Source organism: Lineus longissimus, chromosome 1, assembly GCF_910592395.1.
Source record: "Lineus longissimus chromosome 1, tnLinLong1.2, whole genome shotgun sequence".
Taxonomy (NCBI): Eukaryota; Metazoa; Nemertea; class Pilidiophora; order Heteronemertea; family Lineidae; genus Lineus; species Lineus longissimus.
The window spans coordinates 1,185,121-1,460,060 of NC_088308.1; the positions used below are offsets into that span (position 1 = coordinate 1,185,121).

The 274,940-nt window shown below is 41.8% G+C and overlaps 35 protein-coding genes, 1 long non-coding RNA gene and 2 other non-coding genes across 79 annotated transcripts in view; 18 read left to right on the forward strand and 20 right to left on the reverse strand.

The window, feature by feature from the left end:
* The first annotated feature begins 395 nt into the window (after positions 1-395).
* Positions 396-10,776, forward strand: LOC135497461 (beta-1,3-galactosyl-O-glycosyl-glycoprotein beta-1,6-N-acetylglucosaminyltransferase 3-like). Of its 2 annotated transcripts, none has more exons than XM_064787305.1 (4): positions 396-500; positions 6,882-7,719; positions 8,006-8,286; positions 8,810-10,776. In XM_064787305.1, exons 2-4 carry the CDS (start codon positions 6,956-6,958, stop codon positions 9,121-9,123), a joined length of 1,359 nt encoding a protein of 452 aa, XP_064643375.1. In that variant the 5' UTR covers positions 396-500; positions 6,882-6,955; the 3' UTR covers positions 9,124-10,776. The 2 variants fall into 2 exon arrangements, with proteins under 2 accessions (XP_064643375.1, XP_064643374.1); XM_064787304.1 differs by lacking the exon at positions 396-500 and adding an exon at positions 6,183-6,306.
* A 1,435-nt stretch (positions 10,777-12,211) lies between these two features.
* LOC135497487 (uncharacterized) lies at positions 12,212-20,317 on the forward strand. Its single transcript, XM_064787306.1, has 18 exons — positions 12,212-12,347; positions 12,531-12,638; positions 12,918-12,999; positions 13,637-13,688; positions 14,006-14,113; positions 14,511-14,559; positions 14,824-14,882; positions 15,096-15,131; positions 15,416-15,468; positions 15,708-15,768; positions 16,649-16,720; positions 16,932-16,988; positions 17,245-17,447; positions 17,732-17,777; positions 17,894-17,968; positions 18,367-18,509; positions 18,631-18,722; positions 18,965-20,317. Exons 1-18 carry the CDS (start codon positions 12,311-12,313, stop codon positions 18,997-18,999), a joined length of 1,368 nt encoding a protein of 455 aa, XP_064643376.1. The 5' UTR covers positions 12,212-12,310; the 3' UTR covers positions 19,000-20,317.
* Positions 20,318-21,301: 984 nt separating this feature from the next.
* On the reverse strand, positions 21,302-24,193 carry LOC135497503 (heparan sulfate glucosamine 3-O-sulfotransferase 1-like). The gene is made up of 2 exons (XM_064787307.1): positions 23,991-24,193; positions 21,302-23,182 (listed from the first exon to the last, which is right to left on the reverse strand). The coding sequence occupies exon 2, from the start codon at positions 23,147-23,149 to the stop codon at positions 21,974-21,976; it is 1,176 nt and encodes a 391-aa protein (XP_064643377.1). The 5' UTR covers positions 23,150-23,182; positions 23,991-24,193; the 3' UTR covers positions 21,302-21,973.
* A 902-nt stretch (positions 24,194-25,095) lies between these two features.
* On the forward strand, positions 25,096-30,905 carry LOC135497519 (uncharacterized). The gene is made up of 14 exons (XM_064787308.1): positions 25,096-25,375; positions 25,667-25,690; positions 26,130-26,174; positions 26,608-26,685; positions 27,013-27,075; positions 27,727-27,753; positions 28,041-28,235; positions 28,365-28,400; positions 28,547-28,759; positions 29,017-29,226; positions 29,483-29,509; positions 29,808-29,990; positions 30,202-30,295; positions 30,530-30,905. The coding sequence occupies exons 1-14, from the start codon at positions 25,303-25,305 to the stop codon at positions 30,636-30,638; spliced, it is 1,377 nt and encodes a 458-aa protein (XP_064643378.1). The 5' UTR covers positions 25,096-25,302; the 3' UTR covers positions 30,639-30,905.
* A 50-nt stretch (positions 30,906-30,955) lies between these two features.
* LOC135496712 (potassium voltage-gated channel subfamily C member 1-like) lies at positions 30,956-31,477 on the reverse strand. Its single transcript, XM_064786186.1, has one exon. It carries the CDS (start codon positions 31,475-31,477, stop codon positions 30,956-30,958), a length of 522 nt encoding a protein of 173 aa, XP_064642256.1.
* A 524-nt stretch (positions 31,478-32,001) lies between these two features.
* LOC135496723 (potassium voltage-gated channel subfamily V member 1-like) lies at positions 32,002-36,324 on the reverse strand. The gene is made up of 6 exons (XM_064786198.1): positions 36,234-36,324; positions 35,692-35,769; positions 35,243-35,287; positions 34,595-34,789; positions 32,164-32,522; positions 32,002-32,019 (listed from the first exon to the last, which is right to left on the reverse strand). The coding sequence occupies exons 1-6, from the start codon at positions 36,322-36,324 to the stop codon at positions 32,002-32,004; spliced, it is 786 nt and encodes a 261-aa protein (XP_064642268.1).
* Positions 36,325-41,113: 4,789 nt separating this feature from the next.
* Positions 41,114-43,132, forward strand: LOC135496731 (P-selectin glycoprotein ligand 1-like). The gene is made up of 2 exons (XM_064786210.1): positions 41,114-41,668; positions 43,106-43,132. Exons 1-2 carry the CDS (start codon positions 41,114-41,116, stop codon positions 43,130-43,132), a joined length of 582 nt encoding a protein of 193 aa, XP_064642280.1.
* Positions 43,133-46,144: 3,012 nt separating this feature from the next.
* On the forward strand, positions 46,145-49,490 carry LOC135497535 (uncharacterized). Its single transcript, XM_064787309.1, has 4 exons — positions 46,145-46,165; positions 47,519-47,573; positions 47,925-48,092; positions 48,610-49,490. The coding sequence occupies exons 1-4, from the start codon at positions 46,163-46,165 to the stop codon at positions 48,861-48,863; spliced, it is 480 nt and encodes a 159-aa protein (XP_064643379.1). The 5' UTR covers positions 46,145-46,162; the 3' UTR covers positions 48,864-49,490.
* Positions 49,491-52,203: 2,713 nt separating this feature from the next.
* On the reverse strand, positions 52,204-52,283 carry Trnal-uag (transfer RNA leucine (anticodon UAG)). The gene has a single exon. It is a non-coding gene; the product is annotated as a tRNA-Leu (tRNA).
* An 873-nt stretch (positions 52,284-53,156) lies between these two features.
* On the forward strand, positions 53,157-75,627 carry LOC135483724 (eukaryotic elongation factor 2 kinase-like). Of its 9 annotated transcripts, none has more exons than XM_064764742.1 (14): positions 53,157-53,313; positions 56,301-57,037; positions 57,235-57,272; positions 58,415-58,589; positions 59,683-59,829; positions 60,162-60,422; positions 60,722-61,006; positions 64,289-64,381; positions 65,034-65,126; positions 67,486-67,626; positions 67,895-68,083; positions 68,287-68,402; positions 68,649-68,815; positions 69,086-75,627. In XM_064764742.1, exons 2-14 carry the CDS (start codon positions 56,474-56,476, stop codon positions 69,193-69,195), a joined length of 2,379 nt encoding a protein of 792 aa, XP_064620812.1. In that variant the 5' UTR covers positions 53,157-53,313; positions 56,301-56,473; the 3' UTR covers positions 69,196-75,627. The 9 variants fall into 9 exon arrangements, with proteins under 9 accessions (XP_064620812.1, XP_064620821.1, XP_064620803.1 ...); XM_064764751.1 differs by lacking the exon at positions 53,157-53,313 and adding an exon at positions 55,935-56,065; XM_064764733.1 differs by lacking the exon at positions 53,157-53,313 and adding an exon at positions 55,942-56,099.
* A 589-nt stretch (positions 75,628-76,216) lies between these two features.
* Trnal-aag (transfer RNA leucine (anticodon AAG)) lies at positions 76,217-76,298 on the reverse strand. Its single transcript has one exon. It is a non-coding gene; the product is annotated as a tRNA-Leu (tRNA).
* Positions 76,299-79,619: 3,321 nt separating this feature from the next.
* On the forward strand, positions 79,620-87,051 carry LOC135483775 (eukaryotic translation initiation factor 3 subunit D-like). Of its 2 annotated transcripts, XM_064764809.1 has the most exons (14): positions 79,620-79,826; positions 80,565-80,610; positions 80,830-81,125; positions 81,245-81,366; positions 81,668-81,800; positions 81,996-82,143; positions 82,316-82,446; positions 82,697-82,785; positions 83,670-83,799; positions 84,101-84,243; positions 84,554-84,746; positions 84,996-85,098; positions 85,460-85,499; positions 86,626-87,051. In XM_064764809.1, exons 1-13 carry the CDS (start codon positions 79,704-79,706, stop codon positions 85,486-85,488), a joined length of 1,686 nt encoding a protein of 561 aa, XP_064620879.1. In that variant the 5' UTR covers positions 79,620-79,703; the 3' UTR covers positions 85,489-85,499; positions 86,626-87,051. The 2 variants fall into 2 exon arrangements, with proteins under 2 accessions (XP_064620879.1, XP_064620886.1); XM_064764816.1 differs by lacking the exon at positions 85,460-85,499.
* Positions 87,052-90,298: 3,247 nt separating this feature from the next.
* LOC135483787 (dentin sialophosphoprotein-like) lies at positions 90,299-103,988 on the reverse strand. 3 transcript variants are annotated; one of them, XM_064764830.1, is made up of 6 exons: positions 103,791-103,988; positions 98,979-99,119; positions 95,003-98,062; positions 94,195-94,350; positions 92,945-92,978; positions 90,299-92,647 (listed from the first exon to the last, which is right to left on the reverse strand). In XM_064764830.1, exons 2-6 carry the CDS (start codon positions 99,093-99,095, stop codon positions 91,548-91,550), a joined length of 4,467 nt encoding a protein of 1,488 aa, XP_064620900.1. In that variant the 5' UTR covers positions 99,096-99,119; positions 103,791-103,988; the 3' UTR covers positions 90,299-91,547. The 3 variants fall into 3 exon arrangements, with proteins under 3 accessions (XP_064620900.1, XP_064620908.1, XP_064620917.1); XM_064764838.1 differs by lacking the exon at positions 103,791-103,988 and adding an exon at positions 101,230-101,435; XM_064764847.1 differs by lacking the exon at positions 94,195-94,350 and having other exon boundaries at positions 90,300-92,647; positions 103,791-103,986.
* A 1,430-nt stretch (positions 103,989-105,418) lies between these two features.
* On the reverse strand, positions 105,419-112,274 carry LOC135483806 (SAC3 domain-containing protein 1-like). The gene is made up of 9 exons (XM_064764858.1): positions 112,171-112,274; positions 109,401-109,533; positions 109,048-109,110; positions 108,589-108,717; positions 108,091-108,252; positions 107,549-107,755; positions 106,996-107,136; positions 106,287-106,473; positions 105,419-106,056 (listed from the first exon to the last, which is right to left on the reverse strand). The coding sequence occupies exons 2-9, from the start codon at positions 109,463-109,465 to the stop codon at positions 105,976-105,978; spliced, it is 1,035 nt and encodes a 344-aa protein (XP_064620928.1). The 5' UTR covers positions 109,466-109,533; positions 112,171-112,274; the 3' UTR covers positions 105,419-105,975.
* On the forward strand, positions 109,772-114,460 carry LOC135483815 (caspase-3-like). Its single transcript, XM_064764868.1, has 6 exons — positions 109,772-109,884; positions 110,775-110,814; positions 111,127-111,383; positions 111,772-111,947; positions 112,186-112,330; positions 112,693-114,460. Exons 1-6 carry the CDS (start codon positions 109,878-109,880, stop codon positions 112,977-112,979), a joined length of 912 nt encoding a protein of 303 aa, XP_064620938.1. The 5' UTR covers positions 109,772-109,877; the 3' UTR covers positions 112,980-114,460.
* Positions 114,461-114,463: 3 nt separating this feature from the next.
* LOC135483825 (cytosolic Fe-S cluster assembly factor NUBP2 homolog) lies at positions 114,464-117,202 on the reverse strand. Its single transcript, XM_064764877.1, has 8 exons — positions 117,081-117,202; positions 116,663-116,799; positions 116,345-116,433; positions 115,995-116,104; positions 115,663-115,817; positions 115,395-115,505; positions 115,042-115,111; positions 114,464-114,793 (listed from the first exon to the last, which is right to left on the reverse strand). The coding sequence occupies exons 1-8, from the start codon at positions 117,094-117,096 to the stop codon at positions 114,666-114,668; spliced, it is 816 nt and encodes a 271-aa protein (XP_064620947.1). The 5' UTR covers positions 117,097-117,202; the 3' UTR covers positions 114,464-114,665.
* Positions 117,203-117,363: 161 nt separating this feature from the next.
* LOC135497551 (uncharacterized) lies at positions 117,364-119,836 on the forward strand. Its single transcript, XM_064787310.1, has 2 exons — positions 117,364-117,714; positions 117,932-119,836. Exons 1-2 carry the CDS (start codon positions 117,405-117,407, stop codon positions 118,216-118,218), a joined length of 597 nt encoding a protein of 198 aa, XP_064643380.1. The 5' UTR covers positions 117,364-117,404; the 3' UTR covers positions 118,219-119,836.
* A 1,165-nt stretch (positions 119,837-121,001) lies between these two features.
* Positions 121,002-127,459, reverse strand: LOC135497566 (crossover junction endonuclease EME1-like). 3 transcript variants are annotated; one of them, XM_064787333.1, is made up of 10 exons: positions 127,443-127,459; positions 126,141-126,944; positions 125,708-125,830; positions 125,402-125,569; positions 124,978-125,070; positions 124,542-124,781; positions 124,235-124,353; positions 123,768-123,951; positions 123,486-123,542; positions 121,002-121,239 (listed from the first exon to the last, which is right to left on the reverse strand). In XM_064787333.1, the coding sequence occupies exons 2-10, from the start codon at positions 126,270-126,272 to the stop codon at positions 121,129-121,131; spliced, it is 1,227 nt and encodes a 408-aa protein (XP_064643403.1). In that variant the 5' UTR covers positions 126,273-126,944; positions 127,443-127,459; the 3' UTR covers positions 121,002-121,128. The 3 variants fall into 3 exon arrangements, with proteins under 3 accessions (XP_064643403.1, XP_064643395.1, XP_064643388.1); XM_064787325.1 differs by lacking the exon at positions 127,443-127,459 and adding an exon at positions 127,133-127,332 and having other exon boundaries at positions 125,005-125,070; XM_064787318.1 differs by lacking the exon at positions 127,443-127,459 and adding an exon at positions 127,133-127,332.
* Positions 127,460-127,551: 92 nt separating this feature from the next.
* Positions 127,552-128,890, forward strand: LOC135497583 (large ribosomal subunit protein bL27-like). The gene is made up of 3 exons (XM_064787346.1): positions 127,552-127,615; positions 127,878-128,062; positions 128,426-128,890. The coding sequence occupies exons 1-3, from the start codon at positions 127,552-127,554 to the stop codon at positions 128,618-128,620; spliced, it is 444 nt and encodes a 147-aa protein (XP_064643416.1). The 3' UTR covers positions 128,621-128,890.
* A 773-nt stretch (positions 128,891-129,663) lies between these two features.
* LOC135483836 (coiled-coil domain-containing protein 40-like) lies at positions 129,664-139,723 on the reverse strand. Of its 2 annotated transcripts, none has more exons than XM_064764894.1 (17): positions 139,600-139,723; positions 138,047-138,149; positions 137,057-137,651; positions 136,661-136,831; positions 136,200-136,393; positions 135,924-136,007; positions 135,553-135,772; positions 135,223-135,380; positions 134,760-135,004; positions 134,229-134,472; positions 133,833-134,015; positions 133,236-133,481; positions 132,679-132,892; positions 132,057-132,318; positions 131,499-131,808; positions 130,976-131,134; positions 129,664-130,560 (listed from the first exon to the last, which is right to left on the reverse strand). In XM_064764894.1, exons 2-17 carry the CDS (start codon positions 138,095-138,097, stop codon positions 130,312-130,314), a joined length of 3,585 nt encoding a protein of 1,194 aa, XP_064620964.1. In that variant the 5' UTR covers positions 138,098-138,149; positions 139,600-139,723; the 3' UTR covers positions 129,664-130,311. The 2 variants fall into 2 exon arrangements, with proteins under 2 accessions (XP_064620964.1, XP_064620956.1); XM_064764886.1 differs by lacking the exon at positions 139,600-139,723 and adding an exon at positions 138,593-138,619.
* Positions 139,724-142,052: 2,329 nt separating this feature from the next.
* On the forward strand, positions 142,053-153,439 carry LOC135483852 (TBC1 domain family member 16-like). Of its 2 annotated transcripts, XM_064764906.1 has the most exons (10): positions 142,053-142,352; positions 143,592-143,839; positions 145,446-146,703; positions 147,009-147,181; positions 147,396-147,560; positions 147,889-148,172; positions 148,367-148,553; positions 148,950-149,044; positions 149,322-149,550; positions 149,784-153,439. In XM_064764906.1, the coding sequence occupies exons 2-10, from the start codon at positions 143,645-143,647 to the stop codon at positions 149,967-149,969; spliced, it is 2,772 nt and encodes a 923-aa protein (XP_064620976.1). In that variant the 5' UTR covers positions 142,053-142,352; positions 143,592-143,644; the 3' UTR covers positions 149,970-153,439. The 2 variants fall into 2 exon arrangements, with proteins under 2 accessions (XP_064620976.1, XP_064620984.1); XM_064764914.1 differs by lacking the exon at positions 142,053-142,352 and having other exon boundaries at positions 143,244-143,839.
* Positions 153,440-154,760: 1,321 nt separating this feature from the next.
* On the reverse strand, positions 154,761-162,743 carry LOC135483870 (uncharacterized). 3 transcript variants are annotated; one of them, XM_064764941.1, is made up of 8 exons: positions 162,519-162,743; positions 160,631-160,760; positions 158,606-159,482; positions 158,271-158,365; positions 157,865-158,144; positions 156,352-156,449; positions 156,037-156,142; positions 154,761-155,747 (listed from the first exon to the last, which is right to left on the reverse strand). In XM_064764941.1, exons 1-8 carry the CDS (start codon positions 162,578-162,580, stop codon positions 155,569-155,571), a joined length of 1,827 nt encoding a protein of 608 aa, XP_064621011.1. In that variant the 5' UTR covers positions 162,581-162,743; the 3' UTR covers positions 154,761-155,568. The 3 variants fall into 3 exon arrangements, with proteins under 3 accessions (XP_064621011.1, XP_064620995.1, XP_064621004.1); XM_064764925.1 differs by having other exon boundaries at positions 156,352-156,479; positions 162,519-162,742; XM_064764934.1 differs by lacking the exon at positions 160,631-160,760 and adding an exon at positions 161,394-161,520 and having other exon boundaries at positions 156,352-156,479; positions 162,519-162,741.
* LOC135483890 (kinetochore protein Spc24-like) lies at positions 160,767-165,182 on the forward strand. Of its 5 annotated transcripts, none has more exons than XM_064764985.1 (5): positions 160,767-160,878; positions 163,594-163,779; positions 163,931-164,111; positions 164,291-164,367; positions 164,651-165,182. In XM_064764985.1, exons 2-5 carry the CDS (start codon positions 163,614-163,616, stop codon positions 164,764-164,766), a joined length of 540 nt encoding a protein of 179 aa, XP_064621055.1. In that variant the 5' UTR covers positions 160,767-160,878; positions 163,594-163,613; the 3' UTR covers positions 164,767-165,182. The 5 variants fall into 5 exon arrangements, with proteins under 5 accessions (XP_064621055.1, XP_064621039.1, XP_064621047.1 ...); XM_064764969.1 differs by lacking the exon at positions 160,767-160,878 and adding an exon at positions 162,898-162,966; XM_064764977.1 differs by lacking the exon at positions 160,767-160,878 and adding an exon at positions 163,114-163,140.
* Positions 165,183-166,059: 877 nt separating this feature from the next.
* LOC135483923 (ADP-ribosylhydrolase ARH1-like) lies at positions 166,060-173,798 on the reverse strand. Of its 3 annotated transcripts, none has more exons than XM_064764997.1 (12): positions 173,671-173,798; positions 172,752-172,983; positions 172,490-172,543; positions 172,075-172,176; positions 170,948-171,023; positions 170,085-170,141; positions 169,610-169,731; positions 169,038-169,143; positions 168,331-168,504; positions 167,989-168,039; positions 167,683-167,785; positions 166,060-167,349 (listed from the first exon to the last, which is right to left on the reverse strand). In XM_064764997.1, exons 2-12 carry the CDS (start codon positions 172,912-172,914, stop codon positions 167,089-167,091), a joined length of 1,269 nt encoding a protein of 422 aa, XP_064621067.1. In that variant the 5' UTR covers positions 172,915-172,983; positions 173,671-173,798; the 3' UTR covers positions 166,060-167,088. The 3 variants fall into 3 exon arrangements, with proteins under 3 accessions (XP_064621067.1, XP_064621082.1, XP_064621074.1); XM_064765012.1 differs by lacking the exon at positions 170,948-171,023 and adding an exon at positions 171,368-171,443; XM_064765004.1 differs by lacking the exon at positions 170,948-171,023 and adding an exon at positions 171,503-171,578.
* Positions 173,799-174,023: 225 nt separating this feature from the next.
* Positions 174,024-178,975, forward strand: LOC135497587 (kelch-like protein 20). Its single transcript, XM_064787361.1, has 8 exons — positions 174,024-174,114; positions 174,642-175,676; positions 176,004-176,150; positions 176,362-176,493; positions 176,934-177,110; positions 177,568-177,714; positions 178,011-178,176; positions 178,450-178,975. The coding sequence occupies exons 2-8, from the start codon at positions 174,749-174,751 to the stop codon at positions 178,595-178,597; spliced, it is 1,845 nt and encodes a 614-aa protein (XP_064643431.1). The 5' UTR covers positions 174,024-174,114; positions 174,642-174,748; the 3' UTR covers positions 178,598-178,975.
* A 12,105-nt stretch (positions 178,976-191,080) lies between these two features.
* Positions 191,081-193,158, reverse strand: LOC135497592 (uncharacterized). Of its 2 annotated transcripts, none has more exons than XR_010448942.1 (4): positions 193,091-193,158; positions 192,309-192,420; positions 191,762-191,936; positions 191,081-191,545 (listed from the first exon to the last, which is right to left on the reverse strand). It is a non-coding gene; the product is annotated as an uncharacterized LOC135497592 (long non-coding RNA). The 2 variants fall into 2 exon arrangements; XR_010448943.1 differs by having other exon boundaries at positions 192,309-192,508; positions 193,091-193,152.
* Positions 193,159-194,712: 1,554 nt separating this feature from the next.
* On the forward strand, positions 194,713-199,484 carry LOC135497600 (acetylcholine receptor subunit alpha-like). 2 transcript variants are annotated; one of them, XM_064787392.1, is made up of 7 exons: positions 194,713-194,804; positions 195,692-195,785; positions 196,467-196,612; positions 196,895-196,939; positions 197,288-197,397; positions 197,865-198,415; positions 198,745-199,484. In XM_064787392.1, exons 2-7 carry the CDS (start codon positions 195,716-195,718, stop codon positions 199,236-199,238), a joined length of 1,416 nt encoding a protein of 471 aa, XP_064643462.1. In that variant the 5' UTR covers positions 194,713-194,804; positions 195,692-195,715; the 3' UTR covers positions 199,239-199,484. The 2 variants fall into 2 exon arrangements, with proteins under 2 accessions (XP_064643462.1, XP_064643455.1); XM_064787385.1 differs by having other exon boundaries at positions 194,779-195,055.
* A 338-nt stretch (positions 199,485-199,822) lies between these two features.
* On the forward strand, positions 199,823-217,708 carry LOC135483945 (multidrug resistance-associated protein 1-like). The gene is made up of 28 exons (XM_064765023.1): positions 199,823-200,030; positions 200,446-200,628; positions 202,194-202,322; positions 203,973-204,110; positions 204,351-204,545; positions 205,022-205,083; positions 205,604-205,741; positions 206,164-206,379; positions 206,971-207,148; positions 207,577-207,831; positions 208,753-208,818; positions 208,995-209,132; positions 209,654-209,885; positions 210,186-210,252; positions 210,465-210,591; positions 210,842-211,018; positions 211,346-211,513; positions 211,909-212,101; positions 212,408-212,637; positions 213,068-213,287; positions 213,641-213,951; positions 214,268-214,467; positions 214,829-214,961; positions 215,267-215,368; positions 215,666-215,812; positions 216,193-216,518; positions 216,944-217,138; positions 217,318-217,708. The coding sequence occupies exons 1-28, from the start codon at positions 199,959-199,961 to the stop codon at positions 217,427-217,429; spliced, it is 4,710 nt and encodes a 1,569-aa protein (XP_064621093.1). The 5' UTR covers positions 199,823-199,958; the 3' UTR covers positions 217,430-217,708.
* LOC135483955 (transducin beta-like protein 3) lies at positions 217,690-224,332 on the reverse strand. The gene is made up of 16 exons (XM_064765033.1): positions 224,302-224,332; positions 223,973-224,024; positions 223,501-223,722; positions 223,020-223,168; positions 222,729-222,899; positions 222,457-222,532; positions 222,151-222,247; positions 221,741-221,973; positions 221,282-221,482; positions 220,818-221,117; positions 220,418-220,576; positions 219,819-220,105; positions 219,474-219,577; positions 218,785-219,106; positions 218,388-218,496; positions 217,690-218,195 (listed from the first exon to the last, which is right to left on the reverse strand). The coding sequence occupies exons 1-16, from the start codon at positions 224,322-224,324 to the stop codon at positions 217,887-217,889; spliced, it is 2,814 nt and encodes a 937-aa protein (XP_064621103.1). The 5' UTR covers positions 224,325-224,332; the 3' UTR covers positions 217,690-217,886.
* Positions 224,333-224,724: 392 nt separating this feature from the next.
* Positions 224,725-228,697, reverse strand: LOC135497610 (vesicle transport through interaction with t-SNAREs homolog 1A-like). The gene is made up of 7 exons (XM_064787407.1): positions 228,604-228,697; positions 228,289-228,347; positions 227,803-227,913; positions 227,419-227,505; positions 227,050-227,205; positions 226,808-226,869; positions 224,725-226,424 (listed from the first exon to the last, which is right to left on the reverse strand). Exons 1-7 carry the CDS (start codon positions 228,695-228,697, stop codon positions 226,328-226,330), a joined length of 666 nt encoding a protein of 221 aa, XP_064643477.1. The 3' UTR covers positions 224,725-226,327.
* Positions 228,698-228,880: 183 nt separating this feature from the next.
* Positions 228,881-230,510, forward strand: LOC135483989 (large ribosomal subunit protein eL34-like). Its single transcript, XM_064765052.1, has 4 exons — positions 228,881-228,971; positions 229,418-229,511; positions 229,844-229,947; positions 230,388-230,510. The coding sequence occupies exons 1-4, from the start codon at positions 228,907-228,909 to the stop codon at positions 230,470-230,472; spliced, it is 348 nt and encodes a 115-aa protein (XP_064621122.1). The 5' UTR covers positions 228,881-228,906; the 3' UTR covers positions 230,473-230,510.
* Positions 230,511-230,579: 69 nt separating this feature from the next.
* Positions 230,580-236,547, reverse strand: LOC135483967 (solute carrier family 22 member 15-like). The gene is made up of 8 exons (XM_064765042.1): positions 236,088-236,547; positions 235,432-235,660; positions 235,003-235,198; positions 233,078-233,311; positions 232,592-232,726; positions 232,069-232,272; positions 231,690-231,762; positions 230,580-231,369 (listed from the first exon to the last, which is right to left on the reverse strand). The coding sequence occupies exons 1-8, from the start codon at positions 236,445-236,447 to the stop codon at positions 231,061-231,063; spliced, it is 1,740 nt and encodes a 579-aa protein (XP_064621112.1). The 5' UTR covers positions 236,448-236,547; the 3' UTR covers positions 230,580-231,060.
* Positions 236,548-237,160: 613 nt separating this feature from the next.
* LOC135483975 (uncharacterized) lies at positions 237,161-247,071 on the reverse strand. The gene is made up of 5 exons (XM_064765050.1): positions 246,469-247,071; positions 243,937-244,321; positions 239,631-239,726; positions 239,108-239,251; positions 237,161-238,835 (listed from the first exon to the last, which is right to left on the reverse strand). Exons 2-5 carry the CDS (start codon positions 244,232-244,234, stop codon positions 238,573-238,575), a joined length of 801 nt encoding a protein of 266 aa, XP_064621120.1. The 5' UTR covers positions 244,235-244,321; positions 246,469-247,071; the 3' UTR covers positions 237,161-238,572.
* A 790-nt stretch (positions 247,072-247,861) lies between these two features.
* LOC135496741 (BMP-binding endothelial regulator protein-like) lies at positions 247,862-253,093 on the reverse strand. The gene is made up of 12 exons (XM_064786221.1): positions 253,018-253,093; positions 252,602-252,696; positions 252,202-252,304; positions 251,919-252,001; positions 251,533-251,724; positions 251,255-251,354; positions 250,836-250,945; positions 250,250-250,399; positions 249,870-249,974; positions 248,926-249,665; positions 248,563-248,699; positions 247,862-248,250 (listed from the first exon to the last, which is right to left on the reverse strand). The coding sequence occupies exons 1-12, from the start codon at positions 253,091-253,093 to the stop codon at positions 247,862-247,864; spliced, it is 2,280 nt and encodes a 759-aa protein (XP_064642291.1).
* Positions 253,094-253,680: 587 nt separating this feature from the next.
* LOC135484005 (uncharacterized) lies at positions 253,681-257,951 on the reverse strand. The gene is made up of 4 exons (XM_064765053.1): positions 257,886-257,951; positions 257,239-257,446; positions 256,127-257,118; positions 253,681-255,736 (listed from the first exon to the last, which is right to left on the reverse strand). Exons 1-4 carry the CDS (start codon positions 257,931-257,933, stop codon positions 255,434-255,436), a joined length of 1,551 nt encoding a protein of 516 aa, XP_064621123.1. The 5' UTR covers positions 257,934-257,951; the 3' UTR covers positions 253,681-255,433.
* A 1,125-nt stretch (positions 257,952-259,076) lies between these two features.
* On the forward strand, positions 259,077-261,904 carry LOC135497614 (mpv17-like protein). Of its 2 annotated transcripts, none has more exons than XM_064787420.1 (5): positions 259,077-259,271; positions 259,899-260,263; positions 260,551-260,621; positions 260,959-261,102; positions 261,463-261,904. In XM_064787420.1, exons 2-5 carry the CDS (start codon positions 259,957-259,959, stop codon positions 261,520-261,522), a joined length of 582 nt encoding a protein of 193 aa, XP_064643490.1. In that variant the 5' UTR covers positions 259,077-259,271; positions 259,899-259,956; the 3' UTR covers positions 261,523-261,904. The 2 variants fall into 2 exon arrangements, with proteins under 2 accessions (XP_064643490.1, XP_064643498.1); XM_064787428.1 differs by lacking the exon at positions 259,077-259,271 and adding an exon at positions 259,373-259,601.
* Positions 261,905-263,730: 1,826 nt separating this feature from the next.
* LOC135497626 (uncharacterized) lies at positions 263,731-265,008 on the forward strand. The gene has a single exon (XM_064787442.1). It carries the CDS (start codon positions 263,736-263,738, stop codon positions 264,918-264,920), a length of 1,185 nt encoding a protein of 394 aa, XP_064643512.1. The 5' UTR covers positions 263,731-263,735; the 3' UTR covers positions 264,921-265,008.
* Positions 265,009-267,213: 2,205 nt separating this feature from the next.
* Positions 267,214-274,940, reverse strand: part of LOC135484021 (rap guanine nucleotide exchange factor 6-like) — a 73,133-nt gene continuing 65,406 nt past the window's right edge. For 11 of the 15 annotated variants that reach the window (XM_064765174.1, XM_064765089.1, XM_064765069.1 and 8 more), the window contains 3 exons: positions 272,108-272,194; positions 270,063-270,290; positions 267,214-269,673 (listed from right to left, as the gene is read on the reverse strand). In XM_064765174.1, the coding sequence (XP_064621244.1) occupies positions 269,645-269,673; positions 270,063-270,290; positions 272,108-272,194 (344 nt within the window). In that variant the 3' untranslated portion in view covers positions 267,214-269,644. Of the gene's footprint in view, positions 269,674-270,062; positions 270,291-272,107; positions 272,195-274,256; positions 274,285-274,713; positions 274,823-274,940 lie in introns of those variants that run through there. The other 4 variants (XR_010446417.1, XM_064765100.1, XM_064765140.1 and 1 more) reach the window with 4 other exon arrangements.

Consider the following 274,940-nt stretch of genomic DNA (forward strand, 5'->3'; position numbering starts at 1 on the left):
ATCTATTATGATATATATGTACGGTGCCTGGGAAAGGACATCACATAATCTTTTTTTCGAAGTAAATGTTTTTTTGACCATGATTTTTGGCGCAAGGTTTCAAAAGGTGCCCCCGGCCCCCCGAGAGACTTTTGCCCCCCCCCTCCCCCACCAGACCAAAAGCTAGCTTCGCTCCTGGTAATCAGATCATGATTTCCCGAGGATGCTAAAGATGCTGGTTGAAACTGCATCTGATTGTTACAGACAACGCCGGCAACCATTGTTAACCAAAGGATGACGGATGAAGCTCTCTCTAGAAACATTATCGATTGTTACCAGCAGTGGTAGCAGGTCGCTCAGCGGATGCTGTGCCTGCTGCGTGGAGACGGCGATTCCTCTTTTAGAAGCAACCAAAATGGCGCCGCTCGGTTCGGTCTTCTTCTCCGTTCTCTGTCACATCGGTCCTTCTCACCAAATAGGATCATAATAAACTCCAGGTTTATATCACAGGAATGAATACGGTAAGGCTACCACTTATTCGAATTTTAAGATTTTCTCCGTTTAAGGGAATTATCTCCATGACGATTAGACCAAATATGTCTTTAGCGCTGAAAGCCGAAGTGAATAAATGAGACATATTAATGACAGGTACTATATATATTTCAGCATGTCTCATTCACCGCCAGTGTACACGTTTGAAATGTATGAAACCCTCTAGACAACAGTAATAGTATACATTTGTATTTAGCATCTTTATTCAGTTTTTACCCATTCCGTCGCTTTTGCTTAAATCAATTTCCATCTCCGCACATATTGCCTTGACGACGGGCGGCTGTACTCTCGTCGGTATGTTCTGCTACAGCGAAATTTACGATGGTACATCGCAATATGTGTAGGAAACGATTAGCAAAATGAATGGATATTCATGGCTAATCTTCTTCGATATTTTGGCGGAATGAATGCATGAATTAACCATGTGCGTGTCCTGTAGCTGCGATCCTCGGAGACAACCCCGTAGCCGCAATCACTCCTTCACTGGCGGAATGCGTCATCCAAAAATTGATATTCCGTGAATAAGATGATGTTATCAATTGCTTTTATCTATGTCGATGTACGCTTCCACTAAACCCCGAGTGGCTGTTACAGTGGTGTTATAGAACGAATCAGGTTATGAGACGCAGCCATCAGCATTTGATGTTCTCAGTCCTGACGACATAACATTATGGCTAAAAGCGATTGATAATAGAATTTTTATCAGAGTGTCCTGATCACTAAATAGGATTGACCAATGTTGCAACCTTGCCCAAATAGACCGGCTGGCCCGTCCCATTACAAGAGGTTTCGAACCCACGAACTTCCGATCTCAAGTCGAACGCGCTTTCATTGTGCCACCTCGCCTCCCAAAAGGTTCCCGGCGAAATCGCCAGGTCCAGATGGAGGTTACACATCGCCCTAGATGCTAACCTGCATCATAAGATAAGATGGTCAGTAGTATTTCATGCCACGAGTCTTGTCCTCAACGTTTTGGGCCCAGGAGCGCAAACTACTCGGCGTCGGATTTCATTGAAATTTAGTTATCATTGGTCTGAATATAAGGGGTACTGTAGGAGTTGTGTTGTATGTACCCCATCCTCAGAAACGAACACTCAGCCATCACATTCATATTGTATGTCTAACAACACCAGCGGGAAAACAGTATTCAAACGTCCCGGTATTTGCTATGACCTTTGACGCACCCGTGCTGCTATATTCCATCAGCATCATATAAACGCGCACCATCTCTATATATGCTCATACTGTCACTCTATTAGATTGATAGCTCCCTAAAGCATACTGATGTTTTCACTAACGAGATATTGCTATCCTATGATGTGATAAAAGTACTTCATAAAAGCGATCAAATAGGCTAAGGTGCGGGTTGGAAAGATGTCTAGTCGTATTGTCGGTTGAGCTGTAGAGGGTAGGGTATGTCAGAAACCATGCCTGCCAAAATTGGGCCTAATCATGTACAAGTTTCTATTAAGTTATTGAAGCTATCCATAAAGCTAGCGTAGGCCCTGTCATGGCCAGCACCGAAAATGCTCAATTGACCCTCAGATATGAAAATTGTTTGAAACTTGACGCACGTTTCGTAACGCTCTAGCGTGTCTGGCGGTAAATCCAACGTGACAACATGCTTTTCTAATCAAAAGCGATATCCCAATGCTACATTTCTCATTGATTCTGCTTTCGCAGTGCAGCGCAGCCACGTTTCCCAAGCGAGTGGTCACCATTGTCGCAACTCGTCAAACCTGAGATATCATGCGATTCATCTGTTCGTCCAGTTCTTGCTTTTTTAAACACTGCCTCAGCTAGTAGTATGGTCTGTGCATCCAGGCACCGCTGACTGGCTATACATGATCACCTTGAGTTGGGAATGGATTAACAGTCAAAGGATGCCCACGTATCAACACGATCAGACAGAAGCTGGGGTTTATTGGCAGCTGACTGTAAGCCATGAAATGCATTACCAACATATCTCATGCCCAAGTTGTCCCGCTTCAGAGACGCTATAAAGATGGAACTCATTATCCTACAGTTGACATTCCTCTTGCAGGGGAAGTACTGGCGTACTAACTGGCGCTCTCGTCGGCAACAAGGGTGCTGTGAAAACGTAAAAGAAGTTGAAGGGGAGGCAACCTAAATCACGTCAGCTTGCAAAACCCGACTTTCGTATCAATACCGGCTGCACTTGGATCACTGACTGTATTGATACCCATCTCACTGCTTGGATTCCCTAACTCACTGTATGATACTAATACTCACTGTATTGCTGTGAAGGAATCACAACATAAAACACGAAACATTTGCAAACTTTCCCAACCCCACGTTTAGGATGTAGCAATAAGTCTTGTATCATTGAACTCTATCCCGCAAGCACAGTCTTTGATTAAACGATAGGACGCTTACCATGTTCAGATGTCTTAAAGGGTATGAAAAGTGACAATAAGCTTTGATGCGCCGCTTGCTTTAGGCGACTCATCGCGATACCAATTGAATTTTGCAGCGCTGCGCAGTCTCTTTATGCGCTGTGACATCGCTCCGATTAGATTCTACCTCGTCCAAAGTCTTCCCCCAAGATGTTCCTGCTTGTGACACTGTGTCGAGCTGAATTTGAAGACGTCACCCACATTCCCAGTGGAAAGCCTTAGTTCTGAGTTTCGTGTGAAACATGTTTTCATCGCCAAGAAAAGCCATTTTTGTTCTTTAACTCAGCATATACCAAAATGTATAAGGCGATATATGTCAACTCCTGTGCATCGTTGGTATAAACGTAAGGATACAAATATAGATACAGTTCTATATTTTTTATAAAGGTTATGAATACACGTTTACATCAGCCATCTTGCTTCCCGCGTCTCTAGCGTTAGTTACATTAGCTTAACGCAGATGACACCACTATACAATGTTGCAATTACTGTATAGCAGGTTAGTTACTGTAGAGGCATACTGTCACAATATATAACCAATGTTTTGCTATTACGGTTTTTCTCACAGTTAGGGTCTTTCTCATCCTCCTTGCGCAGTTATAGGAGTGTGATGAGGCGGTAACCTGCTTGAATCTTACGTCTGTTTTGGAGAATGGGTCTTTCTGTTCTTTAAGAATGCATGTTACCTTTCGGCAGATGTAAGATATAAAAAAATCCGCGATGTATGCGATGCTGGTGAAATTAGTTATCTCCATGGCAATAGGAAAATGCTCCATTATCCGCGCTTCCAATTCATGAATAATTTGATATCACTCTGGGAATATTTCACCTTAAGCATAATTGTTAAGAAACCTTTGGTCTACTCATCGGCCTGCACCAACAAATGTTATGAACCATATTCGTAGCGAAGATTGAGAGCAAAGGAGAGTATATTCGATTGTCACTGGTCCGCTATCTGATTGATTATCAGTTTGATATCTCCGGCAGTCTGGTTGTAGAATCTATCATAGCGGCCCTGTCAACCGATGACGTCGACTTTTGCAATATTAGGGGGCAGACTCTTGGATCAAGATGGGTACCGATTGATGTCAATCGACCTTATAGACACTGGACACGAACCCTTATCATCGTCAACCAATGACACGTCCTGATATCAACTACAATAAGATGAAGCTACTCATTAACGGCTCGCAAATGCACGTGACTTGCCATAATTGCACCTCATGGGTTCTCAATCCAGCAGTACGAGGTATATCATGACAGTATCAATATCTTATGACATCACTGACTGCGTCTAGGGTCAGACACACATGTTTCTTATGATTCGGTACAATCCCCACAGAAATGTTTCATAAAAGCTGTATTTATCAATGTCTTCAAAACGTTTGTCTGTCACCTTGGCATGCAGCCTGGCTCAACTGCAGTAGGCTGTGACGAGGTGAACACACTTTGAAACCTTACATCGACATCGATATAAGCTATATTTGGGCCGCCTCGGATTTCCTGTTTTCCTGCAGTTGAGAGTATGCAACTGGAGAATGTTTATTGTAGAGAATACTGCTAATAACGAGATCAAACATGAAACAGAATCAGACATGCTATATCATCTTGTTATTCAAGTTTCAATTTAAATCTGATAGTGACATTGGTGTCAAATTAGAAGTGGTATAGTGCAGAGCACTGTCGCAATCAACTGGGCTATCAGCTGGGACAAGTACTTAGGGTACAGAAGTTCACAATCAGCTTTGGCCACAACCGCAAAAAAGCTATTCAGTTAGCTCATATTTTTGGGGCTTTTTTGGTATTATAACTGCTGGCCAGTTTCTTGTTAGCCAAGGGCAAGATTGCGACATTTCATCAACTTGGGCATTCTGATTACTGCTGCAGTGAAACCTGCTCGCAAACACCGATGTTATCTCAAGCATAGATTCCTTTTTGGCGGGAAAACCTAATCATCCATTTTGTCCCCGGATTTTCAACTTCACTAACGCGACAACCCCGGTAACGCGACCATTCAACCTCGGTCCCATGAGTGGTCATGTTACCGGGGTTCCACTGCACCGTATCGAGAATGGGTATTCGAAAAAGGTGGATCCCTGGCTGCCAGCTGGATTTACTGGACCTCAGATATCTGCAGCAAATGGTGATGCTCAGCTTTGACTAACAAAAAGGAAGACACGCCAAACTAAGTGATTCTTTGATTCGTCAGACGGCTTTGGGTGATCAATCAGACCGAAGCCGAACTCAAGTGAGATTGACTCGAGCCCACTAATAAAGACATTTCCCCAATTAAAAATGTTCCCTTTGATTGTCTAGCGAGGGAACTGCTGCAAAGCATGATATAGTGCTTGTACATCTATCATATGAATCGAGAGATGAATAGAGAGGTCCCGCACTCCAACTCTGGCAATAACGTCCGTCATTTGAAATCAAGTTATGAAATGTCTGAAATGTTAATGTATCCGTCGCAGTGATTTGCTCGAAGCTTCCATTTGGTGAAACTGAAATTGTATCATCTATTTCATGAGTTTGTTAATAATTCATAAACAGATAATCAGGCCCATTTTCCGATGAAGCCATGCTGTTATTCCAATACAATGCAATAGGGCAATCTGGCCTGGAATTTCATTTGATCGGAGATGGCACACTGTCAAAACAGCGGTGAACTTGTCTTTGTTCCGTTTTAGCACTCGTCCTCATACCGAACCAATAAAACATCCTATGGTATACCCCGGCTGAAACGTTTTTTGTTAAACATACTCAAGGGCACATTCTACTGTTATCGGATTTCAATTCTTTATCAAATATCGATGGTGATGTAAAAAGCATTATCGTTGTACAAGCAATAAAAACTGGCAAGGTCCCACCTATTATTGATCAGAAAGCGTTTGTTATCTCATTCAAAACACATTATGTACGACAGGGCAGAATCCACTACTGACATACTCAATACAGTGGTTGCTTAGTCTCCAAACAGACATTTCTTCCGAACATCCTTTCTTTGAGATGCTTCCAAATTGGTCTAACCTTTGGTCTAACTTTGGTCTAACGTTCGGTAAGCCCCAACATTGTAGCTAATACGCAGCAACAAGGGAGTGCCGCACTAATTAGATTCTTTGTTATGACAAAATCGATCAGAAAAGGGCATGTCGGGTTTGCATCATTCTGTTCCATCGGCATTGGAAATAAAAAGCCAGGGAGCATCACGATCACGGTATACAATGAGTCGCACTCGTAGTGTTCAAAGAAAACAAAGGATAGTGTTCAAGAAGCGAAGATATTATTGCGGCTGCCACAGAACTTAACGGGCTTGAACTTTTTGTTGTCATGGGACAGAAGAATGATGCGGTGGCAACAGGTGAGTCGTCGATGTAAAAGCACTGTTTCTCTCAGCGCTACGGTGAAATACTTTTATACTTTCAGAGCGGTCTGACGGATCAAGGCTTTATGACCTGCACGCAAATCAAAGTAACCTCTTTGTGAGAACTTTAGAATATTTTCCTCTATGACAGTTGTTCACGGTGACTGAGCACGTTGATATAATCCGCGCACTGGGTTCGCACAATCACCTATATACCAGCCACCATGAAGGATTCAAGCAAACGTAGGGACCGGCTTCCAGCATAAACTGCCACCCTTACTCCGGCCCCACACTCTGGAAGCTGGCTTGCAACCCCTTTCTCCCAGCCACTAGAAGAGACGAGAAGTAATCCGCTTCCCTACACCCAAGCAATCAGTCTCCCATCAAGGTTATGGCGCCTAAAGCTACGACGGATATTTCCACTTCCCTTTTTTGAAACCAAGGTGGCCTGAGGGTCCCTCTCCCAGTCGCTGGCCCAACCAGTCGTAAAACGTCCAAGCAACTGGTACAAGCACTTCCGACGCATCCTGCCTCAAACTAACGGTTACCGTGACATGCGTTTCTCGTTTCAGGTGTGCCGAAATCCCGCAGCTCCGAGTCCATCCCACCAGATCCACCGACAGCGAGCGCCCTTCTCGGTTCTGTGATGCGCATGAACGTCTTCACGAGACGGCGGATAGGGTGGAAGCGTATACTTCTGCCCATGGTCATCTTTGCGGTGATAACGGTGCTAAAAGTCTTACCAGACAAACCAAGGGACACTTTGTCCTTGCACAAAACGTCCAGGACACACGAACCACTAGCATTCATCAACAGAAACACCCCAATTCTCAAGCGAAGGATTCAACCTTTTTGCGAGGGATTATTCAAACAGGATGAAAAGGTGATCGATGACGCCTACGAATATATGCGGTCGTATGAGCGACAAAGTATAACGGATGATGGCTACATTTCCAAGACTAGGGACTGCCCTAGCTTTATCCAGGAGCGAGGATACATCATGAAGCCCCTCTCGCAAGAGGAGAATGACTTTCCTATTGCATACAGCATGCTTATGTACAAAGACGTTGAGCAAGCGGAGCGATTGTTGCGCGCAGTTTACATGCCGCAAAACGTCTACTGTCTCCACGTAGACCTCGACTCTCCCAAGTCAGTTCGGGAAGCCATGCACGGGATCGCAGGCTGTTTACCCAATGTTTTCATTGCTTCCAAGCTGATTAAAGTCAACTGGGGGACTGTGTCAGTATTAGAGGCAGATTTGAACTGCATGGAGGACTTATTGAAGTTCAAAAGGTGGAAGTACTTTATTAATCTGACAGGGCAAGAGATGCCTCTGCTGAGTAATCGACAGATTGTTCGTGTGCTGAAGGCCTTGAATGGTTCCAATGATGTGGATGCAAGCGTAAAGAGGTAAGTTGTGACCGTTAGGGGAAGGGGAGCCTATACCATGTTGAGGGATAGTGATGTCGTGATGACATCGTCGTAAAGTGCCGACGTGTCAGGCAAAGAGAAGTCTACCTACGGGAGTGATTGCTGGATTTTAGGGTCTTGTCCGGGGCATGGTAATTCCCGGAGCATATATATATCTGACCCGTCAGCCTAAATATGGGGAAAGAAAACTGGCTACGCTTCACTGCCACACAGAAGGGCGGTGTTTTATCTCGGCAATAACGCAGACCAACCTTTTCCTTTCCAGGCGCAACGTGAGGCGCACGAAATATGAACACATGGCATGGTTCGGTCTCCCCTCGATAACGATGATGACATTCCGACTAAAGCCGCCGCCCCCGCGTGATATCGTCCTTGCCAAGGGGTCCGTCCACATCGTAGCCAAGAGAGGCTACGTCCAGTACGTCATTCATGACCCGCTCTCTAAGGAGTTCAGAGAATGGCTGAGGGACACGTGGATTCCTGATGAAACATTCTTCTCTTCTCTGAACCATAACCCAAAGCTTAATGTCCCTGGGTCATACTTAGGTTTGTATCCTAGTGCCAGAGAAAAGGTACTCTAATAATGGCATAATCCTGATCTTCAGAAAATCACAGAGTTCTGTAAAATATAACCGGGAAAGCAAATTCTACGTCAATGTTATAGTAGATAGCATTTTGTTAGTAACGTTTTGATGAGTGATCGTGTTATGTTGTTAGAGCCTGACATTCTCCAGTCACAACTCGGATCGATATCTTACAGGAACTCGTTAGATGATTATATGTCATCAATCATCATGATGTGAAGTATATATAATCGCCCGCAGGTTTGAAAGATCTCACGTTGTGATGGTACACTTTCATTAAAACTAGCTCTTCGTGTATATACGTCTTGATATTCTGATGCATTTCAGTAATTCAGTGATGAGACTAAGAGAAATCTGGTGGAACGAATGAAACTCGGCAATCCGGTGTAGGCTGTCCAGCCGTGCCCAAACTTTAAGAGTCATTAAATAAGTAACTATACTTCTTCACAGATACCTTTACCTCAAAATTTCATTACATTTTTCAGGTGAGCCAGAGACAGACCCCATCAAAAAGCCTTATATAGCGAGATTGAAAAACTGGGGCCAATGGCCCTTCGATTACGGACCTTGCCTTGGGAAGTGGGTCCATGGAATATGCATTCCCGGTATAAGAGACATAGCAAAATTCAAAGACGCTCATGAGCTGATTGTGAACAAATTCCACCAGGATTTTGACTTTTTGACTTTAGATTGTATAGAGGAGTTACAATTTAACCGGACAATCTCTTCTGCTCAACCGAACTTCCAATTTAATGACAGCTATTACAGACAGTTAACATACGTTCGAAATCATCTATGACCCCAGAATCGGTTTAATATCATTTACATAATCAACCAGAAGAGGGGGACAAGAACCTTTTGAATACAACTCTCTCCTGGCAGCTTCCAGTGAATAAGCACCCTAAGAGACATTTATCATTTAACACTATCATGTTGGCGGTCATTGACTTCACTTAAAGTTTTGTCCCGCCAATTCTCAAATACTCCCAACTTCGTCTAAATTAATAAACAGTGCATGTGTTATAAAAGTAATTGTGGATACGCCATATGTGTCGTGGGTCACCTCGTTGGTGAGGTCATTTCTCTATCTTGGGCAATAATATAGAGCATCACTCGATTTACATTTATCGATGTTCTATGATAACTCGTGGTGAAAACGTATCATTTTTCCTGAAACCTTCAGAGCTTTTAAAGGAATTGATACCAAACTGGAGGTATTGGTTGTCTCACCGAACACCCCAAGGCCAAATATTGCCCAAACATAGTGGTCGCACTGACAGCTCCTCCCGATACCGTCGACAGTGAGGAATAAGTTTCTCTTCTGAAACACCTCAAGCATAACATCATGTCAAGCATAATCCGCTGAGACGATGCGTTCGAACCATTTTATGCCAATAATCCAAGAGAGAAGGTCGTCCGTCTCACTGATGTCATGTCATACGTTGGCCTTTCGCTTCGAAACGTCCGCTCTTAGATCGGGGGAAATATGTATTGCACGTGTTTATGGGCATTCTCATATTTATACAGTATGTACCCGATTATATTGTAGCTTAGCACCATGCAGTCTGCTGGTGACGGTGACTTTACATTTTGTGTCGTCGGTCTCTTTAGGACTGATTAGAGAGTTCTAAAATAACGCTCAAAATACATGTAAGGAGAAAATTCCTCCAGTCTCGCTCTTGGCGGGCTCGATGCAAGGAGCCATTATGACATAGCTCAGTAATTATTACATATCATTCGAAAGCTCCTTTTATACAATGATTGGAAGGTGTTTGTCATATAATGGTTTGGTAACTCTTTCTTACGTAATGAAGTGGTATAGATATTTGTAATTCAATGATTTGGTAGCTCTTTGTTACGTAATGATTTGCAAGTCCTTTGTTATGTAATGGTTTGGTAGATCTTTTATCAAAAAAGCTTTTCAATCGTTCAGTGATTTTAGTGTTTGTACAGTAAGTTGTAAACTTCGCCCTGTATGATTTGAAAACTCCTCGTTTTGAAACCTTTTCGTTTATTAATGATTTGAAACTTCGTTCAGTAATGAAGTGATAGTCTTCGATCAGTGTAAATGAAACCTCATCGTTATTATGACTTTAATATAAACACTTGTATCAGTAATGTTTTGACGGCCGACCGGCTGATAATGACATGATAGTTCTCGTTCTGTACCGGTACCGCTTTAAAAGCTTTTCGTAGGCTGTCGTTATTTGATAACCCCTCGTTGTCTAATGATTCGATCATGTGTCTTTTTTATGTAATGAAGTTGATTTGGCTAAGGCCCAATTTCTGGGCCACAACGCCTAAATGATAATGATGATGATCGCTCTCTCTTCATGGAATAATTTAATAGTTCTTCGTATGTAATGATCAGTGAGAAAACTCGCTGTGCCATGATCCTTCAATTGCTAGTTTTTGCTGTCGCAATGATGTGTCGTATTTGATTAAAATTCATTTTTCTTATACACAAACTTTAGTTTCTGTTCTTTATACATTGTCGTGTATTTCGAACAAGATCTTGCAAGAGACCTGCCTCGCCCTTACGAAAAAATATCAGGGATTCATTATGGTGAAATCTGAATTCACCATGGTAATATTTCACCGTCCCAATTCACCATAGCGAAGTGCTGGCAGTTCACCATGGTGAACTGTGGATTTGCCATGGTGAAAGTGAGAATTTTTTTTCAAGAGGGCCGCCTGACTCGTTCTTGGAAACTTGGCCTGCATCATATAGGGCCTTTACACGAGGATTGACGGTCGCCTGGTTCAGATCACCAGTGCCAGACGGGCGGTGTCAAGCTATCACCGACTTTTCCATCTACCACAACCTATTAAATACAACCGTCCGTGGATCGGGAATAAGTAGCATCGGGACTCAGTATGTTCTCCACAGGGTTTTCTCAAGGTAGGGTGGTACCCTTGAAAAGGATTTATAATCAAAATGTTTCGTCAGTGTGTGAAACACAAGGTAGGTTGGCCAGCACTTCATAGAAACCCTTTACAAAGTTCTCGAGCAAGGTATGCAGGATGGCTCTTCCAAGCTGCCAATGCAGGGAGGGCTGCCCTGACAAATGGCCTTGCGCAGAACCCCGGACACAATATAGGAAGAAGTTGGAAACTTCACCTACGGTGTCGCCACCAGGTCGAATATGAAGGTCTCGTTAGGGAGTTTTTCCCAAATGTACGCGATGATGACGTGCCCCATTAACAGGACGTAACATCTATTTTAAAATGCGTTTCCAAAGTGATTGCACGAGGACAACCCATTTGTGTCGTATGTCCCTTGAAACGCCCGATTCCCCTGATTCTGCAGGATGTTAAATCGGGCATTTTATTTCTTTTAGTAAATCATAAGCGTCGCATTTGCTCCTAGCTCTGTTCACCATCCCACATGGCAATATTGCCTATTGGGCCGGACAATCACGAAAATCTGAATAATTCTTACAGTGACCATTCCCCCATGAAGACAGTTGCTTACGCTACACAAAAATAAAAAAAATCGAGGGTCAACCATTGAACTTTTGAGATATGTTGAATTTTGCACAAATCAGCGAAAAACGCACCAACTGGCACTGGACGGCATTTCAACACGGGGCCGACGCACATCCCAAGTTCAGTGTACACATACGTCGGCAACAAGAGTAAATGCGTAGTTTCTTGTTAGCCGCATATTGAGTAGCGCTCTAGGTTTCAGAAACTCAGAAAAAACATGTTTTTGCAAAAACAACTGCTGAATTAACTCTGACATACTGTGAGGACCGAGAAATCAATGATTTTAGGAACTACGGTTAGCGGTTGGCCGCGCATGAATACAAAAAAACTCCCTAATGAGACCGAAGACGCCGATCGCGGTAGTAGCGGATTTTTGTGAGCGACGACCACAACAAAAAGTGTAAACATGGCGATTCGACCTGTTGTCAAAAAATCTTTCTAAATCTGTCAATATGTTGTCTTACTGGTTGTATTTTCTTTGTTGATAGTGATTGATAATGTCAGTGTCAGATCCACTCCTCAAGAAACTAAAAGGTAACAATCAATAACTTGATGATGTGCTCTGTATGCAGTGGCACTGGCAGTGCCTTAAGTTTCACTTCATTCTCATCATGATGATCATCGATCATGTTCTTGACTTGATGACATGACATCATGTGCACATGCATGTCCAATCCATCTAGGTAATGTCTTGATATTTTGGTCTGTTTGTTTCAGGTTATGTTGCTGAATTCCGCAGCAGCTCTAACCCTATTCGAGACTACCATCCTCATCTTCTGCCATTCTGCGAGACTATTGAAGAGATTCTGCGCAAAGGAATCAAACGTATGTTAATGTTACGACGTCGGGAGTAAGACATCAGTTAACCAGATCAGCACCAATCTGCTGAAAAAGAAGTACTGTGTCTTCATAAAGACTACATGTATATAGCACCTTGGCAGAAATCACAGTCATACGCTTTTGACTGCTGGAAAACAAGTGGATGATGAACAACAAGAATAAGAGGCTGACTTGGTTGAAAGACGAGACGAGTTGAACCAATACTAAACTATCCTCTATTCAGTTTTCTATATTTTACCTTCTGGTTACTCTTTATTTCTCTAGATGTCCCCTCCTTCTTTGGAATTCAAAAGCGAGATTACTGGGCATGGCTTTCCACATTAGAGGAAAGTGATATTGGAGCAAGGTAGGCAATATGTTCCTCGTTTAGGGCAATTGATATCATTTGAACCCTTGTTTCAATGTGATTCCTCAGGGAATTGTTGCATGTGTTATCAGTCTTGACAGAAGAAACATTTACACATTGACTGATGAAATCATAACACTTGGACTGATGAGAAGTTACATGACTGATGAACAGTCTACTCCATGACTGATGAACAGTCTACACCATGACTGATGATGCAGTCTACTCCATGACTGATGAACAGTCTACACCATGACTGATGAACAGTCTACACCATGACTGATGAACAGTCTACACCATGACTGATGAACAGTGTACACCATGACTGATGAACAGTCTACACCATGACTGATGAACAGTCTACACCATGACTGATGAACAGTCTACACCATGACTGATGAACAGTCTACACCATGACTGATGAACAGTCTACACCATGACTGATCATGCTGATGAAAAGTTTACACATTGCTTGGCTGAAGAATGCAACAAATGAAGCAAATATTACCTGCCTTTTGTTGAAAAGGTTATATATGAAGATTTCTCAAAATACCTAATCTCGACTTCTGACTTCTTAGTCATGCACTTCCACCAATACCCTTTCAACTGAATTCAATTCTGCAACATCTCTTTTAAGATATAACCCAACATTCCACATCATCGTCAGTGCAATCAAGTCATCACCAAAGGTATTTATTGTTATAATACATTACAGTAATAATGCCAGTTTTACTGTTGCAAAGTACATATTCAAATGATCCAAATTCTGCTTGTTGTCAAAACTCAGATGTAAGAAGAAAACAGGCATTTTTAAGATGAATGTACCATACACTTAATTTTCCCTGCAACAGTTACCAAAAGTGGCCAGTCTTTTGAAATGACAAGTCTACTCTGAAACATCATTCTGTTTTATGGCTACTGGCAGTGGTTTTGTGAACTGAAAATGAATGATGCATTGCAATGTCCAAGTTACGTTGTGATTTGATCAATCTCTTTTATATTTTAGCTTAAAACTACCCAAGGAAGGGGGCGTGCTTTCTTGAGAGCAGCACTTCAAAAGAAAGCCTTAAAACATCCAATACAATGCTTAGTTCGCTCTACAGCTTTTGTTGAGGTAAAACAGGACTCACCTGACTCAAAATTTGATTGATTGTTCTGTGATATGCTTTGATATTGAATGGGAAAGAACTGTGGTTTTAGCTTGTTGTAGGATTGTAGAAATTGGATCTTGTCTCTTTCATTCATTGTTGATTGGAGACGCATTTGATAACCAAATGGTGAAGCAATATGTCACTTTGGATGCCGATCATGGTGGTGCCACAGGCTGACATGTTTATGCATCGAAGCTGTTGTTATAATGGTAAAGGCCTGGAGATATGTTTTCAAATCTGTTCCGTTTGTTTCATGACTCACCCAGAAGAGAAAACTTTGTAGTCACATGCAGATTGCTTTGGGATGAAGCCAACTTTTGATGTACAGCAGCATGCTAATTGAATTAACTTCTTTTTCAGCCGTGGTATGACCCCTTGTTTTCTATCATTGGAAATGAAATCCTATCAGGTATGATGACTGAATGCCAATTACAAGTCCGCCTCAAACACCCATTCCCCCTCCAAAAAAAACCACAAAATTTTTTTGTTTCATTACTCGTACAAAATCGATAACTTGATACAATCATGTCGCATATTAAGAAGTCTGTAACGTCATTACCATTGTTACTACTGTCACTTTAACTTGACTGTGATTACAAATGTATGGTTAATTGGTTTGAAGAGTAGTTTTGGAAGAAATTGGAAACTAAAGTTGTTTTCCTCTGTTTTGCAGAGATCTTTCTCTCCTTACTCCATGAAATAGGAGAAATTACCTTCAAGCTGAATCTCAAAGTAAGTGAGAGTATTGTATCGCCAGAGGTATGGTGAACGTTCTTAGAGAGTCTTAGTTTTGGCTGTGTTAAGAGAGAAATACCTTTGATCTGTAGATTCTGTGAAGGACTGGCACATTCTGATAGGGACAATAGAATAAAAAAGTTCCCTTTCTCAACTTGGAAAACTACTAGAAATTGCCCTGCAAATTACTGTTTCATTTATCTGTTTCAGAACTGTACATTTTTGGATGAAACTTGGGTTATACCAGTAAGTATCATGTCATGGTTGTGATAATTCAACTTCTGATTGATGTATACTAGTAGGCGGACATTGGCAGCACAAATCATTTTGACCTTCAAGGTTAAAACCTTGCTACAGACTTAGCCCCAGCCCCCTTATGTCCGAGGTAATGCTGTGGTGGAGGGCCTACCCAAGCATGATGACCAGTATGCAAAGGTAGGAGGATAGACTTGGCTGATTGCTTCTTCCTAACAGAGTTCCAGATTGAAGTGGATATTCCACTCAACTTCTGTTCCATTTTGATCTTGCAGATATACAGGTCCTATGAATTTGTACCATGCAAGGATCTAGGAATATTAGTACAGTGAGTACATTTATTCATCAAAGTTTGTTCTGTACTCGTAAAGTACCATTTTCATATATTTCCTCATCAAAAGGTTTCTAACAGTACAATAGCGGTTTTGCCATCAGTACTGATAATCTAACAGCTGTGAATTGTGCCGGTGGGCAGTTCAATATTTTCATTGAATTGGCCTGATGCATTGTACCCAAATAACCGGTTGTTGTTTGAAATGTTCAAGATATGGGTTGTTTTTCTTACAGATATATCTCGGACAGAGTTGTTGTGGAGAGAGTTGACAGTGGAAGTGTGGCAGAGGAGGATGTAAGCTTGTTAATTTGAGATTGGCAATTTAGAAAAAAAAATCGAGGGCAAGCGAGCAAACTTTGCTCATAACTGGCTCTGACAGTATTTGTGCAAGTTGTACTCAGGCAATTATTATTCTATGTAACCATTCAAGATTCAATTTCAATCATTGACATGTCTGTTTGCATCATAATGCTGTTTAAAACAAAAAACTTATTCACTCTTTGTCAGTGCGAGTAAAGTTTAGCTTCACTTGAAAATTATGACTACCGGTACATGTATTTATGTTCTGTAAACAAGAATGAAATTACTGTAGCAGCGGAAGTAAATAACTGGTATTGATTTTCTGTTGTGTGGACTAAGTGAGGGCTGTTACATCTGGAGCCTATAGGTGTACATGTACTGCAGTGTATGAATGCACCATTAGGCCTGCAGACAGGTGTGAAGGTAATTGGTACCAGCTTGTCTGCTTGATACAGTTGAATAAAACAGATTGTCTCGATTATATTTCTTTCTCATACTGGTATAGAAGACTTTTAAGTGTGGTGATATAGCAATAGCTCAGATAGAGACATTATACGGCCCTTATGAATACTCACCCCTTAAAGGGAGAATATAGGCACACATTATTGTATAATAAGTGTTTTGTATCTTCATTAAAGGTACATGTTCATGTCTTTGCAAATTATGAATCTGACTTCAGATGGCCTTGGACACAGGCAAAGAGCCTGAAGAGGAGTGATACCTCACATGTCACATATCTTTGTTTTCATCATTCAAGATACATAAATGCTATATCGGTATCCCCCCTACTTTCATGGCTACAGCCATTCTCCATTTTAACAATGCACTTCCAATACAAAACACAAAGTTATAAAGCCTTGCCCCATTGTTTCAGGGAAAGATTCAACCTGGTGATATACTCGATGAGCTCTATGGAGAACCGTTACGGAATGTCAAGAAAGGCAAGGTAAGGTGCATTTTATTGCTTGAATTTGCACAGCAAGGCCCAACAGTATACATGTACTTGTAGTTTCAATGCCAAAATGTATGTCTCAGTAGGCAGTACTTTGAGTATACGGTTAAAGACTCATGAGTGACAACAATAACACATCTGCATCAATACAAGAACACCTGCATCAATACATGTACTTTGTGACATATTGTTTTGTACCTTGTAGATGCCAGGCTTACTGAAGCAGAATCAAGGCTTCCCAGTCTACCTGTCAGTCGTTAAGGTGAGTAAGATTTCACCTGTTTTCAAGGGGGACAAGACCCAGGAGCTAGGTCTTTCAGTTGCTGGTCTCCACTGGATCTGGTTAAAGGTATTCCTCCAAGTAACTTGAATAGTGCTGGTATATCTTGAGACACTGGTGACATGGGCAACTTTGTGCTACAAATCTGGCACACTCCGGCTCCTGCCTACATGTATAGTCTCCTAATCAGACTGACCGAGTGTTAATCTATATATTTGATTTATCTCTCCACCTCCAGTGCCATATGCCTGATGGATCCATCTTCCCTCCCGTGGTCAAGCTGCTGAGACAGGTTGGCAAGACTGTCGACACGTTACAGAAGGTCTTGGAGGAACAGGCAGAGTATGAATCCCGTGCCGAAGACACTGATCGGATCCCCCCACATGCCCAGTTACCTGAAGACGACATGGACGAGGTACCTGTGTCTAATCCAGATGATACGTAAGTGAAAGGATGTTATCTCCACCTTCTGGTTGTGACTCCTCACGAGCCCAGTTGGAATAAATAGAGATAGAAATAGAAAACCATGGAGTCTCTCCATGTACAACTCAAACATGAAAAAGATGATTCGTATGTGGGAACATCCCAACTGGTTTTTGGTTCCCCTCGATGGCCTGTTATTGAAGTTCTAGAGAGGTCCCATCCTCTGCACTGTTGATACCAGTACCTACAATTTCTGATATGTCTGTTGAGTGGTTACTTATTGTGATGTCTTTCAATTTCAGCGCCTGTTACTCCTGTCACTTTGTGGGGACATTACGACTTGGACCGGTGAGTATCTGATCACAGCACAGTTATATGATATATTATACAACACTAGGCTAACAGGTATTGAAATCTTGTAAGTAGATATTTGATTAACATTTTGAAAACTTGTCTGTTTTCAGTACGGTGGAGTAGAGCAGATTGAAACAGCAATAGCAACAATTCGACAAAATCATTTAGATTCAAGTGCCTACCAGGTAATTATCCTCCTTGACACAATTCCTCATTTGATCTCATCAAGCAATGCCATCTGTAGAATCAGCTGCAAAAACACATGTTACAAATGAAGTGTTTTTATAATGCTATAATAAAGTTCTACACAAGGGTGCAAGTCTGAAGCTAATTTACTCAATCCATCTTGATTTTGTACACCAAAATACTAAATTTCTCGTGGCTTTCGAAGAACATTCAAAACATATGTCGCCTTTTTTTCTCAAAACGCCGAAATGGATTTGTGGTGTTCTGAATCAAAACTACATGTATTCAAATGTAGATAGAGAGTTCGTGTTGGGTCGATAGAACCAAACAGCCATTGCATACAGAAGATACATTTGTCAGGAGATCCACCTTGGCCTTTTTCTTGTTGTGTTTCCAGCGAGTCCAAGTTGACCTTGGTGAAACTGGTGTCTTAGTCACAGACTCTAAGACCAAAGAAGAAATTTACAACCATTCGTACACAGAGATCTCTGCCTGTGGACGAAGAGTGGATGCCGTCGAATATTTTGCATATGTGGCGGGGTGAGTATTCAGTCCCAGAATTTGACAAGTTCTGAGTATCTGTTGACATTGAGAGCACTGCGAAATACCAGTATTTCAAAGTCGGCCATTTGAATGTTAAAGTTTTTTTCACACTTTTCAGGGAGACCACATGCACGCTGGCCAAGGATTTTGTGTGCTTTGTTTTTAAAGGACGGAATGATGAAGATGCCAAGACAATATTGTGTAGTATTGGTGAGCTTTATTTTAGACTTTGACTATATCATTTCTGTTTTACATGTAGGCCTCCACATCACCATCGGGCCTTCCATCACATTTTGTGATTTTGCCTTTTTTGATGTGTCAAACACATGTAAACAGTGTTTTGCTTAGAGTACCGGTAGCTGGGTAACAAAATCCATATGTAGCATGTAGCTTGTTCATCCTTCTGTTAAGTGACATGCAAGAGCTAATAATTGGGAAATTCTGTTTTTCAGCGCAAGGTTTTGAAAGGACCCACTGGTTCGTCTGAGGAGTGATGCAGCATAATGTGATGCCTCAGACTCATGGTACTTAAAGCCATTTCACTCGATCAAAACTATGGACTCCATTACGACTGAAATATCTTCCAATCACAGCAAATGAATACCCCTTGGATATCTATGACTCTAAATACAAGCTGTCGGTTCTGGTGTCATTGGCCTCTGTCATAGATAATCTCATCAGATTAGATGACAAACATGTGGCCCTTGGTGGAAACAACGACGTCACATCTGGACAACATGATCATCACTTGATCCAGCAGTTGAATATTAATGGCTGTAGCCATGCCAGGACCGGCAGTCAGACATGTGGCAGCTAAGCAGGTGATGAAGCCGATGATGCTAAAAAGGTTCTTCAAAGCAGTGGTTTTCCGCTTCGTCAGTTTTGTTACAGTTTGTACTTGGTTGTTACAAGTTTGAGTTGAGTATCCTTGCAAAGGATTATTGAATGTGAAATGTGTATAAATTATGAAAAGCAGCATGATTTCTTCCTCTTATTTAAGTCACTTTATCTAGCATGGGTACTGGGTTACTTTCCTTTAAGCATACTCTTCTCACATGTAATTTTATTCTCATGATAGACATGTATTTGTGTAGTCTTCCTCTAAGATAACTGGCAAGAAGAATATCTGGAATAATTGACCGTTTATTGAGATATTAAACATTAGGGGCCGAATTTACAAAGGGTGTTTAGCTTAAAACAGCGTTTAATGTCTGAATAGACAGAGTCAGGGCCTTGCAGGGTTTCTTCATGAAAACCGCATTAGGCCCTGAAACTGATTATGTAGAATTTACACGCGTCTAACTCTTAAACACCCTTCGTAAATTCGGCCCTAGGTATTCAGGAAAGCAAGTTGGCCTTCATTCCAAGTAAGGCTGCTGTAAACATGTAGGGCATCATCTCGGTCACGTCTCAGTATTGCATTTACCAGTTATCATAAACTGTGTACGGAAATCTCAGATGCCTTCTACCTGGTGTGGTTTGGTATCTGGAAAAGGACAGTCTTAGACATTTATTAAAGGCAACCCTGATAAAACATGAAATGTCCATTATCAAAAATGAGATTGAAAAACCTGGCTCCGTAACATCAAGATTGCTGGGTGGCCGGTTATGTTGATTCTCCCACTTCATTTTCTTGTTTTCTCCCCTCTTTCCTCGGATAGATGACAGTGTGTAACCACTTCATTTCAACTTCTTACCATTTGCATATATATATGTGTTATTTATTGTATAGGCCTATTTTCATTATTGGCATTATTGTTGCATTTTTGAAAGGTGATGGTTTTGTTCTAATCAAATAAAGTTGAATTTATTTATAACAAATGCCTCACTGTTTCTCTGTGACATTAGAATTTTCAAAGATCAATATCTTCATGGTTTGGAATATTGTTGTTTAGTTCCTTGTACCGCAAGTCCGTCAGAACGGCGGGAGAACTAAGGAAAAGTACATTGGAAATGCAATTAGTGCTGGCATGAGTGCAGGGATTTGCGATAAAGATCCACGTCATGTTTTGACGCTGAGCAGATGACAGGGTGAAAATTGACCTCGTGAATCGTACGGTACGTAGCTCACTCTTTAGGAAATGACTTGTTCGTTCTTGATGCCATGCATGAACAGTAACACGTTACATGTGAAATTTGAAACTCCAATAATTGGAGCGCTGCCCAACACAACACGAAATGGATTCGTAGTTGGTGACATCCGATCTCACAACTTACTAAAAAGAGTGAATGTAGTTGAGGATGGCTCTTTCAACTTTACCGTCTACCATTAAATCGCCGAGTCGTTTTTGCCACTCGATGGTCTCCCTCTCTTTCGACAGACTGTAAGTTCGAGGTCGAACTCCCAGTACAGGACCACCTCATTGACGGAGCCGATGCTTCTATAAAGGTGGCCACTCCCTGGCCAAACCATGGAGGTGATATTAGAACGTCCTTGGCCGAAAATAGCACGGCGATGCTGAGCTCACATTGAGTAAAACCCCGGATTGACAAGGAATCCTCCAAGGTCTGGCGAGGATAGCAAGCATTGTCGTCATGTCGTGACCTCCTTTTCCGTAGAGGCGCCCTTTTCGTTGCTCAGTTAACATGTAGCCTGTACATCGACGAGAGGTGGTCATTTTGTTGGTTAATCATGATAAGTGCATTTTTACTGTGCCGCCGCAATTTCGTCACGAATGACATTAGATTAGACCCATGGCCTAGATACCTATATAGTTTGCCTGCCAACAAGTCCGGCGAAACTAACTGTACAGCTATTGTATCTAAAAAGATAATAATGTACACATGGATTAATAATAACTCATTTATTCGGAATGATAACAATTTGACGTTTTGATTCTCATTGAGAGCTATATTTATTGGAATGAATGAAGTCGGAAGGATTCCTGTTTACATGCACTGCATGACAGTACTGCTGTACTGGTCTGAATTGATATCCTTCCGTAACACGAACAATTTGCGCTGACGCTCAATTAAACTCAGGATACACTATTGACATCTTTTGACACACATTGTCTCACGAAGGGTGTCGATTACATGAATATACTTTTGGTCAATCCTTACAGTGTAACGAACAATACGCTCAGTTAATTACATTACACAACTGCTGTTATAATCACCTAATAAAATACGTTTACCAATGTACAGAGTGACATATAGTTGCGACTTGAGGATTGAAGGACTTGAAGGACTTGAAATATCAATCAGCATCAAATCCCGATGACCACCAAGCGTCACATCTGAGTGAAAGGTTTCAGATACGCAGGAGCCAGATAAGTCAGCTGCGCAATGTCGCCAGGTGGTCTCTTTCATCTGACAACACATCGAAACTATTGACACTTGTCTGAGGAATATATCAGACTGATGTATCCATGAATCCTTAGAGTAACTAGACTAAACAAAACGATAATTTGACCTCGAGCCCCCTCCCCAGCTCTCGCATATATCCATAACCATTTAGTTTAAGGCCACCCGCAGTCTTTCCCAATCATTTTGTTGAGGATTCTATTGTGAGGACGGAAGAAGTCACGTAACTTCTCTATGACTTTCTCGTCAACATTCGGATGAGGTCGGCCTTTCGATTTGGAGAGACAGCCTGTGCCATGCCTCTTGGTCATGTTGGTTAGACAGAAGAAACCTTTAGTTTCATTGAAGTAGAAATCATCCGAGGTGATTTCGTTCTTCAGCCCAAGAAACTTTTCGACCGTTCTGAGTTCTGCTGGTGGGTCAGCAACCAAGTCTTCTGAGCAAATAATCATGAACTGATTCCGTGGAAAATATTGCAACCATCGACTGAGGTAGATATGATAAATGGACCGTTGGAGGGCGCTATAATGCAGTCTGACTAAACCATTTTTTGCGTTTATTGCTAGCTTCTCAAAGCTTTCAGCAGGTTTACCCCGCATTAGTTTCTTTTCGCGAATTTGGAGGTAGTCGGAAATGGCCCGTTCTGTTGGGTCACGTAAGACTAAAAGTAACTTGATGCTCCTGTTCATTCGATGGATTCGTTCAGGGACTTTCTTCTCAGTGAAATACGCTGGGGTCTTCTCCATTGTGATCTGATGGCAGTTTGAGTAAGGCATGCAGTCCCTGTAGGAATCTAACCCTTCAAAGTAATTCTCATCCTTGTCGAAGAAATGGACTTCATCCTCCGAGGCTACGATGGCAGAATGAAGGCGCAGAAATGTAAGCAATGCCCTTGTCCCACCCTTCCTGGCACCGATGATAATGGCCTGAGGCAGACGCTGTTCCCGTTCGTGCCCTGGCTTGCTCTTTTCACAGAGAGGTGACGTGGAGTCGGAATGTGCTACAACACGATCATTGGGCCCTTTTTCAACATTCACATTGAGCTTACAGCAACTGCCTATAGGCTGCTGATTTGACGCACCCGATATCACGTTACTGCAGTTCCGCGTCGAAGTCGGCCTAGTTGCTGCAGATGAAGACTTTACCAGACGAAATTTGTACGGAGCACCATAATACACCAAAATGCATGCTATTGTTGTTAAGGTCACCAGGGTCGCGATGATTTTGAGGACGGTTTTTAATGCACACTTCGACTGAAAACGTTTGAATGTTGTCGTGGCAGCGCCATCTTCAAGATGTGGAAGTAAGCTTTCTTGTGCGCCATCCGCCATTCGTTGTCGTTTCGCACATCAATTGTGTTTAGTCTGAAATGATATAAGGGATGAACATGATTAACGACAAACACCTGGACTCGTGGGATTTGACGTAGAGAGTAGCGCAGTGGTGGTTCCAGTCCTGGGTAGGCCTAGGTCTCCCGGAACCTGCATGTGTCTTGCGTGATTTTAGTGATAAACCATAAAAGAGTGGCCTAACCAGCCTCAAGGAAACTTATAACTCCCTCCCTAAAGGAAGGTATCGATATATATATATAGACTGTATGAAAATAGCCTAAATGCTGGAGAAGAGCGCAGTAGCTATACTATATAGGCCTAGGCTATATAGGCCTATATAGGCCTAGGCTATATAGGCTAGGGTAACGTTTGTGATCCTCTATCTTGAACTTCAGGTCATAAACACTCGGCACTAACGACTGAGCTTTTATGCCTGTGCCAGGGGAGGAGGCTACGACCTTGGAGTAGTCTAGTTACTCTTAAGGTACGGACTGACTCTGGTTTTTCGAGCATGGTGATCCATCCTCGTGTTTCGTGATGACCGTTCTCAGTATAGTAAGCTTCCTTCATTGTTTGGGGAACTCTGAGATCGGAGAGCAACCGAAATGTTCCCCGACATCCGAGTATTCGATGTGGGTTTTGACCTTAATTTCACGCTCCTGTGGGTGAAGGTGCATACGACTGACCATGGTATTCCAGGATGGTCGGACGCTAACTTGTCAAAACAGGTACTAGTAATAGTAAAGTCCATTGTAAGGTCGCGATCTTGAAAGCGATTTGCAATTGAACATGGTCTATTGACTATTACATTGGTGAGAAAACGACCAATAAGTATACTTACGATCAGTCCACAACGACCTTGTATTAATAAGTCCACCAGAATAGCGTTCTACACGGAGCAAACACGGAATTACTACACTTCACAATGGTGGCATGGACGATACAATGCAGGCTTGTGGTCGACCCTGTCTATACTGATATCGGCTCACTGCTAAATAAACACCGCGTCATTGTATACTATTTATGTAATGCCTGTACAAACAGCTTCGCATGCATAGCCATAATTATATACAAAAAGGAGTAAATTACATCTGAAAGTGTGACAGCATGCATGCATGGCCAGTTATTCTCGCAATAGGCCCCTATCGCATTGTTTTTCGTTTTGTGGTCACTGTCCTGGCGAACATCTGCGCCGAGGGGGAGGGGTCACGCTATTCAGAAAACAACTATGTTGTGTTTGATCAACAGTCCATTGATCGGGTGTCCTCCAAATGATTTAAAAATATGACCTCCACTGTAAATATAACCAAGCGCTTAAGGTTTTCTAAAAGGTATTGCTATTATGTTCGCTTTCCTAAGACGTCTCATGAAATCAACCCCTTTCAACGGATCGGCGTCTGGTAGTTCTCTTCACTTTCCGAAGACATCTAAACAGTGAAGATGACCCCTTTCATCCCAAGCCATGGTTATGGTTGTACGTACACTGAGATGCAACTTCAGGTGAATTCTGATGAATGGTTGACCGAAAAATCGAACCATCGTTGGTCGCTGTACGAAATCCAAAGACAATTGACATATACTGTATATGGCAATTAAAAGAGGACTTGCCAACCACAACGATGCCTAAATCAAACAAATGTAAAACTGCCTTAGTCAAGTTTGGGACTAAGGCAGATTTACCTTATACCTAAATCAAACAAATGTAACTTTGGCAGTTTCACATCAAACAAATGTCGAGCTTGTCAGTTGACCACTTCGTGCCAGTGACATGTGACAATGACCACGCGTCAAGGTATACCAGGTGTGACTCGGAACCAGCTGTGCATGATGATTCAATTAAATTCCTTCACATCGATATACAAATGATATTCAATAATCAATTAGCATCTAACATTTGTTGAATGGTTTGATGAATTGCTGGTGAAATTGATAGAATGTATTGTCAGTGCAACATCGTGCTGTGATCCGGTTGGTAAAGTTGATCTTTGTGTGGTCATAGCCTGTATCCTTCTATCAACCATTTCTCCAGAGGAAGACCACAATTCAGGCAGTAACAATTCCTCTGATTGCATCGGATACATCTGAACTAATTGAATCTTCTGTGGAGTTCTTTCACTTGTCACTTTGCCCTCTCTTCCTGCCAGGCATTAAAGATGCCTCGCCAAACAATCATGATAGCCCTCTCCCTGACTTTACTAATTACAATATTAGCAAGTCTACAAGAAGGTGAGTCAAATTTCCTCTTTTTCACCGATTGTTTCTGAAAGGTCCGGCGATCATCAATCGACATCACTGATGTGGTCTTCATCAATCAATGGCAAATAGTGCAGCCAATGTTTAAGATTATAATGTATGGTGCATGAACAGTGGCCTCGTAAATCGTATGTATCCCGCTCTTTGGAAATGACCTGTTTGTTCTTCATGTCGCATGAAAAGTGAACAATGACACACACATGGCCTTTGTGCCTTCCTGTGTTTCAGTTCTGTTGTTAAATCTATAATGTTCGTTTCTTTCAGGGGAAGCCAGGGTCGTTATCAAAGGTAAATCGGTCATGGACGTGTCTAGATGGGCAGCTTCTTTGTCAGTGATGACATCATATTGACGATAGCCAATGAAACGGCAGTATGAACATCTCGCAATGAATTGCTTTGGCTGTGACAACTGATCATCTCCACGATTTTGAGATGATAGCTAAATACATGTCTGGGACAGAATGCATTCCGTCAGTCGGTTTTTGCAGTCACTACAGAAATGTACGTTAGCCGAGCGCAAGTGTTCCAAATATCTTATGTAGTTATACATAACGAATAAACATACTATCGCTAATAAGTACTGTGGTTGCAATTCATGACTAAAGACATTGCCTGGGTTGAACCTGGATCTGTTTTATGGCAACAAATCAATGACCCCATGTTCAGCTTCAAATATGGTGGTTATGTGACTGCCGCTACATATATTATCTATATATCTTCATCACAGGATGTCCTCTGACTGGTTACAAGAGAGAAGGGAACCGTTGTGTGTGTGAGTACACTGTATCACTGATATATTCCCTTACACTCCTTCACAGACGTTCGAAGAGAAAAGATATGGCCAACGTGAGGAAAGACTTGCGTTTGGACGTCGCCACTGGTTCAAGATACTGACACTAGCAATGTACATGTTGGGATTACAAGTACTGTGCTAATAGATCAATGTCATTAAGGTCAGTCAGTCCCACATGATATTTCTCGCCCAGCCCCACGTGGCGGCGCTTATGCAAGAGAGTGCTTGAGTCAATTGTATTAATCATGCCGATTTATCCGCGTTCGCCAGTCCCAACGGAAGATATCCCGACGACCAACGGGGAAATATTGGATCGGTGCCGTGCATTGATTTGTGTGCAGCCTCTTGACGAAGAAGTTGCCAGCTTTCCGTTTGTTGGGTTGCCTGGTGATCATTCTTTCATTTCTTTCAGTCGTCGGTTGTCCAAAAGGACTCAGGAAAATTGTGCGAAGCAACTTCAGGCAAAGATACTTTTTCTGTGTAAAAGGCAGTAAGTACCAAGATTTACTGTAGGCCTATATCGTTCTATGGGTCCGTCATTTATCGACCATTATGTCGGTTGAGTCAGATATTTCTCGATGAGTAGGCATAATCCACGTGCTCAGTGCAATTTGCAGCAGCTGGTGTCGCAACCATTTGTTCTCACAACAACGGGCCTCTGTTCATATCAAAGGACCAGGCAAATAGAATAACTACATAATGGTTCTATAAGCAAACAAACAAAACTGATAAATAGCGGATATAGGAATTTGTTGTTATAAATTTTCCCATAATCACCCTATTTCTGCTTCGTATTCTTGATGTCAATTTGTTACAGGGCCAAACTACACTCGTCGCATCCGTCATCGCGGTTTTGTGAGTCCTCATCTTATATTCGCTTGTAAGTACAGGAGAAACAGTTAAATCATTGATCGATAGTGCCCTGGAAATCAAGCGTTTAATTTTATAGTTCGTGAATAGCATTCCGCGAAGATGACGTCACTGCAGCTGCTGCCCTCTATTTCCCCATCGCTGAATTACAGGCAATGTCGGACAATCATGCGGTTTCGTAATGGATTCAGGCTTTCTAACTAGGGCAGTTGGATTCAATCTGGCACTTGTCCGAGTGTTGGAACTACTACATAATTGTTCTGAATATTTCTCTCTCTGACTCTATGGTATCATTCATGCTAAAAACAATGCAGGGTCAAAGATAATTGACTTTGAAATAAGCTCAAATGCGTAGAAATAAGTGTCGATGTCCGACTGTCACGTGACTAAAACGTCATCAATATCTTATTCAAATGGCCCTGTGAGCTATAAATAGTAACGTCGCGGAATGCTATTAGACCAAGTATGGAATATATACTTGGTTGGACTCAACGAGAAGGCATGTTTACATATCAGTGACAATCTCTTACCTTATGATCAAAGAACGCCTCGTTCTAATTGCATATTCTGAGGCAATCCGGCAAAATGGAATTTGACATAAATACTCTCAGTACTCAGATTCTGCGACCTTCGTAAATAAATGCAATTCTTATACTTTTAGATGTCAGGCAAAGAATAGCACCATGTCGTAAGTAAATTATTATCAGGTCTATGTGCTTTCATCATCGAATATCAAGGTCACTACATGCAGCTCCTCCCCTCCCACACATCCGAGCATAAGTAAAGCTCGGTAAATGCTCGTTCGATAAGTTAGATACGCGACATCATACATTTCAATAAGCTGAAATATCAATTTTGCTTCAAAACGATTTCAATCTATGGTCCATTTGGCTTTTCTGTAGCCACTAACGACCGACCCCCTGATTTTTTTGCTTAATACATGCATATTGATCAATCTTTCCTTGAATTCTAAAGGACGGATCATCTGGCTGAGAAGGCGACTGCATAGAGTCTGGAAGCGTGTGAAGCAGAAAGAGACGGAGATAAAGGCAGCAGAGGAGAAACCCAGGACAAGGGAAAGTGCTCAGAAGGCATGGGAGAAAGAGTCAGCAAAGCAACAAAAGGGTTTGGCAGTGCAGCGGAAACTCTTCTCACTGTTGCTGCGGAAAGGTATGAGAGCGAGTCAGTCCAGTAGTCGACGACTGAAACCATAATTCTGATTATGGATTTCTCTATTAATTCCATTGTAATTTCTCTCGGTATCTATCTTTTTCAAATGATATCACCTTTCTTTTTCAGTAAACATCATGGACCGCCGGAGAGGAATGAGACTGGGTAAGTGTTTACCAATATTCGAGTTAGTCTTGGTACATGTATACAGATTGCCATTACATGACGACCTTGATATAGCGAGTTAGAAAAGGAAGTCAAATAGGAAAATACTACATAATTAGACAAGTTTGTATCTTGTTTCATTCCAGCCATGGCTTACAGCAAGCTGCGATGGTGGATAAAGGTGGCTGAGAGACGCATCAAGGAAACGCACGCTCAGCTCAAGAAATACATTCACGAGCTCAGAAAGAGAATGTCGGGAATTCTGAAACGGAATATAGTGAGGGCAGAGATGCAACTGAAGCGGTGGCGATACTTTCTGAGGAAGCTCGAGTTTTGGATGATGAAAGTTAAAGTGATATGTAAGGTTTCTTTCATTCAGAAGACAATTTTAAAAACAACGGATTTCTGTCCTTGCTTAAGCCATTATTGCATGGATGTATACATGTACATCTTGAGCTCTGAAACATTTGCATTTTTGCCCTGGTGTACTCTGTCTGCATGGGTGAAGACCCTCCCCCGCCTTACAGTTCATTACCGCGACATTGCTTTATATATGGCCACACAAACGAGCTTTACCTGTATATGATAAATATTTGACATTTCGACTTTTCCACAGTAAGAAGGAGGCGGACGAGAAGACGTATCGGGTTTGCCTGGAGACAAGTCCGGCGGGTCAAACTGGCCATCAAGCAAATACAACAAAAAATACATTCCGCCGCGGCGGGGGAAAAGAGGCCGGATCTTAAGGGGCTCATCAAGAGGGAAAGTCTCTTGTGGTCCCTGCTCACACACAGGAAGACGACATTGAACACCTTACTGAAAGAACGTAAGTGTTCGACATTCTACGAGAAGAAAAACACTTGTTTAAGTTATTCGCAAGATGGATTTTTCACCACAACCGCGCCCGATAGTTCATCGTATCATTAATAATTTCGGTCCATTGCGTTTGGATACATTGGAAGTGTCTGGCAGTCACATCCATCTATAATCGAATATCAGATTCAAATAATATGGGTATCTCTTCGTGATATCTCTACGCGATTTACCGTCTTTCTTCTTTTTTTACTCCTTCCTGTTCTCAGGAAATCGCGTCCGGGCTAGAAGAATTGGTAAGTACAGGACTATAATTGACTTTACAGTAACAGAGCCCAGTCACACATACAGTCACACACATGACAATTTCAATTTGCGATAAAAACATAATCGTTTTACTTGTGTTTTCAGTCATCTTATCGCATTATACACGGTAGTATTTCTGATATGTTTTAGAAGAATATGAATTTGGTTTCCATCGAGTCAAACATTCACTATAGATGGCGATAGATGAATCATATGCTATCCTTCAAGTGTTAGGCAATTAAAGTTATCATTTCCATTAGTACTTGACAAATTACCGCCCTTTTGCAGAAAATACACTGCACCAGATCAAGCAGCGGCTCACTTGGGCCGAGAAGAAAATAGCCTATTTGAGCAGACGCCTCAAGGATAAGAAAGAAACCAATAGAACTCAATGGATAAAGCGTATCCTGGTCAAATGGCAGCATTACCTTGGACGTCTGCAGAAGAGAGAAGAGTTTCTAACAAAAAGATGCACGTATTCCAATTGACTGTTAATTCATATAGAATGATACTACTCTGAATGTGTCTCAGTTAAACTTGACAAGTTTCAGGAGAACCCACGGTAAACAAATTAGTTGTTCAATATCACGTATATCGTACACAAAAATACTACCGCCGGGGCCAACTAAATTATTTCCGAAGTGATGTTTCTTAAATTTATTTCAATCTTTCCTCCATGCAGACAAGAAGAATACAAAAGGTAGCACAGTCGAAGACACGAATGAAAAAGAAAATGATTCTAAAAAGTCATCGGTCAAAAAATCGAAGGATGATGGGTAAGTCAGGAGTTCGACAGAGAAAATGGCCTTCTTTTAAAAACATCCAACAGGACCCAAGGAATGAAATGTGGAGTAAGTCCTTATATCTCATTTCAATTGCTGTGTACCCGTGCTGTGATGTTGTATGAATATCATAAATATCATGCCTGAAGCCATTTAACAGAAATTGGGAAGAGGTGAGCTTAGATACTTCAAAAGTTAGTATTGATATTGTACCTGTATGTTTTCCAGTTTGGACACCCTCCGGAAACTGATGGTGAAGAAGAATATCCCCAACATCACCATATTCAAGTTTCACCCACCACAATTCCTTAAAGCAATGCGAGAGACACTCAAGTGATAGAGGATGAAAAATTACAAAAGCTCGTGAAATTATAACATGTACCGGGACATGTACTTTACAGCGAAATCTTAAAAATACACCATTGGATAAATCCTACGAGAATATGAAATATTTCATTCCACTGACTGGCCGAGCATTTAAGTTGCTTTTTATATGAAGCTGTATATCGTTGGTATCTGCTCTTACAAAATAGTGGGCAAGCATCTTATTTCATCCATCTTTTTACATATCAAGGTATGAAGGATAATAAAGTCTTTAAATAAAGATCATTATTATTTACTAGAATGTCATAGGCCTTTAATGTGTGAGGCAGTTCACAACGCCACTGGACCTGGGAAGTTTTCGACCTGACTGCCATGTTTGGCCCGTAACTCCTTGACACGTCGTTTGATATGTGCGGTGGCCAGAGTAACGTGGTTATAATAAACGTTAAAATTACTGCTGACGATTGGTATGGACATGGCCGTGATCATGATCCCAGTGACAGCACAGCACGCACCGATAATGTACCCAGGCCAGTTGTGTGGGTACATGTCCCCGTAACCCACAGTTGTCATCGTGATAACGGCCCACCAGCAGCCTTCCCAGGCTGTGTAGAATCCACCGTCCACACCTATCTCCGCAGCGAATATCAGTATTGCGAACACCATCATCCCAATGGCAAGGAGTGACACAATGGTTAAAAGCTCGACAATGTTCTTCGTGAACACCAACAGCATCACGCGGAGTCCGACGAACGTGTTGGCAATGCGCAATATCAACCATCCGCGCAAGAGCTGCATTAGGAGACAGGCAATCCAGGTGTATTCCAGGGCAGCGGATGGGTCAACTCCCATCAGTCTTGTTGGAATGTAAAGTAATGCTGAGATCCAGTACGTCGTCGAAACGATGATTTCGACAATTTTCCTGGACTTGAGAAATATGATTTTGTAGGGACACACGACGATTCTCATTGTTAAATCCGTGAGAATTATTATGTTTAGCGTAATGTCAATGAATAAGACTTCTGGTGCAATTTGACCCAACCAAAACTTCCGCCATTTGTCCGTGTTGACGAGCGAGGTGACCAAGGTGAGATTCTGGGTAGAATTCGAAGGGATGGGCGTTCGGCGGTTCAAGTCCAAGATTACCATGAAGTTGATGACGGAGGCAAGTATGCAGAGGACCATGATAATGGACCACGCCTGGAAAGGTTATAAAATAAATAATAAGCGAGAAATAGCTGTCAAATAGAAATGGGGAACACTTTCATATAGCACAATGCAATCCAGTCTCCAGCTTCTTAAGCGCGTTTTGTTATTGCTGCCATTCTCATCTGTCGAGACGTGCCTAAAATGGCAGCCTCCCTTTCAGCAGTTCATCACATTAAAATCAAAGTCTAGAACAGAATGCATTTTGTATTGAAGACGCATGTAGACGAAAAGACATCATAAATTGTTTTTGTTTTCAATTAGCCTCCTTGAAAGTATGTCAGGGATGAAGTGGCAAAAAACGTGGGCACACACGAAAACATTTGACAAACCTTCGCTGCTGCTGAGGTGACGGGAAACTCGAGGAATATCCACATCTTGGCTGCAACTTGCCTCCATCCTTCTCCATTCTCTACAGCCTTCACACTCCTTTCGAAGTCATCCAGTAACTCCTCCCTGATCATTTCTGTGATCCTTTTCTGTGTTAGGGATGCGTTTATCTTCCCGATACAACATGGTGCGATCATTGTCCGAGGAATGTTCCAGAATTCGATTTCTTCGAGTATTTCCAGGCCGCAGGCTTCAGAAGGGACATGTATCTTGCCGACACTGTGAGCCTCCAAGATACAGCTGAACAAATCAGAACGGCGGTCGAAAAAAAATGCTCCCAAATTCTCATGGAAATATTGTTCTGAATGAAGAACAGAAGCTAGAGTTGACGTCGGGATGCTTTGAATCGTTTCTCGCTTTGTGAGGAAAGTTGTTCCTCTCACGTTTATTTGGATTAAATCCATGTTTGAGAATATATTCCCTCACTCAAGTAGCTCCTTATTGGCAAAGTTCTGATGTTGTGGACATCCCCTTTCTGTCGACCCTCGTCATTCGAGTCAACCTTCGTGCAAGGTAGCTTAAAAAGAACCTCCTTAAATTGCCTCGTACGAACGTTTCAGCCAGATTACTTACAATAGCCCCTTACAAACTTTACCATTACACCAGATTTGTCACATTTAAGACGGTTTACCAGCGAACATCCACGTAGGCCTACCTAGCTATCGGCCTACCAAATGACCACGGTGGTGCTAAAGGGCCTTGTGACAATGTCGATCAATGGCACTCGTTTTTGTTTAACGTTGTTGGCCTAACTTGTTTAAATGAGAACTATAATACTAACTCTACTGTTGGAAAAAAAACGTGCAAGGCGCCCTGGTTGTTCAAAACTAATTTTGTCACTAACGCTGGTGTTCTTCGGTTAAGCCCTCAGACTTGATGCCAAGTTAACGAATTCGATCCAGATCACGGGCAAACCGGCCATGATGTCGATGCACTCCGGCGCAGCGATATCATGGATAGTGTGTGATGATGTTGAATACCACTGTTATGAAAACCTTCATCTCCGGAGTCATGAGTCAAGAGGCGCCATGGGTTTACAAGGTCGGTGAACAATTCTATATCAATTGTCTGGAATTAGCCTATAGGGCAAGCCGCACTCAGCAGATGGCGATGCGAAACAGAGATGTTGGCATCAGACACTTCGTATTGCCCTGTACAGAGGCTAGGCATACATCAATCTTGACACTAGAGGCGCTGATTTCGTTCCTTACAACGCCTCTCGAACTGGTGAATTGCCACCATCTTGAAAAGCAGTACCGCGGATGTGGAAATGTAAAGAATCTTTACAATTGCAAAGAGGCTATCGCATCACCACTACGCCCGAGAACACGATGGCTGCACTACGCTGCATTGATAGTTTGCAATAAATTCACGTAAAAACACACCAGAACATCTCGGGTTTTATTTACAAAGATCATATTTTGTTATTTATTTATAAAACAAGCCATTTTATGAAAGAAGGTGGCACTTACTAGGCCTGGATAAGACTTTGGAGTTTGAAGTGGTGGTGACGCAGTGTTGAAAACACCTGAATCTCAGGATGCCGATATCCAAGATGGCGGAATTTTACCAATTCCAGTGTCTGAAATTGAATTTTAATTTCGGCACTGTGCGAGTTTGGGCATACATATGCACTGTGTTTCAGCCAAGAAAAATTATGTCGAGGTTTTTCACAGAAATTAACACATAGTTTTGATACTTTCCTTGACATGTTATTTTCGACCGTTGAGAGTTTTGCAAACAAAATCAAAGCATAGAATATCCTGGTATTTGTATTAGTTTATTTGAAATTGCTACTGACAGTATATATATATTTCGGAAATAACGGTAAAACCATTATTTGATCAATGTCATGTCTTATCATTTTTGATATTTTAACAGCCTGGTTGGTAAAACTTCTTTTAGACGATCGGTGCTTTTCAACCCGAGGGACGGGATCTTCAGATCGGACTGCTTTAGCTGCTTTTGTCATCCGTTTTGTCCTTGTAGTGCGGGCATGACCTTGGCATTACATATTTTCTTTACTGAAGTGGCCCTAGAGAAATATATCATTTAGTGTCATTATGATCTTACTTATAGCTGATGCACGATTGAATAGTAATCATGATAGCACATTGTGCGTGTATATTTACTTGATTTGAGACTTATTATGTGTCGCCAACCGCCAGAATTATGTCAATTTAGCTTTGTGCTATATCATGTTACATGTATAATTTTATGCTCGTCTAAAAATGACTACTTACAAACAATATATAATAGCCTACAATTTAAATCGATTCCTACCCTTCTCATCTTTCTTGCATCGTAGTATGTGGCTGGTACAGGTCGTGCATGGCATGATTCTCAGCGCCATTTGTGCTTTATGATCCTTACCATGGATCGAGGGTAACTCTTGGCACAAGATGCACACTGCACTGACGTACGTTGATGCTTCGCATCTAGAGGCATTCAAGCAAATGGAAGCACAGCCCGCCGCGCTCGATGCTGACGTCAACCGACAGTTTGATGCCATGTCCGAGAGCCTTGCATTCTTCACCTCCTCCACCTGATATGACTTGCATTTTTTCCCTAAGAATTGTAATGGAAATATCACTAGAGTGGCATGACCTGCCTGATCTGCCGGCCATCGAGGTAGAGGCTATTTTCATTATCCACGACAGAATTGTGTCGTGGACACGATCTTCGCCTCGGAATGAACTTTATACGGTGAGCATACGGTATCGGTGTAACGTTTCTGTGTACTGTTTGGGAACTCCGAGCAACGGGCGGCGACATGGTTACCAATTAAGGCGCATGTTACCGAGGTGAAATTACTGGTTTGGTATTAAAGCTAGCGAAGATTCTCCGTCCAAGGAACGACGGTTCGGCATGTTGGCATAGCTGTTGGTATTATGGAAGATAGCCGTTTCCAAGAATGACATAGGGGCCTTCATGAGAACCAGAATAGAGAAAAGTATTAAACGACAACTCGACATCACGCATGCACCGAACACGTGCCAAGAATTATATGATTTTCCATACCTTCAAGGTTCAAGCGGTTTTTCTTGTCCATGGCATTCTTTTTCTCTGTATAAAAATGAGAGAAAACAGCAATGTCATTCCGTATCACGATATTTAAACAATCATATTTGCATTAAAGTTGGAAAGCAGCGATGTTATTTGTAATTGATAATGAATAAGTTTTGGAAGTGACTATTTGGCAAGCCCGGCTTACCAAACAGCGCCTTTTTTCTGCCCTAGATGGAGAGCCGAACTCATGCATATTCAACTCGCCAAAGAGGGTAGTATTTTTGCCCTGTTTGGCAAGCCCGGCTTGCCGAACAGAGTTGATTTTTAGTGCTGTTTGGCAAGCGGCTCTCCAAGCAGGGCAAAAAAAGATGCCTGTTCGGCGAGCCGCTTGCCAAATAGACCCGGCCATAAGTTTTAGTCATATACAGTAACTATTCAATTTGGCTAACGTTTTGACTTACGTTTACTTAGTTTGCACGCTCTCGTCCTTGACAATCGTCTTACATACCATGCAGTTAGCTTGACCTGCTCTGTTATTTCTGAAAATAATGCATGTTGTATACATGTAATAGCCAAAGTGTAGCTCTTTCGAGACGATCGGATCGACGAACCTTGGAGTAACCTTTGGTTATTACTTTTAGCACGAACTTACCGGGTAGAATCTGGTTTAGTTTTTCAATAAATAATTTAGACACGAGATTTCATATTTCAGAGAAAACTATTTTATTTGGCTAAGCGCGTTACCAACTAAAAATGTAAGGCGTCACTTCTATATTAATTGAACCTTACTTTCATATGCATGTATTATGTACATATGACTTTGATCGTTGACGAATTATTCTGACCTCTGACAGAAATTCGTCCAAGTCTGATTCTATACGAGGCAGTATAGTAAAAGGATTTAACATTCTGTGTACATGTAGGAATTTCATCAACACGACAGAGGCGACATGTACTTGTACAAACTATGTAGGCATTGACCTTGGTGAAACAGATGACTTACTTCGCCACATTTCATGACATCGAATGCCATTCACTTTCTTGACCTTGCGGCTCCTCTCATTTTTCTGTCCTATTTTTCGTTTCCCTCTCATTCTACCCTTCCTATGATATTACCTTCCTTTCCGGCCCTTCAATTTCTTCTTACCATCTGGAACAATGACGGAAAAAATGGTCTGGACAGATTTTATGGTGACCAGTCGAACCTTCTATACTCTACAAAGAAGGGGTTTGTGTTTCTGAAAAACCTTTTAGGGTCTTTTAGCAAACATAAATATGCACCCCCTACAGAGGTGTTTTAGAGCAATGGGAAAGACCTCAAAGGTGCATACATGTATTTGTGTTGGTTGAAAAGTCATGAATAAAGGTTTTTGAGAAGTTCAAAAAAGGTCAAGGTTATTCAAAAAGATCAAGGACATTCGAAAAGGTCAAGGCCATTCGGAAATGCTTCATTCTTTTAATTTTAATTTTTACGATCAATTCAAGTGATGCACATGAATGTACGTTGCCCAAAAACCAGATATTCTTCAATGTAGAAAACATCCTCCGTCTTCCATGTCAGCCAAAAACTACTTCGGAACCCTTCACTGTATAGCCTGACCACCAACTGCCAACCTGCCATTTTAGATTTTCCCGGTAAATTGTATCCTACCTTTCCTGTTTCCTTTCCCCGGGGATCGCTTGCATCGGCCATTCAGCATCTTCTTCGCTCTCCCTTCCAATATCTTCCCTCTCCTTTCCTTCTCCTCTGAAAAGCATTTAGATCGGTTCATTTAAAGTTGATAACCACGCTAAAGTTCGTTGCTGAGAATCACGAAGAAGTCACAAAGGTCTCCCGCGTGCAGTTGGTAGGTAGATGTCAAACGTGCTGAAAATTCATATACAAGCACCCATATCTTCTGTATTTGAAATTATAGTATGCAGCAACATCCTTCCAGTGTCAATCATGGCTGCCGTTAGTGAAGAAACTACGTGATCCAGTGATTCGGATTCTCGGTGAGCGGTCAGGCTCACAGTCGGGATTCTCCAGGACAGAGCTTTTTGTCGAAAAAGCCTTACCTAACCTGGTCCGGTGTTTGATATATGTATTAAATTGCGTTCTGGTCACAAATGCGCAGGTTTTAGCACTAACTGAGCAGCTCATCTGAACCGAAAATCGTCAGTGATAATCTCTACCATGTCATGAACCAAAAGCCTTTATTTTGAGAATGACTCTTCAGAATGAACAGCTTTTGAATTACTGTCGAGACTTATCTGAGAGAAACACTCTCCAATTACGAACACTGGACTCGTTTCTGGGCGTGGCGAGGTCAATTTACTCACTCAGTTGGCGGCATCTTGCGGTCTGACGCACTGTAGTGTAAGAAATAGATCATTCAAAGAATATAACCAAACCAAACTGTGCAAATGCCGATAGGCCTAAATCGGCACGCCTGTGAAACTCGAGGAGGGCCATTGCTTGACCCCAGTACATGTACATGTACATGCTATTCTCGTAAAGAAGCCAAAATTCAAGCAGGTTCTGAAGATTGGAGAGTAATTTACAATGTTAGTGGCATTCAAATCACCTTGTATTTGATAATGTACTGGCTAATATACTACTACTTAATTGATGGCGTCAGGAAAACTGACTTTTCTTAATAAGTTTCGTTCGACATCATATCCATTGATTTCTGTTATTCACGAGGTTGTTACCTTGCAAAGCGAGTTTCACCTTCTTTAGCTCTACAAAATAAAAGAAAAATTCGGTGAAATGTGGTTTACTAACGATGAATACTGGTAAGAATGTTGTTCAGAAAATGTAACCATTGCTGGGCACTACCAGAAGAAACGAAGTAAAAAGAAATTTGGTGAAATTCCTGAGGCTGTCTTCGCCGCAATAGTAGACAAAATATAGTAATACAGTGGAACCCCGGTAACACGACCACTCATGGGACCGAAGTCAAATGGTCGCGTTAGGTTCAAAATTCTTAAAAATTTTCAAAGCCAAAATTTTTGGGGGGCTGATGATGTTTCTTCGTTTTGAGCAGAAAAAAAACCAGTGAAAAAATATTTGGTCGCGTTACCGGGGTTCCACTGTGTACACGTACGTGTATTGGAGCTTTTCCTTCTTACCTTTCTTCATCTCCACGCATTTCTTTGACAATTTCTGCTCAGCCGAAGTAAGATTTGTCGTCTTCTTCAATTTCTTGCCTGTAACACAATAATCAATGGTATTACCTGATACAATAACTACATGTACATGTAGAACATACGGTGGCCCATTAGGGACATCATGTTTTTTTTTAGATTCAAATACGATTTTTTTTTCTCGAATTTTCTCCACGGAATTAAGTATTTTCTCCGCGGAAATAACATTTATCTCCACGGAAATAACATTTATCTCCACGGAAATAAATACTTTTCTCCACGGAATTAAGTATTTTCTCCGCGGAAATAACATTTATCTCCACGGAAATAACATTTATCTCCACGGAAATAAATACTTTTCTCCACGGAAATAAATACTTTTCTCCACGGAATTAAGTATTTTCTCCGCGGAAATAACATTTATCTCCACGGAAATAAATACTTTTCTCCACGGAATTAAGTATTTTCTCCGCGGAAATAACATTTATCTCCACGGAAATAACATTTATCTCCACGGAAATAAATACTTTTCTCCACGGAATTAAGTATTTTCTCCGCGGAAATAACATTTATCTCCACGGAAATAACATTTATCTCCACGGAAATAAATACTTTTCTCCACGGAAATAAATACTTTTCTCCACGGAATTAAGTATTTTCTCCGCGGAAATAACATTTATCTCCACGGAAATAAATACTTTTCTCCACGGAATTAAGTATTTTCTCCGCGGAAATAACATTTATCTCCACGGAAATAACATTTATCTCCACGGAAATAAATACTTTTCTCCACGGAATTAAGTATTTTCTCCGCGGAAATAACATTTATCTCCACGGAAATAACATTTATCTCCACGGAAATAAATACTTTTCTCCACGGAAATAAATACTTTTCTCCACGGAATTAAGTATTTTCTCCGCGGAAATAACATTTATCTCCACGGAAATAAATACTTTTCTCCACGGAATTAAGTATTTTCTCCGCGGAAATAAATAATTGATTCCGCTGATATGATTGGTCCTGCATTTTAGAGGACGAGGTCAAGGTGAAACTATTAACCCTTAAACCCCAACCTTGCGGTAGGCTCGGGAACCAAGCTGTACAGGCGCTGCCCGCTGGAACACGAGGCCGCTTGTCAATCCCGTTTGACATTGTCAGATCTGACTATACGTGTATAGTGTTGGCATGAAGACTGTGGAAGATGTAAGTAACACGATGATTGTCAGATTTGATACGTTTTGAATCATAAAAATGCAGTTGGTAGCATCTTTGTAGAGTGGCCTAGTATCAGTGAAGAAAACGGTACGTGGAGACCCACTGCCGATGTTATGTATAGCTAGCTATCGCGCGCAGTAGCTAGCTATACATAACATCGGCAGTGGGTCTCCACGTACCGTTTTCTTCACTGATACTAGGCCACTCTACAAAGATGCTACCAACTGCATTTTTATGATTCAAAACGTATCAAATCTGACAATCATCGTGTTACTTACATCTTCCACAGTCTTCATGCCAACACTATACACGTATAGTCAGATCTGACAATGTCAAACGGGATTGACAAGCGGCCTCGTGTTCCAGCGGGCAGCGCCTGTACAGCTTGGTTCCCGAGCCTACCGCAAGGTTGGGGTTTAAGGGTTAATAGTTTCACCTTGACCTCGTCCTCTAAAATGCAGGACCAATCATATCAGCGGAATCAATTATTTATTTCCGCGGAGAAAATACTTAATTCCGTGGAGAAAAGTATTTATTTCCGTGGAGATAAATGTTATTTCCGCGGAGAAAATACTTAATTCCGTGGAGAAAAGTATTTATTTCCGTGGAGAAAAGTATTTATTTCCGTGGAGATAAATGTTATTTCCGTGGAGATAAATGTTATTTCCGCGGAGAAAATACTTAATTCCGTGGAGAAAAGTATTTATTTCCGTGGAGATAAATGTTATTTCCGCGGAGAAAATACTTAATTCCGTGGAGAAAAGTATTTATTTCCGTGGAGAAAAGTATTTATTTCCGTGGAGATAAATGTTATTTCCGTGGAGATAAATGTTATTTCCGCGGAGAAAATACTTAATTCCGTGGAGAAAAGTATTTATTTCCGTGGAGAAAAGTATTTATTTCCGTGGAGATAAATGTTATTTCCGTGGAGATAAATGTTATTTCCGCGGAGAAAATACTTAATTCCGTGGAGAAAAGTATTTATTTCCGTGGAGAAAAGTATTTATTTCCGTGGAGATAAATGTTATTTCCGCGGAGAAAATACTTAATTCCGTGGAGAAAAGTATTTATTTCCGTGGAGAAAAGTATTTATTTCCGTGGAGATAAATGTTATTTCCGTGGAGATAAATGTTATTTCCGCGGAGAAAATACTTAATTCCGTGGAGAAAAGTATTTATTTCCGTGGAGAAAAGTATTTATTTCCGTGGAGATAAATGTTATTTCCGCGGAGAAAATACTTAATTCCGTGGAGAAAAGTATTTATTTCCGTGGAGAAAAGTATTTATTTCCGTGGAGATAAATGTTATTTCCGTGGAGATAAATGTTATTTCCGCGGAGAAAATACTTAATTCCGTGGAGAAAATTCGAGAAAAAAAAATCGTATTTGAATCTAAAAAAAAACATGATGTCCCTAATGGGCCACCGTAAGAACATGTACATGTACGCTGGTTATATTCTGTGATACTAAAAGCTCGGGTTTCATTTCCTGTTAAGAAGTATTCGGGGGCAAGGCAGCCTCGGCAACTCCCGGCGAGGCCATGGATTTAGTGAAGGTACGACCCCAAACCACTCCCTGTGAAGCCATGGATTTAGTGAAGGTACGACCCCAAACCACTCCCTGTGAAGCCATGGATTTAGTGAAGGTACGACCTCAAACCACTCCCTGTGAAGCCATGGATTTAGTAAAGGTACGACCTCAAACCACTCCCGGTGAGGCCATGTATTTAGTGAAGGTACGACCTCAAACCACTCCCTGTGAAGCCATGGATTTAGTGAAGGTACGACCTCAAACCACTCCCTGTGAAGCCATGGATTTAGTGAAGGTACAACCTCAAACCACTCCCTGTGAGGCCATGGATTTAGTGAAGGTACGACCCCAAACCACTCCCTGTGAAGCCATGGATTTAGTGAAGGTACAACCTCAAACCACTCCCTGTGAAGCCATGGATTTAGTGAAGGTACGACCTCAAACCACTCCCGGTGAGGCCATGGATTTAGTGAAGGTACGACCCCAAACCACTCCCTGTGAAGCCATGGATTTAGTGAAGGTACGACCCCAAACCACTCCCTGTGAGGCCATGGATTTAGTGAAGGTACGACCTCAAACCACTCCCTGTGCGGGTTTCGTGACTCATCACCGGCAAAAGTGGACCATTAATTGGATTATTACCAACCAAGCTGTCGGCTCCCAGGTCACTTTCCACTCTACCATATATATATAATTCCAAACATCAAATTGCAAATCATCGCGCTTCCGATTGGACCCAAGTGAGCCCCTTCATGTAGTGATCTTCCCTTGTGAGGGTCGATGAATTGGCGACGCGCTGCGCAAATGTGGTCAGTCAATAGTATCCTATTACATTTAGAACCGATGTATTGTTTTACGAACTATTTCACGCTTCGTCCAATATTTGTATCATGTAGGCTTACCGAGTTCTTTACATTTCTTCTTCAGTGCAGACAAAGCTGGAGGTAGGAACAAAGACAAGTCAGTCCTGATCGCCCCTCAAAATACGAACAAAGTCATGGGTAATTTGAAATGATAATGACTGACGGAAAGTAAACGTTTTTTGGCAGTACAAAAATTGTAATCGAAAAGGTTAACAATTATTTAACGATTAATTCTTCAACGTTATGATCTCGCACTACTGATACTAATTATATGGATGTGTTCTTTGATAGCATAATGGCTGTCGCCATAAGGTACATAGCCCATGGATAAGAACAGCGAAGACATTACCAAGATGAGACTGACCGTATTTACCGTTACCCCATTTAAGAACCGTGGGGCAAACCTCATCCAATTTGTCCATTTCTTCCTCACTGAGATTCTGCCCATTGTCATCTTTTGCTATGAAAACAAGTTTTGCATGTAATAACTAAGATACTGGGGGAAGTATACCCTATCCCAGAACAATAAAGGCAAAATTTATGGGCAGACTCAACGTGCATAATCTGATCAACGATACGACGGAGGTGGCTCTACATCAGTGACGATACCTAGCATATACTTGTAGCGGGCAAAGAGTAGACTATCAGATGTCTCATGAAGGGAACGCTGCTGTCGTTTGTTCTGCAACATGGCTGGACTTGTCATCCTACCCCTTGGCTGGATGAGGCACCAAACGCAAACCATCTGACGATTGTGAACTATAAAGTAGCTGCTAGACTTGTGAAAGGTCATGGAGATGCACCGTTATCGTTGCCCTGATCCAAATGCATGATCGAGATGCCTAATTGTCACCGCACATAAGATATGAGAAATTTAAACTCGATGAGTTAGATTTCAGAACTTGCAGTCTGGGTAAATGATTTAGAGCTATCGACATTTACAAGGAAAGACACCCTCTCAACCAAACGACCCAACCTCGAAGTTACCTTTTAATTCGTTACACTTTCTATAATCTGCAATAGAATGATATTACCACAGTTTGATTAAAATGGTTAAGATGTGGAGTGAAAACAAGTAAGCGTTTCTACTTTTGATAATGTACATTTACTAATCTTTATCGAGATGGTTGTTCTTTCAGTATGTGGATGTACTCAACCTTCGATAATTCATTAGCATATTGACTGATGAACAAAGTTAATCCTGAACACAACTAGCAACGCCTCCTCTATAGGGGAATGTTTGATATAAGACACTGGTAGTGTCTTATAGACAGTGGTAGTGTGACACTGGTAGTGTGTAGAGTGACACTGTGTACTGTGACACTGGTAGTGTGACTGGTAGTATAGACACTGGTAGTGTCTTATAGACAGTGGTAGTGTGACAGTGGTAGTGTGTAGAGTGACACTGTGTAGTGTGACGCTGGTAGTGTGACTGGTAGTATAGACACTGGTAGTGTCTTATAGACAGTGGTAGTGTGACAGTGGTAGTGTGTAGAGTGACACTGTGTGGTGTGACACTGGTAGTGTGACTGGTAGTATAGACACTGGTAGTGTCTTATAGACAGTGGTAGTGTGACACTGGTAGTGAGTAGAGTGACACTGTGTACTGTGACACTGGTAGTGTGACTGGTAGTATAGACACTGGTAGTGTGTCTTTTAAAAAAACTTATGCTTACTTCCCCATGTCTTTTTATTTGCCTTTCCCTGTACGTAAGCAGCAAGCACTGTAATAAAAACACAATTAAGGGGTTAATTCGACAGTGTTTGCCAATCCGCTTTTATCACCGACAACAGATTTTCATATTTCAGATCACAATGCCGAATTTGCGAAATCACCCAAAATGGAACCGGTGTAGAAATCACATTGGAGAAAGTACGTGTAGCCGAGGACGTGTTGGATGCCTTTAAATGCTCGAGATACCAATTTAAAAAGTGTATAAGTTATATCTAAAGCGAAAAAAATGAATTGAATACCTAGACGAATTAGTGAAGGGTAGGAACCAGTTTTGTTTCTAAAGGCCCGTCTCTATAATGAATGTTTACATACTTACTGCATGTGGCAATGCCAAGAAGGAGAAGACACGTCTTCATCTCCAGACAGCTGACGGCGATAATGCACCGGGTACTCCGAATTAATTCCGTCATCATATTCTCCTTTAAAAGCAATTGGATTGGTCTTAATACATGTATGTATTTTAAGCCCCAGGTCATCATTGACCATATTTCTCCCAAGTGAACTTTCGGAAATGCCTCAGCAAAGAAATTGACTATCAGGATGTCAAAAACGCAATTTCGATATCATAGGCCTACCCTTGATGACATGGGATGGTATGGGCATCCTAGGCATTAGTGGGTGTGGGTGACCAACCCTGCAATGACTATTACTCTTATTTGAATTGTCTTTGAGGAGGCTATTTTAGGAGTGGTTTCTTTGTCAATGTTGCATGGGTTTCGTAGCATGTGTGCTCATCCCAATTATGTATATTCTGCCATCTTGGCGTGCTCGTCAGAAAATGAACCAGTCAATAGACATCTCTAGGAGGCTGCCAGTCCATCAATCTCCAAGCTTTGCCATTGGTACCGGTTGCTTCGTGATACTAGCGTACTTTTGTTACGGAGCAAATGCTATCTATCCTCTCATTGTAAGATTGCCTGTCCAGGAAATGGGTGAATGCGCACTTTTAGATAAAGCAATGTTGTCCACCTTCTCTCCCATCCCAGACACACACTCAGTCCCATCATACAATGAATTTATCGATCAGGTTGGCTTATATCAATATGCTTCAGGAACAAATGGACATGGCAGGATCAGTATGAAGCAAGCAAGACATATTCATGATATGGCGTAGGGAGTTTGTCATCCATGGCCCCAATGCGTCAGACTTAGAACAAGTGTGAAATCAAACAATATCATTAATACTTTGTCTGAAATCGTTTTAATTAACGGGCGAATTCAAGCTGTCACTGGTGCCTGTCCGCATTAATGTCTCTGTCGCGAACGTTGCCGTGTTTTATTGATCCTCTCCAGTCTATAGCGCAGGCGTATTCCATCACGGGCCTCGCCTGGTCTTGACGGTGTCGGCTGGAGACTTTTAGTATTTCAAAGGATAGCCCCTTCATTATAAACAAGGAAAAGGTGGGTGCTGGTGGAGGTTTTTGTGCATGCGATGAGTTGACTGTCCTGGGGTCCAGTCGATGAGTCCTGGGCTCCAGTGAGTCAACATTCCTGATTTCAGCCACAGCAAAACATGTCCTCTCTGGACCCACCCTATTCGAACAAATAAAACATGATTCACACTTATCTCCCGGTACTGTGGAATGTTATACAACAAATGTAAATATCAAATGGATTGAAATATTGTCAGACAAAGTAAGTCTTCAGACAGTCTCCATAATTCCGAAGCATTTTCTGTGAGGAGGGACACAACACATTGGGATAAGAGTCAAAGAGGATGATTGTCATACCAGTCTTTTCTTTGCCTATCAAATGCTCTTCTAACGAAAATTTAGCTGCTCAGAAATAGGCGATCAGGCTGGCGTGGGGATTTGCGAGAACTCATTATTATTCAAAAACGTGCACACCAATGCCGCTGTAATCACCATAATATGCAATCAGCTCTCTGTCTCCATGATTTCAAACCGTCCGTTTAATCATACCTTGAAATACAAACAATCATATTTATCAAACAAAGTTATCGAAATCGATTTCTTCGCTCAAGTGTTTGGTATCTTTTGGAAAGTGAATACCAGGGCTCGTGTCAGCTTGTAAAATGACAAATGGTTGATGGATGGGGATATGATTATAAACCATGATTAGATCGCATCTAGATCTAGCTGGCGTTTACCTGCTTATAGTTCTATTCGGGAAAAATAACGAGAGCTGAATGTTCGATTAATAATTTATTGAAAAAAACTGCATTTGTAGTGAAATCAGCCGAAGTGTAATAATATGTGGTACCCGTGGACACCTTTAAACTTTCGTTGGTCGCCCCTAACCCGACTAAACTTCTGTGCGACGATAATAATTGGCTGAGTTTAAGTTAATCACAGCTCGAAATCACCTCACATCTGGCTTCCTAGATCAAAAAGGCATTTTACCCACTTGAGTATCAACAGTAAGCCTTAACTTACACACTAATTGATGCTCTGAAACGTTTCAATACGCTTACAGGCTCACGGTAGGTCGGGCCCTATCTATGGTAGGTGTGATTCTTTTTGAACTTAAAAAACGCTTTTGGCTTCTTTGATCATTTGCCTGGCAGGGTAGTCTTCCAGCATCATGAGCGCACCCAGACTAGGCCGTACGAGCGTCTTGTCCAAGATCAGCATCTATAGATCTATATCTTTTATGTCTTCTGAATACATTTTTATTAATAATCAATTATTACATGCATATACATATATGTTTAATCAAGATCTTACTCGAACTTTCATGCCATTTCTTCACTACATCCACCATCATTTTTGTCATTGTAAAAATGGGACAAGGGACCACCTAGTCGGGATGGACTCCGGGATAAGATTGTAGAGTATTTGTTGATGTACGTGCAATGATGTAGATCTCTTATGTACAATGTATAGCCCATGTTGTATTTCAGCTTGGGCGTGTGATATCGGACGTGGATATATCAATGTTGACATTGGTGGGAAGGTAGCAGGTGGGCATTACAGATCAGTCACATCAAGTATACTGTATCTCATACTTGTACAGGAGATGTACACATGAATTGTTAAAGAACTTTTGGGTTTGCTTTCTGTCAGTGACATTTGACATTTCATCAGGTCCTGCATCAAAAAGGTGTTGAAATGGTATACGGCGTCTTGACTGACCCTCAATGTTTTGACATAAGCTTCCAGACAACAGGTGTCAATATGGGCGGCGGCTATGGAGGCAATACCGCTGGAAGTTCAGTATGGGTATATTTACGGTCATACCAAGGACATGTCACAAAAACACAGGAATCAAGAAATTGGTGTTTTATATGTGCATATAAGACAACGCTAATGTAATGCTTTATGAAATTAAAGGTGTTCCTATGAGCGTTGGTTTATTATTTTGGTTTAACAGTTTGATGATTTACAATCTTTTTTTGTCACGGCGAATATGTACAGGTTCAGCCTTCCATTCTATGGCTGAGTTATAATGCTTTCAACCTTCCTCTATTTCACAAATCGAATCTTGAATTTGAGCAGCTGGTGTCAGATCGAATTACGACGATTGTTCTAAAAAGCTGTCAAAACAAACACGACATTAAGGGGTTGTTGTATAACTATATTGAATATGCTCTGGTCAACCAACCAAGCAAAAACACCATTACTGCATGCCCCTAACCAAGTTAAAACAGTTTAAAAGAATTCAGGACAATGCCAATACACGGTCTATTCTCTTTGAACAAGCCCGTTCGCACCTAGGCTGGATTTCAATTGTACTGTCTTATCAAACTCAAAGGTAATCAGGGTAAATCTTGATAACATCGACTCCCACGAAAGAGTTTTCATGGGGGTCGATTGGCTAATAAAGGTGAATGAATCTTTCATCTTTTCAAATGTAGGTAGATGGCCTGAAAATGGAAGATGCAAAGGATGCCGAGAAAAGGGAGATCAAAGGTACGAACTAAATTCCTTGTTTTTTAGTTCCCTATGCGAACTGGTCGTCCACCTGGACCAGAGCTAGGGTGAGGAAGCGTTCTACTTGATATATCAGGTGAGCTTCCCGCAATGATGATCGAATGTAGCTACATTTTGTGCACTTGGGCTACATAGGTTTTATTCAGACGGACTTCGATACTCCTACCATAAGCAATAAACTTACATGTAGGCTAACGCATCGTTTATCTTACTCATTTCTCTAAAAAGCCAAAACGAAAGAATCGGTACTAGCTGCAATCCTTAAGAAATGTCATGTACCATCACTATAGGCCTATTAAACAGTCATTGTGAACGCCTCCTCTATTGCAGAAGTTGACGCCCTCGAATCTGATGACGCCAAGAAGACAACATGGCGGCAGACGACCATGGGGAAGATTTGTGTTGGTTTCTGGTCTGCCATCGCCTTCATCATCCTCTTCCCCATTTTGATCGTTCTCGTCATCGTGGCCTGTGTCGTCTGGCTCGTTCTTTGCCCCTGTAAGTTAATGTTAATCTCTCATCTTGTCGACTGTAGGTTTGATATTACCCTGCACCATCCGGGTCCGTTCGTTCCATACCAGGATAGCGTATATAGTCGCACGGGCGAGGTGACTGCGACCAGTCTTAAAACATGAGGTGGCTTAACTGAAGTTTCCTTCCAACTCATTGTTTTTCTATAGAAGGCCTGTTTAAACTTGAATCCCTTCCTATTTAAAGGTGATTGAATTATGGTACAAAATAAACAACAAGTATTGGAGTAATGGACAAGCCACGTGCACAGAACAGCCAAATATCAAACATTATCTTCAAGTCCAAGCTTTGAAGTAATATGTTTTGCGAGTAATCAGATGCACTATTCGTCAATGTGAACGAGTCAGTCTGGTGCTTTTGGGTTGAGTCATAGTAAATTCAAGAGCGGATGTCACCCAATAACCTTTACGTGACAAGAATACGTACGACTTTGTCCATAAAGCTACAGCTGAAATATTATGTCTTTTCGTCGTTTTCTTTTCAGTCAAATGTTGCTGCCCTTGCTGCGCCCCGTGCCTCACTGGTATAACTGAAGGATTATTCGCCTTGGTGAAAATACCCAAGAAAATATTGACATGGATTTGTACGGGTCCTGTTGAAGAAGATGAAAGTGAACTAAAGGAAGTGACTGATGATGAGAAGAGTGACTATGGTACGAATGGAGAGAGGGGCGTGACTCCTGATAAGACGAATGACTCTGTTACGAAAGGAGAGAAACCAGAAGAAACAAAGGAGTAATATTCTCTAAAAAGTGACCAATCCATATTATAAAAGGAAACCATTATAAAAATCTAATTCTCCTCTCGTACATGCAACCTATCACAAGTCATTGGTGGCAGTTTACTTTCTATGTCGTTGTCTTCAGTAGTCTTGGAACAGGCAGCACCACTGTGTTGAATGGTACACTTGTTATAGTGCAGATAAGAAGAGTCCATTGACCAGCTGCATAGGGTAGTCAATTGAACTCGGCCAGGAAAATGTCTACCATCAACAATGTTATATGACGATCGCATGAGTATACCCCTCCAAAACAAAACACATAGTCAATGGACTCATCGTCCTTCCTGTAATGCAGCAAGCGTACAATGAGAGACTTCATGCCAATTATGGATTAGGTGCCGGCAGGTTGAAAGCTCATTCAAGTGTTAAGGTACTGGTCCCATGTCGATTTCATACCGAACCTTATTGTATTACCACAAATAATCATATGATGAGTCTTAGTTTTGCCTTTCATTGTAGTTATTATGTACATTCTTGCGATGATGTAACACTTGCCCTTATGATGAAATACATAACAGTAAGTGCGGATATTCGTCCATGCAAATGGTGTATGTACAGTATATTGCCAAGGGCAGGCCTATATTATTAAAGAGTTTTAATGTTTAACCACCTGCCAGTCATATCTTTATTAGACAAAGTGGCTGCGTAGACCAAGTGACGAGACCTGATCATTCAAGATGCCAAAACATGCGAAGTACACGTCTTTCGTGTGTCCAACCTCCGTCCGACTGATCCAATAAACCAACCGCACACTCATTTTTACCATGTTAGGCATCCCCAGCAAAGCTCGTGTTGGAAATGCCAACGAATCGTGACTCGAATGATTTGTCACAGACACCGTCAGAGATGTCCAATCTGAATTTCAATTACAATAAGCCAATACTGGACAATTTATACAATGGTAAAGCCAATATTGGACAAGACATAAGGTAATGACTTTGCTGATGGTTGCTGACCGGAACTAAAGTAACCTTAATTGTATGGCTGCCATTTGCTCTACCAGTCTGCATCCGGGTCATAAGGAATTATCTTGTCAATATTCTGCTTTGCCCATTATCTTAAGATGAGGAGAGGCGTTGAACTTGTAATACTGATTACATGTTTCAGTTCTGGCGCAGGAAATGGTAAGCATGGTAAGTACTCAGTATAATGATAACATTTATGAGTTTTATCGCAAAACGAGATGCGCCATCTCCAACATTGAGACATTACACAATGACTCATCTGTCCGATACAGGTCAGAGCATTTGAGCCAACAGTAAAATCTCGTAGGGTCCGTATACAGAGGATGTGTTGTTGTTATGTTGTAGGTGCGTCACCGCCAGGTTATTCTCAAAAATTACAAACAGGCTGCCCTCAAGATCGGGGTTTGGCGAATATCTCCAATAAGATGTATGCCCTGGAAATGTGCGCCGCAATGTGCGACAAAAGGGAGGAATGCGTCGCATTCTTCTTCGACATCCGTCTTCCCATGTGCCTTTTGAAAGACCACAACTGTCTCCGGACGCTTAGTGCCTCCAGCTCAGATCTCTACATCAAGATCGGTAAGTAGTAATTGTTCACATTCTTGAGAAAGATACTTCGTTCTCGCAGCTTGGCGCTTACCAGCTATGACCTAAATATCCCCCAAATTTCAACCAATTTCTCGAAGGTTGCGTATTTTGGCCAATTATCCCGAAACAGTATCGGTGCATCTTTTAATTGTATACTAATCATCAGTAAGGCCCATGGTCATGTCAGACTCAGTACTAAATATATTCCTCGTACAAGCGTGAATCATTTCGACGAACTGTGAGATATGAGAGACCCCTATTGGTAACTCTGTGTAACTTTATCTTGCCTGCCTAGCTGCTGCCTATATTGTCCCATTAATAAAATGTTCTTCTGTTTAGATCCGGCACGGGTCGGTGCGAAGTTCCTCATAAGTTCCAAGCCATCCACAGGTGTCATTTTAGAGACTCACAGTGAGGTCCGAAACCTATTGAGATGTGGATTCCACTGCCTCCAATCAAAACTTTGCAGCGCTTTCGGCTACAGCAAGACCTCCAGCATGTGTGATCTTGTCGATGTCTTCCAAACAGATATTCTTGTTCTGGGCGGCGATCGTTCATTTTATCGTATTATTCCGATTGATGGGGTAACGTCTCCTCTTATACCTTATTCTACTTTGGACTGATCACGAGAGTATGGTGGGTCTTTGCCGCACGTGAATGAAGATATAGGGATATGGACGAGTTCGACGGATAGGTGGAGGCCCAGATACATGGATACGGGAGGGATTTTAGTAAGAAATGTTTCTGCCCGCGGGCCTAGAAATGGAGGAGGCATAACCGGCTGGAAGAGGCGTAAGCATCGCCATCTCCAGGGCGTCTTAAGAACTGAAATTATATGTAAACTTGTTAAGTTTTGCCTCGGTGTGGTGGTCTGAAGGCATCAAATAAAAGGATTGGGGTAACACCAACCGGTCGAGTCCATGCAGTCAGTTGCACTTTGTAAGCCTAATTTATCACACAAATTTGGACAATTTCTTTAAACGGTGATTTAAGTTTATGAGAGCAAGTTTTCCAAGACAGCCGGAAATGAGACAGCGATCTTGTGCTCTGAGAGACAAGACCACGATTGATATTTCCACTCTTTTCCCTATTGCCAAAGTAGCAAAATTCAAAATTAATTTTTTCATCAAATAATTTCTTAAAGTTAAAAAAAAATGAATATGAATATTCATTGGTGGTATTGTCCCCTGAAGGCTGTCTGAGTTCACGAATTTACACCATCTTTTGCATTCTGCTGCTCACCAGTGTAATAACATATTAAAAGACAAAAAGTTGCGGAACCGGCAAGGAAAGTAGACGACGCTTGCAATTAGCCGATAACTCTAGCATGTTAACCCTCTGGTGTGGCACTTCATTCCGTGGACTGTAAATTGGGACAGGGGATCTAAGACCACCTAACACTAATTAGCATGTGATCGTATAGCCAGCTATGGCCTCTCTAGCTTTATAACTGAAGTGTAATAAGTCTCGGCACGGAATTCACTTTTTGAAACTCGCCCAGAAGTTGGGGGTTATAAAAAACGGGGAAAGACTACATCTCATTGGCCACCTCATCAGGCCGGACAATTTTTCGAAGAGGACAATTTCTGTCGACTTCTGCCCCTAATAGGTACACTACGGACGCAGTGGACCGGCCCGTCTCTTACCCTATGAAGCAATATGAACAGGTGGCGAAATGGACTGCCCCGGGAGTCTACCGAGAAGAAGATTTCAGACACAACGTGACTAAAATAAAATAAAATGTTTGACAGCGGTGGGATTCGAACCCACGCCCTTTCGGACTGGTGCCTAAAACCAGCGCCTTAGACCACTCGGCCACGCTGCCAGATGCATACTGCTAGGCACCAAAGTTTATTTAAAACTTAATACACACCAGTCGTCGAACCAACAACAAAGATATTGTTACTTTTACTATGTTTAAAATTGGTTCAAAGGCATAATCGTTTTAATTGCATGAGCTGCCTTTTTTCACTGTATTCGATCTAATTGTAAGATGCACCGTATATTCTATTCACGGTTTCGGAGTTTGATTATTGGTTTAGAATATAGACGTCAGGGCAATCGTTTCCTAATGACTCATGCGTTTGCGTCACCACTATCATCCTGTCATCAGGCCATTCCACTCGATACATCCTTACTCCCTCAACCATGCGTAAGGAGAATTCGTGTTGTAGCCCTGTTTAAAAGAGGATGCACCACAATCGGGCTACACAGCTTATCGCAAATCATTGCGCCTTGCGGGTCAAGATGATTACATATTCCTAATAGGTAGTCCTACTGTCAGCATTGTATGACCTACTGGTACTGTACATTACCTTAGAGTAACCAGAGTAACCAGAGTAACCACCTTAGAGTAACGTCTGGTTACTCTAAGACATTACATATTTCACAAGGCAACCACTACTGGCTGTTAGCAGGGAGCTGCGTATAAATAGATGTCGTGCAGTCACACCCACCTCAAAGACACTCAAAACCCTGGAGGAGACACCACAAAACAGATCTCAAGATGGTATATCTGAATTCACCATGGTGAATTCCTTTCATCACTGAGCTATTTATGCTCATGGCCTTTATAGTACCATATACCATAATTGAGTACAATAGGGCCGACACTTTTTCCAATGGGATATTTTCTACTATACACCGACACGGTGCTGCCCTCTGTCCATTTTACATCTAATTACGTTTCGCTTACGGTACACGAACAACAACATTGTGTGCGTGTTGTCCATGAACTGAGTTCAAAATCGTGATTTTATCGTCAAGTCACGGCTAATTTCCATCAATTTGCTGTTCAAAACGAAGTTTTTCATAAGAAGGATATAGTGCTGTTGTCAAATCGGCTGTTAGCGTTGGTAAGTGGGCAATTCAATGTGTTTTGTGACTGCTGAAACTGGTAGGCCTGGGCTACTGTGTATTGTAACTACATGTGCATCCATGAGATTGAGAATGCATGGGCTGCTGTGTGCCTGGCTGTACACTACAGACTACAGTATGGCCTGTACATTACAGGCATGGAAACTAAACAAGGTCAAGGTTGTAGCTTTGGAATTGAAATAATCACATAGGCTATGCAACCATGGTGACTTATTCAGTTATTGGATCAGATTTGGCCACTGAGTGAGTGAGTGCAAAGGAGTCTAGACCCTACAATACATTCTGTGGTGCCCTTGATTGATTAAATACACCTTTGCGAGGGTCTGGTCCATCAATTTTGAAAATATCGTATCAACCAACCCTACACGTACAAGCGTGCTCAGTTAAATAGCCATTTGTTATTGTCTGACTGCTCCTCTCTGTTGTAGACATGTGCATGATACATAGCTTTGTTTTGTATGCATATATTGAGCATGCAACATACAGTGAGTCATTCAATCAATGGCAATGCAAATGCCCTTATATGACTGTATTGATGTCATCATCATGCATCCTGTTATTTGTTGGCCTTCTTCATGAATCCCAACATCTCCGCCCAGGTGGTTGAGGTCCAATGATATTCATTCATCATGTAACATGTTCATGTGTGGGAGGTCATTTTAGAATCCACTTAAAAGGGAAGGCTCATAAATGAGATGAGAGATACCTCCATCCGTGTGACATGTCAAGGCATGTTTTGTATTGTCCAGTTGAGAATACATCTACTTGCTTTGCAATGCTTGAGTTAGGAGGCGTGAATCAGCCGTTGGATGGCGTGCCACTGCCAATACGTAGTGTTAACTATGAATAGTGCAAAGCAAAGGCACGGAAAAACCCACTGAATATCCTGAACTAAACTGGGTGAACTTGCAGGGTATCAACAGTCATATTCCAACAGTTCATGCATTGATATTATATCAACCCTAATATAACATCACACTGACTGGCACTTCAACCCCCCCCCCCTCCCCCCCCCCCCAACCAGAAACCCCCTTAAGCCTAGGAGATATCAAATAGTCTGAACACATATTTTCCCCGCCACGTGGTTCAGCCTGAGGCGAATGTTGTTTACGACGTGCTTAAGTAACCTTGACCTTTCATCAAAGACTGCTGTCTGTATTGATTCTGCCAGCTCTGTCTAACCCAGCATTCACTTGCAAAGACCGATAATGCTTTTTCATGGTAACAATTTTAATTGACTTTTCCATGTTTGATATTTTGGGAGGATTCCAACCTTATAATTAGAATTAGATCTAAGTATAAATCTCTTCAGCTAAAAGGTGAACGTAAGGAGAATCTGTGAGAGACTTTTCTACTTGTATTGTAGCAGGCCTACATTGTATTTCATGTGTAGACAGTCTGACATATGTAGAGACCAAACGTTTCATCCTGTTTGCATCGTACCGTGTAGGACCGACCAGCTGGTCTTGATCCTTCCTCTTGTCACGTGATCTGTCCATTGGCATTGACCATGTTGACCGTTGTCATCTAAACCTATTATTGTTGTTAGTCTGCCTGCCTATTTTGGTTTTCCGATATCAGTCCTTGGACTTCTACATAAGCTCGGGCAAACTAATTTTAGGCTTATAACACCATTCGACATGTTGATCTACAATCTATGTACTTCATCGAATGGTCATTCTCTGTGATCTGATCTTGGTGCTCAATCCCACCCCCGCACTCCCACTCCCAGGCACGACAAATTTCCAGACATTCATTAGTCTCCCTGGTGTTCATCGAGGGGAAGGAATCACCCCACCAGTTACCATGGTAACACGATCCCTTGGTTGCCTGGTACATTGTAGTAGTAACTGTGATCGAGATTTTACTGGCTGTATTCAATTGGTAGATCGTATATTTTTGTACATGTATGCATGGTTACAACTTGCAATTGCATCTAAAATACATGAAGTACTGGCATGTAACTTGTGCGCAATTTGTCTCTGGAATTAGTGAAAATTAAGTTAGGCCTGCATTCCGTTTTTTTGGTGATGCCTTTTGATTGCAGTTTGATCAATCTTTGGCAAAAAACCATAAATTTGCAAGAAAACCCAACATATCTCATGTTCAAGTTGTCCCTTCATGTTGCAGACCAAAGTTGACGTGTTTGACTTGAACATATTACCCAAAGAGTAACAACAACAGTAGTGTGCCCAAGGACAGGTATTTTGCTTCACCATTCACTGTCACTGCTCTTATAAAAACAATTGGAAATCAAAGTTTGAAGTGTAGAATTTTGTGATGCCCTAAGTCAATAATTGTGAAGGTCATGTTGATCTAGACGATATGAAATACTGATGTCCGTGATTGCATGCTGTCAAATGTGTGTCCAATATGAGTGACCCAGACATATCATATCATCGAACAATGCAGTAATCAGCATCTGGCTCCGTGTAGGAGGTTGACGTCACTTCAATAAATGGTATTTTGTCATGTGACAATAGTCTTAGAGTACTCTGTAATGACGTCAGTGGGTTGTAGTGTCTCTCTCTGGCACTTGGTGTCAGTGAGTGTACTGTATTGATAAACAAAATTTATAGACATTTACTTTTCTGGGTCATGACATCAGTCTGTGCTGAACAAATCGTGTTTTGAAAGTGGACATAACTGGTCTGAGGACAGGATAGGTCATATCAATAATCATCTGGTAAAGGAACGTAAAAGGAATATCAAGGCCTTCATATTACTCAGGCAAGCTTGTTTTATGTAAAAGTAAACATTTCTAGTGAGTACTATTCAACTAGTGTACAAACTTTACAAATTTCTTTCGAATTTGCATTAGTTAGATTCAATGATGAATCTTTTCCTGATATTGACATCAGAAGAGAAACTACAGAAAATCCTTGTTTCAGAAAATGCACAGAGCTGTTAAAAATTGCCATGTAATACATAATACTAATTCAGAATAATGCCTTTCTCATTTCAGATTGAGTGAGACCTGTCTGTTAACCTACGACCTGTTCTGTCGTCTCCTGCCTCAGCTGCAGCAGACGTGATCTCCAGGAAGGATCAACCCTCTGTTACGCTGGATCTCTTGTTGTTATCGTATCTCATCATTTCCTCCGGGATACCTACCGCTGATCATACATCATCAAAACCATGTACCCACAAGTCGATAGTGCTGCAGGAGCGGGAGTGGAGAGCGCCAGCGGAACCAATACATTCGACTCTCCCCAAGATTCTGGGATGGAATCCGACGACTCCGATGATGACATGGACATGGACATGGACGCCTGCATGGTAGACAGTGATGAGGATTTCTTCTCAACGAAGAGCATGACAAAAAGTGATGAAGAAGAGGAAAAAGAGGAACCCGTGGCCACCGCTGATGCTCCGAGCGAGCTGCCACCGAGTTTCAAAATGTCGCTACGACAGCGCCGCGTGAGTAAATCAGAAACGCTACCACTGCTGAACATCCAGCGAGCAATGCAGTTGCAGGGACGAGGAGGGTTTACTATCCCTTTGGCAGTACCAGAATCTCAAACACGCTTTTCAGGGCGGCAGAACTGGAAGAGGGCGTTCGCCAAGCTGAAGTTGATTAAGGACCCGTGGAAGGAGTTTCATCTTGATGAGTTAGAGTCTGAGCCAGCGACGCGCCATCGTTACAACGCGCTGAAGAAACAGTGGGTGACCGACGAGGTAGTGGTCAAGATGCAGAAAAAGGTGGGTGGTGTTTTATGACTGTCACTCCAGTCCCATACCTCTTCCAAATCTATTACTGAATTTCGCAACAGGATAATGACAGATACCTCTTTGTATCAATGTTCTAATTTCTTTTTTAAATTGCGCAATAAATTTCCTATCTTCCAAATGTATGTTCCTAATCTTGTGACTAATCTGATTTTTCTTTCATTTTTCAGCCATTTGCCCACGGTGCCATGCGAGAATGCTTCAGGGTGTAAGTATCATCTTCACTTTCATGGCTTATGCCGGTGCAAGCAACATAGTCTGGGTCTGTCCAAAGACAAGAGCAGCCTGATGTCTAGCTTGAGCAGCTTTATCTTGTTTGGAAGGATGTCTAACTTGAGCAGCCCCATCGTGTTATTTGTTCACAGAAGCTTGAAAATGTCATAGTTCATCACAATGCCCTGGATACAGTGGTGCCTGGTATTGGTGGTTGCCATGATTACGGAATGAGATGCTGGACCGGATACTCCTGCTACATTTTCATCACTCCAAAAACTACATGTAGGCCCTAAAGGATGAGTTACACTAAAGCTGATTCAATTTACTTTCAACTACATATATAGCAGTAAAGGCAGTATTGTTGGGCTATCTAAACTACAGGCATGACAGGGGCCAAAATTAGCCTGCTGTAGGCTTCTAAACCAGGATTTGGCTGTAAACATGAAACCCCACAGTGTTCACACAACCAAACATTCAAAGAACGTCTACACTGCTAAAGAGGGCTTCTATGAAATGATTGTACGTCATCCACTCTCAACTCTATTATGATTGGGAAATGATCTGGGATCTATTGGTCATGACTCTATGATATTTTGTCCTGCTCTAATTCTGTGTCATCTGACAGTGTTTACTTCAGAAATGTAGGTCACATGGATTAAAGCCAAACTCTGAACAATGATATCGATCATGTTGATACTTGAGTGATATTACTATTAGAGTACTGATGTCAGGCACCCTACTAAATGACATTGCAATCAACTAGGCCTATATTCCGAGTGGGCTTTGAGGGCTAGTGGGCACGAGATGATCGATAATGCATTGTGTGTTCGAATAAATGTGAAGTTTTCCTTCTTTCGTCAAAACAAGGAAGTTATATGAATATTGCTCAATCCTATATAGAGAACAAATTAATGCAGATGAAATATTGCTGATTAGACATGTTGATGTAGTAAAAGAATCTTGCTCTGGCTGCACCAGTGCCAAATAGCAGGTTGGTGCTAGTGAACTGTTCTTGAAAGATGTGAAATGACAATTACACAATCTTAGAAAAGTGTATTTCAGATATCCAGTAGTATAGTGATCATGGTAATGATAAAAATACAGCAGTTTATAATGTGTCAACCCTTCTTACAGAAAGAAGATCTCCAGTCTCCTCCATCATAACCAAGACTGGAAGAAAGCGCAGAACTATGTGGGCAAGCGTTACCTGCAGGATGTGGACAACTCCACTTATATGGAAGATGTTGTCCTACAGATGGATGCCAAGCTGTGGGGTGAGGAGTTCAACAGGCACAACCCCCCTAAAAAGGTAGGAATGAATGATTTAGGCTCTACATGCGATAGCTCAGTATTGAGAAGAATGCTTTGACGTGTTTATCAATATAAGAGGCTTTCTTCGTATTCTGAAAAGGCAGGGCGCCCCCTGGCGAGGCAGGGCACCACACCGTGCTTAAAGTTTGAGCTGAAACAGTATCATGTAAGCACACGTTCATGATGTAGTACATGTCCATATAAAAAAAGGTAGTGTTTCCCAGGTTACCATCAACTCAATACATTGTCTTAAAAGTACTTTGACGTACAGTAGAACCTCTCTATTAAGGACACCCTCGGGACTGACAAGTACTGTCCTCAATAGAGAGGTGTCCTGATTAGAGAGATTAAATTGAATGGAAACAACCAATTTGGGACCAAACCTAGTGTCCTTAATTGAGAGGTTGTCCTTAATAGAGAGGTGTCCGCTAAGGGAGGTTCCACTGTATGTTGTTTTGCAAGATCTTCTTTCCTTTGAACATTTTGTCTTGTGAGGGATATCATGTGCAGCACCCTGCTGCCGGCATGTAGGCTTAACATAACATGGGCTTTATTTGAGCCTCTCAAGGCATTTATTGTGTTCTGTAGCAAGGCCTATTTCATGTTCACAGTAAAAAGTCAGTCAACAATATAAAATGATAGAGCCTACCAGATATTGACATGGCCTGCGCTGGCCTGGATGGCTAAAGGTTTTGCATCATATTTGTTCTGCAAGTGCAGGTTGGAATTTGAGAAGGGTTGCATCAAGACTGTGGGCTTTCATGTTCTACTTTAGAGGGGTTTTGTGCAAATCAAGCTATCTTTTGTTTTGAAAGGAACTAGGAACCATTGCTTTCAGCATGCATTCAATGCTGCTGTTTATGACTAACAAGGCCTGCACATGTATGTACACAAGAACAACACCAGCAAAATGAGGGTGTTGTGTACTGCTGCTTCAGTATACCTGTACTGAGGAGTGAGTGCGTGTGCCTGTCATGGTACAGAGAGGCATGTATTACTCATCTGCCTTTGTAACTGCACCTGTGTGCCATCCGGGGTCGTTGATTGAAGAGATTCTTTGACTGTAAACAGTTTTTGCCTTCTCCTTCCAGGTGGATATCTTTCAGATGTCACTGCTTGAGTTCCACGACCGACCGGGCAAACCCCTCTACCATCTGGAGCACTTCATCGAGGGCGAATACACCAAGTACAACTCAAACTCTGGCTTTGTTGATGAAAAGATGAGGCTCACTCCTCATGTAAGCAGACCTCTTCATTCATAATGTTATTTGGGAGTGGCCTGCTATTTCTGAGAAAAGTCTTGCGCTTGACTAAGATTTTTTCCTAGAAATGGACGCCCACATCATACTATTACTATCTTCAATTCAGCAGAATCATCCCATCAGCTTCCATTGAAAAATAAAAAAATACCCAGCACTTATGCTGTCCTCATTTTCTTTTCCATGATGAAAAATCTAAAAAATTAAAAAAGTTAAAGTTAGATAAGTGTGATATCAACTATGGTGGATGTGATCATCTGATTTCACAAAGTACTGATTCTTGATACCGTCTCCTTTCTACTCTTTTGCAGGCATTCAGCCACTTCACGTTTGAGAGGTCCGGCCATCAGTTGATTGTGGTGGACATCCAAGGAGTAGGAGACCTGTACACTGACCCGCAGATCCATACCCACAACGGCTTAGGCTATGGCGATGGCAACCTGGGCACAAGGGGCATGGCACTGTTCTTCTACTCGCATGTCTGTAACTCGATCTGTAGCAGCCTGGCGCTCTCTGAGTTTGATTTGGCCGCATCAGTGGTCTCGCTTCAAAAGAAGTACATTGATTTCCAGGTGGGTGAAAGGTTGGACTTACATAGAGTTGACGCTTGACTCATTTTCAAGAGCGGGTAGCATTGGATTTGTACTAAATTGTAGTGTCACTATTCAACCTAAGTCAGATCATGTCCTGTTTTCAAGCCAAAGCCAATGGTAACAGATATTGTGACTTGTGTACCTGGTCAAGATTTTTAGTGTCAAACACGTCGAAGCAAAGACGTTCCTTATAAACTTCACCAAAAGGTTAGTCTTGTGCTGACCTTGGTTATAAGAAACCTGAATCACTCTTACCTTTGTCAAATGATTTCTTCCAGAAAAGTGCTGCAACCATCGTACGTGGTGCGGAAGAGTTCTGCCATAGTCCTTCGCCACAAGAGCGAGTGGACATCAGCCGTTTCATTCGTACAAGGACGATATCTGGCTGCAGTATCGGATCAAACGGAGAGGGTGGAGGAGACTCTGACTTGGACTCGGATCACGATAGTGTCAAGTCGGCTGATGACGAGGTGCCCATGATGATATCTCCACCGATGATATTTATGCGGCGTAACCGATTCACTGCGAATATCAGTGAATCCGACGGAGATACTCTGACAGAGGTAAGCCGTCGTTGATCTCTTGTTTGTCATCTCCCTCAGCATATGAAGTGGCCAAATTATTCATTTCAAACATGAACGAACCTGCAGTCATCCTCTTATCTACTTATCTTATGGAAAAGGCCCAACATATTCGGCTGGGTTGAACTACTTTGCTGGGGGCACTTTACATGGTTCGCTACAGCCTCATTCGTGTCAGTGACATACTAAATGTCTTGCATTTTGTTTGAATGTGTCATAGTACTGTGCATCATGACATCATTAGACTGGCGTTTCGGTCCATCATGGCATGCATCATGGCATTGTGGACCGGATACCAGTCCTTTGTGTAGTGAAGTGGGATGTAATCTGTTTTACTTTCAATCTGTTTTGAAATGTAGTTTTTGATCCCATTTGATTGCAAATCACAGCTACTATCAATGTGAAAGATACCAGCTGTAGATCGACCAGTTCGTTTAGTTCCTTGCCTGGATTCTTTCAATTCTATAAAAATTATGTTAAAAATGGTTTATTTTGACTTACAGCATTCGGTAAGTTTCACATTTTCAAATGCACTGTCACATTACAATAGAACATCCCAGACATTAGCACAAGTTAAAGTTGTTTTCTTTGATTTTAAACTAGGAGCTCACTGAGGTAATGTAGTGGAATATGTTCTTAGCAATTACGGAGTTTTTCCATTCAGAATGATACTTAAGTCCTGGACATTGTTCAACATCAGTTGTTGCATTTTGTGAGAAATCATTTCCTGGTCATCGTGTTTATAAATTTCCTGCATTTGGCGTTTACATCACAGTTGTGAATTTGAATATCTTGTCATTCTTTTCACTTCATTAGTCACTGCGGTCTTCTTCGCTTGGTCACTCTCTATGCTCGCTACCTGACGGAGGACATTTTCCTGCGGCGTGTCATTTCTGCTTTTCAAAATAATTGCCTGCCAACTGCTGTGCTACGAAAACCATTGCTTTATACAGAAAATAAAGAGTACTGTATGAAATGCAGTCTAAACTACAAATAGTATTTCATATTTGCTGAAAATTTTCAGGATCAGGAATGCCATTGAACTGAATATATTTAGGTGTCCTTGAATGCCAATAATTTGAGTTAAACATGTTATTCTTATCAGTTATATTAACTGCATATGGCAAAAATTTACTATTCTGGGTGCGAAATGTCTCAGAACTGGTTTATGTGGACTCCCACCAAGTCTTACTCTGTTTCAATCTTAGCTGGGTGTTATAATCAGTGCATGCACCTTCTCCAGTTTGTATGGGTACATGTAGTTGGGGCAGTTGTTGAACTTGATACAGACACAGCTTCATTTCTCATCAGAACCTGTCAGTTGCACCCACAAAGTTTACAATTTCTGTCTGCCTTCATGCATTGGTGAGTGAGTTGTGAAGTTACATATCTTCTGATGTAGAGATAAGATGGGTTTCACCTTCACCTTCTGTGCACCTTGGATTTGCCATTCAGTTCACCTTGCAGAAAGCAATGATTTTCAGGCCACATATCACCCAACCCAAAGGCCTTGAATTCTTGAAAACAATAACAACATTCTACAGGTACAAAGAGTTGACCTACATTCTTTTGAACAGTCAGACAGCAGTATAATAGAACTTTGTACTGTAGTGATCTTGCACTCAAGTGTATAAGATTCGTGGAGACATTAGATGGTTTCTGCCTTGTGTGTCAACACCCTCTTGCTGAAGAAGTCTTCTTGTGCCTATAGCCACATGCATCCTGAGGAAATCAGGGGTTAGTGTGCTTCTCCGGCCCTGTACACAAACCCCTGAGACATTCACCCTCATCTGTTGAAGTTTGAAAATGTCTCAGGAACAGGTGTCTTGGGCTGGATGAGCGACTGATCCCTCAGGATGAGCCACATGATGATTGAATGTGTTGAGGTGGACTCCTAACAAAAGCATGAATTTGGACATGGGTTTACAGTGCACTATGCATGTCAAGCTGAAGAGGGAAGATGTAAGTGCCCAGTTTGTCTCTCCACTCATACCAGGTCAATAGTTCAGTCACAGACTATCAAGTTCAATACAGGTTGACTCGGCTTAGTTTCTGTTCTCATGCCTTGGGATTAACCCATTTCTGTCGAGATAAGAAGACGAAACACATGTTGTGATTCAAAACTAACATGGCTGTTGTTATTGATCACTGATACCAGTCTGTGATCAACATGACACTCATGGTGACCCATCACAGCAAAACCAGGTGCATAGCACCCTGAGCTTAGCAGGTTGAGACAGACTGGTTGTTCATGTCACTGTTTGCTGCCTTTTGTGAACTCTGAGTTTATCAATTTCTTCCATTATCGTCTGGTGTCATTCAGGTTCATCTTCTGTGCGACATGGGTCTCATATTGCTGTGACATGGGTCTCATATTGCTGCGACATGGGTCTCATATTGCTGTGACGGGTCACAATTAGTTATCATAGAAGCAAAGCAAGGCTCCAATTGTTTGATTGATCCCAACTCCCAGTTGTTTTATCCTCACCCTAACTCCTTCGTCCTCTTGGACCATTTTGCCACTTTCCTAAAACCAGAAATCATTGTTATGTTGTTTGTTTCAGAAGTTACTGATCACTTGTTGTTGGACCCTAACCTTAAATTATCTGAAATTAAATAACTTGCACGGTTTTGAAAATACTGTTTAGAAATGATACTCTTGCAATTGTTTTGTTTCCGACTACTTAAAATGTGTGATGATATTTCTCACAAACTGCGATGTTCCATTTCAAACACCTGTCATGAGGAGCAAGCTCTCAATCCCAGTCACATGTAATGGGTTGTACTCAGCAGTCCAGGCCTTTGATCAATAACTGATTATTCTATAAGCATCTTTCATTGTCATGTTGCCAATGTTTAATGATGAAATCCCGTGACTACTGGCAAACCCTGGACATCACCTGAACGATGATTGCTAATGAGCTCATCTGCTGTAAACCCCCTGGCAAAAAACGAAACAGATGCCAAACCTGATTGTGGTGGGGTTTGATGTGGCCACAAGAGCTGGCCAAATTGTTCCAGTTGTCAAACTAGAGCTAATCTTTCTACAGCTTCAGATAATCACAACACATCTCACATTGCTTCCTTTTCCATATTTGCTTCAAGATCTGCCTTCAGGTTTCACCAACTCACTAAAAGTTGTTTGGGAAATGCGCTGCAGAAAGTTGCTTGCCTCCTTTGAAAACTCAGCTTTCTTTGCAGTTAAAAATGCTGGCAGTTTTGTTCCAGATTTTGTATTATTTGATTCCTGTATCCAAATTTCAGCTTGATAAAGAAAGTCCTCGTGCAAGGAGACTAAACAATCCAATTGCTCACCAACCATCTGATAGTTGGAGTAAACTCTATGGGAAAGAAGTGGTAAATGCCTTTGTGTGGTTTTAATTAGGAGTTTTAACTTAGTCACACACCACACTCATTCATTCATCTGCCAATTGCAGTAGATTATGTGAAACACAGCAGGCAAGTCCTATTGACATCTGGTGATGATAATGTGCTCACACGATTTCAATATTGTACAATAGGATATGTGATCAGTCACGGTACAACCATCTGTAACAATCAAATGATTAACTCAGGTCATTCACCCAAAATCTAATAATAATGCACTTCGAAGGCAAGGCCACTTTGCTTTAGCCTATCACTGCAGGATTAAAAGTGCAGTTTTGTACCCAACACCCTTTGATTATGACACTCATACTGTTGACTTTTAGACACTTTAAAGTTTAACAGCTACAGAAAGTTGAAAAAAACAAGCACCAACAAACATTAGAATACACCTTCTCTCTAAAATGAGTCTTTCCAACACATGAGGTGCTTAAAGTTCTGGACACATCGTAGCTGGACAATTAGATGCTTCTTAAATTTAGAATTACCACAGAGATTTCAGATTCTTTCAGGTAGATTAGAACCTCAACTAACCGTCAAAGAACCTTCATTCATATTCACATAACAAAGATGTTTGAAAATTATGTTGCATTCTTCGAAATTGAAAATGCTTTCAAATTTTCAGAATGGTACCCCGCTCTCGCCGCGGGACAGTTGGACGAAAATGTATGGGAGATTTGTGGTAAATGACGATGAGATTTATAGCCCTTCTCGTCAAGTATGTGTTGTGTTCTGTTGTCAGGTGCCATAGATGCTTATGCTACCTCCTGTCATCATTCACAAACAAGGGGACATGTGCTCATCTGTCAGTCACTGTCTTGTGGAGTCACAAGTTTGTTTGAACGATGAAACTATGTTTTGCATCAACAAGCAAACTTCTGCTCTAAAACGTGTTGTGGGAACAGCCTTCAGAAGTGAAGGTCATATCATGAGGGGACATGAGGCAGTATGTATCTATTTTGTTATAGTTATGGCCCATGTGGTCGTTTGAGGTGGATGTAAAGACAGAAAACATTCACTACTGGCATGAAAACAACACATACATCTTTTTCATGACTTTAGAATTACTTTAAAGTTATTTATTTTAAAAGTTATTCATACAATGGCTGATATATTAGGGGTTGTGGCTAATTGTGTCTTAGCACCACACTTCAACTTTTTTTTCTCCTAAGTTAAGAAGTTTCCTGCAGAGGTTGTGTTTTTTTGTGCTTTAGTTCTTCCAATTTTGCAATGTAATGCAGTTAAGCCTTTTATAAACAATTCTTGTAAAGGTGTAACGTCAGTCATGGTGTTAATTCTGAGACTATAATACGCACAACGGTCGACAGTCTGGTGATGATATGTCGTCCATGCAAATGAGAAATGTGACTTGGAGGATGTCATTGGCTGCACATACCTATTGTTACCCTATCATTTCACTGTTACTCAATGTGACATGTTTTGGTCCAGTCCTGGTTATGGTTGGTACATGTAGTACTGTCAAGAAGAGCAACTGGGACTGCCCTCTAGTGAGAACGGCCACAGTTTGTCATGTGTGTCAGGTGAACATTCAGTGTCATCCTAGCATGGTAGTTGTGATGTCCTCCTCTGAATTAGACTAGTCCTCGTGAGTACGCGCTGTGTCTCATTTAGATTTGAGTGGTCGTCCTGTTGCACATCTCTTCTGTTTGATCTGACAAAGGAGAATACTGTGCAAGGTCAGTTAGTTGACCGGCAAAGAGTTGAAGGGTCAGTTTTACCAGAAACTGTTCAGCCACTTCACAAAATATGGATGGATTTTATATCACTTAATCATGATGCATCCATGTTGTCATGGTTCCCAGCACTCCCGTCGTGACAGCCATCCCATAATGCTCAGATAGAATAACATATGACGGAACTCATAGCCTGAAGCCTTGCTTAGCGATAACAAATATGATTAATAGTAAATAGTAGGCCTTTGATCAACAATTCTGGACATGTCGGCTGAGTCGCATCGCCCACTAGGCCATCTGCGGGAATATCCAGTCACCTAATGATATCATGACCAAGTAGTTCTAGGCACTTGTCTTGTTAGATTGGTTATTGGTTGAGGTCTCAGTTGTCAGCCTATTAGTTTATCCTCTTGCATGACAATGATCATATATGATGTGTGTTTGGGTAATCTGCATTGTTCTTCAAGGAGTGCATCGTCGCAAGGTGTACAAAAATAAAGACGGAGACAATTCTGTCTTGTTTAGTGACCATGACCACAACCAGAATACCTTGTTTCAACGGTAACTGAGAGGCCTACTGCATCAGCTGTTCCCAGTGAGACCCCTGATCATCTCACCTGAACACACAATTCTCAAGAGTACTCTTCTCAACACTCTTCTGTGCTTCATCAGTGAATAATAAAATCTTCTGCGATCGTGCCAATTCCCGGTCTGATCATGCCCGGGGTTGGGATTCACGTCTATTGATTTTGTTGTGTCATTAGTAGAAACTGCGCAGTATTCTAAAGAGGCCTAGTCACAGTGTTTAAAAAATGGAAAGGACGTTATTAACTGTCATTTTGACTGTAGCAAGCTGAGTCACACCAAGGACCACTAGTTTAATTTTAAATCATCAATATTAGCCCTTATGCATTATATAATGATAAAAAAGATAACAAATTTAACTATGTATTTTTAACACAGGTTGTAGGATTTAATTTATTTCATTTCATACTTCTAAAGATTTCTAATTAATCTTATCAAAAATAGCTTGGTGTCTCATTGATTGAGCCCTTTGGTTTCTTGTTTAATACAAAATCTTGGAAGATTATCTTTTTTCTTTTCTTTGAACATAGCATTTGGTGGCAGAAACAGTCACAGTGTCATCACTAAACATTTGGGAAGAACTTGCTGTTTGATATATTAGTGTGACCGTGCTTTAATCATTTTGAAACATAGTAAATACTGGGGCTTATTGCCACCTTGTGAATGTAATATCTTTTGTAAATTAAACCATTTTCTTCACCAGCTTTCAAATTCGAAATGAATTCAAGTAAACTAATTTGTTCATGGCTGATGTTTATTGTTGTGACAGTGTTAGCAGTCCCCTTCTCTATATTACAGGAGGAAGAGAGACAAGCATTTGCAGCTGCCATGAAGAGAATCCATCGTCCTTCGTGCATCACCAACGAGTTGAACCTGAGGAATACAGGAGACGTTGGTGTGGCAGCGGTCAAGAAGGTTGGAGACTCCATCTTAGGCCAGGTACAGTTAGTCTCCTCTCAACACTTGGAATAATGGCCGGTGGTGTCATCTTCTTCAATCTTTCAATGTTTTTGCTGAGATATCTTTCATGACAGAAGATGGAGATGAAATTGTGTGACCTGTTCAAAATCCGATAAGAGCAAAATTCAAGAATTATCCATCTGGCTTCAGTGTATGAATGTCACAAGCAATACCTTTGGCCATATATGTTCCCTGGCGATAGTCTGCCATTTTGTCATGAAGGGCATGTCTGCCGTTCTCGTTGCAGGTGCATCATGATATGACCAAGTATCACGAGTGTGGCCGCTTCTGTATGAATGATAGTGACATCGACTGGGAGGCTGCGGTCTATCACGAAGAGCAGGCAGCCAAGTTGGGCATCATGGAAGCCATCCTTACCTTGGCCAAACTCTATCTTGGTTTTCCCAGAGACATCTTGGTCAATTGTACCATTACGGTAGGTTGTTGAAACAGTCAAATGAGTAGTTTTTGCTTAAGTGTGTACTAAAATGTGGTACACACCTTGTCCATATTCTATGTGAACATGTGATATTCCAGTCGGTCTGATGCCTTCTTATCACAAGTCAACACTGCTTCATCCAATGTGGTTTGGACACGATATTGCTACTCTACGTCATTCAATGATTGTTTATCTTTCAGGAGACCGAGTCAAACCTTCAGAGAGGCTTTGACTATTTGATGTCAGCTGCCAAGTTCAACGACGTCGATTCCATGATCAACATAGCCAAGGCTTATGAAAATGGATATTACAACAGGTAAGGAAGTCTGCATATCTTATGCTAAAGCTTTTCACCCAAGTTCAGGACCTGGTTGTTCAAAACCAAATTTAGTCACAAAATACGGGTTTCAACTTAACTTTGGCGTTATGTCCTTCACTTAAGCCCTAAGCATCAGGGTTAGTGACAAAACTTGTCATGAAAATGTCTCTTTCTTGAAGAAAATGATCTTACCTTAAATAGTAATACTTGCGTGTGTTCAAATTATGATTAACTTGCTTTCAGGTCAAAGGATTGGGGTTTGGCCATGGAGTGGTATGAGAGATCAGTCGGACTCATCGAATCACAGTGTATCAATGAGACAGAGGAACCTCTTTATGCACTCAAGGCCAAGTTGGCTGACTTGTACAAATGTGGCGGATTCAATTTGAAAGCTGATCCACAGAAGTCAGGTATGTTGGTGCTCATTGATGCTTATTTACAGAAGCCATGGTGGTGTAGTAGCTTGGGTCTCTGACTAGCAGCCATGGGGTCCCTGGTTCGATTCGTAATGTCGGCATGAGACTCTAGGTAAGTCTCTCCACCCAGGTGTATAAATGGGTGGCAGTCAGAAATGCCCAGGTTGTAGCACTGATTGAGCAGGTCATATGAGTTCTAGTGAAAGGTTTCACCATGGACACAATGCCTCCAAGTGTCTTTCATATCATTTGCTCTTCCTTTAGGTGACTTGTTCAACGAGGCAGCTGAGCTAGCCACAGAGCAGATGAAGGGGCGACTGGCTACGAAATACTTCATGCTCGCTGAGGAGGCGTACGGAGAATTGGAAGAATGAGGGAAATGTATTGTGGAATGGTCTCTACGTATAAAACTCTATGACTGAAATCAAAGTTACACAAGTGTTAGACCCTGTAAAGATATAAAGGTAGCTATGACAAGATAATCACTAAGGAGAGGTTGTGGAAATGGCCTCGAGGAAGTGTCATCCAGGACTGAAAGATTCTGTAAATAGTTTGAAAGCTAGCAAAGAGGAGATTGAAGTGCACTTTGAGAAAGGATGTGTGGACAAATACAGGAAACAAACCCACAATGAGATTGGTGAGGTATGTGTATGGTGTTTGTTTGAAAGGCTGTAGTTATTCACACAATGCTAGATGCTAGTTTATTTATCGATGACGGTTGCTTCTGTTTCTTGTCCCCTCTTTCACTGCCAAACGTGTTTGTCGACTAAAAGTTTTCAGAGATGGAGAACGTGTGGCATTGAATGAGTGACAGTTAGATGTAGATTGTGCTTGTGCGGTTCACCTGAAATCAGAGATTCTAAAGTTGTGAGTGTAAACTTCTCGTGAAGGATCCTGCTAGGATACTGAGTGTTACAACTGATTGTGCCACATGTACATGGTATTTAAGTTACACATCCGAGAATAACTTGATCGCAAAGGCATCCAATTGGCATCCAAAAGCTGTCAGTGATGTGATGATAAGCTACGAGTATAGAAGGCTTGCTTTGCCTTACATTAACTTTGAGTCTGATGCCACTCGGTCATCACCCTGGAGCAAAAGCAACAGTTATGGCTCTGTCAAAAAATTCTTATCAGGGACTTCACATGATTTCCTTGTATTCTGTTAAACAATTCGTTTGTGCCATGCATATTGGATCCGCACTTGTTTTTAACTGTGACGAATTCTGACCATTTGTTACCATCTGGAGTATAGTAACGCTTTTATTTAGCTCAGGACTTTTTGAGATTCAGTCTTTGCATTTAAAATGGGGTTTTTTTGGTGTCCCCGTGTTAATTTTGTCTCCTGAGTTTGGTGCCTTCCTGTGCTTTTCTTAAACTGATTGTCAAGTTGTTTTTTGCATTGAAAACTTTGGTGTGACGTCTTCTTTTGTGAGGTTATGTTTTCCAAATCTGGAAGAATTTCATTATACTTAGTGATCCAGATGGCACCAAATAGTCAGGATCTCAAACTTAAACTATCCTGTTTTCCATTATAAATGAAGGCAGCTTTCACTCTGATGAATCATAATATCGACAGATGTTGTCGAATTTCGGTTTTTTACTCAGGATAATCAAGTCTTTTCCTTTGTCGTATAAATCTCTCTGTTGACATAACTTAGGCACTCAAGTCTTTGTGAGCTTGAATCTAAGTGGAGTGTATTAAAGGCATACATGTAGAACCGGTTTTACCAGATGAGGAGAAACTTGACTTCAGTTTACATTTTGAAACCTAAATATTTAAATCTTATTTTTACCTTCTTTTGCCAAGAGGAAAACTTTTTAGGGTTACCGGTATATTTCATAAATTTATGACATTTTTCTGTATATTCCAAATTTGATGTCATGAGTGATGAATAACAGTTTTAGTTTTCATAGAAATGAATGTCACAAGTCTGACTGATGAGTTTTAAAAAGTTCAGTTCAAAAAGCAAAGAAGATTTATCGGGCATTAAAAATCGATTTGAGGAATGAAGGTGCTGGCAAAGGACACTGCCTAAGTTGGACTCTTTTCGTATGTGGCTTACGATTCTCGGTGCCAGCACAACATCGCAGGGCCACACTGTGTAGAAAGATCACACTTTCATGACAATTCTGATGTGGCATGAGACAACAGTTTGAGTTGTTTAACTTTCCTGGGTTGTGATTGAGCTGAAGATCCAGTGAGTGTACATTTTGGCACTGTAGGGCCCTGCTGTTGAGCCTTGCACGAGAATGTCAAGTCCCATATTGTAATACTGTGATCGTGTACATAATGAGTGATCTGGCCGTACCAATTTTATCGCAAATTTCAACGGGCATTTCAGCCCTTTATATGGATGAGGCTTCATCAGTTTTGAAAAAAAATTCTCTGAGAGTTTGACAAATATCTATGATTAGTTTTTTGCAGTGTATTTTAAAGCATAGTGACCTTTGGACCCCTGTGCTGGCTAGATTTCTTAACACCTGGTAGGCCGGCTTATGCCAGACATTTCCTCAGCTAATAGATCTGATGAAGTATAAAACTCCTAGGTTCTTTGTAAAGCTAGCAACCCAACCCTGCCAAAACAGAAATGATGCATGACAGGGAATTATAGGCAAAATGACTTCTTGAAATAACGTGGCAATGAAATTGATATGGCCTTTTGTATTTTCAAGTTAACTTTTAGACCATCAGTGTCAGTTTTTTACCCTGTTGTACTGCTTTTTATGGCAAGTTCAAAGTTGACCAGCTGATCTAGAATAGTCCATATTGTACACATCTATTTACAGTGACCTACATGTACGTGTAAACACATCTATTTACAGTGACTTACATGTACGTGTAAACTGACAATGACTTGATGTTGTAAACATGTGAGCATTCATCGCTAGCTGACGAAAACATTAGCTGGTACTTTTAACAGAAACATGTCAGGTATCGACAGTCGTCATCTTGGCCTAGAAGTGACTTCTTGCCTTGGGTGCAGCTCTGTTCACATCACAATTGGTGTTTTTCTTGGTCCTTGACTTTACAGTTCCGGTAAGTTTGCGTTTAGTTGGCCAGGCTTTGATTTACTGCTCTACTTACTGTAGTGTTTCTGTTATAGAAATGTACATGTATCTAAATTTGCTGAACAACAGTGTACTATGGTTACTTTGAATACTACACTAGGTATAAACTCTTGACATACTCAAACATCATCAATATGTGTCCTAGACTCTGTATATATCGCTCATTCAAGTCGTACATGTATTCAGGACAATCACAATGTGGAATATCGACTTAATGTCAAGTGCTGGGTTTTATTGGTCTGTTGAGTCACAAGATGCCGGATGACTTCTTCTCGACTCAGGAAGTAAAACGAGCAATTCGAGAGTGACAAATCGTTTTACAGTGTCCACTTGTCCTATTTCATTCCACAGCACCTTACTTCCATGTAGGCTGCATTCTTACTTCATCAAATCAAACTCCCTTCATAGTGCTTGTAAGTGTGGATAGAGTTTCACATCAGTATTGTTATCTTTCTTCTTATAATAACTTAGTTCAAGCAGAACATCTTTTTTACCTTACATGTATATCTACTTTATTTTCCACCAGAAATGCACAGCGACACACTGCTGTGCAGGTGTAGGTACTTTATTCTCATTATGCACAGACCTCTGTGATCTTCTTTAAGCAGGTGTGTTTATTTGTCATAAAGTCTTCTGGAATCTTACACATTATAAGCTGATGTTAGGTTTAACTTTCTCCCAGCACCTGTAGTAGATAAGACATGGCATAATCTGTCAGTCTGTGACACAATCAGTACTCTTTCTTGTAGCATGGCACAGGGTTTCCGCTGGAAGGCTTACTTCATTGGCTTTTAGGGGCCCGACCTAGAAACTGGTTCATTTCATATATCCTAGAAACAGAATCATTTGAAATATCCCAGAAAGTTAGGAAATATGCAAGTCGTGTTTTCGATGTGATGTACAGAACTGTATTGCAGTTTGGTATGTATGAATTGGGAAAGGACATTCCGTAGATCGAGTTAGATCTTGGTAGTCTAAAATATCCTGGACTATGTTTGTTTACATTTGTGTCTGGGTTTAGGCAAGGATGTTTAATTTGAGCAAAGTTTGATTTTGTGGAAGGGCTGAAAATCTTTTGAATTTCTAGATTGAGGAGAGCATAAATTCAGATGTGTTAAAGATTTGTGTTTATGTGGAATGTGTTTTTGTATTGTAATTCAAGACGGCACTTGGCTATTGTGGATAGCAATGCATAACATTATTGAGGAATTTATTGTAAGTTTTTCTTGTGTAATGAAAAGTGTACACATTATTCAAAAGTAGTTGTTGTACTTGGTTGTATCTCTTTGTATTTTTTGTATGGTTTAGAGGAACCGGATCCTGTAACAGTCAGTTGTTTTGTCAGTGCTGTATGAAGCTTATCATAGTGCTTGTCACCATGCTATCGCAACATCTATTCAGGTCATTTATATTTGCAAGTCGATAGACTTTTTTGTTTGGCTTCTTGAGAGTTGAATCCACCTTTCTGCCTTTCCATGACAAGAAATGGTTGAATTTGATGATTTGTATGTTCTCTATATAACATGGAAAGCCTGGTTAAACTTTGAAATAATCATATGAGGTTATGATTACAATACTGTACATGCTAGCAGTATGAAGCTGTTATGATGAAATCAACTATTTGGACCCCCTCATTATCCTATAATCCTATTTACGAATGAGCAGAAATCAGTTCAGTATACTGTCTGAAAGCTAAAAGCTAGCTATAGTAATCTCACTGTTATAAGGCTGTGCCATCATAGTCACACCTGAAAAAATCAAACAGTCATATGATTCGAGAATTGTAACACAAATTGTCAATATCAGCTTGTGAGTACATGTACCTATCAGCCATCAAAAGAGTTCAGTGCCAAGATAAAACCCTTCCTTACCACTGCAGCCCCTACATAGTGTCTTCACTTCGTAGCCATTCTATGCATCCCTTTAGTCATTTAGATATCTACTTACATCACAAGGGGCTGGTTTTTCAAAGATCTAGCACGATACATTCACCGAATAGGTCCTTGTGAAGGTCAGTTTGAGGAAATGTTGGTTTAGGTTATGACCTTGGAAGAACCCGCCCTGGTTGGGCATGAACCCTTATTTGGCATGTGCCTTGTTTTTGAACTGACCTTGGATTGCGATGACATATCATTTCCTTTCACTGACGGAATTCTTGTGGTTATGAGGCCAAGAATGTTATATTTTGGGGTGAAACCAAAAAGTAAAAAAAACCTTTAAAATCAGTGGGAATATGCCAGTCCTGATGGTACGTCCTCAACGTTCTTCAAAAATCTCATTTTGTAAATAATCTTTCTTCAACATTTATCCTTGTATTTTCTAGTGTACGTCACATTTACACCATTGAATCGTATTTGTAAATAGTCCATCTTGTGTTAGTGCAGGGAGGTTCTAGGACTTGTGTTCCCATGGTCATTCATGGATACCATTTTCGCAAATCCATCTTTGAGAAAAAGATGCCCGATATTGATGCCTTGTTCATGTGATTTCTTCTTGTTCATGTGAGTTCTGTGACTTCTTTTAAAAGAAAATAAGGGGTTCGAAAGGGTCAATTCAAGGCAAAGGAGTGGTAGAAACATGACATTACAGTCTATTTTGCCATCTCATTGATCAAGCAGCACCCCTCATGGACCCCATTCATAATCGTAAGAAAAAGTGACCATGTGAACTGGGCATAAAATGGGCTGACTTTATAGTTGATAGTCAACACTGTGTCATGTGTTATAAAATGTGTTATATGGCAGAATTGTACAATTTTTTAGGAGTTTATCCATCTTTTTCACAATTTTTGTATAACTTATAATACTGTGTGAACACAAGTGTTAAATCCATGGTAGGTTTAGTCACGAGCCATGTTTCATATCATTTGTTGTATGTCCTATTTGGTAGTTGGGTTCTATCTTACTGGCAGAGGTTGTGTTTAGTTCATGTTTATAACAGACTGGCAGTGATAAGTCACTTGGACAGAGCTGTATTTCAGAAAACATAGCATCGCAAAGTGGATGACAATTTGATAACAGTGTCTTTGGAAATGATTGAATATAACTGTTGGTGTCCCAGTTGTATGGTTTCATCAATAAATAGATGATTGTAACGTGCTTCATCCAGACTTGGTGAGAGCAGTGACTAACCTGCTCATGAAGCATTTGTTATCTTGTTACCTCCATGTATAATTCTGATGAAATAGTACAATGGGGACACTATGCATTCTTTGTGCTGGTCACACTGGATGCATATCAGTGTTAATTAACCTAGCTGTATGTGTGGAGAACATGCACAGGGTGGTGACCTGTGGCCTAGTATATGAGAGAATGTGGGGGGGGGGTTGTCTCGTGCACTGTTAATGTTTACCACACATAGATCAGTTCCAACACTGGCGTATTTGTGGGTTGGTCCATATTTTTTGTGTGTGCTTAAAATTTGTCGCCAGCAAAAAGTTGTTTGATTGATCAACTTGAAATTAAGGATTATCAACAGGTTACAATATAAATCCTTGGATACAGTGCTGTTAAATTGTTTTGTCCTAAGTCTTATCTAAGGGTATGAAGAACATATATTATTCATCTCTTCACTACTCTTACTTGTATGTATTGCTATTAAATGTTTTCATGGTATTTTAGAGTCATCATCCATCAAGCTCATCTCAAAGAAACTTTGTAAATAATGCTGAAAAATTGAAATATATATTGTTCAGATTACAGCTTCACTCAATAAAATTGGATACTGAAACTATATTTTCTTGTTGTGTTAGGTTTTTCTCTCATGTGTTTTGCAACTTTCAAGAAATATCGATTCCTTTGTTATTCAAGGACTTTGAGTCAGCAGTATTGCAGAAGCTTCAACCAAATTTCATATCTGGTCTTGGACTGTGGCCGCAGGTCAAGGACTTGTACCCGCAGGTCAAGTTTGCCAGAAGTCGGCCCGTGATTTCTGGCATCAGAGGCAAGTTCCCCGAAATGAAACTTTTTGACCCACTGCCTGGGGAGTGTACAGTAAGGACGTAGTGAATCAGGCGACGTCTATCAGGGAATTCGGTTCTTTGTTGTATGAGTCTGATGCGTTGTCATAAAATAGGAAAATGGCCTAGACTGGCTAGAGACAAGTAAGAAAGTGCCCCTGATTTTCGACCTTATCTTGGCAGATTCCATCCTGAGATACAGGTTTTTAGTACTCCTACATCTATATAAAAAAATATCAAGAGGTGGAGTATATTTAAAACCACTGATTACGTCAGGATGGGCAGATTCTGATTCAAAATTAGGTGGCATATTGAAACCCGTATGGAAAACAAGATTATAAAATAAAGAAAAAAAATAAAACATTTGGCAGCGGTGGGATTCGAACCCACGCCTCCGAGGAGACTGGTGCCTTAAACCAGCGCCTTAGACCGCTCGGCCACGCTACCATTGATATTAGATCATGAAAATATGTTGATTTTGATATAAAGCTGTGTCAGATATCGCAAGCGCGTCTTGTCGTGTTATAATTGTGAAATTTTTAACCAAATATATTATTTATTTTATTTCTATTAGCAAATGTACTATAAAATAGTTACCAATTATTTGGTTATGAGTAGTCGAAGTGGCTAAATCCTGTACAATTTCTCAGATTGAACTTGGTCACGTGGGGTCATACTAATTCCCGACCTACCCCGACTTTTACCGACTTGCGGAAAATGCTGCCAAATATAGTTGTCGCTTCTTGTAAACTGTACATGCATGTGTCATGACACCTCTTCCTCCCTTCTACTCACTAAACTATGAGCAGACAGAATTGAACAGTCATATTCAACAAGTCATTTATTTCAAAAGATATACATTAAATGCTACAAAATGAAATAATGAGACAACCCAGGGAGTACAAGTAAAAGTACAAGAGAAGAGTTGACTCCTTCTCCTTCTACACCAAGTGCTGCATTTCGTAAAGCCCGCAGCACACTAGCCGCCAACTTTGGCGACAAGAAGCGTTCAGCTGACGCCTCTTGACGCCGAAGTTGGCGGCCAGTGGATCCCGGTCAGAGCACACCTGCCCAGAATCGGCGTCCAGTAGCGTCTTTTCCGCAACTTTAGGCTGCCATTTTGAAATCATGTGACATCCAGACGCATACTGATTGGCCATAGCCTCGCCGCCGACGCCAATTCAGGCGGCAATCCGTAGCACACCTGGCTTCTTCTTCGTTCAAATGCGGCGACACGCGTCAAAAATCAAACATGTTAGATATTTGGCGTTTAGTTGCGGCAAGTGGCGGCAAGTCGCGTTCGCCGACGCCGTTCGAAGCAGACTAGGGATTTGTCAGGCGTTCAGGACTCTTGAGGCAAAAAACGCCAGTGAACGCCGAAGTTAGCGGCTAGTGTGCTGCGGGCTTAAAGGGCTCCCGTTTTCTGCAAAATAAAGTTGATCAAAGTATTCATTTTCTGCCATGTCATATCTCAACCATCGGTCATAGTCATCCATGTAGATTTCTGCGCCCATATTGAAGGAAAACATTCTGGTAGTATGAAAGTGGGGGACGTTGTGACTGGGGGACGTTATGACTGGACACCTCGGAGTTACATACATGTACCATCCATTCATTCAGTTAAAGGCCAAGTCCGTATGATCCCCGGAGAAAACTCATACCCGCCCTCCGCATTCACGTTTTCGAACCACAACAGAAACACGGACTCCCTCTCAAATGGACTAATAACAATTGTGAAAGTATGAACCACGTCTTGAAACTCGCAATCAATTGAAAGCCGCAAAAGATTACCGACCTCGTGTCAAAAGTGCATGATATTGTACGGGTCCAATACAAGGACACGAGGAGAGCCCTGTATGGTGAAGGAAACTTCCAACTTGCCACAACCTTTTAAAAGCACCGCATTACTAAGGCAATATGGAGTACAAAATCGGAGGAAGAGAAAGACGCTCTGTTCCTCAAGTTGATGAAACGAAAGAAAACGCATCACGAAAATGAGGCCTACATCACATCCACTAACGGACTTTCAACGATACCAAGACCTTCGACACTCGCTCGAAAGCCGGTGTAATGTTTTTGAGTGTTTCTGTTTTTGAGTGTTTCCCCTCATTGTTTGGGAACGCTCAAAAATAGATTGACAAGTTTTTCTGTGTATCCCCCCTATTGAAAAGTCGTGGTCTCTCTAGCTGCCTATTGTTTGGAAACACTGACACATGGGGAACAACCACAGATGTTACACCGGGACGCGAATTATACTTGGTTAGAAGGAATTGGGGAAATGATTTTTAAAAAATCGTCGATAAAATGCATTTACATCGTCTTTTGGCTTACGGAACCTGCCTAATGCATTTCCACAGCTCAGCATATGTACATGTACAAGTATTTATGCTAAAGCAAATCCCACATTTTGACAATGCCTGTCATATTGATCATTGACAGAACAAAGGTCTCGCTTGAGCAGATAACTAAGCCGGCCTGGTTCAAGGGGGTGCCCGGATGCTGTTACGTCAAATGTATTGTCTTTGGTCATGATCGGTCGCGGTTGATTTGAACGCCAGTCGGTTGGTGTGTTATATGCGGAGAACATCGCGGGAACACTTTCTCCGATTTCAACCGTAAAAATGCCTTCAAATTTTCCGAAACAAATCAAAACGGCTGCAGCAGAAGGTAAGGCACAGTATCTATTCCTGATAAAGGTATGGGTTGGTTTCAAAATGTTTTTGTTGTAGAAATAGTCATACAATCAAGGCGCGGGAATGAACTGCGCAGTTTGAAATTTCAAGCCAGACATGTTGAATTATGTACATCACTGCACTTTATGTACATGTTCAACGGCAATTTTAATTGCCATTCCTAATCAAATACCATTTGCTCAAAGAAACTAAAGGCGCACGTCCAAGTCATGATGGTGAAGATGGAAGTGATCATATTAAATCTGCGAAATCCCATCACTGCTCTTCTATCCTGTGATGTGGAAATCTCCACTGAATTCATGAAGGTTTATCTAATTATATATGTAAATTGACGTAAACAGTTTTAAATTCAACAACAATTCATTTGGCGGCCACTATCCCGACTGTGGTGTAGCACCCGACTATAACTGGCATGAAAAGGGGATACGCTGGTTATGGATGTCAGATCGTGGTTCCCTGACCTTTGCAAACAATTTCACTGGACGTAACCCACGCGGCGACACCGAGGACCGCTGGCTGATCTATTGATATGTTCGTAGTAGGGTGTCAAAGTCGGAGAGAAGAAGAGCCACTCTTCTCTTGTAGGGGGTCCATTTGGAAGTGTTTGCATTTGTTAGCCTATAAACACAAGATTTTAATCCTTCAGTCTTGGGTTTGGCGGAGAGAACTAATCTTACATAAGTCCCAGAACAATATCATATGTCTTTATGGCAATATTTATTACTGGGACCCAGTACCGTGCCGTTCTATCCAATATTCCTGGGGCTGTTGGAGAGGCTTCTTGTCTAAACAGTGCCATTCTGCCCCCTCTAAGGCATGTTGGTAACTAATGAATTGACTGCGAAATGAAAGCAGGTGAAACACAAGGTGTTAATTCTTCAGTCTTGGGTTTGGTGGAGAAAACTAATCTTACATAAGTCCCAAAATTCCCAAGATTTTCTCAACTTAGCATCGTTCAAAAGTCTTGAAATTAACAGACGTGCTGTATATGTACTGTATGTAAACAGTACAAATGTAAAAACACTATATTTTGGCAGCATTTTCCGCAAGTCGGTAAAGGTCGGGGTAGGTCGGGAATTAGTATAGCCGGTCACGTGGTTGGAAGCCGGTCCCGAATCACGCCGTAATTTTGCCATCTGTTCCAAATTTCTGCCAAAATATGGCTCATTTCACACAACCTACGATTGCTGACAATGCTGATGGTTGGGGACCTGCTGGGGTACCTGATGAATTTAAAGATATGCCCTACCAACCCTTTTCTAAGGGAGATCGGTTGGGAAAGGTGAGGCCCTTTTCTTTTTGTTTCTATACCCGGACATCTTTTACTCTACGAATCGGTTTCCGGATGATGGAGTCTACAGAGTTCATGAGACATGTATGGTGCTGCTCCCCAATTTCGAGTCATCCCCAATTCGCGAAAACCCGTTTTTTCCCGTTTTCTCGCGTGTCACTTCGTTTCCAGAGAAGAAATTTTCTGATTTTTGATTTTCATTTCGTTCCGCAAAGAAAGCGCCCAAAATGCGTCCTAAACAGGCAAGCAATTCTCTAATTACGTTCAAAACACTGGGTCAATCTCTAGGCGATCATGCACTGCACAGAAACACAACAATCAGTCGCCCATGCGCAATACCCGCGAAAATGGGGGAGCCGCTTCGGATTTGTTTTGGTCTGCATCGATCTTTCAGTGAGCGATTTCAAGATTAATTCACGCTTAAAACATCCACGCAGCACCCCAGATATTTCGTTATTGATCTCAAATTTCATAATAAATAAGCTTTTGCGTGTATGGAATCGCTGGAAGCTAGTAAATCTGCACTTAGTGATAAGACCCGCGAAAACTGGATCCTACATGATACTGTTGAAAGAGCTCAGTATGAGTAGTGTAAAACATTCAGGGAAGACTCTGCCACAGCCACATGAAAAATAGCACATGACATCACTCGAATACATGATCTTGGCACTGACTCATTGAACCTAAATCAGACCACACATTTTCTTGATTCCATTTGTTGTATTGTAGGTGTCTGATTGGACTGGCACACTTTATCAAGACAGGAGAGCAATCAGTAAGTAGAACTCATGCATGGAAATCACTAAAACAGCTCCTCAGCTTCCTGCCATCCAAGATTCAGAACTTTGGGGCCTTTAAGTGAAGAAGACAGTGAGTTTACAAGTTCTTCTAATATCAAGTGGTTGAATTGTCCAGGAAGACGAGGTTCGATACATTTTGAACTGGTGTAAAACCCTTCAATATTCTTCAACAATCTTCGACAATTCAATTCCAGATAAGTACCAATCTCAGTTTGGTGCTGGCAGTCAGTATGCCTACTACCATGAAGAGGATGAGAGCTCCTTTCAGCTTGTGGACACTGCCAAGGTTTTGAAGCCAGCCTATCAGAGAGGCAGGAACAAGTTCAACCAGAACAAGCAGCGTAGAGAACGTGAGAGGCGTGCCCAGCAGGCCCAGGCTAAGATGGAAGTGCTCTCCAAGACACAGAAAACTAGGGAAAGGGATCGTCAGAGGCAGTTGAGGAAACTCCAGAAACAATTTGGAAAGCAACTACAGGATAATAACAAGAGGGTAAGAGTTCTATTGAATCGACTGCGCCTTTTCAGGGTCTGTCTCTGTGAATGGGTCAACATGAAAGTAATGAACAATCTTCAAAATTTGTCATAACTGCAACTTTGATTTTCTTCCAGTTTAACGTTAGGACTCGTGAAGCCTCTGTGCAAGTGCGTGATACTTGGGAGGTATTGGAGGAGTTGGACTTCCCACGTTTGGCAAAACTCTCTCTGCCTGACATCACTGAGCCTAAGGACTTGTAAGTATCCACTGGGCTTGTTGTCCCTGTCCCCATGGTCACCGTAATCTTAGATAAAAACAGGATAACAGGCAGAGTGTTTACCCCTCTGAAGGGGAAGACCCTAGTCAATGTGCCACACCATTGCTATTCTGGGCTGATCAACTCTGATAAACAGCGTGGCACATTTTAGGCCTAATCTTGTTATTTTAGATATTAGTTATTCACCTGCTTGTGGTAAGAAGAAGAGATATGGTAGAACGCCAAAAACTGATTTCCCTGTTTAAGAATTAAGTGATACTAAACTTTCTCTTATTTGCAGGTTGAAGGCCGGTTCAGTAGAATACTATGACAAGGTGTACGACCGAGTTAGCACCAAGAATGAGAAGCAGTTGAGCAGAATCAATAGGGTTTTCCATAAAGTCACCACCACAGATGACCCCGTCATCAGGAAGGTACGCGCAACTGAAATGTCACTACAGGCATCAAGGCATATGCACTAGATTGAACACAATTTGGCTGTGATCATACCTGCATTCAATACAAAATCTGTTCTGTTTTGTTGTAGTTTCAGTATACTAGTTAAGTTATTTAAATCCAACCAATAATTTCGATTATCTGTGGTATTAGCAGTATTGTTCTTGTTCCAGCTTGCTAAGACCCATGGCAATGTGTTTGCCACTGATGCCATCCTGGCCACCATCATGTGCTGTACTAGGTCATCCTATTCCTGGGATATTGTTGTCCAAAGAGTTGGAAAGAAGCTCTTCTTGGATAAGAGGGATGAATCTGATTTTGGTTAGTACTTTATGCCCATGTTTTGTTGAGTTTGAAGAAGGGAGCGTGACTCGGTGCACCCCCAAGCTATTAGACGTGTGGTCAAGAGAAGAGTTTCATGAGAGTAGAGTATCAGTACACTTAATCTGTGACGTCAAGAGAAAATGTGTGATGAGTTCTCTGCTTCTTCCAGATCTGTTGACTGTGAGTGAGACTGCCATCGAACCACCCCAAGATGAGGGCAACAGTATAAACTCACCGAGGAATTTAGCATTGGAGGCAACATTTATCAATCATAACTTCTCACAGCAGGTTTTAAAAACGGTAAGTGGGGTCGGCTTGTTTCTGATATCGGGCCGAATCTTGATATATTTGTAAGGCAAGTCTAAATCATCCAAGTGTGGTAGGCTTCCATTCATGCTGTGGTCTGTTGCCAAGACAACAATATTAACTACCGAAATGCCACTTCTGCAGAGCGGCCCTCAATGAACTGTTACATACTCGAAGGGCGTTTGGCCCTCTATTGATTACATGGTTCATATCATCATGCTAAGCTTTATCTTCTGCTTGTTAGGGAGAGGATACAGAAAGATTATCGTTTGAGCACAAAAATCCATTTGTGCAGGAAGGAGATCAAACCCAGGTGGCGTCTGTAGGATATAAGTAAGGAAGTCTTTTTGTTCGCTTCAATTTACCCTTTCTGAAGCCCTGACAATCACGTCACACCATGTGGACAGTTACAGCATGAAATCAGTGGATTGTATCATCACTTCTTTCCTTAGGGTCAATGAATGCAGTTGTGCTGTTTAAAGAATAAAAATCAACTGTCTTGTTGTTGGTAGTTTCAACTTCAAGTGAACTTGTTGTGTGAAACCTACTGTCGTCCAATTTTATAGGTTTGAGTATATCCAACTCGATGCCTTTTGTATAGTTTTCTGTTGATCAATTAAAACATAGTGCACCTCCCTGCTGGCATTTGTTTCCTAACTCCTGCCTTTCACGTTGGTGCTATAGTATCCTTGGATCATTTCATGGCAGACGCACCTCGCTTGTGTTTCTGCTGACTTATCTGGTCCAGACAGTGTCATCACTTAAAGTTTATACTCTACGCTATGATCAGTTGTTGTCATGGAAGTGAAACCATTGTGATTCGTTCACATTTTACTTGCATCTTTTACATGTAATTCTAATTTGACCATGAAAAAGCTCGACATCAGTGCCTGCACCTCCCTGCTGGCATTTGTTTTGTAACTCCTGCCTTTCACGTTGGTGCTATAATATCCTTGGATCTTCATTAGATATTGCAGTATCTCAGTGTTACTGCTGCATCATTTGATCCAGACAGCCCTTTAGTAAATGGCCATTCTGAAAATTGTAATATGTTCACTGCAACCCTCCCGACACTGCCTCATAAACACGACTTGATCTCCTCATGGAGTTTCATCGGCATATCTTCTCTGTCTTGAAACCTCTGGTAAGGTCACAGCAAACAAACAACCATTTTATTTTCATGACAGTTAAACTGATTTATTTGCTTTTTTCTCCAGATATCGTAAATGGGATATTGGAAACGGTATAGAACTGGTTTGTCGGTGTGAGCATGATGCGGTGATGATAGGGCCTAATGGAGAGCTTCAATTTGCTAACATCAAAACATTGAATGAATGGGATTGTCGGGTGAGTGGTTCTTTCTTGAGTTCATCTGCTCTGAACTTGATGGAAGCAGTGTTGCACTGGGGAAGCGGCGACGACCTCCATCAGAATTGAGCTCGAAGGAAGCTGAATTCTTTCTAGTTCTAGTTCTTGGAAGATGTAGAATTAAAGCGGAACGTTATTGTTAGGTTTTTACACTTCGTCCGATCTGTTATTCATACCATCCTTGGCTGGCATGAAAATCTACCCAACCTTTACCTTTCTCATGAAAGAGAATGTGCAACAACAAGATACCCAGTATTTGACAAGCCAGTTTTTCTTTCAGTACTCCGGTGGAGTGGATTGGCGGGCTAAGCTGGACAACCAGAGGGGAGCTGTCCTGGCAACTGAGTTGAAAAACAACAGTTGTAAACTTTCCAAGTGGACTGTCTGCGCCCTCTTGGCTGGCTCTGACCAACTCAAGTTTGGGTAAGAACAATATGGCCTCTTTCTTGTTTTGCCTCATGCAGTCTAAATTCCCTTCCTCAAATCTTAAATAGTGCAGCCAGGCACCTTCAAGTGCTCACCATCGACGAACCTTACAATTCAAGTGTAAGAGCTGCTCTTTTTATTGTGAGAGTGATTGGAGGTTGAACTTAAACTTGAAAACAGATGACGCTTGTTTTACTGCAGGTTGTCCAGCACATCCATGTCCTGGGATGATGTCACAGTTCTGTGGTGCAGAAAGTGGTTTCAAATGTTTTAGTTCTCAGTGTTCCAATTCACTTTCTCATTGCAGCTATGTGTCTCGGTACCATAACCGTGACTCGGCGAACCACGTGATCCTTGGTACCCAGCAGTTCAAGCCTGCTGAGTTTGCCAACCAGATTAACTTGAACATGGACAATGCATGGGGTATCCTGAGGTGTATCGTCGACATGTGCATGAAGCTGGATGAAGGAAAGTACCTCATTCTAAAGGATCCCAACAAGGTGAGACAAGTTTAAGTGGTCTTATCAAAGCATTCTGGTTGTGACTTCGTCCTCATAAAGACAGTTTGGGATGAATGGAAAGTATAATGAAACAGCACAGGAGCTCTTTCTGTGCAACTCGGTCACTATAAGGATGATTTGTTATATATGTATCCTTTCATGCCACCTAGAAAGTGACACTTCATACCTTTGCGTCATAGATTTGCTGATTTTCATGCATGACTGATTCTTGCTTCTTCTCACCTCCAGCCTGTTGTGCGTATTTACAACATCCCGGACAGCACGTTTGAGTCTGACGAAGATGAGTCTGATGAGTCAGAGGAGGAGGAGGAGGATGAAGAAGGAGATGAGGGTATGTAGAACAAAGGTTAACATGAGACTTTCCTGCTGACTGAGTTTGAGTGGTTTTCTTAACCTGCTTGCAGTAAAAGTTCTGAACATCTTAAATCCTTTTACAAATTCAAACTGATTGAGAAAAACTGAAGAACCGTTCAAGAGAGACTGATCTCTCACATCCCTCACTTCATTCTTAAAAAGATGATGTGAGATGCTCGGGAGGTTTGGAAGTGAAAAATGAGGAAAAGTGTCCTATGCAGTCCTAGTCTAAGCAGTGATCTAGATACTGGTATCAAATTGTGACGAGAAAAAGATGATTCAAGCCATCTTTTAGAATGAAAATAACGACATATTCTTCGATCTTTGTAAATTTCTAGCATCGAAAAATCAGAATGAGGGACCATAGTTAGTAAATATGTAAGAGTTAACAAGTTACATGCTGTAAATGTTGGCACATCACTGGTCACTTTATGTTGTAAATGTTCATGTACAATAGCCATATGTTGAAACTCTTTCATACTGTGTGTTGAACATTTGTTGTCAGAAGCTGGCAGCACACACATGCATCATGCACATTGTGTGTTACCAACTCAAGTGTTTGCACTTTGTTGTGTCTTGTATTCAAAACCTTCCTGAATCTTTGCTGTCAGCAGTGTCCTAATTTGCTTGATTTGAAAAAAATTTCCACCGTTGCACTGGCTTCCTTGATTGATTCGGTGATAATATTTGTGATCGTCGTAAGTTCTTGATGGAAATGCATCTTTGACTGACACAGTATGATCAGAAGGCATTGTTGTCTTCCACAGCTCAAGATATGAGTAGACTTATATTCTCCACATAGCTTTAGGACACTATAAACATACATTTAAAGGGCACTCAGGAATGGTTTGAATATTTCAACTTGTTGTTTCCGTATTCACTTTGTTTACTAACTCATCCTTGTCACAAACAAGATTTGTTGCTGAAGAAGTATTGGCTTTGTACGGTCTACCACTGGACTCTCTCTCCACATTATATGGCACAATATGTCTAATAATCTTCATTGTCCTTCAACTGGGTTTGTCTCATCCCGGTTAATAATAATACACTCACATGTGGAGGAGTCAACACCACCTTCACAAATCATTGTGATACAATGAAAGATAACGTGCACTTCACCTTGCACACTCTATCCCTGTTATGTGTTGTGATTATTATGGTTATTTTTGTGTTGTCAAACTTGTATACCTGGTGCCTGTCATATATCATTCTGACATCGCTATTGCCACGGTGCTCAGATGTTTACAGCTGCTTTAAGGCTGCATGTATGAGGTTGTACGAAACCATGAGCACAGTGAACATGACATATTACCACCAGTTGTAGCTATTCTTCTATCATAGGAGCATCGTAATTTAGCAGAACATAATATGCTATCCTCCTAAGAAGATAATGTACCATCTCTAGTTTGGTCCTGTTATCCATATCAATCATCGGATATATATAACTTCCATTTTCAGCTCGTTAAGAAGTGTACTTTATCGTGTCTTTTCTTTCCCCTTTCAGATTACGACTAATGTACAGCCCTGCTGCAGCCTTGTGGATGAGACTGCTGCATCATCGCGGCTGTTATAGATCATCTGGGTTAGGATTCAACCTTTGGGTCATATTTATTATAAACTTTGGGATGGTAAAAGTGTTTTTTTAAAGGACGATATGGCATGCAATATCAACAATGTAAGACAGGAGAAGTCCTGATATTGTCATCAAAATGTACCTGTATTCGTACTCTTTTTCAAAATCGTATGTCATCAGAATGTGGACAGAACTGTCTTATCCAGATTAATCATGTTAATGGTGTTCTTGTGAGATTACAAGCCCAAGTTACTGATATGAGTATTCTTTGTTGAGCTGTCTCACATAATGCTAATGGTATTCAGGTGTCGAGATCAGTCCCTGGTTGTATTCTGAAGTCAATTAAATTCCTTGATTTCAAAATGTATCTTAATAATTTTCTGTTATTTTGCCTTCTGCTGATAAACTTGACCATACTGGTTGTGACATCAGTGAGTTCCAACTGGATGTGACATGTCTCCCTGACCCTGAAGAGCTTTCACTACAGCCCAGACATCAGTGATTTCAGACTGATTGTGACGTGTCTCCCTGACCCTGGAAACCATTGGGCAGAGCGAGCACTTATCTGTCTCCACCCCAGAGCTAGCACTGAAGCTTGTCTTCAGGATGGATTGTTCCCCCAATACACCATCGCCCAGAGCTAGCACTGAAGCTTGTCTTCAAGATGGATTATTCCCCCAGTTCACCATCACCCAGAGCAAGCACTGGTCTGTCTGCAAGACAGGTTGTTCCCCTAATACACCATCGCCCAGAGCTAGCACTGAAGCTTGTCTTCTGGATGGATTGTTCTCCCAGTTCACCATCACCCAGAGCTAGCAGTGATCTGTCTTCAAGACAGGTTGTTCCCCCAATACACCATCGCCCAGAGCTAGCACTGAAGCTTGTCTTCTGGATGGATTGTTCTCCCAGTTCACCATCACCCAGAGCTAGCAGTGATCTGTCTTCAAGACAGGTTGTTCCCCCAGTACACCATCGCCCAGAGCTAGCACTGAAGCTTGTCTTCAGGATGGATTGTTCTCCCAGTTCACCATCACCCAGAGCAAGCACTGATCTGTCTTCAAGACAGGTTGTTCCCCCAGTACACCATCACCCAGAGCAAGCACTGATCTGTCTTCAAGACAGGTTGTTCCCCCAGTACACCATCGCCCAGAGCTAGCACTGAAGCTTGTCTTCAGGATGGATTGTTCTCCCAGTTCACCATCACCCAGAGCTAGCAGTGATCTGTCTTCAAGACAGGTTGTTCCCCCAATACACCATCGCCCAGAGCTAGCACTGAAGCTTGTCTTCAGGATGGATTGTTCTCCCAGTTCACCATCACCCAGAGCAAGCACTGATCTGTCTTCAAGACAGGCTGTTCCCCCAATACACCATTGCCCAGAGCTAGCACTGAAGCTTGTCTTCAGGATGGATTGTTCTCCCAGTTCACCATCACCCAGAGCAAGCACTGATCTGTCTTCAAGACAGGCTGTTCCCCCAATACACCATCGCCCAGAGCTAGCACTGATCTGTCTTCAAGACAGGTTTTTCCCCCAATACACCATCGCCCAGAGCTAGCACTGAAGCTTGTCTTCAGGATGGATTGTTCTCCCAGTTCACCATCACCCAGAGCAAGCACTGATCTGTCTTCAAGACAGGTTGTTCCCCCAGTACACCATCACCCAGAGCAAGCACTGATCTGTCTTCAAGACAGGTTGTTCCCCCAGTACACCATCGCCCAGAGCTAGCACTGAAGCTTGTCTTCAGGATGGATTGTTCTCCCAGTTCACCATCACCCAGAGCTAGCAGTGATCTGTCTTCAAGACAGGTTGTTCCCCCAGTACACCATCGCCCAGAGCTAGCACTGAAGCTTGTCTTCAGGATGGATTGTTCTCCCAGTTCACCATCACCCAGAGCTAGCAGTGATCTGTCTTCAAGACAGGTTGTTCCCCCAATACACCATCGCCCAGAGCTAGCACTGAAGCTTGTCTTCAGGATGGATTGTTCTCCCAGTTCACCATCACCCAGAGCAAGCACTGATCTGTCTTCAAGACAGGCTGTTCCCCCAATACACCATTGCCCAGAGCTAGCACTGAAGCTTGTCTTCAGGATGGATTGTTCTCCCAGTTCACCATCACCCAGAGCGAGCACTTATCTGTCTTCAAGATAGGGTGTTCCCCCAATACACCATCGCCCAGAGCTAGCACTGAAGCTTGTCTTCAGGATGGATTGTTCCCCCAGTTCACCATCGTCCAGAGCAAGCACTGATCTGTCTAAAAGATAGGTTTTTCCCTATATTACAAAGTGGTTCCTTGAGAGTGTTTGACTAAATATACATGCATTCAGAAAGAAATGATATTCATTCGCTATATCACGGCTCATTAACATATGTGCTTCCACTTGTTGTATTAATCCTCTAGTAGAACCGCTCGTTGGTCTACTGGTACGATTCGTGTTTACGCTGCGAGAGGTCCCGGGTTCGACTCCAGAGCCATACGTTTTTTTTAAAGGCTGGCCAAACGTCTGTGCTGCCACAAGTTGTATCAGTTTTTTAAACTGGGGATCTGAGGAGGTAATGTTCTTTGCTCCCCATTCTCCCCGGATGTAATCAATCTTCTATTGAAGGATACTATTTTCCCACGTTTTTATTTCCAATGTTATCGCCACAAGATCGATCATTTATCAGCGAGAGATTTACAAAAACTATTTTTATTCATATCGAGTCATTAGATTTGATGAGAAGGCACTAGTCTTGTATGTCTCCCTGTAGAGACCATGTCACAACCAATCCGATGGCATGGCCTGGTCTCCAAAACGATTCAGTCTCCTCCTGTTGAGACCTTGTCACAACCAATCTGATGGCAGTAGCTGTCACAATGTCCATGGCCTGATTACTGGTTGCCAAAACGATTCAGTCTCCTCCTGTTGAGACCATGTCACAACCAATCTGATGGCAGTAGCTGTCACAATGTCCATGGCCTGATTACTGGTCGCCAAAACGATTCACTCTCCTCCTGTTGAGACCTTGTCACAACCAATCTGATGACAGTCGCAGCTACAACGGGCCAGATCTGAATAGCAGTTACCAGCCGGCTTCACTCGTCCTAGGCCTTGTCACAACCAAGCCGAAGAGAGCAGCTGTCACTGTTCACCATGATCCAAGATATTTTTTGTTAGGGTACCTATAGGCCCTTGTGGCTGCGGTATCGCGACGACCAGGTTTTACCTGTCTTCATCACAACACAGGGCCACGGTATGAATCTGTAGGACATTCGAGTTTATGGCAATGGTCCATGTATCATGACCATTTTATTAGGTACACATATCTTTGTCCCAGCTATGGTATAAGCTGCGGTAGTGTCATTGATAATAAACCATGTCTTTGAGGGTAGGTAAGGACATAGACAATTGAGACGGTACCGGCCCATGAATGGTTTGTGACTTGGTCCATATTCTACTTCACAATCAGTAACAACTAATAAACTCAGGTTCTGACTCAGGACGAGCTACGTGCTTGCCACTGACAAGGACCATCCACCCAGCAGGCCTTCCTCGTGTACAACATGTTGGAATCAATCATTTGACACAACATGGGCAACATAAAGGAGACACAGATATAAGTTGTACAACAAATTTATTCACAATTAATGTGCCAATTTAAAACTAATAATTCATAAAGAATAAAACAGCTTGAACCTAACGACTCATTTACACTGTAATCTTGGCTCTGAACCTTTCACTGGGTGGTCTAAAATTACAAAAGAAAGACCGATGCATAATCTCCATCCTTACTTCCTAAATTCGGTATTCGGAAGGTTGTGGCTCCCGGACTGCAAGTGACCTGCCGTTTGACACGAATCTCTTGCGACATCTGATACCCGGCTATCTCGAGAGAGGCGGGGCAGTTTCTGTCTGTGGTAGCCATGTGTTACCAACCTCTAGCAGGTCGTAGCGAGTAAAAATCGCTTGTTTGCCCGCAAAAAGGGGAGCATTGTAAGATGATATGACACGCTTCATTGAATACTTGCTCACGTGACCACAGTACAATGTATTATCTTATGTTCAAAGTGAGTGTATACAGTGCCTATCTTTTTATGAGAACATAAAAAATTTTATGAGTGCACCTGCTACACAAGTTCAACAGAAAAGTTTGGGTTTTTATAGGCCCGACATCACAGTAGGCCAGCACAATGCAAAGTACCTTTGCCATTGTTGTGTTCGTTATACCATTGTCAATGGCAACCGGTAAATAAACTTGACCTCTCAGGCACAACATGCATGTAAGAAACGGCCAACTTCAGAGAGTTAATCAGCTATTAAAAGAATCTTAATACAAGCTAGCATGGCTAGGCTATGGCTTAGTCCAATAATGCATTTGAGGGATTTTAAACTTGGCATTTTGTTGAATCAAACATGCATTGAGTAATAAATCTTCGAAATCAAGTTTTACGCCAAGCTTTTACGCTGTTATTGTAAGGTGACCATCAACCTTAGATAGAAATAGGCCAATACATAGGCCTACCCTGGGAGGAATCGGATTTCTTGGGTGGATTTTCTAGAGGTTCTTGTCTTGTAATACGTGACGGATTTCAGAAGATAATTTTAATCATGTTTAACAATCCAATACATGTGTACCATTGTCTCAGATCTTGCATCCTTTATATACAACCAACAAGCAAAATATCGCGAATGCCATCAAGGAACAAACACAAAGGTCTCACTATAAAATACGCAATTTTCACGTTTTTAGAATGCTTCTGCGTTGTAAATCATTGTTTATTCCTTTATGGAAGTCGCAAGGAATGTCGTTAGTGGCTAATAAGGCCGTCATTATTGAACAAGATGGCATCGTTTAGGCTTGTAGTGGTCTATGCACCCTACTCTCCATCCTCCAAAAGTTCTTCAATATCTGTGAGACGAGCACCAAAGAGGCGATTCTCAAACCGGGACAGCTGCTTGAGCGCTCGTCTGTCCAATTTCACAGTCTGCCTTTTCCTTATCAAGTAACCATAGGTATCCGATAGGGTCCAGTGAAACTCGTACATGAGGATTGCAGCCGCTATCATTGTACTCCTGTTGACCCCATGATGGCAGTGAATCAGCACCGTGCCTTTAGACTCCTTGGCCGCCCGGACAAACTTAATCGCCTCGGGGAACCTCGGAAGTAGTTTATATCCCCTGTCCTCATCTTCGTCAATCCGAAGATAGCTAACTTTATCCGTAAATGCATTCATGTGTTCTAAAGAAGCGTTGACATCATGAGTTATCAGTAAGTTCGAGACCACGTCCTCGTCATTCGCTTGCTTCGCTGAGCCAAGATAGAGAAAGTTCTGCACCACCATGGTGGGATAGGAGACGAACTTCATTCGCTGGGCGTGCGAATGGAGCGGTCTATCCGTACAGAGGAACGGGAACGAGTTATAAAAGGCGGTGAAGCCGCCTTCGATGATCAAAGGCTCCGCCCCACACTCGCACAACTGCTCATAAGTCTTTGATAACGTACTCGTGGTGAGGTCAAAGGTCCTCCCGTTGTCGTCGTAGATTATCACAAATGTGTATTTCTTGATCGAGTCCAGTTTCTGAACGACCCTTGGGTCCTCCAAGAAAGAATAATGCCTGGCGGTGGCGATATGGCAACTCTCGAATTCATCCCGTGGCCGCGTGTCTAACAGCAGCATGTAGTCCTTCTTGGCAACGAGCGGACTATCGTCGCCATCATTGAGATAGTTATAAAAGTCCTGTAGAGTGACGTATTCCGTTTCCTTCGCGCTCTCATCCGGTAGCCTCCTGACCGTGAGTCTGCCGTCAGGGACCTCCATATTCACCGCAATGAAGCTACTGGCGACGGACATGTTGTTGGTCACACTCAATGCGTCCACCTTCTTCCCTTTCTTATCGGTCTTGCCCTTCTCTTTCTTGTCTTTCTCCTTCTTTTTATCTTTGTCTTTCTTCTTGTTCTTCTTGGATTTCTTGTCGTCTGCAGAAAAGATGGAACTGATTTAAAGGCGGAAACATGTCACGTAAAGCTTATGAAAGCAGGGTTGAGACTGCCCAGTAAAAACCTAAAGCGGGAATAAGTTCATTCATAAATCTGAACAGTTTCGATGACACTAGGCAGTTGCAACATTACTCAAATCTTCACCGACTGTTGGAAGGGGGAGAGGGGTCCCTGGCCCTGTCATCAATCAGTGACAGAACACATTTGGTCATAAAAGTAACGCCAGGTGCACTGAAACAATCAAACTAGAGGGTTGAATAGGTTTACATAACTTACCGGCGTCTTCCTCGTCACTATCGTACGCGTCCTCCTGTAAAGAGAAATCAGAATGGTCATTTGCGCTAGACCCCAAGCTGATGCCGAATCTGTGGAACATGTTCAGTTTATCCAGTTTCTCTGCAATCTGGAAGCGAGAAGGAAAAGCTATAAGCATGGGTCTCTTGCTAATAATATACAAAGAAGAAGATAATAGGAGCCCAGTTGAAGCCTAAGTGAAAGTTACAGGTTACCAGACACTAGACAACGCTCTGCACAACGGGCACGTGAACTCCAATATGGAAACCAACATTGGAAATTTGCTGCAGTTAGCACAAACTTTATTATTCCATGAAACAGTTTCTCTATTACCAAGTCCTTAAGATGACTTTCTTTGTCAAACAACGGTTGAGTAAAAAGAAGGTGAAACGTATGGAAAAGGCTGAAACTTGAGGATACTTGAAACGGGACTGATTACCGAATTCGACTCCGCCTCCACCCTTCGTGACCGATATCCTCTGGTTAAATTAGAAGACAGGATACCCATCTTTAGATAGAGAGTATTCAGTATGAACATTGCGAAAGAAGCTATCCTCAATGAGCATGACACTGAGCAATGTATTTGTCGTTCTGTGGGAAACTTGAGCCATGATATTCCACTGTATGCTAGTCTGGTCAAACATCTATATTTGATATTGAGAAAGCTAGCAAACAACAGGGAAATGTAATAATTGTAATGTGTTGTTTGGCTCAGACATATTACCATATTGACTCACTCGTGTTGTCAACCGATGCCTGTAGCTCTTTCTTGGTATGGGTACATGTACGAGAGCACGTACATTACTCTGACAACACCAATAGGAATGTCTGCAGGGTTTGCTCGAGGACCACAACTAAACGTAGTTTGCCTCAGTTTTAATACGTCACTTATTCTTATTCGACAGTTATCTTCATAACTTGCTTGTTCATAAAATGTCTCCCTAGTCACACACGTGGATTATCACGTGCCCATTGTACCGATCAGATATGCTGTAGGGGTTGTGGAAGACTATACAGGGTGTCCCTAAAGAGAACGCTCACTTTAAATGTTCATTGTCAGAAATACAGCGCTATATTACACAGGCAGATAATGACCTGCCAAAATTGTTTAAGCAATCATGGCATCTTTTATAGATGGCGGGTATACTTCCGGGGACACCCTGTATATTATGGTACAAACTAAAAGAAACAGGAAAGCTACGCATTAATGTTGTTAATACAGCAAGCGTTACCAAGCTCTTTCTTGAGGCCGCTGGCGTAGTGCGTGGTGTAACTGGTTTGGTGTGATAGGCGCCAAAGTAGGGGGCCGCGTGTTCGAACAGAGCTGTGAAACCAGGGACGACTGCATCCACCATCGCTCGCGAGACGGACGCGTATTCTATGGGCACCTGTTGATACAGAAAGGAACATTGCTGGCAGTGCGTAAAGGTCGGCACGTGGAAAATGAATTTAGAGTGGATTTTGGGTAAAGGTAAAAGGCTAAAGCGAGAACAAGCAAAATGGTTGTCTGTTCAAGCAGTTATGTGAACTAAGAAGCGGCGAGGCCTACTAACTTGATCTGAGGTCATATGTCTCTTTTGACATGTCCCAAAATCAGTCGTCGAACAATAGTTTTGGACACGTGGTTCTGGGGACCTTTGCTTACTAATACACCGCACAAGGCTCTCGTATAGTTCGACCACTACATACTGTATATCTTCTCTCTACAGCTGACCAAATATAGAAGGCAGAGCAAGGCAATTCAAGCTGATGACTGATGATTCCACCCACGTGGTTTCCTACTGAGGACGCGCTCTCGCACTCACACTAAACTCGGCTTAAGACAAGCCAAAGGCTATTTGGTAATTGAGCTCACCCGGTAGTGCGGTTGGTGTGGAGCGGAAGAATCATCAGAAGACGCAAACCGGGAAACTTTTATTCACCAAACAACCGCTGGGGCCAAGTGTTATTCTTGTGGAATCAGTCCTTTACCTTGTGAGTTATTGTTATATCTTAACCTACACCATACCTCTGTCCAAATAATGTTAAAGTAGTTCTTACCTCTTCCTTTTTCTTCTTCTTCTTTTCTTTTTCCTTCTTCTTCTTCGAAGACTTCTCATTCTCGCTATCAGACTCGTTGCCCTTCTTTTTCGATTTCCGCTTTCCTTTCTTATGGGATTCCTGATCACTTCCGTCATCAGTATCCGACTCAGAGTCATTATGGCGTCGCCTCATGACACCTGACCTTGGTCTTTTCTCAAGGTCACCGTTTTCTTGCCCGTGTTTCTTTTTGCGTGCTATCCTAATCTTTCGTTGGTACTCGCCATCAGAATCCGTCTCATCGTCACTATTGTCACTTTCACTCTCACTATAATCCTTCTTCTTACCTTTCTTATCTTTCTTATCTTTCTTGTCCTTTTTATCTTTTTTATCCTTTTTCTTTTTCGATTTTTTACCATCGTCACTTTCGCTATCACTATCCTTCTTTTTCTTACCCCATCTGCTTTTTTTCTTCTTCTTTTCAACATCACTGTCAATGTCACTATCATATTTACTTTTTGCCTTTTTGCCTTTATGCTTTTTACTCTTTTTACTGTCACTATCACTATCACGAGCCTTGCTTTTACGTCTGCTCCTGCGATCGTCCTCCGAGTCGCTACTTTGGCTATTTAGCCTCCTCCTGCTATTGCGCATGAACGCATCATTGGCACTTTTCGGTCTTAGCCTCTCCCGATCCCTCCGCCCCTCCTCCTCACCAACATGTCTCCGTACGACGCCATTCCGCCCACCATTCTCACCCACAAGAAACAGCCCACTACCATCCACATCGTCTTTCACGTTCATATAATCCGATTTGATTTCATCCCCTCCAGTCCAACTATTTGTGGGAGTTCGTTCCCCACTAGCAGTTTGCGGTCTCTCGCGCCATTTTTGAAAGAATGAAACCCCACCAGCCTCGTTTTCGTGATTAGCATCATGTCCACGTTTATTCCGCGATCCAGACGACTTATTTTCATATCCGGAATCACTTTCACTCTCCGAGCGTCTACTTCTAGAACTCTTTGGCCGATCTTTTCTACTTCTGTGTTTTCTAACGTCATCACTTTCTGAGTCACTATCTTTATATTTGCTTTTATGTTTGTCTTTCTTTTTATCCTTTCCCTTCTTTTTGTGCTTGTCATCATCACTTTCTGAGTCACTGTCATCATGTTTACCTTTTCTTTTAGACTTCTTTTTATCCTTTCCCTTCTTTTTGTGCTTGTCGTCATCACTTTCTGAGTCACTGTCATCATGTTTACCTTTCCCTTTGGACTTCTTTTTATCCTTGCCCTTCTTTTTGTGCTTGTCGTCATCACTATCTGAGTCACTGTCATTATGTTTACCTTTTCCTTTGGACTTCTTCTTATCCTTTCCCTTCTTTTTGTGCCTGTCATCATCACTTTCTGAGTCACTGTCATCATGTTTACCTCTGCCCTTCGATTTCTTCTTATCCTTTCCCTTCTTTTTGTGCTTGGCGTCATCACTTTCTGAGTCACTGTCATCGTATTTACCTTTTCCTTTAGATTCCTTTTTGTCCTTGCCCTTCTTTTTGTGCTTATCGTCATCACTTTCAGAGTCACTATCGCCGTGTTTACCTTTTCCTTTAGATTTCCTTTTCTCCTTTTTCCTACGATCGTTGGATTTGCCTGTATCACTATCTGAATCATGCTCCTTGCCCGTTGACCGTTTTGACCCTGCAGATCGTGGTTTAGACCGCTTACTGCTGTTACTGGTCACATCTGATGCACTGTCCCCCTTATCCGTGATGGCCCAAGACGCCACATCACCAGCAGTTACATTAGGTTGAAGAAGTGTCCTCTCCTCAGCAATAGGGGACGGTTTCGGCGACAACCTTTTGGCAGAAATATCTGTTGTCCTCATTTTGACAGCAGGTACTGCAAGATCATTCTCGATTGCACCAGGGATACACTCCGTGTCACTGTCCTCATTCGTAACCTTTCCATCAGTTTCTAAATCTAGCTCTTCCAGGTCATCTACATCACAATCTTTGAGAGCTAAATCACCGTTGGCCATAGGCGCTTTCATCGGTCTGTGTCCAATGCTTATCAAATGTCCATTCGGACGCTTGAATTGTACTTGAGGCTCAGCTTCCTCCGTTACTAGGGGGACACTTGGGGAAATGATCAGACGACCTCCCCGGTCCTCGACGATCCGCTCCATCACGTCACCAACGCCATGAAGACTGGACCGCTTCCGGTCGGGAACCCTACTCGTCAAGATCTCAGACTCGCTGGCTAAGTCATCATCAGAATTTCCGTCATTTTGTTTAGTGGCATAGTCCACTGATTCGTCCTCACTGCCCGAGTCCTCCTCACTCTCCGAGTCATACTTCTTCTTCTTATCCTTGCTCTTCTTCTTCTTCGAATCCTTGTTATCCTTATCCTTGCCTTTATTCTTCGCATTCTTCTCCTCTTTTTTCTTCTTAGCGCTCTTAGGCCTCCACTTCTTCCCATCATTTTCATCATCATCGCTTTCATCAGAATCACTCTCATCCTTTTTACCTTTCTTTTTCTTCTCCTTCTCCTTCGCCTTCTTCTCTTTTTCCCGCTCTTTCCTTTCCTTTTCTCGAATCTTCTTCTCCTTCTCCCGTTCCTTCTTCTCCTTCTTTTCTCTCTCTTTTTCCTTTTTCTCTTTCTCCTTTCTCTCTTTTTCTTTGGCCTTTTTATCTTTAGGATCCTCTTCCTCTTCCCCCTCCTCTTCCTCCTCCTCCTCTTCCTCTTCCTCCCCTTTAACATTCGGCTCCTTTTTCTTCCATTTTGAAATCTTCGACATCTTGTGCGGTGGTTTCTTCTTTCCTTTCGTGTTCAAACTGAACGTGCTTGCCTCGATATCCCCTTCCTCGCCCTCATCAATATCCTTATAAGGCGACGACTCGGCGTCCTCGTTTGACCCTAAGCTAGCAAGGCTCCCATTGACGTGACCATTCTGCGCTTTTTTATCCTTCTTTTTATCCTTTTTATCTTTGTCCTTATCTTTCTTTTTCCCAAACCGTGATAGCTTCCCCTTTTTCTCTTTTTCAGGTTTTTCCTCTATCTCAGACCTATCCTCGGAGTTCTTGTCCTGCAGAAGATATGAAGAGAGGAAAAGGTCAAAAACGGAGACGCTGATTTTTTATGTATAAAAAGCAAAATGGGCTGAAATTATATGATACTGAAACAAAACTGATTATCATTATTATTCGGGGTTGTAGGTAAAGTACATTGAACAGTTAAATGCCAACAAAGAACGATGAGAAAGTGTTAGAAACAAGAAGAATGCAAACCAACCTTCTTCAGTAAATTTATTAGGGTGATTCGACTTAATCTGTCCCCGTCCGTACGTTGATGTTAAAATGCTAGCGAACTCTGACAAGTAAACCTCAGGTATGTGGAGAAACGGGCCAGTGCAAGCTTTATCAAACAGCAGGTTGCTAGTTTAAGAATGGTAAGGGAATTTTTACTTAAACATTGACAATACGTATACAATATGGCACAACATGTTTCAGCTATTACCGTTGTTTTTGTTAGGATCATTGTATTACATGAGAGGGAGTGAAAGTGGGTAGGCCTATATGAGACGCCAATATGATACTCATAGGCCTGTAGTTGCCTTGCTGTACTTTAAACGGTTTAAGTATATCCCCTGATTACTAAAGTTGCTGGTCTAATTACATTTTATAGGCCTATAGCTACATAAACCTTTTGATTATAAGATCGAGTCTCATATAGGATCTAGCCTGTCGCATTCTGCATTCAAAGTAGCCCGATCATTAGCCGGCAATCCGACTCTACCGGATGGTTAATTTAAGACTATGCCCAATTGCACTCCTTTGCACACTAGTGACGACAAATCCGTCCACTCAGTAGGTTTTATGCCACCTCATACTAACCATCATCAAGAACTTTGAAGATTTTTATCAAGCGATACCGGGAGGAAAGATGCCCGGTGCTATGCCGCACCTACAACACCGCATGACCACGACAACGTGCTTCCTTACCTCTTCCTCGTCGGCGTCTTCCTCTGAGCTGGCGTCCTGATCTATCGAGATGGAGCAGACACCCTCCTCCTTGGACGAGCCGTGCCCCATTCTCTCAGTCCTCCGTAGCTTCGTCATCTAAGCGGTTGGGTGAGGCCACGCCTGCAGGCAGAAAGCAGAAGAGGATTGTCACTCTTGGAATAAAAAGCAACGAAATGATTGACCGGTAAATGTCCCAGATGGCTACTGGGGATGTTAACCTGAAGAAGAAGTCTGTTGTTAAAGAGATTTGGCCCATTGCTTGTGTCCAGGCCAGTCAGCAGAGAGCACAGAACATGGCATTGGAGCTCGCTATAGCTGGTAATGAAAGTTTGCAGCGGATGATGGGCAATATCATTTAGTCGGAAAAAAAGCTCCTCTTACAATTCGCAATGCATTCATATATTCCATTTGATTTTATTAATCGTGATATAATTTTGCTTCCGTGACCCGTCATCCTCTGTTGCACATGCGGCAGGCAGGTCTGTGCATTATCGGTTGTGGTCATAAAAAACTGAAAAAATCAATCGGCGGTGCTACAGCTATTCCAGCCCACGCCAGAGTGGATTTTGCTATATATTTGCCGGCAGCAATCAATGAAAATGTTATTTTGGTCTTCAGAGACATTCAAGTAATGATTACGCAGACTTATCAGATATTGAAGGGGCCGACTAGTGCTCTTATTTCGTGAAGCGTCCCGTAAATGGGCCATTTTTGGCTGTGACCGACGTCCCTTTTGCGATGCCTTCTGCAAAAGCCCATTTCTGAGCCTCAAGGGTTCACTGCCAATTCTGATGTGACCCTCAACAACCACTGGATCTGAAGTCGTGAACGTTTAGCACCTTTAGGTCAAGTTGTCAGGTCAAGATGATTTACCCCTCCTCTGTGCCCTGCGTTGACTCTTTAAGACATGCAAATATCATGGAAACCGTTGAATTATTGATGAAACGCGTTACGTGACATCCTGAACTTCCAGCAGCTATAGTTCCGTATAGTCTCCGTTTGACGCGCGATATCTGGAAGCTGAACAATGTCAATACATTGAGGGTCAAGATGGTAACGTGAGAGCATTATCACTTCACCACGACCATGGACAGATGAGATCAGTAGAGTCGCGGGAATAATCGAGCATTGTGAAGCGTTCTCTTTTGGTCAAATACATGTAATAAAATGATGATAACATCAACGTAGGCAAACACACGGTAGTATTTAGCTAACTGTTTAGCTTTGACCAACCGAGTACGGTAAATGTGTTGCTATAATAACAATAACGAACAAGACTAAAAGTTAAATATGTCGTCATTTTAAACATCACCATGTTTTGAGATATCGGTGCTTGTAAACAAATATCATCACTATTACAAAACATCATGTATGAGACTTGAGACAGGTCGAGCTAGAACTGTTCAACCAGCTATATAGTTTGCTGTGAAATACTAACAATACGTCATAATATGCCATACGGGCAGGACAGTTTTTTTATCAGAAAGTGTCAGGGGTGAGAACAGTGAAAATAATGGTACGGATAAACAAGTTATTATTGACAAAAATCTGTTATGCGTCTCGTCTTTCTATAGACTTCTGCTTATGACTTAGATGGAGTAAATATATGGAACAGACGGAAATATGATATGGTATAAATCAACATGAGCAGGTTGTAGGTGAAAAAATGAAAAGTGTTTTGTATCTAAAAATGTTATACTAGCTCGATCATGAGCAACGCCGAATGCGCATCCTGAACCGATGTAACACTCACAGCTTTTTTCAGACAGAGGGCACGTCTGCGTCAGGCTACACGAGTAATCACCAAGCAAGGCGTGGGCCAACTCAAAATACCTCTGACCTCCTTTCACCCTCTTCTACGTTTGCTAATGAGTTGGCTCAACAAACATTGTTATGTAGGCATGTCGACCGAGAATGACAAAGTTACTGGGCTATACTAAAACCTACCAAAGACCAAGGGGTGCAGACAAACTAGACGTTATTGGACTTTTGTACCAAGACCCTCGCCAATTCTAACACCGGCTCCTAATTTTCATTTCAAGCTCGATTTATGCACATAGCCGTTCTCCAACACGTTCAACATTGGATAGAGACAATATGGTGGTTGGCGACACCAAGTTGTCCGACTGTCAGGCGTCATGAACTTAGTTTCGATTTCGTAATAAACCGGTCTTATATACACAGATCGGTAAAACTATACTCCCTTTAAAATGATGAAGGGTGGACTTACCCGGTTGAGATATATTCCAGTCACTCACATACACCTGAAACATTGTTTTTGACGAGATGGCTACCTTCGTAAGACCGGGGATTTCTACTCCTCATCAGCAACAACAGTTACATATCACTTAACTAACCATAAATCATAGGATCGTAATGCTACACGCATATCCAATTAAGACACCATTGTTAATCGGTCACTGAATACAATAGAAATCGATAGACACCCAAAGCTCTTTGCCGCATGATTCCAGGTCTCTCACAAGTAGTATTCTCGAACTTGCGCAATTGTGCACTCCGGAGGGAGTGGACCGGTCTCGTCCGTTCGCCCGAAAAAGGATGCAGGATGACGAAATGGACTGCGAAAGAGTCTAGCGATATTTTTTATCAGCGAGTTCCAGTTCAAAAGTGATGTATCGAAAACGTTTTAGAATCGAGAACGCAAAATGTTGTTCTAAGGTATCTTTCCCAAGAAAGGATGTTTCGCCAATAGTAAAATGTCTGACTAAGACGCAACAGCCGATACAGACGGCCATAACTAAGCAGAGTTTACGCGCCGGCAGCTACAGGCACTGATCAAAGCTACGATTGCATGATGATGGAGGGAATCAATGAATTCCATTCACATCATGGCTTCACCACTTCTAAAATCGATAAAACAATTATTTACAATAATCATAATTTCCAATATTATTGCATTCATCTGTGGTCACGTCGTATAGCCTGGTGATTTTCAATATATACTCCGGACCCCCCCCCCCCCTTGATATTTCAAACGTATACGAGGTAGGAGTATTATTTAGCAAAAACCTGATCTCATGATGGCTACCAAGATGAATGATGACCAATTCATCAACAGCATTATCAATAGTTTAAAATCTAATATGCGGTTTGAAGGTACTCTAGTTTCACCGACCGCTTTATTATATCCGAAATCGAAACATGACCAAGACCATCGGCGAACTTGGTGTCGCCAGAGTTTTTCAATAAAGAAAGTCCCTCGTGACGCTTAGTCCACCTTTAATAGTTAACAATCGGTAGCACCAATTCAGCTAGAACTTGCAACCTTAAAGCAATTAGAACTCCTTCAACGTGAAGTAAACGCCAATTTCAGGCGTGGAGTCTATTCTCTGGAAAGCAAAGATAACTGTCTCCCATCCTTGAAATTGGCACTCACTTCGTTTTGAAAGGGTTCCGATTGCTAGAAGATTTCAAGTTCTAGCAATACTGGAGGTGACCATGATCAACCCTATGCAAGAGATGAAGAGAGAGCCTGTTAAGAATGCATGCCGGAGATAACGAAGCAACAAGGATATCAGGTAAGTAACTACTTGAAACAGCCAAATGAAAAGCGACGAATGCCATCATGAGAGACGTATATACCGCCCAGTGGAGTGCAGTTACTTGACCGAATGTCAGAAATATAGGCCTTCTGGGGTGATTTTTGCAAAAGGAGTCTACAGAGGTTTCTCCATTTTATTAAAACAAATATTTGTCCATTCTACATGTATATAGAATGTCAAGCGTTAGCATTTCCTTCTTGACGTGAAGGCCTGTATAGCCTACATAAAGCCTACGGTCAAAAACTATTCCACCCTGAACCTCATGGTCTTTCTTGGGGGTTTAAATGTTATGGAAAAACCTTGGTGGTCAAGATGTAACCAATCTTGAGCAGCAAATAATTCGCGCCATGTGAATTGTTTTTAGAGGACAGCAAAGGATGTGTCCAAATTAACAATCAGGTCAGGAATTAAACTTGAGTTTGGATTTTAATTACCTTGAGGATTAGTCCGTGCACTTACGACACTGTAATCATAAATCGAATATAAGTCTTCGCGTTTGATTGGTTTTAAATCTCAGCTTTATGCGCCAATAGTTATTATCAATCTGAATTTTTGACATAGAAATAAAAAAACTCGAAATAATGCACATTCTGTGCTCCCTGACAAGGCGCCCCGGCTTATTCATCGCCATACAGTGTCATTTAACATACAACCCCAGATCATGAGAGTTGTGTAGCTCACGATTTGAGACTTTGTATTGTGTTTGACATGCCTCATAGACATAACACCACACGCATTGCTTTCGCGACGACTAGTCAAATATTAAATTTGCGATGACAGAAAAATAAAAGAATATCTTGTGATAAAAACGAAGAAGACCACTAGATGTAGTCAACAAAAGCGCCTCGGTCGTTTTCATAATTTCAAAGGATGTTTTTTGAATAATCATTTTATACTTGGCACCTTACCATCCCGACTATGGTGCATCCAACTATATAACACGCTGAGCATGGACTTTGCTGTATGTTATGGATGTCAGATAGTGGTTTCCTTGGGATTTGCAAAACCGAATAATGGGCGTATCTAAGACACCGGCGGTGACATATTGAGGGCCCCTGGCTGATCTATTGATACGTTCGCATTAGGGTGTCAAAGTCGGAGAGGCGAAGGGCCACTGCATGGTCTCTTGTAGGGGGACCATTAACTGGAAGTGTGATAAACAACAGATTTGAATCATTCTGACATTTAGTGACTGTTTCGTATTTGCTAAACTATCTTTTAGACTTACCGATGAAGAAGCAACTGCAACGCAACTGATGTCTTATTCGTAAATCCCTGTCGCGTACCTCGCCTTGTTTATCGATATCCGTTCAACTGCTCGGCCTAAATTGAACAAATATTGTCCTGTGGTATCAAAATGTCAAAGCGGCAACATGTCGTCTGCCACGGTTGACAAGTTGTTTTCAGATTGACAGCCCGAATGGCAAAATGCAATCACACTGTGACCCTCAAAGGCCAGTCTGATGACAAGCACTGTCATATATCGTGATTGTGTAGCACAATATTCGATTCAACATTTTGGTTCTCCAAGCTGTTGATATATGAATAAGATTATCGAGTTCAACCGCACTTGAAAATTCGTATACGATCAACTTGGGCAGGACAAATATGATCTTACATTGTAGTTATAAAAGTTAAGCCTCTTCCGTCGTTAAGGCAAAGATTTGTTTTTCAGAGTTGTTTTAAGGGCCAAATGTTTAATCACATTTTTATCGCATGAAACACACCCCAAGGGATTCGGGCACGCTTTTATGTGTGTTGGTTATTAGACTTTTTCAGTAAATGATGGAAGCAATTATTCCAATTACCCTATAGAAGAGTATTTCACATTGGTTGCTGTCATCTAACTTGGTGCGACAGCCTGCTGACACCATATACCTATGCCGTCGATCATTACAAGGTTTCCCCGACGTCTGCCTAATTAATAGCCAATAGTAAGATCGGAGTTTACCATGCTCACCACGGTGAATGTAGAATTTACCCGGCATGCTCACCATGGTAAAATATTTCACCGTCCCAATTCACCATGGTGAATTGTGGATTTACATGGTGAAATTGAGACACATTTTTCTAAGGGTCCTTCTGGCTGTGACATTGTTTTACTCGGAAGTATACGGACATCAGGTCACCATTCAAGTTGAAACGGGGCATTACACGGCTATGTACTGACGTCTATCTATATGCTAACACTCCAGTTGTGACAGGGATGGGTCCCGACGTCTACCTTATGCTACTATTCCAGTTGTGACAGGGTTTTCACAGGGATGTGTCCAGATGTACAGCTATGCTGGGGTACAAGTTTGAAATGTCCTAGAACAGAATATCCCAGCAACAAAGGATTCTTGACAGTCATAGTCTCTAAAGAACCATACATAATATTCTGTCAGAATACATGGACACATTGTCCAGGAGGACTTTTTCCACTGCTACACCACTATTTTTGGTTGGGAGTGGGTTTGACAGATTGTGGGCTATGGCAGTACATCAATGAATTCGTCATCCCAGCTGGTTGTGGCAGCATTGATCTCAGGACTGTGCATGGACAAATCTCCATGATCTGTTGCTCACCTTCTGGTAGCGGCATGCTTTTTTATGTCTGCCAACAATGCCTTTATTCCATGTTCAATTTTTTACCAGGCCATGACCAAGGCTTTGTTGCCGGTTCATATATGATATTGCTCTAGATCTCTGTTTTACAAGGGAAATATCCTCATAAATCATAAATCCTGTCTTGACACTGTACACCAGTATATATCTATTCACAGTCTAGCACAACATGTCCTGGTGACACAAGTATGTATCAATGCCATCATTTAAAACTAACAATCAATTGGTTTACTGAGAAATTTATTCAGTCTTAAAGTACAAGATAAGTATATTTGATAAAAAAACGGAAATTGTGGTCACAATGAAAGCAAAATTCGAGCGAATAAGATGTGATCCAAAGACAGTCCAATAGAACTGACATGTTTTTGATGGCAGCCGAAGTATAGAAAGGAGTGGTAAAACATTATACATTTGGAGCATTAAAAAGCATTGGGCTTACTTCAAACTCTAAGGCATAAGACTAAGAATGTAAAATCCAAGTATGAAGAATTTCCCCGGTGAGTTTGTCGATAAAATCTAGTTTTCAGTTTAAACCATCCAGAAATTGAAAAGGCTAACCATAGAGGGACATTCTCTGTGACAGACCACCAAAGCATATTAGATATCAAATAGAAATGTTTAATGATATAAATTTGCAGTAAACTTTAATCGCATCGGCCCTGTCAAATCACTCAATCAATCAATACAGAACTTGTATAGCGCCAGATCCACCATGGAAATGGTGCTCAAGGCGCTGTCCACAGCATCAATCTGATTAATTGACTGTGTTTAAATTCCTTTCTCCAAGATATTTATCAAGGCTTAGGTCATGTTATCCCATGAAGAATATCCACCACAGAATAGCTTTCAAGTATCTCATCAATAAAGCTGCAATGTCGAATGGGAACCTGTAAGTAAAAACAAAAAGTGAGCCATCTGTTCTTGTAAAGTTTCTTTCATCATTTTAGGTTAGGAAACAGCTGGTATGTTTTTGTTCATTTTCTAATGCATCCGATCATGGCACTCTATACAGGAACTCCGTAACCATACAAAAGTGGTGGTCACCGGAAATTTAAGTAACTCCATCTTGTTGGTCTTTGGCTGAGGTAAAGATTGTGTATGCTGGCCGCAAACCTACCTTGCTCGCCTGATTGAAACTAGTTTTCATGAACTGAACTCCTTGATCTGTCACATCAAAGCCAGACTGTTTACAAGTGTTTATGAGATGATCATCATTGCCATACTGTAAGATATTGCTGAGATTACTGATGGGGTAGCGTAGGTTCTTACTATGGAACCCACTTGCCATTATCTTCAGGGCGCCCCTGCAACAAAATGTGGAAATCATACAAAGAACAAGAAGACGAACATGAAGAAGAAACAATTTTTTCAAGCATGAAAACTGAATGCAGGAGTTCCTTTCCAAACGTTTTTCTACGTGTTGATATTCGATGTCATTTCCTCACTATGAAATTATTCCCTTATGCAAAAACACATTACTTCAAAAGCACATGTTGTTCCTTAATGTCAATGTTAATCAACAATATACATAGAGACTGTGACTAATGGAAGTTTGTTCCTAGTTCAACACTCACCATTCAAATTGAGCTACTCAACAGACAATTCGAGCTACTCAACAGACAATTCGAGCTACTCAACAGACAATTCGAGTTACTCACCACTCAATTCGAGCTACTCAACAGACAATTCGAGCTACTCAACGGACAATTCGAGTTACTCAACAGACAATTCGAGCTACTCACCACTCAATTTGAGCTACTCAACAGACAATTCGAGCTACTCACCATTCAATTTGAGCTACTCAACAGACAATTCGAGCTACTCACCACTCAATTTGAGCAAAATGTCTATGAACGGCTAACATGCCCATGATGTTGAGATTTTTCACCAATCTAAAGAACCTGACGTAATTAGAAAGTAGATAGGCTTGGTTGATTGCAAATGCCAACTTCAATTGTTCATTGTTCCTGAAGGAGAAGAGGAGTTCAAATTACATCTTGTTGGGCTATTGCCTGATCTGTAAACAACTCCTCAGGTAAGAGCCCATTGCAACTAGGAGACATACTTCTCCTGGATGGGATGCTGGTCAATCACAGGATAACTTATCAGATGACACTCCAAGGAGGAGAGTAGTAATATCATGTTATGTGTTTTACTGAAGAACAGAGATAGTTTGTGGTCCTGCCTATATCTAACCCACCACATCTTTGCTGGCCACTCTTACTGGTACCACTGAGCCACTGCTCTACCAGTTGTCCATTTCTAAACTTTTTAAAACTCAGTTGAGGTATAGGTGGTCAATGAGATCCATTGTTAGATCAGAGCTGAGACAAAACTCCTGGGGGTATCAGAAATCTTCCTTCACCATATTCTACTCACCGCATTGTCTTACTTAAGGTCAGATAATGATGCAATGCCTCAGTGTTCCCAAGGTTGTATAAAATGTAAATTGATTCAAATTCTTTTCTGTTCTGGCAGTTGCAGTCTTCCTCCACTTCATAAACTCTTAGAAGCCGTTTCAGACTTTCTTGTACGTGAGTGTCATTTATTTTCGTATCAAAATTTAGTTGGGGCTCCATTGCAAGTCTGGAATATCAAAAAAATGTCAAAGAAGTGGTGCTAGATTGAGGTTTGTGGAGAAAGTCCCATCACACAATCATTTCGTGTCTAAACATCATGTTGACCTGCTACAGGGTATTACAGGAATTCTATAAAAATTGTCAGGATCTGAAGGGTCAACACAGACAAATTTATCCCTGTTGCAACTTCAGTCAATGACTAAAACTGTTCAAGAATATTCAGGTTTTGATTCTACAGTTTCTGAGAGGGCGATAACCACAGTTACCCAGATTTGATCATAGCCAGTTACTTCAATATGCAAAATTGTGCATTTTCACAGATTAGGATTTACAGACTCTCACCGATAACTTGAAAAGATATGGAATCTAATGACTTTCTCGAGAATCTCCACCAGTGGTGACCCGTGTATCCGCTGAATGACAGCATCCTGTCTCACAGCTCGTAATCTGTCAAACACATACTCATAAACCATGGTCCACCCCCCATCATCTTTTGAGGAAATGCTGAAAAAGGCAAGGAGTCAGTGTATAGTAAGTAGATGTAGAGTGTGAAAACGGTTTTAATTCACTTGCCTGCAATAGTCATCTTTTATTAAGCTCTCCGGTCTTATTGCCTCTTGGTGTTACTTTCTCCAGGAACAAGGGGACCCAAAAGGTGTGGAGACAGCAGCCCTCGATTGGTGATATGGCAACAGTATGCGTAGGTGAGGTCTTTTCAGTCCATCAATGAAAGCAGTTTCGACAAGAGATACTATGACAGGGTGTAGCCATCTAAAGGAATGCTAAGCTTGGAAATAACATTGAAGGACCAGTACTAGGTAAACTGAAATGTTGACTTACTTGTCAATAAGATAGTTGACAGTTTTAACTAAAACTGGGGCAGGTCTCAGATCACCTGGATGAGGTCCACGTTTCCCTGCAGCAGGACGACTATAGCTTTTCACAGTTTTGCCTCGGTCACCCGGAGGTCTGAAACAGCAGATGAGATATCAGGTAAATTGGAAGGGGTGTTTGTATAAGTCGCAGATACTATTGCCATGATGAACAACTTTGATTAGGACATGTCAGATTGCTTGTAAAAACACTCAAACACTCTGTGAGTGTTTTTAAGAGCAATCCAAAGACCTGCTTGAGGCTGCTACGGAAAGATCAACATAATGTGCTCTACAGTATTCTTCTCAGTAAGTCCTTTGAATGTTACTGCTAGAATGGCACTTTCAGTGGCAATCACGTCTCCCTGGTTGATATTCATTCCAAAACAGTAAGACATGCCAATAGCCCCTTTAAATGTTAACCCACCTTTTTGTTCTGTGAGAAGTTTTCTGGACTTCAAATGGATGAAGTAAACCCTCTCTTTCTCTCCTGAAAATGGAACAAGTATCACATCAAAGGATACACATTCAAAGTGAAACCCTCCGAAAATGACTACCGGTAATTACATCCTACATAGATTCTACTCATAAATGCAAAGAAGCAACAAAAACCTTTCCTACCATACTGTTTTCCTTATCAATATGGTTGATTGCTCCATGCTTTCTAATCTGGGTGTGAACACTACTGTTGGTCTATGCCAGGATATTTTTCTTACATAACTTGACAGAATCAAATTTCAAAGAGATCATAAGGTTAAATTAAGATATAAAGAAACTTACAAAGAAAACTCCTTTTCAGGACACATGGTTTGACATGTGCCCGATATTGTTTGGTTTTCACCCATTCCAATGATGAGGTCAAGGATTCTGGATAGCTACAATGAAGCCTGTGGCAGTGCTTTTTGTTGGAAAACTGCAAGAAATTGTTCGGAAAATTTTCAATATTGCAAAAATTAGGAGTCTGACAGAAGTACCAAAAGGTGCGTAGGAATATATCATCTTAAATGTTTATAAAATCCATAACTGTGTAAATTATCACACTAATCACGATAATTATGCATTATTCAGGGTCATAATAAACATTTGAATCCATTTATTAGCTAGATTTTTGCCAAAACGTCAAAGATTGCTGGTACTCATTTTTGTTGTGGAGGAAACTCACTGTGTGAGCAGGTTTTACTTCCGGGTTGTCGCAAAATCCAAGCAAATTCCCCAAGTTAGTCTCGATATTTTCTCATCGATCGAAAGCAAGTCAACATGGAAGGTAAAAATAATATCTAGATGTATCAGTCACTAACCCTCCTTCCCTCTTCCCACCCCCTCACAATCATTGATCAATGTATTATGCAGTTTGGTCTTTTGCAAGTTTTGGTCTTTGTTACATTTTGACTTTTTTGTCGGAACTCGGATGACTGAGTTGTGTCGTTCACTTTCTCTTTTAACATATGATGTTCAGATGCAGAGATCATATGTATATAGAAGTAGTCAGTGTTAGTTTATGCTGCACCAAAGCCTTACAGATGAAATCAATGAGATAGATACTAGAGTGATAGACGTTTAGAAACTTGGTATCACAGGCAGGGAGGATTTTTCTTCCTAGGGCTAGGCCCCGGAGACGTTCTCTGCCCTTGCCGGACCTTGACTTGACCATATTAACCCATATTTTGTGTCAAGTCCCTGTGGTATACATGGGGTAGGCCTAGACAAGAACCCAGCTAGTGCCACACGACTTGGCACAGTCGGCACTTTCCCAATGTATTGACCTATGGACCTGACTCCTGAGAGAACCACAACACATTGAACTGGATGCCACAAGAAACCAAGAATCATGTTCAGTGCTGGGCAATATAAAAAAGCACCAGGATCATTCAATTAAAAAACATATAGGCTACACAAAATACTTCGCAGAATCTTCCAGTAGTTGAAGGAGGACTTGTAAGAAAGAAGACAGATTGTTTTAGGTTGGCTACTGTCATTTTACGGTAATACCCATTTTACAGTCGACTTGAGGTCAATACCACCAACCATGACTGACAGGGACTTTTTTACTCAATCTGAGAGGTCTTTTGTCTCTTATGGAATCCCTTCAAAATAGTCCCTGGAGTGGTGTCAGTTTAACCCTGATGAATTAAGACATATTTTGTTATTTTGCAGGAAAGAAAGTTACTGTTGATGCCCAAAAGCATCTTGAAGCGTAAGTTTAATTTCAGTTTAAAATATAGGCCTCAGATCAGCTACTGGGTTCTATCAGGATGCACATTATTGGTAATTATTCATAAAATCTGTTACATAAAAGGGTTTTTTACTTTCTTAACCCAGTTTCTCAGGCAAGCCTGCCTAATAAGCCCGCCCTATTTCTAGACAAGCTTGGTAACTTATCCCCTCTCATGATATTAGTGTCCCTAATTAGTTTGCTTGACACAAGTTGATCGTTAAGCATAGTACGATATCTTGCTTTATTTCAACTGCCAGACAGAAAACTGCATCAGATATTTTCTCATTACAGGAAAGAGGTCCCAAAGAGAAAAGTTGATCCTCTGGTTCACAATTTGAACATCAATTATGACTTCTCCCATCCTCGGCGAGGATTGGCTGTTGTAATCAACATGAGGTACTTTGATTTCCGTTCCACTCACCAGAAAGAGAGAGAGGGCACAGATGAGGATGCACAGGCTATTGTCGAGAGGCTGCTGAGGCTAGGTTTTGACGTGAGAAGATATGATGATCTGACACGAAGGGATATAAGTCTTCTCATGGATGATTGTAAGTTGATTGATCTTGGAAGGCCAACTGCGTTTGTTCAAATTGAATTAAAAAATCTGTCATTGTGTAAATTCATTCTGGATATAAATTTCAACAATGCCTTTGTATTGACTGATTTATCAATACTATAAATGCCAAGATCCAGCAAATTTGCATGCATGATAACTGCACTATGGCACTGCTTTCCCTATTCGCCGAAGCCCCAAGAAAATACATATGAACAGAAGTGGCAAAGGCCTTGATAATTACATGCATAAAAAGTCTTGATTTTGTGGGACTTCATTTCAATCATGTAGCATGAGAATATATCCGAGTTTACTGTAGTTTCTCAAGAGTCTAAGTAGACACACTTCAACAATCGATACACATTTTGTTCATATCTTTATAGTGGCCAAAGAAGACCACTCAGATGCCGACTGCTTTGTTTGTGTGTTCCTAAGCCATGGTAAAGAAGGCCGTGTATATGCCTATGATGGAACCGTCTACATTGAGACCTTACTCGCTAATTTCAAGGGAGATGTTTGTCCAGCTTTAGCTGGGAAACCAAAGTTGTTTTTCATACAGGTATTTTGATAATTTTTCTGTTTCACTTTCGGTATAGGGTCAGTTACATGTCCACATTGCTCTCAATTGGGAGCAGAAGATTGTGACTCTGTATCTACCTTTGTATGGCCCAATAAAGAGGTTTGTTAACAACTGTACAAACACTGCTGACCCATTAACTTGAATCAAAGGGCAAGGCAGGTTTTGCATGGATGCTATATTTAGCACAAGACCCTAAACTCACTTTTCTTTCTTTAAGGCGTGCCGTGGTTCTAGGTTCATGCATGGTGTGGTAGTTGCCGATAGCTATGAAGATGGAGAAGACGTTACAGATGCTGCAGCTGAGACGACACGGAATATTCCAACGGAAGCCGACTTCTTGATTTCTTACTCAACAGTTCCTGGTAAGTGAACATTTGTCATTGCACTTTGAACCATTATACATGTACATGTCTTACATCCTTAAGCTATGGACTTGATGATCATGTTCCTTGCATTCCATGCAACTGTGCCCGCTGAAGAAAATAGGTCAGATTGAGAAGGGAGATCAGAGGCAAAGTGGTTAGCATGGCGGGCTCATAATCAGGAGGTTAAGTGTCTGACTTTTGGAAATTTCAGCACGTTGTCATTAAGCATGCAACTAAAACTACATGGCTTTGTGCTTCGATGTAAAATGTTTTTAGGTGTGGATTATTGTGCCTGACATGGCAGACTGAAATTTGAATTTGATGAAACTGTTTCATGGTGATTTTCTCTCTCGTTGTAGGTTACTTCTCGTGGAGAAACAACGAGGACGGGTCATGGTTCATTCAAGCTCTCTGCCGAGTGATCGACGATGTTGGAACTACTGCGGAACTTATGCAGATGATGACATATGTGAATCGTATCGTTGCTTATGAGTTTGCGTCATGCACCGACCACGAGTGGACCGACAACATGAAACAGATTCCAGCCATTGAAACACGACTCACCAAATTTGTCTACTTCCATCCCAAGAAGGTGACGAGCAATTCATTGGAGCATTATCCGTCTAGGTTTTTCCCAAGGTCTTAGCTATTTGGATGCATTAGCAGCCGCTTTCATCTAAGATTTGAGACAGGCTGTTTGAAAACTGCCATAGCTTGATAAGGCTGTAGGGCTGCTGCACACATTCCTCAGATAAAGCTTTTTTCTGTATGCTTGCGCAAAGATTTCCACATTTAGAAATACGTGTAGTTTCAATCTCAACAGCTGAAGTTTGAATACATGATTATTTTCAATTACAAAAACATATAGAAATAAGGCCATTGATTTTTAGTTCTAACAGTCTCTAAAAAGAGACTGGAGGGCTTGTTGGTGGGATTACAACTGTATGATGAATGAGAGTGGTCCCTCTGCTGACTGATTCCTTGCTTAAATTTTGGGGTAAAAGTTATCACTTGATCTCAAAATTGGTATACAGAATGCCGTGTGTAAGATCTGTTGAGTATGAGGACAGGTGATCTATAGTTGCTTTAGTTATAAATGATTGAATACATTGCAGTCAATGTAATTGCTATTGTGCTTTGTAAATTCATGTATTTTCATATAGATTTCATATAATCGTTTATTGGATGTACTGTACATGTATCCGTGATATAGATTTTTATATATTTTATAAAGGACATACCGGGTATTCCTTTTGATAGTGTTTTGTTGTTTTGATTCAATCAATGGGGCTATCATCCAGTCATGTAATCTTAGCTATGTTTGAAAACCACAGCAGTGGTAGCTATATGATGTGTCCTGATGACATCTGATATGGTTCCAAGATGCACCATAAGCTTTATACTCTGCCCTCACAGATTAGCTTAGTTCATATCCCTTCAAAGGTGAAAGCCACATTCCGTCTGTAAATGTTACGATTGTTTGGCACGATGGCCGTAGGAAGTCGGAACCAATTTAAATCATTGTAGTAATTCGTAAGAGGATCACATCAAATCTAATAACATATTAGCTTTTGCTATGATACCACTGTTGTCAGTTCATTTAATCAAATGCCATACATGTACTTAGTTTTTTCATGTTTTACAGTTAATTTTTCGGTGCTGATTTATATCAGTCTTATACTGTCATTATGACTACTTTATCAATTTAGGTGGGCTAGTCTTGGCTTTGTTTTTATGCAACATATACAGTTTGCTTATGTTTATTTATTTCAATGTCAAAATGTATCCCCTGAATCCTATTGAAGAATGGACTAGGGCAGTGCATAGTGCAATATCAAAGCCATGTTTGAGTGAAAGTTTCCGCCATAGGCTTATGTGTCTTCTCCTTATATATCTGTAAAACACACTTCTGGTTCAGGTCCAAGTTTTCAAAACAATGTGAACAAGACATAGCCACTATGTATCTTGTAGTGAGCTAGTGAACTAGTAAACAAAGTTAATCCATGCGTTTTGAAGAGCCTGGCTTCGAATGAGTGTTTGAATTAGAAATCCATGATATAGAATTGTCATAATAATCCAGATGTTAACCTTCTGCACAACGAAGTTTAGAGAGAGAATAAAGTCTTTCAGCTATCTAATGTATTGTTCAAGCGTCTTTTGTTTGTTTCCCCGTCTCCTCGCCACATATCAAATATAATAGAGAATCAGTCCTGGCTGCTCCACCGTGATGCCAACATGGTGAGAGAGATGAGACAGTCGCAGCCAGGCCAGTCATGTCTCTGACAGTCGTCCTACAAATGAGTGTTCAATAAATCCGAGAAACTTCATGAGGTTATCTTTGGAGAATTTTCTCCACAATGTCCACGATTGCTTGTCGTGTGGAAGACTGAGGAAAGAGGTCGATGAAACTTTTTCCATCCTCCAGACTCTGTGTAAGCTGTGGATCAAGGGGGATGCATCCTGGAGAAAAGAAAGTATGTGTAGGCCCAAGGCAGAGAAAACAATGCATACAAGTTTATTTTCACAGGTTTCTTCATAAAGTCTGTTATGAATATTCAGATTTACAATCTGACTAAAGCTCACTGTAGCAGATCCAGTATGACTGTGAACCAGACCATGTAACATCTGAATTGTCTATTCTACTTGGGATGGTCAATCACTCAAGCAAACCAAATGCACTGGCTGCCAAATAGAGCCCATACACTCACCTAAGAAAGGCACTTTTCCTTGCTCAGCTAACAGTTCGCCACCGCCCTTTGAGAACACATTCGTACATTCCTAAAATTTAAAAGAAAATGATTGAGAATCTACATTTGTAAAGGGGGCATTTGCCTGCAATTCTATTTGAAGATCTTCATCATATCTAACTGCACATGTACATGTTATGTACAGAAGGGAAACAACAATCAAACTTTGATTGAGCATCTCAATGAAGGACAGCCCCATCACTCTCAAATACTCTGACAGCACAAGTCTTCTTTATTCATCCTGTACATAAAACTGACTTGGAGCCCTCCCACCACTTTCAAATCCTGAGTTCTGCCCTGAGCAGCATACTTACTGAACAGTGGGAACAAACAAAGCCACTCATATTCTCCACAATGCCAATCACAGGTATTCGAGTCTTCTTACAGAATGTTAGTTCTCTTCTCACGTCACCAACTGCCACTGCCTGGAAACAGCATCAAAATGAATGGTATGGTTTCATAACTTGGCCAGTTTAGATTGATACTACCAATTACCACTTCACTGAATGCTTACCACATCAAGTAAACAGAAGAGCTAAATGAGTAGACATAGGCTGACCATAGCAGAGCAGTGGCTCATACCTGAGGTGTTGTGACAAGAATAGCACCATCTGGATTACACTTTTTGATATTTTCCACCACAGTGATATGTTCATCGGACGTTCCTGGAGGAGTGTCGATAACTAAGTAGTCGAGATCTCTCCAATAGACATCTTCTATGAATTGTTTGATCATGGCTGAAAACCAGAGAAGAAAGTTAATTACATGAGGTGCACCTGCTTGTTGCACATCACTAGCTGAAAATGTTTCATCACCAAGAAGCTTCAGGTTTTTGCTTTTAGTAATAAGAAGCTATTGCATACGATTCACCTATGTCATCGTAGCCTATGCTGTCACTCATGCAGGTAGCTTACCATTCTTCTTTGGTCCCCTCCAAATAACAGCTTCATCTTTTGATGATAAGAGGAATCCTATAGACATGACACCAACCTGTTGGTCCTTATCGGCAAACACTGGAACCCAGCTGGAGGATGAGAGAGATAGATGTGATTTGAGTGACTGATATTCTCCCACCTGCTGAATGTTAATCCAATAATTTAGAGTGGGATCCAAAGGAATTGGTCACTCATATAGTGTTTACTTGCAATTGACCAGAGAATGTTTTTTGAAACTTACCAGCAAACCACTGGGATGCACTAGTACGTGCTAATGAGAGAAGTCAAGTGTTAACTTCTCAGGCTTCTCAACATAGAAACGGACCTACCCATCTGGACACTGGTGAACATCCTGGTTTTCAACATTGAACATCCGTGGTATACTTGGGCCACAAAGGTCAACATCAAGGATCCCTACCTATAATAGATGATAAGAGAATATTTTCATGTTGTTGTTATCATATCAAGGATGTGATGGTGACAAGCAGTTAGCTTTGGTGTACAATGACACTTAGTTTGAGATCAAAGGATTATGCGTTACTTTTAATCTTGTCACTATGTTTCAAATTGAGATTACTAGAAGATTAGAAGATAGACTTGTATTAACATGAAACTGGACTACTAGTACTCTTTTTGTTTATGCTAACCTTCTTTCCTGCCTGCTTTAGCCCAAGGACAAGCTGTGTAGCGAATGTGCTCTTTCCAACTCCACCTTTCCCTGACAACACCAGGATGACATGCTTCACACTTGCCAGGTTATTACGGGGTGCAGCACTTTCTGTTTCTGGAAAAAATATAAAGTAACATTCATGTCATATTTGTTTAGTACATGTAGATGCCGCCAGATGGTAGGTGAGGTTGTGACTGTACATTTTACTAAGGCTATCCTATAGGTATAAATTGGAGTGGAAACACACAAATATCAAATAGTATGATTCCTTTGAAGTTATGTGATTGTGATTGTCTAATGTATTTTTACGTGTTAAGTAGATCGAGAAGTATAATCAAGTCCCTGCAATGACAGGATTGCATAAATATTGAAGAAAAATAGAAAATCATGTTTACCCATGGTCGCAGCCATATTGAATCTCGCGAGTAGTCGCGAGAAGTGAGCCAGGATGCCGCTAAACAGCGTCCACCAGCGTCCACCAGGTTTAAACGAATTATTTACAGTCAACAAAATAAAAACCAAATATCATGAAATTTTTAGGAAATGTGTTTTATGGTGTACTTATTACGTTTATGGCTACTAAATTTTATTTTGATGACTTTATACCTGACTTTAAACCTGGTGGACGCTGGTGGACGCTGGTTGACGCCGTTTAGGATGACTGCGAGAAGTACTAAAGTGACCTTGACCGGTTGGAAGTTCGGATTTTTTGGTGAAAAATGAATGAAATATCGGCGATTTTAGACACTTTAATGGACGAGAATGTCCTCTATACTCTTTCAATCGTGGCGGTATCATCTATAGCTACTATTGGTGCCGTTTTTGCTGGTTACAAAGTTGTATTTCGGAAGAAAGAAGATCGTTTATTGGCGTCGCCTGCTAACGACGCTGGTTCAACATGCCCAACCATGACCACTGGAAAACGGCTGCAAGGCCAAGGACATGAAGGAGGAGCAGTAAAGCATAGCAAATGCGATGGTGTAAAGAAGTCCGCTCAAAAGGATGAAGGGGAAAATGCTGTTGATGATGGCGAGTATGGGCAGCCAGTATATATAGGCCTAAAGTTGGAGATTTTCATTCATTCAATCAATGCAATACTCACCATGCTCGCTGCAGTGCATGGGTCTGCAGTACACATTGCAGCATACTTTTTTTCGGGTTACTGTTTAATGTCTATTTATTACTTGTCATTCCCTATCATTATGTTATTGCAGTTCTGTGAATGTGTTTGTACTGTGTATTTCAGGTTTTTCTGAAGAAGATGAACCCCCAGCACTCGTATCTGCCAATCAAGAACCAGACAGGGATCCTTTTGAATACTGTGAGCATATTCAGGGTGAAGTGAAGAAGATCAGACAAAACCTTGCCACAAAGAAAATCCAGGAGGCCATGACACAAGATCAGATTGACGAGGAACGTGATGCTCAAAGAAAGCAGCTGGAGGCAATATTCTCTATGATGGCAGAGGAAAATGATAAATTTGGCATTCAGTCCCTTGACGATATTCAAACCCAGATGGGTCTGTATGTCTGAAACCTCTTACTTACAAGCAATAAGCCCAAGGACTTCTGGTGGTTTCTGCTATCAAAGAGGCTACTGATGAAAGACATTCATCTGGGAAGAGTATTATAATTTCTGGACACTGATACGTATTAAAAAGTTATTCGAACTGAAGAACATGAAAACCTTTATAAACCAGGACAATTACAATTGCATTGATATCAATGTTTTATGTCAGTGAGGGACTTCATTTTCTCAAGGTAAAACATTTCAGTATCATTTATGCATAATAAGAAAAGTAACAATATGCAACCATGGTATTTCAAAGTTCCCAGTTATTGCTTTGATATCAAAGATCACCCAGAGTCCGGGGTGGTTCTGGAAGAGCTTAGTGTCAAAAGACCTAAGCATCAGTGTACTAATCACTGTTTAGGATTTTGGACACTAAGCTTTAGTCACTTATTAGTCAAGACTCTAGTATGCGCATTTCATCCGTCCAAGTGAATTAGTATTGGCATATTTTACCAAAGATTTCAATGAGTTCTTTCTGAAATTCTAAAATTTGATTGCGAATGTACATGTATGGCATAAAAGGGCAGTTCTAAAAACTCAGTTTGTCAGTTTGAATTTTTTTTTTTTTAAATGGGAAGATAAAAACCCTAATACATTGTAGAGCCATTCCTGATTATGAAGTGAATGTAGTTATGTTAACCAAATAATTGTTTGTGAAGTGTGTAAAAACATATTCATGTACCAGTATATTCATCGGTCTGGTATGTAGAAACTACCACCACTGTACCAGTACATGATGATCTGAAGATTTCTTGAATTCAGATTAATACTCCGCACTGTCTACAGTTAGTATGTATAGCATACCCAAAGTGTACTGCACGCAATCCAACGCTTTTCATCAATAGTTAGACTGTGGGCAGTGTGTAGGCATGCATCTGGTCGAATCGATCTTTTCCATCTCGTTCATTTTAGTCTTGTCTGTCATCCTGAGATCGGGGGTTCTTTCCACTCCTCCCTTGGGTGCAGTGATAATGGACCTGGTAGAGCACTGCGGAGGCCATCATGATAAATGGATGCAAGAAATCTGAAGGTCATTTGTGTCCATGCGTTGTACATTTTGATGTCAATAGGTTCATGTTCTTTTTTGAGATTGTTCATAAACCGGAACATACTGTGGCATACATGTAAGCCTTCTAAGCTTAACAGAGCTATTTTCATGGACTACGTATACAATCCATTTTCAGAAAATCAGATTACATTGCAATGGAGTCGCGTGTAGATCACAAAGGCGTACTATAACTTCCACCTGAAGTGAAGCTCCATATCCATCTTCGACAATTAGTGACAAAGAAAAATGTCTTTTATGATTTTGTTAGCAGCTGTTGATTGATCTGCAAGTTGTGTTAACTCAAAAAGTTGGTTTCGTGATTTTTATGGCTGGAGCATTTTGCCTTTGTGTCCTGGAACTACCAAGTGGGGCAAAAATGTTCATGTCCAGAGTGATGGGCTCATTGTTATTGTATCAATCATTCATGTCAATCATCATCATATTTATATACTTGTAATTTTAGTATTTTTGTTGCAGTAGATGTTGTTATTTGTTACTCTGGATGCAGTATTAAAATGTGTTTTAAAATAAGTTTTCTTGCTGATCTTATTTTCTTGTCCGCCTGCTTTAAGCCTGTGTCAATATTGAAAGAGGCAGACGATAGCAATTCATCCTCGCCACTTGTCGAATGAGCTGAGCTTAGATACCAAGATCCTGCCACTCCTGTGTACCTCTGCCAATTGGAGGCTGATGAACTCATTCGGACCGACGGCCACCCCAGTAGGTTAGAACAACTGGATTTGCTACTTTTTCCAGTGACCCATTGGACACCTGGACTGTTTCAACTAGCACTACTCGGTAATCTGTGCATCTGAACCTCGGAAAGCCTAGAGATCCCACTTGCACCTCTTATCGTACTGAACTTCCAGTGGTATTGCCTCCGCCCATATTGACAAGCGTTGTCGGAAAGTTTTAGCAATGTCAATACATTACCGTAACGGTCAAGATACCCATTATTGACTCCTGTTGCTTTGTCCGATTCATTGCATTTTTCATCAACTTTGGAGACGTGCAGTCCTGCTGGAAGCCATTTCTGAATTGTGAAAAATCAAAGTATTTCACATCCTCCTAGTCCTTGTTATCTGTCCCTGCGCACCTTCAAGGAGTAGGACAGTTTTACATGAGGCAGAGAATACTGTTTCACCACGTCCAATTGCAACTGGTCTCGCAGAGTGAATATCTACATGATCCAGGCAGATCATGTCATATCTAAGCACGATTCAGTTCAATAAATCAGCCTTTTAAACTGTGGACAGGATGGCAACTGCATCAATACAGCAGACCCTCCCATTAAACGTCAGCAGGACACTCTGATAAGGACACTGATCTTGGTCTGGAATTGGCCTGTCCATTAAATTTGACCTCTGTGATCAGGACACCTCTCTATCAAGCACAGCATTTGTCAATCCCAAAGGTGTCCATGATAAGAAGGTTCAACTGTAATTCATCCCAAATTCTGAATATCTGAATATGAGTGGGGAGCAGGGATCAATAGGTTTTAAAGGTCTCTTCTGAGATTAATTGGTTCCAGCCAAACAAGACAAAATTAACAACATTTGTTCAAATTGAATTTTTTATCAAAATATGATCTACTAACACAATTTAGGTACATGTACATGAAAAAATGCTTATCTGTTAAAAAATATTTTACAATATACAGCGTTGTGTTGTTCCGATACTGATACATGGATGCTCTGCACTTTTTCAAAACGACACATTATATTTGCTTGTCTACTCCTGAATCCAAAAGATGTAACAATAACCTCATTTTATTCCTGAGAAAACACTCCACATAGCACCAATATCCTTGGGAATTATGCGATTTAGTTTATGACACTATCTGGATCTCTCCCGGTGAACAGCTCATATATTCGTCTAGACATTTCCTTCCCAACTCTCCTGCTCGTCTCCAATACGCCTGCACCCCGACGAACCTGCAATTTGTAAATTTGAAAAAGTGCTTGAATGAGGAGGAATGATACATTTTACATTTACTCAGAAAGATGTTTAGTTTTAGCCAGTGCCATATCCTATCACCCCTGAAGAATGACATCAGAAAAATGAGTTTATATAGATTTGGATGCAAATTTGTCTGAGAACATTATTAGTCTCAAGACCAAAATCCTTGATATGGCAGTCAACTGACAATGCATATTATTTTAGGCTCTGGATGTACCAGTAACATACTACTAGATGGTGGAAATTTTTGTCACCTCAACTTAGAATGTACATTTCAGCTTAGATCACTCTGAAACATGTACTTCATAGTCAACAAAGAGTCAATGAAACAAAAGGAAATGACCACAGAACCGATAACGAGTGCTAATTGATCATCACGGGACACCAAAACTCATAATGTTAGGAGTGCTTCGTTATAGAATTGTCATGGAAACCAATCATTCGTTGTCATGGATACTGGACAATTGCATCATTTTCATTACAGGAGGTCTGTCTGGTATTAATGGATTAGCATGCAATTATGACTGAGTATATGACTGAGCAAAAAAACACTGATTTCCTGCAGCAGATCATATTGATATGAGAGATGAGATGTGGCGTGAAAGCTGGCAATTAATGAGGTTCCATTGTGAGAGCAACAACACATCCCTGTGTTAGGACATGATGGTTTCTAGACTGCTAACAATTCATGACAGAAGCAGACTGAGGGAACCTTTCTGTCGAAACAGCTGATAGCAATGTTTGAGCATAATGGCTCATAAGAGTATCAAAACACAATCAATTGGTGATACTGACTATGATACACATGGTAATGCTTGATCAACTGGAGGATTCATTATCAAAAGAATAGACAAAAGACAAGACAAGACAAACTCATTCATGTCATAGTTTCCCCCGTATGTTACCGATAATTTTTTCCTGCAAAGCCAAATAATAAGTCATATTTATATACCGTATAGCACCGTAGGGGATTATCCTGACATGCTTGAAACTAACTGTTTCTGTCTAACAAAAGATTACCAGGACACTAATCAGAGGGAAAGGACAAATGGTCTCATTCATGCACATGGTTGTGTCATCAAATCTAGTTTTGGTAAGATTGCCCCAAGCCTAGACATTTGTAATTGCAAAGGTAATTAATGGTGACAATCAATGATCCAATAAGGCGTCAACAGATTTGTGTTTGTTGAGAGGTTTGATTGCTCATACTTATTTATAACTGTCACAAGTACAAAAACACCTTAATCAGATTACCCCAATGAAGTCTGACAAGGGTCATTCTGTACACACAGAGAATGGAGCATATGACACACAATGCCACTGATTGCACTGTGATTGTGAAAGACAGACTGAGTCTGACTCTGAACCACTCTCCCCATTATCCTGAGGCAGCCCAGACACCTTGAGTCACTCAAACATGACACCAGATATAAACGAAGGCTTTGGTAATTCTGAGTCTGACAGACACATGGAGTTACTCAAACAAAATGACAACTGATAGATAAAAACCCAACTCACATTTCAGTAACCACAGATCAACACTTCCGTAAGATCAGGTCACATCTACTTGACATCAACCATGAATTCTAAATCAATCACCTTAGCCAACCTGGAGGCCCAGTTCCTTGAAGCCTGTTCTGAGATCGTCGATCTTGACCGCCAACTCCAAGGACTGATGTGTAATGCACCTTGCCAGGATTCTGCAGAGAGACTTCAGAACTTGAAGCAGGTGAGGATGGATGAGGCCAGTCGTATTGAGAAACGGATGAACCGTATGTGGTACGAGATCTACCAGGGTGACGAGGCCAGAGACTCTGGAGACAGCGATTCGTGAACAGCAGACAATACCAGACCAGACGACATCCTGATCCAATGCCAAGTCAAGACAGCCACAACCAAGTCAAGACCACTTCCAACAACACCCAGAGACAGCATCAACAAACGTGAGAACAAGTCAGTTCAAGAAGAAGAATCATCCTGATGACAAGACCACGACCAAGATGATAGAAGACATTGCTTATCAACCCACATCAAGAACAAGCCTAATCGAGTGACGTCGACCCCATCCAAGTCAACAGGAATGAAATGAGATAAAACGTCTACAAGCAATATGAAAAGGTTCTTATCAGAACCACAAAATATTTCCAAAGAGACCAATTGGTGCCAACATGCTTGACAAGAAACGCCTCATCTTTGGCTGAGATATCTTTTCCTAACTCACCCGCACATCCACAAGCAGTCGCTCCGCTTCTCTCTGTGAGTGGCATTGTTCATAAGCCTGAAATGATACAAAGGCACATGTACAAGTGTGTTTGTTACTGCAGTTTTGCAGAGAAAGGACTACAGCAGTGTAAATGAACATGACATTTGAAGTTAAAGCATTATTACTAATTCATGTCTGTGTCACCCGTAACCTGCGCTGTCCCTCGAGACAGGAAGTCTAAGTTATGCAATAGTTTTGACCGGGTGTTACTCAAGCAACATCTCCTGAAAGCATTCTGACCTGGATAAGTAGCCTAGGTGAAGGGTATTCCCCCACGATTGCATTGGCTACTTCCGGAGAGAGGGCGTTAAACTGACAGAGCTGCTGCTTCCAACACTTTAACAGTCCACTTCCATTCTTTTCAATCTTCACACAGCTGGTGCTATCTGGGAGGAATGAGAAGCCCACTTGATTCTTCTCTTTTCTGAAAAAGAGCTAAATTTTGAGCAAAAATCCAATTCATAACGCTTTCTTCAGGTGTAGTTGACTTGTGAGACATTGGTTCCATTTCAGGGGCTTCACATGAATCTTGGCACCAATGCTACAAAAGACAACCTCCTGAATGACTCATCTTGAGGTAGAGTTATTGCCATACTGCTACCTCGTATACGTTGAGAGGCGGAGTACATGTATATTGAAAATCACTGGTTATGTCAGGATGGAATGACTGGATACAACAGCCAGTGGCACTATATTCTGAATCTTACTTAAAGGGAGCTTCCGCCACGGACTTGGTGTGTCTGAAGATGATCTTGGCCACATCTTCTGGTGTCTCCACCAAGCTGACACTGCAGCCAGCAGGGCTGAGTTGTAGCTCTAACATCGCCTGAAACAGACGAAAATTACGATAAGAACAGACGGTCTCTGAAAACACTATGTTCAAATGAAAACTCTTTCACAACAGTTTCTTCAGATACAGACCATAGATATGTATTGTACATGTACAGAAAAATGCAAATTTTCCCTGACCCTGGCCTAATGGATCTTGGTCAGGCCAGAAATATTTGACTTTACCTGTTCCATATCAAATCTTGAAATCACAATAGAAATATCAATTCCTTTCTGCTTCTTTTTAGCATTGTATGCAGGATCTGTTGATCTCACAGCTTCCTTATACTGTCGCTGCCCTATCGTCTTGAGATCCTTGAAGTACTTCTCCATGCCTTGTACAATCAGACTGAGCTTTCTATCACAGAGACTTGCGGACGCCTGCCACGCAAACTCAGGGAGGGACATCCGATGGGTGCAGCCAACCTGAAGTGCGGAGAACACACAGTTATTGGAGAAGGAAGAGAGCAAAAGCAGTCAATTCATAAAGGGACCAAATACTGGCAGCCAGACCAAATCTGACAACAATAATACAAGATTTATTCATCTCCTTTACTAACCGCGAGATAAAATTTAACAATGTAATACTAATACAATGTAGATGCACACAAAAACTACTCACATGTACTGTGGCGTAAACCATGCTTACAAAATCTTGGACAGGCACTATCAGGATGCCATGTTGTTCATCAACATATTTGGTCTGTTGCTGAAGCTGGAAGAAGATTTGTGATCAGTGAGAACACATTGATCACCGAGGCTTTACTGCTCTGTCTAGCTACCAGTAGTATTTCAGGATCTTACGATCAAAAGATACAAAAGATACAACAAGACCTGGTACATTGGACGATTCAAACAAGTGAGAGGGAAGCCAGATGAAAGCAAGAGGTTTGGATATGCTACTTGTACTAGCCAACCAGCTGGAGCTGGTCCTCTTGATAAAGACTTTCAGACATTACATTGAGGGAGGGAAACCAGACCAAATGATCGGGTCACCATCTCCTTGTAAGTGCGAGTGTAAGTTAGTGAACATGTAAGAGACTTACTGTATGTCCTTGTACTTCATGGTTTATCACCTTCCTGGTCCAGGAGATGCAGGCCGGGATAGGTTGATCACAAACTTCATATTGGATACCTGCTTCTTGGAGGAGCTTCAGCAACACAGGACCAACTGTGCTCTGGACGACGTTGGAATCAAATTTCACAGCCACATACTGGAAAGAATTACAGAGGTAAGCAAAGCGACACTTCAACAGAAGGAAATATCATTAATATTTATCATTAAGCTCTATATTCTCAATTCCATGTACTTCTCTGGACCAGTTATAACAATGCACAGGATTCAAACTAACCTTCAAGCACTCTCCAGGCTTCAGACATTTTCGCGCCTCCAACGCAGCTTTCTTCTCAGCTTTTTCAAGTTCTTTTTGCTTTCTCTTTACCGACAATTCTCTTTCTCGAGTTTGCTTCTTTTGCTGAAATATCATTGATGTATCAACTATATTGTTCCTAAAGAAACTATCGTGAACAAGTTTAGAGAAAACTTCCAATCGTAATATTATGTTATCTCTTCAGTATCATTCAATTTGATGTGATGAAAATGAATTAATACAATCAGTACCTTGGTTTCTAAATCCTCAAAAAAGTTACCAACATTTTTGAATGAAGTACGTGCAACAAAAAGGAGTTTCTTTCCTAGAAGTAGGTCATGAGTGTAACCTACGGCAGTCTGCACTCGTTGTTACACTCTAATAACACAAGATTGACATAGTTTTTTCCACACACCTGTGCAAGCCTCTTCTGCTCCACAACTTCAGCTGGTGTCCTTTTCTTCTTTTTTTCCTCAGAATGTTCAGATTGATCTTCATCGGAATACTGGCTATCCATGGTGGTCACTGAGCTGACAGTCTCTTGCATGTCTTGAATGTCATCATATGTTGAAACAGTACTTCCTAAACTGGATAACTGACTGTTCAAATGATGATTCGGCACTGAGGAAGATTGCGAAAGAGTCGCAGAAGCATAATCATAACTGGGACTAGAATAACTGAAAGCTTGATGATCTGATAGTGGCAACTGTGAAACCTCTGGAAGATCAGGAAGACTGTCCGAGTCTGAATCAGAGATGGTGTGAGAATTTGCAGACTTTAACTTTCTTGCATTGACATGTTTAAAGTAGTTTGAGCCTGATGATATGAATGCTGAATTTGATGATGTTTTGTATTGTTTTAAACGTTCACTCAAAGATGACTCACTCTCAACATCTTTATCTATCTTTAAATATGACACACTATCCTCAGAATCACTACTCAAGGAAACAGTTTCAGGAACATCCTGAGATTTGCTGATGGATGTAGAAGGAAGACACTCTCCAGAGTATGATGACTGGCTAGGGGATAATGAATTGGAGTTTGAGACTGTCACTATACTGGTAGAGCTAGCAATTCCCTTCTTCTTTTTCTTTGATGCAGGAATGTATGGTAAATCATCATCAGAGTCTGTACTGAAGGTTGGATGGATGACTGCTGTATCTTGAGATCGCCTCACTGCCAGACTTTCCTTGGATATGATTGAATTATCTGATGTGAGCTGAATTGAAAGATAAATTTATCTGGTGTTAAACTAAAATCAGAAAGTCAAGAAAACGAAATATATCTTGGATCAATGTATAGGCCTACTGCTACTCAATCACACCCCAATCAATGTTTGAATGAAATCAAAATGTAGGCCTAGTATATGACTATAGGCCTATCATTTGATTTGTTTTTCTTGTTTACATTTCCATCTAAAATCCGGTTGACAGTTGCCTCAACACTTTGTGTGACGTATTGCAAATCCCTCCTTACGGCCTCCGGGTCAACATCGGGGCAGAATACAATAACACTCCTTATGTCATCTTCAGACGGACAATAGGAGCCCATTGTAGCGTGAAGTCTGACAGATTAGGAGGTAAAATATGATTTCTCAGTTCAATTTTTCCGCTGACCCAACAACACCGGAAAAGGCTTTTACGCTGTAAAAATAGTTTTAGATTTTGCCGAGTGTTGAAACAATTTAAGTAATTTTCTATTGCATAAACCTGTTTACCAGAACTGCATGATATGTTTGGCTTTTACCTCTACCATTTGAATTGGGTAATTAGCACAAATAAAGAATATCGCTGAAGTTTGCGCATTGATTTAGTACTATTTTCAAGATGTCTGCGCCCATGGTTGTTAGAAATTTTTGCGGAATTTTAGGAAAATGGACAAAATTACCGGGTAAATAGATATCCGAAAGATCTGACAGTGTGTTTGTATTGATAAATAGTTACTCCTTCATGCAAGCTTCATTTCATTTGCATCGCATCAAGAAAAGGACTTGCATTCCTAATCGTCCGAGTATAGTATGTCCTTGACATGCATCCGACAATAGATATCAGTAGAATTACGTATTCAATTGTGTATTCCACATCCGACAATCGATCTATAGATGAACCACGATTCTTCCAAAGTCTACTGCTGTATTTTTATCATTCTTCAGAAATGGCCGTTGGGTGTATTGGAAGTGTAAGGCAAGCGTCAAAGAAAGCAGGCGGTTCTACTAGAAATAAAAAAGGCCCGACAAAAGGCAAACATCGTGGACCAAAAGTATTTGAGGGTGAAGATGTTCATGCAGGAGAGATTGTTTTTCGGCAACTTGGGCTGAAAGTTTACCCTGGAGAAAACGTAAGTTAAGATTAAGAATCCGACTTATGCATGGTAGTTGATTTGGCTGAGGACAAATCTCATGTTTCTTACTCTTAGTTGAAGCTTGAGCCTCTCGGGTCTCAAGTTTCTTGAACAGATCCAAAAAACTAGCAGATCAGCTGATGTCATGGAGATGCCTCCTTTGGATGCTGTACTAAAGGAGTTCTTAGTTAAATGTGTTTTCCTGGCCATGACAAAACTTGGATCTACTACCAGATATGATTGGTCAATTAAGTGCTAGTGAAGGTACTGTTGAAACTTTTAAATCGCTGATTGTGACAAAGTGGATGTTTTGGCTTGAAAGCAAGAATCAATCATTTCTGGTTTCTATTTCTTTTTCAGGTTGGCATCGGGAGAGACCAGACATTGTTTGCGTTGAAAGATGGAAAAGTGGTAATCTCAAATGAAAAACTCTCACCGTACCCACACAGTCCTCTGTATCCAGCAGTAAGTGCTGGGCGGATACTTTATAAGACATTCTACCATGTAATTGCCAAACCAAGACCGGGAAGATTCCGACTGGTGTCACAAACATAGGGAAGATATTCAATTGATAGACACTTGCTCTAGTGACTGTGATTCTTTTGTACAGGTGTTTCATTCATTGGATTCTTTACACAGAAGATTCTTCACTACACTTGCAGAGCTGCTTGAGACGTGGTGTCTCTTTCCTTGGGTTGAACTCACCATAGCTTTAGGACTTATAAGATTCTGACCTGTGTCCCCCCTTAAGGAGTTGGCAGCCAATAAGCCATGTAGTTGGTGTAAAAAGTTTTGGGTTCACTTTTGTACAAAACATAATGATTAAACAATGATTTGTTTATAATAATGGGTTGTCTATCTATATAGCATGCTGTTTATTGCTAAACCATCGATTACTGATGGTCTGCATAAGTATTAGGATGGGAAACGTCTCGGTAAATAAACTTTCTTGCCATTTCGGCCCATCTTCTCAAGAACAGGCCCTGATCACTCAAATCCAGTCCCATTTGCCAGGCACTGAGACCACAAACCACCTGACCTTACCATCGAAGACTGGTGACCATGCGCCATTATCATCTGATGGACAATCACATGGACTCCACTAGAACGAGTACTGTTGGAGGTAACTCAGTCCTGTTGCCACAGCTATCATCTCAAACCAGCAGCCCAATTCTTGTCAAAGTCCCAGCCAGTCCTATATGTCAGGTTTTAGAAGTGGACAGTTGGTGTGACATGAACCTGTTTTAGTGAAAGAAAGTGGGTTAGAGTGGTGTGGATACTTTCTATTGGAGACAATGCCTGGTGCCAGGTGGTGATGGTTTGAGTATTGTGACATGACAAGCATCACCTCCTAAAGCAGAAGGTTGAACAGAGCCAGACTATGGACTGATTAGCTGATGGGTCCGGATAGTTCCATCGAGCCCACTGTAAATGCAGAAGAGACTCCCTGTAGAGGATGACCAGTTACAAACTCGTCCCGATAACTGAGTTCATACTGAACGAAGGATGTTTGACTGCAGCTTATTTTGCATAAAATCCCTTTTTACTGCTCCAACACATTCTTCAGGTGTTTGAAAAAAGCAATCTAAGCTTGGATATGGAGTACAAAGTGTGTGAAACACTTTAATATACATAAATACATCAATATCTACAATGGTTCACAAACAATTCATAAAGCAATAAAAAGTACAATAGTATGTCTGAGGTGTTTTGCAGAACATGTAAATGGTAGAAACAGTAGTGCACACTACATGATGCTGCATTGTAGCACTGGACGGCACACCTGAATAATTTCACTTGAAAATCTCGGATGGATCTCAGACATGTACAACAGACAGGTCTACGTGCATAACATCTTGACAGAACATGGGTGTCAATGCCTTATCTTCTATTTCACGAAATGTTCCAACAAAGCTTGAAGGGAAGTCCCTTGTCAACATTGAAATTTCCATAATGTTATCACAGATATTCACACAACATGGATGGTTACTTTATTTTTCTCTGTTAGAGGTACAGTACATCACAACAAACAAGATCTTGAACAATTGATTTCAAAAAACCTTCATAAATTTGTCAAGCTGTTTGTTACCCCGACTCTTTTGGAAGATTTTTATATCCAATCTTTTAAATTTTTGAGTAGCATTTCAAAACAAACTCAGAATTAAAACTGAGAAAAATATGAAGGTTTTTATTTTAAAGATAGGACGCTATTGATATAAAGTCAATTTTTTGCAAGAGTCTGTTTTTTATGAGGTATCCTCAGCAACTCCACGTGATGCGAGTGCCACGGAAACCTTCCGCAGCGAGGTCTGGATGTGTGGATATTCCTGGTTCAGCTTGTCCACGATCGTACTGAGAGTATACATTCTGTCTGTCTGCTTGGTGGTTTCGGTATCGAGACCAGCATCAGTTTTGCACAAGCGAATGTATTTACCGTCCTTGACTTGCTGGTAATATTTCGCCTTCTGTTGCTTGGATATGATCTCGCTCATATTCTGCAAAGAAACATATAGAAATATAGCCGTTGAATGGCTTGATAACAGAACCAAAGAAAATCTTAAAACAATACAGTACTGTACAATACAACCAACACAAAAGCTGGGCATGTATTCCAACTGGCCAAACTGAGACAATGGGTGATATGAATAAAGACAAGCAAATGCTTTTACTACAATTTTGTACAGAAAGGCCTTGTGTAAATGTACATGGAGTTTTAGATAAAAGCATTTGCTAGTCTTTATTCATATCACCCAATGTTCTGTAAGGTAGTCTGCAAACTGTTTACATGTGCAACATACTGGTACAGGAAAACAATCATCAAATCCAAGACAATTCCAGAAGAATTAAATGTGCAAGGCTGTGAGTTACTTCCTCCAAACCGAAACACCTCAGTCATTTTACTCCACCTACCTTTTGCTTCTGTTCCATGAGCCTCTCCACATCTCCATCGAGAGTGTCTGCACTGCTCTGCAGTTGATTACAATTGACCTGTCTCTCTTCAAGTTCCATGCTCAATGTCTGTTGATGTTCGCGGAGATCTTTGATGTCAGCATCGCTGCTGTTAGCATCCTGAAAGAATTTCAATGTCATTAGGATGGCATAGTTACAGATGGCATAGTGTTTTTATGTCATTCCAAAGGGGCTATATGCCGGTCTAGTGGTAAACCTTACATGAAGTTGTCAAGACTCATAGTCTGTAGAATGTGGGATTGGTAATGGACAAAGACACATTTTTTGAATGGGATGTAACAAAAACTCATTGTACCTGGTGTCTGTGACAGGGCAAGCAGACGACCCCATCCAAAGCTGATGTGGTCTGTGGTGGACTCCTCAGTCTCATGAGTGTGGCCTTCGGTGTCTGGGCTATGGACGAGACTGTCCACAGGCGAACCAACTCGACCATTAGAACGGTATAAACTCAAACCTAACATACCTGGATTGTATTTTTAATTTTCTTTTTGGTCTCTGCAAGCTGTCTCTGGAATGTTCCCTTTGTAATGACTTTTTTGTTCATTTTTGTTTGGGCATCACCTCGAGTGACGATGGTGTCTCGTCGAGATACGGCCTTCTCCATCTCTTGTATCATCTTCTCCTGCTGCCTCATCAGCTGGGCATAGCGGACTTGCATACGATGGATCTCTGCCTTCATGGCCCGCACCTCTCCCTGGCCGACCTCAGAGTCAACAGCTGCACGCGTCTCTTGGGCAAGCTGAGTTTTTTTCTCCCAGAGCATGATTTGGCGCCTGGCAAATAAAACAACACAGATGTTGCAAATCATTGTGTCAAACATCTTCTCTGGGATGGTAATTGATTTGAAAAACTAACATCAAAGCTAATAAAGGTGTCAAAGGATTCAGAGTCCATTGCAACGTCATTTTCTCTGTCAGTCTCTAATAGTTTCTACCGGTATTGCATAAGGGTTTCTTCACCAGTTGCACAGGTACTGGCTAAATAACAAATGATTCAGTCTTATGCCCCTATTGCTACTTACTCGGCCTCAATCAAGCTGTTCAATAATCTCTCCTTTTCTTCCGAGAGCTCCTCAAGGCGGGCCTGCATCTCGATTGATCCCTTCTCTGCTTCCTTCAGGGACTGAATAAAGTCAGTCTCGGTCAGGATGTTCTCCTGCTGTAGATCGTGGTTGACTCCAGCCTCCTTGTGAAGCAGCATGTTCAGTTTCAACATGTCATTCTGCATGTTACGGATGTTGCGCTCAATACATGCCATCTCATTCCTCTGGCTGTCAATTTCACCTAAAAGAAATTTGATGCCAGGTCTATCAGGATTTGGTGCCCTATACTTTCATGTTTTCTGATTTGGATAAGATGTTTGCCTTTAGGAAACTTTCTTTGAATAAAGGTATAATCTAGGACCAACCTGTCAGTTTGGTGATTTCGAGGCCTATGTATCATTTTTATCAATGGGTGCATCTTTATTTAAGCACATCCAATGGAGAGACTATAGCTTGAGTTGAAGCAGTAGGCTATAGCAACTTGGTGGACCAAATTGAGGACTTTTGATAACAAACAGCCTAGACTTTATATTAGACAAATTTTTAAACTGAATTTGTCTGTGTCTTTTTTCTATCATTTCTTATGATTCATAAGACTTACATTCAATTCTGATCTTTTTCTGCGAGATGATCGTGAGCTGTTTCTTGAGTCTCTCCACGTCTGTCGACTGGACGTCCTTCTCCTTGCTCAGTTTCACCAACTCGCTCTGCTCACGAAGCCACATCTGCTGCAGCTCCCCGATGTCTGATAAACGTGCATCGATAGACTTCTGGAGCGAGTTGATCTGGATTTCCAATGGACCGACCTCTACACCCTAAAAAGAGACAGTAAACTGGTTTTTGGGCCGGGAGCTTTGTAATGAATTATTGAGAAGTCTGTGTGGTGCTGGCCAGTCATGGTTTGAAAGGACCTGGCCTATTTTCTCATTAAATCAATTCAAAATACAGCTTCATCAAACACTGGTGAATCCATACCTGTCGTTTCTATTTCATTTGAGTTTCTTCAGAATTTCATTCCCAACACATGGCATTGGATCAGGATAGATCTACGACTACGAGGATTAAGGAAAAGAAGCATTCTGAAACTTATTCAGTTTGGGCGTGTCATCTGAGAGAATGCAGGTCGAGGAGGTGACACCAGCGCTATAAAGATCTTACCCCCGCACTTGTAATCATCTGCTCCAACTTCTTATTGAACTGGTCAATGATGCCTTGCTTTCTCTCAATGATGGCGTTCCTCCTGACAATCTCATTCTCACTTTTCGTAATACTCTCGTTCTTCACTCGAATCTCATCATCCAGGCCGTCAAAGATCTTGACAAGACGTTCAATTCTTGACTTAGTGTTCGAAACGTCAAGAGCATATCGCGAAATTTCATTCTCGACTTGGGCTACTTGGGCTTCCTGAAAAACAATACCGAATAGCACTGATTAAAGAAGTAGGCATTGAAAAAGACTTGTGAGTAAACTGTTCACATGAAGGGCTGATGCACAAGCTCAGAAGATGACAACATACTACTGATGCAGGAAAGCTGGGCACAATCAGAGTTCTACTTCCACATCTTCTAGGCCAGGTGAATCTGTTTAAGAAGAGTCTATTCGCAGGTAAACATGGTCTTGTTTCATCACATGATGGATGGGGTCAGAAGCCAACCATCGCAAGCTTCTAAGTCGGAACCCATGACAACAACGAATATGACTGACAACTTAACCACTGGACCACCCCACCCCTTGGTATCCTATACTGGGACTTACCAATTCTTTGGTTCGACCTCTCATCTTTCCTGTGAGTTTATCAGTGTAGATAGCAGCTTTCTCCATAGTCAGCTGAGACCGGATCTTTTCCATTATCTCATCCTCGAGTTTGACTTTCTCCAGGTATTCTCGCTCAATCTGCTTGCGGAGGGCATTCACTTCATTCTCACGAAGTTGTTTATCCTGAAGGGAAAGAAAATTGGAAGATAGTTTAGAGTCAGAAATTCATGAGGACAAAAACCATCAGCTAAGAAGGGGAGATCTATCACATTGCATTGAACAAAGATGATGGCCATAGTTAAAAATGCCTGCTCGTGACGAAGTAAGTCTGCAACAAGTCAAATAACCAAAGACAGAACATTGAAATACATCTCAACAGAATATTTCAAAACCTACTGTCATGGCTCTGTTGAGTGCCTGCTCTGTCTCGTGCAGCATCCTGGTATAAGTTGCATACTCGGCTTTCAAAGCCTCGTGCTTTGCCTGGACCTGTGCCAGCAGCTTTTTCACCATGGCGATGTCGACCTCCGTCTTATTCAGGATCAGAGTCAGCTTCTCGTTCTGTTCTTGCTCTTTCCCGATTTGTCTTTTGAAGCCGTCAATCTCTGTCTCAAGTGAAAGGATCATCTGTTGTTGTTGGCTGTGAACAGAAGATTTGCACGAGGTTAGTCTCTTAGACTATAGACTGGAGGCTTTTTGAAGGGTAGTGCAGCAATATGAATTATGATGCCTCTGTTAGCAGGACACCGTCTCTATTAAGGACATTGATCCTGCTCCGTAACTGAGCATTTCCTTTCAGTGTAACCGCTGTCTGTACTAAGGACACCTCTACACGTACATCATGGCCATCATTTTCAGTCTCAATAGTGTCGTTAATAGAGAGGTATTTACATTAACTAAGCCTTCCCATCCTGAAAATCTACTTACTTGAGTGCTTCATTCATAGCAGCATGAGCTTCATCTCTTCTCCTCATACCGATCAGACTGCTCGACCACTGCTGGAACAGCTGCTTCTTCTCAAGATTAATCGCTTCAATCTCAGTTTGAGCCTCCATCAACGTTTCCTTGGCAACCTTGGTCTCCTCCGACTGGGCAGTGATCTGAGCGTCATACATGGCGATCTCCTCCTTCAACTTGTCCACTCTCTCGACCAGACGATCTACAAACAAGTCCTGAAGTTGTTGAAGATAGAGAATTAGAAATGTCTCAAAAACTTGCCAAATGCTACTGACATGTACAGGTTGGCCAAAAAGACAAAATCTTTAAAAATGGCTGGGTTGTGACCGGCACAGTGAAGCATTCCCAAATAATGTCTGCTGGACAACTTAGGTAGCTTTACTCACTTTTGATGCCTGATCAACCACATTCGGCTTAATCTCTGTTCTCGTACCTGTTTTTGTTTCTGAATTTCAGACTTAGCAACTTCTGTTTCAGCTTTCTCCGCAGCTCTTCTCATCACAGCGATATCTGATCGCACATCTTCTTTCGCATTATGCATGTAGAAGATACGCAAGTTCAGGTTCTCGACTTCTTGTTGAAGTTCGGCAGCTGCAGGAATAAACAAGAATGGTTGTTAGTACTAACATACTGTATTCGTCTTGAAATTCAGTTCAATCAAATTAAACTCAAATCACGTAATGTCACAGGCCAAACCCTTTGTGAGAGTCAATTAATTCTCCGACGTTTTGTGGGTAACAGCAGATCCCGTCATCATACTTACTTTTCTTTTTCTCACTGTTGAAGTGACCCTGTGTCTGTTTGTACATGCTGCGCACTTCAGCTAGCTGTTGCTCCTCTTGGTTTTTCTGCTGATTGACAGAGGTGTACTCATCGTGTTTGCCCTCCAGGGTCATCTGGTAGCGAGCAAGTTCCTGTTGGACGCCATAAAGGTCAACGCCAGTATCTTCTCGTTCTTTCCTCTTTTTAGTCAAAGCCTCAACCTAGAAACAAAACATATACATTTTAGTTTTTGAGGATAACACCTTTTGACAAAGGGGCTCTCAGCAAGCACAATTCCAATCTTCACAAAGAAGAAGAGACACCCTGTATGACAGGGTTGTAGTTAGTGCGGACACAGTCAAGGATACCTACCAATTCCCTTAGTTCAAGCGTGACTTTCTCCTGTTGCTTGTAGAGATGTTTCTTCAAAGCCCCTTGGAATCTTCTCATGAGTGGCTGAAAAGGAGAAAGTCTGAGTGTTAAGCAAATGTTACAAATGACAAGATATCATACATAAAATCTGACTTGTTTTTCTATCATTTGGGAGGAAGTCCCTCGAGTCGTTTTTTACAGACAGTAAGCATCTGAGCAAAGTGTGGGACATGAAGAAGTTCCTCAGTTATTCAAGCACCCAGATAGGATACTTACATGATCTGGGTCAAGGACGACCAGCTCAGACTCTCCATCATCACTCTCTTCTTCTTCTTCTCCTTCATCACCGTAATCTCCACCATCATCACCGCTGTCGCCGCCATCACTGTCACCACCACCATCACCAGGGTCACCTGATGGCACCATGTCTTGGATCGGGTAGTCTGGCTCAGCAGGAGGTTCAAAGTCATCTAAAAATACAATTCCTCACATAGTAATTTGAGAAATCTATTCATGATAAATTTCTTTGAGGAAATCTTTAACCCATCAAAATAACCGATAAAGCCAATGTGCCATTGCCAGTGCAATGCCATGTTTGTCTCAGTTTGTCAGATTGGAAAATGGTCTCATTCCCCATATGTCTCCATTTACATCCAACATCCAAAATCGGAAAGTATAGATCATTCCATACTTTATAAGCAGGTTGTTTGGAAATAACCAACAGCTACCAATAGTACCTTGTTCATCCTCAGGTTCTTGTCCACCAGGGGCCTCCTGCTCCACTGGCCAATCTCCTTGCTGGGATGAAGGTTTACCAGATCCAAGTCGACCTGATCCACCTGATCTAACAGACTTTGCGGACATTGCAGACCTGCTAGCTGGTGATCCAGTAGGTTCAACTGCGGCTTCTTGAAATGTTAGAAATGAAGGCACTTAGTTTGACAAATAGTAACAATTGGGTAAGGAGGAATGGGAGGTGCTCTGCCATTTTAGCACAAATCATTTTATTGAGGCAATTTGTGATAAATGAAGTTGTTTATGACAAATACAATAAACATGTCACATCCCAATCACTCTCACCAAACATAAGTTCACCTTTTGCATTTAATAGTGAAAAGTAAGCCATATCTTACCTGAAGTAGCCGATACAGGTCTTGAACCAGCTGGGGCTTCCTCACCACGCTGAGACGCAGCAGACCCTGACTTCTTGGATCCAACACTACCCTTGGACGCTGCAGACATTGGTCTTCCCTGGGCAGATCCAGCAGCAGACGCAGGTCGCCCAGCAGAACTCCTACGACTACCGGCAGCAGATTGGGCTTTCTCTGGTGTACCTGCTGCTGATCTTCTCTCGCTGCCTGCAACTGAAGCCGGTTTCTCTGGTGTACCAGACCCAGAACCTCTCACACTGCCAGTGGTCGATGGTAATCTCTCCATACTTCCGGTTCGGCTTCCTCCTGGAGTCCCGGCACCTGATGCTAGCCTCTCAGCAGAACCTCTGTGACTGCCACTGGCTACAGACCCAGCTTTCTGAGAGCCCTGATCCTGAGCAGCAGATGTAGGACGGGATGCTGGCTTAGAGGCTGCAGAAGTTGGCCTTGAACCAGCCTTTGATCCAGACTTGACACTAGTTGGGCGCCCAGACTGAGGACGAGAACCAGGTTTTCCTGATGGAGGCCTTGAGCTCTTCTCATTCTGACCTTCAGGTGAGTAGTGACCGGTATCAAACTGAAACAAAAACCAACAGACAGTTTTAGAAGGTGCCAAGTGACTGATTGACATGATGAAAGAGATGTTAGCTATGATTATGACTTAAAAACACCAATACTGCCTTTAATCACTTCACTACTGAATATTTTTGACGTTATTCGGTGACAGTTGAGTAATGGACTCTATAGAATCAGCCAATGAGTCTACAGAAGAATATTTGAATGATGTCCATTCAATGTTTTGATATCTTCAAAAACAATTTAGCAATTTATTGAATTCAAAGAAAATTTACTTCAAGTGTCTATATTTGCCAGAGTGGGTCATATCTTCCAATTTTCTCCAGACCAAATAGACTAGAACACCAGCACTAGAACTTATCGAGGCAGATTAGACAGAATAGTACTTTTCTTTACCTCCTGCAGAGCTGCAACAGTAACACCAGTCACAACTCCTTCTACTGTCATCCTGGATGTAGCCGACCCAGGTCGGGATCCTGTACCCTTAGGAATTTCTTCGCTGCAAAGAAATGAAATTTGTTTCTAATTATACTAGTAATAGTAGGCCTATAGCCATAGGCCTGGCTATGACTTTATGAGGGACCATGTCAGATGACCACTATTATTTACTTCTTAGCACTTTTGTCAAAGCTACCCCACCGGAACCACAGGAAAACCCGTCAGGCAAGTTATTTTCGTATGTCGCATACACCCATGATTTGATGAGCAGAAGCCAGAACTGTCAACTGAGTCTGTCTGAGTATTAGACTAGAGTAAAGTCGAGACCATAGCCCGAAAAAAAGTTGGAAAATCGTTTATTTTTTAGCCAAACCGATTGGGAAAGTCCATAAAATGTTGACATAGATTCAATAATTCTTTATATTAAACAATGTCTCAAGAAAACTGTTTTCTAATGCGAACTTAAGCTCCTCTGGCAGCTTTATTTCATCATTTTTGTCTCACCTATCCTCTTGGTCCGCCATGATGTGATTGTTGTTACCACGGGTTTCCACTTCGGAAATTTTCCGGAATTACCCGAAGTTGAATTGCGGTTGTTTCGCTCCCTGACCTTTTCGCTCCAAATCGAAAAGATCAGGGAGCGAAACGAACGGATACCTCCGAAGTTGATGCTAAGGTCTCGTTGGGGAGGTTTTCCCAAATGTACGCGATGATGACGTGTCCCATTAACAGGACGTTACATCTATTTTAAAATGCGTTTCCAAAGTGATTGCATGATGTCATTAGTTACCAACATATGCCTTAGAGGGGGCAGAATGGCACTGTTTAGACAAGAAGCCTCTCCAACAGCCCCAGGAATATTGGATAGAACGGCACAGTACTAGGTCCCAGTAATAAATATTGCCATAAAGACATATGATATTGTTCTGGGACTTATGTAAGATTAGTTCTCTCCGCCAAACCCAAGACTGAAGGATTAAAATCTTGTGTTTATCGGCTAACAAATGCAAACACTTCCAATGAACCCCCTACAAGAGAAGAGTGGCTCTTCTTCTCTCCGACTTTGACACCCTACTGCGAACATATCAATAGATCAGCCAGCGGTCCTCGGTGTCGCCGCGTGGGTTACGTCCAGTGAAATTGTTTGCAAAGGTCAGGGAACCACGATCTGACATCCATAACCAGCGTATTCCCTTTTCATGCCAGTTACAGTCGGGTGCTACACCACAGTCGGGATAGTGGCAGCCATGAATTGTTGTTGAATTTAAAACTGTTAACTGTTTACGTCAATTTACATATAATTAGACAAATGGTATTTGATTAGGGATGGCAATTAAAATTGCCGTTGAACATGTACATGAAGTGCAGTGATGTACATAATTCAACATGTCTGGCTTGAAATTTCAAACTGCGCAGTTCATTCCCGCCTTGATTGTATGACTATTTCTACAATAAAAACCCTTTGAAACCAACCCCGTATACCTTTATCAGGAATAGATACTGTGTCTTACCTTCTGCTGCAGCCGTTTTGATTTGTTTCGGAAAATTTGAAGGCATTTTTACGTTTGAAATCGGAGAAAGTGTTCCTGCGGTGTTCTCCGCATCTCACACACCAACCGACTGGCGTTCAAATCAACCGCGGCCGATCATGACCAAAGACAATACATTTGACGTAACAGCATCCGGGCACCCCCTTGAACCAGGCCGGCTAGTAGTTATCTGCTCAACCGAGACCTTTGTTCTGTCAATGATCAATATGACAGGCATTGTTAAAATGTTGGATTTGCTTTAGCATACATACTTGTACATGTACATATGCTGAGCTGTGGAAATGCATTAGGCAGGTTCCGTAAGCCAAAAGACGATGTAAATGCATTTTATATCGACGATTTTTAAAAAAATCATTTCCCCAATTCCTTCTACAACCAAGTATAAAATATGGTTCAGTGTCGTGTAAATCAATTGTTTCGAAACCTGCAATCATTCGAAACAGAATACAATTGCCAACTTTGATAGCATGATATCAGACTTGATTCGGTCGGGTCACTTAATGGGTTGTCCATTCAACACTCCTGTCTCCTGGGTAAGACGAACTAAAAATGAGTGATCCAATCTTGCCAGGCTTATTATAAAAGCTTCAGCCGTCATTGGATTGCCCCACCTGGAAAAAATTGGCATGTGGGTATGTGGGTATGTGGTATGTGGTATGGGGTTTTAGATACTGCCTTAACCAGCAACAGGTTGTGAGAGACAGGGGCCGACGTCATGAAAGACATGGCGGGGCCCAAGTCATACAAGACAGAAGACTGTTTCGCCCCTCACATCCATTCTGAACCATCAGAGTTAATTGGTCCGTTGGTGTAACGGAGTCCATGTCGGTGGAGTGACTCCAAGGCTTGAGGGTCAAGATGCTCACACCAGCCGCCGGCTGTGAAAGACCGGAGACTTCTCGTTTACCACAGCCAACGAGTTCTGCTTTCGAGCGAGTGTCGAAGGTCTTGGTATCGTTAAAAGTCCGTTAGTGGATGTGATGTAGACATGGATGACAATGACCGATGGTGAGATATGCCATGGCAGGAAATGAATACTTTGATCAACTTTATTTTGCAGAAAACAGGAGCCCTTAATCACGAAATGCAGTGGTGTAGAAGGAGAAGGAGTCACCTCTTGTACTTCTACTTGTAATCCCTGGGTTGTCTCATTATTTCATTTTGTAGCATTTAATGTATATCTTTTGAAATAAATGACTTGTTTAATATGACTGTTCAATTCTGTCTGGTAATGAGTAGAAGGGTGGGAGAGGTGTCATGACACTATTGCTGACCATTTCATCATCTCATCACTTTAGTGAGTGGAAGGGAGGGAGAGGTGTCATGACACTAATTGCTGGCCATTTCGACATCTTATCCGGGATCTCATCACTTTCGTGAGGGAGCGAAGGTGTCATGACACTTAACCAAACGTTGAAGTCAACAAGAGAAATTTATATTTTTTATGACTTTGGGTATGAATTCACATGAGAAAGAATCTTGTTCAAAATCTGGTGATAATATCTCAGCTGATTTTCATTGACACTGCCATCAACTGAAAGTAAACGAAAAGTTTTAAAATAGTTTAAAAATTCCATTACAACTAGCGCCAAAGCCAGCCACGTGCTATTTTCCCGACATTAAGTTCTCATTAGGGACTTTTTGTATTCATGCGCGGCCAACCGCTAACTGTAGTACCTAATCATTGATTTCTCGGTCCTCACAGTATGTCAGTGTTGATTCAGCAGTTGTTTTGGCAAAGATATGTTTTGTTGGAGTTTCTGAAACCTAGAGCGCTACTCAATAGGCGGCTAACAAGAAACTACGCATTTACTGTTGTTGCCGACGTATGTGTACACTGAACTTGGGATGTTGGTCCAGTGTCAGTTGGTGCGTTTTTCGCTGATTTGTGCAACATTCAACATATCTCAAAAGTTCAATGGTTGACCCTCGGGGTTTTTTTTGTTTTTGTGTTGCGTAACCAACTGTCTTTCATTGGATAATGGTCACTGTAAGAATTATTCAGAAAGAAATGTATAATATTTGGGGTTTTTCGTGATTGTCCGGCCCAATTGGCAATATTGCCATTTGGGATGGTGAACAGAGCTAAGAGCAAATGCGACGCTTATGATTTATTTAAAGAAATAAAATGCCCGATTTAACATCCTGCAGAATCAGGGGAATCGGGCGTTTCCAGTGATATACGACACAAATGGGTTGTCCTCATGCATTCACTTTGGAAACGCATTTTTAAAAAATATATGTTATGTCCTGTTAATGGGGCACGTCATCATCGCGTACATTTGGGAAAAACTCCCTAACGAGACCAAAGGCTGGGTTCAGACAAGGCCGGACACGAGCATATGCATGTACAGTTTACAAGAAGCGACAAACACAACTAACAAAGATGGCCGACCTGCAGAAAAATTGCAATTATTGTAAATAATTAATGTAATTATTAGAACTGATTTGCTCAAATTAGCATCGTTCTAAAGTCTTGAAATTAACAGACGTGCGGTATATGTACGTAAACAGTACAAATATATATATTCTGATGATAAAAATACTATATTTTGGCAGCATTTTCCGCACGTCGGTAAAGGTCGGGGTAGGTCGGGAATTAGTATGACCCCGGCCCAGAGCAACTGTTGAAATGGTCCCTTAAGTATAAAATTATCATTTTGACCATTATCGTAACCATATTTTCCATCATCGCGATAGCAGAAGGTTATCAGGTAAAGTCCTTTCGATTCAACTGTGAAGAAAAGTTGATTTCAAACTTATAGACAAAGTTACAGCGCGTAGCGTGCTGTTGCTGTTAGTTTTCACCATCGACTGTCAAACATGTCAAATACACTACGGGTCGGGAGTGTACACGCAATGACACATGCAATGCATGCTGCTTGTACAATCATGGACATGCATGTCTTGTATGATGTGTACAGTGTGGAAATGTATGTAGTGTAAGTAATACACAATACATCACAACTTCATCATGTTCATCAACTCAACTTACAGTATAGTAAGTGTATCATTCATAGTATCAATTCCAATACCACTGCACTTGTAAGTTACTTTTTACTAGGAGAAACTAATGTACTAATCATGTATTGTATGTACCTGACATGTTGTTTTCGATATGATTGATACTTCTTGATAGCTTATTCTCTGAAATCTCTCATCTCTTTCCCTCTAATGTGCTGGACCGTCCTGGCTTTGTGTTTTTCTGGAGTATTTCAAGGGTGGGTGGAGCACGTATATACGACCATATGGCATGCGGTTTTAAGCTTCCCTCGGCTCGGGAGAGAAGCTTCAAAAGGAGGAAAGACTATAAGTATTAGGACTTGGAATCTTTGAAGGGCTGTGGGAGAGAGGGGTAAAGGAATTTTGGTGAATGGCCGTATTTGATTGAGGAAGAGAGGATGGTTGGATGAATCTCACTCTGCATCATTCTCTTTGGTTGACCAAAGTGTGATCAACGGCAATGTCATTATGTTCTTGATTTGGAACATTGCTGAGAGTTAGAGGCCGCTGTTTCATCTCTTCCTGCCAATTCTGCCTCTATCATTTTCGGTCATGGGGTACCATAGTCTTTCGAATCCTGGCCGAAACTGTCAGGTTGAATGCCTAGTTTTGGCCTGTCGAAATAGTTACATGAAATCATATCAAGCTTTCTGTAATCAGCTACATTAGTTCTGTTCTTGGATGAACCATTTGCAGCAGCTTGCCTTTTATTAAAGCATACTCATTCATGTAGTCATGCATTGATTGGATACATGAATGACAATGATGAATAATGGGGGAATTATTCATACAATTCATATGAATGTGACCGACGAAGAAACGTCTTGTGTTTAGCCACGTGTTGTTTATGTTCCCATCTGTTGCAGAATGGTGAGCCTGAGGGATGAAAAAGGCAAAACATTTCAGACTCTCACTCTGCTAACCCTGAAATCTTTCTTGTGTTGTTTCAGACGATGTTCTAATTCCATTCTCCAAACAATCTAGACCACACTGCCAAAGAAGGATGTCGTTCAGCTCACTTTTTAAGAAGGCCTCGACATTCCTGGGCTTATCCAGTCCGGAGTCTGGCAAGTCACCACCGCTTGATGGAGAGATTATCTATTGTAAGAACAATGTGTGTGTTCATCCACCGGTCCCTCTAAGGAAAGAGTCACAGCATCACCCGGGCTACATGACCATCAGAACACAGAATGACGAGGTAAGATAAGCCTTGCAAGAACTGCAAAGAAACCTTCTGTTGAAATTTGTTCCAGATACCCCATATTTCAGGCTAGATTTTACTCGACTGCGTATTGAAATGCAGTAAGTGCATGACACTTGACGAAGAATCTCCTGATTGGATAATCTATACAGGCAATGAAGGTACATGTAATGTGTAGTTTATCATCCCACAATGTGGTTTTTTCTCTTGTCCTTCTGTGGATCCAGTAAAACAGTCAGACAACATACATGTAATGTATTAACTGAACTAGTGATCTAAATTGCTGCCAACTCTAAACCAACAACCCAGACATTAACTATATGCCATGGTGTTCACTTGTCTGTCGAATCATATTGCATTTAGACCATCCTCCCTGTTATTTTGCCTCCAGTTATGTCATTACTGGCATGTGGATTCTGTTGAGTAAACACAGTTGGCTAAAAATGTCAGTAAATGGAAAAACTGCTGTCCTCATAGTCGTAACAGTAGTGAGCTGAATAATAGCAGCTGTTGTAAATAGAGGTGTATTGATAAGATAATTATGTAAGTTCACTATGAATGAAACATGTGTACTTGTGTCAGACAGGCCAGGCTTTCCTGTGTAGCCATGCACACATTGGGGGGGGGACGAAGTTAACAAATCAGATGTAGAAAAAGTGTAATCTTTCAAGACAGCAGTGCCATTTTTATTCCTTGGTTGTATCTGCTTGTTGCGTGTTCGTCACTCTCCATTGTCCATGTATACATGTCCCTACTCTAGCCACTGTACTTGCCTCATCATATTGATCAGCCAATACCTCTGTTGACAGTAGAGGAAGTAAGCATGTAATTATCCTAATGGACTGGTGGATGGTAACCCACACATGGGATTACACACACAATGGGGATAAGTCTCGGATTGATGTGGGAATGATACAGAAATTATTTTACACGATCTATTTATACGATACATGGAACTAACTACCTGGCTTGTCAACCCCGGCAGCACTGCTTTGTTTCAATCAATAAAACTCGGAAGTTGTTAGTGAATATTTGAATCAATCACTGAAGTGCTGCTGGGGTTTGAAGTATGTGTAAGTTGTGTTACAAATGTTATGAATGACTTCCAAAATATTCTAGGTGTGTTTGTGGGAGCATCATACAAATCATAGCTTGGCAGGAAGATACACTGCATGTATACTTCATGTCATGATACGCGAAAGGTTATAAAGACAGAGTATCTACATGTATAGGAGATGCATACTACCAGGCCAGCACCGATCTCTTACTCCAATTTCCTGAGTAGATGGTGCTTCTGAATCTGATATGCATCTCAAAGTATACAGCAGAAGTCCTCAGATGTTTGTATTTCATCCTAAAAGGTGAATAATACATAGTGCCGGCTCAGTAACGACAATGTGTGGTGGGGAGTGTGGCCTGTGGCTCTGCCCCATGCCACTCCTCGCAGAGGGAGAAGAATGGTTTTGGAGGTGCAGTGAAAAACATAAAAGCAGCCACCTTAACCACTTCAACAGCAAAATTGAGTGGAAGTTATCATAGTTGAAAGGATCAGGTGCATTTCACCCTTTATAAGTTATGATTATTTGTTCTACTTATATTCAAGGTACTTGGCTCCACTCTGATACTCAACTGGATTCCCAATAATACTTTAAAGAAGAACCCTAACATCAGCCTCGAGAACAGCCCCAGTGGATCATTGGCAAGTTCTCGCACGGTCAGTCCTCGACGGAGTCCGCGGCAAACTCCACGGGAGGAGTTCACCCACGAGGAGATCTCTTGTTCTGTGGATGTTACGCCCGATGATTCAGCCGGGGAACAAGACGATGAGGTACTCAAACACACACTCAAGTACAAGGATTGTATCAGTGCAACATCTAGTGAGAATTCTCTTGAGACGGAGCCAAGTCCTGATAGTTTGAGTGGTAATGATGAGGTGATGAGGAAAGTCAGTAGTAGTTTGAAGTCGCAGAGTGATTCTGGTATTGGTCAGGATGAGATAAGTCTGCATCTGGAGGGGAAACTAAACACTGGGGGTGATGTGAAGGATCAAGGGGTGCCAGAATCGGAAGATTCTGTGCGGGATACGAGTCTGTCTTCAGATAGTGAGATTGCGCCTACTGATGCCATGTTGAGTCACTTAGTCAAGAAAAATAAGCAGATTGAAGCTGTGAAGGAGAAGGAGCGGACGAGTTCCAGTCGGTCTGTAACCAGCATCGAAATGGAGGGTGATAACCTTGTGATTGTGACCGAAGAAATGGACGATGATGCATTTGTTGATGACGGGTCAAAACACAGTGATCCTAAGAGTGACCCACCGTCAGAACAGGCTAGTATGAGCTCAGAGTCTTCACACACGAGCCCTTGTGGGACTGTGGAACACTATCAGCACAAGCTGAAGGAGTTGCAGAATGGCATGACTCATCTTGGCACTGGCGATACCGAGACGAAGACCAGTAGCACCTCAGATAGTGACACTTATACTTCCAACTCTGCCTCACTGCCACAATCATTGCCTAACAAAAACGGAGGCAACCGATCAAATCTTACGTTAAACCTCGACAATTCCACTGAAAAACTTTCTAGTCTTACCCCTGATATCCAAGTGACAAACATTCCTGATTCTCCAACAGATTCCACTGGCTCTACGTCAGGACCAGATTCTGATCCACCGTCGCCTTTCACGCCCGAAGGCTCCGATTCTCCTAAATCATTCTCATTTAGCACAGAGATTGAATCACCTGGACTTACGTATAATAATCAGTTCCCGGAGAATTCAGTGAGTTATCTCGGCAACAGGAGCCCGCTGGATGCGAAGCAGAGCCCAAGGGAACAGATATGTGGTGTATTTACTGTGGATCTAGGTGAGTCCTTCATTGTCATTGGGAACTGGCAGTCTGTTGCCCAAGTCACAATGACACATTATCATTGCAGATCTTGATGTGATAAGAAAACCTTTTTAAGAAGAGCATTCCTTTGCTGCTTTCAGGACTTGGCTGATTACACTAACAGTACTCTTTATATGATTGCATCGTTGGCAAAAGTTATTAGTCCTCTTTGGTTGGATTTCCTTTTCAAATGTTGAGGTTTTTTCTTGATGGGACATAATACAAAGTTCTGTAACATGCTATGAGACATACATGTTCACTTACTTGATTCAACGTTTCAGGCCAGATGCGTTCGCTACGATTGTTCTACAGCGATGAAAAGTTCTCATGCGGCCAAATGGTGATTGCTAGTCGGGAAAGCCAGTACAAAATCTTACACTTTCACCACGGAGGACTCGATAAGTTGGCCTCGATTTTCCAAGATTGGAAGTTCTTTGCTCAGCCACAGCGAAAGGTTTGTAAAAAGAACAGAAAAAAAGGCCAAGGATTATAGTTTTTTTTGGATAGAGAAACAGATATCTGTTTCAAGCAATGGGATAGTTCTTTTCTGCGTTCTCTTACTCAGAAAGTCACTCCATCTCGTTGAAAGAAATGGTGTTAATTAAAAGTTATCTGTTTTTGTTCTTTTGAGATTTTTTTAAACTTGCGATAACATTTTGTTTTTTCAGAAGAACACCAATCACTTGTGCAAGCAGTTCTCTGTGATCCGACCGTGGATTCAGAAGGACCAGTACCACCCAGAGGAGGGAATGTACGAGTTGGTCTCCGATCAAATATGGCGGCAACACATGAACGAGCTGGGCGAGATCGATGAAGATTTATCGCTTAGAAAGGTAGAAATTAGGTTGAAATATCCTTGTGTGCTTGGCCGGAGATGCTCATGCAGTTTTCTGGACTGTTCGCTCTTATAGACAGATATCATTTGTAAACATGTACTTCCATTGCCCTGGAGAAGTATGAACGTTCTTTCTAATGTTATCAAAAAATGTTTTCATTTGTGAGTTGAAACAAGCTGTATTCACATGCAAGTCTAGACATGCAGAGACATGTCTGAAGTACTTCTGTATGGAGGTAAGGAACGTGTCCCACAGACCTGGAGCTTTTCCTATTAGAAAAAGGGTCTGTCTTATATTCGTAGCATCTTCTTGATTCTGTTTTCAGGCAATCTTCTTTGGGGGCTTGGACCCTGTGATGCGAGCTGAGGTTTGGCCATTCCTTCTCAAATACTACCCCTTCGACTCAACGCATGAGGCCCGGGAAGCGATCCGGAATGACAAGTACATCCAGTACCAGAACATTAGGAAGGAACGGGAGGCTCTCGAGGGTGAAGAGAAGGAACAGTTTTGGAAGTCAATTCAGTGCATTGTTGAGAAAGATGTTGTGAGGACAGACAGAAGCCATCCATACTTCAAGGGGGAGGGCAACCCAAACATAGAGATTCTCAAGTAAGTTGTGGCTGTGGTCTGAGTTTCCACTTTTTTCAATAATTTGATGATGATGATGATATAATGTCTATTAGAGTGTACTGTCTGCAAATCTATCAATGGGATCTTGACTCCTTGGTGGGAGCTCAATATCAGATGGAGTAGCCTAAAGTGATGACAGGGACAAAATAACCTGAACTCTTTGTCCATTTCAGAAACATTCTCCTCAACTTTGCATATGCCAACCCCCATCTGGGCTATACACAGGGCATGTCTGACCTTCTTGCTCCCGTCTTGTATGAGATCCGCCACGAAGCAGACGCTTACTGGTGCTTCACCGGCCTCATGCAGAAGACGATATTTGTGACGTCGCCGAAGGACAGTGATATGGATAAACAGCTGGTATGTGGAACGTTGGGTTGGAACACTGGGTCATAGTGCAAAGTTTCACGAAAGTTGGCCCAACTGAAATTAGTAGAGATCTGTGTTTTCAGATCTGATGACAAAGTGGCATTCTAACAGATTCGAACATATCCAGGATTGAGGCTGTGTTTGCACTGCATTCATGGGCCCTGGAGCTAAGCAAGACCGGAACTTCTCTCATAGTATTCTCAGGACAAAGACCATCTTGCCAGCAAAGCCCTTACTGGGAGTCCTCTCTGATACAACGCACGTTTCTTGGCACAAGGGGGATATCTGCTTGGCAAATTCAAAGTTGGAAATACACCTCTGTTGGTAACCCTTGTATTGTAGACGAGTTGAGCAAAGCACCGAAATGTAGTTTTGCTGTAATTTCAGGGCTACCTACGAGAACTGATGCGCTTGATGGTGCCAAAGTTCTATGCACATCTAGTCAAACTTGGTGATGCCATGGATCTGCTTTTCTCGCACAGGTACCGATTCATATTTCTCAACTAGTGTTATTGCACCAGTACAGATTCCATGAGAGAAACTTTAGTGGGCTCAAAAATCTATGCTCAATGCTTCTGTAAATATTCAGAGAATAAAATCGGTACTTGAGTTGGATTCATTTGTCTGTGCAATGAATATCACGATAGTCTGCAACAACATGGCATCAAATTTTACAAAGTGGAACCAATTTTTCCTTTGAATTCACAAAGAAAATGTAGAAATCTCAATCTCACTCTGTTAATATTTTTCAATTACCAGATGGATCTTACTGTGTTTCAAGAGAGAATTTCCCGAAGATGACGCGCTAAAGATGTGGGAAGCTTGCTGGGCCCATTACCAGACGGATTATTTCCACCTGTTCATCTGCGTGGCTATCCTTGCTGTCTACGGTGATGATGTGGTTCAACAGGACTTGGCTTCGGATGAGATGCTTCTCCACTTCAGCAGTCTCTCCATGCATATGTCGGGTGATGCTGTACTCAGAAAGGTCAGTACATATCATGTGGGCCTATCAATATGTCATTAGCGGATTCACTCAAATTGCAGACAGGTTGAGCCAAGGGCCTCTCCCAGTGAGTCTCAGTTCAGGGTAGAGGAACCCCAAAATAAAATCCAAATCAAGACCATACCAGGGAAGATGAAGAAGGTTGTCTAAACTTACCAGAGATGTGACCATTCCCTCCAAATTCTCTTGACCTTATCCATGTTTATTTTCTCCAGGCACGAGGTCTCCTCCACAAGTTCCGTTCCCGGCGCAGCATCCCATGCTCTCTCCACGGACTGTGTCTGTTATGTGGTCCAGGAATGTGGGACAGTGGCCATGTGCCCGCTGTGGAATGCACCGGACACCCCGATGATGAGATCTGTACGTACAATGGTCAAACTCCGACACCAACACCAAGTTAGCAATTGGAGAAGTTTTTATTAGAGTGCAATATTGGGTCGAATGTAATATATGTGAATGGGAAATGTTTCGGCACTGATCACAAGAAGTAGGAAGTGCTATTGCTTGTGATTAGGGGCCAGTTGCAATCATGGATGGTTAAAAGTATCACTTGGTACCAGTGATTGAATCGCTGGTTGTGCCAGAATATTTTTGCGCATTCTTCTCGAAAACACTTAGCTGGCACTTTTGTCTGCATATAATTGTTTAGGTTGGATGAAGTGTGTAAATGTGTGGTGGACTTGAGACTCTTTATTGCTAGAAGTGCCTTAATGAGATAGAGTGGTGATTCTGCAAAAGCTTGAAAGATCTACGGAATGGCTTAGCGTTTATTTTCTAACCTAACTGTTCATTTAATGTCTATAGGTGTTATGTAACTGTTACATTAGTGGTGCATAAGAAGCCTTGTTCACATGTACATTGTATTGTGTATGTATTGAGTCTACTAACAGCCCTGAGGGTCACTAACTAGTAATAATCTCGTAATACAGTTTTCAAAGTCTGTCTCTGGTTGTGGCTGTTAACGTAAGTGTTTAATGCTTGAGTGACCACACCATCCATGTGAAGTCACAAAAAGAACAAATATCAGAATTTGTCCCTTGCCCTTGGTCACACATATTTTGGGAACTTGTGACTTATTTAAGTTTGTGTAAAGCCTAACAAATCTTTCAACTTTTGGATCTGATCTTACTAAACAGGGCTTCCTGCAGCTCACATTGAGATTGGCGTACTTGAGATTAACGTTTTTTTTAAGTGATGAATGAATAATCTGGTTTATGCTTGAAGTGTTAGGAATATGATATTCTCCTATCAAATGGGTGCTAAGTGTTTGACAGTAATATTAACCCTTGATGCTGGGCTATGATGTTTGCTGCACAGCATGCTGCCATTCAGTGAAAGTTGCAGCGTGTGTAGTGGACATAATCGTGCAACTTGCGATAGTTCTGAATAGTCTCTATTAGTTATAATTGCATTTGAAACTCTTCATGTTATCTTGAGTCATCAGCATAACTGTGCGTCCAAGAAAGTGACAATCTATCATCGGAATCGAGCAATAACTTAAACTGTCTTTTGACCAAGACTGCATGTAGTGAAGCTTTGAAATCAAAAGGAGGACCATAGGCAAGAGGTGGAGGTCCAGTTGGGGGACTTAGACGCACAGTTAGGGAGGTGGGTCTGGTTTGTTATTCCAAAGTGTGAATTGTGCTGATAATAATAATAATAATAATTGAGTTCTTATATAGCGCATTTCCAGGTTCCCTGCTCAATGCGCTTTTGGGACTACATTATTATCATCCCGGTCTCCACAGAAATCAATCTGGGGTTTCAATGAGCAGCTACTGAGCGCTCGATTGAACTCGACCAGTAGGAAGTTTCTAAGTGGCGACTCAGCCGGGAATCGAACCCACGACCTTCCGGTTATGAGACCGGCTCTCTGCCATTGCGCCACCGCGCTTCCACTTGAAACTTGATACACTTGAAAATAGTACAAACCTGTCAGTAACTTCATGAAATTTTCTCTCTTTTTCTCTCTCTCTCTCTCTCTCATGGCTCCTACCTAGAGTCTCTCGATAAAACCCAGAGTTGCTAATTTTACACTCTGAACAGAATGTGATTAGGAGCAAAATATGTCATCATTGTTATAATCTACCTGTAAATGTTCCTGTGTATTATTGTAATAAATAGCTTACAATATGCACATTGTGAACCATTTAAGTGACGTAGTGCAATTTTTGTGGTGCTTGTGAGTTCAGTATTGTTTTGGTTGAAATTTCTAATTTACATATTGTTTTGCATGTCCTAGTGGTTTGTGTGCATTTGCTAATATTCGCTCCATGTGATTGGGCCGAAAACAGTGATTCCCAATGGAAAATCCATTCATATGTTTGTTATGCGTATCCTAGAATATCGCCTTGCTAGTCTTTTTCATATCATGTAACTGACTAATTAGAGGAAGTAACGTGCTTGATCTTCCAGTTTATCTCATAGTAAAAGCAGTGATTAGTTGTGGCCATGCATGCAAAATGGTCTACACTCCATATTACATTTCACATGTTCATGCAGGTGTTGATGTAGCTGTACTATGCCTGTCTTTATAACCATGGTGGTGATTCAAATAATATACTGGTTACGGGCCACAATAGACATGCCTGAATCATTTGTGGCTAAAAGGAGGGTCTCGGACCCTTTTCAAACTCTTCTGACTAAAGATTACGGCATATCTAATGTGACCCATAACGTGTTTATTAATTTTAATCCTCATCGTTATATTGGTTGTTGTTTTGTTTATGTTTGAAAGATTTTTCTCTTTATTCCATATCATATGTTTCTTCTATCTATAAACGTGTAAATACTAGTCATTAGATAGGCTGCATTGAAGCAACTTGTAGAACAGAACACTCAGTTGGTAGTCTACGCTCACCTGTGAGCTAGCAATAGACATGTAGACTCCTTGCATTCATGTCCCAGGTTGGCATGGCTTTAAACATCAAATAGCTCATCGTCCATCTCTGGCCATGCAGCAAACAGATCAGAAATAAGACGCGAGTGGAGATGCAGAACTTGTACGAATTGCTTGAGTTTAGCCTGTGCAGTTTTATTCAAAACTCAACGTAAATGCCATTTTATCAAACAAAGTATCCACAATATACATCTATATTTGAACTCTTGCTGTGGCTGTGCATAGATCGAGTACCATATGTGATACTTCCTTTCAAATGTGTGTCTAGTAATTTGTGCAGCGAGATGTCTCTGCTCGGTATAGAAATTCTGTTATTTTCCTTGTCTAAAGTCAGTGCTTTGCTCTTTATCTATACGTGTCAAATTATACTGTGAAGATTTTCGGGTTTTTTTGTTACAGTACGACAAACTGAAAAAAATTTGAAATCTCATTGCTTGCCTACATGTATAATACATATCAGTAAATTATTGCCAAAAATACCTGGACATTTTAAACCCCTCACATTCATGTAGACGAAACCTGTCTGATACTTCATGGTCGATGTTCCTCAATCTGACCGGAGAGATGCCCCCTCCAACTGCCTGTTTCCGCAGACGCTTTTACACACTTTTGGACGTCTGGCAGGCTCAGAGAACGATAGCTAGAAGCCATGTCACCGATCCAGTGTATATGAGTCTGTGATCTTTCCAAAGGACTACATGAAGTGTGACCTCACAAAAACTGACTGCAAATTATAGCTAGGAAACCCACATATTTTACACAATAATGGTGCATATTTATCACTGGTTGATAAATTTACCCTGTCCCAGTCATAGTTCATATGTATTGTGTTGTTTCAGTGTAGCTAATTTTACTAACTGAAGCCGGAGTATGCCGATATTTGTTGTATGTAAAAATAATTTGAACAGATTATGAATGTTGATAAATAGCCGTCATGGTGATGTCAATAAAGACTATGAGAAGTAAACACAACATGTTCGTTTTGTTTGTAATATCACTCGGATGGCCGTATCATTCGCATATAGTCAATCAGAATGGGACATTAGAAGGTAGCGCCATCTGAATTCTTGGGATGCAAGCAGTCACCTAGATTTCCATGAGATATCGTTCAAGACATCATGTTAGAAGGCCACAGAAGGAACCTATGGAGCTGATAAGAGCGCAACCTCCCCCTGTGGGCATCTTTGTCACCAGGTCACCCATCTTGACCCGCAATGTTTCGAGAGCGCCAAATCACTCACGCCTCGATAGTGGTGACGCAGACACATGAGAGTCGGGATGCAGGTCACCCTCCCCATGGAGAATGGTTATGGCCCCATGTAGATGTCAGGATGCAGGTCACCCTCCCCATGGAGAATGGTTATGGCCCCATGTAGATGTCAGGATGCAGGTCACCCTCCCCATGGAGAATGGTTATGGTCCCATGTAGATGTCAGGATGCAGGTCACCCTCCCCATGGAGAATGGTTATGGTCCCATGTAGATGTCAGAATGCTGGCCACCCTCCCCATGGAGAATGGTTATGGTCCCATGTAGATGTCAGAATGCTGGCCACCCTCCCCATGGAGAATGGTTATGGTCCCATGTAGATGTCAGGATGCAGGTCACCCTCCCCATGGAGAATGGTTATGGTCCCATGTAGATGTCAGGATGCAGGTCACCCTCCCCATGGAGAATGGTTATGGTCCCATGTAGATGTCAGGATGCAGGTCACCCTCCCCATGGAGAATGGTTATGGTCCCATGTAGATGTCAGGATGCAGGTCACCCTCCCCATGGAGAATGGTTATGGTCCAATGTAGATGTCAGTACAATTGGATATTTGTAATAAGGATACTCTATTTTCAAGGACAGCATTTCTCAGTCCATAGAATGCCCTCATTAGAGAGGTTCTGTTGAATGTTATTATGACAATAGAACATTGTATCAACAGATTCTATACACATACATGTACCAGGTTCAAGGAATCTTGGTTTCGTACCTTCATTTCAATGAGAATTACAATCTAAGGACATGTTTAAGGCGTCTAGGCCAAGGTAACAATGTGCCAATGAAGGACAAACCAGCCCTTCGATATGGTTTTAGTTCACAAGAAAATGCTGCCTGCTAGATTCTGAATAGGGGAAAATTCACTCTTTTTGAATTGGGGAGAGATTTCGTTGCAGACACGCTCCTCTGAAACAAGCCAGGCAGATTGGACACTTGATCATGTTTAGCCCCTCCAGTTTTGCTGTAAGGTGCACACTAGACCTTGTCAAGAAATAGTAAGCAAGAAACAAAGAATAAGAAACAAAGTTTTTAAAATAATCATTCAGTTTTTTCTTTTAAATATTTCCTTTGCCTCCATACATAATACAACCTATATACCATTACTGCATTGTCAGGGACTGACTAGAATACAAAATGTACATGCATCGTATAATGTAACTTTACACAAATTAATAGAGAAGAAATAAGACATATTTGACTGTAAACATAATTTTCATCAGAAATGACTGGGTCTATGAAAAAAACTTGAAAACTACATGTGCTGTAAACAGTGAAATTTTTGCATCATTTTTTTTGCGATTTTCGCCAATGCACCAACAAACACACACATAAAAAGTGCAAAAATGTCAAGTCTAAGGCATTCCATGTAACTACTGAATTTCATCAGCACACATGAAATTTGGTCAAATGAAAATGAGCAAATTTTAGCTTCGCAAAAACTACCCTGTTTACAGTATCTGAAATATGATATCACAATGTGCAATTCGATGATTATAAAATATTAAAATTCACTCACGAAGTTTGACAAATTCCATAAAGTGTACAAATTATATACAGAGTTTGACAAATTGTGGAACACTGTGCAATGTCTTCTTTGTGACCAATCTAGATAAGAAGCAGAAAACTACCATAATAAGAATGACACGTGCGGCTTTGGGACCATCAGCAGTGAATAGTATTGGTAAAACAAAGAAAAGCTAATTCAGCTGACAATAACCTGCGTGCAACTGACCGCCCTATAAATTGGCAGAACTGGAAAAAATTTCCCATGCTCACGGAACTTAACTAAAATTTTCACCAAATCGACCCAGTTTATCTCACTCCACACTGTTCCTCATAAATTGTGAATTATCTGCTGTACTGTGACAACAACACCTGTTATTCCCCCAACAACACCAAAGATGATAATGATGACGTTCTTGGCGATGATGACCGGATGGAGCTCTCGGCCTTTGATCTTGATGTGGAAGAGACAGGGAAGCACGTACGCCAAGGCTGTGCTCCCACACGATCCTGAAAATAGAAAGGTTTAATATGTATAAATGACTTTGCATGACGTAATGGCAGACGATGTCAGAAAGCATAACAGTCATGTCACTTGAGACTCCCAGTGGAATCCACCATTCCTCCACATGTCACTTCTCATCTCTCTTTGGTGCAAGTCACTCAACCAGAAGACATAACAAATGTCGATGTTATTCATCAATGTATGAAAAGACTCTATGCATCAAACTGGCAAAGCCTTTCATCACAACTGACAAATATAGAATAGATGGAGCTACCTTAACGACAAACTCCTTACCTACAAAAGCACTAATGTATGCAAAGTTATTCCTGAGGAGAACACTCAAGCCTCCAATGACCAGCACCACTATTGTACGTAAGATGTTCCTTTTCCAAGTCGGGACCTATTCAGAGAGAAAACAAACATGAAGAAACCAATTACAGTCACAATAATAGAAAGGGAAAATATCTCATAATTTCTATCAAGTATCATAACATACTTGCTTATATTCATATGTTGGTTGTGAAAGGGCTAGTGTCCAAATATTTATGCTTGTTCAATGAATATTTGAGGTGTATACAAGAAACGTTGAAGCATCTTAAAAGAATTTACCTCTTTTTGTCGTTGCACGACGATTAAAGCTGTTGCTTCTGTACTGCCATCATTGTCAAACTCAACTTCATCTTCTTCATCTTTATCCTGGACTAGACCTGAAAGTTGACTCGTATCATGGGCACTGCCTAAAAGAGGGATAGCTACTTGTTAGTAGGAAAAGAAGGTTAGTGTTAGGAGAAAGACATGCATTCGCTACAGGAGAGGCAAGGCAGAACTAAGACAATAGCAAATCAAAACAATATTCTTATCATGCTGGCTTACCAACGTCTCCGTGTTAAACCATCTCAATCAACTGGATGAACAAGGAGGAAGTTGTATTCAAGCAACCCGCCACACAAATGGTGGCATTTTCCATACAGAAGAAAGAGAGAGTAAACCTAGCAACAACATTATTTGGACCAGAAGTTTCTACACTGCAAAGTTATTTTAGGATGGGGTCTAGCTACATGTATGCTAAGTGTACATGTAGTTCTATAAAAGTTCTAAGTGCATCCGACTAGCTGGAGGAACCAACAGAATAGCCATGCATGTCTCTACAGGTACATGTCATGCAAACTATGAATGCTTGTTAAGATTTTAAGAAAGGGGTTATGATGAGACATGCAGTGAGACAGATAGGAACTATGCTGTAAAGGTCTTATCAGAGACTATAGAGGTGCCAGACCAATGTTTGCAGAATGACCAATTGGTACAACATGCACCAGCCAGAACTGCCTCCCCTTGTGTCCAGCAATGTGTAAAACCTTTGGTGAAAAAGTGCAAGTCAGAAACAGAAATTGTAATTCCTGAGTTTTCTGACAATTTTAGCATGATTACTAAACATTTTTTCCTTAAAATCAAAGTGTAAAATGGCCTTAACAAAGTGTAAACAGGCCTTTTGCCTGACAATGTGTAAAATTTCCCCCAAATGCATAAGGGTAGGCAGCCCTAAAAAGCTGTGGAGGTGTACAAGGCCTCATCATAAAAACTGGCTCAGGACTTGACCTAAATTCTTGATTCAATACCAGGCATGCATTTTCTCAATCCTGGTCACCAGATCACTGCTTCTATACTTACATCACAACATTTAGAATTTAATGACACAACATGACTACAAGATTAAAAAACTGTCATTATCAAGGCCGCCTGACCCACCAATTTCTCGATAGTTCAACAACACATTCAAATGATAACAAGCAGCGACAAAACTGCCAACGTCTAAAACAACCAATGCCAATTACATTTTGTGAGTGCTAATAATTGCTCTGACATGAATAAATAAATTAGAGTAATGTATATCGTAAGTGTATGACTTATCACAGCCAACAAAATGAATGTAATTTCGTACAAGTACATTCTCAGACAGCCTGAGTTTTCGCAATAAAAACTTGTTTTGAGTGGGCCCCAAGCTCCCTGGATGTGAACCCAAGGTTAGATTTTAGAAGGCACCTTGACCTAAAGCTTTAAACTCGAACGCTCCACCATTCTAACCACAGTAATATTCCTGCTTGCATGACTTGTGTCAACTTACCTAATCTGAATATATAATGCTCCGTTATTTGACAGACTGGGAACACCTGCAGGGGATAAGTACACGCAATGGCAAGGATGAGACACGTGTCCACACACAAAGACAAGACACTGAATGGAGGCAGATTATTCACGATGACTTGTTGGACGTGAGGGCCGTAGCGTAGATATCCGATGATACCGAATGAAGAGAGGACACAGGAGACGAGGAACAGAGCACCATGGAGGTAGAAAGGAAAGTTTTTGCGGTTTCCTTCCATGCTTGCTTCCACTGGAAGAATCTGAAAGACATGAGACAAAATGGACTTGAACTCTTTTAAGTCTTTTTGTTGAAAACATACAAAATATGTGGTCACGACAGGTTCTGAGCATTTTTAATTTGAAAAGGAATGAAACCCAGTACATACCAAACCAATTCCTTCGAATGCAACTGAGACCTGACCAAAGAAGACCGGAAATGTCTCCCACTTGAAGTACACTACCCCTGGGTCGATCTTTATATCTGAAATGAGTAGAATACACAAAATTGTAAACATAAAGTTGACCAGAAACAGCCCTTCCACTTATAAATTGCAAGTTCGTACGAAAGGCTTTTCATTGCACAGTGACATGACAAAAATGATATGACTTGAGATTTCATCGGTTGTGAAAACCTGTATTTTTTAAATAAAAAGCTTTCCAATGGAGCATGGCACTGGACTCAAAAGATTCCTCTACAGAAGTGAACTCTAAGAACACTTACCAATCAACATGTAAATGAGAATAGCAAAGTAACCACCAAAGATAGCTACATTGGCAATTAGACTGATGGGTCCCAGCTTGCGGATGTTACGGATATAGGCGAAGAGGATAAATGGCAAGAGAGGTGCAATGACCAACCACCTCAGGTCCGGTGCGGAGCTAACAAACACATGATCAGATGTGTTCGTTGCTGGAATCAGACTCTCGTTTGTCGGTAAGATGGTTGTCGTATTCATAAACGGAGTCGTGATGGGTGTAGCTGTGGTTTGATTGCCAGACGTTGAGGGGCCTATTGTTGTGTCAGAAGTATGATTCCCTGGCACTGTGGTCGTTATGGTTGTTGCATTTCCTGCTCCAAAAACCATGAAGTAAGGTGTAGCAGAAGGACCGAGATCCTCCTTATTCACAAATTCCACCATGTCATGATCTAAGTCATTTTTTCCTAAGAAACTTTCAATATTGTTATAGCCATGAATAGGATGACCTTCAGAATCAAAGGAGAAATGATCAGTCCTAGTATGGTTCACTGTAACATTCTGCCAAGGGTAAACCAGCTGAACTGTCACTTCCTTCAAAGGGAACATGGCAAGAAGAGTATTGCCAACGAAAATGAAATACGCTACACAAAATCCTGTTTGTGTTATCAACAGAAAGACATCCACTATCACAATGCCCCATTTTCCAAAACATAGCCCGCCTATGTCGGCATAGCGGAGATCTCTTTGTAGGTGTTGACGGTAGGTCCCATCATCCTCCTCTGAGTTCTCCCTCTCGTATTTTTCACATAGCTCCTCCACGAGATACTTCTTACATTTGACGATGAGCTGACAGCAGTGGTCAGTGACGGCAACGATGATCACCAGTGAAATGCATCCCAACTGAAACCAAAGGAAATGGTAAACATTTATTTTCATGAATCACAGCATATGTGACCCGCTCTACCAAAACTTGTCGCTTGTCGCATCTGAACTTGACAGGTTGATACGGACTTGTTGTTCATTTCCCTATTGTAGACCGTTTGTGAAATGTGACCAAATCAGTTTGTAATAGATTTCACAAAAGGTCTACAATAGGGAAATGAACAACAAGTCCGTATCAACCTGTCGAGTTCAGATGCGACAAGTGCCTAGTTTTGGTAGAGCGAGTCACATATTTGAATATAATTATATCCAATTTAAAAACCTCAGTTATGACTAACTTCATCATAGATAATAAAACATCCTTTATTGTATACATTTAAAAAGCAATTTCAAAAAGCTATAATGTCCCTGTTAAAGGGAACTAACACAGAATGAGAATTATCCACCATACTATGTAAATCCAAACAGATTGATAATCTTGCAACCTCTGGGGTGTCTATTAACAACAGAGCCTTTTACCAGGAACTGGTTTTGTTTCTCTATTCTACAATATTCGAAAATCAAAGGAAACTTGCACAAGAACGTCAGCAGAAGAATTTTACTTAGGTAGATATAGAAATATAGAAATATAGCCTTCATGATACTTCATGACCAAGTTGGGTCTTTGCCCGGTTAAGTGCATTTATCTACAGTGCGCATGCAGAATGGGATGTGGATCATATGCCAGTGGAGGTAGAAATTAGTTGTACAATGAAGGGTTTATTGGGAGTTGGGACCATCACAATGCAAGGTAACGTTGAAAGACAAGGAGAATATAGCCAAAGCTGCAAAACATTGTTACATGTAGATTAGGAGGTCATTATGAATTGATCAGGAAACATTACTGATAAAAGTGTCCCAGGTTTAATTGATTGTATTGTTCAGTTACGGCATGTCACTTGAGCTGCATATGTAGGTTAAAGGTTTGTGTCCTGAAGCTCGTTTGTTAGCAGGCCTCTATCTAAAAAGTACAATAAAGACCCAATTGATTAGGTTTCCCCAATTAAAATCTTCTGTGCGGTGAATCCAAATGATCAGATTAACAATTTGATTTGAATAAGAAAATCTCATATGTCTATATTCTCCCTTGTTCACAATTCTAAGCATGCAAATTATATTTCTCCTACCAGTAATCCACTCTGAAAGAACCCAAAAGGCAAACTCAAATAGCTTGAACCAATGAAAGCTTTCACTATGTTGTTTAAGTCTCCCAGCTTATGAAGGCAGCCCGTGCGTTGTCCTCTGACAGTGACAACCCTGTAAAATCATTCAAGAAACAAATTACATTTTGCCAATGTCATATGTTTGGATGGAAGAATTTAAATCTGCCTTTTTTTAGTCCCGAGAGTGATATTTCTCTTCAATAGGTGTACAGGTATTGCCACACCCCAAAGAAATTCAGGCAACTGTGCATGTGTAACCTCAAGGAGAAGAGTGGAGATGCAATCACTACTTAATATGAGATACCAAATAGTCTACGTCAATACAATCAAGGCGTACAATGTTGATATCAAGCTAGAAGTACATACATGTACATCAACATTTTTTGTAGCCTAATCTCACAAAAGGCAGACAATAGAATGTCTGGGATCACTAGTACTCAGAAGTGACACACTTCCATTCTTCTCCATATTAGCTACGTCAACCTGGTCTTGACTTGTCAATCAAGATTGCAATGAATGAGAGACTCAGAGACATTAAACTTCTCAAGACAGGCGTGTCATTGTCCATTCTGACTCAGCTAGATGTATTGCTGAGTTTCATGCTGTGATTGATTTGACCTTTTGTGTCTGTTTTGAGGAGAGCCTTCTCCACAAAACAGAAGCCACAACTTTGATATCAACAAGCCAAGACCATGCAGTGCTGCTGCCAAGTCAAAAACAGGTTTACCAGGAGTCCACTTTGAAAGAAACCGAAGGGTAACCCTAGATAGTTGGATCCAATAAAGGCCTTCACAATGTTGCTGAAGTCACCCATTCTGCGTCTAAAGCTGATATTTTGCTTGGTCGAAACATTCCTGAAAATTGTCAAAGAAAGTGGATTCTTTCATGCAAGCCATGCAGCCTCCCAAAAAGAGGTATTAAGATCAACACATTTATGTGGTATGCAGTTTTGAGTTCACTGTGAAAGTCCAATGACAATCACAGCTGTTGAGTGGCCCTACTACCTAAGTCATGTAAGTCAAGTGGCAGTCATCCTTAAACCTGGTTTTAAATCATTACAATGAGTAGTCATGAACTGGACCATATACCGGGAAACACATTTCCAGAAAATTTCATGACATTTGCCTTGGGTGTTAGATAAGAGATCTGCCCGCGACTCACACTCACAGCCCTCTATCTTGTAGTCTTGTTCTGCAAATTATTTAAACATTAATCAAGGTTTCACGAAAAAACTAGTCTTAGAACTCCTATCCTTCACCAAATTATCTACTATATCCCCCCTCTCCCCACCACCAACTACTCGCTATCATTGACATTGTGTGCTAGCCAACTGCTTCTTCGGTCAACTGCCATGATGGCATCATCCTAACTATATCCCCCCACCACCACCACCACCACCACCCGAGTCTTCTCGCTCACCAGCCCTATTAACGAAGAGCTCCCTATCAAGGCCTGAGCCTTCCCCATATTATCGTTCACCAATCCTGGTTTTAAATCATTACAATGAGTAGTCATGGACTAGACCATATACCGGGAAACACATTTCCAGAAAATTTCATGACATTTGCCTTGGGTGTTAGATAAGGGATCTGCACGTGACTTGCACTCACAGCCCTCTATCTTATCTAATCTTGTAGTCTTATTCTGCCAATTATTTAAACGTTAATCAAGGTTTCACGAAAAAACTAGTCTTAGAACTTCTATCCTTCACCAAATTATCTATTAAACCAACGTACATGTGTAGGCCTGTCTATATTTTCAACGAAATATAAAAAAATGAAAGCTGAGTTACATTTTTTGGGACATCCTGTGTGTGTCCCAAAACTAAGGAAGTGCCAAAAATTTTACCAACCTGCAATCAACTGAAACTGGTTCGGTCTCAGATGAATTCTGACATCTCTCATGATTCTCCATGATTCACCAAATTATCAATGCATCAATCAACGTAATTTTTTATCCTCATCTCTCGGGCCGTTCATTCGTATCAAAAATCTCTCAAATCGTTTAGGTCCATGGACTTGTCAATGCTTGTTGACATTCAGAGCGCATCACTGTTCCATGCAGAGGTTTCGAAATCGTCAGCCAATCTCCGTTAAAAAAGCTTACTGACGTGTTGGAGAATATTTGTGACCTTCACCTCTGAGCCGAAGGTTCATTTGTATTGAGAGCACTGATTGGTCAAATTTGAAATCGCTAAATATATCAACAAATCGTAGTCCAGCTCACATACTTTTTAGAGAGCGCCAGTTCCGAAATTTAAGATTTTGTCAAAACCTGAATATTTGTTTGTTTTTGAAGCAGTAAGTTGATAGCCAACATGAGTAAGGCACACTTATTTCTTTCGTGCGACCATAGGGCTGGTACAATGGACCAATTAGACAAGCCTACTTCATAATCATGATTTCAGCTGAGTTTCTTGCCACTGCTGCAAGCCTTTCGGGGGAGGTGGTTCATTCATGCAACCTGCTAACCAGGTCACGGTCCACGGAATACATACACTCCGACATAGCTTTTTGTTATCACCCGGCTCACAATCGGAACGAGTTTACAATCCCCGATCACACCCCAAAAAAAGGTCATCGGTTGACTAACCAAGCACCACTGTTCAATGGATTTATAGTTGAATGCGATCAGACTACGTCATTTCCGATCGGGGATTCTAAAGTTTAGCCTCACAATCAATCGACCAACTTATGTATATGCAAAGAATCATAATCTAATGTTGCGCAATATGATGGTATTGTCACGTTGTGTGAAGATTGTGCGTTATATCGCCCCTTTTTAAAGGACATTAACGTCATGAGGTAAATGGTGATACAACGTAGAAGTGGCGATACATTATCGCGCAACGTTAGTGTAAGATAATGGATGGTTGACAGTGACACTCCATGACAATTACATTTACATATTTTACTTGTTTTCATCAGGTTCAAGTTGACTTCTCATAATGACTTCAGAAACGGACGTGCTCAGTTATGCTGATGAACTTGAAAGTATTCTGTCAAATAGTGATGATGAAGAATTCCAAGTCCTGAATAAAATTAAAAGTAGTATCGAGGATTCAAAGAAATTGCAGATTCGTAAGGAGGCAGAGATCAACATGGCTATTGAAGGTAAAAGTGCACTGGTGTGCTTTGGTTAATTTTCAATTCAAGAGGAAGCAATGAACAAAGAGAAAAAGTGTCATTCCAGAGGTCCCAACAGAAGTACTCTTCAGTTACAATGAGCGGCGTATAACTTATACTTTTGTGTAATTGTTTGCAGCGCTACAGAAGGACATGGGTGAAGCCAGCAAGGTGAAGCGACAGATTGATGTGGTCCAGTGCAGCAAAAACGCTTCTCTTGAAAAGGTTCAGGAGTTGAGAGAACAATGTCAACGACTAGAAGAAAACAAGAGGGAACATGCCCGTATTGCAGATCAGAGCAATATCATAAGGCAGGCCAAGTAAGCATTGTATACTGAGTGAGGGACACTTGAGAAGGTGTATGCCTATGGTATGCCAATTAACTTTGCTGTCAAACACAAGTTCTTTGAAGTGTTTACAATGGATGCTTTCAGATGGATTATCCTGCAGCTTTAGGCAGATCTGACTGTTGACACTATTATATTTTTGTCTTTTTCAGACATCAGTCAAATTTGTATTCCTCTGTGTGCAAGATTCGATGGCAGTTCGACAGTCAGCCAGATGAAATCAAAGGCTGTATCCTTTTCAATTTAATCAATCTAACAACATTTTCATTTAAAGTTGAAGTACTCCACAAATGATTAATGTCTATTGCTGGGACCCTGGTGTAGAAATGACAACATGATGATTTTGAAGGGTTAGTGGTTGCGGATTTGTTATGATCAAATGATTCCATTCAGGTTTGATAAAGCACCACGTAAATAAGCAATTTTAATTGCAGGTCACAGCATTTGCGGGCCGCTTAAAACTCTTGGTTAGTTCAGGAAATCATTTAGTTCTTTCCTTAATTGTAATTCAGTTGTTTTAAACAGCTCAGGAGTGAAGCCATTCTGCCTGAATCAAAAAGAGAACTCCCAGTTTTTTATCACAAACTACTTGTGGGATCTTATGGAGCCGGATTGGGACTCAAATTGATTTTTGCACCAATTGCCTGGACATGGACTAGCCTGATGTGACATCTGCTGTGAACTATTTGAGAGACAGGTCTAAATAAAATCAGCTTTCCTCTCATATAAAAACTGTCATACATTTGTTCCAATTTAGATCTATTTGGCTCAGATAGTTGGGAGAAACCACGCAGTGCATACATGGCATATCGTGCACTGTCCCAAAAGAAAAACTCTGCCTAAGCCAAGCATGTTTTGTCTTGTTCAAACAACTGTGGATGGAGAGTCACAGATTCATGTATTTGTCGAAGGCACTGTTTAGTCTGTTAGCTAACTTATACTCCATTTTGTAAATATATAGAGCATGTAGTGTGTAATTGTGTATATTGTGGTAATTACATTAAACCAATCTGGTTGCTGTCATTTATCTAATAAAATGCTGTCCTAACCTGTTACCTTGGTCTTGTTGTTCCCTTCTGATTGTGACCATGTCCAAGAGACAAATACTCCATTCTTGCCCACATGAAGATGGGCTTAGCAGAGATGACAACTGCATTGCAGTACCTTTCTGGATGTGATTGCTGTCAATTCAGTCCATATAGCAATGGATTCAGTGGTGTCTCATAGCAGACAGACAATTGCTGCTGGGCTGCTCCTTCATAGATGTAACGGTCTTCACTGTAGTTCACAAACAGATGGGGTACTTATTTACAAGACTACTGCAGTGCAGCCAGCACTTTAGTGGATGTACATGTAACCGCCTCAATTCTGGTCCTATCATGTTCCGATACATGAAGACTGGGTCGGCATCTTGATAGCAGAGAACATTGCTGCAATGAACCACCAGTAACTGTGTCCATTCTGGTTGCGACATCTCTGGCATGAATCAGTCACAAAACTGCACTTGCCCAGATGCGACAACCCCTAAGCCAATAGATTACATGAATGTAGCTCATTCAGAGACAGCACCATGCACTCGTCTCAAGTTTCTTGGCTAAGCTGGCCTTCCCTGTAGACCCCATCTGGATGCGACAACAGTCTCCATTATATTCTGGTTGTGACCATCTTTGGCATGTACTGACGGATGCCTAAGTACAGCACTTGCCTGGAAGATAGCATAGCATTCACGGAGACTATATACAGAGGTGCTGAATCCGCCTGGATGTGACTATCCCCATCCTGACGCTCTATCTGTAGCCAATTCCTTGAAAGTCCAGCGTTACCGATCGTGTTTCATTTCACATCAGTTCCATCGAGCAGCCAGTCAGAACAATTGTGTCTAACGACCGACTTCTACTGTACAGAAAAAAACAACAGGACATTGTTCTCTTTGAGTGTATGTATTTTAGACAATGAAATATACAATACTGCCCAAATGTTAATAAGAATAGATCGCAGCTGATAGAATCTTACAGGTATAATTCTTCTTGATCATTGTAAAGCATACATATAGATGACATTGTGCATTATGTGCCTATGGTGCTAACATGTATGTCTTGATAAGCGGAACCTTTTAGCAACGAAATGAAGGGGTGTGGCTGAAAACAGGGTAACCCAGACTTTTGGCAAAATGGAGTTCTTGGTACCATTTGGTTTGTCCAATTGTCCTTTATGGACTGACATCAAGAGACCTCTTGCATTGGTCTCAAAATATTAACCATGTCTGCAAAAAAAACCGTTGACTGAGAGGAAGAACCTGGTAAGTGCAGTGCTTGTGCATCGCTGTCAACAACACTGTGACCTGGTGTAAAGTGCAAATTTGTAGACTTTTTCAAAATAAGCAAAATATGGGCGAGCGGTTTATAAATTCTTGCACACACCCCTTTATGTACAGTTGATGTTTGGATTGACCTGCACTTGATTTGCCAAGAGCTTATGCAATACAGTGGTAAACATACATGTAAATCTGGCACCTGTCATGCAGGAAGAGATATTATTATTTTTGAAACTACATTGTAAAGTAAACAACCCGTTATCACCATTATTTTTTGTCATGCAATACAATGCTTTACATTTGAATACAACATATATGGTGGTTAACTTTCTAACCATGGTAGAAAAGCACAGCAGCAAAGAGAGAATTTACATGTTCATGTAGCAGAAACGGACTTATAAAATCAATTGGCCTGGCATATTTTGCGATTTGACTCACTTTGTTTCTGGCGTAACATTTGTAGTCCCTATGTTACCATTTCTTCTAGCCTGTCACTACCGTAAAAGCCAACACTATGAAAAAGTAAAGACAGTCACAACCAGACCAAATCTTGCCCAGCACTACCTCGAGGCCAACACTTGTAATAATTCCCCAGGATTTAGGCCTACTGGTCAGCGGAGTGCTACATGTATGATCTCAATCCTGACCCACAGCTCCTAATGAGCTAGCACTTGGGTAGGGTTCATCAGGAGACACCACTGGACTGGGCACAGGGCTAGGGAGAACACGCACATCAGGAGCAGCCGCTAACAGCTGCATTGTCTCTTTATCTTCTGCTGTGGGTGTCTCGACTACAGGTACTGCTCCTGCTAAAGGTTCGAAGACTAATTCATCCTGAATAGTTAATTTGTAGATTTCTCGCCCTAGTGTTTCTAAACGTTGTCTATATTCAAGATCCTGCAATGCAAAGAAGAATGCATAATAAGTAATTGGGAAAGACTGCAGTTTCTAAAATTGAGTTGTTCAACATTAGAGACAGACATGTATTACCTTCTAAATGACCTTGGTTTACAATGTAGGATATAAATGCTTGTTTTAATATGGTAACTGTTCATTTAGAATAGAAATTAATACTTCATTGCACATGTAGGTACAAGATAATCTAACCAACACTGCTTGGGTAAACCTCAAATTACGTCCCAAATCCTTGGTCGAGTTCTTGACTAGAGGTCAAAGGGAGAGCCCCGCCTTGGAGGTAAGATTTACATCCTGGTAGGAAATGGCACATACCTGATGGTTTTTCTCTGGTACCCCTTCCAATCCATATATAGCACCAAAGCAACAGGCAGCTATTACCCCAGTGCTATCACTGTCACCAGAGTGGAACATACCCCTGAAATAGACAGGCCAAAAGATTAAAAAAACACACTTAATTGTAGGGAGGGTGTCTTTCTCAAGAAAGGACACTGAGACAGAACAGCAGTGATCACTCTGAGAGTCGGTATTTTGACCTGCTGATCATGAACCTGGTGGTCTGACCACTATGCTACCGATCTTCCCTAACAACAACCTACGTAGGTAATTTTTGACACTCACCTACTGCAGAGCTCTTTCCAGTTATTACCAGAACCTAGTAATGCATCATACCTGAAATATCAATTTAGGCATAAGTGAGTTCTGCAGAAAACAAGTTGTAGAAGAAGCACCTGTTGATTTTATGTATCACACGTGTGAAAGTGCAAAAGTGCTATGAAATGGAATCATCTACAAAGGTTTGACGAAGTTAGTGACCCCCTCCTCCAGGCAAAACACCATACAGAAGTCTTCTCTTTTCGGAACCAGTGAACCTGTCCGTCAAGGTAATTTTCAGCTTCAAATCATTTTGATATAACCTCTTATAAAACTGAGAGAGCCGAAGACTTGGCGATTGTGACTCACGCTATCATTGGTGCATCGTGACCACTTGCTCCGCCCCAGCCACTGTAACTCCACTTCTTATACATGTCATCTCTCTCTTGAATGCCGTATTTCTTGGGGAATACGGGATCAGCATCACCGTTGAAAATACGCCGCGACTTCAAATACTCCCTCCATCTGTCATGAAAATAACTCCTGGAATAAAAGGAAGTAAGGTTCAATCAATCAATCAAATCAATAAATAAAATGGTCATTTCTGTGGTGCAACTTTTAGGCAAAAGAGTCATGTTCAAGTGTGCCCTCCCATCTCTACTACTAGTACTTTCTGTATAGTTTTGTTTGAGTAATGTTTCAAACAAATCATGGTGCTGAGAATGAAGCTATTTTAAAGGGAATTCTTGATAAATCTGCTAAATGGGTGTAACTTTGTTTCCAGCCGGTCATCCAACAGATGTCAACTTTTAGGCATGCACGTTGCAGCCAGTTGGGCATTTGTGTGACTGTTATATGCTCTGGCTCACTTTTATCAAATTCTGCGACTTCTCCTTTGGTGAGATCAGGAAGCATGTCTGAAACACTAGTTAAGGAATGTTCCTTGGCTGGAGATTGAAGCTATGCAAACAACCTTTTGTCTGGCGATCAAGTTACCACTTGACCACAGGGCTAAGAAAGACGATCAGACAGATAGCCATAGATAAAAAGACTGATAGACATTTCTGTATACTTACCAAGCCGCTTCATTTTCCTTGACAAATCTACCCTGAGACCTGACGTAATCTAACGCTTTATCTAACACCTTCATCAGTCGACAACCCCACTCTCTGATTGGCACACCTGCAAGAAACACAACAAGGTTATAAAGACTTTGTTTATCAAGTAAAGTACTCCATGGTTTAAGCCATCAAAAGTGTGAGGGACCTTCGCCATGGACTTCTGTCACCGGCAGCTTCCAACAACTAGACTTTGTTTATAAAGGCAAATACAAGAAGTATTCTAAAGTAATTTGTTGTACTGGTTGCTCAATAGCCATAAATGATCACATGTCCATACATGTATTGAGGATATGGTTGAGCATTCATGATGGCTTGATCTTTCCATCAAGAAATAACAACCTCAAATTCCACAAGTGCTGCTCAACTTTAGTATTCTTCAACAAGAATTAACTCACATGGTCTTTTGACATGTGACGGGGAAATGAATTCACATAATGATGAAGAGTAACTTGAGAAAATAGCACTTTTAGGATGGGGGGGGGGACGGGAAAGACACTGCTCTAGAGGAATCTCCTCTCCTCCTTTACCTTGAATTGCATAAGATGTGAAGAGAGCTGCAGCGAGACTCCCGAGGTAACCAGTTGGGTGGTGATGGGTCATTCGTCCTGCTTCAACACTGACTGCTATCAGGTCATCAATTTCTTCTGGTCTGAAGAGGGAGAAAGTTGGTCGCAAAGATGTTATCATAAGTGAAAAAACAGCCATACTTTACAGCCATGCTGATACACCAAGTGAGGATGTAAGAACCCACAGAGTGCCTTAAACTGGGCCTACCCTTACCTGAAAGTCACCTATCGTAACGGGGCTTCCCCTGCTGTACCTGTGTCTGAACTTGTGGTCATGAATCTGTGAGAAGGAGTTATTGGGCATGATCCTGGGTTAGCTAACAAGTACGTCATAATTGCGAAATGCCAAATTGACGCCAACTCTTTGCACATTGATGAATTTTGTCCATGCGGAAAGCTATTGTTTATTCTCCATTCAACATGCCAACCTACTTACCGTGGGTATCGTAGTCCAATGCACATTGCCCTCATGGCAGCACCACACCCCCCTCCTCTGAAAAAGAAACAAGATTATCATCTATCTAGAAAAGTGGGTGTTCCACATTTCAAGATTCTGAAGGGCCAGCCATACTTAGGATCAAATGCACATATCACTAAGTCACATGTATCTGAGGAGACCACTTGTCAAACAAACTTTGAAAAATTCTGAAATTCTAGTAGACCACAGGGGCCATTAGTTACAGAAATCACATGTTTTTTATTGAGACCAGTGACAGTGCACTGCCAGTGAACCTGCAGTTATCAAAGTCAGCTCTCTCTGTTCAAGCTTATGGCTCACAACACTCTTCATCTTTCTGTCTGGTTGGATAACATCAATACGTCATCAAGCGATTATGTACTATAGAGACAACTTAGTCAGTTGGTAAATGTGCCGTTTGCAACGATGTTGCCTGTCGCTCAATTAGGGATGTTCTAAGGTCAATATATGACCTTCATGGTGAAATGACAGGCCGAGTAACGTACTGGTGACCTCACATTGTCTGGTCAAATCCACTACTCCACTAAATGTCACAACTGACATGTTTCTCGTACAGAGTTTCCTGAAATCAACCCACCATTTTGTCATACAAGTCATCTGAAGGTGGGAAAAAGGATGGGGAGAAACATCTTTATTATGTTGGGTAGAGTGCAAGCATGATGGAAGATATCCTGAGGAAATCAGGGGTTCATATGTTTGCTTCTCTGACCATGCACAACTTCTCACATCCATGCAGAAAAAGAAAATATCTGATGTCCATACATAATTAGGTTTTCATCACAAAAATCTGTCCAAGCCAAGATCAAGAAAACAGAACATACCGAGTATCAAATGGGATCTGGTAACCACCTTTAACTGTATAGTCAATTAAGTGCATTGAGTTCGTACAAGAGCGCCCTACAAGAAAATAGGAGGAACATGTTTTAGAATACTGCATGTGCATGAAGTTCCCTTCAGTTGATTTGATTACAGAATCATTGCACCAGGTCTTTCCCAGTCAATGGCTTTACACCAACATTGCTTTTTTTTTCCTTTTTCACACATTGATGAGCCAAGTAAGGAATAAACCTAATTGATCCTTTTACAATGACTCATCCCTTATAGATTTCAAGCAACTGTGTGTGAAAGAGGAAAAAGAATGCACTTTGTCCTAGCTCTTTCCACGCTGTTTCCTTTGAGACCTGGTGCAAATATTATGTAAACCAATACAACTGTGACATGGTGCCAGGACTCATTCTTACCTATCATTGAACTTTGTATAATACCCATCTTTTCTCAGTGGTCTTAATTTCCTACACTGTTCTTTACATGCAGAACCTGGGGTTAGAAATAAAACCACGCTCATTCATTGCACATTGCAGCGATCTCTGACCTACCCTGAATTGAATGGGATTAGGTAACCACCTCTCCTAGTAGGATTAAGTTCCCTTGTAGAAAATTGACAGGTACCACCTAAAATGGAGAGGAAGGGGCAATGATGGGTCCACCTGTATCAGCCAAACTTATATTGCTCACTTCCTCACTTCATACCCTCACCTTGGAATGATACTGTAAAGTTCCCCGACTATTAAGTATGGGGAAGTATTACATTGTGCTCACATGCTCGTGCAAGTGATTCATTCAGTACTAAAAGGTTCTTTATCACATAAGTCTTCCAACAGACAAAACTAAAGATGCCAAATTCAGCCATGATCTGCACCATCCAGGCTGTTACGTACTTGCACATCCTCCCTCTTCTCACGTCGTCTTGCCATTAGTACATCACATCGTAACATTGCACTATCAAGCTGCAATGATAGCACCAACAATGCTTGAGGTCTAGAAAGAGCTTGTAGAAGCCCTGGATGTGTGGGAGATATGCCAATTTGGTTTTGTCTATGTCACCAAACATGCCACAATGTGGCATGTTTGGTGACATTTAGTGCCATTATTGTGACTTTGTCCTCACCTGGGGATCGTCCTATCATATCATTCATACATTCTTTATACTTCTCAGCCAGCTTAAGATAGAGGTACTCCTTGTCTGGCCTATGTCCTGAATCCACCAATGCTGAAGAAGAATACAACATTTGTAAAGAAGAGCAGACTCCAGGTGCTGTGGTAAAGTGCAATAAAACTTCCTGTACTGTGAAGCTACTAGGAGCATCACTCCACCTGAAAGGATGCTAACATGCACTCATTTGTACTCCAGGGTTGGGAGCAGCAGAGTAAGGTTGGGTGTTTTGTGGAAGGACACAGAGATGATTGGAGACAAAGCCTAAAACATGTTAAAAATACTAAAAACAAGAAATGTTTTCTGGTTTTCTGCTGTGACATCAAAGTAAGGGACATCCAAGATTTGGGGAGGCTGAGTTAAACCCTACCTTCAGCTGTTGCTAGATGCATCACTGTGTCATCACTTACTTTCCATTTAGGTTCTGAAATGCAAAAATCATACAATGAGTAACTGCACTATCTACATGATAAATTTTCTGTTAGAAATTTAAACTGAATATTGTTGCCAAGCAATTTTCAAAATAAGTTAGAATGTCCTGGGTTATCCATTGGCAGAAACACAAGTGGTAAAGCCCTTTAATCTGAACAATCAGGACAAAACTCCCACTTGAAAGGTGACAATCAACTTACTTGCAACATGAATGTTTTCAACTCCACCTAAAGCAGCGGCCTCCTTGTGGATCACTTCACCAGAATGGCAAAATTCCCACTTGCAATTGCGAAAACCAAGTGCATCACCGACACCACTCAACACCATTGCAGCAACAAAGTGGTCCTCTTTGTCCTTGTCCATTGTGTTCAATAGTTTTTGGCAAACTGTATGATTGATTTTCCTCTTCTTTTCTGATAGATAGTAGGCAGTCTGAGCCAGAAAAAAGGAAGTATAAGTCTTGAGCAATAGAACGACTCTGGGGAATGGCTGCTTCTGGGAATTGCTCAGAAGGTAGCCCAAGTGCTTAAGGGAATGACTTGGCCCTCTTGGATGGATTTTAAGCCTGTTAATCAGAAAAGGTTTCTCGGTCAGACGTCAGAAGTTACATGTACAAAATCAGTTATTGTAGGTAGATTCTATGAGGTCATGTCTCTGTGGCTGATAATTTTGACCAAGGTCATTTGCATGCTGACCAGTTATGCCTGTGTAGATTGGCAGGTAATAGACGGTTTCAACAAAGACAAACCAGAGCCTATTATTAACAAAACAATTCACACACATCAGCCGGGTGGAAGAGGTCACTGACACTGGTCAGTGAACTGTCACTGTGTCAGTCACAGTGTCACTGTCAGTGGTCAGTAGGCCTAGTTCTGCTTGGGCTAAGCAAGGTACATTTACTCTGGAACAATGCTATCAGTCACTGTGACCCTAGCTGGTAAAAGGGTGTCCTGACAAGAGCCTATGATGCCTTGATTGCTGGGACTGGGGTGTGGCTGAATGGCATGGTATGGTTAGCATACGTGACTGAGACTCAGACTGAGTGTCATTACAGTACTGCCATCACTCAGACATATCATACTCATCTACTCATAAGCTCAGGCTCAGTTCAAAACAAACCTTTATCAAACAATTGCACTAATTTAAATTTTGTCTCTTGTGACTGCTCGACTGGTATTCGATGCTGAAGTATTGCAAAATTTGTGAAAATAGAAATGCGGAAGTAAACAGTGGATTACTGGATATGAAATGATGTATCAAACCTGTAACACTATTTGAAATGAATATTTTGTCATAAATGTATATTGTGTCACCAAATAGGTTAATATGAATGTGTCTACCTTAATATTAATAATCATTTGACTATCTTTTATCTCTAGATGGCAAAATAATTGAAAAATATTATTTCTGGCAAACTGTGGTATTACATGTATTACATCGGTGAAGTCACAAAACAAGCAGAGACCTCTCTTGGCGCTTTGAGAACCAAAAATCTCTTCAGTTTCATCCGACCGAAAATTTGAGGAAAAAACAGCGTTTTCTCGTTGATTTATTTACGTCAAGGTACTTTTTTGATGCGATATAGGTCACAAAACACGGAGGGCTTACGATCCAGAAACATTTAGAATGAGAGAGTGAGAAATGATAAAAATAATAATGATTTTTTGGAAGGGTCAATATGAAAAAATAGAGAGGTTTAGCAGATTCGCCTGTCTTTTACGACCTTATCGACAAAAAAGTGAAGCTTAGCAACGTTTCTGTACATGCCAACGTAATCGCGAAAATATTGGATGGATAATCAACCTGACTGAAGGGCCCAATCTCGGAAAGACCAGCTTCAGCCTGTTGAAACACAAAGTTGGAAGTCTTCATTCAATTCAATGATTCATCATCATCATATTCATGATCATCATGATTCATGATCATCATGATTCATGATCATGATGCATTCAAATTAACAATGCCAATGACAATTAAGTATTCGGGTCAATCATATGCTCGTGGGAGCAGACTCCTGAGGCCCATGGGAATGTTGTTTTTCACAGATGAATGTTGTCCGATCTAAAGTAAGAAGTATTCTTTTTTTTCAGGTGAAGATTCCTACACTTTCAGAAATCATGGTTGATTTCAAAAACATGTCCTGTTGGTAGCTAGCGCCTTTTGCTGTTTTGAATCACTTCTTGGTGTTCAGAAAAAGATGGCAGACTCCTTACCATTCAATCATGAAGCTTTGATGAGTCGGCATGACACCGGCTACAGCGATGGAGAAGTCAGCTATATGTCAGATGATAGTAGCTGCGATGGTGATCACCGATACTGCAGCGAAGACCACTCGAAGGGGATCTTGGAAGGACTAGATAGCTTGCGGCAAGAAGGCCGATTCTGTGATGTGAGGATCTGTGTTGAGGATCGTGAGTTTCCGTGCCATCGGGCAGTGCTTGCTGCATATAGTGCATATTTCCGAGCCATGTTTTCCAGTGAACTCATGGAGAGTAAGCAAGATAAAGTCACCTTGAATGGTGTTGAGGCGCAGATGATTTCATTATTGATTGACTATGCATATACCGGAGAGATCCTTCTGACCAAGACCAATGTCCAATCCCTCCTAGCGGCAGCAAGCCTCTTGCAGGTTTTACCCGTGCAAGAGGCATGCTGTAAATTCATGGCTAAAAATATGGACGAGTCAAACTGTTTGGGTATTTGGTGTTTTGCTGAACAAATGTCTTGTACGGCTTTACAGAAGAAAGCAAAAAACTTCACGCTGCTTCATTTTAAAGATGTGTATGCATCAGAAGAGTTTGGCAGCCTTCAGCATACAAAGTTAACAGAACTGATCTCAAGTGATGAATTAGAGGTGGATAATGAAGAACTCGTTTACAATGCTGTTGTTAGGTGGCATGAGAGTGACGTTGACTGCCATAAGGACCAATTTGAGTTGGTCTTCGAACACATACGCCTACCGCTCATCAGTCCATACTTCATGTTCGATTGTGTCGAGAAATATCCTGCCGTTGTCAGTTCAAATAAATGTCGCCAGTTAGTGGAAGAGGCCAAAGTTTACCATTTGTTACCAGACAGACGCTCAGAACTACGCTCAGCAAGGACGAGACCAAGAAAAGCTTCAGGTACTTCTCTCATGTGTCATGTCGCCTACCCGAGAGTGCAACTCGACCTTGACAAATAAAGCCTCCCTGTTTGGAATGGCTTTCAATTTGAACGAGGTCTGTGTTTTAGAAACTTATCCTTGTATACAAGTTTAAACTCAAGAAGGTCTATGGCATAAAGACCTCCTAAAGTTCAATTATTTCAAATGAACAAGCCAGTTCCTTCTCTCTTACAGCAACATCTCTACATTTGACTGATTTTGCAACAGGAATTGTTTGTTGCGTGAGTAGGTCATTTTATTTTTCAGTGACGTGATACTGATGTGCTAACTCTTTTCCCTCTCTCAGATACAGTTGAAGTGGTTGTCGCGGTTGGAGGAGAAGACGATAAAGTTGTCTTGCGAAGTGTTGAGAGTTACAACCCCCAAGTGAAAGAATGGAGAACGTTGGCGTGTCTTCCTTTTGCTGTCAGTAAACATGGTTTAGTTGTTTCAGGTGAGTTGTGATGGGCTAGAGAGAATACTGCATGGGACTCCGTGTTGAAACACTGACAATCGTTGCTATACAGACTCATAGACTCACTATAATAATTGTAAGCATTTTGAATGTATTTAGCCTTTACTGCTTTACTCTTGAAAGTAACATTTCAGTAAATGTATACCGACCACTATGTGTGTCTGTATATCCACAACTTCTATATTTTCAGGAAATAATCTGCTGTATCTTGCTGGTGGTGAGTTTCCTGACGGTTCTGCCAGCAAGGCTTTCTGGAGGTATGATCCGACTATGGATACCTGGCAACAAATGGAATCCATGAACGTACCAAGATCCGAGCTAGGTTTGACAATATTGACAAATTCCTATTTTCCTATTGTTTTAAGGTTTAAGAAAGCAGTTGTGAAAGGTATTGCCAACCCCTGTTGTCAGTTCTGATGTACTGTGAGATAGTTGAGAGCTCCTGCCATAGTCTCCGTTTAGTAGTGTTGGATGTACAGAAGAACCTCTCTATTAGGATCACCCTTTGGGCTGACGGGTGCAATCTTATGAGGTGACCTAATTATAGAGGTCAAATTCAATGGAAATGTTCAATACAGGTCTAAAAGCAGTGTCCAGTCCTAGAAGGGTGTCCTGCTAACAAAAAGACCCTCTAAGGGATTTTCTACTGAAATCACTAACTGTGAACAGGTGTCATTTCTTAATCAGTAATTTGAAAAAAACAACTTGATTTTTGAAGCAGGAGTAGAATACTTCGACTTATTTGTGTTTGTTTCTTTCCAGGACTAGCTATGTTGGATGGCCATGTCTATGCTGTGGGTGGTTGGGAGGGATGTTCTCGACTTGACAGTGTTGAGTTCTACGATCCCAGTACTAAAGTTTGGAAGTTCGTTGCAAATATGAAAATGGCGGTGACAAGTCCTGCTGTTGTTGTGTTAGAAGGCCGCCTCTACGTAACTGGCAAGTGAAATATCATGTTTCCAGTCTTCATTCAGCTGATCTGTAACGCCCCTCGATAGATTCCTTCTGCATTATATTTTTTGTATGCTATATGGGCACAGGCCAACCTCACGCATTTGAGCAATAGAATTATAAACCCTTTAAATAAAACATAGCCATGATTAAAAGCCAGAATCTGATGATTTCTTGTTCATGACACATCTGATGATTTATTTATTCCACCTTTATTATATATCTTGACACATTTGCGTCAGATTTTGTTTCCGATAGCAACTGTTGTTGCCAGTAGATTACATGAGAGTTGCCTCAAAAAGGAAAGCATTGTCGCAATCTCCCGACTTGACACTTCAAAGCTCTCATTGAGCATATCGTCATCGTAGCAGTTGTGCGATAATTGCTTTTTGAAGGAAACGTTTCATTCAAAATTCCAGTTAATCTATGTGAGTTTGTCTTGCAGGAGGGGCTGTGCTAGAAGATGGAGATGGAATTGACCTTGTTCAGAGTTACAACCCGAAGAATAACACCTGGACACAGCTACCGTCCATGTTAATTGCTCGATCAGGATCTGCTGCTTGTGTGTTGAATGGGCGTATATATGTCATAGGTAAGGGGACACTGAATCTGCCAACTTGAATCTTGGTGCATCTTCTGTGTTTACTCTTTAATCTTTGGCAATGGAGTAGGCGGATCATAGGGTCTTTTGCTCGCCTTGACGTAACAAAGGATTGTTGCTCTGACAACTCCTTTGAAGGGCGTGGCATTTGAGGTAAAGTGACTTGCCAAAGGTTGCAAGCCGTGTGATCTCAGTGTTTGAATCATGTGTCCAACACCTTAACAAATGAGTCAAATGCCCCAGCCCCCTATTTATTGAATATACTAAATCATCAGTTTCATTTGCAGGTGGATGGCATGCTTCCACTGAGAACACCAACAAGGTGGAGAGATACAATCCACGAAAACGTGAATGGGAGAGCCGGAATCCAATGAATGAGCGGCGATACCGACCAGGGGTTGCTGTGGTTGATGGCAAGATATATGTGCTGGGTGGCGAAGAGGGCTGGGACAGGTAAGGAGAGGGTGAATGGGAGGGTAGGAATCAAATGAGAGGACATTCTGCTCACCAAGCACTGGGGTGGAGCTGTCTTTGCCCAAAACCTTGGCTGGCACCTTGATTTTGACCTTCATTTAAGCTCCATCCTTGCATTGAATGGAGAGACAACCAATTCCTCCAACATGGTGTCACTTCCTTCACCTGATAAAATTATCTCCTACCTATGACCTATGACTTTGAACGTGAATACTTCTCTGGTCTTTAAGACTGTCCATTGTTTTTGTCCAGGTACCATGACACTATTGAATGCTACGACGAAGCTAAAGATTTGTGGAGTGTCATTGGAGAGATGGCGTCGAGTAGGAGCTGGTTAAGCTGCGTGTGCATGCGCGTTAAACAGAAGAAAGAACAAGATGGAATGGCCAGTGTTGTTTAGGAGACATGAACAATATCTAGGTGATGTGGCGGTTCATTCAGTGCTAAGAATGAATGTCCTAAACTTCAGTACAGATGCGTATATGCTGATGCCCAAAGTCCCTTTGTATGTACGCAAAACAATCAACAGTTGATACTGGTGTTCATGATGTAGTCAGTGGCACAGACACGTGTGTTCTTTTTATTATGTTTGATACAAAAATGTAGCATTAGTATCTATGGGTATGTGATACCATTCTCAACCACTGTGTTCATTATTCATCTATCTAAATGAGATATCTTTTATGACAAGCAAGAATAAAAAAGATAACTTGCCTTTATTCTTGAAAACCGCTAAAATAAAAAGTATATGTAAATCTGTACATAACAATACAATAAAACGTTGTAGTAAGAAATAAAGGTTGAATTCTGTTTTGTTTATTGTTATTCTAAGGTTCTCTCCCAGGCATGTGTTTGTGCTTCATGTAGTGTGGACTGTTTTGATGACCTGGATGTGCTGAGGAGCTTTCAAGATATTCTCTCTGCCCCCACATATTTCCTGAAGTATCCTACCAATATATCTCATTCTATTTCATAACATGCCTTATATACTAAAGTATACTGTGCCATTTAAGTCATGATTTCAACCCATTTCGTGCAGTGATACAGGTAATATGACCCAAAGCCTCGGGAGACATTCGGCAGGTTACCCTCCGTGGCGGGCAATATCTATATAATATCATCAAGTAGTGTCGATTAGTGACGTTGAATGTTCATTTCCAAAACCCGTAATGTGTTGCCTAGGTTCGACGTTTTCTCTTCTCAAATTAGCGAATAAGACTAAAGAGTTGCTTGCTATCGACGTTTTCTCTTCTCAAATTAGCGAATAAGACTAAAGAGTTGCTTGCTATCGACGTTTTCTCTTCTCAAATTAGCGAATAAGACTAAAGAGTTGCTTGCTATCGTCGTTTTCTCTTCTCAAATTAGCGAATAAGACTAAAGAGTTGCTTGCTATCGTCGTTTTCTCTTCTCAAATTAGCGAATAAGACTAAAGAGTTGCTTGCTATCGACGTTTTCTCTTCTCAAATTAGCAAATAAGACTAAAGAGTTGCTTGCTATCGTCGTTTTCTCTTCTCAAATTAGCGAATAAGACTAAAGAGTTGCTTGCTATCGTCGTTTTCTCTTCTCAAATTAGCAAATAAGACTTAAGAGTAGCTTGCTATACATGAACCTGGTTATTGTCAGAGCAAGGTCATAGTACATGTAGATACCATTACATCGGCCCGACAGTAACCAGCGACCGGTAACTGTAGAAACGTCAAACCACTGAAGGCGTCTTCTTCTCTTCAAGGACGCCACTGATGGATTAGTATAAGAATCTTCACAACATGATGGCGGATATGCCCGTCGTGACCGAAAACGATCTCGCTCTGGATATGGTCTTTGAAAAGGGGACTTACGCTTTTCTTACGGACATGACCCAGCTCGAGTACGCTGCCCTTGCCGAGTGTCAGAAATATGTATTTGGAGACGAGGAGACCTTTAATACGGCTGGGATGCGATTTGTGATGCCCCAGGGAGACGTTTTTGCTGATGCTTTTAACTGGCAGTAAGCACATCTTTGGAAAATAGTTTAAGTCCTAAGACTAAACACAGGTTGATAACCTCTGACTGCTCCTGCGCGTTGAACCGCGACTGTGGTGTGAAACCATTTTTGTCATCTAGTTACAACCTATTGGATTGATGATGATGATTTTGACAAGCACTTCCTGCCACAGATTTAAAACATGAAGTCCTTCCATTTTGTCCCAGTCAGTCTCAGATGACGGATTTGGACGTAGAAAACATGAAGTCCTTCCATTGCGTCCCAGTCAGACGTGAGACCTACAATGACTTAACAAACATTTAGTTTCGTCGAGAACATTTCCTGAAGAACATTTTCTTGAGCTCCTCGCGGAAGAATGGCAGGGTACAGCCATAAATAATGAAATTGATACTGTAGTTGATGTGGCTGATCTGAACAAGGAACTGGCCAAGGTATTGGAGTAAGGCGATGTAGCTCAGGTCATATTGCGCATGGTAAGCGAGGGCTAAACAAGTCCAGACTACTGAAGCTGGGGTTAAGAGAACAACAAACAGGGTGGAAACGGACAGCAGGGACACGACAACCCTGAGGTCCTGGGTTGTGGATTTCCCACTTTTTTCGTTCATGTTGAATCTAGATCGCCCGATTCCGATCAAAATTAAGATATTGGCTATGAAGATTAAGAAACTTGGGGCATAATTATAGAGCACCATGTCAAACTGGAATAGTACGACTTTAGCTAGGCCCGAAGCTTGATAAAAACATAGTTTGTTATAATCAAAATAAACTTCCCATAAGACTAACCTGGGGGTAGCTGCGCTGACTGATAGTATGAACAGCAAGGTTATCAGGATGGAACGTTTTCTTGGCGTTATCAACAACCTTTTTAGCGGGAACCAAACGACGAACGCCCGCTCCATTGAGAAGGCCACAATCACCCAAGCCGAGAGACATTCAAAAACAAGTGATAGGAATGGGAGTAACTTGCAGGGAAGGGTAGAAAAGAGCCACAAGTCGATGAAGAAAGCTCCGTTGGTGATCTGCCTCAAACCTGAATCAATCCAACTTGATATGAAGCCATGCACGATGAGCACACCCAGGTCGGACAAGGAAAGCACGCTGAGATACCTAACGGTGGCGTCCCGGCGGCCTCTCGTCCTCCAGAAGACAACAAAAGAGATGACATTGCCAATGATGCCGACAACAATCACAACAAGGATGACATAACCTTCAGTAAAGGACAGTATCTTTTTGAGATGGACAAGAGTATCACTATCACTATCACCATCTCTACCTGTATCTCGTGTAGTTTGGTAAAGACCTCTGTAATGGGAGCTCCAATTGCTTTTGTTTATCATAGTTTTTCGAAGGCAAGAACTATACACCTATTTTATAGTCACCCTGGAGATTCAGTTTCCAAACTTGCCGAGAATTAGGCAGGTTTCCCAACTTGCCGAGCAGGCCTGCTCTTGACTTCCCTGGGAAAGAAGAACGTTTTTTATATAACATGGAAAAACTTCAAATGATACAGTATACAACTCCAGATGGATTAATTCATTGTCGACGATCATCCGTTTATGATGGCGGTAATGTTTCGAATGAATGAGGACCTGCATGAAGTTTCGGTTAACAACATGCAAGATCAAGCACGTGAAAGGAAGTAGCGTACTTCGTAAACACGCTAAAAATACGAAGAAACTATAAATGAATTCCATAAATAGCCATCGTGCAGTGGTTGCAAGTGATCGTGTAGATCACGATGCATTAAATACAACTGTGAACATTTTAGTTACTTGGCGCATTCAGGTTTTTAACGGTTCTGGTTTTCGCAATGCTTGAGCTATTGTTGTATAGTAATTGTAAAACCTTTCTTATGAGTAGCACTGTAATGTGTAATTCTTGGAATTAAGTGTGCGGGATTATTGGAATTGGGTTCAGATAAGATACCTGTGAAAATTCCCACGGTCTACTTTTAATCCTCCATTCTCCCCAGCGTGATCAATTACGTCAGCATTGATGCGGCTCCTCATTGGATGGAGACGCATCAACGTTGCCCCCTGATTGGTGCAGACAAAGCTGCGCGTGAATACAAAACAGCTGTCCGCACGCTCTCGGCAGAGAGAGAGAGAGAGAGAGAGAGAGAAGAGAGCGATAGAGAGTTATTCCAGTCTCCCGAGTATTTTATAATCACGTGCACGAATCGTCATCCCGACGAACTATTTTATCAATTATGACTTTGGTGTGTATAATTTTGTGAAGCAGTGTTAGAATAAAGGATCCGGACGTTAGAAGGCAAATTCAGGACTTATTACGTTTGTAACCTGTGCAAATACAACACTATGGACCTCAGATTTCACTGCATGTCCCGAGTATTTCTACACAATCATGTGGTTGCAATATAATAGATCCAACTCTTATTTGTTTTGCAAAATTCCATGTTTAGTACAATGTACCGGAGTGCTACTTATTTTTAAGACATATCGATGACGTCACATTAATCGCAGCCAATAATGATCGCGTTACTAGCAAAAACTGCAATGAAAAATGTAACAAACAACAAAAGAGATGTGGACTTCAGTGATATTCTTGAACTAAATGTTGATTTAGCTTCACTGAGAGCACGTTTCACAAGCAGTTCAATGTGCTCATGACGTGCCGAGAATAAATCTTACGGGTGGGGCGGAAATCTCCCATATTGCTGACATCATCGGCGCCAAAAACTATTTCCTTTGACCCTGCCGGCCAGAGTCTTTCAAAACAATTTATAGATTGACTCTGACCCTGCTGACCTCGATTTTTAAAAACTTTTAAAAAAGGCAATTCCAAAGTTAAATCAACTGCAAAGATAATCTTTTATATCACTGACGTATATAAATACGATATGTTGAGAAAGATCACTACAACTATCGAAATATACGATTCCTTGAAACTATTTCGGCAAATCACTCTGCCACCTGCGAGACCTTGTCACAATTGCGGCGCGCTCGTTTGCATACCGCATATAAGTGGCGAATAAAATCTCCATTTCAGCATGAAAGCCTTGACGGTTCAGCGCTAAGAGTGTTTGACTGTGGATCGTCTTGTCACGGGTTCGACTCCAGGTGAATCTGTCGCAGTTTTCTTTTTTTTTCTTCTTGCTTATCTTTTTATCTAATCATCCATGTGCAGATGTCAAAATTTTCATGATTATCATTATCAATACCCCGCACCCAAACTTTTCAAACTGCAGCGCATACTGATTCCGGGCGTTAGAGTACTACCGAGGATGGTTCGAATCGGTATCTGGTATTTTCGAGGATACATTGGGGCAAAAAAGTATTAGTGTCGGACAGTGACTATTCCAATCAGAATGAGTCAAAGGTATCCTGAGCTCCAGGCTTTTTATACTCCATCGTCATATTGAGAAGCGCATGATATTGAAAACCACTGGTGCCTGGATGGATAAAGGGGTACGCCGGGCGTTGACGGTTATATCTAGTTCCTACTTCTGACGCCAATCAACTCCAGTAGTCAGTAGTCACACGCTCAAGCACTATCTGCATACAATTGGTGCGTGCATAATTTTTCCCGATCGTTACATTTAAGTTCAGGCTATGTGTCCACTGGGTTTGTCATATGAGAATACATGAACTATGAGGTAGATGTATTGTTTCAATCATCGTAAATCTGCCTAAAACGGCAAGTTTTCTCATGTACCGGTACGGCAGTGGCGTGCGTCTTTTTCATTGAAACGTCCTCGCACGACCGGCACCGGCACTTATCGTCGGCGATGATGGAGAGAGCGGTAGCCGCTACATTCACTGAGAACACGTTTCACTAGCAGCTCAATGTGCTCATGACGTGACGAGAATAAATCTTACGGGTGGGGCGGAAATCTGCCATATTGCTGATATCATCGGCGCCAAGTACAACTATTTCTTCTGACCCTGCCGGCCAGAGTCTTTCAAAACAATTTATAGATTGACTCTGACCCTGCTGACCTCGATTTTTAAAAACTTTAAAATAGGCAATTTCTAAGTTAAATCATCTGCAATGATAATCTTTTATGTCACTGACGTATATAAATACGATATGTTGAGAAAAATCTGTACAACTATCGAAATATACGATTCCTTGGAACTATTTCGGCAAATCACTCTGCCACCTGCGAGACCTTGTCACAATTGCGGCGCACTCGTTTGCATACCGCATATAAGTGGCGAATAAAATCTCCACTTCAGCATGAAAGCCTTGACGGTTCAGCGCTAAGAGTGTTTGACTGTGGATCGTCTGGTCACGGGTTCGACTCCCGGTGAATCTGTCGCAGTTCTTTTTTTTCTTCTTGCTTATCTTTTTATCTATTCATCCATGTGCAGATGTCAAAATTTTCACTATTATTGTTATCATACCCCGCACCCAAACTTTTCAAACTGCAGCGCATACTGATTCCGGGCACTCGAGTACTACCGAGGATGGTTCGAATCGGTATCTGGTATTTTCGAGGATACATTGGGGCAAAAAAGTATTAATGTCGGACAGTGACTATTCCAATCAGAATGAGTCAAAGGGTATCCTGAGCTCCAGGCTTTTTATACTCCATCGTCATATTGAGAGGCGGAGAATATTGAAAACCACTGGTGCCTGGATGGATAAAGGGGTACGCCGGGCGTTGACGGTTATATCTGGTTCCCACTTCTTACGCCAATCAACTCCAATAGTCAGTTGTCACACGCTCAAGCACTATCTGTATACAATTGGTGCGTGCATAATTTTTCCCGATCGTTACATTTCAGTTCAGGTTATGTCACTTGGTTTGTCATATGAGAATACAATGTACATGAACTATGAGGTAGATGTATTGTTTCAATCATCGCAAATCTGCCTAAAACGGCAAGTTTTCTCATGTATCGGTACGGCAGTGCATGGCGTGCGTTTTTTTCATTGAAACGTCCCCAGACGACCGGCACCGGCACATATCATCGGCGATGATGGAGAGAGCGGTTAGCGGTACATATTCACTGAGAGCACGTTTCACTAGCAGTTCAATGTGCTCATGACGTGCCGAGAATAAATCTTACGGGTGGGGCGGAAATCTGCCATATTGCTGATATCATCGGCGCCAACAACTATTTCTTTTGACCCTGCCGGCCAGAGTCTTTCAAAACAATTTATAGATTGACTCTGACCCTGCTGACCTCGATTTTTAAAAACTTAAAAAAAAGGCAATTCCAAAGTTAAATCAACTGCAATGATGATCTTTTATATCACTGACGTATATAAATACGATATGTTGAGAAAAATCACTACAACTATCGAAATATACGATTCCTTGAAACTATTTCGGCAAATCACTCTGCCACCTGCGAGACCTTGTCACAATTGCGGCGCGCTCGTTTGCATACCGCATATAAGTGGCGAATAAAATCTCCATTTCAGCATGAAAGCCTTGACGGTTCGGCGCTAAGAGTGTTTGACTATGGATCGTCTGGTCACGGGTTCGACGCCAGGTGAATCTGTCGCAGTTTTCTTTTTTTTTCTTCTTGCTTATCTTTTTATCTAATCATCCATGTGCAGATGTCAAAATTTTCACTATTATTGTTATCATACCCCGCACCCAAACTTTTCAAACTGCAGCGCATACTGATTCCGGGCGTTAGAGTACTACCGAGGATGGTTCGAATCGGTACCTGGTATTTTCGAGGATACATTGGGGCAAAAAAGTATTAGTGTCGGACAGTGACTATTCCAATCAGAATGAGTCAAAGGGTATCCTGAGCTCCAGGCTTTTTATACTCCATCGTCATATTGAGAGGCGGATGATATTGAAAACCACTGGTGCCTGGATGGATAAAGGGGTACGCTGGGCGTTGACGGTTATATCTAGTTCCTACTTCTGACGCCAATCAACTCCAATAGTCAGTAGTCACACGCTCAAGCACTCTCTGCATACAATTGGTGCGTGATTTTTTCCGCCATCGTTACATTTAAGTTAAGGCTATGTCACTTGGTTTGTCACATGAGAATACATGAACTATGAGGTAGATGTAGTGTTTCAATCATCGCGCAAATCTTTCTAAAACGGCAAGTTTTCTCATGTAACGGTACGGCAGTGGTATGATAATGATAATAATGAAAATTTCGACATCTGCGCATGGATGATTAGATCACAAGACAAAGAAGAAGAAAAAAAGAGAAAACTGCGAAAGATTCACCGGGAGTCGAACCCGTGACCAGCCGATCCACAGTCAAACACTCTTAGCGCTGAACCGTCAAGGCTTTCATGCTGAAGTGGAGATTTTATTCGCCACTTATATGCGGTATGCAAACGAGCGCGCCGCAATTGTGACAAGGTCTCGCAGGTGGCAGAGTGATTTGCCGAAATAGTTCCAAGGAATCGTATATTTCGATAGTTGTAGTGATCTTTATCAACATATCGTATTTATATACGTCAGTGATATAAAAGATTATCTTTGCAGTTGATTTAACTTTGGAATTGCCTTTTTTTAAAGTTTTTAAAAATCGAGGTCAGCAGGGTCAGAGTCAATCTATAAATTGTTTTGAAAGACTCTGGCCGGCAGGGTCAGAAGAAATAGTTGTTGGTGCCGATGATGTCTCAATATGGCGGATTTCCGCCCCACCCGTAAGATTTATTCTCGTCACGTCATGAGCACATTGAGCTGCTAGTGAAACGTGTTCTCAGTGAATGTAGCGGCTACCGCTCTCTCCATCATCGCCGACGATATGTGTCCGTGCCGGTCGTGCGAGGTCGTTTCAATGAAAAAGACGCACGCCACTGCCGTACCAGTACATGAGAAAACTTGCCGTTTTAGAAAGACTTGCGATGATTGAAACAATACATCTACCTCATAGTTCATGTATTCTCATTTGACAAACCCAGTGGACGCATGGCTTTAACTTAAATGTAACACGATGGGAGAAAATTATGCACGCACCAATTGTATACAGATAGTGCTTGAGCGTGTGACTACTGACTATTGGAGTTGATTGGCGTCAGAAGTAGGAACTAGATATAACCGTCAACGCCCGGCGTACCCCGTTATCCATCCAGGCACCAGTGGTTTTCAATCTCCTCCACGCCTCTCAATATGACGATGGAGTATAAAAAGCCTGGAGCTCAGGATACCCTTTGACTCATTCTGATTGGAATAGTCACTGTCCGACACTAATACTTTTATGCCCCAACGCATCCTCGAAAATACCAGATGCCGATTCGAACCATCCTCGGTAGTACTCGAATGCCCGGAATCAGTATGCGCTGCAGTTTGAAAAGTTTGGGTGCGGGTCATTGATAATGATTATAATGAAAATTTTTACACCTGCACATGGATGATTAGATCACAAGACAAAGAAGAAGAAAAAAAGAGAAAACTGCGAAAGATTCACCGGGAGTCGAACCCGTGACCAGCCGATCCACAGTCAAACACTCTTAGCGCTGAACCGCCAAGGCTCTCATGCTGAAACGGAGACTTTATTCGCCTCTTATATGCGGTATGCAAACGAGCGCGCCGCAATTGTGACAAGGTCTCGCAGGTGGCAGAGTGATTTGCCGAAATAGTTCCAAGGAATCGTATATTTCGATAGTTGTACATATTTTTCTCAACATATCGTATTTATATACGTCAGTGATATAAAAGATCACCATTGGAGTTGATTTAACGTTGGAATTGCCTTTTTTAAAGTTTTTAAAAATCGAGGTCAGCAGGGTCAGAGTCAATCTATAAATTGTTTTGAAAGACTCTGGCCGGCAGGGTCAAAAGAAATAGTTGTTGGCGCCGATGATATCAGCAATATGGCAGATTTCCGCCCCACCCGTAAGATTTATTCTCGGCACGTCATGAGCACATTGAACTGCTAGTGAAACGTGCTCTCAGTGAATATGTACCGGCTACCGCTCTCTCCATCGCCGATGATATGTGCCGGTGCCGGTCGTTTGGGGACGTTTCAATGAAAAAGACGCACGCCATGCACTGCCGTACCGATACATGAGAAAACTTGCCGTTTTAGAAAGATTTGCGCGATGATTGAAACAATACATCATAGTTCATGTATTCTCATGTGACAAACCCAGTGACATAGCCTTAACTCCATCATCGGCGACGATATGTGCTGGCGTAGAAGTTTAAAAATCCTAGGATAGAATGCCTGGGAAACAAAGGATTCTATTATGCGCTTCAATCTCTGAGCTATTGACGATCAGGGTCTCTATAGAACCATATTGCAGAATACAATAGGGCCGGACACTTTTTCCAGGGGGGCATTTGTTACTGTTACACCGGCGCAACAGTTTTGTTAGTCCTAGCATATAGGGCACCCGTTGGACAAAGGAGTTTGAGGTGAGGTGACGTCACGTGTCACTTGGACAAATTTAGTTACACGTACCGACGATCATCCCATGAGATGGACTGATCTCTGGTTGCCCTGACCAGGCCGAATCAGGCCTGGCTGCTCCACCGTGTTGACAACATGATGAGAGTGATGAGACAGTCACAGCCAGGCCGCATCAATCTTCGCCGCACTGCCTAGTTGTTAATATGGCGAGAGAGATGAGACAATCACAGCCAGGCCAAATCAGTCTCGGATGCTCTGCCAAGTTGTCTACATGGTGAGAGAGATGAGAGACAGTCACAGCCAGGCCAAATCAGTCTTGGCTGCTCTGGCAAGTTGTCTATATGGTGAGAGAGATGAGACAGTCACAGCCAGGAACCGGCTTCTCAAGACCGCATACCGATGGTATCCATCAATATGTGTCTCCTTGACTGATGTAAACAGTATTGGTACCATTATATAGAGGATGTAGGGGCATGCAATGGGAGGATAGGTCATGCCCCAGACATCAACAATCGGTGATCCTCAATATTGGTCACCATGGCATGCATGCATGCATATCTTAGAATAAATTAACTATGTTGCATATACATGGCTGTATAGCAAAATAGTCAAAATTAGCAAAGATATGCACATGTCACTGTGCTACGAGTATTTGGTCAGCAGGCGTTCGTCTATTACGCGATCACGACCACTTCAAAACGTTGAGCAGATAAACGAAAGTTTGATACCTAACTAATTTCTGAAAGATCAATATTTTGGTTTTGCTAATGTGCCTTCACTAATATGTTCTTACGTTTTCATCTCAAGAAATATCAACCTGAAAGTGATCTTGATTTTATCGATAGATACCTATGATTACACCAATTAATATTCTTATGTAAGAGTTTTTTTAATATATTTGTCATAACAATTTTACAATACCCAAAATATGGGTCATACCAGCAGACTACAGGCCTAGTCTACATATAGGCCCCTACTATAAATCAGATACTTGGTCGTGGTCAATTGGACAGATTACCACTCGGAAGAGATTGTCCCCATGTTTATTAGAAATGTCTTTAGGACCGACTGACTGATGAGACTGCCCATATGATTATTGGAGATGTCTCTTGGACAAATTTCTCTTCGAGTAATTTCTAATTGAGGAGCCAGCACAATTAAATACTCCATTGGCATGTGTGATGTTATCATCAGTATCTTTGTCACAATTCTGTATCCACTTTCATCTCGGTTGTGTTGGCATTTGTTTCAGGTATCGCACATTTCCAGAAACCCAATGTTCTGTTGATTGTTGTGGATGATTTGAGACCAGCTATTGGCTGCTAGTGCTACGGCTAAAAATCAAACGAGGACTGACAACGAATTTGAGGGCTTCTTTCCAAAATTACACTGTAGACAAATTGATCAAGTAAAGTATTTTTATGTGGATATTGACGTCATTTTGGTGGCACGTTTAAGATGACTGTGGTCCCAAGTAGTACTCAAGTTGTACTTAAAGAGTTGTCAGGTAGATATTGTGTACTGCCAGTCTCGTGAGATCAGATAACCAGCTGGCAGAGGTTGGTTGTTCCATTGTCCGTCCTTGTGAGATGATTACCACGGTACAACCAAATCAGTTGTCTTGTACAGCTAAATGACCATTTGAAGTTGTGTCAATGACTTCCCAACCTGACCAGATAACCAGCTGGCAGATGTTGGTTGTTCCATTTTCCGTCCTTGTGAGATGATTACCACGGTACAACCAAATCAGTTGTCTTGTATCACAGTGTAATGTTGTCTTGTACAGCTAAAGGACCCTTTGAAGGTTGTGTCAATGTCTTCCCAACCTGACCAGATATCCAGCTGGAAGAGGTTGGTTGTTACGTAGGCTGTCCTGTCGTCTCCAAAGTTCATTAGCGGTAACCTTAGTGTAATTTTTAGGTTGTGTCAAGGTCTTCCCAACCTGACCAGATAACCAGCTGGCAGAGGGTAGTTGTTTCGCGTCAGAGTTTTTATGTTGTGTCAAGGCCTTCACAATCTGAATAGATAAGCAGCTGGCAGAGGTTGATTGTTTCCACATCCCACAGACCATGCAGACAGAAAGATATTGGGATTTCACTAATCACAATTGCCGTTGCCTGTACCATGACAGAAGACGGACAATAGTGCGATGGGCTTCATGATTTTGCTTGGGTTGGGGAGTTTCTGGGCTGATAAGGGCAGACATACATTGGGTCAGGTCAAGTATTGGGGTTGAGAAAGTGTTAGGTGTTGGTGTAGGGGGCCTACCCTAAGGATAAAATAATGTGTCTCAATTTCACCATGGCAATCTGACAGCACTTCACCATAGTGAATTGGGACGGTGAAATATTTTACCATGGTGAGCATGGTAAATTCTACATTCATGGTGAGCATGGTAAACTTTGATTTCACCATGGTGAACGCTGCATTCACCATGGTGAGCATGGTCAACTCCGATTTTACCATGGTGAATCTGAGATTTTTTTCTTAAGGGTCATCTCCATCCAAACCAATTCACCGACTTAACGTTGCCCTCTTTTAAGGCAACAAAATAATGAAAACAGATGTAAAGACAGGAGACTAAAAACGGAATACAATGTACAGAACACAGCCTTGTTATTCATGAAACATAGACTCTTGTCGACAACAAACAGTCAACAGAATTTTGGCAGGATTTTTCAAAATAACAATGATGTGAAGTGAAAAAATACAATAAAATATAGCAATAAAAGTAAGTCACTCTATTGCAAATTACTTCCCACTAACAAGTTGAGGTGTGCCCACAAGTTGCTCGACAATCAAAATGGATTGATACGACGAACACCAGAGTTCAAAGGCGAGAAAGGATTCACTTTTTGCCCACATCAACGCATCATTCATTGAAATCGCTGTTGATCGAGGAGCGACACGTGGCCATCGGAGTGACTAGGGAGATGAGAGCTGGCGATTCAGTCCATGCCTGTTCGAACAGGCCACCATTCCTCTCCTACACTGCTTTGGAGTCTTTGGTAAACTTCGATGAGATCATCAGTGGGTGGCGACTTCTTCCTAGATTTTCTGAAGACAGAAAATAGAATTCAATTCAATACAGTACATGATTGTGGCAGAGCAAGGGACAAGGATGTGACGTGACAAGATCGAAGAGCAAGACCAGCGTGAATCTACACGACACACTATGGACTAGTGGCTCAGATTCTCAACTAGAGGTCAAGAGGTCCCTGGTTCGAATCCTACAGTCGGTGAGAGACTCAGGCAGGTCTCTTAGACACTTGCCTCACTACCCAGATGTATAAATGGGTTCTGGCGCTGGGCATATGGACAAATGGGACAGCATTTTTTCCTTCTTTTTTTGTTACTAACAGGATTGTGTGAAGCCCAGGCTTCAATCTCTTCATCTATCTGGGCCCTCGACGATGGCACCTTTGGTCCTTCCTTTTCCAACAAGTGTCTGAAACAGTGAAAACAAAAACACAGTGGAAATCATTGACCGCGTTGTAGGTTAGACACTGCTGCTCAAATGATTTGAAATATTCTCCTCACAACCCTAAGAAGAAAACCTAGGTGGCTTTTTCGTTATGCATTTCTTTGCAGTGAATTAACGAGTAAACATCGTCTCTCAGACACTTGGGAAACGCATCTGAGAGCATCTCAGTTTCAAAATTTTCCTGCTGGAGACCCCCAGACCTCTTTGTGGGTGAGCGCCTACTGCGCTTTCATGTGATTGTGAGGGCGAGCCCTCACCATATTCAGGCTTCGCCCTCAACGGGGCCCCCTCTATCCAGTTGTGCTGGATCCACTCCCTAATTTGATGGTGACCTACCATGTGGTCCAGCCACCAGTCAGACAAGGATCCCCTTTTGCGAGTTGTTGCTACTTCTGGCTGTACCGAGGCTACTTTTTGCTGGGTCACTGGATGTACCAAGTCATGCCCGCTGAAACGACGAGTGATCATATCAACATTGTTGTGGCGATACTCTACACCATCCCTTCGCAATTCCCACAGCCCGTGATCACTGTTCACTAAAAGATTGGAGAAACAAGTCGTCACAATTCCGTTGGCGTCATATGCAATTTGAATTGCAGCAGATGTCGCGGTTTAACATAAGTTGTGTACCGGCGCTACCGAATACGCTGCATGACACAAGGGCCTTAACATCACAGTAGAAAAGAATCATATTGAATTTGGCTAAATCACAGGGCTCAGCCAGGCCTCTGAATCTGATATCATGATGGGGGGCGGGCGAGGGGGTTGGTCCAGCAGCGGCTGGCAGCTGACATTTGTCTTGACTCTTGCTTAGCGCTGCTACAGCTTAAAGTGCTGTGGTACAGTCTAGAAGCAGTGTCATCATTGGCGAAATGGACCAAAGTTTGTGAGGGGTCGAGTTTCGTCCAAAAATAGATCTGTTTACACACTACGGCAATGGCGTATTGCAGGTACACGTCAACGGGTCATTGATTGTCGGACGTCAGTTCGCCAAGAAAACCAAAGGAATCGAAGGATTCATTGAACTCATCAACACATCATTAGTTTTCAGTGAAGTGCAACTGTATTCCTAGGTAAATCACTTTGGTATATAGAGAGTAAGATTACAATTAACTCACGTTAAAGTTTGAGTTCCGGGGAGGTAGCGTTGTCAGTACGTTGGTATAGGGGCGCAATACCCTAGCTTATAGCGAGCAATTAGTACACTAAGATTTCAGTGATTAACATAATAGTTGCAAGTATTTGGCATTTTAGACTCATAATTCGTGCTATAATAACTACGTTGTAAACATAATGCTCAAAATTGATTCATGAAAAAGTTGTTAGGGCAATATCAAGCAAGCAGTAATGGAAAAAAGTGTAATTCCATTAACTGAATATTGTTTTTAGACACTATAACATTTTAGGCCTACTTTTCCGAAAACCACGAGAACAATGTATGTGAAAAAAACAACACATATAAGTGAGGCGCCGAGTATACAGTAATTGTAAGGTAAAGAAAAGCTCGGTCTCTAAAGTCTGGAGGTCCGGAGTCCGTAACTGTGACGGTCACGAGAGTGGCTTGTCCTTACGGATAGATCGAGAGGGCGGTTTGGGGTTCCGCCGACGGTGCTCGCATGCATTAGTTGTATCCCCGAAACCTTTACAACGCGAACAAAGCTCGTGGCATCCATGACGGTATAGGAATTGACGGTGAAGTAACAAAAAAACTCGTGGCATATCGGATGCGCATCCGATGACGGTAAAGAAATTGACGGTAAAGGATCTCGTGGCATATCGGATGCGCATCCGAAGACGGTAAGGGAATTGACGGTGAAGGATCTCGTGGCATATCGGATGCGCATCCGATGACGGTAAAGAAATTGACGGTAAAGGATCTCGTGGCATATCGGATGCGCATCCGAAGACGGTAAGGGAATTGACGGTGAAGGATCTCGTGGTATATCGGATGCGCATCCGAAGACGGTAAGGGAATTGACGGTAAAGGATCTCGTGGCATATCGGATGCGCATCCGATGACGGTTTTATATACATATACATATATTATATAAATTTTAGTTTTACACTATTATGTAAGTGCAAGCTCTAGTGAGCTCACACAACTGTTTGACAGTCCTGGCTCCTCCATCGTGCTGACAACATGATGAGAGAGATGAGACAGTCACAGCCAGGCAAAAAAAGTCTTGGCTGCTCTGCCAAGTTGTCAACATGGTGAGAGAGATGAGGAAGTCACAGCCAGGCCGAATCAGTCCTGGCTGCTCCACCGTGTTGACAACATGATGAGAGAGATGAGGAAGTCACGGTTTCTCTTCATTATCATGCAATATGTATTCGACCACCACAACCAATCGTGGTTTGTATAACCTGACATAGGAGTGTCCTCAGATTTCAGTGGCATCAGTTGAAAGTTTATATCTTACTTACTCCTGTTAGTATGCATGTACGGTGACTCTGATTCGATTAGTTACAGCATCTCGTCAAGATGCGCCATGTCGAGGTTTTTCGGTAAAAAACCCGATTGGTGTTTTGAGATTCTGAAAAACTTCTAAAAGTTTTTCACTTGTTTGTGTTGGTAAAAAACCAACAACATTAAAAGGTTTTTTAAAAACTCAAAAACCTATATTATACTCTTTGTAGGTTAGACATTAATGGAGATCGCGTTTATCCGAAATGTGTTCCTTCGAGCTTCAGCTGGTTCCATCAGATGGAGGTGCTCAACATTTTTACTGACCCGTTTGGCGGATGAGCTTGCATCGTGCTGCGAGCGGTTTCCGCTGCCTTGCAGCATTGTCCAAGTGGAATACAGTATACGTAACATGAGTGAGGCTTTCGGTAAGCTGAGAGGACATTTTAATTTTGGATAGTAATTTGGAGGGATGATACGTACTATATGTGTCCATTTTGTTTCCAAACAAAAAGATTGCTGATTGTTGTGGGAAACAGCGTGAAGGATGTTTAAACAGTTTTTATTCGAACAACGTATTAAAATTTCGAATGGCTTAGATTGCATCAACTGGGGACGTGTGGGAAGAATTGGTATATGATTTTGCAGTCGTAAACATTTAAAGCAAAAGCCACTGAAGGTATGTACATGTAATTTGGACTAAACTAATTCGTGAATCGCCTACTGGAACATAAGTTGAAGCTGGATCACCAGGTTGGTATGATAGACATGCCATTTATACCACGAAGGAGCAATTGGGAAGCTTGCTGATTTCGTTCAGCACCTGTCATATTTGGTTCATCACCCACATGAATTCGACTATCGTTTATCACGTTATATCATTGTTTGAATAGTCGTCAGTCTTCTTGCTTCTGTTAGAAACCATCTGAGTTGGTGGCTTTCATACGACTTTCGTTTTTTAACAGTAGACATATATGAGACACCAACGAGAAAACTTCCAGCTGAGGAGAAAACGGATTCCATTGTAGATGAAACAGTTTTATTGAGCAAGTTAGCAGCTGTAATCGTCACGGCCATTGAAACGATATGATAACGGTTTCCGAAGCTTGATTAATAAAACCTTGAAATATGAAATATATTAACCCCCTCAGGACGGGAGATGAACAGGAGTGTCCCTTACTGCTTCTGTGTCCCATTTTCGACCCATGCACTGACTTAACAAAGAGGTGTCGGTGATTATATCGCTTTCTGAAGTTGTCCGTTTTATGCTTATGCTAATGTTGGAAAACACGTTTAAATGTTGTGACTTTTTCAGAAGCTTCACTGAAAAAATCAAGTCATGAAGCACGTGCTTGTAATCTGCATCATCGTCGCATTCTGTTGTTGTTCCCACATCGATGGAATACTTGGTAGGTAGTGACTTGGTTGATCTATAAGGGAAATAATTACTACATGTACATGTTTATGCTGCTCTGCCGCTATTTAGTTTGCATTTTACCCCCGGCATAACATTTTGAAAAAAGAATCCAATAATATGATCATGGTTCGCATGCAGTATATATATATTCCATGTCAGAGTAGGTTCTCGCTGCATGCGATTGTGACAATGCATACCAGCGATTGTGACAACGCATGCCAAAGATTGTGACAACGCATGCCAGCGATTGTGACAACACATGCAAGCGATTGTGACAACGCATGGGGCAGTGCTTTGTCATTTCACTCCGCATTGCTCCCATAGAAAGCAATAATCGCAGGCATTGCGAAAAGCATGCGAAAGCGAGTCAAATCGTGCTCAGTGCTATACAAAAGGCTTTCGAAGAGGTGTACATGTACATTGGAGCAATTTACGGTTCACTTTTCCCCTTCCTGATTCTTAAATCGTTCCAATTCACGCTCAGGTGTGTGGAGGCAGTCGGTTAAGGTTTACACCTTGGCGATCGTGACAACATGTACAGTGCCTTGTCACTATTATCGCTCGCGGCACTTCAGCGCCTAAAATTGCTAAAATCGCATGTGGTTGTGAAATTCAGGTGAAAGCGCGTCAAATCACATGCCTAGGAAAGTCACCCTAACACTGTATCTTCCAGACCAACCAATCATCTCGAAAGAAGCAGAGTTGATCAAGAAGATTTTGGCGATCTGCGAAGTGGAACAACAGTCACGTCCTGTTCATAATACGTCCCACCCAACCGAAGTTGAAGTGAGGGCTCATCTTGTGCGAGTCATAAATGTTGTAAGTTGAGATAGGAAATTTAAAGAAATATAATTACATGCATCCAACGCTTGTTTACACAACAACACAATGTCCATGAACTTTGAATGTAATTTGCCGCATCCATGTACATGTATTACGTAGATAATGCATTTGCTAGTATTTGAGTTCGTCTGCTTTTAACGGTACATAAATGAAAATATGCTAGTAGAAATTTATCCAGTTTGCTTCCTTAACCTTTCATCTTTGTCTAGGCTCGCCCTTTATACAAATTGTAGTATGCTCTATTGATTATTTCGGCAGGATTCAAAGCAACAGTCATTCAGCATGTCTGCATTCCTTGAAGTGGTAAGTTGAATAGGTGTAATTTATGTAAGGTTTCCACTACCTGTTTTTCATAAGCTAAACATCAATATATCGACCCGGTTCGACGAACGACTAGTAACTTACAAACGATAGTGGTAAATATAGAAAAATAGAAAGAAAGAAAGAAGTTGATAAGCCCTCTCCAAGGGATCATCATATACTCTTTCACCGGGCATCTCTGATAATACACCTAACCTTAACTGACAATGCTTAACCCCACCCCACCCCAAGAACAAACTGAGGAAAAAAAGTAAAAAATCTTTAAAATATGAAACGACATTCCAGTTATTTATGGGCTAAAGAGCCTCCTTTCCTTTCATTATACTGCAGAGTTGGTATCACACCAACCTGATATGGGACCCTAAAGACTTCGGTGGTGTAAAGAAGGTTGTAATGAGTGGAGAGCATCTCTGGATTCCCGACCTAGGATTACTGAATAGGTAGGTACTCATGAAAAACTGAAAATCCAGGCAACATCCCAAATATAAAGATAACAGTTTGATGCTCATTTAGCTGGACACTTGTGTGCCGCATGAGTGGCGCGTTTTGGAGAAGCCCGTTCACCAATCATCCGCAAGGAAGTTTTTCTCTCGTAGCCATCATAACATTTTACAAACTTCTTTTTGCACCACTTTGCCTATCATGGCCTTTCTTCTCCATATATGTGGTCACGTGAGCCCAGATGCTCAATCGACGTTAGAGATAAGCGTCAGCGTTAGCTAAACTAAGCGGTATCTCTGTCAGTAAATTACAACAGGAGCGTTATAGGTCCTAACGCCAACGGGCCCTGACAGATGGATATAAAACCATTGCCAAGTGAAACACCAAAACAAAAGCTCGACATGCTCCGCCCGGGATGCACTTGGATTATGGACGATGTGTAAGATCAGCAACCTTTTTTTTGCAGCATGGATGGAGATTTTGACTTTACCCATGATCAAGATGATATAAACTTAATGATATTGAACGATGGGCTAGTGAAATGGTATCCAGGTGGGATCTATAACGTCGGATGCCATCTTGACTTGACCTACTTTCCATTCGACACTCAAAGATGTTCATTCTATTTCATATCCTGGGTGTATAACTATCAAGAAATGCGTTTGTTTGCTAAAAAACCCAAAATGGATGTTGTGCACTTCATGTCACGAGCCGAATGGGAAGTGATTGATGTACGTGTTTTAAGTGAAACGGTCCATTTCAAGCCTGGAGTGGAGGAGTCAAAATGGTCGGTCCTGAAAGTCGAAATAACGTGCACGCGAGAACCCGGATATTACATCACAAATGTTATCGTGCCGGCCATCATCATCTCATTGTTGGTTTTGACAGTTTTCATGCTGCCGTGTGACTCTGGTGAGAAGATTTCCTTGGGTATTACAGTTCTGGTGGCATTCACCGTTTTCCAGTTGGTCATTGCTGATACCTTGCCGAAGAATTCTAGTGAGACTCCCTATATTGGTAAGATTATTAGAGCTTATATCTTAAACTCCAACACCGTGTCGATATTTGGATATCAGCATAGGAAAATTGAAGAATTTTGATGATGGCTGCCCGATCAGTTCATTATAAGCAATGCTATCGCTTGAACTCGGTACAGTCGAGGTACTTCACCAAACCGTCATACTATCCGAAATATATCATTCTTGTGTATGTCATATCATATGGTTTGTTTTGGTTCTGAAGGATCTCCCGCTTTCAGGTAACTCTTCAAATACTAGAAGTAGACTTTATCGGGTACCGTTAACATGACCGTTGCACTTGCTCATCAACATTTTATATACTTTCAGTTATCTACTTGACAACGCTAATGGCGACAACGGGTTTCACGACTCTGATGTCAGTGGTCGTACTTAACATTCACCACACGGGCATCGAAAGGAAATTTTCTCCAAAGGTCCGATTCCTCATTTTTAATGTTCTCGGACGAGTGACCAGGTATTGTAGATACGCTCCAACGGACCAGTCGTCGATGTACTGCGATGGCGTCAGTGCGCAAGAAATGCCAGTAAAAAAACCGACTGCTCTAAATAATTCCCCGGCTCTGACGGAAGGGAATCAGAACAAAGAGGTTATCGGACTTCTTCAGGCTATTCTTGAGGAGACCAAAGCTTTGAATGAGAGAAAGGACAGGAAGGACAAAGATACCGAGGCTGCGGATGAGTGGAAGGAGGCTGCTAAAATTGTGGATAGATTCCTGATGCTGGTCTACTTTCTATCCATAGTTATCATCACTTTCGTATTCCTTATTGTTATGCCAACGCACCCAAATCAACAAACGTAATGATAAAGGCCGTGCACAGTTTCTCAGTTTCAGGTTCTGTGTGTTCATATTGTACGATATTCACTGACCATGCTTTACATGTAGGTAGTATCTGCATTGTTTATTCTGATTATTCTGCTTTTGTGATCCCAAATCCTCGTCGACCCAACCTGCTTGCCTTGACCTTAATTTGCCACCTATCACTCCCTTGCAGTGGGAGCCTTTATCCACATTAGTAAATGATATATTAACATATACATCATCTAATAAATGTTTTAATTTCAAATCAAACTCAGTTGACTTTGTTATTACATGGGTTTTTTTGAGTTGTGAAAGTCCATATCATGTTCACGGCGTACGCCTCATCTTCACAGCGTATATCTGTAGTTATCTACATTAACATCTATACCCGTAAATAGTCGTAATGATGTTCATGTGCTTCAAGTCCTAACAGAGTAAATAAGTGTACTAGTTTTTCAAAGTAAGGCATCATGTCCCCTTGATAGCCTACGACCTCCGAATTGAGACCATCGCGAAAAACTTGATCTTGAGGGGTTTACAAGCTAGATGACCAGAGTAGTGTACACATGATTAGATATGTCGACCAACTACTCCACAGTGTTTCCTTGGCCTGCTCCGGTGTTGTGTCTTGGAAGCCTCATACATGTACTGACACTCCACGGCTACTGATATCGTTGGAGCCCTGGAGTTCTTCTGTCCCTTACCGGGAAAGAGTAAGCCATGGCTAGCAATGGCGGAGTCACCTACTGGGATGCTGTCTGCGGTAATAGTTCCCGCGAATGGGCATTTTGGGTGAGTAATCCTCAACATCAAAACTTTAATACAAAATGGCCACTCCCCTCATCTCACTTGCTGAAGAAGGTCAACCAAACTTTCAATTTGCTTTGGTACGGTTTCTCTCTCACACGAACAACAAGTGGTAATAGTATCAGAAAACAACTGCCAGATTAGCCATGTCTCTTGTCAAAGATGATTTTAACGCGGTTTTTCTGGAGAATTTACAATGAATCACGATTTTGCTCTTGCCCGGTTCGGTTTGAGATGTAGCTAGATATTTCTGCTAGGGAGTTTTCGCAAATCCCCGCAACGCCAACGTGGACGCCTGTCTCATTGTTCGACCTGCTGATAACGTGGTTGAACAATGGGATAGGCGTTCACGTGGATGTTCCGGGGCTTTGCGAAAAACTCCCTAATTGAACGATTTCAGGACGACTCCTTGACAATCAACACTACCAACCCCGACCTGACCACGTGTTTCCAGTCAACAGTGCTCGTGTGGGTGCCATGCCTCTTCCTGTGGCTCTGCTCACCCTTCTACATCGTTTACCTAGCCGGGAAGCCGACCATCCATGGCACCGCTGGCCACAGCAAACTAAATATCGTCAAAATTGTAAGTGCTTATGGACTGATGACTGCAATTATAATTAAACACAACTTTTCCCCACCGTTTCTCGTTGCGCCTTCAGGGGTACCCTCTTAGAGATAAAGTCTTTTGAGCTTTTTGTAAAAGCTTTAACAGTTTTTCGGCCAAAACAAACTCAACTTGAGTCATTTAGGGTCAGACGACTTGGTTTCGCATTTGCCTTGCTCAACTTGAGCCATTTAGGTCAGACGACTTGGTTTCGCATTTGCCTTGCTCAACTTGAGCCATTTAGGTCAGACGACTTGGTTTCGCATTTGCCTTGCTCAACTTGAGTCATTTAGGTCAGACGACTTGGTTTCGCATTTGCCTTGCTCAACTTGAGCCATTTAGGTCAGACGACTTGGTATCGCATTTGCCTTGCTCAACTTGAGTCATTTAGGTCAGACGACTTGGTTTCGCATTTGCCTTGCTCTGACTTGAGCCATTTAGGCCAGACGACTGATACCAGCTTAGCTGTGCAATATACCATAGCCAGGAATGTGAGGAAGATAAACAATTTAATAAGTTGGTACTAAAAATAGCATGTGACCAGCTTCTGAAGGCAGCCCAGGTGAGGTCACCTGTCAGGTTGGTGAAAAACTGCATCAATCACTTTCTCAGTTACTGCAAATCCAAGTCGGAAATGATTTTTGAGATTCCGACTAATATAACCTCCAAAGGTTTTTCATCTTACTCTGCATATGCAGTAGGCCTATACGAGTGCCTATAATTTATCGGATAACAATATGAATTGTCGAAATATATTGATGCGAACGAGCTGATAATTTAGGCAGTTGTTTCGGTAAATTTTGATTTGTTTGAAAGACTCTGGTATTATAAAACATAGATAGTCTCGAGCTTTCAACGCCGAAGAAAATCTGTAGCGATCAGCCAATCATCACACCTTCGTTATCACCTGCTAGTGTTTTACCACCAACTACTAGTTAACAACGCTGTAGAACATCATCCTGTTGTTGTCAACTTGGTAATGCGTACGTACTTGCATTGCTTGCGTGCCTGCTTGCTTTAAAATAGCGAAGCATTCACAGGCAAAGAAACAATATCTGGTGTGTTGTTTCGACGCAGTTATCCTTCAAGAGTTGATACAGGCCATTCAACTATCATTACTACTAAAACAACGATATTCTAGGTTGATAATCGTTCAAGTACATGTCATCTTGACGCTCATTAATGTATTGACTTTATTGTTAAGCTTACAGACTTCATGTATGAACCCAATTGGGCCAGTCAAAACTTTCAAAGTGTGACTGATATACATGTACCAAGTATATGTCGCGATAGTCTTCAGCTTTGGCGATAATATACCAGGGCTCTTCATCATCAGACAAGACCAAGTTGCTCAACTAACGCATGGACGCAGGCTGTGCCTTGTTGATGCATCAATCACTTGGCGTTATACTTTAATTACTTTTCTTCAGTTAAGCCCATGAGACCTGACATAAAGTTGTATAGCTCGTGACAAATTTGGTTTTAGCGCCGAACAGGAGACGGAGCAGAGGAACATTCACATTTGTACAGTTATTCTTTTGCAGGTATTTTCTAGTCTGTTGACGTTTACCTGTGCCGCCGATCTCTGTCTCAACATCTATGACCATTTCTCCGGCTATACGACAACTCCAGTGGTCCAGTTTGCCACGCCTGCCATACTCCTGGTTACCATGGTAAGCTTTAGGAACAACTTTATAACCAGTCGCTTCCCCAAACAGCCAAAGTAGCCAGCCAGAACGCGTCGGAATTTTCCTCAATGTTTTTGCTCGAATCTGACAAGAACAGCCTAGATAGAAAGTATTTTTGTCCAAATGTTTATGATTTCCAGGTTCTAACGCCGATAGGCTTTTTGAAAAATCATTGGGCTGTTTGATTTGTAAGTGAATCGGCGAATAACTACCGCGCATTCACGAGTGAAGGTCGTATATCTCGATGTATAATTAGGTAATTTGTGCACTCGTTGATGTACTCGATAATACACAAACAGAAATCACCAATTATCGATATAAATACAGATATGTCTAGTAAAAATGGCCTAGTTAATGATTTTTAAGGAAGGTTAAGTCTGCCTGGACCTGACTGAAATGTTTTTATAGGGCAGCCATTCATGTTTTGTTCCAGATATATACTGATTGTTAACGGTAATTATACTCATGGTATAGTGAATATTCATATAGCATATTTATTGCAATAAATAAAAAAACAGACAGGGCAGCAGTATCTAAATGGAGAGTATTAAACATTAAAACATCCATTTCTCGATGGGGAGTGCTACATGTACATCAACTTTATTGACTAGAGATTAATTTTTTATGTAATGCCGTTGCGTTCGAATGATGTTCATCAGTCTCGTCAGCTTCTGTATGAAAACGCGGGGAATCATCCCCGCCAATCCGCCCCATCATCCACAACACCCCATTATCCTCCATTCCTCTACCAATCCCACACCAAAGCATCCCACTGACTCGTGATAATACTCTCTGACGTTTGAGACAGCGAAACAACTGTTACGAAGGGGCATGGGTTCATGGTAAGTATACAGATGGAATATTATTGTTTGGTTGTTATTGCCGATGTCCATGCCGATCTACCGTCGTTGCCCGTGCGTACATCCATCCTTCAAGGAGGTGACTTTGGGATGGTAAGTCGGTATAGCCGATGTGTTCCTGCAGTCGTGTTCCTGTGTGGTCGGTTCATCGCCTCGCTGAAACATTATTCTAACACATCACGAAAGAAAGCAAGTAATAGAGTCCCAAACCGCAGTAAATTGCCTCCTCTGGGTCAGATCTAGAGTGGTCATTTTTTTGTAAGGCTGTAGGGATTAACTCGTTCGTGAGCTGCATTTGCAACGAAGCCTGATTAAAACACGTTTTATTGAAGTGATATCAGCGATGGAGTCCCTAAAGTGCATGTGTCTGACGATAATGACTTTATCCATCTAATTTACCAACGCACTTAATCGAGGATAACCTCACCAACGTGCCGCTATCCCAAATTCATGTATAACTGTCATCAGCGTATGGAACTGACTACTAGTGTTTCAACTTCGCGGATCGATTCTCCGCTGCGTTTCAGGGAGGCGAGCAATAAATCGACAGGTTTTCCTCATATCAGGGCGCGGCATAATCCGGGGCATAATCCGTCAACCATGACATCTGGCCCCTGGAGCAATCAAAAATGAATAATAAATGAATAACTCAAAGCAATACACCGGGTTAACACTTGGGCTTTACTTAGGCAAAGCTATATTCTTTCTTCAATTTCCACTCTTTGAAAGTTCGCCACATTATCTCCTCCTTCCTCTTCCTCTTCTTCTTCTTCAGATTCTTGCCACGGTTTACATCAGTGTTGAATACATGAAAGGCCAGCACACATCAGGTGTGCTCTTCATCTTCTGGTTCGCGTTTCTGCTTGTTGGTATCATCAGAGTCAGGAGCACCATCATCCAGGAAGCACTAAAGGTAATTGCAAAGTACATATGTATATAGTGTTGTGCAATGAACTCCTCTGAAAAACCATCCTGAGATTAAGGTTTTTAAGATCGAGAGGCGGAGTAAAAACAACTGGTGCCAGGATGCTGAAAAACTGCTTTGAACGATGTACATGACTCTGCAGTTGGAGACATTCAAAATTTGGTAGTAAAGTGATGCATGCCATTAAAAGCTCCTGAATGATGATATCCATCGTCATCTTCCTCACAGGGCCCAGTAACAGATCTCGGACACTTCATCTTGTTTTACATTGTCTTCGCGTTTGTGTTGATATCGTTCGTACTGACCCTGTTCGCCGACCTCGAGGCCCTAGAAGACACGACTGGGCCGGATGAGATGCGGCTGACATTCATCCGTGAGGGCTCATTCCCCGAGCTAGATCTCGAACCTCCATCAATTAAACACGTGAGTTATATACCCCCGATGTTTGTAAACGAAGTACATGGTCGATCATTCCAAGTTTCATTAAATGGTTCAGAACAGCAACCTTTTATTAGTGCTGAAGGAAGACTTGAGGACTTCGATGTTTTTACACATGAAGTGAAAAATTATGATTAAGAAATAGCAGCCGACAAAAGTCCCTGTGAAACGTTAGTAGTTGTTGCAGATTACGTCGTGAGTCTCATGTTTTATTCACTCCTTCATCATAAACGACGACAGCAGGAGGATATTGAAAACCACTGGTTTAACGTTGACCAAAATGCCAGTTCAGGCGAGGTAAGGGGAAAATAACTTAATGGCAGCTATTTGGCACTCATCCTCTAAAAAACCAAGGCAGTCTCGTTATAGCAATTATCAAAAAAACTAAATACATGATCGTGTTGGCTAATTCACCTTCAACACAAGAACACAAACATTCTGTCATCATCTTTTTTCTACAGGAGGAATGCCCAGAATTGAAGGCCACCTTTCTCTCGCAAATACTGTTCCTGTGGATGACGGGGTAAGCACTATCCTACAAATTTTCCTCGGCGATGGCATGGCATCAACCTGAGTTAAAGAGAAAGAACTTCGCTGTGCATCAGCACAATGTCATGAGCAGGTGGTCCGAGAAGAGTTAGGTGCTCAATTATAACACCACTAACGTTTTTTAACAGTAGAACAAGTGGAAAACGAGATTTGTGTTACGCAGTTTGGTAGGGAGTTTTCGCATATCCCCGAATCGCCAACGCGAAAGCTTATCCCATTGTTTGAGCTCCTGATCATGATGTCGACTAATGGAACAGGCGTTCTCGTTGGCATTTCGGGGGACTACTGTCAATAAGGAATTTTCGCAAAACATGATGTGATAATTCAGTCTATTTTGCCATTATAACAGCGCACAGCTTCTTCTAGACAGTTGTATGGAGCAACTTACTTCACATCAATTTCCGAGAGATTTACAAAAAAATGCAGGACTGAAGCAATGCATTATTAGACCTCGTGAAAAAGTCGATATTCATCAACACTTTTGTCTCTTTCAGCATGATCTACAAGGGAAAGAAGAAGGTGCTCCAGTTTGCTGATCTCTGGAAGCTCAGGCGACAAGACCGCGCCGATGTTATAAACGATCGCTTTGAACAGGCTTGGAAACCCAACACGAAGGGTGAGAGACACACTTGGTAAGTACGAACCGCGCACGTGTTGTTGGTATGACTGTCTTCATTGACTTCATTCACATTCACACAGGACCGAAGATCACTCTCATCAATATGATATCACTACCATTACAACATTTACCAGGTTTAATCATGCGATATTACACTCGGAATGAAAACATATCACACCACTAACGTATGGTTGACCATTTGTGTTAGAATTTGAAATCCTTAAGCAATAAGAACTCCTTCAAGATGAAGTAAATACAAATTTCAAGAGTGAGAGTCTGTTCTCTGGAAAATGAAAAACCTGACTCACACCCTTGAAATCGGTCGCGTGAAGAACACTATTTTCAGTGTCAACCTGCTGCTCTTACACCTCCGGCGACGGATAAAATATGATTGTATACTTTTTTTCCTGCTTGATTATTTCAATTCTGCGATAGGAGAGAGAGGCAATCATCCGTCTCGTTCGTCAACCAACCAGGCGAAGATGGCGACCAGCCTCCAGTCCGTATCATCGATGAAGTGACTATCAACAAGCCCAAAGAACCGTCCATGCTGTTGGCGTACATCAAAGTGGTTGGAAGGGTTTACTTCATCACTGGTCTCTATAAGCTCTGTTATGACGCTGTGCAGTTTCTTCAACCGACACTTCTTAGGTTTGTTTCCAATCAAAATCAAGTCCAAGCTAAGATTGTATTGGCAATGTAAGCCAGTTTATCATACATGTGATTGCAATGTTTACCATTCCTTATTATTGATTCTCCTGGGTCTACTTATCAATGTCGGCGGATTTATCATAATCCACCACGTGATTTATACGAAATTTTCTTACCAGTCTCTATCTTTCTCATGAATTATTGGAGTCCTCTCTGGGCCACCATTTGGGGAAAAAAGATCTCGTGTACTTGTTCTGGCGTTTAGTGTCTCGAGTCATCGCCTTTGGTTGTTCCCCGATATATTGACGGAATATGTCGTAAGTTGAAATAAAGATACTGAGAAATTGGCACTGCAAGATTGTACACAACAGCGCGATTGCCGACCAATTGAGCTGATGAGAGAAGAAAAACTGCTGCTGAATTTCTTTCTGGATAAGATTTCGTCGGAATCAGATATCATGATAAGACCAGCGAGTTCTAACCATAGATTGGGAATATCCGGCTCTGTCTCCGGGCGTTGTCGTCTCCGACTCCGCCGAGTTGTATTGCAAAATCTTCCAAACCTTCCGACTCTTTCCACATTTTTTTCAGTTTGCTGATCACGTACGTGTCCGGTAACAATCCCTACCAATGGCAGGGCTACGCCCTCGGCATCTGCCTCTTCCTTATATCCGTGCTCAGGTCAATCTTCTTCCAACTCTTCTGGGAAGGCTGCTTCGCCACCGGCATGCGCATGCGCACCATGATTACCTCTGCCGTTTATAGAAAAGTACGTTCATTTTAGGACTTTGCCCGGTGTGGAAGAAGACATGTGTCCATTGAGAAGTGTCCGGCCCTATTGTATTGTGACGGATGGTTCTATAGAGGCCATACTTTCAATAGCTCTGAGAGTAAAGCGCATAGTAAGCCTATATAGAATCATCGGTTCCACGGACATTCTGTTGTGGGACATCTCATAATTCTACTCTGGGCGGACCCACGAAGGAGATGTCAAATATTGTCCTGCATTATGAACGGTCCCTTATGATAAAATGTGCAAACGTAATTTGGAAAACTATGTTACAGCACCAAAATCAACAATCCAAATATATAAGGCCCTTACATAAAAGTTATACATCAAGTCCATGCAGAAACTATTAAAAAAATATCACCTCAGAGAAAATGTGTGACGTTGTCATCTTTTTCTTTTAACCACAGTCTCTCAAGCTGAGCAGTTCCGCAAAACGGGCATCCACAGCCGGTGAGATAGTGAACCTGATGTCAGTGGACGCCCAGAAGCTCCAGGACGCACCCATCTACCTTCACTTTAGCTGGTCGGCGCCGTTTGTTATTGCCGTGTCCATGGGGCTACTCTGGCAGCAGCTTGGGGCAGCTTGCCTGGCTGGTCTTATTGTCCTCGCGCTCATCATCCCTGTAAGCGCTATGATTGCGAAGAAGAGCCAGGGACTTCAGGTCAGTTAGCCTTTAGACAGACAATCGTCTCCCGCGGAATTTTGGAATAAGTAGGGACTTCTGTCACTGTGACATAAACTAACGTTATACGTCAAAATGGTTAGTGAAGTTGCTAAATTCGTTCAATGTAAAGCCAACGGGCCGAAAAAGAGAACGTTTTTGCGATGTTTGAGAGCTCGACTCATTTCTATGTTGTCCCCTTGAAAGGTTTCGCTCTTGATAATATCTACTGAATTTATTTGTATCGCTCGAATTTGCCTTCTAAAAACGTTCAAATTTTCACCAGTACAAATATTGATCGAGTCAATATAAACCGATATTGTCGTCAGCCGAGTTATCATTTAATCCCGCAGCGCGAAGATATTGTTTGTTGTGTACCTCATCAGGCATGTAACGCAAATAAACATGTCAGGGTAATGGATCAAATCATATTTGTTTCTGGTAATAGCGTTGCAACTACTCAGCGACGAGGACAATTAATTGTGTCAAGCTTTGGGCCTCCATGTTAGCGCAAACCCAATAATGTGTTCTTAATTATGATGATGGCTTTGGCGATCCGGCAACTGGGCATCTTTTTCAATCACGCGATGCCCAGACGATATCGACGCCATCTTTTTATCATTGCCGTCTCGGCACTGCCGCGGCGTTATCAATGCTGGGAAGAACATCGGGTAAGACTTCGCAAGCCTACGAAAAATAAAAACGCCGTCGTAACTATCATCACCAATGTCTTTGAACAGGCTATGATGGACATTCATCTAACACTTAATTTTATTGCTTCTGCAGCTTTGGCATCAAACATGGCAAGAACTTACATGTATTCGAATTACGCGGTTATCTCATTGTGGCACATTCTATGTTTCAAACTTCCTGGTCTCGATCCTATATATTGTCTTAAAAGTCGAGTCCATTTTATTGCAGGAAAAACAAATGTCATACAAGGACGAAAGAATGAAGATGATGACCGAGGTTCTTGGAGGCATTAAGGTCAGTTGAATGAATAAAGAAATGATCGAATGCCAAAGGAACCACTATCTGATATCCATTACCAGCGTATTCCCCACTTCATGTTGAAAACATCCTTTTTTGCCCGAATCCCGGACGCTCAGCGAGAAGATGGCGAAATTCAGATAGCATTGATGTATTGCTTTGGCTTTTTCCAGGTGCTGAAGCTGTACGCGTGGGAAGGTTCGTTCATGGAGAAGGTGATGTGGACGAGGAACCTCGAGATCAACAAACTCCGCACCTCTTCCTATCTGGATGCCATTACATTCGCCAACACGTATCTTGCACCATACCTGGTATTTATAGCTACCTCCTCTTTTCTAGGTTACAAAACTAATTACAACAAAGTACTGTTACTGATACTGAAGCTCCGGACTGGATGTATTTATCTCTTGAAGCTGTTGTAGGAACATCTATCCAAAACGTACGCCGATACTTTACTGTTTTGACTATACTACAGAACAAGGCCTTTATGTCGATTAGTAGGCATCTTAGGAAATCCAGAGTCAGTCGTATCCTCCTCCCCTCGCACACATCAGCCCGGTCGTTGGTGCCGAGTGTTTGCCTGAAGTTCTGGATGACTAGTTGCGGTGTGCGACAACGCCGATACTAGATCAGGATCCAGGCCGACGTCTGTTAGAAACCTGGCTGTCGTCTCTCGTTCTTCTCTTGACCCCCAAATCTTTGTCTCCATTGGGGCATATTTGGTCACATGGCGAAATGGTGCAGGTACGCCGATGAAACAGTCTTGCGGTCTGAGATGCAACAAAAACGTAAGCCATGGCGTGGCATGTGTTCTTACCCTTGTCGTTTCCAGGTATCTCTGGCATCTTTTGCTGTCTACGTACTCACCCGTGAGGACCGCATCCTGGATGCCAACAAGGCCTTCGTCTCCCTGTCTCTCTTCGCGATCATAACCCAACCCATGAACCTGATACCCCCAATGATATCGTACTGGGTCCAGAGCCTGGTCTCCACCAAGCGAATCAAGCTATTTCTTGCCGCGGAGGAGCTTCAGCCGGATGCTGTTGACCACAACCCAGCGGATAGTAAGTCAAGTTGTTGAAACCTTGAATAGTTCTCTATCTGCTGGACGAATAAGCATAAAAATCATATTGAATAAGTACTTCTTTATGCATATCAATATAGAATGACTATCCTGGTGAAGGAGCGGGGGAGCTTGGGTGGTGGGGGAGGAAAGGAAGGGATGTTGGTCTATGTTTATTTAATAATAATAAGAAAGAGAAGAGTACTCTGAAAACTTGATAGTTTCTTGTAAGATGAAAAAGAAGTCAGTTTTTCCGACGTTATAAACTAAAGAGACACCTTAATGTATGTCCCCTCTTCAGATGAAATGGTTACCATAAAGGACGCCTCATTTACGTGGGACGTGGACGAACGGCCGACACTTAAAAAGTAAGTACTCATCTCTTTGATGACGATGAAACAAGCGTAAGTGATACCTTGGAAAGCGTCTCTTTTTTCTCTACATCGTATCGTTCTATCATGAATGACGGTACATGCTGGCTGTAGATACCAATGACCGCAGATCTACATATAAAGCATAAATCAAACCTTTAAATCGTCGAGTACTCTTTCACAACGACTTTATTTTCTTAAAACTTTAGTTTGAATATGAACGTGAAGCCTGGAACACTGGTAGCAGTCGTTGGTCACGTAGGAGCTGGCAAGTCATCTCTAATCTCCGCCATTTTGGGTGACATGTACAAGACACAAGGTTCCATCGATGTCACAGTAAGTATTTCTCCTGAAAGTGTGTTTGATCATTCTTACCAAGTTCGATGTGGCAGAAATGCTAGTCCTGATGAGGTGTGTTATACATGTCCTTGTGTCAAATCTTTTTGACGGTCATTGATGTTATACTAAATGATCAACTGTGTAACAGCTCCGTTTTATATATACAAAGGAATGACCACAGTTCATAAAAAAGCTGCAAAATAGATTGACCCCCCATTAAAATGAGTTTCTGTCCTCCCCTCTATAGGGCAAAATCGCATACGTCCCTCAGCAAGCCTGGATACAGAACCTCACCCTGAAAAACAACATTCTGTTTGGCAAAGAATATGACGAAGGGAAGTACCAGAGGACGATCGAGGCGTGCGCACTGACGTCTGACCTGAAGATTCTACCAGGGGGAGACGAGGCGGAGATTGGCGATAAGGTGGGCGAAGTGCCGCGGATTTGCCACAATTCTTCCCCCTCAACACTCATTTGGTTGTTTGGACAGTTCGTAACTCGATTACTCTGGACTGGCTGTCCAAGGGAGTTCCACCACAGAGCTTTGTGGTCGGGGCGATGTCCATTGACCAGTATTCCTCTGAGAAATGATAACCTCCAAAAAGAAACTCAATTATAATGTCATCTGCGACAGCATCTTAGATCAGGTTCTAGTTCCATTGATAGTTAAAAACTCCTATATCTAGAGCAGCACGGAATTACCGTAATTCAGTGTATGGACCAAGGGCTTTTAGTTTGGTTCTCATTCCAGGGTGTGAACATGAGTGGCGGACAGAAACAGCGCATCAGCATCGCGCGGGCAGTCTACCAGGATCTCGACCTCTATCTACTTGATGACCCACTCAGTGCCGTAGACGCTCATGTGGGCAAGCACATATTCAGCGAAGTGGTGGGGCGGGAAGGCCTTCTTAAGGACAAGGTAATGTCTACATCAGGACATAGACCACTTTCCATTCGATGACCGTCCAGTGCAGTAGACACCTCCGTCAGTTGGCAGTCATATATATTCAGCCGAGTAGGAAGAAGGGAAGGGTTGTTCAAGGACAACGTATGATACGTGTCCTTTTTAATGAGTGGTCGTGCATGTAGTCTTCCGCAAATGACGAGTATACCACCCATAGCATCTACTTTGAGAGGGTTGTGTTGCTTTTGAGTAAAGCCAAATTTCCACATCCCCGGCCAGGATCAGCATGTGGCCATTGTCATTTTGAAGCGAAATGACAGTGGTACATGTATGTAAGTAAAGCATTCACAGAGTGCCCGACGTTCTCATGACCCATAGATGGTTTATAGCTTCGTCACTCTTCCTTCTAGACACGTATCTTCGTCACCCACGGCGTGACATACCTACCGTACACGGACTACATCGTTGTCCTGAACAAGGAGGGCGGCATCAGTGAGGCGGGGCCCTACCAGGAGTTGATTAGTCACAAGGGAGCATTTGCCGAGTACATCCAGACTTATTTGTTGGAGGGAGTGGATGAGAGGGTGGAAGAGGACGACGAAGGTGGGTATAGGAGGCAGCAATAGAGGTTATTATCATGATTCATGATTAGGGAGCTTTTCTGCAAAGCCCCCGAACCCTAACGCGAACGCCCATCCCATTGTTTGACATACTAGTCAAAATTTCGAACGTAGGGACAGCCGTTTGTAGGAGGCAGGAGGTCCTACCCGAAGATTGTGACTCCAACGTGATGGACTCCTCTTCGTCTTACTTCCGCTGATGATGCGTTAGGCTACCGAGACAGCCGTCTGCGGGAAGAGTAGACTGTCCCCAAACCCACATAGGCTTATGGAACAAACTGTTTTTCAGTTCTAAACTTCCACGAGACCCTCGCACGTGCCGTGTCCCAGCTTGATGATGATGACGAAAAAGCGGAGATGTTCCTGGCAAGCGTTGAAGAGAAGATAAAGACACGGTCCATGTCGCGTCGCAAGTCCATGACGCGGTCCATCACCGCTGAGGAATCGATCAAGATTGTGACAGAGCAGGCCGTCAAGAAACAGACTCTGATGACAGAAGAAGTAGCTGAGACGGGATCGGTAAGTTTCTTTGTGGCGCTTGAAAAGAGCTGTGATTTTTGCGACGGAAATCGATATGATTGAACAGTAATTGCATCTACGACGGCTGACCTTTTTTTCATTGAAGACGAAGTATCATATTCCGATCATCACATCGTCGTCGTTGTCATCCTACATGGCTTCTTGACCCTTTTGGAAGCCTGACACAAGCTATTGTGAAGAATGAAGACGAAGAATGCACCAATAGCCAATGCGAGTATGCAGCTCGGCATCAAGATCCATCAACTATTAAGATTTGTTGCGCAGTCATATCTCTTTTCACGAAGACGGTGAGTTGTCCGAAGGGTGGAGCGACCACAATCATTGACAGCTTGTAAATGTAGATGTTGTAGATATGTAGATGTTCTCAAAATGCGACCGTTCATGTGTAGGGTAGACTTTTCCTGTTTAGGTTAGCTGGGCAGTTTATTTGAATTACGGGCGAGCTGCTGGATTGGTCCTCGCGGTGACATGCATCCTTCTTTATTTCGGCCTGATTGCCTCCGCAACGTTGACCTATCTCTGGCTTGGTTACTGGAGCAACGACCAGCCGAAGAACGGTACGAATTACATCGAAAAGGACTTCAGCAACTACCGACTAGGTGTCTATGGTGGAGTGGGCACAATACAAAGTAAGGCAAACTCATCAGCACGGTTTTGGGACTTTGAATCTGTTGAAGGAGGCTCTGAATTACTCTTGAGACACCAATAAATGGTGTTGCCTTTTCTACCAGTAAATATTTTTAGAGATTTTAGCATGCAGTGTCTTCCTATCACGTCGGAATCTTTAGTGACTGTTCCTAAACATAGTCGTTCTGTAACATTTGCATTTTGCTGTCATTGATACGATGTCCACGGCAGATTGTGACACGGCACATGCGAAAAAACCATTGTAAGACAGCATTTCATGAAATCAACGTCTTGCGAAATCATTGAAGGGGCAAAAAGCGAAACCCGAACACTCCATCATGATGTTGTCTTTCAGTCTTGACCTTACTTGGCCTGGCCTTCGCCATGGCCGAAACAACCATTCGCGCTACGAAAGATCTTCACTCACGTATGTTGACCAGTATCATGCATTCGCCAATGGAGTTCTTCGACACCACGCCACTGGGACGTATCTTCAACAGGATGTCCAAGGATGTTGACATTCTGGATACCAATATTCCCATGACGCTGAGACTATGGGTTGGCACATCTGCTTTTGTGGTCACCACCCTGATCATGATCACTATCAGCACACCGTGGTTCTTGGTCGCTTTGGTGCCCTTGCTGGGAATATACTACCTGGTCCAGGTAAGAAAACCTCCGAGTTCGAAAGGGACGTCTTTTGAGATCATGGGACGAGAGAACGGAGATGTACTTGGTGCTGCTCAGGGACGGAGGCCTAGCGAAAGCTTCATTTACTTAGCCATATGGCAGAACGGATAACAGGAAGAACGCGAATGAAGCGTGGAGTTTGGTTTCGGTTAGGTCAAGCCATCACGTTTGAAGGTTGTCCTCGAGAGAAGAGCCTAACGATAAGAGGGGCCGATGTGTGCTAGTATTTCACTTTGTCATGTATTTCACTCTGAATGATTTGCTAATTCTGCCTTTGCATTCGTATTTCTAGAGCTTCTACATCAATACATCGCGGCAGCTGAAGCGCATTGAGTCAATCACGCGTTCACCTATCTTCTCCTTGTTCGGCGAGACAGTGACGGGCGCCTCCTCCATCCGCGCCTACAGACAACAGGACAGATTCGTCAAGCGAATAGACGAACTATCTGACAACAATAATATGGCTTACTACCCGAATATAATATCGACAAGGTAGAGTTTGTGATCTGTATCCTGGGTACAGATAAGGATCGTTTGTTCAAGACGACCTTTACCCTGATTGAAAGAACGGATAACTGAGAGGAACCTCGTAAAAAAAAGAGAATTCGTCAGCTCGACCTACTTACAACAACACTTCGAACATGATGTCTTTTGGTTGTGACAGTGACTGTTCGACCAGTCCTCGGGAGGGAATAAAGAGGAGCCTGTCACCACTGTCATCGTGTAGCTAGTTGTCGATCCTTTTCGTTTAACCAGAGGTTTTCGCGAAATAATGAAAGAAAGACAGGCATAATTCCCCCACACGTGTCTCAACCTCTTCATCGGGAAACGTTCAGTCTCCGTCAATTTTCAGGTGGTTAGGATTTTGGTTAGACTGCATCGGCAACTTGATGGTCCTGTTCGCCAGTACGTTCGCTGTCGCCTCCCGGGATTCGTTTGGTACATCTCCCGGTATCATTGGGCTGGCTATCACATTCTCACTGAGGGTGAGTTATTACTACAGTATTTGGAGTACGAGACTCCGCTTTTAGACAATCCATGATTACCTGGATGATACCTGCACATCTAAATATTTAGTCAACGACGTGCTAGAGACCACCAATTTACAAACACCAGAGAGGAGTCGAATCCTACCTTCTGCCACCACGGCATATTTTCATCTTCACTGGAATTCCTATAAAGACACACTCAGGCGGGCACAGAGATTCATCTATCGCACACATAAATCTATCATCTCTCACATCCATCTGCTCTGGGATGATGTTCCTCCATCTTTTCTTTACCTGCCCAGGTCACAGCCAGTCTCACTCTGATGGTGCGGATGACATGCGACATGGAGTCCTACATCGTGTCTGCTGAACGAATACAAGAATACACCACCCTGAAAAGTGAGGTAAGGTGTTGTCCACCATGTTGTACCATTGCGACATGATTCTGGCATAAGGTATTTGTCTTTACTCTGATCCTTCCCTGAGCATTGGTCCGACAGGTTGTGACTTAAGCTTGTCCTGTGTGGACGGATTGTGACACGTTATGAAAGTTGTTTTCAAGTTTGTAGTGGGTCCGACCAGGTTGTTTAGGTTTGTCCTGTCATCGCCTGTGTGGTCCGATCGTAACACGTTTTATATGGTAGTTAGTGTCTTCAAGCCCTCATGGCAAAGCCCATAGAGCATCACCATCTTCACTTCAGGCGGACTGGACCAAGGACGACCAGAAACCTCCGATAGAGTGGCCAGATTCCGGCAAGGTTCAGTTCATAGACTATGCCACTAGATACAGGGAGGGTTTGGAGCTGGTCGTCAAGAACATTCAGTGTCTGATCAAACCTGGCGAAAAGGTAAAGGGATTAGAGTAGCTCTTGGGTATCATTTTTTGCCAGAAGAGCTTACTACAGGTGGCCAAAGCAGTTGTCGCAGCCAGTCAGAATACATACAGCTACTCCTTGTCACAATGTCCTTACCGAGAACAATGTGCTGACACCTGAGACAAACAAATGTTGTGAATGTCAAAGACAAGAGCAACTAAGCAACGCATTGTTTAGCAAAGTCTTGATGCTGTCTTTGGCATATAAAAGATGGGAGCAAGAAGCAGGAGGACTCTTCAGCAGTGTTTTCGGGCTGTCCTGATATGTTGTGCTAGGTACCCGCTTATTGATAGGCCTTCGTCAAGCAATTGGTCCAAGGTCACAAACATACATCTTTGCTCTAATTGTCTTAGGTTGGAGTCGTAGGAAGAACAGGGGCAGGGAAGTCTTCCCTGACCCTGGCCCTCTTCAGGATCATAGAGCCTACGGCTGGTACCATCACTGTGGACGACTGGAACATCACTGATCTAGGCCTTCATGATCTGAGATCCAAGCTTACCATCATACCACAGGACCCGGTTTTGTTTTCCGGCACTCTCCGAATGAACCTCGACCCTCAAGACCTTTACACAGATGTCGAAATCTGGTCAAGTCTCGAGTTGTCCAATCTGAAGGACTTCGTGGCAGGTCAAGAGAGGAGGTTGGGATTCATCTGTACAGAGGGTGGAGAAAATCTGAGGTAAGCTTCATGTCTTTCCTCATATGTTCTATCAAAAGTGATCAATTGGACTTATTGTAATTGGGACATGTTTTGAAATTTAGTGGGGAGGGGCAGCTAGTTCAGTGCACCAGTCAGATTGAACTGTTTTCAAGACTGGTTGTGACACTGTCTCTAGTACAGCCCTTAAACGATTTGGTCTTATCATGCTTTCTCTGCTACTAATCTGCCTTGAAAGAGCCCTGTTGAGGGACACCGAGATCCTTGTCCAAACGACATCTGTCTCGAGGACAGCCTGTACATCATTTGGTCAGAGGCAGCTTCAGATATTGTCTCACTTAAACCCTGCCGAGAAAAAACCGAGATCCTCGTCCTGGATGAAGCAACAACTCCTGGTTGTGACATTGTCTACATGAATTTGTTTTCCTCATTCTCTCCCCCAACAGCGTTGGTCAGAGACAGCTAATCTGCCTTGCAAGAGCCCTGCTGAGAAAGACCAAGATCCTTGTCCTGGACGAAGCTACTGCAGCAGTGGACCTCGAGACTGATGAAATGATACAGAGAACAATTAGGGAGGAGTTTAAGAACAGCACTATCATTACCATTGCTCACAGGTTGAACACAATCATGGATTATGACAGGTATGTGGCAGTGAGGGGAGTATCAGTAATTTCAGGCCGAGAATTTATGCATGTTGTCACAACTGGGTCCATCATGGGGTCAGGCTTCAGGGCCCTCCCTGTTCACCTGGTTAAGTTAGCGGTTGGAATTACATCATAAAAGTACGAATAATACTAAACAGCCATCATTGCATTTTCAGAATCCTGGTGCTGGACAAGGGAGAAATAAAAGAATTTGATACACCGTCCGCGCTGCTACACAACAGCAAGAGTATCTTCCATGGGATGGCACGTGATGCTGGGCTTATTTGAGGCACGGCAAGTGAAATTCATCGGATCAAATTTTAATGAAAATAGGATGTCCCAGGGATAGGACGTGCAATTTTCATTGTACCAGATGGAACTTTTACAAATTGACAGGGTTTCGTCTAGCCGAGGGGGAATGGAAGAGATTTGCATGTGAACGTTATTGTACCCATCTATATAAGGTGAAAGAAATCCAATCAATCAATCAATCAACCGTCCGATCGAGTATAAACCAGTGTGCGAAATGTATTTTATAAAGTCAAAATAATAAAGATATCGATATTATTTTCTTTCGTGTCTAAAATAAGAATGGTCTGGTGTGACCATCAGAATCACTGTCCCATTTACAAGGTAATTTCATTGCCACACAATTTATCCTTTAATTGGATAAGACCACAATCCCTTTAAATGCCTCACTTGATACACCAACAGTCACCACAGTGCACTACAATTATCTTCTCCATCACCGTCGCCTCTTGGATTTGGATTGTTTTAGTCGCTTTTTCGCAGCACCCTGTACAGCAGTACTTTTCAAGTCCTCACCAAGTCGAGATGGAGTTTTAGCTTTCTTATTTTTTACAGTTTTTGCACCAACACTTTCAACATGTTCAACACAAAGTTCCTCAATATCGTCTTTTTCATTTTCCTCAGATGCGGGTAAAGTCTTTTGTTTTTTCGGTTTGTTTTGTCTCGTCACGGCCTGATCAGACTCGCAACCCGAATCGTCCACTTCCATTTCCTCTTCAGATGATTCTGAACAACTCACTCCTCCCTGAAAGGTCAAGGACTTCATAAGTACAGGGTGTTACTCGGGCCATGGTAAATGTTATCAAACTGATGACCCAGTGTGATTAAGAAATGGAACACAGGTTATCCAGCATTGGTGAACTTAACTCAATTTTAAAACAGCTTGGCAAATTTCTCAAACCTCTTAAAAACCAAGGCGATCTGTGGAGTATTTTACCTGTTTTTGAGTGAGTTCCTCGTCAGATATTTCCAGACTGCTGTCCATCTTTGCAGATCTATCCACGACAAACTGTGGGCTTCCAACCTCCATCCTATCCTCAGAAGACCTGTTGATTAATCAGAAATAGTCAGTTGTAGAATTCTGCAGGGACAAGACATGAAAGGCAGGCATTGCACCCCACATGGTTGTGACTTTGTCTTCAAAAGACTGATTTGGGATGAATAAAGTTACAATTAAACAGCACAGAATCTCTCCACACAACACGTTAATCACAGTGTTGATTAGTTATGTTTTTGTAGTTCCGTAGAAACAGGAAGTAGGGGATATCACTCTAAAAGAAGAAGAATATTTGCATGGCGGGAAAAGAAAAGAAAACAAGGAAGAGTTGACTTACTCTGGCAGGCTGACTATTTTCATGCACTGTCTTGTATAACCAACAAACGTTGCCTGCTGCTGAAGTCGATTCATTCTCTGGAAATGTCGCTCAGTATACGGGATGAGTCCTTCAAGAGTTGACTTGATATTCGGCAGCTCCAGTATCTCCTCTGGCGAGTACTGTTTCAGGACCGTGTTCAAGACAAACTGGGCTTCATGGCAGTGTTTACTGTTAGTGTTCCACTCAACGGCGAATCTCAGAACGGCATCAATTTGGTCGACCCGTAGCTTTTTCAATGTGATCTCGAGTTGTTGGTCTCCTTCAGGTTCTCCAAGGATTTCTGAAAAAGAATATTCACCATCAAAATGTAACCAAGGAATGAGCATTACTGCGATGATTTCCAAATCATGGCCGAGAATTTCATCTGTATATCAGGTATTTTAGATATCTGAGTTCATTGAGAAGAATCCATTTCATGCTCGGGTGAAGATACTAGATCCTGAATCCTCAATGCATGTGACTATCCGAGTGAAGTACTTTACCCAAGGCCACAATGAACAAATTTCTGTAGTAAAGAGGCCAAGGCTGAACCCAAGTGCCCCTGAATGTCTCAGAGTTTTGGCAAGACCAATATCATCTGAGCACTTCTCACAAGAAAATTTGCACCAACTGATGGCTTCAAGGAATGTTGAACAGAAGAAACTTACGTTTTAGAATGGAGAGTACTCTGAATGGCTGCTCCAGTGTTATGGCAAGACCAATTGCTTTCAGGAACTTCTTCTCATGCAGGAAATTCATCAACTTCTGTTCCCTGTAAATGACATGAAAGATTAGCAACTACATGAATAACTTAGTCATTGTGATCAGCAATCATCTTTTCAGTCATGTCTACACTGGTACAACTCAGGAATGAGGACAACTTTCATCTCTCAGCATCAGATCATACTTTGTCCTTTTATGACAAAACTGAATGAAAGTCACATCACTAAATGTGAACCTTGCTTACCTGAGAGACTTGTACATGAAGAAAGAGAGAGAAAGCTTTCACTTACTTCAGAATGATATCCTCCTGCTTGGCTCGTACTTCTTCCAAGTCTTCCTCAGTTGTATCCTTCCAAAGGATAATGTTGGAGTCTGCTCCACCCGTCACCAGCCTGTCCTCACCAGGACTGACTGCCATCGCCCAGATCTTGTCCTCATGCTCGTCCATCGTCTTCACACATTCATTATTCTTGATGGTCCAGAGTTTGACCAAGCCATCAGAGCCAGTTGAGATGAGCTGCATACCTCTGCTCATGAACGACACTCGCAGCACAGATGTCTCATGGCCTTCAAAAGTCTGAAAAAGACAAACATAGAGCAGGGTCCACATTTAGAGTGTATAGGATATCTGGCACGCCACGGATTTACTGAGATACAAAGGATGAAACAACATCAAAACGTTGGCCAATCGCAGTGTCTGGTGTCACATTGCCAGGACTTTGGATCTGTATACACAATGACATAACTTATGGTCAATAACAGCTTATAATCTTCCAAGGAGGAGGACTCCTGGAGTCTTTTGTTTTCACCTTATTTGAAGTTTACATCAGTACTTCCTTCACTGAATCTGGTCTATCACACAAAATCACACCAAACTCCATAAACTCACCTTGACACAACTGAAATCTGTCAAGGACCATATCTTGATATTTCCATCTCCTGACGACGTTACCAAAGCCTGGTCAACTGGAGAGAACTGTACACACCAGATGCCTCGTTTGTGACCACGGAACACTCCCAGGAGAGCCAGGTCCGTCGAGCTCCACAGCTGAAAGAATAACAAGACAGAACTGTAAACACTAGACACCTTGCTATGTTCAAACACTGGATTTGTCTTGGCTTACTTCAGTCATTGACTTTGCGGACAGTGGCGAGTGCACTAATGAGGTCTTAACTTCTGCAGTGTTATTCACAAAAGAGATGGCACCTGATAAAGCTGATGTCACCATCAATATTTTGATATCATGCAGAAGATTGTGCGTTAATCTCACACAATATTTCCCACTCACCTTGGCCAGTTTGTCCTGTGAACCTGTCGCAATAAGTTTGTCATTAGGAGCAACACATATAGAGTTGATATCCTTCTCATGAACCTTCTCTGTCATCTTAGGAGAAAGTTGCAGATCACCATCAGTTTCATTAAGAGCCCATAGTTTAAGAGTGAGATCTTCACCTCCAGTTACGAGGAAGTTAAGACCAAGTTTTGAGAATGCCACGGCATTGATGGCATGGGTGTGGCCTAGTCCCACGCTGATACACTTCAAGGTGATGTTGTCAGTATCCACTGACCAAAGGCGCACTGTCTTATCCTGTAAAGAAACAAACGAGATGATATGGATGTGATCCAACGTCCCAAGGAGAGCTGTACGACTGACATACTATCTTTATCAATCAGAACTACAATGACAAGGCCCCAAATCCCACCCAGTTCAAATTGTTTTAGCACTGACTAATACATAGCAATGTCTCATACCTTGGAGCAACTGGCTAGATATTCCCCTTTCTTGTGAACGTCTAAGCACATGACGATATCAGTGTGTCCTTTGAGAATCTGACAAGACCATGTTTTCGTGTTGAACACCTTGATCAGTTCACTGTTCGTGGCGACAGCCAGGTATTCGTCTTCTTTACCAAGAAACTTCAGGTCCAAGATGTCGTCATTGTAGCCAGCAAACTGAAACAGATAAGGGATTTGAGTGATTGAAGGGAGTTTTATGGTGATGTCCTTTGAAGGGGGCGAGATTCCAGGTCGCTGGTCTCAGAGTCAGTTCTGGAGCAGACAGACGACCCAATTAAAATGAGGATCATGAGCTGTGTGCCATGAACAAATGTTCAGGCCAGTCGAAGTACATCCTAGATCAAATCATAACTGCAGTCAATTAACCAACAAGATTGTCTCAAACGTACGGCTAATAAAGTAGAAACCACATACCTGTTTTTTAAGGAAGAAATCGTCCACATTGTAAAGCAATATGTTATGTTGGAATGTGACCACAGCTAATGTATTCGTCTCTTTGATAAACTGAGCAGACGTGATAGCGTTCTCATTGACTTTCTCTTCTTCTTTCTTGTCTTCTGTTTCCTCCGTTTCTTCCTCAATCTCTTCGTGTTTCGGTTGAGTAAATACACAACGAGACGTCATGGCATTCCATACCTTCAGGACTCCTGACAGGATGAGACAAACACATTACTATTTAGATGGTCACATAATGAGTCATTTCACAGTAAATGAGTAAGGAGCAGCGGTGGCGAAGTGTCTCGGACTTTGGTTTCTCAAATCAGAAAATACGTTTTTGCGATTTTTATTTTCTGTTATCTAGGCTATACCAGAAATCCACATACCTTTTGCACCAGCTGTGATAAAATGGACGCCACCAGACGAGACGTTCAAAGATGGATAAGCTTTATCTTGCTTCAGCATTATAACGGACTCAACAGACTGAAATATAGCAAAGAGACATACTTTATAAAATCAACCTGCTGTTCAATAATTTCAATGCGTTTTGAAGTCTTCCAAAACAGATTGATACAAGTTGTTTCTGAATATTCTTTGTAGTTTTAAACTTGAATAACTTTTACAAATTGTTTATTTTCAAAAAGGATATTGAATCAGTTTGACCAATGTATATCAATATAAATCATACTAACCTCATAAACAGGAATGACTTTTTCTTTCTTCTTGTTTACCAAATCCCACACAATGACAACGTTGTCTCGTCCAGAACTGAAATGTCAAACAAGAGAGCTCAACGAAAAACTTCAAAATAGCCTTGTGTATTTTTTTGCCTTTTTTGCAAGTCATCACAGTCATTTGCAAAGAGACCTATTGTTTAGGGCCTGGTTATTCAGCAGGGCCAAGAAGTCTATTCATGGTACCGGTATCTGAAACACTCCAACAAAGACACAAATATTTCACTGACCTCAGAATTGAATGTCCATCCTGTGTGAAGCTGATACTGGTCACCATACTGTAGTGTCCTTCAAACACGGCCAGGCAGGAACTACTCTGCAAATCCCACATCCGTACTTTATAATCATCAGAGCCAGAGAAGAGCTGAAGTCTGGAGATGTCCGGATGGAATTCAACAACCCTGGAAAAAGGAGGAAGTCAAATGAATACTTAGCTGGGGGTACCTTGATTTAGCTTTTGACCAGACTGCAGTGAGTTTTGAAAAATAATTTCAATGCTTTTTTGTTGTTGTTTTCCTCACCTTACGACGCCCACATGACCCTTGAGGTTGTGAGTGACATACTGCTTGATGATGTCCCAGACTTTGATGGTGGCATCACTCCCACCAGTTGCAAGCAATGTGGAGGTGCAATCGAATGTCATACTTGTGACAGGCCCCATGTGAATTGCCTGGAACGAAATCAGCCAAATGATATTCATAAATGTGGTACTACTGTTGCTGAAGAGATACAGGGCAGGGAAAATGTCACTAACACTGTCACAACGGGCAGCTCCATGAAACCAGACAAAGACAGCCAAAGTCATAACCTTGATATGCTTGAGAAGTTGTGACAACCTTCCATCATTAAAGAGGATGTACATTCAATCAAGGATCTTCGATACAAGGTAGCTCATTGAAAAAGTTTATTCAGTTTTAAAAACACACCTTACACAATTCCTCCCTCAACTCAAGTATAAAACATACTTTGCAAAGACAACTTTGTCAAAAACATCCCGCCTACCTTCCATGTTCTCTGAACAATATTTTCTTTCCAGTTGTACTGTCGGAGTAGTGAATTCTGACTGGCAACAACCAGGGCTCCATCATCAGGACTCAGGGCAAAACAGGTCACCTCAGGGTCCTCCTCCTTCCCGATAGTCTGACACAGTTCTCCAGTTTGTACATCGAGAACCTTCACTACCACACCACACACACAGAATAAATGTTCACCAGACTTCGAAAACTGAAAGAAATTGGATTCGAAAAGATTTCAGTAAGTCCTTTTGGATTCCAACTAACTTAAAATATTATGGCAGGTACATTCTACAAGAGGGTGGGCTGAATGAATGAATACCTTGTGGTTAGTCAGCTTCAAAACCAAGCCTTTGAAATTGAACTGTGCCTCATTTGCCTATGCAACGACCGAAGTTTAGTAGCCTCTTCGTCTTGGACCTACTAACTCAAACTGCCTCAAGGCCTTTGACAACATTTACCTGAACTTTTCCTCCTGTATAAAATGCATCATACTTCTTCGCCACAGATAAACTGAAAAAAAATCACGACACTGATTTAGCCCTACCAAATCTTGGCTACTTAAATTGAGTCAGGATGTCTGTTTTGCGACACCCTGTATTTTGTAAGATGCAGGCAGCATGCCAATCTGACCATGCGAAATAGTATTTTACGTTCTAAATACAGGCCCTGCAGAAACAAACTGGTTGGTTTTTCAAGCATTAAACTTAACATATCTTTTGACATTAATATTTTCTAAATCCATAGTCAAATAACTGCATGTGAAGGAGTAAAAGAGCGCATTTCTTACTTCGTTTTTAAAGTGGAAGCCATGTTTTTGAAGCACGTGTACAACCAGGGAACCTGGGGTCGAGGTTGGGCTTTAGTAATTTTAGCCAATCAGAAAGCATATGTTATGTTTATGTTTACAATTTGCCCACATGGCTCGGAAAAGCACATGGGCATCGACCGTCAAAAATTTGTGCGAGACCTGACGTCACTCTTGCTGTATCATTATTCGATTATTCCTATTTGAATGGCCTTGCCGCATAAGAGGTGAATGGCACTTTTGAGAACCAAAACTTGGAGATGACGTGGACGGGAATATAGCAGCTCAGCAGTTGATTGATGAAAAACTGCTGAATTCATGTGGCTGTCTCCCTCAGTATGCAAGAGAAACAACAAACTTAACTCAATCAACAACAACTCAAAACTAATTTTTTACATTCTTTATTGAATTTCAAAGTCAAATTGGTCTTAGCTCTCAGAACTCAAAGGCAGGGTCCACACATGATTCTGGTTGTCATGTCACAGTTCAAATGACTTCATTGGTAACTAGTCACAAGCGTGTCTGTTAATTGACTTAGGCTTGAAATATGACATGAAATGACGAGGGTGAAAAGCAAGCTACATGTCATGAATTTTATGTAGCTCTTGTTCATGACACATGACAAGAGACAATATGAACCCTATGTAGACCTGTCCGACAAGTCTAGATGATGCAATATATACATTATTTGGTGACCCAATATACATGATATGTACAATACATAACTTACTTTCTAAATACATAATTTACAATATCTATCACATGCACTGCATCAAGAGTATTATAGTTGTACACTCTATATCCCTGAACTGAGAAAGTGGGAATCCTGAAAGATTGAAAATTCGAAAAGATTGAAAATTTGAAAAGACCTTTTCCGTCACAAGTCTATCAACTTGATTTACTTCATTTCCTGGTATACGTGATACATGCACAATGTACAATCTTATACTCAGGTTTGTGACAAGCTCAACAAATCACTGGGATGTTGTGAAATTTTCACTGTAATCCATTTTTAGTTAGGATGCAATACTAGGATCATCTCTATTCAATATCAACCAATCCCGATAAGCAGGAAGTACGGTATGTAGCAGTGAGAATAAAGGAACCATTTCCCAGTTCCCTTTCAGAAACAATGACTTACAATACATACAATGTACACAAGACATCATCACTTAACAATCAAGAGAGATATAGCTTACATAATACACAGATATAATGAACACAAATGGCAGCGGTTGGTCTTATGTTTGGAATTTCCTAACAATGAACAGTCTTAGGGTTGGTTATCCTCTCATCTCTCCAGGAAACATAAGTGACTCGGGTGGACTGAGAAGTTGTCAATTCTCTATACAGAAGTATTTATGAAAAATGGAATATATTATATATCCAATAGAAGTTATGCTCTCAAGTTAAAACCCAAGCCATAGCAATCCCGATGTAACAACCAGCATCAAAGCCCCTCATGAGCAGTTCAACACCTCATTCAAAAGCATATCATTCCGCAAAAGAAAAAATAGGCACACCTTTGGATGCACTTGTAGCCAATGAAAGGTAAACCAACACAACATACAGCTTCACACCTCAGACGAAGTTCACCAACTAGGACAAGCATCAAAGCCAATGATGCCCTGGAGACAATGGCCCTATCTTCTTCATCAGTTGTGTTAAGCCAAGGAAGCTGCCCAAATTTCAAGTGACAGGACTGACATTTCAATCATACCCAACCCCATTCGTAATTGACATGTCCAAAACAAATAAAGACTGTGAAATAAAATCAGCTCTGCCCCATCCATCGGCACGGTATTACACAAGGTGAATGTAACATCTTGCCACCTGGTCATCCATGGTTCAGCGCCCATTTCATAAACACATTTATTAACAGTTATTCCGCCCAGGTAATAGATGGGACTTCGTTGAGTTGACAGTAATCCGAAATTTGTCTATCCACAAGTCCAACGTCAGCTGAGATTACAAGGACTCCGTTTGAGTACAGCATGATATATCTGGATCAACTTTTTGGCTTGACCATAAAATATATTGCAACGCCAACAATGATTATGACTATTGCTCCAATTCCTAGCAAGACGATTCGATTCTGGATAATTCTGAAAAGGAAAATAGTATTTTCAAGTACAATACAGGCTACAGCAAGTAGATGAATCAACATCTGTATCGGAGGCGGGGGGGGGGGGGACACATTCCCCTTGGCTGAAAGAAGCAGAGCATGTTCGATACCCCCTCATGTGCATTCTCATTAAAGTTTGTTTTGATATCTTAAGCATAATAGGAATTATCATAATTTAAGTTGTAAAACTATGTGCAGTCAAGTCAAATACACAAAGTATAAAACTGACAATTGGCTTTATAACTCATCAAATGCATTTGCCAAAGACGTCATTCCCCAAGCCAATATCAAGGCATCTGTCCAGATTTAGCGAATATCATCAAAGACGAAGCAGAAATGTGTGGGATTCTCAATTCTCCTCACCTTTTCATCATACCAGTTAAAACTCTAGAGCTCTTTCCAAGGTGGGCATCTGTTTCTCGTAACTGAAAGGCAGGACATAGGGTTAATTCACCATCTCAGGAACTTTGGATGCTTTTTCTCCACATGGTTGCCAGAAAAGCGTACAGTATTGGGATTTTTGTTCAACTTTTCAGTTTCTTTGCCCACATCAGATGAAGTCATGAACAGGGAGATGAGTTACCTCCATGAGTCCATATACTTACTCTATCTCGAGAACGCTGGATCGCTTCTCTTTGGGATGACAAGTCTTCCAAAATTTGGGCACCAATTTGTTCCGTCTCCAGTCCAATTCTATAACCCTCGTCTAACCGCTTTGACGAGCGTTCAACCCGTTCAGAGTTATCAAGAAGCCTCTGACGCTGAAAACAAGAAAACATTGTTTTCAGATACACAATTTGAAATAATCAGAATCCACAGTTTTTCAAATGACAGAGAACAGGCTTCTAAATGGTAGTGTTACTTCTTGGAGACAAGAGGTTTCTTTTTATATTTGACTTGACACAAATATTTTTGGGCATGGAATGTCCTTGCGAAGTCAGATTCAAAGACTTGAATTAGGTTAATGACTGCACCTGGTCTTCCGAGTAACTGGAGTCATCATGGCCAAGCAGCTCGTCCCTACTCCTCACATCATCGCTGAATGTAATCCTTGCTTTCCTCTGAAATAAAGATCACACTAAGTTACTGGTAAAGACTCTTTGTTTTTGCGACCTCTTAGTTCTGGGCTGAGACACAGTTCATACCTTTTATACTTGATTCACTGAAGCTGACAGCATCATTTAGATGAAACCGGTAAGGCCCCTGCAACTAATCTGACTATTCTCCCCTGTTGTGTTATACAATAGGCAAACAACTCTCACATAATTGTCATCGTATCCAGTTCTGATCAATAATTCATTTTAGCCTTGAAATACCTAATTGTATCTCTTAATATCGAGCCATGGGTTTATACTTACAAGGTCCTTTTCAAGTTTTGATAACTCTGTCTTGTAACTCTTCAATCTGGTGCTATACTTTTGTCGATCTTTGGGCTGCAGCTCCCTAATCTCCAAGTCCATCTGCTCAAGCTGAAGGTAGATAAGCACTAAATGACAGACAACTTCGAAACAAATCCAGTTAATTATATGATAAAGAGCCTGGATCCCAAGCTACCACTTGAAACCTCTACAACTTCTGAGTATTTCTGATCACTGATATCACAACTCAGGTGTTTCAACATTTAGTTTTATACAGTCAAATCATTCAGCAAAGAGCTCACCATTTTAAATCCTGACAGAACAAGCAATGCTTGCATTTGTTAATTGTTTCAGATATCATAATGAGAGGCACTCTTTTCTCGTAAATGACGTAAGTAATCCATGAATCACATTCTATTCTATTGCCAGTGGCACTGTCAGCCTCATCTCATGTAGTGATGTACGTAACATTGCAACCTTCCTTACCAATTCTTTTGTTTCATCAAGAAGCTTTTCAACATTGGCGTTAGCTGCTTGTTTGTCACCTGCGAGGAAAAATTGACAGAAATTTAGGATATGATTTACTGTATTACATGTATTTGTGCCAATGCAATGCATTCAGCCATGGACGATAGGACATTACACTGTCTGTGTAGTGTACATTTTGTACAGGCCGGCCTCCGTGTAAAGTAAAATGACCAGTTTTCGACGTCATTTTAGAACCCTTAAAACGGCAGAAAACATCAATTGTTCTTTACGCAGAAACGTCAACCTTTGACGTATGTATCTAACTTTACTCACTTCCACTTAGATTGGGAATTTGACCGATTCTTGATGTTATTTCAGAAGTAATATTGGAGTACTGCTGCTCGTACGACTCCATCAAAGACGCCATCTTGAAATTTTGCAAAACATTGCTACTTCCGCTTTGGAGCCTCCTTTTCGATCCCACTGGAAACGGTAAGGATCTTTGGGATATATACCGATTTAAATCCTCTGCCATCCCCTAAAATACTTGACCGATTTGTCAAATACCTAGATTTATCGATTCACAAATATCTTAACTATGTTTCAGACCTCTATAATTCTTGTTTTTGTAGCAAAATGGTCCAGAGGCTCACCTTCCGTCGTCGGCTCTCTTACAACACACTTTCCAACAGGAGGAGAATGTACGTAAAATACACATAACATGTACACAATCTTCATGTCATATTTTGCATATCGTGTATCGTGTATTTAGCTTCCAGTCCCACAAGTCGTGTTTGCTGTGATCTGATATAAGAGATCACGTTATCGAAGAGAGATATATGTTATGTCAGTGATTCTCACTACGTAACGTTATCATACGACACATGCTCCCCCTTCCAGTTCCACCATGCATGTCCACGATGTCCGGTAACTCTGACTCCGCACTGACTGCATGCTGCTCACTTTTTTGGCTGGGGCGGTAGGCCGGTAGGGGTGTTGTTGTGGCAACGTGTCCTCGCACCAGTCTGAGCCTGAGGAAGCCATATATGGTATAAACACCCCCATATACATCTGCATTCATGCATGAACTAATGATATTTTCTTCTCTTCCATACCTGACTCTTTGATGGCCCATTGTGGATCACAGAACCAAGACTCCTGGTGGAAAATTGGTGTACCTTTACAAGAAGAAACTTGGCAGCATCTCAAAATGTGGTGACTGCAAAGTGAAACTTCACGGTGTAAGTATAACTAGTACAGACGGACTGAATATAAGAAATGACCTAACAACAGACAATCAATGGAATGACCTGTCTGTTGCCACTGCGGTATTGGCCAGTTTGAGGAAGACGGCCACAATACAAAGTTTTCTGTTTGACTTTGACACAACGGATAACGGATGCAACATTATTAACAAATTGTCCTGTTTTGTCATCCAGAATTATTCGATGTTCTGAAAGTGAGCTATGTTAAAATTGGACAATTCTTGGTCGACTGGACTAACTGGTCTTTGTTGTGTAAATTTTGTCTAAAGTGAGTGCTAGAGTTGAAAATGTCCAAATTTCTATTTCAGATCACCCCTGCCCGCCCAAGGGAATTGTCTGCCATGTCCAAGAGACTGAAACACGTTACCCGGACATATGGAGGATCTCGATGCCACAAGTGTGTCAGAAACAGGTGGGTGTACATTGTGGCAGCTTAACAAAATGTTGACCTGTCAGTGTCACTCAAAAAATATTGAATAGATAAAATTGTGTTCACCAATACTGGGTGGGGGGAACAACTTAAATGACCTTATTTCGTCATGAGACCCAAAGCACCAGTGCCTGTGGAGTGAGAATCTTTCTAGAAGAAAAATAAGACCAGGATGTCTTGATTCGTTGACTGAAACGATCACGATGTCTTGGTCTCACTTTTCTTCCTGGGGGATTCCTCAGTAAGGAATCTGTGGGTGGTGGGAGTATGGTTTCAGTTTGTTATGTGGGGCCAGCCTTCATGACCTATATAAGAGAGAATAATAAAGTCTGGGGCAAAGTCACAATAATGAAGGTTAAACTTCATTCTTAGTTTATTTTTGGTGTATTCAAATTACTGACCACCACTCTTCTCCTTTTCAGGATTGTCCGTGCCTTTTTAATTGAGGAACAGAAGATCGTTGTCCGGGTGTTGAAGGCGCAGATGGCTGCAGAGAAGAGTAAATAAATGTACAGTTGTAATTGAAAAAAAAGACAAAAATCTTATACATTTGTTTGGATTTGTTTTGTTACATCTTGCAGGAAAGATGATCTGGTTACAGTGACGCTGTCATTGCTCCAGATGGACACACCATAAAGAGATTCCAGTTCTCCAATACACTGCATCTTGAGTTGGGAGTCTTCTGATTGAAACAACTGGTACCTAAATAAGAAAGGTGAATTCACAGTGGAGACAACAGACCTATTTTTGGTCTTCGTCACCAATATATTGTGCTGAAAACTCGGCCAGAAGCTGTCGCGACCTGGAAGGACTGTTATTGACAGCTTCAACGGCCCCTGACCATTTTTACAGCATTGGCTTTATTATCCCTCGTAAAAACTGCCGCTTATCATATAGTCGACCTACTACGGTACTTGCAAAGTATTATTGAAAAGAAGACTGTCAGTGATGCATGTATCTTTATTCAATAGCTCAAATATACTGGATAAGCGCCATACAGAAAAATGCGACTGCTACAAGGCCATGTGAAAAATGTAACATGCTGTGAACTCAGCCAGGGGCTGTCACAACTTCAAGGAAAGATAATGCAGCATATTATGTATTTCTGTCTGGACGACGCAAGGCAAAGTCAGATCCGTTGCCCATCAGCGCCATCTCCACCCCAAGCCCAATGTCCCCGTTCGTCCTCTCCTCGCCGTCTAACACATAACTCCCCACCACTATCGCCTTGTCTTCGCCAATGTCTCTTCTCCCTGCCTCCTGGTCCTTCTTCCCAAACCTTGGTGGTGGCTCCTCCGGCAGAGGTTTGTTCTTCGTCTCAGGCATGAAGACAGTCATTAGAATGGACTCGCCCACCGCCATGGTGCCGAAGATGATGTACGGTAGAGAAGGATGGAAGACTTTCTGCAATGAGAACAGTAATCTATGAAATGCTATTGGACGTAAGGTCAGTTGTCCCGTCTTCGCGCAGCCAAGATGACGAACCCAACTGAATATCACTTTCATACTGCTACTACGAGATTCACACGATGAGGGGGAGAGACGAGGCCGATTTCATTGCATCAGGAGTTTATTTACTTTACCGGTACCTTGTAGAAGATGTTCGTTGGCTGATCTATCAGTGGTGTGCGACACTATAAAGTCTCCGACGACGAAGACGGAATACCGACGCTGCAAACATGCTGGTCACCCATTTTCCCGATCTCACGAGCTATCTGACTTACCAAAAGTCCTACTTGAGGAGCTAATACGCCTGCTACACGGGCACTGGTGTTACCAGCACCAGACGCGATATTCCTGAAACGAGCAACAAGTGATGGACCTGTCTGTCACAACTTTAGTACAGTTTTTAAACAAACTGAGATTCGGGACAGAGCTGGGCTAAAGGTTGTGACAATGTCCCGAAAACGGGATATCATGTATGGTTTTCTGTGTCGGATCACTACAAAGAATGTGAACAGAAGTCAAGAAAAACGTTGGATTTTGAGTAGATGTTAACAGTATTCGGCGGATTCTAGTGCACATTCCATTTGACTTTGGGGATGAATAACTCGTGGTACATTTATATAGACCATTTCAGTTTAATCATAGTCCTGCTCTCACCTTATCAAAGTGGGATAAATTTCCATTGTGATGATGAAGACGGAGATCCAACAGCCCACACCCACAGCATAACTGACCAATGCAAGCCAAGTCCGTACCATCTCGCGTCCCTTCATGTAGCCAGCCAGGTCCATGGCCAAGATACTGAACATGGCCACGACTGGAATCGCCATTGAGAGCGCATAGCTTGGACGCCTGCCCGTTCTGAAAACATTAGGATTTGAGCAAGTAGTATTGGTGGGTATTGTCTTCTATTTGTGTCGTTGCTGACTGTTTCGAGTTTGCTCTCTTTATCATTTTTGTGATGAGTACATATATTTTTGTAGAAGGAAATTCACCTGATTTGAGCGGGAATTGATACTGTCGCTACATGTTTTCGATGCACTTGGCCTAATCCCAATCTCTAGTCAGCTTTGTCGGGACAAGAATAAGCAGGAAAGAGAAAGAGAAAGAAGGAGAAGGAGAAGACGGGGAAGACGGGGAAGACGGGGAAGACGAGTGAGAATGAGAGACAAACACTCACTTGCTAAAGATAAATGGGGCAGCGATGCGCACGCAGACATTGGCGGCAGCAGCGATTGCCATGTTGATGTAGATGGAACCGGTCAAGCTTGCCCACTGGGACTTTAAACCATATGACACCATAGAACATGTAAACCTGCAACGAAATTGATATGCTCAGTGGTATATGGGCCAACGAACTGGGGCTGGGTTAGGCAGCAAGAACAAGCAGATTTGTTTGAAACATGTGATCCCATTGCCCGTTGCTGACGAGTAAGTGCTTGATTCGTCTGTGTGCGTGTGCACCTGGTCCGCCCATGGGAGGGTTAAAGCATGCTATATTCAAGTCTTTTTATTCTGGAAGACTCTGATCGAATGGTATGATGGTGTATTGTGATGACGTCAGGCCATTCAAACACCATGCTATGCGGCAATGACGTCACAGCCAAAGCAAATGTGGCATCACTCCTTATCCTATCACTTCCTCTATCTTCTACTTAATACTCACCAGCCAAGCATAAGAACCGTTGACCTCAATGCATATGTTTTGCTCGCGAAGAGGTTAGCGTACGTGTAATGGCCAGCCGCCTTTTGAGCCTCCGCATATGACTTTCCAATTCGACGGATGATCGCGGAATCTGGCGGGGGGCGGCGGTTGATCCGTGCAACAAACTTTAGCCATTTGAAGGCAACGTCGTATTTTTGCTTCTGTAAGAGCCATCGGGAGCTTTCTGGTAGAAAACTAAAAAACACAAAACAAGCTTTTATTTTTATGCTTCCCCTTCTCATTACCTGTCCTCTTCCGCTTACTCCTCTTACCACAACCAATTTCATGAACAATAAGCCCGCTTCAGCTCCCATTCTCCATCAGTTTTCCTTCTGTTAATTCCGCTGACCATGACCAATGGTATCAACAAGGCCCCGCTCATATCCCCCTTCTCCATACGTTTCCCCCTCTGTTTACTTCTGATCGCTGACCATGACCAGTGGTATCAACAAGGCCCCGCTCATATCCCCCTTCTCCATACGTTTCCCCCTCTGTTTACTCCTGATCTCTGACCATGACCAGTGGTATCAACAAGGCCCCGCTCATATCCCCCTTCTCCATACGTTTCCCCCTCTGTTTACTCCTGATCGCTGACCATGACCAATGGTATCAACAAGGCCCCGCTCATATCCCCCTTCTCCATACGTTTCCCCCTCTGTTTACTCCTGATCGCTGACCATGACCAGTGGTATCAACAAGGCCCCGCTCATATCCCCCTTCTCCATACGTTTCCCCCTCTGTTTACTCCTGATCGCTGACCATGACCAGTGGTATCAACAAGGCCCCGCTCATATCCCCCTTCTCCATACGTTTCCCCCTCTGTTTACTCCTGATCGCTGACCATGACCAGTGGTATCAACAAGGCCCCGCTCATATCCCCCTTCTCCACACGTTTCCCCCTCTGTTTACTCCTGATCGCTGACCATGACCAGTGGTATCAACAAGGCCCCGCTCATATCCCCCTTCTCCATACGTTTCCCCCTCTGTTTACTTCTGATCGCTGACCATGACCAGTGGTATCAACAAGGCCCCGCTCATATCCCCCTTCTCCATACGTTTCCCCCTCTGTTTACTCCTGATCGCTGACCATGACCAGTGGTATCAACAAGGCCCCGCTCATATCCCCCTTCTCCATACGTTTCCCCCTCTGTTTACTCCTGATCGCTGACCATGACCAGTGGTATCAACAAGGCCCCGCTCATATCCCCCTTCTCCATACGTTTCCCCCTCTGTTTACTTCTGATCGCTGACCATGACCAGTGGTATCAACAAGGCCCCGCTCATATCCCCCTTCTCCATACGTTTCCCCCTCTGTTTACTCCTGATCTCTGACCATGACCAGTGGTATCAACAAGGCCCCGCTCATATCCCCCTTCTCCATACGTTTCCCCCTCTGTTTACTCCTGATCTCTGACCACGACTAATGGTATCAACAAGGCCCCGCTCATATCCCCCTTCTCCATACGTTTCCCCCTCTGTTTACTCCTGATCTCTGACCATGACCAGTGGTATCAACAAGGCCCCGCTCATATCCCCCTTCTCCATACGTTTCCCCCTCTGTTTACTCCTGATCTCTGACCACGACTAATGGTATCAACAAGGCCCCGCTCATATCCCCCTTCTCCATACGTTTCCCCCTCTGTTTACTCCTGATCTCTGACCACGACTAATGGTATTAATAAGGCTCCGCATTTGGTCCCCCTTCTCCATGCTTGTTCCCTCCTGTTTTTTTTATCTGATGGAGACTGTAATATAACAGCTTCCGCAGCTGTGTGTCGAGGGGTTTGTGCTTTTAATTACAATACAGTATACTGATAAAGTGGCCGTGGACCATCCCGGGGACCATCAGGCATTGGACATAGTAGGCCTATTGTTCATTTACTTACACGAATGAAAGAAGTAGAAAAGGCGCGAACGGGAGGCTCGATCCTAATGCCAAGTGCTGCCATGGACGGAGAAAGTAAGCAACTAGAGGCAAGAGGAAGTGAGAAATTCCCCAACCAAGCCTCATGGCCACAAATATGCGCCATTTCATACCAACGTACTCCATCGGGAGAATAGTGGCGACAGTCGCGCAACATCCTGAAATAAGATGAGACGAAAGGTCATGATCCCATAGTGTTGCAAAGAATCGGAGGTGACGCAGTTCCACTATCCTCCATATCGACCCCCCTCCCCTCTGCTGAATATATATAAAAGAAACGACTCTACTCGTTAGAAATGAAGACAGGATCCATATGAACGTAGGCTACGCACTCTTGTTTTGATTTGGGACGTATAACGTTAAAATGCCCAAATTAGGGCATTCCACTGACCGGCAAATAAACCAACTATGAAACGTAAGGCTGCATATACTGGCCACAGAGTGACTGCTGCCAGGCAGGCCTGGGCAGCTATTAGTCCCGTCCATGCCGCCAACAAGATAGGTCTTCTTCCCAACATGTCCGAGAGCTGACCCCCAATAATGGCGCCGACGAGCAGCCCGGCGAAGTAGATGCTGGCAGTGAGCTTCACCAGATAGTATTTATCACATGTCAGGTTCCACTGGAAATAGATGACAAAAATTGAGATCCATGTATAGGCAATGTATCTTTGGGTCAATTTTAAAGGGTTATCGATTGTCTCTCAAGAAATCAAGGTCAACTCAGTTAAAAAGTCCCACTTAACGGTACATGTGCTTCAAAATTAAGATTATCACTTATGATTTGAAGGACCATTCCATGTCCGTGCACGCATGGCCGGTGAGTACATGTTGCTTTTGTTTCGAAAGAGAAGGAATCTCTTAGCTACTTGAAGTAAGAATGACTACCGGAGGTATGATTTGGAAACATAGCAATGGCTGCCAAGCTACAAATATCACACCAGATGTCGCACATTTAAAGCTTTTCTTGCCCCAAAAGGGTTCGACGGATGCAGAAGGGAAGTAAGCGGGTGGCCGGTGTCTTTCTTTGAACTGCTGACAAAATATTACCTCTGTCACAATGCTTGTGTAATCATCCAAATATGTCACGTTGGTACATGCCTTCCCAGCAGACGGGCACTTTCCTAAATCAGGAACCGTCTCATTATAACATGCCGCAGTTGAGTTAGTGCAGCTCAGCACCGATGGCGCCCCGTAGGAGCTGGAATTCAATGCGTCGCTTAGCGTCAGGCAGCTGTAGTGAGGTCCGCTCTCCAGGACGAAGTAGTTGACAGTCATTCCAACCGTACATTCGATGGCGATACTGAGTAGGATTATCATAACCTGGGCAGCACCCATGCTGTCAATAGATTCCAGAACTCCCTCGAAAGTTTCACCCTCATTTGCCTCTTCAGTCGTTTCGCCATCCATAATAAAACTTTTAAAATTGGAAGTCCAGAAAAAAAACAAGTCAATGCGAATAGCTTAAAAAACGACACGAACTACTGCAAAGTCTAATTACCTAAACTAATGTTTCAATTTACGTCCATATAGTTTATCTAACTCTTATCTGGCCTGTCCTAGCCCCAACCCTTCACCAGTGTCAAACTGTCGGTCGGCAATCTTCGAGTGCCTGAACTGGGTCTCGGACATGGTCGGTAGGCCTATCATGTTTTGATCATGCTCGTGTGAAGAGATCGGTCAAACTGGGACACCATTGCGCTAGTTCCGGCAGATTCGCACTGCTCGTACCCATTTGAATCGTTCACCTGATAACTTTAATTTTTGATAAATTTTATTTTGAAAACTGAAGGAAAAAATATGAGGCAAACCATTGCGATACAGCATGAGGTTATTGGTCTATTGACGTCAAGTCCATTTGGGGTCAAGATGTTGATCGATTTCCTCTAAAAGGCCTGTATCGACTGAGAAAGACAGGGCGAAGCGAATCATCATGATTGTAGGACCGGCCTGGGCCCAAAGTGGATATAAAGGTTGGTCTCGGCGCGGGGCCCCAGCCAATGGATGAGCCGGCATTCCCGGCAGATCAAATCATATCCCCCAAAACTGAACATAACAGGAATGACTAACGCGGACGCCCTGGATTATCAATCGTTTTCAAATCTCAGCTTTTAATGCTGGGGTTATAACATTTCGATAGATACATAATTAATCAGATGATTTACCGTAAATTTTTCATTTTACTACAAAATGTCCCATACATGATTTGAAAACCATGAACCACTGAAGATGACTGTACCACGAAACATAAAGTGATGATAAAAATCACTGTAACCTTTCTGAAGACAACTTTAGCGAAAAAGCTATTCACTTTCAATGAAATGTAAAGGCACTGCAAGTACAGCGAAGCTGTGACAACGATAGCTATATGAGAGCAGTTAAACCGATATTTCAATGTACCGTTATGCGTTAAACTTAAACGACTAAGTCTACTTCCAAATTAAAAGTAGAGAATATTCTTTTGTACGTCTTGTATTACCAAAATATAGATATGAGGAAAAATGTGCGTAAGATCGCTGTGCATAAAGTTTTGTATCATATACATTCAAACCCTTTCTATGAGGCCAATGATCAGGCCTATCGGCGTGGTCAGTGACCTCTCACATGGATTTCAGGCTATTTACAGTTGACATCACTCTTTGTAGACCTAAATATGCCCACGCAACTACCGGCATTGTAGTGCGTCGGTTGCCCTCTTTCGATCTGAAAGGAGACTCGAGCTCGACGCATCACCGGCAATAAATAACGTCCAGCGCTTCGTCATTTTATCATATCACCGTTTCCCCTACAGTCTTGCAGTGAAAGTGGAATGAGTGTTGTTGTGTTGTGTTGCGAATTTAAGAAAACAAAACGTTTTCATTACAAAGAAGCTTGTGTTCGTTATATACATTTTGCAGCAGTAAGAATATCAGCCCTCGTCCAGTCCAGTGAGATTAGAGGACATTGTGGCCTCTGGTAGCATATAATTGTCTGGCCAAAGGTTGAGAGGTGGTAGTAGTTGATAACGTCCATGTGCGACGACTGACCACTACACCAATTAAGACTTGCCCTGATGCTATGTGTCAAAGATAAGTTTTTTTCCTCTTAAGCAGTCAAGAGTACATGTAAGACTTGTAAGGAAAGGAGACATGTCTAGAGTCTCACGCCGACAGTGGGGATCGAACCAGGGACCTTTTGACTCGACCGCTATACCCAGAGACCCGAGCCACTACACCACCGCGTCAAACAGATTCCGTACAACCTTCCTTCACCGTCTGTTTTGCGGCGTTTATCCTCCGAGTCAAATTGATTCAATGACCACAGAGGGTAGTTCTCTCTCACGACAAACAACACGTGATACGGTCCGAGATTGGGAGATTTGACTCGAACCAACCTCAGTTAGACTAGAGGCGAATTCTCCAAGCTGTTGCCATAGGTCAAGACTAGTGGCGTCGCTAAGAGTCCTTGCACCGTTTATACCACGCCTGCGCCGCTATGAGTTGAAGTTAGTCCATAAGAAAATCGACTTAAACACTGGCGGAAGAAGACACAAATATCACGCCGTGTACGCCGAACAAATCTGATGGTATTTCGGCGGGTAGTTCATCATGACCATGCTCATTTTGCGGGAGAGTAATATCCAGAGTACACCGTCCAGTGTCACAAACACCATCGCCACCCAGCCGAGGTAGATCGACCAGCCATGCCTGACAGTCCGCATTTGAATTTCATCCGGGAACGTGTCACTCGTCTTATAGTGGTTAACCATGTTTGCTATCTTCAGATGCATCAACATGATCACGAACAACATGTATAACGCTGGAAAAAACAAGGAAGTGACAGTACAGTGACAGTAAAGGATATAACCAGTATCCAGGGGGAGGCTTTCTTAGGGATGCAATGGTGTTGTGATGATAAAGATGACGCGAATGATCTGAAAACTGCATCCCAGAGAAGACCGCCGATTACCTAATGTCGCATTAATTACTAGTAGCACTGCTATGGAAATATGGGAATAACGTGAACTGAAATCTTAGTCTGGCGACCACGCCAATAGGTAAAAAGGAATAACACCTTCATTACTTACGTACCTGCAGCCAAGCAGCAGACGCCAGTAATCATGGCGCTAACGACTTGTTGCCGAAGAACGGAGAATATTCCAAGGGATGCTGCTATCAGGAACGAGATGGTCACCACCATGGCACACACTTCTGAAGAACGAATCAGTTCCCAGTCTGGAAAATAGGGGAGACAGAGAATTCAACAGATCAGAAAGTTCAATTGCATAAAGCATATATTTTTTGTAACGCTGCCAGACACATTTTGAAAATACTTCCGTCGACTTTTCGAAGTACATGTAATTCGTTGAAGTGTGAAGTAAAGGTGTCGGAAAAAATTAACTTTTTGAAAGTTGCCCAAATATACATTATACTGCAAAGATTGTACGCCGTGGCGGCTCTAAAAGCAAGGAGCAGCATATTATTCGTTATATTGATCAAAGAAATTAATAGTTTTATTTGTTATAGCATTTGAGATTGCATTGTTGTTGACTTGATTAAATAACGGAAACATCTCTGCTGTGCATGTGCTTTGCTAACATGTGCAGGTACCTACCCATCTCAAAGGGCTTTGCCTTATCCGCTGTGATTGACATGTAATCCAGGCATTGGGTCGTTTGCTTCAGACCAGATAGCGTGGGTCGAATGTAATCTGAAAAATACAATTCAGTATTGGAATTTTCCGAGCATCTGAAGGAAAACATTGCAAGTAGTCATTGGCTTCTTGGGGAGAGGCGCCATAATAACCGTTGTTGTCCGACGAAAGGGGCCGAGCACGCGTCATGCCCCCTCCGCCTGAATCCACCACTGAAATAAGTTTAACATACATATTGAGAACAGCTTGGTGTAGCAGTGGCGCTATACGATCGTCCAAAGTTACTTTAGGTCTCTTCCTGTAACTATATGCGTATTTGCATAACGGACTGCGCTTGATTATTGTATAAAGTCTCGTTTCCCGGCAGGAAAATGAACCATGTTCTTCCCTCAAATTGACTAACGTTCCTCGGCAGACATGGTAGATGCTCCATTTGGCGCTAAACATCTCCAGATTGCACTCCGGGGAAATTACTTCAGTGCTATCAATATTTGATACTTTAGCACTCGACACGTCCCCCACACTCTTCACGATCACGTTATCCGTTCCCTGTTGAGACATCTTGCTAATTTCCACAAACCATCTAGACAATACCACACAAAGGATGAAATTTGTCTGTATTGAAGTGGTAGCATTATCCTGGTTTTGAGATAGTCAGAACACTTCAAAATGCGGGAGATTGCCTCTTAGTGAGAGAATATTCGTGTTAGGACTACGTTCAATAAAGTTTTGTGAGAATTCGACAGATGTGAGACCCTAAAGCTGTCTAACATAATTTCGACAATTTCTTCAACTCAAATTTCGTTTATTTTAGACAGTATTAAAATATCAGATGAGAATAATCAATTTTGATAAATTTCCAAGCGAATGTTATATTTCGCAAGTAGGTTTAACATCCTCACTGCCATCCTTCAGTTAAGATTGTAAACAAAGAAGGTAAATTTTCTCGTGTAGCACTAAAACGTCTTTTTTATTCAACTTACACTCCCAGAGTGTGGTAATGGCAACGGATATCCTGTGACCTTGCCTTAGGAGAGGCTTAAATTATTCAGGTCTTCATTACCGCTGGAATCACAAAGATGACCATGTTTTGATGGCTGGCATTGATCCACTCTCCAAGAGGAGGGGTAACAGGAAAGATACAGCCAAACCAAACGAGATTCTGTCTGTACCTAATCGAGATGATGGATAAGGCACTTGTAACGATATATATGTTCATTTGACAGAGGACTGGTTCACCATTTTAATCCGCGCAACTGACGGATTACGACGGTACGTCACCACGTACTGGTGGCCATGGTACTAGTCTAATCTGAACCTGGATGGGTTTGCTCTAATCCGTCTAACCCGCATTGCCAGCAATAATGAAATCATCCCGAAATACCAGTACCATCGCTTCACACGGTCGACCTTGAAAAGAAGGTCGTGGTCAGGATAAATTGTAGGCTATGACCATGCAGTATCGTTTATCGCACAAATGTGTGACCTTGACATTGATGTACTATAGTACGTTACCATGTCCAAAGTATCTGAAAAGCATATCATCAAGAATTCATTAATACGAAACTTTATCAAGTCTTCATTTTACCATGATATTTGTTTGGATGCAGTGGGACTACCTGTAGATGTGGTTAATGGATTTATCCACTAAAAGACCTCTTCTGCCTAAAATGGATATCCCCATATTTTCAAGTATCATCATTTTTATAAACATGATGTACGTTAAAGCCTGAAATGAAACGAAATGTATTAACGAAACACTCTTCGGGTCTCGCGAAAATCGATAGGAGCGGGGAGGCAAACCAGCTGGTCCCGGTACACATTTGCCAGCAAATAGCTTTTGGAACATCATTTTCTCATTTAGGTGCGTTGTTTTTAGTTGAGGTCGGTGCATGCAACGGACGTACATACTTCAATACAACTATACAGGTTCCCGGGTCAAGGGTTTTACATTCCTTTACATCATGGCATAAAAATAATGTGTTCCCCTTATATCCTATAAGAAGAGGGATACGTCCTTACTTATTCCTGTTTATGTCTCAATAATGAAGCGTTTGCCTCCGATGAGAGAATTGTGACCATGATGGAGTGGTTAATTCTCTGTGAATAATTGAACGCGGTGGAACCGGTTTTTACGAAAGCACGAGAGAACGTAAACAATTTAATTTCCGATTCCTAATTGTTCCTCGTGGGCAAAATTGTCAAGCTGCATGGATTCCACCTCTCCATCGACTACCAAGCACTGAACTGGTAAATGAAAAAAACAGTAAAGACAGTCGGTCAATGTTTATTCCTTACTTTCAGACGACTGTCAATAGTGATTCATAATGAGTAAGATGATTGGACATCTTATGGATCGATCGTCGGGTGTGTACCACATCGTTTCTATTCGGTGATGTGGATAGACCTGAAGATGCTTTTGAAAAATACATTTAGACTCAGTCTTTCTGTACAAAACTGAAATAAAAGCATTTACTAGACTTTCTATCACCCATTGGCTTGACTGGGCAATGGCGGGCCAGGGCAATGCAATCTACATGATGATGGCTTCGAAATCGAATGCAAATTGAAAGCAGTTGATCGGACCATGACTCACCTAACACCAGCACTGATTCAGATGATACTGGTCCAAACACATACAGTATATATGACTTTCTGAATCTTTGCTGGTGTTAGCAATGTCATGGTCAACTGCTTTTAATTGCATTATATTCCGAATGTACCAAGTAGATATCATTGCCCTCACACTCGTCCCACCGGCAATCTGTACAAAGCTATATGACCATTAGCATCCTGTCTAGAAGTCAGTTTTTTATTTCTGTTCATTTCTGTTCTTTTTCGTCAGCATTACAGCAGCCGGCCAGCGGTTCAGAAAGCCATAACGTCTGTCACATAATTATATACTGCCACGAGTACAAAAATATGCCATTTATTTAATGTCTTATTGGCACATACTTCGTAGTTTTACATTTTTTACATCCGAACACAAAATTGCGAGTAACAAAACGTATACGTACATCTCATCTATTCCAGCTAAAAGAGTTTAATATATATAACATTTCGCGTTACCAACATTGCTTATAATTGAAAGCATTATCCGTTCTCATTCGTAGCAATGCTTAGCAACGATATAAAAATGAGTTCGTAATCATTTTAAGAGCAATGAAGTGTATTTGCGGGTGGCTCAACAACAAAACGCCATTAATTTGATATATTGCAAACAAACGAAAAGAAACCCACGTTAAACTACTGGCAACGGTTACTATGTGGCTTTGTGAGGTCATACGGGTTGGTCCATAGCGCTGTCCGGCAGAGAAACTAGGAGCCAATGATACTGATGGATGTTCAAATACTAAGGTTGACATTAAATGTGGCCCCAATTATCGATAAATGAAATAAAGCGACACAATCATAGGATAGGTGTAACATGATTGCAATACCATGTACTTTCATCCCTTGGCCGGTTTTTGTGATCGATCTGTATTATATTTCCAATATTGTTGCTATAGTGAGGGCAAACGCTAATAGGAATCCGAACAGGTATTTCACGTGAGGGGGTTTCGCGGGTGATCGGTGGGCATGTTTTTTTTTATCAAGGGGTTGGCAATTTGTTTGCATGCCTACTTAATCTCTTCAGAGGACTCAATATCGGTTAATTGATACTCAACGTGTTTTGAAGAAGATTGGTCTCGTCACTGCGCAACTATTGGCAATTGGCAAAATAAGTTTTTTTTTCATATTAGAGGATAATCCGCGGTGCATGATGCGCAGTGAATTTGTCTTTCGATGTAATATTTACTACATAGTGAGCTCGCTTGCCAGATACAAGTACTAAACAGTTATGAATAATGAAACTGACTATAGCATGTTGGCATTCGCGTGACATCAACAGCTACTATATAGATATGTTGTTCAAAAATTTATGTTCTCGTTACTGCACTGGCGCTCTGAGTAATGGTTTCTTTCTGAGTAGGCAATGGAAGAGCTCTATCATTTCATCTATAAGATGCTCCGATGTCCCCATTAATGCCCCAAAACCAAGAAATACCATTTTCGTTAAACAATTACTTCCTCGCTTAAGTATTAAAGGACACCGGGATATTTGCCATTTTAAGACCTATTCATCCATCTATTCGAAATGCTAGGGTCTTCGTCACCGGGAGAGCCTGGAATATGCTATCATTTTGTTACAACCAAATTTCTGCTGGGGATTCTGTTCCGACTTTATTTTTGATTGAAAATAGGAGAAAAAGTAACGAAATATTACCTGGTATTGTGTCGCACGATCCCCACAGCCCTCCGTAATTCATAACAGGGAAGGTCATTTTGATATAAGATCCGTTCTTCTCAACCGTCATGGAGACATTCAAGGCGATATATCCCTGGGCGTCGTCAACCACGAGCGACAGAACTCTCGAGCTCGTGTCGAGTAGCTCCAATGCCTTCACGCTATCGTACTCCACAGTCCTCCAGCAGTTCCCATACAAGCTCGTCAGCAACAAGAGAAGGCAGACGACCCCCACCCCCATTGGCAGGTAGAACTGTAAGCCGGTCAATATAGACATCTTTTCCTCCTCTTCCTCATCCTCCCCGCCTAACTCGGACCGCCGCAAGGACGGCTTAGACTCCACGATGAGGCCGAGCAGGGTTGCCTGTGAAGATGAAGAAAGAGATTACGTAACATTGCTGGCTCTCTCAAAGTTCTTACGCAAACAAAGATCTTACCTTACATGACTGGTTCTCTAAAAGTCTCCAAGATGACTAGATGGCTAGGAATCTTACCAAAATAATTCGATGCGGAAATAAACCAGTTAATGTATGATGGTGGGGAGCGGGTTTGCCAAATTGAAGCCCACATTTCGTTTTTCAGTTGCACATTCGGCATCCCTACACAACAGATAATGCCAAATACACAAATCTCATGCGTCCTTCAGTAGGAGACAATTGAAACCACTGAAATCCTAGGAAGTTCATACATGTATTCCGAGTTGTAAGAGTTTTCCGAGATCGGAGAAAATTACGATTTTTCCTAGAAATTTCCGAGTTTTTCTGGAAAAGTCCGACCGGCATTTCTGGCAGAGTGTTTGGCAGCAGTGTACTCTGAGATGGTTCGTAATTCATGACAGATCTTAAACCTCATCGTATAACAATGTGTTTGGTGAGACTTCAAAGAAAAAACCCACTCAATGATGACTGAAGTGAATGCTGCTTACGGTAATACTGGTAACCAAATTTGCAATCGCATCAAATATTGATGAGTGTTCTATCGATTTTGATTCACATAGTGTCCTAACGTTATGTAATTTCGACTATAGTAGTTTTGCTCATTCCGTTAAGAGGAACATTATATTGTAGTCTTTCAAAATAATCATAGAATGTATGTCACTGAGATCAACCTGCGTCTAGTGGCCAGTCAAAAGCTATTTCTTTCTTTAGTTTCCATTTCTGCATTTCTCCTAGGAAAGAAATAACAAAAGCCTATCGCCCGCGCCTTGGTAATGGCAACTACATGTATACGCTGCGTTGCGCAGGACATACTTTCCCAGCTGTATCAATAAAGACGTCGGCTCTGATGTTTTGACCTAACCGGAGAAAACAACTGAATAAATAAACTCGGATTTTCCATTTCGTAGTGTAATTTTTGATAGTGCAGTAATTTTCAAAACATGACGAATATGGAGTATGCACATCAGTTGGTTCTCCTATTTCTGGGGCTAATGACGGATATCACATGGTGCGCATCAGTTTTGCTAAGGCGACCACAAAAAAATACCCTAATGCATCTCAGCACGCTATGTCAATATTCCCATAAGCTAATGTACGCTTTGTTTTGGATGGCTGGTTCATAGTGGATTGTTTCGGAGCGGGGTTTTTTTCGGTTTGATATGATTGCAAAAGTCACGTTTTTCTGTCTAAATGTACCTAATACATATAATTCATGCAATTATAGTTCATCGGTTAATGTTTTCCATGCTCCATTTGAGGCTGTCGAGTGCAAACTGTTGGATGGAACTCTCTGAAGTTGTTTTTATTGATTCGCGACCAAACAGTATTTTTGAGGTCCGGATTTCGGTGCAGGACTAAATGATATACTCTTCAGCGAAGCCACCATGGGGATACCCTGGTGGGCCATATATATTTTGTCTCTGGATATTTCTCATTGGTACTTGGCACAGGAATACTTGGACGGAACCTGAACATTTTATCAAAATTGGTCTGAGAATGAAACGTAACCCATGTCCACTACGGCAATGGAGGTGCATGGAGGTGCATGGAGGTGCATGGAGGTGCATGGAGGTGCATAGAGGTGAAAGGTGCAAACCTCTTGACTCGTATATACGTACGTAGCCCGCTCTTCGGAATTAGCCTTCTTATTCCGCTGACTGTTAATCGCAGTTGTCATTTCGCATGTGAAGGCGCATGATGAGCGATATCTTAAAACCAATAGCATCTCTTCATGCGCATGGTTGATATTTGCCGAAAAATGTAGTCAAAAAAACAAAAAATATCGATAATAGGCCTACATGTAACTCCGTATTTGGTTGTCAACAGCGTCGGTCGACAACAGTACCACAATTACGACAGGAACACTATGCATGTACAATGTACAGGGTCGGAATGAATCACGTACTTAGTAGTATTATAGCCGATTTGATGGTAGAACGAAAGTCCAATGATAATAAAGTTACATTTGATGGTAAAATGAAAGCCCAATGATAAATTACATTTGTTGGTAAATGTGGAACCAAAAACGTGCCAACGTGAAAAATTGTTAGTGATATAATTAATTATACGTTACCTTCGATGGTAGAATGTAAGCTCTTTCGCGGAGTTCTATATCCGATTGCTTTTTTCTCTTAATTGTGTCTCCGAGAGAATACCGTCCCTCTAGAATGATTGCAGAATTGGTTGGACCATGCTCAGTGCAAAGTTATCCTCAAGGCGCGATACTGAACTGCACTTGAAGGAATGCATTATTCATAAAAGATGCCCTGACTTCTTCTGACATTATCCCATTTAGGTTTTGACTTCTTCAGCGCACTAGTCCGGTGGTTGAACTCTCGGGTTCCGCACCAAATGGTCATTTTCAACGAAACTAAAAGCCATGTTCGGTATATGTCGTGTAAGTATAGATTGAATCCTTACTTGATACAACACTGGGGAGTACTTCAGATGGTCCTGCACACCTGCGAACACTATACAACTTCTCTCCCCAGAATTGGCACCAGCATCCATAGATTTAGAAGAGTAAAGTCACTGAGATCATTGTGGTCAGCACAAAACATGTACATTATATTATGTAGACAGTGAAATGTACTGAGTCCGTATCTGAATTCTAAGGACGATGTTTGATTAAAATGCTGAGGGCTGATAATGCTGGTTCTAATGGCAACTAGCGCCGTACGACATCAGCCTACAGAGTAAAGGATTATTGATCAGCACCGTACGTACCATGGCACCTACACAAGCCAACTCATTTAGGACTGACGAACAGACGCCGGTAATCGGCATGATGTAGGATGGGCGGTGATCACAATGTGGCTTTCTTGCATATGAAAAGTCAGTAGTCGTCAATGATAGTTATTCCAGTTATCTTTGCATTTAGTATCACATGTACATAGAAAAACTCAATGGAACGACATTATGTATCTTTCAAACGATTACTATTATTTACATTGATCTATACACACGGTATACAATTTCTACAAATTTACATTTTTACAAATTACATACGTAACGCGAATTGACATCAACTGGTGAATTCACTTTTCAAGTTTTATCCGACATTGGTTTAACGGCAATGGTATCGTGTTACTTAAAGTTAAACCAAAATAATCACACAGCATTTTTGCGTATACTAAACATTAATTTTGATCAGGACTATTTGGTACTCAATTCTGTGATCAGAAAAACAGATGATTTTCGACAGAATTTTTTTCCGTAATAAATAATGACCAACCCTGAATATTCCTGTTCCAGCTATACTATTTCAAACTTAACAATTTTCTAAAAAATCTCTATCCCATATACAATTTGCACATAATGTATCAATGATGACGAGCAATGTCGCACCAGAAATAAACTGTCAACAGCAGCACAATGTCATTTTTTTCAGAAAATGTGTCCGATATTTCTGATAAAGTTTCAACGAGGCTAGTGTCTTTTTGCAACAAGTTCACAAAATCACTGAATTATCTCCCGAAAAGCAGATCAAGCGTTCCCCGGTCGAACTTCTTCTTTTTCTCTTCCGGATCTGGCTTCTTCACGACCTTGACCCCGGCTAGCGAACGTACCTCCTCCGCCGTCATAACGTGCTCCTTCCCAGACTTCTCCAGGGCCTGTTGGTACTTCCGTTTAATCTCGAGCAGCTCGACAATATGGTCGTCATCACCTGAAGGAATTTCTTGTACTACTTTCGATGCCTTTGACGTCTTCAACGATGTCTTATCTCGTTTTTCCTTCTTTGGTTTCTTGGCTTTTTTCGGTTTCCTCGATTTCGTTTTCCCCGACTTTTTGTTGCGCGTGGACTTGTTTTCTTTGTCTTCAGATGTTTCCCTCTTGGCGGACTTTGTTGGAGTACCTGGAAGACATTAATAGAGAAATGATGAGTTATGGTTGAGGTCATCTCCTGAAAACAGGCATCTTCGTGACTGAGCTTCGTCCATCTCTGCAATATCTGACACCAGCCTAGTACCAAATTACCCAATCACAGCGCTATTTTTGAGGAACTAGAGTGCCAAACATGCTGTTGATATGAAGCAACTATCATTCTACCATCCTTCTGACAGCAGTTGCTCATGTTAGTAAATGTTCCAAAAAACGAACTCAACTCGATTCTGATATACTGCTTCCGCTGAAATAGAACACTGCTGTCCTGAAGTGTATGGCTTACCTTTTATACACGCCGATGTTTTGGACAGCTTGATGATCTCTCCAACCGTTTCACAGGCTTTCTGGTATGCAACGATGACGTCACATTCGCAGTTGATGCTGCTGGGCTTACATCGGCAGACACGATCAAGGCAAGTTCTGGAATGACACAGTGAAGAAACAATGAGTAAATGGTAAGAATAACTAGACTTCATGAAGATCTAAATGGACATGGCTTTAAAGTACACTTTTGTCGTCAAAACTCATTGGAAGAGACAATGAGAGTGCGACGAAAGGCAGCAACGTGATATATAAACTCGTTGGCTGTTGAGTATGATTTAATCTGAAGTGAAACATTTAAAGATTAAAAAAAACATATGCTTACCTGTAATAGGGATCGACCTTGACCAGCTTTCGGCACTTCTTGAACTCGTCTTGCTTCAGAACCATACACCGGGCGTGCGCTTTGAGCCTCTCCTGGACGTTTCCGGTACACACTGTATTGTCCTTTGGTGCCATCCATCGGTCACACGAACACTTTCCACCAATACGCCACGTGCTGGCGAAGGCAGCTTCCTTCCCGTAAACATGGCCGTCACGTCCCGTCGTGTCGTCTGCTGAAAGCCCGTTAAAGTTCCCGCACAAACCACTCAACCTGTCCTCCCAGATCTTCGAGACGATCACTTGCACGTGTCCATCATTAGCGTAACGTATCTTCAAACCAGACATCATGATAAAGTCCACAGTCTCATTGTTCTTTGTGACACGGAATACGTCCTTGACCTCATACGGCAGCTGCACACGTGTTTTGTTGACCTTGACAACGAGTCCTCGCTCAATAGAAACGGACAGCATGGCCGTTGAGTTGACCTTGACGTAGATTTGAACCCTTTTAGCACCAATCACATCCGGTGTAAAGTAACCATTTTGGAGTCGGACTACGAACGTATTCTCTTCCGTATCTTTAGTGAGGAGGTACTTGCAGACTCCGTCGTATTTGAAATGGTGGTCGTCGAACGATTTGTAGGCGAGGGTCTTGGAGCCGGCTTGGGAGATGGTACAGACGGCCTCAGCATCAGCACAGCGTTGACAACATTCACCCATCTTCTGGACCAACACTTGATTCTGAAATACGAAGTAGCAAATTTAGCAACAACTCACATTTCCATACATTGCCTTCATAGTCAGCATCTCAGTGAAGAGTAATACTAGCTATGCTTCGACAGAAACGACCTGTCACGAGGTAGCTCCATTGGATTGTGATTGGGACATTGTTGTCGTGATTGTGACTTTTGCCGTTGTAAGATTGTGACATAAACTATAACTTACGTTGGGACATTCGACTACGGGTTTGCATTGCTGGGAGTAACATATGACCTTCCCTCTGGTACAGGTACAGTTGGTGCAGGGGGACTGGCGCCATGTAAAGCCATGCTGGAAGGGAAAAGAACGGATTAGCCTATATGATACCCTTGAAGATAGAAATACAGATCAACTTATGGTCGGTCATTCATTAGGAATCACACATTTTTGCTGTTTTAAAGCAGAAGAATGTCTCTTGACAAAGTCAATCCTGTCTCCAAGAGCCTTGCATTGACAACATCACTACCTCGTCAGCGTACGGACCACGTAGCGATGCCAAGATGTCAAATCCATGCGTCTCAACCAATAGTCAGGCCTACCAAATCGTTGCATCCACATATACTCACCTCAACTACCCTCTCGTCCTTCAAGCAGGTATTGACTTTCCTCGCATCTCTCTTACAGGAGGGACAGCAGCTTCCTTTCTCGTGGATCTGATCACCCTTCACGCAGTCCAAGACCGGGCAGGCATTGCGCTCACATAGAGAGGAGCCATCCTGGAAGAAAATAGCAAATTCGTGGTAACCAAATTCGAATTGAGACGATTTCGTTGCCGAAAATGAAGTTTGAGGTTGAAGATAAGAGCATACAAGTGTCACCATTCCTACTCAGTGAATCTTCGTCGATCCCTCGATACATGTCCACGGCCATGTCGATTCATGTGCATGTTCACCATGCAACATTATTCAAGATCCGTCGTGAACAAAAGGTAATAGAAGGAGAACAATAGGAACGTCAGAGTGATTAGGAAAACTTAAACATCTGATTTTGGCGACTGAAGGCGGTATGGTCGTAACTTAGCTTTCGTACCGATCGCTTCATGACCAGCGTTGCTATTCTCCTCCAAACACCAAAGGAGATGAATATTCCAAACACATCTGAGCTTTAACTTAATGATGGTGGAAATGAGACGAGAAATAGAAGTTTGCTCACCTTGCATTTGCAATGTGTACACTTGTCAGGCATGAAATCCTTCCCGCTGTCGTAACTGATACCACGGAACACACACGCGCCGTTCTTGGGGTAGAACACCTTCTCCGAACCTGCAGAAAAAAGATACTACATGACACTCTCTCAGTACGAAACTCATTAGACTTTACAACAGACCTTCAGAAACAAAATTTATAGAACTCCGTGTTCAAATGTTCAATTATCCTCTTGTTAGCAGTTGTTGTGTGTACCAAACACCATTATGATCTCATTGGTGTAATTAGCTTAATGCGTAGACGATTGGGCAAAACTGTTCCAAACTTTTGCAAGCTGGTCTGCGGTCTGAAACCTCATGGGACACAAGTCCTTTTGATGCAGTACCGCATAGAAGAGGTAGAAAAGATGGGATTTTCAAAGTTTACCTTCGCAGTATGGACAACAGTTGAATGGGTCGTTCACTATCATGGAGTGCGGGCAGTTCAAAATGGGACAAGCTGGTTTTGAGCAGGACAGTTTGCCACTCTGAAATATGCAAACACAAGATTATTAACAAAGTTTTTACATGTAAGGAAGGAATTGCCAATGGTGCTGATTGAGTACTACTAAGTATCATGTTGATACGAAGACAGCTTATTCAAAAGCGACATTATTTCGTTTCTACACCTAGCACTGACAAAATTACATGAAATATCAAACTCACCACACAAGTACACGTAGCACAGGTATCTTCAGTAAGGCTGGCCGATTCTCCGTCTCGTACGAGCTTGCCATCGATGAAGCAGTCGCCTTTGATGGTGTTGGCAGTGGGACAGACGGGACAGCACATACCAGGGACCTTCACGGGATTCGGGCAGGTCTTACACTGCATGGTTGATTTAGTAACAACACCAGCCTGAAATAAGCAAATGAAGATGTAATTGATGAACAAAGGTTGTCAAGCGCCGTCTTGTGGAATTCGAATAAGAATAGGGTGACAAGTTCGAAAAGCAGTCTGAACAGGGAGGTCCTAAGATTTATCGAGTACGTTGCTTAAATCGAGTACGTCGCTTTTATATCACAAATGAGCAGGGCGGAATGAGTACTTACTTTACATTCCAAGTTGGTGCAGGAATCTTTAGGGTCTGTCCACGTCTCATTGTGCTTGTATTCGACGCCTTTATAAGTACATCCTGAAAAATATCGGTACCATGCAGCTCAAGTAATTGAAATAATTGAAAATTGAAATGATGGTTTTTTTCTTTCAGTAGATTAATTAACAGTGGGGTCATTAACTTTGCTGACCCTTAAGAATTGAGAACACCGAGCTCGTCGTTGTGACATTTCAACTGAAATTCAATTATTCTGAGACAGTCTGGAACATTTTGCTTACCTTTACATACGTCACAGCATGTATCCGCTGTCCGTTCAGACATCACCACGTGACACCCTTCCATGGTCGGACATTTGGGGTTGGAACACACGACTCGCTTGTTCTGAAGGTGAAAACAGAATGCACGGTGTAAGAACATGCAATAGATCTGAAGGCGATGAGATAGATATTCATATGACATTATACTTCACTTTTTAAGATGACGTACACAAGGAACATGGCACGTGGCACTTGTTAAATAACATATTTATCAATTTAACATTATTTTTTAAAGGACATATGACTCGCACTGTAGACCGGGACTGTAGACTAATGTTAGCCCGAGCTTGCAAATGACGCGCAGGGATGGCCGACGTTCGTCGGATATGCGAAAATAAGCGAAAAGAGGGAACATGCTAACCTTGCACTTGCATCGAATGCACGAGTCTGCGCGAAGAGGCCCAAAGATGGCCGAATCCATGTATTCACCTTCATTCTCGCATTTAACCGTCACACCTGGAACAGGAAGGAATATATATGAGAGAGGTTTAGAAGTCTCAAGTGAACTTGTGCATTTAGTGGGAATTTTCCGACAAATTATTTCAAACCAACAACGTTCCAATTTATACCGTAATGAAGCTGACTTATTTCAGTATGCAATGGGACACGGCAATGCATAAAAAGCTTTTTCGTAAACGAACCATGAAGCAATGGGAGCAGAAAGATCATGATTTTCGTCAAATATATCGGGACAATATATACATATAAAATGGAATCTGTGAAATTAAAAATTAAAATTCGGAATAAAATTGGTACAAAAATGACAAGTAATCTTACCTTTCACAAAGCCTTCAGAATAATCCAAAACGAGCACAAGTAGAATTGTCAAAAATAACATCCGAATAGAAGACATCGTAATGAATTAATAGTTCCTAGCACAATCTCAAAGTGATGTCAACTCGAAAAGAGCAATTTGGTTTCTGCCCAGACTTGCCCGAAAAAAGCTTATATACCCCCACTCCAGACATGAGGCCCTCAGTTTGGGTCCCATTGGCCCGCCCCTGTCCTCAAACGGCGCCGACCACTCACGGCGTGGGCGCAACGTGAGCACAATTAACATCTTAACTCACCAGCTTGAGTAGAAGCAATCCCCGCCCATCAACGGAACAATGGCCGAGATGAGAAATATTAATGAGAGACAATCAGTCCTTGATTGTAATTAGCTAATTAACGCTAATTAACTCCGTGATGCTGTTGTTTTGTCAACAAGCCTGGTGAGGTACGGGTAGTGAATGAAAATCACCCGCCCTATTTCGAGCTACTCTTTCGAGAAGATTTGAGGTAATTTTGCAAAAAGGGTCTGAGTTTCGCTCAAGTCTTTAACCTCAACCGAGGTGATTCCGACGAAAAGAGGTGATTTTCGATCACTTTTTCTTTCTCTTACTATCAAAACAAATTGGTCACTGAGACGATTATGAAAGCAAGATATGAACTCTCATGGCTTTTATTTCTGAGTAGTATTTCTTTGTCATTCATGACCTACATATATTTATACACTATATATGAAGTATGAAAAGTATTGCCAATTGCTAAAACCATACTGATTCGATTCTTCACCGGGCTTGTAGGCCTGTTTTACCAGGATTTTCAGGATTGGCAGTGGTAAACATCGGCATATCGAAGGTATATTGAGAAGCTGTTCGCAAAGTGTCAACACGCAAGAGAAAAAAAACTGGTTTCATTTAAACCCTACAAACATATAGGTTGGTATCACCGGTGACAGCAGAATGCCTATGAGTTGACTTGTCTTTGGCTTCTCCAAAACTCCTCATGTACATTAATTTCATATCAGTGTCTTCATGCAGATGCAACGCCCGGGAAGCATTTGGATGCAAAGCATTTGCGACAAACGAGTGGCCGTACGTAATATTTTAGATAGTCTGAATATATACTAATTTATATTTTATTATTATTATTAATGGCAGCGTTTTCTTTGGAATAATAGGTATCCGATTTACTCTAATCTAGCTTTATTTACTTTTGAGACATAAAGTATGAAACAATGAAGTCCTGGTGACTATGTTTTCTTTGTAATAACCATGTCCTTTCTTCCACTAATCTCGATTTATTTTTTAACTACAAAAACTAATTCAGACGCCTACCTCCACGATTTGCCGAATTCACACAGTTTACAAAATATTAATCCCAATTTTGCTTGCTTTTTCGATCTATTAGGGCCTACTATCCAAACAAACCAATTCGGAATTCTTCAAAGCCTTTTGTTTTAAGAACGCGAACGTTAAAAGTAAGCGTGGCCCAACAGGGTCAGAACCAGATTAGGTCTACTCAGAAAAAAGGCCTACGTCATACAGTAAAAGAAGTTACATGTAGGGAGTCATTCAAAATCAAATGGGTACAATTTTTGTGTCACCTGTCAAAAAGATCCACCTTTATCATAATTCCCATGGTCTATCACCTATGGCGTCACTTAGAGTCTAGCGGGTTCGGATGTCACTGTAGGCCTATTATATTCTTATAGCCAAGAACCGTTAAGCTGGCGAAGAGCTAGGCAGTACCATGGTCTATCACCTCGATATTAAGTTCCGTGCAAACATGGCGTTAGCGGGTCGGGATGTCATACTTCAAATCCGTTACATTTTGATCTGTCAGTTCAGTCTATCACTCAAGAAATGTCTGGATTCACGCGCATGGCATTTAAAAGGCCTACGCAGTTCGTTAAATATTCTCAATTTGTAATTGAATTTAAAATCTCCAATTGCGAAATTACATACTAGATATTTAACATTGCCGTTGTGTAGACCTTGGAGGAATGATATAATTCCTCCAAGTGTAGACTGATCATTGTGTAAACTGGGATCAACTACATCGCTGGGAATTGATTAAAGAGGCCACATATCTGAAGAAGATCAGCGATGAAACATCGCTTAAGTAGCTTGGTGCAAGCTTGGGGAATGGCCAAACTATTATAACTCAGCAACCCCGTACCCCATTCGGTATGGCATAGGTAAGGCGAACGATTAAAGATGCCGCATATACGATTAGGTGACTGATAAAGATCAGCGAAGCATTAGATTACATCGTGTATCCTATAAAGGTCCAAACTTTTAGAAATTGTCAAGCACTTTATGCATAAAGCTTGCCACATGGCACAACTGTTCGAATATACAACTGTTATGGATATCACTTAGCTTATATCTTCTTTGATCTAACGATACGACAGTCATGCCTGGTCTCAATATTGCACAATGAAATATCTGTAATAATCGAAGGAGTATTCATTGCCGACAAGACACAACAAAATCTTAAAGGGTTTCAGAGCGTCCGAGTTGTTGATGGTCAGTTTCCCTGATACCTGCTTCCTCTTCCTGTTATAACGGGAGGAGACCCTGAAGTTGGTAGAGGTCTCTATCTCGTTGGCTCTGTAGATGGTGGTGAAGTCCTTTCTGTTGGGAATGAATCCGAAGATGGAGTCAAAGAGGTAGAACTTGGCGAAAGGTCGCGGCGAGCCTGTCCCGCCACATCGGAGGCGGATAGACTGGAAGAGAACATGAAACATTGAGGTTATGCCAGACCGTTTAATATAATTGAACATACGTAAGTGCAGGAAAATATGTGCTACGTCGCAAATCTACACCTTGCATGGTTTAAAAGTTTAGGTGAACATGTATTGGTGACGCGGTTCAGACTTTCGATAATAAATTGGAGGTATCAGTTGTCACGCACAAAACTCCGAAAGGGCGGAGCTACATGTATGATGTGCTGAAATGACAGCTCCAGCCGAGTTCATCTGTAATTATCAAGGTCGCAGTCGGCTCTTGATCTCCTATGGAATGTTGGGATCCGTCGCGAATGGAGCCTATGGTTTCAGAATCAGGTTCATATTTTTCTGGACTGAAGTATAAGCTACGATCCACTGTCTGCTTACCCTTTGGCGTCTGACAGATATCGTCCTCGCTTCCGGTGAGCGCCGCACCATTTTAACCGGTTCGTACCAGCGAATCTGGAAGTCGACTGATGCCTGGTTATCGCCGATGCTGTTACACGTATAGTTGTTCTTGCTTCCTTGCTTTACACTAAACGCTTCCCCTGTCACAGTTTTTAGACCAAAAACCAGCGAACTTTTTCCGAGTGGGATACGTTTGGAGCCGTTCTTCTTGTAGGCTCTCAGCCGGGGTGCGCGCTGGGAATGTGCGAAGCACGTCACAGATGGCCGCCATAGCGCCCACTTTGGAAGCGGTATGATGGATGTTCCGTCTTGATCGAACGTCTGCGTCCGGTTGAAGATCCAAGCGAGTTCGTTGTAGACTACAAAGGCTGGTGGGATCTTACGCCGGCTTCGGAGGTCAACGAATATCTGCAACAGCGCCATGGTGTGGTATCGGTAGGGGCCACCAGGCAACCAGTACGCCGTCTGCTGAGACACGGAATACACACCGGCATCAGTCCTCAGCCATGGCCGAAACTTGATATAAACGGTTAAGTTAGAGAAGCTACCGGAGTTCTGAATGTATTTAGTGTAGTTCAAGTTGGGTGCACCGAAATTGTATCGAGTTATGTTATTGAAGCGTTGCTGGAGGACAAGGCTGTCCCCGGCGCGGTGAAGATGACGAGAAAATCCATAATGTGCCGTAGCGTCGTCTAGTTGGTTCTCTATCTTCAATGTCAAGGTCAACTCCTCACCTGGGCCGACGATATACAGTGGTTTCGGCACCTCCAAAAGGATAGGCAATTTTATTGTGCCGTCATGGACAAGCTGGAGGGTGTGGATGTTCAACGTCAACACAACGGTTGTGCATCGATGTTCAATGCTGATTCGGGCGTAGACCTTCTTCTTGGGATCCAATATAGGACCGCCCTTGATTCGAAACTTGGTCGAGTTGTTTTCCTTGAGAGCAGTGACTTCAAAGTTATCATCACCTGTTAAGGAAGAAAGCAGAGTGGCTTTATAATCGAGGAACGCGTCGACTGGTGTTATGTAAACGAGTCAGTGATCATCAAGCTCTGAATTTAAGCAGTGGTTTATAAATTGTTCTTTACCTTCATCCGGAACAAAGTAATACAGCGCAGTATTCGGCCAGATGTCGTAGTACTCTCGAATGATCCAGGTCAAGGTCACTGGATCTTTTGTCGTCATTTCCGTTTCCGCCAGAATCTGAACACCTCCGTCCGTAGCGGTTTGCTTGAACCGGAAGTTGTCGAGTCTGGGGTACTCGATTCGACCGACGCAGCTTCCATAGCTGTTTTGCTGAAGAACAATGTAGAATGAACAGTGAAGCTAGAAGAGCAGATCATCATGACGAATTGTGCAAGATGATTTACGAGGTGTGGAGTAACATGCTAAAAGGATAAGCCAGAGGTCGGTCGGTCGGGGGTGCGAATCTTTTTTAATTGGCGAATGAAAAGGGCTTAAACTTTCAGCTGGAGATGAATTCTGTCACATCAGAAACAGAGCGAGCGCCAAAGAGGATTAAACGTAAATAGTATATATGTCAAGAAAAGTGAGCAATAGATATTCTACAGTGATACCTTTATATCGATTGACTTTATTCCTTTTTGATATATTACGTGGTTGTTCCAATATTTGAGATAGTGGTGCAGCGATACATCGGAACAGCAGGAACAAATCAACGGCTTGACGATATTCACGTTGCCTCAAACAAATCAACATGAAGCAAGCAACTCACCGTCAGAAGTTGGAACACACAGAGAAGAACTAGTCCTTGCACATACATGACCACGGTATCACGGTATCACGGTGACAAGGTGTATAATATGTCTCAATGTTATTCTAACGTAACCAACACGAGAGATTTTTCTGGGATACTGATTACTAATTCTTTTAACTATGATTAGCTATCATTAACCCAAATAAGCCTTGCAGTTTGAATTGATTTAACGCTTTGTTGTGGTGGTGGAGTGTTGTCTTTATCAAAACTGAGCTGACCGAAACAAAACAGAATGTTTTGTTTGTATGTGGTACATAATGTGCTTTATATTGGTCGAACTGGTGCTTCAGACTGGTGCGAAGACGTAGAAACTACGTCGTAATTCATGTGGTGCATATTCATTGTATCTAGCAAAGTTAAGTGGTGTATTTAAGTGTTGTAATAGCATTCTGCGATAATGACGTCACTGCAGCTGCTGCCCTCTATTTCCCCATCGCTGCATTACAGGCAATGTCGGACAAACATGCGGTTTCGTAATGGATTCAGGCTTTCTAACTAGGGCAGTTAGATTCAATCTGGCACATATCCGAGTGTTGGAAATACTATATAATTGTTCTAAATATTTCTCTCTCTGACTCTATGGTATCATTCATGCTAAAAACAATGCAGGGTCAAAGATAATTGACTTTGAAATAAGCTCAAATGCGACTGTCACGTGACTAAAACGTCATCAATATCTTATTCAAATGACCTTGTGAGCTATAAATAGTAACTTCGCGGAATGCTATTACATGTACAGTGGAACCCCGGTCGGCGACCACACCGCTATGACGACCAAGAATCGTGATCAGTCGACAGGAATCAGGGGGAAAGTCAAGAGGGTATCCCAATCCATCGAGTCAAAGCTCCGTATCCAACTGCACCACCGGGTTAAATCAAGAGCTGAAATATTGGACCCCTCGTTACCTGTATAAACAGAAAATTCAATCTACATGTAAATGCAGATCGATCAATCGCCATTTAATCAGTGATATGTATGGTAACTACTGTCATACAATGATTTATATAGGCCTGCAACATGCTAGGGCACTTGACCTTTTGACATTAAGTGGCATTTACCTTACGAGGCCAAATCAAACTTATACCCATGCATGCGATCGTTGATTACTTTATGTTGTGGCGAACATCGCAACACAGTTTGTGTTTCCCGCAATCACGCAGCCATTATATCCATTCTCCAAAGCAGCGATAATATTCAATAATACAGTAGGACCGCGCTATCACTGCGTGGAGTATGCATTATATCGTCTGCTTGAGGAGGAAATGATTGAAAGCTTGCTCGGAGAGGTGGTCGTCTGCAAGTTCGGAACTGTCGTCTGCTGAAGGAGCTTAGTTGCGAGAGAGGTAGGGATATCAAGTCACCATACCCGTATGGTTATTTACAGTCTACATAGACCTAGAAGTTTGGACTCTGCACATGAAGTGATGGTTTACTTCGTTGATAACACCGAGGTCTGTAGTTTTTCGTCGTCTGCTGTCGATGCGTGAAACGTGAATAGGGGAAACAGAACGAAAAACACTGAAATATGGGAAACGCTGACAGATGTTGGAAAGCTGTAATTGTCAGCCGTGATAATATTTTGAAAAATCTAACGACTCACATCGGTTCGTATTGTAACATTTGTGAAGCCTTCTGTCACTAGTCGAGGTGATAGGGGGCCTATACATAGCTAGGTAAGCTGTTCTACTTTATTACGAATAAATGGCGATATGACTATAGTGGGAGATATAGGCCTACCTGTATAACATGTACGCATCCGTATGCCTATGCGCATAGTCAAAACACATTACTTCTGAGTGTAACTCAATGTCCTGTGCTTTGTCTGTGGAGGCTAGACTCCTGAATCAGGTGCCTGAGCTCTATTTTACAAATCCTATGTGAATTTGTATCAACAGGAATAAAGCCTTGTGGTATTTTTTTGACTCATCATTAGCATCGAAGGCGAAAATTTACAGAATTCCCTTTTTCAGTGGCTAAACCGACTCGACTTGCCTTTCTGCGCCATCGGTACAGACCAACACAGACATCATGGTCTTCTCCAAGATGCGCCAACTCTTCCGGACCTACCCGCTCATCAGCAACATGGTCATCACCACCTCCATATACGGAGCAGGCGATGTTAACCAGCAGACTCTGTTGGGGACAGAGAAGTACAACTGGCCTGGCACAGGCCGGATCATGACCATAGCATTTTGCGGCTTTGGACCATTTTATTATTACTGGTATAAATGGCTGGATGGGTTCTTTCCAGGGAAGGCTGTTCGAACTGTACTCCCTAAGCTATTCGTGGATCAGTTTGGTGGCTCACCTCCTTGCCTGTTTATGTTTTTTGTTGGTGAGTACCAAGCAGTGTTACTGGCAGTTTCTCCCTCTCCTCCTCCTCCTTCTTCCCAATGATCATCAAGGTGAGTGTGACTGATCAGGACTCGCTGAACATTATCAAACGCGGGGCAAGGAACATATATCGCTCGCGGCAATGACTCGATTCGTGCAGTTATTCCACGGACGAGCAGTGGACCGATCTCGTCCTGTCGCCCGGTACACGAGAACAAACGATGGGGCGGTCCATAGTCGATCTCTTCTACTAATCTTAATTTTTTCGTTTTTGAAATCATAATTCAGGTACCAGTATACTTGAGGGTAAAGAAGACATATTTGCCGAATTGAAGGAGAAGGGTTTAAAGACATTTGGGGTAGGTACAAGTTTAGACGAAAACGTCTTACATGTTGGTAAAAGTATCTCACGATAAGATGAAATATACGTTGGTGACCGTGTGTAGTTTCACGAGACTTCACAGCATAGCCTAGGCTTTCAGGTTGGCCGGATCGGGGCAGCAGGTCATCAATGCCGTCAATGATGATAATGATGGTGAAGATACTGATGAAGATACTGATGACGATGACGATGACGACGGTGATAGATTTGTGCAGAAATGCTGTACAGTCCTCGAGTTTTCTCTATGGAGAAACGATAGGCCCACGTTTGCGGACCCATTTACTGAAGTTGACTTCGACACTGTTCCTTTACAGACTGGTTGCGTATTCTGGCCGATTGCCCAGCTCGTCAACTTCTTCCTCATCCCGCCAGCGTTCAGGGCTGTCTATGTCAGTGGTGCTGCGTTCGTATGGAGTAGTGTTGTATGCTACATCAAGGCTCTGCCTTCTAAGTCAGAGGTAAGGAACAGTGTTGGCAAGATCCTTTCCTTACACCACTTATCAGTGCCACAAGTACAATGTATTCAGCCTAAGGTTTACGTCAGTGACAAGTGTCCCTTTAGTGAGGGAAATTTGCTGGCAAACCCCCATTACTTCATCCTGAATTCCAGTGCAACACTCTGTATTAATGAGTGTGCGAGAAGGACGAATACGACTGACTCTGGTATTCGAGGATGCCATCACCTCGGAGAAGACTTGACACAGCTGGTTGCGAGGCGATGACAAGCAACCATCAACAGGCGATCGGTTCGTAAGTGTCGGGGAAGAAGGAATTCTCTTTCACTGTCGGTCACATAAGCTTACATGTTTTCATTGCAGAAAGCATCTGGTAGCGAGATGGAAACCGGGCAGGAAACACAGTCGATAAAGGAAGACTGACATGAGAATAAGGAACTATTTGTAATGGTGCTGTCTGTCTATACGTCTTCTTAAACACGTCACGGGTACCACTTGTCCCAGATTGGACGCCGGGAAGCATGATTAGGAGAAGAAGACAGGATCGGGAGTACCTCTTCGAAGGTACCAATGACTCGACTGCCGAACTGTCCTGGAGTGCCACTGCCTCGATAAATCTATATGTAGGCCTAGTCACTGTCGTCACAGATTCAGAGCACGTTAAAGGTACATCATGTACGTTTTGATTGTACTGAAACTATCCTTCATACCTGTAGTTTCCCTTCATGTAGTTGTATGAAGTTGAAATAGTGATTATTGTTAGAATGTTCATATTCTGAATAAATCGAAGCCTGGTGGTAAACTATTTGCTGAGAGTGTTCTTATTGTGTTTACAGTAAGAGTAGGAGTGGAAGTCAAGCAGACGTAGTTGGAAGCTATCATAAAGATAGCAGTTGTAGATATGGGAAGTTCTAAACCAATGCTTTTGACCAATTATACTTGGATATACAAGCTGTACCGATGGTCCGTCTAAATTGCCCTTTTCAGACGAAAAGCATTCACTTGATTATACTCGTGTACAATTTCTGCATTTTATACACGCAGTGTACTTGTTTTTCCATATAGGACAGCAATTATCATTCGGCTACTACCCACCAGTACTTTCCCAGGCAATAATGAAACAAATTGATCAATTAATGACATGAATGGTTAGGCAGAGCTAACGTTCTGATCGTAGGCCTACTTGACTTGAAAGTTTATGGGCCAAATTCATAAAGGGCGTTTAGCTTAAAACAGTGTTTAACTACTGAATAGACAGATTCAGGTCCTTCATGTAAATCTTCACCGAATATGAATAGGCCCTGAAACTGATCAGGGAGAAGTTACACTCGTCTAACCCTTAAACGCCCTTTATGAATTTGGCCCCAAGAGTTTATACATTTATGCGTATATTTGGTAAAACACTGCACTGTAGAATATCCGTGTTGAATTGAAGAGCTGGGTTTTTTAAGGGAACTATAGGCGCCATGGAACTACATGTTCTAGTGAGACCCATGACTTTCAATACTTCAGAGAAAACAAAAGCGCATATTTAACAGTCTACTCCGGGACACTGTTCTGGGACATGAACACTGTAAAACTGTTACACCGGGCTATGTGTATGTCGTTGGTTGGCCCTCAGGAATCTTTGCCAACTCTCAAATCTTCGTTTAATCACAATTAAAGAAAATATTTGTGCTACTGAATGAGTTTTCTGAAAGGGATTGGTTTAACATTGCGATTAGAGATCTCGATGGCCCATAGATAGGGGTCCTAACTGCATGACCTGTCCCAGTCCTACATGCCAGTACGGCATTTCCAAAGTTTCACTCTTGCAGAAAGCCGCAAAAAACTATTTTATTCATTAAGCACATTCTCTTTCAAAATACTCCATGTTTTGTAGAAGTTGAGCGAGACTTCATTTTGGCAACACTGATCGAAAGAAATGCCTGATTTCGCAAAGTCCCGTTTTATATAAACGGAATCAGCTTTAATGGATAAAGATTTTTTAAGTTCCTCTTACTGACCAATAATCCAATTTAACGTGTGCCCCCGCTAGTACGAGATCAATATCCCCTAACTCTATTCCATAGTTACAACATGGGTTACGGGTCGAAATCCCAAGGCTTATAAGCCCGAGAATGTTTGCAGGAAACGATTGTTTTAACGTCAACGGAATTCTTTCTGTTTTCATGGCCGGAATATGAAGAGAAAGGTTAGTAGTTCACCATTGGTCTTGATGACTCCGAGAAGCGTCAGTGACGCTGACATTGTTGTCAATTCATTAACTAATCATACATGTATAGCCTAAGATTAATCGTAACATAACGTCTCATCGACGTTAGCCAAGTTAGAAAAGGGTTATGGCGCGACTCAGTCGGCCTTCATCCTTATTTTCCACAGAAATCATGAACTTTATCATACATGTAAACGTAGATACATGTTCATGAAGGTACGTGCATAGCCTAGGTCATTATCTGACACTGACATATCATACATGTATTCATACAACAAACCTACTCTTACACATAGAAACATAACAAGATGTCAGAGTAAGAAATATATAAGATAATGAATGCATGTTTTTTGGTTTTTTTAGATTGATCATTGTTGCCGGTAGGCCACGTACAACCGCAAAAACCAAGATGGGAGACCATATGGTCAGCCTACACAGCGAGGGATCGTCCGGGTCTAGCCTACGCACCCAGGAGCACCTCAGCGTCAAGCATGCCCTGCCCAAGACTAGAGTTACCCACACCATTCTTCACGAGAACGTCAGCCAGGACAGACAGCTGGGGATGGTCCTAAGGACCCTGAACAACCGGCAGAAGAAGTACGAAGGTTTAGCATATCAGACGAAGAACACGTTCCTGCATAGACAGAAACGGAAGGAGGAGAAATGGAAAAGGGAGGACACGGTGAGACTTCAGAGTATGAAGTTTCCGACCATCCGGAATGTGAAGTCTGAAGATCGGCCTGGGAGCATGTTGATCATGTACCGCAAGCCCCGTTACCCTATCACCGAGTCGGACGATATCAATGAGGCCAAACCACCCGATCTGAACGAGTTCTTGCTCCCTATCATGGAGATCACGCCCGAGAAGACAGAGATTGTAACACATCGGGAAAAGACGTTCATTACAAAGCTTCCGCCTGTGGTGAAGGTGGATGAATTGAAACTCAAACGGTTCAATACGTATTGCGGGACGGGATTTCTTGAGAGGAGTTTGCCTGGAACTTCGGAGCGCTTTCGGAGGCTGACAGGATCACTTTCAGACATTCCTGCGCACTTTGAGGATCAGGAAAGGCTGCCGAAGCGATACGATGAAACCATTGATGAAAGTGTTAAAGGTAATGGAGAAGATGGGATCGTTGACGATGGAGAAATGGATGATGTATCTGATGAGGGCGAGGTCAAGGCCAGTCAGAATGAAGTGGTTGATGAAGTGGTTGATGATGAGACACCACGTGACTGTGACGACACACCACGTGATGTTGATGTCACGCCGCATGATGATGACGGCGCTTATGATGGTGACGATGAAGCCCCGTACGATCCTTCAAAGGTTAAGACCCCCGAACCATCCCTGTATCGAAGGTTGAAGATTGATAGGGACTGTATGTTCCCAATGTTAAATAAACTCACAAAGTCGTCATCTGATGGCGCACTCTTGAATACACACAAAGTGAGCGGGGAAGGTAAAGCTTCTTTCAGGAGACTTAGTCAACAGGTTGTGCGAGATATCAAAACTAAAAGTGTGAAGGATTTGTCAAAGCGATACGGCCTCCTGGCAACTGTGAATGCGCGATACCGGAAGTCATCCGATGGCATGAAACCGTAACCCCTCCCCTCCGTCGCCGTGGCGGCAGACTTGAAACTGACGGCTCAGGGGAGACTTTACAGTAATGAATGCCTATCTCTGAAGGCATGCGAGTGTTCAACCTATTAGAAAAGGGGATTGGAGATCAATTGCTGTGATTATGTATACGTGTAATACTTAGTGCCTTGATTGAATAAAGAATGATACCATGAATTGTTTTAACATTTATTTCGAACATGAACCTACATATATATTGTCCGCATAAGCATGCCGATCCTGGCTAATCTTTCCTCAGACGAAACCATAGCGATTTCGCCCCCAGAGCAGCCTGTCATATAGAATATCGTTGGTGCTTCTCAAAACCCAGGCTCATAGTACCTATTGTGAAGTGCCTTCTTGTTGCTGACAAGAACACACTGGAGTTCAGGCCGCCACACCTTTACCGGCGCAGGCTCCTTCGATAAACAGGTGTCTTTCTCTTTGATCTGTTTCGTAGAGTCAAGCACAACATGACGGTGAAACACCGGATCCGTGAAACGATATTTAAATATCGGCAGAAGCGCGTTTTGTCGCTCTGTCGAGCGTAACGCGTGGAGCTTTGCTATATCCTGCTCTTCTCCAAATGACTTCCCATCGAAGAAAAAGGAGTCTTTGCTCGTCTTTAAATCAGTCGAGGACAGCTTCTCCTTCCTGCTCTGATGTGACAACGGGCTGTCCGATATCTCGGGAAGGGGAGGCACAGAACTGAACCCACTTAATGAACTCCGCAGTGATTGAATCGTCTGATGCCGTTTTTGGTTTTTGACATAATCATTCATTGGTTCCGATTTTGGCCCTTTCCGTCCGTCAACTGTCGCTGTATTCCAGTCCAAAGCGAGTCGCATCAGTTTGATATTCGTCCTCGTGCTTTTCGTCTTGTCGAATGTGAGTGATTGAGATGTCTCGATGTGTTTCACAACCTTCCCTTCCTGGATTGGTGTCAGCTCCGACATGCTGATGCTTCTGAAGACCGATAGGCGTTCCTTGAGCTCCCACAGGGGTAGTTTTGTCCTGTTGCCCCTAAACCCCGCGTTTGGGGTTGAGACATATGCCATTCTCAGAGTCTTGCATTATTCTGGCCTCCTGCGCGACACACAGGCCTTATGCTGTTACCCACAACATTGTCCAGTGGTCCTGTTCAGATCCGAGGCAGTAATACATTGGAACAACAACCTAATCTACCAATACAAAAGTATTAATGATCCCTTTAATAAACTTAATAATGCTTACAGCAGTAGCTCATAGCGCACAAAACCTTTCTCGAATTATAATGAATTGTATTGGATTACCCCAAGTGCATGATTATCACAGTATAGTAGGGGTAGACAAAACAATACACGGGAAATGCGAACGTAGCTGCAATAAATCCCGTGATAAACACTGTGGAGAAGACATGGAGACGCATGTAAATTATGTTGTCCTTCTGATAACTGGTTGTTTACAGGTTGGTCCCGGTGTAGCAGTACTGAATTCCCCCATGGGAAAGGTGTCCTTCCCTATTGTATGGTGAGGACGACATAGATGACATTCCGTAATTCGGAGATTAAATTCAAGCGCTTTATCGCGACTATACTCTTATCTTATCCATGGGGGCAACCCATTAGAGGACAGATCAGTGCTTGCTCTGGGTGATGGTGAACTGGGGGAACAATCCATCCTGAAGACAGATCAGTGCTAGCTCTGGACGATGGTGAACTGGGGGAACAATCCATCCTGAAGACAGATCAGTGCTAGCTCGGGCTGATGGTTTATTGGGGGAAAAACCTATCTTGAAGAGAGATCAGTGCTAGCACGGGGTGATGGTGAACTGGGGGAACAATCCATCTTGAACACAGATCAGTGCTAGCTCGGGCTGATGGTTTATTGGGGGAAAAACCTATCTTGAAGAGAGATCAGTGCTAGCACGGGGTGATGGTTTATTGGGGGAAAAACCTATCTTGAAGAGAGATCAGTGCTAGCACGGGGTGATGGTGAACTGGGGGAACAATCCATCTTGAACACAGATCAGTGCTAGCTCGGGCTGATGGTTTATTGGGGGAACAACCCGTCTTGAAGAGAGATCAGTGCTTGCTCTGGGTGATGGTGAACTGGGAGAACAATCCATCCTGAAGACAAGCTTCAGTGCCAGCTCTGGGGGATGGTATATTGGGGGAACACTCCATCCTGACGACAGATCAGTTCGAGTGCTCTGCCTGTCTCATCTCTCATTGTGTTGGGAAGACAGTGGAGTGTAATCTGTGAGACAACTGCATATAAAAAGACACTAAAAATGATGTTACTCACAGTATAAAACTTGCTATTTATTTTACATAATTCCATATACAATATGTACATCTAATATTAGAACAAACTATACAAGGAAATAGACAATACATATACATACAATCAGACCTGTTTAGCAAGCCTGATTTACATTATGAAGGATTACATGAACTTTTATACATAATGAAGCACCATAAACAGAAATTCCTAAACTGGGAAAAAAAGTTCATTAAAGAAAATTTGGTAATTCACCAATTTTGCATGTGTAGCACAATCTTCAATAATAAAGAGTCGATAAGTCTTTTCATTTGACATCACATGATATTCATAATGCAGTGATTTTGTTCTGTCAAACATAATGGCACTTGATGTCATGTCTCGTCTCTGATTGGTCAAGAGACAATAATTCAACAAGTCACTGCAGGAAGGCAATTGGCACTCAACCAATCACAAATGCCCTGCCGAGAAGCAGACATCCCATAATACTAAGAAAATATCTCACATTTGATTAGCCGTTGGAGATACTTGGAACCAATCCAGTTAGAATGATACAAATGAATGATCCCAAAGATGGAAAATTATTAAGACAACTTACAATAACCAACATTGTAATGACTCAACCTCTAGATGAAAACTGGGGTCATCCCTACTCCCTATGCTGCCAGCTCTTCAGACACCATTGTCGCTAATAAAAAATGGCAGACCAACTCTAGATCTAACACATGAACACGATTCCGCTGAATACCTCGAAATAAGCTACATGAATGCGTGGTTATGCCTTATGTACACGACATTGAAAGATTTCTGAAGAGGTGCCCATATCAACCCTTTCAAAGACACCGACAAATTGGTTTAGAACCGTTATCACCACTATCTTGGTGGCACTCCAGGCAGAAATCAAAACTGCACAACAAATGCGGACGTACACACCTGTCCACATCCATCCCCACTTTAGAACCTCACCTTATGTGGGAAAGGGTTTACATGGGCTGAATTGTACAGTGCCTTCTAAAAAGTTAGGGAATAAGTTTGGAGTAAGAAAGTGCTATGAATTTATCACTCTTAAAATCCTTCTTGCATTAAGTTAAGACTTGCATCCATAAAATGATATCGCAGGCCTTATAAGGTCCTCTCAAAGACACTTTCCTGAATGAACTTTCTACATGGCAGCACAACGTCTACAAATCAGGTGCTGCCCCCTTTGAAATAATCCCCAACTGTAAACCAAAACATCTTTGCTGCATTCATTTTCGTGACTATCATGACTGGCCTTCTAACCACAACAACAACTTGAACTTTCGGAGCTTTCAGTACTTTCAAATTTGTGCAAAGATTTCTTGGAATACATTATAATTCATATTCAATATCACAGTCATCGTCTCTTTAATATGTGGCGCTATTCGCCACTTTCACTTTCGAGGAATCATAAGCAACCATTCCCTTTTCAGCTTACAGAGAAACAAAACATCATGATCCTTATCTCTTATCTATCCTGGTCATCTACTGAGGAAAACAAGTCCTCTCATTTCGGGGTGAGGCAGGAGGTGAGAGGTCCAACTTATAGCATCCAGACTAATCTGTAACACTAGGCAACTGTTCTGTACAAGCATGAATGGTGCAGACACCTATCTGCAATGTTATGTAACTTGCTGTGGCCCACCAGACTCCTGCCTATGGACACCCTTTAAGCCGAGAGTTTTATCACAAGCCATACATACAGGATGTCACAAAATAACATCAGAAACTCGGGCGAATTTCAAGCAAAACTTTAGGCAAACATTTTTGATTTTTATAGTCACAAAATTGGGAAATTATTGCACTAAAATCAACTTGTCTGCATAGTGAAAGGTCTATTTTGGAAGCTTCCGAAATATTACAACATTTTGAGAGGAATTTACAATGTATGCATATGTTAGATATTTTGATAAGACAGTATTACTTCAATGACCACTGATGCAATTGAAATTTGCTAGTTCTCAGAATGAGAACAACCTCAATTGAAACTACATGTAGAAAGGTATAGCACATCCATAGAATAATATAACTTTATAAAAGTCACAGTCTCCAATTATCGACTTGAAAATGTTCCATTGACATTGAATGATACTACACCTCCTAATGAATAGTAAACAGCTCAGCATGACCTCAGACTTGAATCATATCTCCAATGAGCATGACCTCAGACTTGAATCATATCTCCAATGAGCATGACCTCAGACTTGAATCATATCTCCAATGAGCATGACCTCAGACTTAAATCATATCTCCAATGAGAGATGCATTAGCTGGAGACGTGTGCATCTGATGAAGACTCAACTGCCCCATGGAGAAGATGTCGAAGAACACCATTGTCCAGCTGAAGACAAGGCCGGGCCTGCCACGTGCATAGCTGACTGGTACGAGACCATGGAATGGGAAATGATGGCTTATGATTTAGGCTCTAGTCATACGGCAGACACTTGTTCACGCTCACCTGCAAGTGGGGAAAATAATGACAGGATACAGAATTAACGAGGCTGTATGGTAGGAGGGCTAAACTATGTCTCAACCGGTCCAACAGTTATGACGAAGTTAAGGTTAGGTTCTGTTATCAGCTGTGGTGACTGGATTAATACAAGTGTCACAGCATGTCCACACACCAGTGTACATTGAACCTCTCTGGCTCATGTCTGAATCTTACTCAGTGTACGAGAGTCGCTTGATTTGAAGATGTTAAGGAATGTTAGCATGTCTGGTTGACCAAGTAGCTAGATCGTGTTTCAGTTTGCTTTAGAACAATCTCTGACACCCAGGCAATTGCCTGGTACTGAAACCAACATCCCGAGACAGTAGTTCTATATCGGGTCACTAGGTGTCACTTACCCTCCTCATCACAGCAGATTGTCACTTGCTCCTCTGAATCTGACGATTCATAATGATAGTACCCGCCCAACACCCCTTCATGAGAATGAGCTCTGCCATGGTCTGCGATGTGCTTCCTTCGATGAAAGTGCTGCTGAGTTGCGGAGTAGTAATCAGGGGGGACAGGTGGCCTTCTTATGACGGGAGGTCTCATCTGTGTGTATTGCTGTGTGATGTAATGGCTGTATGCTGAAAGACCAGAATGAAAACTGTTACTCAAATGTACATAGGCTAATCTTGACAATAGCAAGTTGCAGCAAATAAATCATCATCATACGCGAGAGATTTTTTGCTTTACTAAAACTCGCTAATAACAAGTACAACAAATTCTCAAAGCTAAGTGACTTCTAGAAGGAGTTCTGGTGCTTTTTGGGGTGGATTTCTAACCATTTGACCAGCAACAAGAGCCAAGAAGAAGGATGGGAGAGTCAACCACAGGACGTTGGTGACAACTAACATCAACATTCTATCTCTTTTTCCCCCTATTAGCACATATTTACAAACAGAACATCTGGGACTACAAGTGGTCAAAGCTATTTACAGCCACATCTAGTTAAATGGCACATAGACCGAACAATTCAAAGACATTTTCGTTGGTCAATTTGTCAATTATTTACAAAATGTGAATGAAAAACAAGGAAACAGAAAATACAAACTAAGGTCAAACAGAAAGTGAGAAAAAATTGTTGAACTCAACAGGCAACGCTTTGAGTAATGAATTGGTTGTTGATGACTGTAGGTTTGGAAGACCAGGGCTCTTTTTGCCAGATAGCAGTTGCTTTCAGTCACCTTCGAGGGAGGGGAGATCGTGGTCAACTCATGTAAGGTTCAACAGGCACGGAGTATTCGGGGGTTGGTGGGTGAACATTAACTATTCATGCAGTTTCTCTTGGTGCTTTTCTGATGGTCTTTGTGAAGAATTGATGGAAGCTGACCGGGACAGAAAAATAATGGCAAAGGTACGTCCCGCTTTTGATGGTTAAACCAAGTAAGTAAGCTATATACTAATATCAGGCAGCAGCATGAGTCTATCAAAACTACCTATCAATTATCTCATTTCAAACCACCAATTTGATGGTTCAATGTCACAACTATGGTGTTTCTGATACAAAGTTGACTAGGGTGTGCTCATACAAAACTTAACGAAGCAAAACTCAAAATCTACAAAAGCGCAAAGCAAATAGCATTGGAAACAAACAACAGCAAATAAATAAGGGACAAGACCAGGCTCTGGTCAATGCTTGGCCAAGAGTATCCACAGTGATGATGCAACGAATAGGTTATTTACAATTCAACACAGATTTTGTTATTTGACAGATAAGGCACACAGCAACGAGCTCTGGAAAGAACTTTGAAATGAATGCGTAAAAATATCTGAAAAGGTTCAAAACTACTTTATAACTAGATTCTTTATAATCACCCAATCAAATTAAATCAAATCTAAAACCATCATTTGGATGAAAATCAATGGTGTTAGTCAATATTAGTCAATTAGTTGTCCAAGATTTAGTATTTAATACACAACATGATTATTTTTATATCAAACTTGAGGTCATCGCTCTGGGATGATTGTCTTCAAAAGCTTTTAACCTCTCTAAATGCAACACTTGACAGAAAAGGTCCAATGGTGTTTTCCTGTCCAAAAGGTGCATAACTATAGAGATGTGATACGGTGCTAAAGTGCAATCAGGTGTTTGAAAGAAAGTGATCCTTTTCCTAAATAAAGGCTAAAACATGCACCATAGTTGCCAATAGTTCATATTTTAACTCTCCAACCAACAACTTTTTGTTCACCGAAACTCTTTTTATAGTAGTTCAGTTCAGTAAATACTTCACATTTATAAAGACTGAATTCTAAAACAGAGTGTGTTTGTTTCAGATTGAGCTCTTAGCTAACAAAACGATCTGAGGGGCAAACTCGCCAAAAAAATGTCTTCAAAAATTTGCTATGAATTCCCAAGTTCTTTCCAGAGCACATTACTGTAGCTAACTGCAGGCCGGCTCACCTCTGGCAGATGCGTTTTGAACAGCAATATCGTACGATGGTAAGGGAGGCCTATTCGGACATGGCTGAATTGGATATGGGTGCACCACTGCAACATAAAACCCATGATTACCGATAAGCTAGCCGCTACGCCATCTCAAGTTTACACCATTTTTGCGTTAACATTAAAAAATGATCAAATAATTCTTCTCAAATCAATGAAAATTTGATGTTCAATGTTACTCAGATTGAAGTTCCATAAGTTACCCAGATAAAAAATTGTTAGATTTGTGCACAGTTCAGCATGATACATAAGCACCACCAGTGGCAGAAAAGGCAACTAAGATATGTCATTTTGTACTTTCCCCAAGGACAGTCCGGGAATGCACACACATGCCTTGATTCAATCAAACTCTACACAAACATGAAGAGGGTGGTGCTAGATTGGTTCCTCTTTCTGCCAATAGGAGACTCACTCCATAGGTAAGAGAGCAGTGGTGGTGCAAGGAGCTACAACTCTGGTAGGTGTGCTTATGTAGTAGTGCTGAAAGAACTGAGACACATGGCTCACATAGAACAGGTTGTGCTCTTTCTCGTTTGGAACTGTACGTTTCCATAGAAACACATAAACATGCCACATGCTTTTAAAATCATTTAAAATCAATTGAAAAATCTGAAAATTAAACTTTCATAACACACCAACCCTGTGATAACACCAACTTAAACCATTTGGAAAAAAATGACCCACGAGTTGAAAAAAATAAAAAAACGACAGTTAAAGCAGAAATGTTTAAACCAGATGGCAAAAAGGAGCAAAAAGATTCGACTGCACACAGAAACAAAGGAGAAGCATGATACAGGGAACATAAGCAAAATGGCCCATGAGGGCATGAGGATACACATACAGGCTGCATGGTGGAGGAAGCACTTGGATTATGGGCAAGTGGTAGTCCTGATACTGTAAACATGGATATGATACCAATACTTGTACAGCCAATTGTCTGCTCCTTTATTACAGATTCAATGTCCCGTTTCAACTGGAGGCCAAAAATCGCATCTGTGTGCCCAGTACGGTTCTAATAACCCCCATCGCTGCCAAACCACGACTGTGGCACGCAAAATGCGCAAACTTGAGATGGGATGCATAAAAAATTGTCGAGAATTGAAATTTGTTTTTAACTGATTGAGGTGTTTTTGTTCACTGGAGGGACAATTGGCAATTTATTTGTAATACTGGTTCCATTCTGATAATTCATATCCTAAAGCATGGCAGCAAGCAGTATGTAGCAAGGATGGGAACAAGGATGGGAAAACTGATGTATTGTGATGGTTATGAGGTGTGAAGTTTAACCTTTATCTAAGATCAAAAGATGAATTCAAGTTCTGAAATTGCAGACCAGTGAGGGAGATTATCATTTGACTGAGATGATGATAACATGGTAATACTGCAACATACTGTAACCCGGGAAGTAGTTGTCGCTTTTTGTTTTGCAGTTTTGTAAAATTGTGACTGACGCGTGTCTCAATTCAGCACTTTGGCAACCCTGTGACAGTAATTTCAATGAGATTTCTTTTTCCACAGCCTGATATTTTCATGATGAAATACGTGAAAATAAAGATCACACAAACACTTCCAGTTTTACAATAATTGCAGGTGCGAGGCTTATCCTAAGTTGTTCTTTATGTGCAAGTTGTTCTTTCACGTTGCTCATTTGATGACTTTGCAGTGTGGATTTACAAAGAAGACAAATAATACTGGCGTTGATGACCAAAATCATGGCTAATCACAATGATCAAAAGATGCAACAAAAGACATTCAAATCTCATGGGGAAGACAAGGCAACGGAGGGAAAAGTCACATACTTTCCAATATCAAGCTGCCATGTGATAATAGTTCAAGTGACTGCAGGTGAATCACTCAGCTGCGTCAAGGCAACGGAATCAAGAGTGATAGTCAAGGAGTCCGAAAACCGGCAGTGCCTGATCATCCGACATGAGGTATAACCATCAATGGTACCTTTGATTCTGTCTAATACGAAAGTCCAACAAGGTTTTAATCTCAAAGTATCTTCATTTCCTCCATTGCCTTGCCTCACTGCATTCATCATATGATGTCAAACTCCATGCAAGGGGCATACTCAATTGGTTAGAGTGTTAACACAAAATCATACCGAGGGGTCAATGCTTCAAATGAAATCTCTAAAACCAGAAAAAGCAATTAGTTCTAATTGACAATCGTTGGAAACTCAAGGCTGTGGTTAATAACAGTTTGAAATTCCAGCAGCGAACTCAGTATGATGAGATTTGTGTGTCCACGTATAGCCACACAGGCAATGCTACGATCACCCATGGACAATTACATATCTCACAAACTGTGGAACACCTCGGGCACTTGACCACTTGCCAACTTTCTGTGTTTTCTCTGCTCTCCACCGGCATTGAAAAAAGGCAAGATGGCAGAACAAAGCGTATTGTAACAGCAAATTCTCGAACCGACATGTTTTTTCCTCACGCTGAAGGACAGCAGAACAAACACAACCAATTCTCAAGCCTGCAAGTGCCGAAGAAACTGCACAGTTTGTGGGAAGCGCATTCTCCATGACGACCATAAGCATCGGTAGCACTCACCCCACGTTTGCCGCAATGTTGGCAAGATCTATGAGCATACTTGCGGCGAGGCGTCGTTTGGACTGTGAGCGCTTTGGGCGCCGGGAAGACAGCCTCGATGCTCGCCAGGCTATGGCAGAATAATACGAAATTGAGCAGAATATGGAACAATTGCAACAAGGTTCAACCGCGACACGAATATCTTGAATCAGACTGATATTAAACCTTCACTGTTTCATCTAGATATC

Excerpts from the sequence above, each read along its gene's own strand:
- LOC135497461 (XM_064787304.1), top strand. The coding sequence starts at position 6,276 with ATGGGACAGAAGAATGATGCGGTGGCAACAG. Across the intron at positions 6,307-6,881 it reads GAATGATGCGGTGGCAACAG|GTGTGCCGAAATCCCGCAGC; the intron begins GTGAGTCGTCGA and ends TTCTCGTTTCAG. Across the intron at positions 8,287-8,809 it reads TGTCCCTGGGTCATACTTAG|GTGAGCCAGAGACAGACCCC; the intron begins GTTTGTATCCTA and ends TACATTTTTCAG.
- LOC135497487 (XM_064787306.1), top strand. The coding sequence starts at position 12,311 with ATGTCAGTGTCAGATCCACTCCTCAAGAAACTAAAAG. Across the intron at positions 12,348-12,530 it reads ACTCCTCAAGAAACTAAAAG|GTTATGTTGCTGAATTCCGC; the intron begins GTAACAATCAAT and ends TGTTTGTTTCAG. Across the intron at positions 15,132-15,415 it reads ATGAAACTTGGGTTATACCA|ATATACAGGTCCTATGAATT; the intron begins GTAAGTATCATG and ends TTGATCTTGCAG.
- LOC135497503 (XM_064787307.1), bottom strand. The coding sequence starts at position 23,149 with ATGGCGGATGGCGCACAAGAAAGCTTACTTCCACATCTTGAAGATGGC.
- LOC135497519 (XM_064787308.1), top strand. The coding sequence starts at position 25,303 with ATGCCTCGCCAAACAATCATGATAGCCCTCTCCCTGACTTTACTAATT. Across the intron at positions 26,175-26,607 it reads AGAAGGGAACCGTTGTGTGT|TCGTCGGTTGTCCAAAAGGA; the intron begins GTGAGTACACTG and ends CATTTCTTTCAG. Across the intron at positions 27,754-28,040 it reads GCAAAGAATAGCACCATGTC|GACGGATCATCTGGCTGAGA; the intron begins GTAAGTAAATTA and ends TGAATTCTAAAG.
- LOC135496712 (XM_064786186.1), bottom strand. The coding sequence starts at position 31,477 with ATGGGAGTTGACCCATCCGCTGCCCTGGAATACACCTGGATTGCCTGT.
- LOC135496723 (XM_064786198.1), bottom strand. The coding sequence starts at position 36,324 with ATGAGAGGGAAACGAAAAATAGGACAGAAAAATGAGAGGAGCCGCAAG. Across the intron at positions 35,770-36,233 it reads ATGTCATGAAATGTGGCGAA|AAATAACAGAGCAGGTCAAG; the intron begins GTAAGTCATCTG and ends CATTATTTTCAG. Across the intron at positions 35,288-35,691 it reads AGCGTGCAAACTAAGTAAAC|AGAAAAAGAATGCCATGGAC; the intron begins GTAAGTCAAAAC and ends ATTTTTATACAG.
- LOC135496731 (XM_064786210.1), top strand. The coding sequence starts at position 41,114 with ATGGATTTAGTGAAGGTACGACCCCAAACCACTCCCTGTGAAGCCATG. Across the intron at positions 41,669-43,105 it reads AGGCCATGGATTTAGTGAAG|TATGTGGATGTACTCAACCT; the intron begins GTACGACCTCAA and ends TTGTTCTTTCAG.
- LOC135497535 (XM_064787309.1), top strand. Across the intron at positions 47,574-47,924 it reads CGAGAAAAGGGAGATCAAAG|AAGTTGACGCCCTCGAATCT; the intron begins GTACGAACTAAA and ends CCTCTATTGCAG. Across the intron at positions 48,093-48,609 it reads CTGGCTCGTTCTTTGCCCCT|TCAAATGTTGCTGCCCTTGC; the intron begins GTAAGTTAATGT and ends TTTTCTTTTCAG.
- LOC135483724 (XM_064764742.1), top strand. The coding sequence starts at position 56,474 with ATGTACCCACAAGTCGATAGTGCTGCAGGAGCGGGAGTGGAGAGCGCC. Across the intron at positions 64,382-65,033 it reads AACTCTATGGGAAAGAAGTG|AATGGTACCCCGCTCTCGCC; the intron begins GTAAATGCCTTT and ends TCAAATTTTCAG. Across the intron at positions 68,403-68,648 it reads GAAAATGGATATTACAACAG|GTCAAAGGATTGGGGTTTGG; the intron begins GTAAGGAAGTCT and ends ACTTGCTTTCAG.
- LOC135483775 (XM_064764809.1), top strand. The coding sequence starts at position 79,704 with ATGGCTCATTTCACACAACCTACGATTGCTGACAATGCTGATGGTTGG. Across the intron at positions 81,126-81,244 it reads TACAGGATAATAACAAGAGG|TTTAACGTTAGGACTCGTGA; the intron begins GTAAGAGTTCTA and ends ATTTTCTTCCAG. Across the intron at positions 81,367-81,667 it reads ATCACTGAGCCTAAGGACTT|GTTGAAGGCCGGTTCAGTAG; the intron begins GTAAGTATCCAC and ends TCTTATTTGCAG.
- LOC135483787 (XM_064764830.1), bottom strand. The coding sequence starts at position 99,095 with ATGACGAAGCTACGGAGGACTGAGAGAATGGGGCACGGCTCGTCCAAG. Across the intron at positions 98,063-98,978 it reads AAGACGCCGACGAGGAAGAG|GACAAGAACTCCGAGGATAG; the intron begins GTAAGGAAGCAC and ends TATCTTCTGCAG. Across the intron at positions 94,351-95,002 it reads AGAAGAAGAAAAAGGAAGAG|GTGCCCATAGAATACGCGTC; the intron begins GTAAGAACTACT and ends CTGTATCAACAG.
- LOC135483806 (XM_064764858.1), bottom strand. The coding sequence starts at position 109,465 with ATGGGTGAAAACCAAACAATATCGGGCACATGTCAAACCATGTGTCCT. Across the intron at positions 109,111-109,400 it reads CCTGAAAAGGAGTTTTCTTT|GAGAGAAAGAGAGGGTTTAC; the intron begins GTAAGTTTCTTT and ends TTCCATTTTCAG. Across the intron at positions 106,474-106,995 it reads CATTTTGCTCAAATTGAGTG|GGGCGCCCTGAAGATAATGG; the intron begins GTGAGTAGCTCG and ends ATTTTGTTGCAG.
- LOC135483815 (XM_064764868.1), top strand. Across the intron at positions 110,815-111,126 it reads GCCCAAAAGCATCTTGAAGC|GAAAGAGGTCCCAAAGAGAA; the intron begins GTAAGTTTAATT and ends TTCTCATTACAG. Across the intron at positions 112,331-112,692 it reads TTCTTACTCAACAGTTCCTG|GTTACTTCTCGTGGAGAAAC; the intron begins GTAAGTGAACAT and ends CTCTCGTTGTAG.
- LOC135483825 (XM_064764877.1), bottom strand. Across the intron at positions 116,105-116,344 it reads GTTCACCAGTGTCCAGATGG|CTGGGTTCCAGTGTTTGCCG; the intron begins GTAGGTCCGTTT and ends CTCATCCTCCAG. Across the intron at positions 114,794-115,041 it reads AGGAAAAGTGCCTTTCTTAG|GATGCATCCCCCTTGATCCA; the intron begins GTGAGTGTATGG and ends TCTTTTCTCCAG.
- LOC135497551 (XM_064787310.1), top strand. The coding sequence starts at position 117,405 with ATGAATGAAATATCGGCGATTTTAGACACTTTAATGGACGAGAATGTC. Across the intron at positions 117,715-117,931 it reads GGAAAATGCTGTTGATGATG|GTTTTTCTGAAGAAGATGAA; the intron begins GCGAGTATGGGC and ends TGTGTATTTCAG.
- LOC135497566 (XM_064787318.1), bottom strand. The coding sequence starts at position 127,276 with ATGGGCTCCTATTGTCCGTCTGAAGATGACATAAGGAGTGTTATTGTA. Across the intron at positions 125,570-125,707 it reads AGCCTGGAGAGTGCTTGAAG|TATGTGGCTGTGAAATTTGA; the intron begins GTTAGTTTGAAT and ends AATTCTTTCCAG. Across the intron at positions 123,952-124,234 it reads GTGGCGGAAGCTCCCTTTAA|AAAAGAGAAGAATCAAGTGG; the intron begins GTAAGATTCAGA and ends GCTCTTTTTCAG.
- LOC135497583 (XM_064787346.1), top strand. The coding sequence starts at position 127,552 with ATGTCTGCGCCCATGGTTGTTAGAAATTTTTGCGGAATTTTAGGAAAA. Across the intron at positions 127,616-127,877 it reads AAAATGGACAAAATTACCGG|AAATGGCCGTTGGGTGTATT; the intron begins GTAAATAGATAT and ends ATCATTCTTCAG. Across the intron at positions 128,063-128,425 it reads AAGTTTACCCTGGAGAAAAC|GTTGGCATCGGGAGAGACCA; the intron begins GTAAGTTAAGAT and ends TTTCTTTTTCAG.
- LOC135483836 (XM_064764886.1), bottom strand. The coding sequence starts at position 138,612 with ATGGCGGACCAAGAGGATAG. Across the intron at positions 136,832-137,056 it reads ACCTGTATCGGCTACTTCAG|AAGCCGCAGTTGAACCTACT; the intron begins GTAAGATATGGC and ends TAACATTTCAAG. Across the intron at positions 133,482-133,832 it reads GAGGTCGAACCAAAGAATTG|GAAGCCCAAGTAGCCCAAGT; the intron begins GTAAGTCCCAGT and ends ATTGTTTTTCAG.
- LOC135483852 (XM_064764906.1), top strand. The coding sequence starts at position 143,645 with ATGTCGTTCAGCTCACTTTTTAAGAAGGCCTCGACATTCCTGGGCTTA. Across the intron at positions 147,182-147,395 it reads TTGCTCAGCCACAGCGAAAG|AAGAACACCAATCACTTGTG; the intron begins GTTTGTAAAAAG and ends TTGTTTTTTCAG. Across the intron at positions 147,561-147,888 it reads AAGATTTATCGCTTAGAAAG|GCAATCTTCTTTGGGGGCTT; the intron begins GTAGAAATTAGG and ends TTCTGTTTTCAG.
- LOC135483870 (XM_064764925.1), bottom strand. The coding sequence starts at position 162,580 with ATGGAGAATCATGAGAGATGTCAGAATTCATCTGAGACCGAACCAGTT. Across the intron at positions 159,483-160,630 it reads TCTTTCAGAGTGGATTACTG|TTGGGATGCATTTCACTGGT; the intron begins GTAGGAGAAATA and ends CTTTGGTTTCAG. Across the intron at positions 156,480-157,864 it reads GCATTATATATTCAGATTAG|GCAGTGCCCATGATACGAGT; the intron begins GTAAGTTGACAC and ends TCCCTCTTTTAG.
- LOC135483890 (XM_064764985.1), top strand. The coding sequence starts at position 163,614 with ATGACTTCAGAAACGGACGTGCTCAGTTATGCTGATGAACTTGAAAGT. Across the intron at positions 163,780-163,930 it reads GATCAACATGGCTATTGAAG|CGCTACAGAAGGACATGGGT; the intron begins GTAAAAGTGCAC and ends AATTGTTTGCAG. Across the intron at positions 164,112-164,290 it reads AATATCATAAGGCAGGCCAA|ACATCAGTCAAATTTGTATT; the intron begins GTAAGCATTGTA and ends TGTCTTTTTCAG.
- LOC135483923 (XM_064764997.1), bottom strand. The coding sequence starts at position 172,914 with ATGGACAAGGACAAAGAGGACCACTTTGTTGCTGCAATGGTGTTGAGT. Across the intron at positions 172,544-172,751 it reads TGAAAACATTCATGTTGCAA|AACCTAAATGGAAAGTAAGT; the intron begins GTAAGTTGATTG and ends TTTGCATTTCAG. Across the intron at positions 167,350-167,682 it reads TACCAGAGAAAAACCATCAG|GATCTTGAATATAGACAACG; the intron begins GTATGTGCCATT and ends TTTGCATTGCAG.
- LOC135497587 (XM_064787361.1), top strand. The coding sequence starts at position 174,749 with ATGGCAGACTCCTTACCATTCAATCATGAAGCTTTGATGAGTCGGCAT. Across the intron at positions 177,111-177,567 it reads AGGCCGCCTCTACGTAACTG|GAGGGGCTGTGCTAGAAGAT; the intron begins GCAAGTGAAATA and ends TTTGTCTTGCAG. Across the intron at positions 177,715-178,010 it reads TGGGCGTATATATGTCATAG|GTGGATGGCATGCTTCCACT; the intron begins GTAAGGGGACAC and ends TTTCATTTGCAG.
- LOC135497600 (XM_064787392.1), top strand. The coding sequence starts at position 195,716 with ATGAAGCACGTGCTTGTAATCTGCATCATCGTCGCATTCTGTTGTTGT. Across the intron at positions 196,940-197,287 it reads TGTCTGCATTCCTTGAAGTG|AGTTGGTATCACACCAACCT; the intron begins GTAAGTTGAATA and ends ATTATACTGCAG. Across the intron at positions 198,416-198,744 it reads TAGTGAGACTCCCTATATTG|TTATCTACTTGACAACGCTA; the intron begins GTAAGATTATTA and ends ATATACTTTCAG.
- LOC135483945 (XM_064765023.1), top strand. The coding sequence starts at position 199,959 with ATGGCTAGCAATGGCGGAGTCACCTACTGGGATGCTGTCTGCGGTAAT. Across the intron at positions 207,832-208,752 it reads AGAAGAGCCAGGGACTTCAG|GAAAAACAAATGTCATACAA; the intron begins GTCAGTTAGCCT and ends ATTTTATTGCAG. Across the intron at positions 216,519-216,943 it reads GAGGGTGGAGAAAATCTGAG|CGTTGGTCAGAGACAGCTAA; the intron begins GTAAGCTTCATG and ends CTCCCCCAACAG.
- LOC135483955 (XM_064765033.1), bottom strand. The coding sequence starts at position 224,324 with ATGGCTTCCACTTTAAAAACGAA. Across the intron at positions 222,900-223,019 it reads GGTCATGTGGGCGTCGTAAG|GGTTGTTGAATTCCATCCGG; the intron begins GTGAGGAAAACA and ends TCCTTTTTCCAG. Across the intron at positions 221,483-221,740 it reads ATTTCTTCCTTAAAAAACAG|TTTGCTGGCTACAATGACGA; the intron begins GTATGTGGTTTC and ends TATCTGTTTCAG.
- LOC135497610 (XM_064787407.1), bottom strand. The coding sequence starts at position 228,697 with ATGGCGTCTTTGATGGAGTCGTACGAGCAGCAGTACTCCAATATTACT. Across the intron at positions 227,506-227,802 it reads CAAAACTTGAAAAGGACCTT|AGGAAAGCAAGGATTACATT; the intron begins GTAAGTATAAAC and ends TCTTTATTTCAG. Across the intron at positions 226,870-227,049 it reads TCCAGCGTTCTCGAGATAGA|TTACGAGAAACAGATGCCCA; the intron begins GTAAGTATATGG and ends CCTGCCTTTCAG.
- LOC135483989 (XM_064765052.1), top strand. The coding sequence starts at position 228,907 with ATGGTCCAGAGGCTCACCTTCCGTCGTCGGCTCTCTTACAACACACTT. Across the intron at positions 229,512-229,843 it reads GCAAAGTGAAACTTCACGGT|ATCACCCCTGCCCGCCCAAG; the intron begins GTAAGTATAACT and ends TTTCTATTTCAG. Across the intron at positions 229,948-230,387 it reads CACAAGTGTGTCAGAAACAG|GATTGTCCGTGCCTTTTTAA; the intron begins GTGGGTGTACAT and ends TCTCCTTTTCAG.
- LOC135483967 (XM_064765042.1), bottom strand. The coding sequence starts at position 236,447 with ATGGATGGCGAAACGACTGAAGAGGCAAATGAGGGTGAAACTTTCGAG. Across the intron at positions 232,727-233,077 it reads ACGGTTCTTATGCTTGGCTG|GTTTACATGTTCTATGGTGT; the intron begins GTGAGTATTAAG and ends ATTTCGTTGCAG. Across the intron at positions 232,273-232,591 it reads GCCCCATTTATCTTTAGCAA|AACGGGCAGGCGTCCAAGCT; the intron begins GTGAGTGTTTGT and ends TAATGTTTTCAG.
- LOC135483975 (XM_064765050.1), bottom strand. The coding sequence starts at position 244,234 with ATGTCTATATTGACCGGCTTACAGTTCTACCTGCCAATGGGGGTGGGG. Across the intron at positions 239,252-239,630 it reads GGCAAAGCCCTTTGAGATGG|ACTGGGAACTGATTCGTTCT; the intron begins GTAGGTACCTGC and ends CCTATTTTCCAG. Across the intron at positions 238,836-239,107 it reads CGTCTGCTGCTTGGCTGCAG|CGTTATACATGTTGTTCGTG; the intron begins GTACGTAAGTAA and ends TGTTTTTTCCAG.
- LOC135496741 (XM_064786221.1), bottom strand. The coding sequence starts at position 253,093 with ATGTCTTCTATTCGGATGTTATTTTTGACAATTCTACTTGTGCTCGTT. Across the intron at positions 250,400-250,835 it reads GTACACATTGCAAATGCAAG|GATGGCTCCTCTCTATGTGA; the intron begins GTGAGCAAACTT and ends ATTTTCTTCCAG. Across the intron at positions 249,975-250,249 it reads AGGACGAGAGGGTAGTTGAG|CATGGCTTTACATGGCGCCA; the intron begins GTGAGTATATGT and ends TTTCCCTTCCAG.
- LOC135484005 (XM_064765053.1), bottom strand. The coding sequence starts at position 257,933 with ATGTATGTGCAAGGACTAGTTCTTCTCTGTGTGTTCCAACTTCTGACG. Across the intron at positions 257,119-257,238 it reads TTACTTTGTTCCGGATGAAG|GTGATGATAACTTTGAAGTC; the intron begins GTAAAGAACAAT and ends CTTCCTTAACAG. Across the intron at positions 255,737-256,126 it reads TATCTGTCAGACGCCAAAGG|TCTATCCGCCTCCGATGTGG; the intron begins GTAAGCAGACAG and ends GTTCTCTTCCAG.
- LOC135497614 (XM_064787420.1), top strand. The coding sequence starts at position 259,957 with ATGGTCTTCTCCAAGATGCGCCAACTCTTCCGGACCTACCCGCTCATC. Across the intron at positions 260,622-260,958 it reads AGGGTTTAAAGACATTTGGG|ACTGGTTGCGTATTCTGGCC; the intron begins GTAGGTACAAGT and ends GTTCCTTTACAG. Across the intron at positions 261,103-261,462 it reads CTCTGCCTTCTAAGTCAGAG|AAAGCATCTGGTAGCGAGAT; the intron begins GTAAGGAACAGT and ends TTTTCATTGCAG.
- LOC135497626 (XM_064787442.1), top strand. The coding sequence starts at position 263,736 with ATGGTCAGCCTACACAGCGAGGGATCGTCCGGGTCTAGCCTACGCACC.